We start from the raw sequence: 288358 nt of genomic DNA on the forward strand, positions 1-288358 counted from the left end.
GATAAAAAGGATTAAACAGAAATCGAAAAAGAGAAGACAGGAAAAGGAGGTTCAGATTATATAATACAGGAATTCCTGAGAAAGAAAATTGAACTAAGGAAGAGAAAAAGTAGTAAAAACAATGAATTAAAAATACTTTCCTGAAATTAAAAAGAAAATTAAAACTGTATCTTGAAAGAGCACACCACAAATCTAAGAATATCATCTCAGAATGACCAACAACAAGGTGTAGTCTAATAAAAATCATTGGATTTTAAAGCAAAAAAAGGTTATTGAGCATCCCAGAAAAAAAGGCAAGTGATTTATAAAGAAAAAATTAGGTTACCATCAGACGTTACAACAGCAATACGTTATGACAGAAGAAAACAGAGTAGCCTAATTAATATACTCAAGGAAAGAAATGTCTATAGGAAATATTTTTAAAGGACTTTTTCCCAGTAAAAGTGACTTTCAGATAGAAAGAACATAAACAAACTGTCATCAATATGCAGGAACTCAAGGAATATTACTCCCATGAGCCCTTACTGAGGAATATACTAGTAATGAGCTTCAGATAATCCAAATCACTAGAGAGACACAGACATAAGGACTGATGAGTAGGACTAAACACAGTATGTAAAACATACAGTTACTATAGAACTAAGATCAAATGAGCTTTAATAAAAGGGGAAAGTACAGTATTAAAGGCTACATGTTTAGATAACATAGATATAGCAGAGCTATAACACTTAATGGGGAGAATGAGGAAAGTATATGCAAAAACAATTTAGTTATTTTCAGTAATTATATTGCCAGTGATCTGTTAGTATTGTTTGGGTATATAATATTAGAATTGAGTAAATGATTAATCATGCAATGTTCTGATTCTATGATCCCCTGTGTCCTTGGGAACTAAGATTCTGGTATGCAAGAAAGGAAATACAGATGCAATGCGGAAGTTAAAAAAAAAACAAAACTGTGTTCTGGAATTTAAATTAAAACTATCAGTGTGAACTCATGAAATAACTTTGTCCACTGAAGATGCTTAGAAACAACAACCATCTCTAGCAAACAAGTAGTGGCTTTAAAGTAACACTTCCCCCTAAAACAACACCCAAGTGTTCTTGAAGAAGTGGCTATTTCCATGTCTATGGTAAGAAATGTACGAGATGCACCTGGAAAACCTCATCATGCCAAATCGCAAAACAAGTCAGAGTCATGTTAAAAGAACTTGATGGCGCAGTGGCCAACGCGTGTAATCTCAGCACTTTGGGAAGCCAAAGGGGGTGGATCAGTTGAGGTCAGGAGTTCAAGACCAGCCTGGCCAACATGGCGAAACACCGTCTCTGCTAAATATACAAAAATTAGCAGGCCATGGTGGCGGGCGCTTGTAATCCCAGCTTCTCGGGAGACTGAGGCAGGAGAATCATTTGAACCCGGGAGGTGGAGGTTGTAGTGAACTGAGATTGCACCACTGCACTCCAGCCTGGGCAACAGAGCAAGACTCCATCTCAAAGATAAATAAACAAACAAACAAACAAATAAATAAAAAAACTTGAAAGCTAACCTGAAGAAGCCCCCACTAGCCAAATGCAGGACAATTTAAGCTTCAGTGAAGATATATGAATGGATTGAATGGGGATTAAAATTTCATCTTTCAGAAGGGATCAACACGACTCTGGATCCAGCTGCCAATTTGTAGAAATACAGAGGACAGAAGTGTTAAAAGGAAAAATACAGGCTATAAGAAATTCTGCAGATCAAATCCCTCAGGTTCTTCAGTGAATATCCCTCAGGTTCTTCAATAAATAATTTGTGAGGAAAAGAAAGGGATAGAGGGAGGACCTGCAGATTTAAAAATATTTAGAAGACTTAAAATTTGAAAAATAGGCAAGACAAAATTATAGTGGTTAGGGATACACAATTTTGATGAAACTATAAAGAACTGCCAAAAAATGCTTATTATAGAATTAGAATAGTGGTTACTTTGAAGGGAAAGAGAAGTGTTGAAACTGGAACGGGCTCCTTGGGTAGCCAGAAAAGTTCTATTTCTAAACATGGGTAATTATTTCAACAAGTGCATCGCTCATTAATCTACACAGTTCTGGGTGATTTTTCTGTAACTGTGTTTCATTTTACAACAGAAATAGTAAACAAATAAGTACTAAATAAATATTAGCTACACTTAAAATTAAACTGAAAATATTTTGTAATATTCTAACGTAATAATAAGTAGCTAAATGGTAGAAAACAGAGCTTCAAAATTAAGACATTCTAAGAAAGTCTCTCTGATTCTCTGGTTACCACTTTACATTTTTTGGAACACATGGGTGCCTAGCACTGAGCTTGAACCAAGGCCCAAACCCAGGTCTCCCAGGGATGTTTTAGCTTTTAGAAGAGCTCCCTCTTCTTTATTTAGAAAAAATAAGTGACATAGAACATCGCTGGTCAGACTCCCCAGCACACTAACTCTGGGACGCAGAACTGCATGCATGAAGTTTACTGGGGAGTGCTCATGGGACCAACATCTGTGAGGAAGTGAAGGAAGACGGATTTGGTGAAAGAATGCAATTGCGATGCAGGCAGACCTCAGACAGTCCTATGGAAGTGCCGGAGCTGGAATAAGAATTCAGAGTTGTCCCACCTTGAGGCAAGGAGCATGGGACTTTATTACACACACCTTGTTCCGGCCCCAACAGCCAGTCATAGATAAGGGCTGCTCTAGGGAAAGGAGCATGAGCTACTTTGGGCCAAGTAGCTCTCTTCCTTTGAGGGTAATTCCCAGATAGTCATTCAGGTCCATGCTTTTCTTCAGTCAATCTATGTGTCAAGCATACTTTGTCTCTAGAAGTTTGCATTTCACTTTGCTCCTTCAGTACCTTTTGAGCCTATGTTCTGAAGAAGAGTTTTGCTTCAAACTTTCAAAGAAGTCTAGAAGTTTGGTCTTTAAAAGATTTTCTATGCATATCAAAATTCAATTTAAGTGAAGAGTTGCAACACATTTCTTCACAACATTGTTACTCATTCAATCAACACTTATTGTATGCAAAGCTGTAGAAACCCAGCGGTGAACAGAGTCCCCTTTTGACTAAAGTTTACCGTCTCCTGCTTGTTCACGAAATGTTGTTTAGTGCTGCATAATGATGACATTCTCATATGTTCTGAGTAATCCTTCATTCACTTCCATTCTGGGGATAAATGTTACAGATGATATTTATGCCATTCTTAAAAAATCAGTAACATTTCAAGATTTTTCTGTGACATTTCTTCTCTGTGCTAAATGGTTTCTTTAACTTGATATCTACTTGAGATTGCAGCCAGAAGAATGAGGCAGGGGCTTTAGATAGCAATTCAAGATAGACTTCCTGACGTCTTTATAACAATCGGGTTTCATACTCAACATCATTTTGGCTACATATTTGTTTATATTTAGGATTATTAAATATAATCAAATATTTAATAATATTAGATTAAATGTTATTAATATTATTTGTTCACAATAAATAATATTATTTATTATTTTATATATTAATACATATTATATATTAATTGGATGGTCTTTGTTATCTTTAGTCACTGCACTTCTGTAATTTAGGGAATATATTCTATATAGAAAAGGGGCTTCCTGTGTCCCTCAATTTTCATTTTCCAAACACAAAAAAGAAACAAAACAAAACAAAATTTGAACCTTTAGCAAAAAGGTTGGCTATTTATTTAGGTTGTTTATGGCTACTAATTGTTATCAGTACACAGAGATTTTAGGAATAGCTGTAGATTCTTGACAACTGTATACATGAAGATGTAAAGTTGTCATTTTGACATGTGTTTTAATTTCACACCCTGATTTGGCCTTTGTGCCTGTTGGAAGATAACATTTGTTCTCTTTGATAAGCAGTAGAAATTTTATCAGATTTTGTAACAATTAATGAAGTACAAAAAGTCAGAGACAAATGTTCTGTGATACCACTTTGCTAGGGCAAGATGACAGGAAAGTGGCAGGTTAGGGGCTTCCTAGGGGGTCTCTGAGCACTCATGAGGGAGCATTGGAAGATCTGGAGATGGAGTGCATGAGCTGGGAATCCCTTCTTGGTGGACTGTGGGTGTACCCATAGTCCATAGGTAATTTCTTCTTTCTTCCAGCTGCCATCTAACTATAGAGTAGGAGATCTGCAAAGAGTCTCCTATGAGCTCTTGAAACAATTCTCCTTCCCCTCCTGGCCTTCTATCTAGGTGAGAGCAAACAGGGCTGCCCCCAAATATCCTTGAACTTGAGGCAGGTTAAACTGTGTAACAGCTTCAATTTCCCCCATCAGCACCACAAATACTTAATTCCAGGCTCAGTCTGTAGCAAAGACCATAGCTGCCCCCTGTCTTAGTTTGTATTGCTATAAAGGAATACCCAAGGCTGGGTAATTTATAAAGAAAAGAGGTTTACTTGGCTTACAATTCTGCAAGCTAAACCACGGCACCAGCATCTGCTTCTAATAAGGGCTTCAGGCTGTTTCCACTCACAGCAGAAGGTAAAGCGGAGCCAGTGTGTGAGAGATCTCATGACAAGAGAGGGAAGCAAGGGTAGGGGAGGCGCCAGGTGCTTTTTAACAACCGGCTCTTCCGGGAACAAACAGCAAGAGCTCACTTACTAACACGTGAATGGCAGCAAGCCGTTCATGAGGGATCCACCCCCTGAGCCAAACACTTCCCACTAGACCCCATCTCCAACACTGGAGATCAAATTTCAACATGAGATTTAGAGGAGACAAATATTCAAACCACAGCACTCCCCTCTTCACCCAGGACCTAGAGGCAAGGCCTGACCACTATGAAAGTAAGGATGGTATCAATACATGGCTTCGAAGTCACTAGCTACATTCAGAATAAGAGGACTATGGAAGGAGACCATCCGTAGTCTCATTTAACAATAGTAAATTGATCCGAATTCAAACATAGCTTTCTGTTGCAGAGAAGTAAAATTCTTGTAAAGGATTTATTTCAAAGCAGTGCTAATTAATCCCTGGAGCTAGACAACGGTGTCCTTTCATGCTGTTCCTGAGAAAAAGCCTCTCTCAGGTCACCAGCATTTCCCTCCCAGCCTCTGAGGCTCCAGGGGGCCGGCACAGCTGCACTCCGGCCACCACCCCTGGGCAGAACCTACAGAAGCTTCCTTTCTGTTCCTCTCAAGTAGCTTAGCAGACACTTCCAAAAATGGATAAAAATGCAAGCAGACACAGGATAGGATGTAGGGAGAAGAGTTCAGGAATTTCAGAACTTAATAAAACTGAAAAATTTTATGGGCTGTGAATGAAGTATAGTGTATATATACATGTATAATTTCAATTCTCCTTTCTCTTTATTTCACGGGATGAGGGGAGGACGTTCCATAGTTACCAAAGGAACAAAATTTCAGAATCATAGCCTTGGGGATAAGGGTCCAAATTTCCCTGGTGTTTCACAATATTAAAGTAGAGAGGCCACTTGTAGCTGTAGAGGTATTAAACTGGGCCAGCCACAGTAGCTCACGCCTGTAATCCCAGCACTGGCTGTGATTTGACGAGGAATTTGAGACCTGCGCAACACAGTGAGACCTCGTCTTTATATATATATATATTTTTTAATTAATCAATGTATTAGTCCGTTTTCACACTGCTGATAAAGACATATCCAAGACTGGGAAGAAAAAGAAGTTTAATTGGACTCACAGTTCCACATGGCTGGGAGGTCTCAGAATCATGGCGGGAGGCAAAAGCGACTTCCTACATGGCAGTGTCAAGGAAAAATGAGGAAGCAGCAAAAGCGGAAACCCCCGATAAACTCATCACATCTCGTGAGACTTATTCACTATCACGAGAATAGCATGAGAAAGACAGCGGAAAGAACTGCCTCCCCTTGGGTCCCTCCTACAACACGTGGAAATTCTGGGAGATACAATTCAAGTTGAGATTTGGCTGGCGACACAGCCAAATCATATCAATCAACAAATAATTTTTTTAAATAAAAAATAAATATTTTTAGGGGAGGAGAAAGACGAATCCATCAGCATCACTATTTGGGAAAAAGGAGAATATGATGGCGGCTTAGGAAGACAAAACATCAATTTATGCAACTAATATCATTTACAAGTTAGGAAAAGAGGAAGTGGCCATGGAGTGATATTTTGAAAGCTGAATAAATGCCAAGATGAGGAAGAACATTTGGGAACAGAGAATTGCATGCGAGAAAGAGGAGCAGGGTACGTGAGCCAGCAGAGTTCAGGAAAGCTGTAGCAAGGATATTGATTAATGAAGATAGCTGAGAATACATCTGGAGAGACAAGCAGGGGCCATACCAAAGTCTCAGCTTGATGTCTTGGGCAGTGGGGACTCAGGCCATCAACACAACTGTGTCCTGAGATGTAACTAGTAGTTACAGGATATTAAAGGTAGAGAAACATAATGTACTGCAGTCAAGCAAAAGACAGCCATATCCTTGCAAGGGAGGATGTGGAAACGCACCTCTTCCCTGCCCTAGGGCAAGCCTTGTACCCAGAGGCTCCACTCCCATGACATTTATTCACTGTGTGAGAAAGTTAGCTAATCTCCCTGGAATTCCTCTTTTATTTCCTTTATGGTGGTGGATATTTATACCTATTTTGCAGGGTTGTTGTAACAATTAAGTGAGTTAATAATATAGGTAATATCATATATAATATAATATCTGGGGCTGGGCACGGTGGCTCACGCCTGTAATCCCAGCCCTTTGGGAGGCCGAGGCGGACAGATCACGAGGTCAGGAGATCGAGACCATCCTGAACATGGTGAAACCCTGTCTCTACTAAAAATACAAAAAAATTAGCCGGGCGTGGAGGTGGGCGCCTGTAGTCCCAGCTACTCGGGAGGCTGAGTCAGGAGAATGGCGTGAACCCAGGAGGCGGAGCTTGCAGTGAGCCAAGATCATGCCAGCCTGGGCGACAGAGCGAGACTTCATCCAGCCTGGGCGACAGAGCGAGACTTCATCTCAAAAAAATATACATATATTATATATATAAAATATCTGGCATGTAAATACTCAGTGAATGCAATTTTATTTTATCTTCTCCTTTACTGTATATTTTTATGTGATCATAACCCTACTGGAATGAATTTCTATCCCTTTCACCTGTTCAAGTCTGACTTGATTTGTTTATTCGCTGATTCATTAGTTCATTCATTCAGTGATGGTTATAAAGTGCTTGTCATGTACCAGGAAATGCGATAGGGGCTGAAGATGAATATGGCAGTGCCTACTCTATTGGAAAAGGGAAATAAATAACTACACAAAGGCAATGTAAAAATTATATGAAATCTCCCTTCACCACTCCAGTTGTAAGTGATCAATCATCTCTCTGATTTTTTATGCCACTTTCATCACTTATGGCAAAATTACCTTGAAATGTAGTTAACTTTTCAAGTGACTGTGACTCTTTTCCCCAACCAGATGTAAGTTCTGTATGGAAGGGCATTATAGCTCGTCATTGTATTTCCTTGGTGCCCTGATCATGAGAATTTCATAAATATATGTTAGTGATTGTGATAAAATGAAGAGGCAGGACCTTATTCATTCACACAGTTATGCAGACGAATTCCTGTCATTAACATGCTAACACTTTGCTCCCCATTTTGTGACTTACCATGGTATCAATGTCAAAGAAAACAAGGCAGGCATTCTAAGTTAATATCCATAAGACTACGGTGTCCTTGTCCATTCCCTACAAATAATTATATTCCTAAACTTCAACACTTCTCAAGTCTTCATTCTCACTCCTACCCCACTTATAGTCTGTGGATGGGAGACCTAGCTTTTTCTTTCACATAAAGAGTAAAATGTGCTGAATGAACATTCTTCAGACTTTGTGTCTCCTGTCCCTCACCTACATACCCATTTATATCTCCATCTACATTGCTTCTTCCCCATCCTGTCTTCATTCTTGCTCAGCATTATGCACTTCAACTCTCAAGAGTTCTTCACTTATTCTTCCCTATTGCAAGCCCAATATATTTTTTAAGCCTTTTCTGATGGCTACTTCCTTGGAGCAAATAAGCATGTTCAAGTGTCTCCAATTAATTAAAAAGTAAGAAAGACAATTGAGGAGGGGAAGGAAGATGAAGATAAAAACCATTCTTTGATTCCCCCCGACTGCCTTATCTCTTCTCTCTATTCATAGCCAACCTTAGTTTGGGTGTAAGCACATTTTTAATGACTTTCTCTGAATTACAAAATGACTACAGTCTCAATGCAGAAGTCTTAGAAAACATATTTCACAAACATTTTTTATGTCTGTATATTTTCTTCAACATAATTTTAAGGGTTTTATGTTTTTTCATGACTGAATCCTAAATTGCTTAATCAATGCCTTACAGTTGCACATTAAAGTTGTTTCCAATTTTTTTCTTATAAAAAATTCTATGATGAGTATCTGGAGACGTACTTCTTTTTACATATCTATGATAATTTACTTAGTAACAAAATGCAATTTCTTGGCCAGAGACCACATATTGGAGTTTAATGTATGCACAGCTAACCTGCCTTGAAAGAGTTCACTTAATATCTATCCTTCTTCTCCCGATATTCTCTCTTCAGCCCACTGAGGTGACATGGCAGTGGCCAGAGAAAAATGAGGAAGAAGCAAAGTGGAAGCCCCAGATAAACTCATTAGATCTCATGAGACTTATTCACTATTATGAGAATAGCATGGAAAAGACTGGGGAAAGAATTTCCTCCCCCTGGGTACCTTCCACAACACGTGACATCACTAAATTTCTTTGAATTGCCCTCCAAGTGTCCAATTTTTAGATTGGACTCACTAACCTCTAAAGCATTTGGAACTCACTAAGCAAAAAGCATTTGGCACCACTGACAATCCCTTCCCACCTCCATGAAATTTTCTCCCCTCTTGTTTTCTGTCACATCACTGTCCTTTGTTTTCTTTCTTGCCTTTCTGTGCCCTGACCTCCCCAGTCAGGCTTTTCCATATTCATTGTGCTGCCCATTAAAGTTGTTACACTGTCCTTGACCTTCTTAACAGTGTATTTGATCTTCCTGGGCAATCCCATCAACCAAATATTAAACTACCACCTAGAAACAGATAATTCCAAAATCTCCACTTTCAGTCTAGAAATTTGTCTCCTTAACTCTAAAACAGTATATCCGACTACCCACTGGACATTGTCTTCAAACTCAATATTTCTAAAGTTGAACTCGTTATTTTCCACCCAAATTTTTCCTTTGCCTGCACTTTATATTTCAGTTATGATGGCTCTATGATAGTACCTAGTTTTCTACACTAGAAATCTTACAGCCATCTCCACTTCTGGTTATTTATCAAGTTCTACTCCTGTTCTCCTAGCGTTCTCCTTTCCTCTAAATGTGAATGGACTGTGACACATCCATTACATAGCACATTATACTTTGAACAATGATCAGCCTTCCATATTTTTCTGTAACCTATTATTCTTTGCTCTGTACATCATGTCCACACCGAGAACTAGGTCTGTGTCCCCAGTAGACAGGACAATACTTATTTTTGTTACAAGGACAGATATAAATTAATAACTTACTTGTTTACATTAAATAAATGTTTGTTGAATTGGATGAATGATGGTATTTTGCTCCTTGGCAAAATTCTTAAGTAAGAGATGTATCTTTGGTGCTTGCCTTCCTTTTCCTCATCCCTGCTATTATTTCTGCCTCTCCCAAGGCACTCGTGTTGACCAATCTCTCTTGTGAAATAGAAAAAAATGACTTGATAAAAACTGTCCTCGTGAGATGCATGATAACTCTCTCTGGAATATTTGCATGTTGAGAAGACAATGGGATAGCAAAATTTAACAAAAGCAGATGAATGGCAAGGGGAGGACAAATTGGGATGTCCCAGAGGATGTTTGCAGCCATCTCATGTTGTCTGTGTGTAGCAGAGACAGAATTCTCATATGATACAGTAGTAATTAAAATTATTTTAATTTGAAAAGATATATGAGGGTAGATTCCAGTGTCTCTCATTCACCATGTAGAAACCATGGTCTTAGCTCACCCTCTTGGTTGCCAGCTCAGTGACATGGGCTATGTTGTAGAAGTCAGTGGAGAGGAAGCCCCTATAAGGGATAAAAACCAAGCTACAGTCCCATGATCTAAAACAGTCCTCGCAGTACATAGTTTTGCTATGTCAATAAGCCACATATCTCAATATCTCAATCTAGAAACTATTGTGTCCTTCATTCAATAGTTTAAAGTAGGAGGGAAAAAAAATCTTCAAACATGCTAATTCTACACACAGTTCTTGCACTAAGTCATTAAAATCCCTCTTCAAAGCTTTGCAGGTATTTAAGTGGATTTAAAGAAAAGTACAGGACAGTTTGTGTTTCAAGAATAATATAATACTCAGTCGGCTTAGCCCATGTTTTTTCTTTTCAAACTCACAGTAGCCCCCAGCTTTATGTGGAGAATAATGTGCTCACAGTAATGCTGATAGGCACAGCAGTCTCCTATTTTTTCAGGCCACAAGACTCCTCATTACACACAGCTAATATAATGTTTTGCATTGATACACTGGGCTCTCCCCAAACATCACTACATTCAATGCTGTTTCATAGGTGAAAAGAGGAAATTTCAGGGTAGGATCAGGACAAGAAACTGGTGCTTGAAGTGCTATGGCATTATTTCACAAACTGTATATCTCAATCCAAAGATATTTTATATAGTAGACACTATAAATTTCACTTCACTTTTTTTAGTATCTGCTGAAATGTATTTTCTTTTATTCCTGTGAAGGCATTAGAATGAAAAATTGAAGTGTTCCCATCTTGCCAAATAGTAATCCTTCATTTCACTGGAATCTGCACTTGCCACTGTTGCTTTCAAAAGCAGTAGTATTTAGCAAATGACCTCACTGAAGATTCTGTTTCTGTTATCCCCACCAACAATACGTACATGAAGAAGGCAAATATGCAATCCTGCTTGTGATCCTTATTTGTATTTCTTCTCAGAAGTAACTCCTCCAAACACAGTACTTTATTTATTAATCTGTGTAACATTTATTATCAACTATGTGCAAGGAATTTGTATTCCTCATTATTCCCCCCTTGACTTCCTAGAATTCTCTGCCAGGCCTTTTTTTCTTTCTTTCTTTTTATGGTGGCAGTGGTGAGATTCTAGTCAAGAATGACATAGAGGCTGGGTGGCGGCTTACACCTATAATCCCAGCACTTTGGGAGGTTGAGGTGGGCAGATCACTTGAGGTCAGGAGTTCAAGACCAGCCTGGCCAACATAGTGAAACCCATGTCTACTAAAAAAACAAAAATTAGCCAGTTGTGGTGGCACATGCCTGCAATGCCAGCTACTCAGAAGGCTGAGACAGGAGAATTGCTTGAACCCAGGAGGCAGAGGTTGAAGTGAGCCAAGATTGCACCAATGCACTCCAGCCTAGGTGACAGATGGAGACCCGATTTCAATAAAGAAAATAAAAAAGAATGACATAGAGACATCTACTTCCAGCTAAGATGAATACCAGGGACCAGACTTAACCCTTGGCTGAAAAAAATACACAAAATACATGAGAAGGTTGTTTTCAAGACATTGAACACCAGAAAATTAAGGGCAACGATCACTGAGAGACGTGAAAGAAATGATATGAGCCTTATGAATGCACCAGCCTACTTACTGGAGAGTTCTAGGCTGTAGGACAAGAAAGAAAAACCCAGGAAAAGCCCGGAGGGGTTCCTGAATTGAGGAAACACAGCTAAAAGTCTCAGTAGGCCAAGGCAACCAGAATTCATAGTGCAGAGTACCAGAGAAGAGAGAGCTTCAGACAAAGAGAGGTCTGAAAGTCTTCAGGGGGTCTCCCTGGAGTATAAAAGAATTATACCCCATTATAGAACACTGCCCAGAAATAGCACAGGTAATAGAATTACTAGACAAGGACATTGGAACAGTTATTTTAACTGTAGTAGTCCATGTGTTCACTAAGTTAGAGGAAAGCTTGAGCAAAGATATGCAAATATATAAAAGATGTAAATCAAATTTCTAGATACAAAAACTACAATGACTGAGATGAAAAATACAACACATGGCAATAATAACATATTAGATGAGGGACATGAAAATATTAGTGAATTTTCAGATACAGAATTAGTGATATGGTTTGGCTCTGTGTTTCCACCCAAATCTCATATTGTAGCTCCCATAATTCTCACATGTTGTGGAAGGGACCTGGTGGGAGATGACTGAATCATGGAGTGGGTCTTTCCCATGCTGTTCTCATGATAGTGAATGGATCTCATAAGATCTGATGGTTTTATAAACAAGAGTTTCCCTGCACAAGCTCTCTCTTTGCCTGCTGCCATCCACGTAAGATGTGACTTGCTCCTCCTTGCCTTCCGCCATGATTGTGAGGCCTCCCCAGTCATGTGGAACAGTAAGTCCAATTAAACCTCTTTCTTTTGTAAATTGCCCAGTCTCAGGTATGTCTTTATCAGCAGTGTGAAAATGGACTAATACAATTAGAAATTATCAAAAAAGAAACACACACCCAAAAACAGGCTAAAAAAATGAACAGTGCTTCTGTGAGTTGTGGTACAACTTCAAGTGGCTTAATATACATGTAATTGGTGTCTGCAAAAGGGAAGGGACAGATAAAACATTTAAAGGTATCATGGTCAATTTTTTTCCAAATTTGATAAAAACTATAAACCCACAAATCCTAGAATCTCAATGAATCCCAAGCACAATAAAAATATTTAAAAAATACATCAAGGAACATCATAATTAATTTAGTCAAAACCAGGCATAAAATTTTAAAATTGGCCAGGCACAGTAGCTCACACCTGTAATCCCAGTGATTTAGGAGACCACAGCAGTAGGCTGTCTTGAGGGCAGGAGTTCAAGGCCAGCCTGGGCAACATGGCATGAACCTATCTCTACAAATTTTTTTTTAATCAGCCAGGCATCATGGTATGTGCCTGTAGTCCCAGCTACTTGGGAGGTTGAGGTGGGAGAATCACTTGGGCCCACGAGTTTGAGGCTGCATGAGCTATGATGGCACCATTGCACTCCAGCCTGAGCAACAGAGCCAGATCCTGTCTCACAAAAAAAAAAAAAAAAAAAAAAAAAAAAAAAAAAAAAAAAACAGTAAAAAGTTGTAAAGTAGCCAGAAGTGGGGAAAGCATATTATATAGAGAAGAACAAAGATAAACACGACAGCAGACCTTTTATTAAAAACAAGACAAGCAGGAAGACAGTGGAACGGTATCTTTTTTTTTTTTTTTTTTAAGACAGAGTCACATTCTGTCGCCTAGGCTGGAGTGCAGTGGTGCAATCTCAGCTCACTACAACCTTGGGCTCCCAGGTTCAAGTGATTCTCCTACCTCAGCCTCCCAAGTAGCTGGGACTGCAGGTGTGTGCCACCATGCCCGGCTAATTTTTGTATTTTTAGTAGAGACAGGGTTTTGCCATTTTGGCCAGGTTGGTCTCGAACTCCTGACCTCTGGTGATCTGCCTGCCTAGGCTTCCCAAGGTGCTGAGTGTGAGCCACCGCACTCAACCCAGTATCTTTTAATAAGAAGAATAAAATTGTCAATCTAGAATTTTATACCCAGCAAAAATATCTTTCAAAAATAAAGGAAAAATAAAGACTCATTTAGGTGCACAAAGCTGAAATAATGCATTAGAAACTATGTAAATAAATATAATATCTTTTTATTATTATTAAAATATCCCCCCAAAAAAATCATTTAAAGCAAAAACAATAAAAATATATTAGATCTTAAACATCATTAGTAGTTAAGGAAATGCAAATTAAAACCACAATTAAATACTAGTAAATACCTATTAAAATGTCCAAAATTAAAAATACTGATGATGTTGAGCAACCGGAACTCTTGGACACTGCCAGAAAAATGTAAAATGTTACAACCACTTTGAAAAAGTTTAACAATTTCTTAAAAAGTTAAAGATACACCTTTAACTTCTCCTCTTAGGTGTTTATATAGCCATTCTCCTCTTAGGTGTTTATATAACAGAAATGAAAGCCTATGTCCACACAATAACTCTTCACAAATGTTCACAGCTTTATTTATAATAGTCAATAACTGGAAACAATCTAAATGTCCATCAGCAAATAAATGAATGGGCAAACAATGTGAAGTATTCATACAAAGGAGTTTTATTCAATAATACAAAAAAATGAACTACTGATATATGTACCAACATGAATGAATATCAAGATAATTGTGTTCATAATAATGGAAGTCCTAGCCAGAGCAATCAGGCAAGATAAATAAATAAAAGGCATTCAAAATGGAAAAGAAGAGGTCAAATTATCTGTGTTCACTAATAACAAGATCTTATAACTAGGAAAAATTAAAGAATCCTCCAAAAGACTTTTAGACCTGATAAATCACCTTAGTAAATTATTGGGATATAAAATTAACATACACAAATCAGTTGCATTTCTATACAACAACACTCAAGCTGAGAACCAAATCAAGAACTCAAATCCATTTACAATAGCTGCAAAAATAATAAAATACCTAGTAATACATTTAACCTAGGAATACATTTAACCAAGGAGGTAAAAGAGCTCTATAAGAAGAACTACAAAACACAGATGAAAGAAATTGTAGATGATACAAACAAATGGAAAAATATCCCATGCTCATGGATTAGAAGAATCAATATTGTTAAAAATCATCATACTACCCAAAGCAATCTAGAGATTCAGTACAATTCTAATCAAATTACCAAAGTCATTTTCACAGAATTAGAAAAACAATTTTAAAATTCATATGAAACCAAAAAAGAGCTGAAACAGCCAAAGCAATTCTAAGTAAAAGAAAAAACCAGAGGCATCACATTACCTGACTTCAAAATACACTACAAGGCTTTAGTAATCAAAACAGCATAGTCCTGGTACAAAAATAGACACATAGATCAACAAAACAGAACAGAAAACCCAGAAATAAAGCCACATACGTACAACCAACTGATCTTCGACAGAGTCAACAAAAATAAACAATGGGGAAAGGACACTCCATGCAATAAATATGCTAGGAAAACTGACTAGCCTTAAGCAAAAGGATTACCATATACAAAAATTAACTCTCTTATCATATATAAAAATTAACCCTACACAAAATCCATATACAAAAATTAACTCAAGATAGATGAAAGACTTAAACGTAAGACCTGAAACTGAAAATTCTAGGAAAAAAAACCTAGGAAAAACTTTTGTAGACATCGGCTTAGGCAAATAACTTATGAGTAAGACCTCGAAAGTAATTGCAACAAAAACAAAAATAGACAAATGAGAATTTAACTGAAGGGCACAGCAAAAGAAACCATCAGCAGAGTAAACAGACAATCTACAGAATGGGAGAAAATATGCATATGACATATGCATCTAACAAACTATGCATCTGACAAAAGCCTAATACCCAGAATCTGTAAGGAACCCAAACAAATCAACAAGAAAAAAAGCAAATAACCCCATTAAAAAGTAGGCAAAGTAAATTAACAGACATTTCTCAAAAGAAGACATACATGTGGCCAACAAACATATGAAAAAATGTTCAACATCACTAACCATCAGAGAAATGCAAATTAAAATCAAAATGAGATACCATCTTACACCAGTCAGAATGGCAATTATTAAAAAGTCAAAAAATAACAGATGTTGACAAGAATGCAGACCACCAACACATTGACACTGTTGGTGGGAATGTAAATTAGTACAACAATTATGGACAACGGTATGGAGATTCCTCAAAGAACTAAAAGTAGAACCACCGTTTGATCCAGCAATCCCACTACCAAGTATCTACCCAAAAGAAAATAAATTGGTATATCAAAAAGACACCTGGCTTCATGTTTATCACAGTGCTATTCACAGTAGCAAAGTTATAGAATCAACTAAATTTCCTTCAATGGTTGATTGTATAAAGAAAATGTGGTATATGTACACCATGGAATACTACACAGCCATAAAAAGAATGAAATTATATATTTCGCAGCATGATGGATGGAGCTGGAGGCCATCATCCTAAGTGAAATAACAGAGATACAGAAAACCAAATACTGCATGGTCTCACTTATAAGTAGGAACTAAAACAGTGGGTACACATGGACATGTCGATGGAGATAACAGACACTGGGAACTCCAAAAGTGGGGATGTTGGGAGGGGAGTGGGAGTTGAAAAATTACCTGTTGAGTACAACGTTCACTGCTTGGGTGATGGGTTAACTAGAAGCCCAAAGTTCATCATTACACAATATATCCATGAAACAAACCTGCACATGTATCCTCTGAATCTAAAATGTAAAAATTACTCTTACTATTATGTTGAGAAAAAGAAGCCATCCAAATACAGTACACATATATTAAATTCCAGAAAATACAATGTAATCTATATTGATGAAAAGTGGATCAATGGTTGTCTGGGGATTAAGTAAGGTAGGCAGAGGATGTCACCAGATTATACATGTGCCAAATTATATTTAAATGAAAGTTAAATAATATATTTTGAATCTATGCAGTTTATGTATGTCAACTATATTTATATAAAACTGTTTTTAAAATATAAAAGAATTGCATAAAATATAAGTGCTATGAATCAGGGTTTGTTTGTTTTTTTGGTCTATCTTAACTGTGGTATCCCAAGCATAGAAATATAATGTATACTCATTCAATATTTCTTTAAGCCAAAGTGCTAGAAAAACAGGCATGTGGTTACAGTTGTCACATATATCTGTGCCATGTTGCCTTTTCAAAGGGCCATGTGCAGAAGATGCTCATCTATTAAGATGTGTCCCTGTTATAAATTTTTACTAGCTGAGCTGGTAGCATTCTGTGATTTAGAAAAGCATTAAGTTTACCAGCACTTAATTTTGACTCTTCTCACTTGATTACTGGGGATTATTAAATAATGAAATTGTAAGATATTATATTGACTCTTATTTGTTTCAAACATGGAAACTTTAAACTTGGGTGGCAGAGATTGCTGGCTGTCTACCAAATATTCATGATCATCTTCCATAAGGTAGAGATGATATTGAGAAGGGGCTGCCCTGTTAAAGCCTCAGGTTGTGCTATATGATTTGTGTAGACTACTGCAAAATAAAAATGATAAAAATGCAGACCCCTCTTTAAAAATATATATATTAAGAATTTCAAGATGGTAATAGCAGAGCATTAAACCAAACATAGAACCCTTATAAGTGCGGGGCCCTGTGCTGCACAGGTCACATTACCATAAAGCCATACCTGCTCAGCCCCTGTTGCATATGGGGTAGGAGGTAAGGAAAGGATGTGATTAGTTCTCGCCATTGGAATGTGAGCAGAAGTGATACATATCACTTAAAGCCAAGATGTTTAAGAAGCAAGTGTGTCTTCTCTATCCTCCATCTCTGGCAGTTGGATATCCTTGAACGAAGTGATCTCAGATGCCTTGTAGTGAGCATGTCAGAGCCTCCATAGTTGAGTCTCAGAATAACTGCAACCCACAGAGCCTGTCCTCCCCTCCTCCACTTAAGCTAGTACCAGTCAAAAGCATTGAATATTATTTTAGTGAAAATAAGTGTCTGACATGATAAGCCCTTAAGGTTTAGGGATTTCCTGCTATGGCAGCTAGCATTAACTTAACTAATACATGAGTTGAGAAGGTAAGACTTTTAGCTAAAATTCCTTAAAATCCAGAGAGACACAGGAGTTTGTCGTTCCACTCATATCAAGTCGCAATCTCTAGTTCTCCTCTCTGTTATGAGTTCTGAATACCTTGGGACACATAGTAGATGCTCAAAGCACATTTATCCATTCATTATTTTTAACAAATAGTTTCTGAGCAACTCTTACGTGCCAGGTACTGGGTACTATGGATTCAGCAGTGAATAAAATAGACGAGGTCCCTACCCTCATGAAACTTACATTTAAAAGGAAGACTCCATTAAATAAATGAATGAATAAAAGGATGAATGTATCAGGAGGAAAGGAGACAATACCAGGTAACAGTGAGGAATTTTATTCCCCAAAAATTGTCATGATGCATATAAAATTGCTATATCAGTTAAGGCTAACTTAACCTATATCCTTCATAGGACTTAACTGCCTTTGAGCAGAAAATTCCCCTGTAAATGAATGGGTTTCAAACCATCACTGAGTAGACCTGCAATCATCCATGGTGGCAGGAAAGTGGTAGAAAGTGGAAGAATTATTCATTCTCTTCCTAACCCAAAATGAAAGGCCATTTAAAAGAAATCCATTTTTGCCCATTAACTAGATTCTATTCCACTACCATCACCTTTGGCAGATACAGCCCACATTCTCTAATCATAAAAAAAATATAGTGTTTTGGATCTTATTGTAAAAATCTTACAGAAATAGCTGTAACACTATAGTATAATAGTGAACTTAAAGTGCTATGATAAGTATACATAGGCTAGCAGGGCTTTCAAGTTCAACATTTGAAGCAGTAATCATTTTTTAATTATTGTAATTATTTTACATCTAAGTAAGCAACTTTAAGGGCAAAATATTTTAATTAACATATGCAGAAGCTATACAGTTTAACTGTAGCCCTTATTTCCCAAAACTCAGGAGATTTCTGAAGGCTTTGCCCAAGCACAGACACAGCTTTATATTAGTCCAGTATTTTACCTACCCTTTCCAAGTTTCATCCCAATAGAAATAAGCTATTCTAAAATGTTAATTTTCTAATCTGTCTTTTTAAGTACAAAATATGTATAAAATATGCACAAATAATGAGACTCGGTGATCTATCTCAATGAAACACACCCATGTAATCACTTCCCAAGTTAAGAATCAGAACAATCCCAGACCTCATTTGTGTTCCCTGCCAATTGCAATCCCTTCTGTCCTCCTCAAAGGTAACTTCTAATACCACAGATTATTTTTGACTATTTTTGAACACTATATAAATGAATTTTTATAATACATATTCTTTGTTCTCCCAACTTTCTATTTGAAAAACTTTTAAACCTACAAAAAAGTTACAAGAATAGTACCACACAAACCCCAGATATTACTAACTTATGTTTTCTAGTTTACATTTGCCTATACTTGCTTAACCTATCTCTGTCTCTCTTGATAGATGATAGATAATAGATGATAGATAGATAGATAGATAGATAGATAGATAGATAGATAGACAGACAGACAGACAGACAGATAGATACCTGAATCACTAGAGAGTAAGTTTCAGATTATGGATATGATACCCTATTTTGAATACTTTATCCATATCCCCAAAATAAAGTTATACTGTTATATAACCATATTACCACACCTAAAAAATTGATAACTCCATAATACCTAATATCAAGTCCATATTTAATTTTCTTCAATGATACCAAAAATAAATTTTATAAACTTTTTTCCCAACAGGTCTCATTCATTACATTTGGTTGTTAACTGTCTCTTTAGCCTCTTTTAATTTAGGATCTAACCCCTACGTCTTTTTTATCCATAACGTTTCCTTTTCGGAAAATCCTGACCAATTTGTCTTTTTAGGGTATGTCACACTCTGGATCTGTCTACTTCTTTATGGTGTTGTTTAGCTTGTGTCTCCACCGTCTATGTTTCCCCTACATTGTAGGTTTGAGCTGGAAGATTGAGATATTTAGGTTAAATATTTTTGAAAAGTATACTTCATAGAAGGACATTCTATCTGTACATCTATTCAATACACTTTGATATCCATTCTTCTCATGTAACTTCCTTCCTAATTCTCTGTGGCCATTTCCAAGAATAGCAGCAGTTAAGCCCCAGGAACCCTTCAATAAAACTGAAGACATTAACAGAAAATATGGAGGAGAGATGCTTGTCCATAAGCACACGGCAGTTTGACTCAGTTGGCCGTAGCATCATTTTCATTGAGGACTTAGTTCCCTGATCCTCATGATTGGCTGCCATAATCTGAATGTGTGCCCCTTAAATTCATAGGTTGAACTTCTTTTTTTTTTTTTTTTTTTTTTTTTTTTTTTGAGACGGAGTCTCGCTCTGTCGCCCAGGCTGGAGTGCAGTGGCCGGATCTCAGCTCACTGCAAGCTCCGCCTCCCGGGTTCACGCCATTCTCCTGCCTCAGCCTCCTGAGTAGCTAGGACTACAGGCGCCCGCCACCTCAGGTGATAGTATTGGTTAGTAGGCCCTTTGGGAGGAGATTAAGTGATGAGGGCTCCATCCTCGTGAACAGAATTAGCACCCTTATAAAAGAAACCTGAGACCCCTCATTCCTTCCCTATGTGAGGTTACAGTGAGAAAATGGCTATCTATGAGAAAGTGGGCCCTCAGCAGACTCAGTAGACTGCCAGTGCCTTGATCTTAGACGTCTCAGCCTCCAGAACTGTGAGAAATAAATTTCTGTTGTTTATAAGCCACCCAGTTTAAAGTATGACTATGGCAGCCCCAATGAACTAAGACAATGGCAGAACAGAATCTTTAATTCCATGAAAGAAGGACAACATACTTTTCAAAAAGTTCTTTTACAGGGAGTAGCCAAGCCTGTTTTTGCAGTGACCATTTATTAAAGACAAATATCTCTCCCTAGCACATTTCATGTCTATCAACATCAAAAAAGGCAGGAAAATAGAAGTAAAATGAAATTAAGAGAATTGACAGGAAGACAATGATAGTATTAGAGATGTGGTTCTCAAACTTTTTAGGCCATGACTTACAACCAATTATACATGAGTATATATAAACTGAAATAAACATTTCAAAAAACTTATCCTTACTACATGTGAAGAAACATATCTTAGCCTATGTCATTAAAAAAAAAATCTGTCTTTATCCATAAAGTGTTCATAACTCCCAAAGGTTCATGAGTTGGAGCTAGAGGGAAAAATGCATTAGATTAGCTAGGCTAAGTGTTCAGCAAAAAAATGAGGAGGAGTTAGAGTAATAGCTTACCTCAGTTGAGAGTTAGCTGTTATATCTTAATTATTCAAATCCACTTTTTTCTCAGCTATAGCATCATGCAAAGACCAATTGGAATCAAAAGACTGAGTTTCAATTCCTACTTATCTGCTTTTAGTTGGAAGACCTTGGGCGTGTTCTTTGGACTTTTCTGGAAATGTGGAAATGTATTCTTCCTCTTCGAAAGAGATAATGTCAAGTTCACAGAGGTGTTGCACAGGTTAAAGGAGGAAAGGAATGTGAAAGTGCCTAGCACAAAACAAGCCAATACTGTTTTATGGTTCCAGGGGGTAAGCTCTAAAGCCATAGTGCAATTTCCCTTTTTCTTGAAGAAATCAGAGTAAGTTAACTAAGTGAGCTTTCTCAATCATTTTCAAGTGTGTACCATCACCTTGACAAACCATCACTTCTTGTATTTCAGGCAGTCTGTGAGAAGAGGAGGTTGGACAGGGAGAAGCACTAGGCAAAAAAAAAAAAAAAAAAAAAAAACAACTCAGTACATGTCTAAATTCTCCCGAGTAACACAATACTTGGATAAAGAAAGAGTGAAAATTGGCACAAATGACCAGCTCAGACTATATCAAATTCCTGCCATGAAAACAGTAACTGAAAACCAGTAAAATGGTTTAGGTTTGTGCTGGTTTATTCTTCTAAGCGGATGTGTCTCGCTTATCATTTGTTTTCATTATTCCTGATGTGTTGCCTATCACATCACAAGCTTCTTCAAAGGGAAAGGAATAAGCAGTTGTCATAACAACAAAGCTCTTCATTACCCTGGGAACCTTCGACAGCTTTATTTAAAATGAAGGAGAAAAAAAGAACCCTAACCAATTAGCTTTATCAGTCTGATTCATGTTCTTCTTAAACTGATAACTGTTTCCTGAAGAACTTACAATTTGATGGGGAATGTGTCATGAATATTTATGCTAACATAAAACTCGGAGAAAAATTGGCAAGCTAATTATCACTTGGAAGGTGTTTCTGGTCAAATTCCTGCCCGGTGATCCATTTGATTTTCTAAAATGACTTTTATTAAACAAATCAAAGAATTAGTGGGACTTTTGCCAACATCTATCCATTGGTTCAAGAACAGCAATGAGACCTATTTAGGTTTAAACTTTAAAGCCAAGGCTTCACCCTCACTAATTTGATTTGCGTTAACTTTTCGTTCAGTTAAACCGGAAATGTTATTGCCTGCCTTCCTCCCTTCCTTCTCTGTGCCAGAGATACAGTAGAAGTCCCTAGACAGTTTTAATTCTGCCCTTTTCTGCAGAATTAAAAAAGCAGATGTTTTCTTCTGGCTGCTGGAGATAACACTGAGAAGTAATTATTGTTCTGGTCCCAAATCCCACAGGTGTTTTCATTCCTGCCCTGTGACCACAGGAAAAATAAATAGTAAATCTGAGAAGGTCTTGTTGGAGTGCTCTCCAGGTTCAGGCTTAAAGCCAAATCTTTGAATATCTCCTGCAAGTGAAAGAGTCAGCAAGCTTTTTCTGTAAAAAGCTAGGTATTAAATATTTTTGACTTTGCAAGACCTAGGGTCTCTGTCAAAATATTCAGTTCTGCCATCTTTGAGTCAACCAGCCATAGACAATATGTAAATCAGTGAATCAGGCTGGATTTGGTCCAACCATAGTTTGCTGACCCCAAAGGCTTCCCAAGAGATTAGCTACCTACCACCAAAGAAACAAGTACGTAAGTTACTTAAATAAACAATAGTGAACACCTAGAAAGCAGGCTCACAGGCCGGGTGTGGTGGCTCACGCCTGTAATCCCAGCACTTTGGGAGGCTGAGGAGGGTGGATCACCTGAGGTCGCGAGTTCAAGACCAGCCTGACCAACATGGAGAAACCCTGTCTCTACTAAAAATACAAAATTAGCTGGGCGTGGTGGCGCATGCCTGTAATCCCAGCTACTCAGGAGGCTGAGGCAGGAGAATTGCTTGAACCTGGGAGGTGGAGGTTGTGGTGAGCCGAGATCATGCCATTGCACTCCAGCCTGGGCAACAAGAATGAAACTCCATCTCAAAAAAAAAAGAAAGCAGTCTCACAAAGGTTTTCACAAATACTATTTCATTTAATCCTGAAATGAAGATTACCTTAAGAGATAGTAATTATCATTTTCTTATCTTACACATGAGAAAGTCATACTTGAGTTTCTCAGGTAACTCCTCTGCTACGTCAAACAACTGATATCTTGATTTCAGTTTCAATGCTCTTTCCACCGCATACCCAGTCGTCTAGTAAACCATGCACATTATACAGATCAAACAGAAAGAAATGTAAGTGATAACAATTTCTATAGATATAGTTATTGGTTAGCAGAGTGCAATATATCAACACTCATCTAGCCCCATTGAGTCTCCCATGATACTAAATCAAGCATTAGACCAAGCTGTGAGTAACCAGAAAGCCAGAAAATTCTGTGTGCTGGGTCCCAGGGTTATTTCTGGAGTAATCATAGAGGCCTAGTACATTCTAAATATCTGTTTTCTCAAACTGAAGCCAAGAAAGACTTCAGCAATTACTGGGGTCAAGGGAGGAATGCCATCCAGAAAGAGTCTGTGCTGAATCAAATTCAGGAGCAGTATGGATCAAGCTTGGAACAAACTTAGAGTCTACATATAAGTAAGATTCTTCAGTTATGGAAGATTTTGCATGCAACTAATACTTAATTATGACAACTCTACACAGTCAGGACATTGCATTAGGAAACACAGATGCACCATCTGTTAAGAAAACATAATTTAACTGATTTTTTCATTAGACTTTAGCCTTGCAAATATTAACTCTATGTTGTCCAGCTTAAATGAAAGTCTTAGTGAAAAATACTGCTGATGAGGCATCTGTAAGTGATACCCTATATATCTAATTCAATTAAATTCTATGCCTGACACCTAGGCATTTACTGAGTGCCTAGGTGTCAGGAATAGTAAAATAAACTCTGCTTTCAGGGAGTTCACAACTTTAGCAATAAGAATAAAACAACTATAAAAATGACTACGATACAAGGAAGAACTTAGTTTGGAAAGGATTTAGTATTATCTGAATTCAAAAAAAGAAGAGACCTGGAGAAAGACAAGGGAGATTTCATAGAGCAATATGTCTTAGTCTGTTCAGACTGCTACAAAATTACTATAGACTGGGTGCCTTACAAACAATGGAAATTTATTTATTCCCGTTCTAGAGGCTGGAAAGTCCAAAATCAAGACACCAGGAGATGCAGTGTCTGATAAAGACCTGTTCCTCATAGACAGCCATCTTTTCACATAACCTCATGGATGAAAGATGTGAGGAGGCTCTCTGGGGTCTCTTTTGTAGGGACCCTAATCCTACTCATGAAGGCTCCACTCTCAAACTCTAATCTCCTCCAAAGGCTCCACCTCCTAATACTATCACTGATATGGTCTGGCTCTGTGTCCCCACCCAAATCTCATCTTGAATTGTAATCCAAATTGTAATCCTCACATGTTCGAAGAGGAACCTCGTGGGCAGTTCCCCCATGCACTTCTCGTGATAGTGAGTGAGTTTTCATGAGAGCTGATGGTTTTATAAGGGGCTTCTCCCCACTTTGCTCTGAACTTCTTTCTCCTGCCACCATGTGAAAAAGGATATATTTGCTTCCCCTTCCACCATAATTGTAACTTTCCTGAGGCCTCACCAGTCATGCAGAACTGTGAGTCAATTAAACCTCTTTCCTTTATAAATTAGCCAGTCTCAGGCAGTTCATATATATGTGAACGTATATATATGAATATACATATATACTTTAAATTCTGGGATACCTGTGCAGAACATGCAGGTTTGTTACATAGGAATACACACGTTGGGCAGTTCTTTATAGTAGTGTGAGAATGGACAAATATGTAAATTCATACTGAGATAGTGGGGTGCTGCTGTCAAGATACCTGAAAATGTGGAAGTGACTTTGGAACTGGGTAACAGACTGAGGTTGGAACAGTTTGGAGGGCTCAGGGGAAGACAGGAAAATGTGGGAAAGCTTGGAACTTCCTAGAGACTTGGAGGGCTCAGAAGACAGGAAGATATGGGAAAGCTTGGAACTTCCTAGAGATTTGTTGAATGGCTTTGACCAATATGCTGATAGTGATATGGACAATGAAGTCCAGGCTGAGGTGGTCTCAGAAGGAGATGAGGAACTTGTTGGAAACTGGAGTAAAGGGCACTCTTGCTACGCTTTAGCAAAGAGACTGGCAGCATTTTGCCCCTGCCCTACAGATCTGCGGAACTTAGAACTTGAGAGGGATGATTTAACGTATCTGGCAGAAGAAATTTCTAAGTGGCAAAGTGTTCAAGAGGAAGCAGAGCATAGTTTGGAAAATTTGCAGCCTGACAATGCCATACAAAAGAAAACCCATTTTCTCGGGGGAAATTCAAGCCTACTGCAGAAACTGACATAAGTAACAAGGAGCCAAATGTTAATCAACAAGACAATGGGGAAAATGCCTCCAGGGCACCTTCACAGCAGCCGCTCCCATCACAGGCCTGGAGGCCTAGAAAGAAAAACTGGTTTTCTGGGCTGTGCCCAGGTCCCCACTGCTCTGTGCAACTCCACGACATGGTGTCCTGTGTCCCAGTAGATTCAGCTCCAGCCACGGCTAAAAGGGGCCAAGGTACAGCTCAGGCCATTGCTTCAGAGGGTGCAAGACCTAAGCCTTGGCAGCTTCTACATTGTGTTGAGCCTGTGGGTGAACAGAAGTCAAGAACTGAGGTTTGAGAACCTCCACCTAGTTTTCAGAGGATGTATGGAAATGCCAGGCAGAAGTTTGCTGCAGGGGCAGAGCCCTCATGGAGAACCTCTGCTGGGGCAGTGTGAAAGGGAAATGTGGAGTTGGAGCCCGTCACAAAGAGTTCCCACTGGAGCGCTACTAAGTGGAGCCATGAGAAGAGGGCCACTGTCCTCCAGACCCAGAATGGTAGATCCACTGACTGCTTGCACTAAGCAGCAGAAAAGCCGAAGACACTCAATGCCAGCCCATGAAAGCAGACAGGAGTGGGGCTGTACCCTGCAAAGCCACAGGGGCAGAGCTGCCCAAGGCCATGTGAGCCAACGTCTTGCATCAGTGCAACGTGGATGTGAGACATGAAGTCAAGGGAGATCATTTTGGAACTTGAAGTTAATGCCCTGTTGGATTTCAGATTTACATGGGGTCTGTAGCCCCTTTGATTTGGCCAAGTTCTCCCATTTGGAATGGGTATATTCACCCAATGCTTGTCCCCTCACTGTATCTAGTCTAACTTTCTCTTGATTTTACAGGTTCATAGGCAGAAGGGACTTACCTTGTCTCAGATGAGACTTTGGACTTGGACTTTTGGGTTAATGCTGAAATGAGTTATGACTTTAGGGGAACAGTTGGGAAGGCATAATTGTGTTCTAAAATGTAAGAAAGATGAGATTTTGGAGGAGCCAAGGGCAGAATGATATGGTCTGGCTCTGTGTTCTCACCCAAATCTCATGTTGAATTGTAATCCAAATTGTAATCCTCACATGTTGCGGGAGGGACCTTGTGGGAGGTGATTAGGTCATTGGGCAGTGGGAGGGGTTAGTTGGTGTATAGTTTGCCACAGAGGTTAAGATTAGGAGTCCATGTACCATATTCAGCCTGGTAACTTCTTGTTTTCTTTTTTGATCTACCCAGCATTTTTGTTTTTTGGGATTTTTGTTGTTTGTTTTTTTGGGGTTTTTTTTGTTTTTATTTTTTTAAATGTGTTTCCAACATTAAAAAGTTGGAAGATTTTACATAAGAGTTAGATTTAGGACTCGCCTTAAAAAGTCAGATGATCTAGCTACCAGGGGCATTATTACCGCATGTGAATGATTGGGACTGTGTAGAGGCTGACCTCTAACATAGGGCGTGACCTCTCCTCCCATGTCCCTGTATTCCTTAGGACTTTGCCACTGGCCTATGTCTCCTCCAGACCCACTGCACCCATTTGCATTACCTACGTGGTCTCTGTAGGCATTTGAGTTTACAACAACTAATTCAAAAGAAACACATGAGATGTAGTCTAAGATAAGGTAAGAGAACTTGAAATAATTTCAATATGATTAGAAAGGTACTTGAAATTATCCAGTTCACTTCAAAAATAAGTGACCAACTATTAAGTTATAAGCCATGAATTGCTGAAATAGGAAAAGCAGATTGAATCACCTATACTGTGAAGAGGATAATTGAGTTGCCTATAAGCTGAAAATTATGAATTTGATTCAGTAAACAATGCTGAGCAATCGAAGGTTTTTGCACAGAAGAGTGATATACCAGAGCTAATTTTGGCTTTTTCAAAAAATTTTAATTCTGATTAAAATAAATTTTAAAAATTTATATGCCTTGCTTCAACAAGTAAACAGGTTATTTCATGAACTATGTTGGAACTAAATGTACTGTGAAGTACATTTATGTTTTGATTTATAACTTGGATGACCTCAATTTGAATCACGTGTCCTATAACCTTTTTTCAGTGTTCTGCATGAATTTCAAAACACTTCCCATAAACTCAAGCATAAATATATGTGGAACCACAATCATTAAAATAGTTTTATAAGTTGTGTGTTTGCCTATCACTTTTCTTTATACCATTTGTAGGCAATTATTTTCAAGTAGAAAATAATTCATGTTGAGTGTATTCTAAAGCACATTTATAAATAAAAGGCAATAATTTTTGAGACATATATATTCCAAAATTCTTCACATTTGCTGTTGACTTTTTTGAGGTTCACTAGAAAATGCCAGCTGGGCATAGTGGCTCATGCCTGTAATCCCAGCACTGAGGTGTGCAGATCACTTGAGACCAGGAGTTCAAGACCAGCCTGGCCAACTGAATGAAACTCTGTCTCTACCAAAAAAAAAAAAAAAAAAAAAAAAAAAAGGGCCAAGATGTCAGTTGATGACATTAAGGAGTTTAAAGCTATTTCTTACGTAACATTTATATAGGCATAGTCAGCCTTTTGAGTCAATAGTATCTCTAGCAAGGACTATTTTTATCCTATATTTAAAATGCTCATATTTCCTTTATATATTCATAGAACAATTTCAGTAACTTATGGCTTATAATAAGCAGTTATATTTTTTGAAGTAAAAAAGGTAATTTTAAGCACCTTCCCAATGATAAATTAGTTCAAGATCTCACCTTTTCTAAGAAACAATGGCACTGGACAGGCACATCTCACCCTTTAGCTATTTTTTTTTTTAATTTCTCTTTTCTATTCTATTACCTTTCTTCTCCTAAGGTTATTAGTCAACTCTCCATTTAAGATATTAGTACATTTATTAAAAATTTCAAGCCCTGAACTCGGGCTATTGGCCAAGAATAAGTCCAGCAAAAACTATAGTTATTTATCAGCTAAAGTTATATTTTATTTCTATTATCACCATATTGCTACTATAACCATTTGTTTTTAGAACTACAGTCTCCTCAGTTTATTACAAATGAGCTTGAATTTGACAATTGCATGAGAACTACGTGTATTTTTGTTTTATTTATAGAACCTACCTGATGACAAAATAATCTTCTCTTCAAGGCATAAGATCTTACTTAAGCGAATAAATGCTTGTCCCTCCCAATACAAGTACAAAGAAAACTAGTTATCTTAATAATCACTGGGTTTCTGCAAGAGATACTCACATATATGCATATATTTAGGTGGTGGTTTTGCCATTCATGCCTCATAAATCAATCTGGCAGGTCTTTATGTTAACTTGTGCTTTCATGCTTGAATCTCCTTTGTTTTTCAATGTCTTCATTGCACTGAAATCCTGAGATCAGGTGTTTTCATCAGGAGACATAAACAGACTGGCCTGTGTTCTTCTTGGCCTGTCATGTGATTTCTTTGCTTAGTCTTCTATCTAAAGTCATTCTGCCTTTTTTTTCTGTACCCCTTACATTACATGCTCATCTGAATTTGTTGCTGGTTATCACGTGAGTACATTTAGCATTACTGCTTTCCATGTTTCCCCTTCTATATGTGTATCAGTGTTTCATTATATGTTCTCAAATAGATTCAGTTCTTATTATCAAAACATCACTATTCAGAATAATCTTCTGCATATCTTTAGTCAGCAAATTTTCATTTCATATTTTATGCTCATACACATCTAATAGAAATTTGGTGATAATTTTTGAGAGTCCCTCTAATACATAATTGAGTCAAATTCCAAATATGTTACTGATACTGAATTTATCTTATGTAGGCATTTGTATCACTAACTTATCCTTGTTAAGGTATTAAGTTCATCTAGCAATTTTGGAATTAGATGATTTCTACATCTACACAATCCAGAGAGTAAAGCTATCCCATAAAGCTATCTCTGTGTGTAAGACAAAAGCAAAACCCCTAAATTATTCACAAGAGATTGACAATGTGATAGGCTAAGTTGGTAAGGACAATCATTGATCGCATATCTTAAGTAGCCTTGGTACAATAGGGTACCTATTGTACAATAGGTCTTGTATTGCATTAAATCTTACAATAGGGTCTTGTATTGCATTAAAATATTACACTTAAGTTTTTATGCCTTGTCTCCTCAAATGATTTTAAATACTGACAACTGGGACAACATGGAGTGTGTGTGTGTGTGTGTGCGCGCGCGCGCATGTGCACAAACACATGTGTGTTTCCGGCATTTCCACAGCTTCTAGCTCTTTGCAGTTTATATAATAGGGGCTTAGAAATTTGTGAAGAAGGAAAGAAGGGAAGGAAAAGGGGATGAACTGAGCAATGGGAATGAGGGCCCTTAAACAACACCAGGACAGAAATAGCAGGCATCAAGGGCTTCCTGATTACCCCATCAACTCACTTATCACTAAAATTCCTGCAGGGAAGGGGAGGATGATAGGAGAAGTAGCCCAATCATACAATGTCGATGTTTTTTGGAAGAAAAAAATAGTAATATTGCAGAGAGAAAGAAAATTATCAACTTTTAGAAGGTGAGATAAACATGAAATATAAAATGTGGTTAGATAGCTCTTGTTAGATTATTCAGCACTTTCTTTTTCTTTTTCTTTTTTTTTTTTTGGAGACAGAGTCTTGCTCTGTTGCCCAGGCTGGAGTGCAGTGGCACGATCTCAGCTCACTGCAACCACCACCTCCTGGGTTCAAGTGATTCTTGGGCCTCAGGCTCCTGAGTAGCTGGGATTATAAGCATGTGCCACCACACCCAGCTAATTTTGTATTTTTAGTAGAGATGGGGTTTCACCATGCTGGCCAGGCTTGTCTTAAACTCTTGACCTCAAGTGATCCTCCCACCTCCCGCCTCCCAAAGTGCTGGGATTACCAGGCATGAGCCACTGCCCCCAGCCAATATTCAGCACATTTTTGACAGTCACTCAGTATATAGCAGGGACTCAACACCTGTTTGCAGAATCTATTAATATCTTACAATCTGTATGAATTTGAACATGTCAGTCACTGTGCAAAGGGCTTTATGGATACTACCTATTATGAAAAACTCAAAATTTACATAGGTGAATAATCAATTCATTTGATATAAATATTTCCTGTATGTGACTCATCTTACTGAAATTTTACTACAGCTCTACGTCGTACTATTATAATCCCCATTTGCACATTTATACAAATGAAGAAACTTAGGCTGAAAATGATAAGTAACTGAGTCCAGCTTTTACACTAGCTACCTAAGTGGCAGTGCAGAGTTCAAACCCAGGCATTCTAACTCCAGGCCTGCATTTAGGCACTACTCCAGCACCTCAGGAACTCTGCTACACAAATATTCTGCCTTATTAAGACAAAATTATGCAATTCTGTTTGGCTTCTCTGACCCATGCTAGGCACCATAATAATGTTAACTCTAATAGTCAAGTCCTACATATAACAGTACCCAAAGGAATGATGTAGCTTCAGGACTTCATTCAGAGATTTCTGGGGAATACCTGAAACCATACAAAGTAACAAGAGCTACATACATTACGCTGTTCTTAGACCTAATGGCAGACAACAACTTATAAACACTATACAGTGGTGATCACATACCAATTCCTCTTTGTTTGCTTTTGTGCGACAAGGCCTCGCTCTGTCACCCGGGCCGCAGTGCAGTGGCGCAATTACAGTTCACCGCAACCTCGAACTCCTGGGCTCAAGCAATCCTCCTGCCATGGCCTCCTGAGTATTTGGGCCTGCAGGCATGTGCCACCATGCCCAATTACTATTTTTTTTTAACCAATTCCTTTTTGGAACCTTGAGCCTGTATGAGGAAAAGAATAGCTTATCTCTGTTTTGTCCTGGTCTCGATACTTGTCTGTCTGTTATCCCAGTTATTCTACACTCTTGAGCTCTAGGATGGTCTTTTTTGTTTGTTTTTCAGGTCTCTGGGATAAAGTATTGGTCTTTTCATTTACAAATGCCCATAGTTGACTTTAGGTGCCCCTTTTGTAAGTTTCCTTATGACTTTCCTCCCCTCCAATGTGTAGAGTTCAAGGTGCTTGTCTTCCTCATTTGTTTCTTGGCTCAGAGCAGTCTGTCCTGCTAGAGCTCTCTTTGCCAATTACAGTCTCTTTGCCTCTTTGACAGGATCAAAGTATAGATTTTAAAGTCCACACTAATTGACCACCAAAACAGATTCCTGTTTGGAACACAGTATTTCCCAGTGTCCCCTGCCATGAGACTCTCTGTCAGTCTGCACATGCTGTTGGAAGCAGTGGTTCAGAGACATCACTGCTTATTTCCTATCCGATATTGTGACAGCTCAATATCTACTTTGTAATCCACCTTTCACAGCCTCAAATCCTTTCCCTGTGTTCCTTCGGATGTTACCACTGGACTATGTCGATATTCTTTGTTCCTTTTCCATCCTTTGAGATTCCCCAGTACTGTGGTCCTGGACCAGAGAATAAGCCTCAGAAAAGCCTAAATTCCAGTCTGTGGCACATCACCCTGTAAATCTCTGATGTGAATAATTCAGTGAATCTGCAGTGGTTCCTATCCTTTCATTCACAGTGAGATTATCTTTCAAAAAATACTCTCTTGGGTGTATTTTTTTTTTTGGGTGTTGCAAAAATTTGAAATACTCCAAATGCTTTATTCTGAAATGAGTGAGAATATTTGTGATATGAACTAGAGAAGCTGTAACTTCAGCCATTCAACACAATTTTTAAGCAACTTTTATGTTCTAGAGAAATGGCAGTGAACAAGATAAGCCAGGAGTCTGTCCTCATGGAATTCACCTATTACTTTGTCATTAGTTAATATCCATCAACTACATTTGATATGGAAAACATATGTTAGGTGTTTGGGAATGGCCAATAAATAACATTCCTTTTTCCCAGTTGAATTCTGAACTAAATTAGAGATAGAAAAGATAGACAGATGGAGATCAAACCAACAGCTTTATAACTGTTAAAGCTGATCAGAGAATGTGACTTTAAATCTGCCTTTATCACGGAATTTTAGAGACGTGTTTCCTTATTCTCCAGTGTAGTCTGACAGCTGCAGGGCATTCTCTCTAGAAACAGAACCCTTACTTGTGTCAGAGGGCTGACAAGAGGGCATGAATCCTGTGGACATATTCACCCTGAAAAAGAGGTTTAGAGGGAACCTGGTCCAGTATGTTTGGTTTCTTCTCTTTTTAAATACAGAGTCTGGCTCTGTCGCCCAGGCTGGAGTGCAGCGGCGCGGTCTCGGCTCACTGCAAGCTCCTCCTCCCGGGTTCACGCCATTCTCCTGCCTCAGCCTCCTGAGTAGCTGGGACCACAGGCGCCCGCCACCTCGCCCGGCTAATTTTTTGTATTTTTAGTAGAGACGGGGTTTCACCGTGTTAGCCAGGATGGTCTCGATCTCCTGGACTTTGTGATCCGCCCACCTCGGCTTCCCAAAGTGCTGGGATTACAGGCGTAAGCCACCACACCCGGCTGAGGCTACAAGTATTAATCTAGTAGAAATCCGGTCACAGGAAAACACGAGGCCAGAGTGATTATACTAATCATAAATGAAACTGAAAAAAATATAGTTGAGTCAGGAAAAACTTATATGTCCTTGGAACACTAAAGATTTATTGAGACTTAGGAAAAAGTTTTCTTAAGAGTCGTGGGTCCACAGGTTAATTAACAGCGATTGTGAGAGTCTGTCCTATGCAATGATTTCAGCAATGGTCACAACACGAAGGATGACTTTCATTTTGAAAGCAAAAATTGCAGGCGAGGTAAAGATATGTAGATTAGGAGTTGCTCGCTTTGCATTCACATCTGAATTAAAATAAATAGCAATCTAAAATACAGTTTATATAACAGCGAAGAGTAATTATGGCAATAATTGAAGGAAATATTTTTTAATGAAGCATTACATGTAGAGACAAGTTGTTTGAATAAGCCTATCAATCGAAAATTCAGTATCACCTTCTTGCAGGTTTGGATTTATTAAGCTATTTTCCAATATAAATCTAAGAAGAAGCAAATGGTTTTCAACCATAACAACTAGAGTAATCACCAATAAGACCTCAAGTAATGTTGGATTGTAACTCGCTCACTCTGGAGGCTGCTGCAAACATAGGAATCAGTTATATTCCAAAGCTGTTGCTTGCTCCTAAGAGATCAGGTCACACTGTTGAGTCCCCCAATTTATTTAAATCTGTTATTTTATTTCAAGTGCTAATTGTCTCTCACAACAAACAGAGACTCCTCTCAGCTGCAATTATTGGCATTACAATAGATAATCAACAGGAAAGCTTGAAAGCAGAGAAAGAAGAGTTGCCTTGGTTACAAACCTGAAATGCTTTTGGTATTACAGTTACAGCCATGTTTCTAAATTTCCTGAAACATCAAGAGCAACGTGTCACATTTATTTTCTTCTTTGTGGCCCAACCAAGTTAATTTTAACCAACATGGAGACCTGGTCTTATACAAATAGTTTTACAAGGTCTCTTCAATAAATAGCCCCACAAAATAGGGCTTTCATTTAATTAAAACATTTGTATACACATGTTCATGGATTTCAGAATAAGAAATCAGAGGATTTTTTTTGTGCTAAAGTAGCATATTATTATATTTTCTCTATCCACAACCGTAATATACAGCCATTACTCTACATTATACTCTCATCTCCTTTTTCTTAAAAGCAAATGGAAAAATAAATCACTTTATGGTCCATCTCTATACCAGTCTCGAAATGGTATTTTCCCTTTTGAGTGCAGATTGAGTGAGGCCAGCTGGGCAGACCAAAAGGTAGACCTCCATAACAGGGCTCTGCTAGTAATTGTTTTGTTTTGTTGCTTCCCTATCTATATAGTAAATTGAGGTTTTAAACATTAGGATAATTATTCAGATAATGATCCATTGATATAACTAGCAGTTTAGAAAGCACATAAGAAAATTAATGCTATACTTCATAGGACATCTTATTGTTTATCAGGCTGTTTTAGTGGCCAGTATGGTTTGTCCCTCCACCCATTTATCTTGGTTATGGGAGATTTTCTTGTTTACTTTTGAAATACCTTGTGCATACTCAGATGACTCACATTTCACTACCTCAGTGAAGGTACTCAGACGTACAAATAACTACCATTTATTAAGGCCTTAATACATGACAAACACTGAATTAGAACTTTTAACAAATAGTGTGCTAGCTACAATGTACAACATTACAATTTAATAACTACAATAAATAACAATCCCATCATGCAAAAAATTATTACCCCTATTTATAGATAAGGAAACTAACTTGTGACTTGAAGGGATTTTGGGGGATTTTTTAATGCAAAATGTTTTTACTAACAATGTAGAATGGAGTTTAAGGGCCAGAACACCTTGATTAAAATCCTAGCTCTGTTACTTAGAGCTGTGTGATTATTTGCAAGTTACTTAGCCTCCCTCTGCCATAGTCCTTTTATCTATAAAATGAAGAAAATAGAGAAATAGGATTACAGTGAGAACTACATGATTTAATATATGTAAAGCATATACAGCAATGCTAGACACATAGTAATTATCCAGTGTTAACTCTTTAAATATTTGGAATATTGTATAATTTTCCAAAGTGATTACATTTTAATGTTTCAATTGTATTACTATAATTATTTCTTGTATCTATAATAAGTTCAATCATTTCAATCAAAGTCATTGAAGATTATAAAATACAAGTATGGGTATAAGGTATTTCTGTACCATACTTTGTATCATTGAATAGGCAGTACAGATTTTAAACATGAATGTCTATTATTATTATTATTTTGCTATTTACATAGTTAATATTTGCAACCAGCTTTAGCTTTTCTTTGTTAACATTATCTAGAGGGATGAAATATCTTAGTCAAAGCTTACACTATGCAAAATGATGACAAGTATACCTTCCCATTCTGCTGTCCACCTTGTAATTTCATTCATGTCCCTCTCCAATTCCATTAGAATCTACCTCCCTAGGTTTTCTTCTCTATCAAAACTAGTTTTCAAATTATTCCATTTATTATAATACGTGTGCTGGTTACTAAGCTGCCTTTTCAGGTGAAAATCCATTCCTCTATACTTAGATGCTATTGCTAGCACTTCACCAAAAGTATTTCTCCTTTGTCTGTTAGGCACGACCAACAGAGGGCAGTATGGAGAGAGAGGTAACTGGGGACTTGCTTTTTATACGCATGTTGTTAATGTATTGCCAACAATAGCCTAGTGGCAGTAGTGGTCCCAGTCTCCAGCTTTGTTCATTACTCCTTAGAAGCATCAGATGGGAGGTGTCCCTCCTCAGAGTTCTGAGTCCTAATTCCATGAGGCCACTCACTCTCTTGTGACTTTCTGAGATACCAGAAGCAGCGGAACAGCTCCCCCTACCAGGAAGTCTGAACTCCAACTCTGCAGGGCCCCTTCCCTAAGCGTCTAGGTTCAGCTAGCCCCAGGCTCTTCCCTCTGTTCTCCAGGGCCTGGGTATAATTACTCTCTCCGTGTTACTTAAATGTTCACTTTTTGCTTTTCCAGTCTTCCAACATCTGTTTAACCAGCTCCTTTTTAAAAAAAAAAATGCCCTTTATTGAAATGTCTGATGTAGTTTCTGATTTCTTGTCTGACCCTAACTGATCCCAAAATGCTACAAATGTTTAAAAGTGTTATACTCTTGGAAGTTTTGCAGATTTAACAAAAAATAAAAAAAGAAAGAAAAACAAAAGAAATGAAAAGAAAAAAAAGAATGAAGGGGAATTTTGGGCAACTTTCAGTAGATAAAGAAGTTTTTGTGGGTATAGCAAAAGTTTTCCCTGCATCCAACCCCACTCCTCCAAATTACTTACACCCCACCTAGGTAGCCAGTTCTGTCCTTGGCTTAAAATCTAACATTTCCTAAAACACACCTATAGAACAACTAATAAACTTATGAATTAGGGTTGTATCGTATATTTATTATAAAGAATTAGCCAGTTTCAAGTGATGTGGCTTTAATGATAATGTATGTGAACCTTCATAGCTTGGCTTTTATCTATTGCCCACCAGATTAAGTCAACACTTTTATTTTCTGGCAACGATATTCACTCTTGAGGCTGTGTTAGTTAGTTTTGTGGTGCTATAAGGGAATACCTGAGACTGGGTAATTTATAAAGAAAAGAGGTTCATTTGGCTTGGAGTTCTGTAGGCTGCGCAAGAAGCATGGTGCCAGCATCTGCTTCTTGGTGAGGGCCTCAGGCTGCTTCCGCTCATGGCCAAAGGTGAAGGGGAGCTGGCATGTGCAGAGATCACATGGCAAGAAAGAAAGCACAAGGGGTGGGAGGTGCCAGGTTCGTTTTAATTACCACTCTCTCAGGAGCAGTAACTTCCTACCACGAGAATGGCATCAAACCATTCATCAGAGATCTGCCCCCATGACCCAAAGACTTCCCACTAGCTCCCATCCCCAACATTAGAGATCAAATTTCAACATGAGGTCTGGAGGGACAAATATCCAAACTATACCATAGGCTTTCAGTTAAGATAGTATCTTCTGCTGTTATTTATTTTAAAGGTCCAGTAATCATTACTAACTGCTCTGTTTGGTGGACTTGCCTGTCGATGCTGAATCTCAAGCTATGTTCCCATTCTACTCACTGTCAGCTCCATCTCTTGCCTGTTCTCTCATACCCAGCTCACACGCTGGACAAAATTTTAATTTCCCTAATGAGATTTCTTTGTCACATTTCCTCCTGTTTTGGAAATCCTTAGACATTAGGAATTGCCCCTCTGTCTATGACTTTAATCTTGTTTACCCATTCTTCAAGTTCCCTCCTCACAGTCCTGCATTTCCAGTGCTCACATTACTTGTTTTGTATGCTGTCACAATCTATCTCATTGGCAACCCCCAGTGAACCACACCTTGTTATATGTAATCCTTGTATAGTCTGCTTTCCTGGAATCTTCGCTGGTGCTGTGACTCACAGGCAAGAAGATGTAGCAGAAGTGACTCTATGTCAGTTCTCAGCCTAAACCTTAAGAAAGGCTGGCAGCTTTCACTCTTGCCCTGAGACTGGATGAAGACAGATAAAAGTCCAGCTGCCCTAGCTGGGCCCAGCTTGCAGACATTCTGCCCTCTGAGTACGGCCACACAAATCACCACTGGCAAGACTGGCAGAAAACCATCCAGCTAAACCTAGCCCAGCTTGCAAAATAATGAACACATGAAATGGTTATTATGAACACATGAAATGGTTATTATGTTAAGCCACTGAGTTTTGGTACAGCTCGTCACACAGCAATAAATAACAAACATACACTAACTGGTCCCAGGTTGAGTCCTCTTTCCTCTTACATACTATGCAACAAGTTTATTTGTTTAGTTTAATTGCCATCTGAATCTGACCTGACCCACTCTTGCCTACAACCCCTTATTGATACCATTGTGGTGACACAGACACAACACATATACTTTTTTCATCAATATTTTGCCACTTGGACTTTTGTGTTTTGCTGCATATCTTTGCTATTTTCCAATTTTCTCATTACTATAAGATTATCATCATCCTTACTTAACTCATTTGTCTAATCTCTACTATGGATGTCTTCCTCCCTTGCTGTCTTTGTCAGGCTTCTCCAGAGAAACAGAATCAATAGGTTGTATACAGTTTATACATGTATACTATGTAAAGAGATACAGATATGGATATATAGATAGATGTTCTGTTTCTCTGGAGAAGCCTGACAAACACAGCAAGGAAAGAAGGGAAGAATATATAGGTAGATTTATTACAAGGAATTGGCTCATAGAAACGTGGGGGTTAAGTTCCAAGATCTGCAGATTGAGTCGGCAAGCTGGGGAGACCCTGGAAGAGCCAATGTTTCAGTTGAAGTCATAAGGCAGGAAAAATCCAATGTCCCAGTTCCAAGGCAGTCAGTAACCAGGAGTTTTCTCTTACTTGGGGGAAAGGCAGCCTTTTTCTTCTGTTTAGGCCTTCAGCTGATTGAACGAGGCCCACTCACATTAGGAAGAGCAATCTGCTTCACTAAATCTACAGATTTAATTACACTTTCATCCAAAAACACTCCCACAGAAATACTCAGAAAAAGGTTTCACCAAATACTGGTCACCCCATGGCTCAGTCAAGCTAACACGTAATAAACTCCTACACTTGCTAATGAACTAAGTGATCAGTCAAGATTTTGTCCATGGTCAACTCAAATATCTGTAATTAAGAAAGAGAACTTTGTGGTGATCAGCATTCTCCCCAAGGTTTTGTCCTCCACCATGCTGCTGCCTTGTGAACTGCACTGTGTTTTTCCTTTATGGAATTTTGCTCCTCTCTGTCAGACTTTCTGCATCTTTCTGTACTGCTGGAATGGTTTCTCAGTCCTGGGCCTCTGCAGTCATGAGTAGTGCAAGTCAGCGGCAAAGCACTAGGAAAACTTAGAAGAAACCAAGAAGTGTCTTTGGAACAGTGGACTGAACAAGGAGGAGCAGGGTCGTATTAAAACATACATGTATGTGTGTGCGTGTGCATGTGTGTGTGTGTTTTATATTTTTAAACATGGACAGTGAATTTTTAAGAGTATACAGTCTTTTCCACAGGAACTGTACTAATCCAGTTAGGATACTTTCAGAAAGACTTAAGACTAGGAATCAGCAAAATGGACTTCTTCATTAAGAGTTTTTTGATTACTTTCCTTTGTTATCTGAGTCATGTCAACAGCAAGTAAAACACAAGCAAGTCTAGTGGTATAAAAAATTTTTAATTATTCAGAGATTGCTTGTATGGCTTATGAATTACTATATCTCCCTTTATATCTCACACTTCCCATATCTTTTAATATCTCCAATAAGTGTGTGGCTTCAAAAAGTGCAATTCATAATATGGGATCTTTTCAGTCTGAAAGAGACTTAGAGGCTAGCTATGGCTATTTCTTAACTTTGTGGGTTAGTCAACTGTCTTAAGAAGAGAAAGTTGGCCAGGCACAGTGGCTCATGCCTGTAATTCCAGCACTTTGGGAGGCCGAGGCAGGCAGATCACCTGAGGTCAGGAGTTCGAGACCAGCCTGGCCAACATGGTGAAAGCCCGTCTCTACTAAAAATACCAAATTTAGCCAGGCATGGTGGTGTGCACCTGTAATCCCAGGTACTCGGGAGGCTGAGGCAGGAGAATTGCTTGAACCCGGGAGGCGGAGGTTGCAGTGAGCTGAGATCACACCACTGCACTCCAGCCTGGAAGACAAGGGCAAAACTCCGTCTCAAAAAAAAAAAAAAAGAGAGAGAAAGTAAATTGACAAGGCAATTGAATGAGTTAGTGGGACTAAAATTAGGCAATTTGTTACTTGCAAGCAGACTTACTAACACCTCTAAGGTGTTTCCAGAAAAGAATATGACAATAGTAATAAAAATAAGGTTGGATGATTATATAAGGATTTTTATTTTCTGTCTTATTCCTACTCCTTCTATAGAAAATTAGAAATTGACTTTAATGGATTGCTTTCATTCCTGAAAGAGACAGATAATGTTTCCTAATCCAGTGTCCCAGGCCTAACTGATTGATATATGTGTGTGTGTGTGTACATATATATGTGTGTGTGTGTGTATATATATCTTGAGATATGTAGACAGATACACTGCTGTCCATTACCTTTGAAAATGCTAATATTGACAGCATTATTTTCCTTGTTTATGAGGACAGCTGAAAAGACAGCATCCCCAGATGATCTGCCATGCTGACACATGAATAAAATGTCCTTTCAAAATGATGTCCCTTGACTCAAGTGCTGTCACTGACTGAAGCTGATATCATTCCGTGTGTCTCTGGCCAGAGTCCCTACAACACCCACAGCAAGCCAGCAGGTCCACACAGGGCATTTGCCATCATGACTGGGGAAACGTGGAACATTAGCCTCTCAGTTCACACTGGCCATGCCCTTATGCTTCAAATGTGTTTAAGGAGAAAGGAACTGAAGAAAGAGAAGAGAAGCAGCCAGGAAATGCATACAGAAAGTGATTGACTCCACAAAGAAGAATTGGAAATTAACACTGCAAAAAGTGCACTGGATTTGAATGCCTTCCTTTTGAGATGCAGGTACTAAGAATAATTACAGTCTGTCTATGATTGCCCTTATCCTGTAAAAAGAAAAATGCCAAGCAAGGTTCTTTATGACTTTACCTTTGGTGATTTATCCAGCCTTACAACATTATTTCTCACTGAATTCATCCAGCAGCAACTTCCTATCTCTAAACTCCAAATCCTACAACAGAGTGATACCCCACTACTTCTCATTGCTCTTTCACTTTCCCATGGCTTTGCATGTGATGATGCCTTTGTTTGCAACATTCTTCTGCCCTACTTTGCTTTATAAACTCAGTCTGCCAGACTCACCTCCAGTGCTCTCTGCTGCAGAAAGCTTGACTCTCTCCAGTTTGTTCTAGAAGATCTGGGGATCAGCCTTCACAATGGCCACCAGTGATTTTTACTTTCTGATGGTAAGGTCTCCAGATGGCCTCCTCCCCCACTGAATAAAGCTGACCTGACCTATGTAATCTAGCAAAATTGTCAAATGTCTGACTTTTGAATCTAAGTCATAATAAAAGTAGTAAGTCCTACCTTGCTCTCTCTTCAATCGCTTGCTCTGGGGAAAGCCAGCTGTCATATCTTGAGATTATTCAGTCATCCCTATGGAGAAGTCAGTGTAGTAAGGCCTTGTGCCAACAACCAGCATCAACTTGCCAGCCATGTGATTGAGCCATCTTAGAAGCAAATTCTCCAGCCCCAGGCAAGCCCTCAGTTGACTGCAGCCCTGGCTGACATCTTGACTACAACCTCATAAGAGATCTCATGCCAGAATCATTCAGCTAAGCTGCTCCCAAATTCCTGACTCACAGAAACTGTGTAAGGAAATGTCTTAAGTCTGTTTAGTGCCGCTATACTAGATTACCTGAGACAGGGTAATGTATAAAGAAAAAAAGGTTTATTTGGCTCATTATTCTGATGGGTAGAATGTTCAAGATTGGGCATTTTCATCTGGTGAGGACCTCATGCTGCTTCCACTCATGGTAGAAAGTGAAGAAGGGCTGGTGTGTGTGGAGATCATATGGCAAAAGGGAAAGAGTCAGAGAGAGGGGAAGAGAAGTGGAGTGGTAGACTCTTTTTAACAATCGGCTCTCACAGAAACTAACAGAGCCAAGAACTTACTACAATGAGAATGGCACCAAGCCATTCATGCAGGATCCAGGCCAAAGACCCAAACATCTCCCATTACTGGGGACCAAACATTGGGGACCAAATTTCAACATGAAGTGTGGAGACGACAAACATCCAAACCATAGCAAATAAATACTGATTGCTGTTTTAAGCCTCCATGTTTTGGAGTGATTTCTTATGCAGCAATAGATACAGGGTCTGTCCTACATTTTTCCACAGTATCCTACATTTCCCTCCATCAAAACCTATTTCCCTTTGTCTATTTACTTCTCTGTCTCTTCCACTAGCCTGAGATCATCTTGAGAGCAGAGACATGGCAATCCATCTTTCAATTTATAGAGCTTCAGTGGCCCCAGAAAGGGCAACAGTTGTACAAGCTGTGCACCTCCTCAAAGGTGCCTGTCCAATGTACACAAGTAAATGGAGGCTGAAGTCCAACTCTCATTTGCCCAACAAGTTGAAGGTCTTGGTGAGGGCTGCCGTCACTGGCAGAGGGAGGCATTTATTCTTTTGCACAAAAGCACCTTTACTCAGTAAATCTTGTCAATGGCCACTATTCTAATTCATTCACTGTGTCAGTCAAGGTTCATTCAGGAGACAGAAACGATAAATAAGTAGAATAATTAACTACACCAGTAGATTGAAGGAACAGAGGGTTAGCTACTAAGCATCAAAGGAACTCTAAACAATACAAGGATAACAGATTTAGGGAGCAGACACTATCTCTAGGACACAGGCAAAGCACCCAAATAAGGAATAAATTAGACAAAAGACCCCTGCCTACCAGGGCTGAGATACAGGCTTTATTATAGAGAGGATGGTAGGGTCCACTGAATGTAGACAAGTTTGCTGAAGTGTGGCAAGAGCCGAACTTGCTGGGAAGCCCTCTTTTGGAAAGCTGGGGGAAGATGCCAATGCAGGGGTGCCATAGATGCCAAAAGAGCACACACTCGAATGAGGAAGAGAAGCTCCTTCTTCCTCCAGCGTTCCTCCAGTGCCCTCTATTGACAGTTTAACTTAGTGTCAGTTGGCAAGTGAAAAATTCTCCAGTATCATTAGCAGGACGATGAAGAAAGGATTAGCGGCTGAGTGGATTGATAACTGGCACATACCACTAGAAATCAGCCTTTTCCTAGTATGTCCATCCAGAAGGAATGTCCTTTCCAGACTTTCCCAAAGGTACTCTATGGACCTGGTGGGTTTTTTTTTTAGAGTCATGAAAACATGGTTTGGGCTACCAGTTGCTCCAGGGTTGTTCTTAGTCAAGTTCGCTCTTAGCAAACTGTTTTATTTGGATGATGGCTCTCAAAAAGACAATTTGTGTTAACATAATCTCCTAGCTATTTCTATTGACCATGCTTCCAACCTGAACTCAGTAGCCACTTGGTACTACTCCATGTCTCACTTCTGACTGAGTTCACCTACATGGCAACTGATTTCCTAGGCTGGTGGTTCCCTTTCTGATAACACAGCAGCCTGTATTTTCTGAGCATTGATGTCAACGGAACACCCGGACAACTTGTTCTTACAAATGTGGTCCTTGCAACTGATGTTATGTATGTCAAGTAAGTGTGACAGATAAAACACAAAACCCTTCCCAGTGCTGGATCTGATGAGGATACAGGACTTCTGTCATTTTGAGACTGACTGGCTGTTACAAGCAGTTTGGCTTACAATATCTGTCAGAGAGAGGTGATATTTTATGACATCAAATCACAATAGAATCTCCACTAAAAGGGATATAATCATAATAGAAACTTGCATAGAGTTACACAGCATGAAACGCCTGGCTTGTCATCTCCTCCTATTTGTAATATCTTTCTATGAAATTTAATGATAGCATTACTAAAAAACACCTAGCAGTCTGTTTATCCTGCTGCTCTGAAGAAATATGCTAACTATATGTAGAAGGGAAACGTTCGATTTCCAATGAATTAAGGATAGAACTAAGGTCAGTTAATTCGGTCAACATTTATTGAGTGGGGTGAAGTTACAAAGAAAGAAGATATGATATACTTACATATATACTTATTATATATGTAAAACCTAATATTTCCGATTAGAGTATAATAGTCCTCTATTAGATTCCATACACTTCACTTTTAAAAATTATTTCTCCTCTTTTCTCTAATATTTAGATATTAAATGAAAGCAGAAAATTGGAAGAGCTGCACCCTATGACGACCTGGATTTTGTTGCGCATCAGTATAAACAAGCCTTGAGAGGGACATACTCATTTACTGAAAAATCAAGGAAAAAGTAAACAGTTGGAAAGTAAATTTAAATCTAGTACTATTAAAATGTCTTTCCTCAACAATTCCTATATTCTAGAAAAGTGTCACACAAAAGTCTATGAAAAACCTTTGAGTGCATTGCTGTATTTCTTGGAGAAATGCTGAAAAAATAAGATTTGCAAGCAAATAAGAGGTAAAGGGCCTAATAATCATTACTTTTGAGAGAGGAAAAACAGACAGCTATTGTAAGTCAAATGTACTAATGATGTCTTTCCACAGAACTTAAAGAATACTGTTGGTTGGTACCAATCCAAAGAATGTAGGAATTATGCTGTTGAGAAAGGTAAGAGGTCAGAGGCATAATGATGATAATAAAAATGATAATTAATGCAAACATTCCCTGAACTCTTTCAGTGAGCCAGCCACTGTTCTAAGCCTATGAGGTGGGTACTCTTGTCAGCTGGCCTGACTCCATTTTTAACCACACTGCCTCTCTGCACATTTCCCCAACTGAAAATAGAGACACATTTTAACATGTTAACATAATTCTGCAAGAGTTAAAATTTCTATTTGTTTTAACCTATAAAACACAGAACCCAGAGCTGCTATAATTTTACTGAATAAACAGAAATGAAGGAAAACAAACATTTTTTAAAGATGCTTGTAGTAGGTCAGTTAACATATACTCTCTTGTTAAAAGCCATTCCCGATCTTGTCGGTAGTGAGCAGTACTTGGCCTCTTTTTTTTACCCTTTGTCAATCTTGCCTTCTGCTAACAGTATCAATACTGGGGGTAAAGGAGGATAGAGGTTTTGGGAGGCTGTGAATGAACACGTGTTTTGATGTAACTATTCAGAGTGGTTTGGTTTGACACAGAACAGGAGCCCCTCAAAGAAGAATCATAATTCTTAAGCATAATTTGGTTGTATTTAACAGAAACTTGCTCAAACATGGTTAAGAATAAATTTTAAAAGGTTTTAGTAGAAGGCCATAGGGGTTTCCCATGAAACTCCATCACAAGTAGTACATCAGGCCTCCTGCAGACAAGAGCTGAGGAGTAAAATGTTGACAACTGCGTTTGCTCTTTCCTTCTCTGGCCCCTCACTCCCACTGCCCTCTATGGTAGTCCTTCCCTGGGTCAGCCAATGGCCTCTTCTGCTTGCTCAGGTGCCTCTGGGTCACCCCAAGCCTGAGATAAGTCCCACAGGAAAAGAAATGTTTGGCACAATCTAGACTTTGTATAATATGATCCACCCTTAGATCCAATTTCCTGTGGTCTGAGAAGAAGGGTCATAGTCAGAAACTACAAAGGTGGACTGTAATGGCTCACCTTAGGGCTGGTGAGGGTTTGGGGGCAGGGACAGGGGTCCCAAAGGTTTTGTAGACAAATTAACCTGTTTCTACTCTACATCAAAACTAGGAGGTAGCTGCTATACTCCTTCCCCGGGGACCTTAAGTAAGCTGCTTGACCACTCTGTGCCTTAATTTCCTCATCTGTGAAATGGGGATAGTAAGGTGGTTTTATTTATTTATTTTTTGCTTTTGTGAGGATTATAAATTTGAATTCACATGACATGCTTAGAATACAATACATTTTTCCTATTATTATTGTTCTTATTTCTTGTTATTATCTGAGATCAACTCCTAACACATATAAGTTCAAGAACCGAAAATATCTGAAGAGATTCAACACCATTCACCCCACTTTCTTATTTTACTGGCTATTTCTCATTTCATACATGAAAACATATCTAGGATTCCATGGATTTGGGGGTAAAATTACTTAAAGATTCCAGAATGAGAGGAATAGAAGGTTCAACTTAAAAAAAAAAATCATTTTAGGTTGCTCACACTTTCTCTGCACTCTTTAGGAATAAATAAAAAATTCTGTGGTTGGAGAACAATGGAAAGTTTTTGGATTCCAAAGAGGAATGTGGAGAAATGAGCTTTGGGCAGTGGTCCTTAAGTTGGTTGAACTATTGTTATGAAACTGGTCAGTCAATTAGTTCTAGCAACCACTTTCACTGGCTTTTCCATTTAATTGTCTGGTCTGTTGACCACTGTAGGAACACTCTGGAATGTGGGCATTATTGAACAAAGCAAGACAATGTGCCCACTAAAATAGATCGCAATGAAAGAAATAAGGCCCTGCTGGGAACTGGTTTTAAATAAACTGCCCCATTTTGGCTTTATTTTCAAACCTTCATCATTTGGGGTTAAAATATCTAGAATAAAATATCATTTTGTCACCATCCTCTATCTCATGAAACAATTATCTCTTCTATTTCTAAACTTCTGCGTAGCATAGTTGACAGTTATTCCCATTCTAGCCAGTCTCTTAATCCTTATTTTTTTTCTCTGAAACCTGACATTATACACTCTGTTTTCAGAATTCAGATAATTTCCTAGTTTTTCCTATAAAACAGAAAACTGCTTCTTTTTCTTTCTTTTTTTTTTTTTTTGCTAGATTGGTGTCTCTACTCCTCCACCTCCTTGTATTAACTTATCATTCACTTTGTACTGCCTTCTCCTTGTCAAAAAAAAAAAGCTATTTTTTTAGTTCTTTCTCTCTGTACTGTCACTTCAGATTCACAGTTGCTAAGTATTCCAGGAGCCCACCAGAGGGACTTTCTCGTGGTGTGATTTGCAAACTTTGAAATAACACCCACCAGCAGAAGCACCATATGCTATGGAGTTACACAGTAAACTGACAGGAGCATCTCATTTGTCATTTGAAATTCAGAAAATGTCAGCAGTTTTCATACCCAGAGATTGCCTAAATGCCTCTCTGGTTAGCAAGGAGTAACATTTACTATAAATGCACATAAAAATATGAAACTTCATATTGTGATTCTAGAGGAATAATAATAGCAGAGCCAGTATTAAGATCTTCACAACTCCATGAGCATATGGACACACATATCAAGTTTCTATACTCACTTTATACCCTACATGTGCATCTGGAGGTGAATGGTTCTATCCATAAGGTTTATGGCATTTGGACTGTTCACATTCTATAACATTGGTGATTCAAATATACCTCTTTATGGTAAGATATTCTACCAAAGAATATTTTTTAATCCATTAAAGGCAAATTTAACATAAAACACAAGCTGTTTCCTTTTTGATTAATTTTTATTCAGCTGCACTTAGCTACCTACACCCAAGCCAAGAGAGAAAACTACTTGGCAATTCTTTCAAATTAAAGGATATTAATTACTGCTAAATACTTCACCTAAATTAATGTTATTATAGTACTAAAGAAATTAATAATCATTTCAAATCTAGTCAGTGTGGCCAAACTACCCATTAGTTCAGACATTAAAATGACGTCACAATGAAATCTCTGAATCGGCACTGAATAAAGCTTGGAATTCTCAAGCACATCTTTCGTGTGTTAATCATAGGACCTGATAATGTCTCTTCTTCATAACTAAATGTGGATGATGTGATAGAAGCAGGAGCAAAGATTTCATGAAAACAAAGAATGGAACATGATAAGACTCTGGGTTTTTCCTTTACTCTGAATTCACTTTTGCCAGTATGGCCTCCCCAGTACTGGACTGGGTTCTGCACTACCTGTATAACCAGTAAATCATGACCTGTAGGGACAGAGAAACTAACATTATTTACTGAGCCCCAGGTTTTTCTCTCATTTTATACAAATCTTTCAAGGTAAGTACAGATACCCTTCTTAGCATAGGGAGACTTTGAAGCTTAGAAGTCGGCCGGGCGCGGTGACTCACGCCTGTAATCCCAGCATTTTGGGAGGCTGAGGCAGGCGGATCATGAGGTCTGGAGATCAAGACCATCCTGGCTAACATGGTGAAAACCCGTCTCTACTAAAAATACAAAAAATTAGCCGGGTGTGTTGGCGTGCGCTTGTAGTCCCAGCCACTCGGGAGGCTGAGGCAGGAGAATGGCGTGAACCCATTCTCCTGCCTCAGAGGCGGAGCTTGCAATGAGCCGAGATCGCGCCACCGCACTCCAGCCTGGGCGACAGAGTGAGACTCCATCTCAAAAAAAAAAAAAATTTTAGAAGTGAAAGTTGCCAAGTTTACTCAGTTAATAAGTGGTACAACCAATGCTTAAAATCCAGTCTCTCTGATTCAATACACAAGCACTTTCCACTAAATTATGTTCCCTGTTATGTATAGGAAATCTGAAAATCTCATTCGCTTTATAATCCAATTTTCTTCCATCCCTTATCAGTTGTCCACAAGTGCTGCTATATTTATTTCAGTTTTGGCACAAGAGGTGACTGGTCTTAGTTCATTTGTGCTGCTATAACAAAATACCTGAGACTAGGTGACTTATAGATAATAGACATTTATTTCTCACAGTTCTAGAGACTGGGAAGTCCAAGATCAAGGAGCAGCCAGTAGGTTAGGTGTCAAATGAGGGCTGGCTGCCTCTGCTTCCAAGATGGCGCCTTGTTGCTGCGTCCTCATTTGGTGGAAGGCAGAAGGACAAAAAGGGTCAAACAGCTCTCCCACCTCTTTCATAAGGTCGTTAATCCATTCATGAGGGGTCTTCTTTTCAGTACTTCCTTCCTCATGGGTAAACCAAAGGTAGAGAGTGTTGGAAGAATGTGCACATCTCAAGAAGTGCAATAAAAACACTGAAGTTAGTTTTGTGCAGCACCCAGTGGAGGTTAGCTACTACAGATGATTGTTCCTGAAGGTGTATGTCATTAAAAGTATTACGGAGTTGCAGCAGAGGGCAGAAGTTAAGATTGCATGCTCTGGAGTAAGAATGCCTATGTCTAGGTTAAAATCTATGTTCTTCCTTGTTCCAGCTGTATGATCTTGGCCAAGTCACTGAACCATTCTGGGCCTCAGAATATCACAGTACAGATATCATAGGATTGTTGTAGAGAATCAGTGAATCAATATGCCCAGACTAATGCCTATAGGATATGTAACTGTTCATTAAATTTTTGCAACTATTAATTTTGCTGAATATAGAAAAAAAAACAAATTAATTATAGCTTGGAGAAATCAAGGAAGGCTTTACAGAGGAGGTAAAATTTGAGTTGTCCCTTAAAAACTTCATATTAATAAGTAAAGGTAGTGGAAATAAAAAGTCAGCCACATAAATGGCTTAAAAGAACGGGCACCATTTACTGACTTTGATGGCCAACCCACACTAATCAGAGCTATCTACAAACTTCAAATAACTTTTGTAAAACTATTTAAGCTGGCGTGCTATTCTCCTTAAATGTTGATTTATGTTCTTAGTAAGAACACCGTAAGAAAAAAAATAAAGCTTTTTGGAAACACATAGTTGTCAGAAACAATGAAAGATTCCCTCACTGGAAGCCTGCATAAGAGAACCGCTTAGCAGAATAAACTTATTCCGAATGTGTGGGCATACACAGGAATCAATCAGCCCTTTCCTGCAGCTCCTGTCTGTTCATTTTATATAGTTGCCCAGTTTGACAAGAAATCCAGGAAAGGGCTGAGAAGTGTTGTCAGCATAAAGATGGGAGAGAAGTGATGTACTAGGCTAATAAAAGGACTCATAAAGGTCCCTGAAGTCATAAATCCTTCTTGCGACTTTTAAAAGCTGTTTCCTTTGTAGGACTGCTGTGATGGAGCTTAGACAGAGTGCCCTTTCCATCCTCTCCCCTGCATGTTGGAAACCCCAAGCTAAGTGCGTGAAGGGAAGACAAAATGCAATACAACTTTCTGCCTTAACTATTCTTCTCTTCCCTCCACGTGATTATGTTCCAGCCTTGCCCAAGGAGAAAGGGGCTCTGCTGCCCGGGCCTCCCCAGCTCTCTCCTGCCTGGGCTGACCTGCCCTCCCTATCAATTCTGATGATTACTTCCTTCCCCATGCACTTGGAGAACTACCAGATTCTTTTACAAATTAATCTAAATCCTGGCACTCATCCTCAGCATTTTCATTAAAAAGATAATTTTTCTTGTTGTTTTTAAGTCAGTTCTTCAGGTGAATCTGGCATGGGAAATATTGCAAATGATGCACTGGATTTTTGACATAGCCTAACATATGAACAGTATCCAGGTCATCTTTGAGCATGAGCCATAACCACAGACACAGCTTCCCATCTCTGTGTTTGGGATAATCTGCTTTCCCACACTGGGGAAATATAAATTCATATTATATTAATTAAGGCAAAGGCAGCTAGGAAAATAAATTGATAAATGCTACTATAAAAGTGCACTATCCAAAAGAAGACTAATGTATTTTAATTATTGCAGTTTTTATTTACTCATTCTTTACTTTTCTTTGTACAGTGTAAATATTTTAAAGTTGTTGGAGATATATAAGAATGTGCTCGGCCGGGCGCGGTGGCTCAAGCCTGTAATCCCAGCACTTTGGGAGGCTGAGACGGGCGGATCACGAGGTCAGGAGATCGAGACCATCCTGGCTAACACGGTGAAACCCCGTCTTTACTAAAAAATACAAAAAAACTAGCTGGGCGAGGTGACGGGCGCCTGTAGTCCCAGCTACTGGAGAGGCTGAGGCAGGAGAATAGCGTAAACCCGGGAGGCGGAGCTTGTAGTGAGCTGAGATCCGGCCACTGTACTCCAGCCTGGGCGACAGAGCGAGACTCCGTCTCAAAAAAAAAAAAAAAAAAAAGAATGTGCTCTCACCCTACTAAAGATTTTTAAAACAATTAATTTTTTTAAAAACTACTTTTTAAAATAAATTTAGTTTTCCCTTCAAGCATCTATGGCAAGCTGTATACTTAGTCCCAGTCTGCCATCAGTGCCCCTAAACATTTGTGAGTGTGTGTTTCACCACATCTAATTTTCCTCTATCAGGAGATGAGTCCCATCCGCAGAAGTCCCACAGCGAAGATGACATGGTGCAGAGGTACAAATGACCTGCCGGTAGCGGCAGTGAGAGCTGAACCTTCACCGCATGTGAAAGTGGGATTCCCTACTCTATGGCAAATGATTCAATGCAGCATTCAGAGCCACAGGATAAATCCCATCTCACTACTTTATAGCCACTTCGTTGTTCTTTGTCTTTCATATACAGCGTGGGTTCAAGATGTCATTCATCAGATTTGGTACCAAATGACTTTGGGCTGTTGTAACAAATAAATTTTGTTCTTAAGGGATGCTGATGAAACACCACTGAGTCTTCAGCCACTGCTCATGGGGGTGAAGCGTGCAGTGGGTGGGCAGTCTTATATTTAGGGGATGAGCTAGGATAATTGTTCCAGGTGTCAGGCTACACCAAAGGGTTTTTACTTAGAGCTGCCTGAAACTGTTAGGCAGAAGAAAAATCAGAAATGTGGTCAGGAAGAGAAGTGAAGTTTACAGCTAAAATTGTGGAGCTAGTGGTCATGTCAGAACTATAAAATAAGCTGTGAATCGGAGATTGAAGAATGGATTAAAACTCTGGAGATCAGAATTGGGTAGAGGTTTGGAGTAAGGAGACTCAGAATAAGAAGCCTAAGAATTAAGGCACTAAAATGGTGAGAGAATATGTGAAGCATCCTTTTTTATAGAGCCACAGAATCCTGAAAATATTCAAAAACTGTTCCTAAGCTCTAAAGGCAATTCCGAAATAGCAATTCCAAAAGTGTTTCTATCAGTGACAAAGTGACATTGAAGTAACTGTATAACATCCCAAGATGCCTCCTTTGAGGAAAACAGCACCTATTTGGGTGTGTGGATTTTGACATATTTGTTAAACATCAGACATATTACTTTAGAGTGACTCTTTAAATATGCAATATGTTCAGATACAGGAAAAGCAAACCTGAAACACCAAAGTGTTTTATTTCTTGTTGCTGGAGTCCCATACACTTCTTTGTTATTTTTTAATCAAAACGCAGTCTTCTTATTTGAAAATATTTATGTGTGTATGAGAGGATAGGAGATTTTGTGCACTGTTCTTTGAAACTTGTTTTTTACATTACTGCATTCTCACACATCTTTTTCTGTGGGGCAGAATGACTCTGTTTTTCTTTATAACCATCAGTTCACAAATCCATGGGGACTCTACATGGCACAGCTCATGATAACTTTCTAGTTCTGAAAGATTTGGGGCGGAGAGAACTATATTAACTTTATATCAGCAGATGAAGCCACTCGACTTTATTTGAAACTTTCATCAGTCTGGCCCCATTAGGAGAGGTAACTTGGTTTGCTAGGTTAAAGTAGGTCTGGTGACACATCTGATGACTGTGATTCAAGTGACAGTCTGAATTTCAATGGTTGACTTTAAGATTTGGGCTAAGTTGCTTTCCTTCTGGAATTTCAACTTCCCCCAGTGCTTCCTACCCACTTCACAAAGATGTTGTGAATATTAACATCAAAGGGCTTTGAGCATTCCAGAAGAAAGACATGCTCCAAATACAAGGCATTAAGAAATCTAAAGGCTCTACTTCATGATTATCATATAAATTATCAGGAGGATTTTACCAAGAGAGTAGTTACTTTATGCTAAATCCAGCTAAATAATGGAGGGAAAATACACTGAAGAGACAGAAACTAACACAATGTCCTAAAGGTGTATCTAAAATAACACTTCGACCAGGTGGGATTAAAGGTTAATCAACATGTAAACTATTTGTAGCAGGTATTTTACAGTGTCAATGTGCTTGATTTTTAATTACAGCATTCCCTTATGATTGTGAGCACAGAGTTTAGTGCAGAGGACAAAAAATTGATGGCAAAAATGTTCAATGTCATTAGCAGAGAAACACAAATTAAACCACAATGAGGAAACAACACACTCAGTTGAATGGATAAAATAAAAAAGATTGACATTACCAAAGGTTGGTGAAGATGTGAAACAACCAGAACACAAATAAGTTGCTGGTGAGAGGGTGAAGTAGAACAACTACTTTGGAAATCAGTATAGTGTTTCTTATAAGGCTAAACATAACCTACACAATGACCCTGCAAATTCTATGTCTACCCAATAAAAATGAAAACAAATATCCACAAAAGGCCTGTACAAGAATGTTCACAGCGTATTGTCCATCAACAAGTGAATGAATTAATAAATTGTGACATCCATACAACAAAATGCACTCAGCAATAAAAGGGACAGATTCCTGATTCAGTAACAACATGGCCACACCTCACAGACATTATCTTGAGTGAAAGAAACCAGACAACAGAGTGTATCCGCTTGGCAAAAACCCTCTGCTATTATGTCCACAAAAATGGTTTCCAGTTTCTAGCCATATAACATATCTATTCACACACATATACACACACACACACACACACTCACATACACACAACTTGTGATATGTTGGAATGTAAATACATTACATTAAGAATAAATCTACAAAAATAATTTAAAATTGTTGAGTGCTTTCTACATGTCAGGCATTATCATAGGTGTTTTATATGAATCGTATCATTTAATGGGGAAAGTACTATTATTATCCCCATTTTATAGACCAGAAAACTGAGGCTCAGAGAAGACAACTGCAGTCACACAGTTAAAAATGAATAGATTTGGATAAGTAAATAATCAATGTTTGAGATTATGGATATGCTAATTACCTTAATCTGATCACCATACATTATATGTATCAAAATATCACTATGTACTGCATGATTATGTACAATTATTTGTCAATTTAAAAAAATTAAATTTAAAACTGTGAGAAAAAAGTGAACAGAGTTGGTTACTCAAATTCACATCCATTTGAGTCCAAAGCCTGTGGGAAAAAACAGTGTCCTCAGCTGACTCACTCTTTAGTGCTTGCTTTTGTTTTTACAAGAATATGGAACCTAATCTATCAGCTCTTATAAACCTATAATGGTTTATATCACTTTTTGCTAAAGCAGAAATAAAATTCGGACTATGGATTAGGTCCTGATAAATGTCTGTGTTTATCAGGACCTGTAGTCAAGAAGGAATAAAAAGCTTTGTCCAATCTGGAAACAACACAGGTTGCTTGCAAGAAAAGATATCAATATTGATGACATAAGTTTTCCATTTTCTTTTGTACTACAGCTCTACTGGAGTCAGTCCCTGGGCTGCCCACTTCTAGGTTTTATCCATCTACTTTAGTTTCCTACTTTCTTCTTTCCCAAAAAACTCACAGCTATGTCAACTCATCTGCATTTGTACTCTACACAGCTAACTCAAATAATCTTTGTTCCCACATACATAAAAAGGACTCAAACTTCAGTTCCCCTGGGAATTAAGGCAAACTATAAGAAATAGGTAAAAAGCCTCAACTCCATTCCTCCCATAACACACATACAGATATACATACGTATATACATACACATTTGGGGGGTTTAATATCCATCATTCTCCCGTGTACTCCAGTGCTAACCAATGGGATTTCCCACATCCCTCTCTGCTGATCCTAAGACTGGAGATCTGGCAACCCAGAAATAACTATTGTCATTTCTTTTACTACCTTGGCTGAAACTCTCCTTGCCCCCATGTATCAGGTGTTAGGAATGAGTTGCCATCGTGGTTCTTTCTGCCCTGTTCTGCTCTTCCTGGTCCTCTTTTGTTAGGGACTAAAGCCTTGCTTATGAGGCTCATAAATGGCTAGGGCCCTGCAATGGAGACACAGCCTAGTTAGTCATGCTCTCTGCCTACCTGGCCATAAATACCCCAAACCAGATTCCCTCCCATGAGTTTCTATGCAAGCCAAAGCTACTCTCTTTTGGGTGGTGGTGGTCTTGTAAATGTTTAAAAATGGGTTCTCTGTCGGGTGCGGTGGCTCACACCTGTAATCTCAGGACTTTGGGAGGCCGAGGCAGGCGGATTACAATGTCAGGAGTTCAAGACCAGCCTGACCAACATGGTTAAACCCTGTCTCTACTAAAAATACAAAAAGTTAGCTGGGCTTGGTGGCACGCACCTGTAGTCCCAGCTACTCAGGAGGCTGAAGCAGGAGAATCGCTTGAACCCAGGAGGCGGAGGTTGCAGTGAGCCAAGATCATGCCACTGCACTCCAGCGTGGGCGACAGAGCTCCATCTCAAAAAAAAAAAAAAAAAAAAAAAAAAGGTTCTCCTGGGAAAAAAGATCTGATTTATTGCATTTACCAATTTCAATTTCCATGGCAAATGCCTTCATTTGTAATCGCTTTATTTGTAATACAATTTCTTTAATTGTAAGTTCATATAATTTAATTTTTTACCAATGGCTCTGTTTAACAACTGGCTTTCAAAATTCCTGAAAATTTAACAACTGACTCACAAAATCTAGTGCAAGATGGCTCCAGTATACCACTGCTTGAGGACATGGGTCACCTTGTTATTTATCACTAAGCCCTACTTTAGGGCACATATAGGCATTTAATAAATGTATACCAATCCATGAATGAACACATGAATAAGTGGCTAAATAAAACAATTAATTCCTTCTGTCTAGGACAATAAAAGGAGGCTTCAATTTAGTATGCTCTTTGGGGGTTGTATTACTAAACATTTCAAATGAGTAAATATTACATGTAACATTTGTTCATTCCATAAATATTCAATGAATATATATCTACCCTATGTGTGCACTGTTTTAGGATCTGGAATGCAACCATGATTAAGACAGACAGTGCCTGCCCTCAAACAGTTTAGATCCAGTGGGATAGTAATAAATACACATATTTTAGCAAGTTTCCTATTTCCTTTTACACTATAATGTACAACCTTTCTTCCTAATTAGAGCAGCTCTCCTTCACTCACAAAGCATCTCTTCCATTTCAATGTCTTTGTTAGTACCCTTCTTCCGCTCCCTCAACAACCACCCCACCACCACCTGACTCCAGTTTGTTATAAGCTATGACTTCTTACCTTTTCATTGTTTTTGCTTTTCTCTCTTCAAACTTTCCAAGATATACTACCTTCATTACCACAACTAACACTTATTGAACATATTCTGTATGCTACGCATTTATGTACCTTACTTCATTTAATTCTAATTATAGCTCAAATGATGTAGGTAGTATTATTCCCATTATTAAATTTTAAAAAAACTCGAAAAAAATTTTTTAGAGACAGTCTCACTATATTATCCAGGCTGGTGTTGAACTTCTGGGCTCAAGTAATTTCACCTCAGCCTCCTCAGCCTCCTTGGGATTACAGGCAAGCACCACTATGCCACCCTCGCCTCCCACTCTGAACTGTTTTTCCTTCTTTTTTTAAAATAAGGTCAGGACTTAGGGCCAGGTCAGATTTGACTGACTGCCAAGTTTACATTCCTGTGTTTACACAGACTTTCTCTTGCCCTGATATTAGCTTTATTTGATTATATAAATGTTTAGGTGTTCCTTACATCTTATATTTGCTGATCTGTTAGATTACATGCTTTAAAAATATAAAAAACTATGTATATCTGTATCAGCCAGAATCATGGGATTTTAATAAATTTGGTTGACTTATTTTTATAAAATATATTTTAATGTTTTCTTTACAAAAGTAATACATGAGCAACATTTAAAAATGAAAACCTTAGGCAATCACAAAGAAGAAAATAAATCACATATGTTCTTCTTAGGCAAGTATATGCAATTATTGCTATTTTGTTATTTCAGTATTTTTCTATGTAGTACAACCTTTGGAAATATAGCTGGCATCATACTATACATATCTTTTCACATTTTTTAACTTGATTTTTTGATACTTGACAGATTATTTTCCCATGCCATTTAATATTCTTTTATAAGGATAGTATTCTCTTGTATTTATTTAATCATTTTTCTATTATTGTTCCTATGACTTCTTATTAAAATAATGCTTGATGAATATTCTCATAGATACATCTGCATACATCCTTATTTCCTAAAATAAATTCCTGTATATGAAATCATACCTTTCTGTGACAATCTGTGTGTTATCAGATTGGTTTCCTACAAAATTGCGCCAATTCACCCTGGTAGCAGCAGTAGATGGAGTAGCCAATTATGCACACAGTTGACAACATTTGTTATTATTATGTCCACTGTTCATCATTACCAGTCTGATAAATAGAAAGTGGTATGCCCTCTATTTGCTGTTTGTAAACTGTAAATGAGTATGAATAATTTTTCACAAATTTAGCTACCATGTTTTGCAAAATATCTACTTACATCTTTTGCCCATTTTATTACTGGGATGCCCTTCTTATTGATGGGTAAGCTTTTTTATAGCAAGGCTATGAAATTTTTCCCTCCTTATGTTGCATATGTTTTTTTTTCGAGTTTCATTCACTTTTTAAAAAAACTTTATTTTGAAACAGTTATAGACCCACAAAAAGTTGCCAAATACAGTCAGAGCTCTACCATCCCTTTTATCCAGCTTCCTGCATTGATAATTTGTTACGTAACTGTGGTCCATCACCAAAACCAAGAAACTGACTTTGGTACAAGACTGGTAAATAGACTGCAGACCTTATTTGTATTTTAGTGTTTACTTTTAAATCTATTAATGGAGATTTTAACATAGATTTTATATATTTCTTCTTATTTTTATAAAACCCCTTATGATTTTCTAGCTTGTATTATTTAGACTATACAGTTTCCAAAATTACATACATAACTTACCTGTACTTTGTCTTATATTTGTTATAATTGTATTTGTGCATATAACTTCTTAAATTTGTTTTGATAAAGCTGTATGGCCAGAGTGTTAGTTTTTCTCAAATAGTTAGACATGTAATAATCCTTTCTTACTATTAACACTTAAGTAGAGTTTACTATGTACCAGTCACTGTTTTAAGCACAATTAAAACATGCTCATTTAACCTCATAACCCCATGAGGTAGGCCCGACTAGTATCCACACTTTACAGATGAGGAAGCTGAGGCACAGAGAAGTTTTAAGCAACTTGACAAGGTCACGAAACTGGTAAGTGATAAAGTTGGGATTTAAATTCAGTTAGTTCAACTGCAGAATTCATACTTTTATACCATTGGGCTATGCTGACTTACTTGCTGATTTGAAAGAGCATATTTGTTTTTCTTTTAAACACTACATCCTTTTTTTATTCTTAATTTAGCTCTCCAAGATATAGTGGAATAGCGAATAGTCCCAGGGCACTATTTTCATAGACCCTGGTCCCTTTTTACCAGTTTCTATTATTTTCCATGCTTTGTTCAAGATGCTTGGGTAGGAAGAAGAAAAAGACATGGCTCCACTGAGGAGCCTTCTGACTGCTAGAGACGGACTTAGACCCCGAGCAACGATGTCTGAACCCTGACAGGGACCACTGAGCGAACAGCTTTGAATCCCAAACTGGAAGGTTGTCCCAGGCCCAGAACTTAAAACAATGCCATGTCAAACAAACGCAAGGTACTTCGGAAGAACTTCCTTTGTTTGACATAGCATTGCTATATAGCTAGAAGGGAATTCTATGGGCCTAAAACTCCTCAGTGAAAAAATAGTAGTATCTTGATTAAGAATTCTCCCTCAATCCTCTCTCTGAATTGGTTCCTGCGAAATGCATAACCAGTGGTCCCTCATACATAAAGCAGCTTCCAGTAGAGTATTTTTAATTTAGATTGGGACCTTTTGTCTATGTGTGTATATATAAGATTCAGATAGCTCCCAGTAAGCAGATAACCTCTCTATCACTGATTGAATCCTCATTTTGTGGAAGTTTAATGGAAGGAATATGTGAGAGGATCCAGGATACTATCAGGGAAGGGACAAGGAGAGTGGAGGGTTTGTATGGATGGGTAACGAAAAGGAGGGGGGAAAAAATCCCCATTTGTGCTAAAGGCCTCTGGCTAGATCCAGATTAAGAAACTGGTGATACAACTTTGAATGCAGTTTGTACTGGTTTTTTAAATACCGATTTTTTATTCAAAGATACGGCAATCACAATTTATGTTATCACTGTAAGAATTTTAAAGATAAAAAGAATCATAATATGACTGTGTAAAGGAAAGAATGTGTTGTCTGCGAAATACAGAAAGTGGAATAAAAAATAAGACATGGGGATCTCTACAAAAATTGTCTGAAGTTGTCTTCATGCCCCTAACCTGAATTTATGTGTCTAAAACGAAACTCATCACTTTTTAAAATCTGCCTCCCTTCTGATTTTCTCATCTCAGCCAAATTCATCACCATCTACACAGTCATCCAGGCTAAAACTCTCAAAATGTTACCGAGCTCCTCCTTGTTCCTTTAATCCTCTTAACATAACTAACGCGTGAAGTCCTTTTCCTTCTCCCACATTGTCTTTCCCTCTTGACTACCATGCTGCTTCAGTTCACAGGCCCTTGCTCTTTCTTCCTTGAGTTATTTTAGTTTCCTCTTGTAACAGATGCTTGCTGTTTGCTACCCAGTCAATATTTCCTCTCCTTCATGGTATGAAACCCTGTTTTCTTTTTATTTTTTTTTCTTTGAGACCGAGTCTCGCTCTGTCGCCCAGGCTGGAGTGCAGTGGCCGGATCTCAGCTCACTACAAGCTCCGCCTCCCGGGTTCACGCCATTCTCCTGCCTCAGCCTCCCGAGTAGCTGGGACTACAGGCGCCCGCCACCACGCCCGGCTAATTTTTTGTATTTTTAGTAGAGACGGGATTTTACCGTGTTAGTCAGGATGGTCTCAATCTCCTGGCCTCGTGATCCACCCACCTCGGTCTCCCAATGTGCCGGGATTACAGGCGTGAGCCACCGCGCCGGGCCTGAAACCCTGTTTTCTTTGGGGTAGCTGCCCCACCTTCACTCTTGGGGAGGTGTTAACTGGCTTAAACAAATAAGCCTATCACATTCCTGCATTCTGTGATTGGTTCAGGCTCAGACCCTGACCTAAGCTGGTCCAGTCAGAGTGAACTTGTCTCTGGAAATGGTGAGACATGGGCACTCTGTTCTCCCCTACTAGATCCAGCCTAGGAAGCATGCCACCCAGAGAGCTGTAGGCAAGGGATAAGTTATTTTAAAGAGGAAAGCCTGCCCGAGAAAGAAGAGCTGGAAAAGGGGAAAGAGAAACTGGGCCTGGATCACTTCACTGGACCCTGGATAAAGCCTTCTCTGTATTGCCGTAGCTCTGCAGGCCAAGGACTATTACCATTCTGGCTGAAGCCAGTTCAGTCAGGTTTCCTAAAATAATTCTAAATACAGGTTGAGTATCCGTTAACCAAAATATTTGGGATCAGAAGTGTTTGGAATTTCAGTTTTGTTTTTGTTTTTTTGATTTAGGGATATTTGCATATACATAATGAGATATTTTGAGGATGGGACCCAAGTATAAACACAAAATTCATGTTTTATGTATGCTTTATACCTATACCCTGATGGTAATTTTATACAATATTTTAAATAATTCTGTACATGAAACAAAGTTTTGACTGCGACCCATCACATGAGGTTAGGTGTGGAATTTTCCTCTTGTGGCATCCTATCAGTGCTCAAAAAATTTCAGATTTTGGAGCATTTCAGATCTTTTGATTAGGGAGGCTCAACCCATACTTCATTTTTTACTACACCCTACCTGGTGGCCTTGCTTGATTCTCTCTGCTTGTAGTATGATGGAGTGGAGAAATACAAATTTGGAGTCATAGGGCCTGGGTTTGAGTCTTGGCAATTATTTTCCATCACCTCAGTTTCCTGATATATATGTAAGGACTGAATGGCATAGCACCTCTGACTAAACTCTCCTCTCCTTTTAAGTGTCTTCTGTTTCCTGAAAGGAACTTACCCTATGAGAGGCTCTTGGCACAGCATCTGACTGTCCGTTTTCAAAAACAAGACTGTCTGTTCCTTTCCCCTGACCTTCCCCATCCATCATCAATCTCAGTCACTTTTATTGTTAATTTTTGTTGGTTTTTACTTGTAGTCTTCATTTCCTTATTATACATTTATTATAGAAAAATCAGAAACGAAAAGTAGGCAAAAAGAAAATTTTAACATGTATCTGTAATTATTCAACCTAAAGATAACTGCTGCTGATGTACTGGAAAAATCATCTTTCAGAGTTTTTTCTACACGTAAATGCATATGTAAATGTATTTTTAATGAACAGTCCAAGGCTCAAAATGCCATACCATGCCCACACCCTTCTTCCAAGGTACTCTATCCTCATTCTCTTGCTGAGGAAACTTGCTCTAAGTGACTTCTTAAATGTAGGTAGCTGTTTTCTATGCTATATAACCTTATTTCACACAACCCATCCACAGGCTGTACAGTGGCTTTTGAGTGGTGTGATTCAAACAGAGAAAACAGATATTAACTCGCTTGACCAGATTTTCTCTCAAGAATTTGAATTATAAATTTGAGAAGAGAGTAATGGAGTTGGGAAAAAGGTAAGTACTGGTAGACATATACCTTAGGCACGATACATATGCCATAAGAGGTAGAAATAGAAATCAAAGACATGACTCCGAGAAACAGTTACCCATGGAGGGTAATGTAACCACTAGAATGCAGAAAATGGAGCTGGATTACACTAAGAGCATGAGAAAAAGCAGCAACACTACTTCTGTAGGGCCTGTTTCAGGCTCCATGAAGCCAAGTAATTACTTCGTTCCTTTTCTGCCTGTGAAGCCTGATTGCATGGCTGCGATTCCCCCTCTTGTCTCCATGTATTGAAATAATAATAAAGCCCCTCAATACTTGACATAAGCTGAGTTTCTGTTCTCTATAACCAGAGGAGTCCAATGCAATATATAAATATAACAATTATGTAATCATATATGCATAATCTTTATTATAAGCAATTTTTCTACATTTAACATCATATTGTAAACCTCTTACCATGTCTATAAAATCATATCTACATCCTCATTCTGGAGGTTACTAGGAGCCTACTGTATTTACATACCATAATTTTTACCAATTCCTAATTCCTTATTATTGACTATTGCTGGGGATTCTTAGGGAAATCTCACATGAGCTTGAAAATTGCAGTGCTGACCATGCAATTCTTTTTCTTCTTTTGGGAACAAATCTAATATTGTCAAAGGTCATTGTGTTCTTACACTGAGAAATCTACAATTGCCCTGTTGAAAAATGAGCCACTTCTGTGAATCTTTTATTGGGGTTTATATAGTTTCTAAACCATATTGAATTTTTTAAAAGAAACATGTCTTCATAATAGGTTTTGGGAAAATTCCTATTTTTCTATCCCAAATATGGCAACAGAAAGATGTAAAATAATTTTATTGTAGACTTACAATTTTCCCAGGTGGGGTACCCAAATCTACAGACTTCGAGCTGTGTGGCCATGAAAAACTGCTCCACCACTGCTGTCTCCTGGGCCCTTCAGGGAACACCACCAGTTTTGGATTTTAAAGACTTTTACCTTCAGGAGGATGCCTGAAGTCAGTGCAGGTGAGTTTGAAATATTATTTGGGTGCTGAATTTGATAGAGAATAAAAGGCATATAGATCCTTTGATCAGCCTCTTTCTCTTGAAATGTAGAACTCTCCATCTCATTATAATGAAATGTATTAAGGCTCAGTCTGGCCCAGGCAGTGAAGTGATTCCCAAAATGGGCAAAACCTAAAACATGGGTATTTAAGTTGTTTTCTATTTCTTAATCATTATAAATAATACCACAATAAGTAGTCATAGTATTTATTCTACAAGTGGAATTTCTGGGCCAAAGGGTATGCACTTTTCTCTCTTTTTAAAAATTTATTTTGTTCATATATAATAATTGTGCATATTTATGGGTTACATGTGATATTTCAATATATGCCTACAATGTGCAATGATCAAATTAGGGTACTTAAGATATTCATCACTTCAAACATGTATAATTTCTTTGTGTTGGGGACATTTAAACTCTTCTACCTATTTTGAGATATATAATCAATTATTGTTAACTATAGTCACTCTACTGTATATCACACACTAAAACTTATTCCTTCTAATTGTGTGTTTGTACCTATTAACCAACCTTACTTCATTTCCCCCTGCCCCACCCCCAACCTTTCCCAATCTTTGCTAACCATCATTCTATTCTGCCTTACTGAGATAAATGTTTGGTTTTTAGCAACCATATAAGTCAGAACATGTGACGTTTGTCTTTCTGTGTCTGTCTTATTTAACTTAATATAATGTCCCCAGTTCCATCCATGTTGCTAAACATGACAGAACTGCATTCTTTTTTATGTCTGAATAGTATTCCATTGTGTACGTTTACCACATGTTCTTAATTCATCCATTGATGGACATTTAGGTTGACCCTGTATCTTTGCGCTTGTGAATAGTGCTGCAATCATCATGGGAGTACAGGCATCTCCCTGATATGCTTATTTCCTTTTCATTGGATAAATACTTAGTAGTGAGTTTGCTGGATTGTATGTATTTCCTTTTTTTCTTGAGATGGAGTTTCACTCTTGTTGCCCAGGCTGGAGTGAAATGGTGCGCGATCTCGGCTCACCTCCACCTCCACCTCCTGGGTTCAAGCGATTCTCCTGCCTCAGCCTCCCGAGTAGCTGGGATTACAGGCATGTCCTACCATGCCCGGCTAATTTTTGTATCTTTAGTAGAGACGGGGTTCTATTTGTAATTTTTTGAGAAGGCTCCATAATATTTGCCATAATGGCTGTATTTACTAATTTAAACACCAACAGTGTATAAGAGTATAAGAGTTCCCTTGTCTCCTGTCCTTATTAGCATTTGTTACTTTTGGTCTTTTTCATAATAGCCATTCTAACTGGGGTGAGATAATATCTCATTGTGGTTTTGATTTGCATTTTCCCTGATCATTATTGGTGTTGAGCATTTTTTCATATAATTGTTGGCCATTTGTACGGCCATTTCTTTTGAGAAATGTCTATTCAGAGCATCTGCCCATTCTTTTTTTTTTTTTTTTTTTTTTTGGTTTTAATTTTTTGAGACAGGATCTCATTTTGTTGCCCAGGCTGGAGTGCAGTGATGTGATCACAGCTGACTGCATCCTCAACCTCCTGGGCTCAAACAATCCTCCTCGCTTAGCCTCCTGAGTAGCTGAGACCACAAGCACGTGCTACCACAAGTGCCTAATATTTTTAACTTTTTAGTTCAGGTTTGTGCAATAAACCTACATGTGCCAGTTTGTTACATAGGTAAATTTTTGTCCTAGGGGTTTGTTGTACAGATTATTTCATCACCTAGCTATTAAGCTTAGTACCCATTAGTTACTTTTCCTCATGCTCTCCCTCCTCCCACCCTCCACCTCCACCATCTGACAGGTCCCTGTGTGTGTTGTCCCCCTCTATGTGTCCATGTGTTCTCATCCTTTAGCTCCCACTTATAACTGAGGACACGTGGTATTTGGTTTTCTGTTCCTGTTAGTTTGCTAAGGATAATGGCTTCCAGCTCCATCCACATCTCTGAAAAGGACATAATCTAATTCTTTTTTATGGCTGCATAGTATTCCATGGTGTTTATGTACCAAATTTCCTTATCCAGTCTATCACTGATGGGTGTTTAGGTTGACTCCATGTCTTTGCTATTGAATAGTGCTGCAATGAACATTCACATGCATGTGATAAAATGATTTATATTCTTTGGGATGTATACCTAGTCGTGGGATTGCTGGGTTGAAAAATATTTCTGCTTTTAAGGCGCTGAGGAATTGCCACACCGTTTTCCACAAAGGCTGAACTAATTTACACTCCCACCAATGGTGTATAACTATTCCTTTTTCTCCACAATCTTGACAGCATCTGCTTTTTAAAAAAATAAAATGAAAAATAATAGTCATTCTGACTGGTGTTAGGCGGTATCTTACTGTGGTTTTGATTTGCATTTCTCTAATGATCAGAGATGTTGAGCTTTCTTTTGTATGTTTGTTGGCCACATGTATGTCTTCTTTTGAAAACTCTCTGTTCATATCCTTTGCCCACTTTTTAATGGTTTTTTTTTCTTGTAAATTTAAGTTCCTTATAGCTGATGGATATTAGACCTTTGTCAGATGCATAGTTTGCGAAGATTTTCTCCGATTCTTTAGGTTGTCTGTTTACTCTGTTGATAGTTTCTTTTGCTGTGCAGAAACTCTTTAATTAGCTTTTTTGTTGCAATTGCTTTTGGCGTCTCCATCATGAAATCTTTGCTTTTGCCTATGTCCTGAATGGTATCACCTAGCTTGTCTTCCAGTGTTTTTATAGTTTTGGGTTTCACATTTAAGTCTTTAATCCATCTTGAGTTTCATTTTCACATATGGTGTAAGGAAGGGGTCCCATTTTAATCTTCTGCATATGGCTAGCCAGTTATTCCAGTTCTATTTGTTGAATAGGGAATCCTTTCCTCATTGCTTGTTTTTGTCAGATTTGTTGAAGATCAAATAGTTGTAGGTGTGTGGTCTTATTTCTGTGTTCTCTGTTCTATTGCATTGGCCTATGTGTCTGTTTTCATACCAGTACCATGCTGTTTTGGTTACTGTAGCCCTGTACCATAGTTTGAAATTGAAATTGGGTAGCATGATGCCCCCATCTTTGTTCATTTTGCTTAGGATCGCATTGGCTATTCAGGTTCATTTTCAATTCCATATAGATTTTAAAATAGTTTTTTCTAGTTCCAGGAAGAATGCCATTGGTAGTTTGATAGGAATAGCATTGAATCTATAAGTTGCTTTGGGCAGTATGGCCATTTTAACAATACCAATTGTTCCTATCCATGAGCGTGGAATGTTTTTCCATTTGTTTGGGTCCTCTCTCATTTCTTTGAGCAGTGGTTTGTAGTTCTTCTTGTACAGATCTTTCACCTCCCTAGTTAGCTGTATTCCTCAGTATTTTACTCTTTTTGTGGCAGTTGTGGATGGGGGTTTGTTCATGATTTGGCTCTCAACTTGACTGTTGTTGGCATATAAAAATTCTAGTGATTTTTCCACATTGATTGTGTATCCTGAGACTTTGCCGAAGTTGTTTATCAGCTTAAGAAGCTTTTGAACTGAGATAATGGGGTTTTCTAGATATAGGATCATGCCATCTTCAAACAGGGATAGTTTGACTTCCTCTCTTCCTATTTGGATGCCCTTTATTTCTTTCTCTTTCCTGATTGCCCTGACCAGAACTTCCAATACTATGGTGAATAGAAGGGGTGAGAGAGGGCAACCTTGTGCTGGTTTTCAAGGGTAATGCTTCCAGCTTTTGTCTATTCAGTGTGATGTTGGCTGTGGGTTTGTCACATACGGTTCTTACTCTTGTGAGGTATGTTCCTTCAATACCTAGTTTATTGAGTTTTTTATGTGAATGGATATTGACGACTTTTCTGCATCAATTGAGCTTATCATGTTTTTGTTTGTTTTTAGTTCTATGTGATGAATCACATTTATTGATTTGTGTATGTTGAACCAACCTTGCATCCCAGGGATAACGCCTACATGATCATAGTGGATACACTTTTGGAGTGGCTGCTAAATTCAGTTTCCCAGTATTTTTTTGAGAATTTTTGCATCAATGTTTATCAAGGATATTGGCCTGAAGTTGTCTTTTTGTTCTCGTCGTTTTTATCTCTGCCAGGTTTTGGTATCAGAATGACAATGTCCTCATAGAATAAGTTAAGAAGACATTGGGCACATGGGCTCATGTGTGTAATCCCAGCACTTTGGGAGGGGGAGGCAGGTGGACCACCTGCGGTCAGGAGTTCAAGGCCAGCCTGGCCAATATAGCAAAACCCCATCTCTACAAAAAACAAAAATTAGTTGGGTGTGGTGGCACACAACTGTAGTCCCAGCTACTCAGAAAGCTGAGGCATAAGAATTGCTTGAACTCGGGAGGCAGACATTACAGTGAGCTGAGATCGCACCACTGCATACCAGCCTGAGCCACAGAGCGAGAGTCCATTGCAAAAATAAAATAAAATAATAATAATAATAAAATTGTTTAAAAAGCCTAAATTAGGAAGGAATCCTTCCTCCTTAATTATTTGGAATAGTTTCAGTAATTCCTAGACTCAAGTGAACCTCCTGCCTCAGCCTCCCTAGTAGCTAGGACCACAGGCATGCACCACCATACCCAGGTAATTTTTACTTTTTTTTTTTTTTTTTTTTTTTTAGAGGCAGGGTCTTGTTTCTCAGGCTAATCTTAAACTCTTGGTCTCAAGAGATCCTCCCACTTCGGCCTCCCAAAGTGCTGGGATTACAGGTGTGAGCCACCATGCTTCGCCAGGTTGTGCACTTTTATTGCCAAAAGACCCTTCTTAAAGGCTGTATCAATTCATTTTCCTACCACTGGAACATAGGTATACCAATTTCCTACATTTCTGCCAACACCAGGTATGCCATTCTTTGTAACTTTTAAAGAATTAGGTATCTAGTATAAATTGTGTTGACTCCCTGATATAAAACCTCCAAGGGCTCTCCATTGTCTATAGTAGTCATTCTCAAACTTTTTGGTATCAGGACCTCTTTATAGTCTTAGTAATTATTGAGGGCACCAAAGATCTTGGTTTATGTGGTTTATATTTATTTCAAATGGAAAAAAAAAAAACCCTACTAGTGAGACATGACATTGTTTTACATTTTCACAAATCTCTTTAGTGACTGGCTTATTCTATTATAGTAGAAGTGGAAATCTCATATCTGCTTCTGCATTTGATCTGTTGCAATCATGTAGTCTCCAGGACACTCCCTGGCACAGTCATGAGAGAACAAGTGTAGAAAAGGTAAATCATGTTTTAGTATTATCTGAATGCAATTTTGGCTTCATGAATCCCCTAGGAAGTTCTTAGGGTCTTCTAGGGCTGTCCAAAATATATGTTGATAACCACAAAGTCCAAAGAAATAAAGTCTAACTATTTAAAATGTCATACTATTCCTTTCTTGATTTAATACTAAACCTTCCTCAATTATCCTCTCTAGCATGGTCCTTCTTAAAGTCATGCAGAATTCTGACTACTTCTCAAAAACATTATGAATTCTCAGTTCTACATATTTTTGCACTTACCATTTTCTCTTCCAAGAATGCCTGTCTCTGGCTGCTATGCTGGTGTTTGAAGCAGCTCAATACCTTCTCCAAATTCAGAATAAACTGAGACAAAACAAAAAAGCAAGCAGATAGAATCAAGTAATGCCTTTATTACCAATAAAGTTGATTTTGAAGATTGTGGGCTAATATACGGTAGCAATGGGTTTCCTGATACTCCATACCCAAAACTTTACAGACCCATCGACCCAGGTGCAGAAAGCACTAGACAACTGCAAGCTTCCCCCAAGTACATTTCCCTGCCCCATTATAATTATTATTATTTGAGATGGAGTTTCACTCTTGTTGTCCAGGCTGGAGTGCAATGGCACCATCACAGCTCACTGCAAGATCACCTCCTGGGTTCAAGTGATTCTCCTGCCTCAGCCTCCCAAGTAGCTGGCATGACAGGTGCCTGCCACCAGGTCCAGCTAAGTTTTTGTATTTTTAGTAGAGATGGGGTTTCACCATATTGGCCAGGCTGGTCTCAAACTCCTGACCTCAGGTGATCCACCTGTCTCAGCCTCCCAAAGTGCTGGGATTACAGGTGTGACCCACTGTGCCCGGTCCCCATTATTAAATTTTGATAATGAAGGAAAGGCTCACTACAAAGAAAAGGGTGGAGGAAAGACTTGAGCAACATACAAACACCCAGTTCCTTATCCTATAGTCAACAAGATAAATCACTCCATCTTCACTGGGAAATGTTAACCAAAAACAACAACAACAACAACAACAACAACAACAACAACAAACTCTAAGATATTTAAATAGGCTTATTCTGAGCCAATATGTGTGACCATGGCCCAGGAAGCAGTCTCAAGAGGTCCTGCAAAAGTGTGTCTGAGGTGGTCAGGTTCCATGTTGGTTTTATACATTTTAGAGAAACAGGAACTGTAGGTAAAATCTTAAATCTGTACATGAAAGGTGTACATTGTTTCAGCCTAAAGAGGTGAAGCAGCCTTGCTGTGTAGAGTAACACCCAAGGTTTGCTGTCCCATAGCCAAGGAGAACAAGGACGCAGACACACAAAGAGTGAGGTTAAGAGTGTAAATTTAATAGGCAAAAGAAAGCTCACTGCTGCAGAAAGGGGTCCCAGAGAAATGGGTTGCTGGAACCATGGTGAAATTCAGGGGGGTTTATAGATGAGCTGGTGAGGAGGCAGTGTCTGATTTACATAGAGCATGAAAGACTGGTTGAACCAGGTGTGCCATTTGCATAGGGTGCGAAAAACTGGTTAGGAGTAAGTATCCACTTGCATAGGGTGTGAATTTCTGGCTGCCCCCACCTGAATCTTTTATTATGCAGGCAGGTTCTCTGCCTGAGCTGCACCATGTTGCCCATTTCTCTATTACTGTACATGTAGTAACAAAAAAGGAAGATGGAGCTTCCATGTTGGGCATGCCTGGCCCTCAGGTAGCCCTTTTCTATTGACACAGCTGCCAGTATCCCCCCGTGCAAGCTTCCAGCTTGCTTATCTATGTTTGTAGCTCAATTTTTCAGGCTGCCCTTCATTACAAAAGAAATGACTTGGGGGCTGCTTATTGTTAGAAGGGAAGCTCTTCCAAGGACTCTGTTGCCCTCACTATCTGCCGAAATAATTTCTTTCTACCTCCTATATCAGAGGTATAGTATCTTGAAGTTGAGGCGTGTATTAGTCCATTCTTGCACTGCTATAAAGAAATAACTGAGACTGGATAATTTATAAAGAAAAGAGGTTTAATCGGCTCACAGTTCTGCAGGCTATACAGGAAGCATGATGCTGGCATCTGCTCACCTTCTGGAGAGCCTCAGGAAACATACAATCATGGCGAAAGGCAAAGGGGTAAATAGCACTTCACATGGCTGGAGCAGGAGGAAGAGAGAAGTAGGGAGGTCCACAAACTTTTAAACAACCATGGCTCCTGAGAACTCACTCACTATACAGTACCAAGCCGGGATGGTGCTAAAACATTCATAAGAACTCCACCCCCATGATCCAATCACTTCCCACTAGGCCCCACCTCCAACACTGGGGATTACAATTTGACATGAGAGTTGGGTGGGGACACAGATCCAAACCATATCATGGGGCTTATGGATCATAGATGGATTTAAAGATTTTCTGTTTGGCAATTGGTTAAGCTTCATCTAAAGAGGATGTCAATAGAATAGAATATTTGTGTTAAGATGGGGGGGTTGAGACCAAGGTTGTCATGTAGATGAAGCCTCCAGATGACAGCCTTCAGAGAGAATGTATGGTGAATATCTCCTTTTGTACCTTAAAAAGTGTCAAATGCTTAATCTCTCCTAGATCCCCGAGAGGCCTGCCATATTAACAGAGATTCTCTATAGATGCAAATTTCTCCCACAAAAGACAGCTTTGCAAGGCCATTTCAAAATATGCCAAAGAAATACATTTTGGGCTAAAGCATTTTTATTTCCTTCAGGGTCTGCTATTTGTTATATGATGTTATATCAGAATCAGGTTGGAATTTGGTATCTTACTGCCACAAAGAGTCTGTTTTGTCAGGCTTATGATCTCTAATGTTAATGCTGCCTAGTTATGCCTAAACCTTAAAAGGGAGGGGGTTTAATGAGATGTGTCCAACCTCCCTTCCTTTTGTGGGTAGGAATTCAGTTTTTCAGGTATCTCTGAGATCACCCCGGCCCAGATGCGGGCCATTCAGTCAGTTGGGAAGCTTAGGATTTTATTTTTGGTTTACAGGAAGCATGACTGAAAGAGAAACCAGGAGTGGTATCCTAATTGTTTTCTTTCACATAAAAGGAAACAGGAATGGGGATGAATCACATCCCCCACTGCCGCCTCTCTCTCAGCCCCTCCCCACACATACACACAGTACAACCAATATTCTCTACCTACAAAATCCCTAGTCATACTTAAGCGTGACCTCTTGTATGAAGCTTTAACCTCCTGATGACTTCCCCTCCACCCACAGAGCACTTTTTACATACAAATAAATTCAAGTCATATTAAGACTTACATACACAGCACCGAAGATACAAATACAAATAAGATACTATTTCTACTTTGAAAAAGTTTGGGAAAAGATATCTATGACGGCATCTCTGATATAGTTGTCAGATTTTTATTCCCTACATTTATTCTTTCAACAAATTTAGAAGCATCAAGTACACAGACACCCTCATTCCACCAAATAATAATTTACGCAAGTCATTGCACCATCTGAAATCTTTCTACACCATTTGACCTTCACAAATCTCTACTCAACTTTCACCCTGACCCTGAAATTACTCTCATTTCCTATCAAGATCTAGCCAGACCAAGGTCACCAGTAATTATCTCCCAAGCCCAACAATTCGTTTTTTTCATCCTTGCTATTTCCCTAGTAATTTTATACTTGGGTGGATGCCTTTGAGTGTTTGTGTGTTTTGTATTTACAGCTATAATGGTAGAAACCTGCAGTATCACAGCTCATTTTATAAGGCTTTGGAAATAACATGGGCCGAATCCCAGACCCTAAGACCCAGCAGTAAATATAATAAAAGCCTGATATAACATGTTTAACCTGGAAGGAGGGCATTGTTTCTGTCCCTTAACAGCTCATTATAGAGATTCCACTTCATTGCTATTTCTCCCCATCTACAAAGCAGCCTACAGACTGCTTAAGAACATGCTCATTGGCTAGATGTTTAGATTAAATGACCTTTAGGGGTCTCTTTTTACCCCCTGAAATTCTGTAATTCTGGTGAGTTTCTTTTTCTTAGAAGTGCGGTGCAAAAGCATCATCTCAAAACAATGCCTAGCTCATCGCAGATAAAAACACAGACACAGGAGCCAGAATAACTGGCCTCAAATCTTGACTATATACATGGTCTTAAGACAAAGCATTTTAATTTTTCTAGCTTCATCAACTCATCTATAAAATGATGATCATACTCATACCTACTTCATAGGCCTGTTGCGAGGAACAAATAGCTGATATATTTAAATCATAGTGCCCACCACTTACGAAGTGTGCAATAAATTATGAACTACTAGTTAGCAAATATGTGTCCAAGGAATTCTACAATTCCATGAACTCCCAGTAACTTACAATATATGTCAGTAGGCACTCACAAAACACTGGAACCTGTTCTTAGGTCTGAATTTTATAGGCCTCATTCAAACCTTTTAAATACCTGGTCTCATCAAAACAAGAATATCTTTTAAATTAGAAAGGCAGTCAGGATTTTTTGAAAACTAATTCTTAGCATAAATACCAGGTATATGCATACTAAATCTACCAACTGAAATGCCATTATGAGATCATGTTGGCATAATTCTATTATATTCAAAAAATCCACATCCATTTTTTTTAAAAGTTCAAAACAAGCATTCACACAACTGTAATATCTCCTCTTCGCAAAATCTTACTCTAGGTGTGTCAAAAGTTCTAATCAGTCCACCAGGATACAGACACTGACAGCAGTTTAAAAGACATAATCCAGTAACATATTACCTAGTTCCATGAAGCTTGGAAACCGAAACAAACTTTCAACATTGGAATGACTTAAGCAGTGGGTAAATTTGGCACATTTTAATCATTTTAAAAGCATTAAAACATATTTCAAAGATTTCAAACTTGCAATTATTTTTGCTCCCACTCAAAACATGAAATAAACATTGGTTTTAAAAAGATATGTGCTTTTTAATCTATCAAAACAAACAGCTTAATGAATAAAAATTGTTTCCCCAAAGTAAACCATTTTTCATACATTTGCAATGTATCCAGCAGGTTTTAGCAGTCTGAACATAGAAAAGCTATTGGTAAATTGTAGCCCCCTCCTATATTCATATATATCAAACTTCAGGTGTGGTTATTTTATGAAAACTCCTCGAAAAATATGTTTCACACATTTACTTTGAAACTTAATTCACTAGCAAAGCTGCACTTTTGTCTACCTCAGTGACACTAATATTTATGCTTATCTTGTGGACTGGGTCTCACTTTATACATCTTCCCTGTATTAATCCCAAATGATAATTACCTTTTAAATCTGCTTGACAAATACATTTGGAGGACTTACTCTCTAAGATATTTGGCTGGATGCTTTAAGGAGTTTAAAGCTGGTTACAACAGGCTTACCCCTCAAAGAGCTCCCACTCAAGGTGGGCAGAAAAGCAATGTAGAGAAATAAACTTAGCACAAGACTATCTGCTCTGTCCCTGTCCATTTACAAGTTCTGGGCCTAGTGTGCCATCATGATGAAGGAAGGATACACAGGCCAACCAGACTTCTGTTCTTGGCCACCACTGCCTGACTTGTTTGCCACTGGCCCCTAATTCCTTCTTCTGCAATCTCCTAAATCCTGGCTCCCTATACTCACCCCAAGCTTGTGCCTTTTTTGACACATTTAGAGCCCCTTATTGATTCAGATTTCTCTTCACTCTTGAGTTCCAGACTTGCAAAGCTCCAGGTTAGAGCCCCTTTGCCAGTTCTGCTTTATAAGAACTACTTAACGTAGACTCCTCTCACTCTCCACTTCCCCCTGGCCTTGCAACCTTCCTGCCATAGAAGGGGAATCAGAAAGAGACACAAGGCAATCATTTTATAAGAACGATACAAAGAATGTTCTACAACTGGTTTCTATACCAGTTGTTAAAGTTAAGTCAGAAAAGTGAGAGATGGCTTCTGGGTTTAAATCTTCTTTTCTGATGTTGCTCAGTGATGAGCTTAAAAGATGCCCAGGAGGTAAAACTAAAGCAGAAAAAGCATGCTTATACTCATTAAAAAATTACATTTGTGTTAACAATTTTTCTGTAGTATCTCATCATGGTGATAGAAAGACTAACTAGAACTTTTCAGTTTCTACACGTCAGGCACTTTCCGGATCCAATTTTATTAATTATTCCCCTCCACATTTCAATGGGTACAAGTTTTATCTGAGGGAGAAATACAGAATAACAACAGATGTCTCAGGAACTGCCACTTAACATCCCCATTTCTTAGCACTTTAGTTTTAAAGTTGCTGTTGTGTCTACTACTGTTTCAATGTGAATCAGAATTTGTATGCATTCCAAACATAAATCTTCCTATTCAAATGTAACATGTATACAAATTCCAACTCCTTGGCTTCAGGCAAAAGCAGCGTATCAAAACAGGTGGCATCCTCCAGGAAGACAAGCCTAGAACTTCTATAAATCAATGGGGATAGGTGCATGGGCTGACAGCAGGTTTCCCTGCACCCAATCTGGCATTGAAGAGAAACGAGAGAGGTGGAGCTAACAGAGAAAGCATATGACAACTCCATATCTGTAGGAAGCAGCCTGTTATTGAGGCAGAATCAGAGAAAAGAAATGCATTGTGAATAGCCCTAAAGCTGCTAATCTCTGGTGGTGAGGGACAGTTAAGGCCAAAATAATTCACTCAAATACATAATCCTGTGTCATAAAGAATGTATGTGTCTGTGAACAATAAGAATTCCTGCCAGCCTAGAACATGGACAGATGTAGCATTTATTCCACACAAACCTCTTGCCAGTACCTGGTCCAGAAAAAACTTATCTCATTAAAAAATGAGCATCTATGCAAAACTAATCCAAGAAAATAAGAGAAAACAAATAGCGGGGGAAATAGAAGACAAAGAATATTCACCAAGAAAAATGTTTCCATAAAGTAGATGAAAATGTGGGGCAAACATATTGCCAAAGTCTTAAAAACAAACAAACAACTGAAACAAAGCTACCGTATCTATAAAACAAGAGTTCATATCAAATATACAAGAGCTCAGGGACGATAATTCCAGACAATAGAAAATGAAATATAATTTGGTAGAGCTCAGAAAACAAACATTTCACTGAAAGCAACCAGACTGTGCTGAAAACACTGCAAGAAAAAAGGATGACAGGAATAGAAAATAGTATGAAATGAAGTAGGAAAAAAAAAAAAACCCAGAACTAGAGAAAGCAATAGCTAGACAGGACACATGTGCAATAACTGGCATCTTGAAGAAAAGTTAAAAAATAGTAATAAAAAGGAAAACTGTTAAAGATATACTTCAAAGTAACTTTCTAGAAATATGTTTTGGATCTGTAGACTAAGAGGGTACACTGAACCCCAGGAAAAACTGATACAAAACATTCAGCCTTGAATCTTGTTTTATTAAGGTTACTGGCATTGAAAGAAAAATCTGTTGTTGGACTGAGGCAAAAGTTTAAGTCAGGCTGTTACTATGTACAGCAGTGTTCAATGCTAGCAGACACTGGGGCAATAATACAAGGTCCTCAACGAAATAAAGTGTGTGATCCAAGAACTGTACATGGCCAAATAATCACTAAAGTGTAAAGAAAATAAAATTTTTGAACTTGCAAAAACTCAGGGAATGTAGTCCCAAAGCCCTTCTTCAGGAAACTACTAGAGGCCAAACTTTGAAAAGAATATGAGTGTTGACTGCATTTAACTTTGCAACTAAGACAAAAACAATTGTGGAGATTATGGTCACAGAACAGAATTTAGATGTTATAAACTCTAATGATGTAGTATATAGCAAAAGTTTGAAGAAGAGGACAAGGTGGTGGGTAGGTATGCTGATTTTCTCATCTGTAGAGAACAGAATATTATTATTAAAGCTGATAAATCATGTAATAGAGCTATAAGTATATTTCCAAGCCTCAAGAATATGTTATAAAAGCTATCTGACATCAAAAATCAGATGAGTTTGGAAGGAAGATAAGGGAAAGAAAGTAGAAAGAATTTCATCATGCTCTCAGTAGGAAGTCAATAGCTGTCTAAATAAACAGAAGCATACGTATTTGGAGGAAAGGGCATTGTCATATATTGCTGGTGAGAGTGCAATTTTCTTTAAACAAAAGGACTCCATAGGACTTCTCTGGACCTATTACATGGGACCAAGAAACAAGGGGCAACTTTGCAGTGTTCAGCTTTAGAGACTAACTGAAAATGGAAATACAGTAGAGGGGCAACATGTTCTTTCTTAACACAAAGCATTAACTGTCTCTCCAGTGCCACCTTGTTATATTGTAGTTGACAACTGTGACACTTGACCGTCCACTACCTTTTGAACACGATATGCCCTGTTCCCCAAGAAGGCAGCCAAAACTTGCTTTCTCAGCTTTTTGTGCAGCTAAGGTACAGGGATGTGGCCAGCACTGTAACAATCAGACATAACCAGACGGGAACTTGATACTCAAGAGATCAACATGAGGAATTCATCTCTGGCCACTGTGATAAACCCAACTTTCAAGGAAGGCAAAGGCGGGGGTTCTGGTATCAAGTGCCCTGAGACGTACCAATGAGGCAGTACCATCAGGTCTACACTTGATCTTAGCCAAAAGGCCAAGAAGTGATTAAGAGCAGTTCTAAAGAGTGGTTTGAGCATTATTCTTACCTAGCTGCCTCTATTTCTGATGTAGTTTGGATATTTGTCCCTGCCCAAATCTCATGTTGAACTGTAATCCCCAATGCTGAATGCAGGACCTAGTGGAGTGGTTGGGCCATCAGGACAGATCCCTCATGGCTTGGTGCTGTCTTTGCCATAGTGAATTCTCTCAAGAGCTGGTCATTTAAAAGTGTGTGGCACCTCCCCATTCCACCTCTTGCTCCTATTTTCACCATGTGATGTGCCTGCTTTCTCTTCACCTTCTGACATGATTGTAAGTTTCCTGAGGCCTCCCTGAAGCTGAGCAGATGCCAGCACTATGCTTCCTATAAAGCCTGCAGAACCATGAGCCAATTAAACCTCTTTTCTTTATAAATTACCCAGTCCCAGGGATTTCTTTATAGCGATACAAGAATGGCCTAATAAAACTCTCCACTATCTGGCCATCCTGGATATTCTGTAAGACAGCATGCTTTAAGAATAAGTATCTTTTTTTGCTTAAACTAGGTAGAGTTATGTTGCTTACGATTAAGAACTGTGCCTAAGTGCATTATAGTACTGGCAAAGCAAACACTTAACAAAGCAAAAAACAAATTTAAAACATCCTTTTATGTGGAAAAGACCAAGGAACTAACATTTTCATTTGCTCTAGAGACCATATACACAGTACCTTCAAAATAAGCCAAGTATCTGTGAAACATACCATTCCCTAGAACATCTTATCTATTCTAAATGTAAGTTAAAGAATGGGCTCTGTTAAAATATGTCTTGGTTTTAAAGTACATTATATATAAATCACCAAAAATTATAGCATTCCAGACTGGTAGAATCAAATACAGCTGAATCTTACAATCTTGGCTTGCTAAAATCCTTTGGAGATTTTATGGACAATGATTCTAAATTCATCTAATTTATTCTAGGCTCCAAAGCTTGCTTTTAAGCCCAAAGTGAAATCAAGTTCATTGCCTAGTGTGAAAGGATTAAGGGATAATGTCATTTCCATTGTCCCCTCTCCTGTTCTTGGCTATGAAAAGCAGCAAAATATACACATTCATCTTAGAGCTTCATGATAAAGAAGTGCTGCAGCTGGTGAATTTTACTGCTTAATAGACACATTTAATTTGGAATCCAGGTATTGAGTGCAAAGATTTCTAATGTAGTGGTTCCCAAAGTGTGGTTCCCAGAGCACAGCATCAGCATCAGCTGGGCACTTGTTGGAAATACAAATTCTCAGGCTCTACAGCTAACTTATTGAATTGGAAATTCTGGGGGTAGAGATGAGACTTGTTTCATATAATTCTTCCAGTGATTCCATTTGAGAAACACTTTTTTTGGCAGCACAACTAAACCATCAAACACAAAGACAAGTCTACTACTGAGAATAGTAAGATGTACCTTCTTAATAACACATTCTAGTCCATTCAGGGAGTCCTTACCTAGAACTTAACTTCACGTGTAGCATAAATTTCATTTCTTCTTCTACAGAGGAGATATAGGACGTGTTCCTAAAGTCTAATATAGAAGTAACTTTTCCTGGGATTGTCAGACATTAAGAACCCTTTAATCTTCTCTTCAGGCTAAATAATCCCAGTTCCTTTAAGCTTTACTTATAATCACTTCTTATAAGGTACTTATCGCTTTTTAAAACTCTTTACCAATCTCCAGAATAAAGAATAAACTTATTTTATTGTTCAAATGAATTGAAAATATTCCCTGTCATTGGACAATAGAAACTAATGCCATGCGACCTAGGTTTCTTATATTCTACCTGTTTTACAAGATGTACTTCTAAAAGTATCAAATTTCAGGTCTGTCCTTTCTAGATATTCCAGTTCTTCCTCCTCATCTGTGTTCTTTTTCCCAATAAAAAGTTTTAGTTCATTGTAAGGTCACTAAGTATTTCACGTATATTGCATTAAACATCCTGATCCTCATCTGTCCTATTGTGAATTGACCAGATGGATATTCCTCTGACTCTCTCCTGAGCAGGTTTTAGTTAATTAAAAATGATTATTTTTACTACATATTTGATGTATCAGCCAGATGTTACCTGTGGTCATTTCTAAAAAGGATCATTTGGTGCTGGTTGTAAAATACATATTTTCTTTGGGAGGCAAAGCCCCTGAGTGTGATCAGAAAAATAAAGGTAGAAATTGATTTCACCTCATACCTTTTTCCTAGCGCCAAAATGGGCATAACATTTCACTGTCTTGGAAGGTAAGATCTATTCAAATTCTTTCTGCTTCTTTATACCTCTGCACCGTGGCCCTATTTATGATGTGTACAGTATCAGGTAGATGGAAGAAAAATTAATATTGGTTTCTCTCTGTACTAGAAGTGTAAGTTAATTTTTCCAAAGAAACAGATTTGGTTTCTGTAAGACATGTATGTATGACATAGCAAACTGTTCTGCTCAATCAGGATGGAGACTGTGTTATGTTGTTGGGAGGATGCACTTCCAGATATCTGTAACAGTTCCCACTGCTACCACAGGTCTCTACAAACTATTTTTCATGTGAACCAATTTGTCTGAATTTCTCATCAGTGTTGAAATAATCCAGAATGGGGCAAGAATACTTTAATTATAAAACTGTTTTGTGACAACATGTCATTTCCTCTCCATGTGTATACAAATTAGAATCCAAACAAGCCCCCATAACACGTTTTTTTCTTCCTTAAAATAAAGTAACATTCAACCCTTAAAAAAAATCATCCAAATTTTTTTGGTCACCAATTTTAGAGGTCATCCAAAATTCTGAGATTCTAACAGATGAAATCAACCATGCTATCACACTATCACTTGGTATAGATTGAGAAGGTTGGTCTCTAAAACACCATTTCGAAGACTCCAAGAGGCAAAGGTGAATCTCTTGTAAGTCTTAAGTTTACATGGTGACAAACATGATTAGATAGAGCAGGGTGCGTAAACAAGCGAGAAATGTTCAGTTCCAAAGACTAGGGTATGTGTTGTAAAATAATTCGTCATGTGGTGGGGATGTACGTTCTGGCATCAGCTCTGACATTCTATGTGGTCTTACACAAGTGACTTCTCCAATCTGTTTCGTTTCTCAATGTAAAAAAAAAAAAAGTGTTGAACTATATGTTCTCTAAAGTCTCTTTATGCTCCCACGTTATGACTGATTGTTTCAAAAATAACTTTAAAGCCTAATATTCTTACTGAACAATTGCAACAGGGCAGGGTGCTTTTATTAACTTAGAAGCTTTAAACACAGAACACAGAAGGTCATTTTCTGATTGTATAAAGCATCTGATCCCAATGTTCTGAAGTACACACATCAGCTTGTAGTAAATCATAGTCACCTCAGAAATGACCTCTTCCTCTTACGTTTTCAAAGCAATCAACATTAATGAGGGTGTTCCTATTAAAGTCATCTGTGTTACATTTGATTTCAAGAGCCAGGTAAGGATGGGCAGACATTCCCAGATGAACAGTCCCACAGTCCTTGGAATAAAATTTCCCCCCAAATATAACATTACTTACCTTTAGATCAGGCCATGCTCATCAGCCTCTAATAGGTCTGAGGGACTCACTAATCTTAATTTCCTATGTGAATCTGTAATTGTCCACAGAGGTCAATTTCAGTGGATGCCTCATATAAATTAAAATTGAAGATAATGATGCCTGTTCACTTGATCAACTAAAATGACCAGCTGGGTTTAATGGGAAGAAAACAGAACCCCCTGTGAAATTGGAATAGCTTCAAAGATGATAGACTGTAATTATTTTTCTGTAATGTTTCTTCTCCAAAGGTGACCGGCCATTGCACTGGTGGGCACCTGGGCTAGCATATTATGAGGCTGAATACGCGTTCGGAGCCACTGACCATATCCAAAGGCACAAGTCAAAAGTTGGCATCCTGCTAAGGCAATGGGGAAAAACAGAATTTCTTTTCTATTCTTATTTTAGTCATTTCATTTACAGTTAAGAGAGGTGCTCTGAGGGATTTGCTAAATTGTCTCCCGCGAGGCAAATTCTAATTTAGATTGGTACAAAAGTGTTTTCTCTTTTTAGCCATAAAACATTGTCTTGAATTTGTTCTAATTATCCTTAGGGTAATATAATTTTAGGTCTGAAAGAACTTTGACATCATCTGCCCCAACCCATTTTCTTTTTTTTTTTTTTTTAATTTATTTATTATTATTATACTTTAAGTTGTAGGGTACATGTGCATAACGTGCAGGTTTGTTACATATGTATACTTGTGCCTTGTTGGTGTGCTGCACCCATCAACTCGTCAATTACATCAGGTATAACTCCCAATGCAATCCCTCCCCCCTCCCCCCTCCCCAATATAGGCCCCGGTGTGTGATGTTCCCCTTCCTTCTTTACAGATGAAGAAACTGAAGTCAAGAGATGTGAACTGACTGGACCAAGGAGTCAAAGAGGGAGAGTTCAGGCTAGAATTCAGCAGGTGAGAAGATGAAACCAAAACTGACTTCCAGTCCAGGTTTTTGCTTATGAGCAACTGGAGAGCCATTCAGGGAAGAAAAAGACTCTCCTGATGAAAATCACCATTTAAAGAAACACATTCTGTAACGAGGTAGAGGTGCTAGCAAGCAGAATCTCCAGAAGAGCGAGGCTGGGACAGACAGACAGCAGAAAAACCAGCCAGCACGAGGCAGATTACCGTCCCCTCAGCTGATGGGAGCTCTGTTTATGTACACCTGACTATGTGTATCGAGGGAAAGGGAGACCTGGGGGTGACTGCACGCACTTGGGAGCCCGCCTGTCTGCTTGGGCTTGATTTTTAACTCTGCTAATTTTGAGCAACCTTTGGCATGTTGCTTAAATTCTTTGTTCCTCAGTCCCCTGTCTGTATAAAAGGATGATTACATCAGTACTTACTGCTATAAGGATCAAACCCCTTACTGTATTTGCCTTACAATTATGAGGATTAAATCAGAGTTAAATAAATTGATACATGTAAAGCTTATTACATAGCAAGTACTGTTAATATCAACTGTTTTCCTCCATTCACTATACCAGAAAATTTGAAGAGTTTCAGAACACATACATAAGTTGCATTCATTAATAATGTACTAGGGTGTTTTACAGATACATACCCAAGGAATCAACTAGAGAGATTCAGAGACTCACTAATCAAATCTCTTTTTATGTTTCACGTATTACTTTTTCATTATGTATTGTAATACTTTTAAGTTTTTTTTAAAAAAATAAACTATAGGAACTTTATTATTTAAAAAACTTTAATGATATTCATAGTTGTATATAACAATGCCAGAAAGTTCATCAGCACGACAATTAATAAAAGCACATATCCATTGCGAAAATGAAAGATGAGTTTTCACGGCAGGAAATTAGTGCTGAATCAGTGACTCCTGAAGTCGTTACAGCAGCACTTGCGGAATGTTGCATTTTCCTTTGCTAGGGCACACTGCTTGGGCAGTTTAATACTGTTTTTTTCCACCTTAGAATTTGATGTTGTCAAAGCTACCATTAACATTTTACTTAAGGGTTTTTAGGAGAAACCCTTCACAAAGTTAATAGTGCAGATCTTCTAGTAATTAAGATCATTTCAGATGTGCCTGAAACGAGTACCACATGTGGATGAGTTTGGTTTTTCCATTCCATTCTTTAAGCTCGGTAGAAATTTTAAGGAGAGGAATGCCAGTTACCTATTACCCAATGTTTTAATTAAATAATTTTAGCAATTGTGTACAAAAATAATTTTTAAGTGTTGTCCTAAAGAACTTTTCTGGAAGTGGTGACTAATTTAAGACATTGGAAGATCATGATAAGCTGCGTATCTTCCAGTCACATGATGGTAAATCTGTGAGGAAAAGCAGAGTTTAATTAACAATCATTCTATAATTATACACATCACTTAATAGTTATACTATCAAATAATAATGAATAGTTTTAATGAACATTTCATTTTAAAGCCTCACTAGTATGCGCTTCAGCAGAATCTCCACCCTACTCACTTGTGATGGAGGTTTGCTTGGAAGAAAAGGTAGAGGATTGGGTAGGATGAGGTCCATCAGATGAGTTTTTATCTCCAGTTCTCAATTGGACTTTTCAATTCCTTTCTCAAAAACACGTGTCAATTTATTCCAAAGACAGGGATTATTACTCACCTGCCTCTCGATGTCCGAGAGCAGAGTACTGGCACCTATACGAAAGAGTTCTGGCTTCAGCCACTCATCTCCAAGCTCCTCCTTTACAAGAGAGAGCCAAGCAAGGGAATCCTTTGCACTGCGGATGCCTCCTGCTGGTTTAAAGCCTATCTAAATGGGAAGGCAGAGAATAGAACAACCTTTATTGTTACTGGATTTCTTTTAAAAATAATAATATGTTTATTTTGTTGAAAAAAAAAAATCTTTTCACTTCATCCAGTGAAAGGGCTTAGATCAGTGACTCATGCCCATTCACACTACAGAAAAACTTTCCCAAGATTTTTGGAAGAATGTCACTGCTTCTGAAGAGATACTACTGAGGGTTAGTAACACTCATTAACATTTCACTTATTGGAAAGTCATAAACCTCAACCATCTAGACTATAGCTGTGAACCTGGAATAAACAAGGAAGGTGTCAATACATAGGAAAACAGATTATAAAAGCCCATTCATTCTACATTTCTACAAGTAAGCCTGTAGAGTCACTTCTCAGCCTTCATCTTGAGGTTCAAAAGACACACGCATTTAAAATCAAAGGACAGAATCAGCAAGGCTGCAAGGTTACCCTAACCAAACTGGCAGCAATACAGCAAGGAAAGTTGACAGTTGTTTTAATCAATTTAACTGCAGGGATTTTTTTTTCTAAGTTGCAGGCACACACAGCTCTAAAAAGCTGGCAGACCAGTTACATAAGAGCAGTAGGAAAACACCATGGGGGGCTCCTCATACTCCAGTAGTCTTTAAGGGTGGACCATGACACAGCCCAATTCAGTCAATATCTGATATTCGTAAATGATGTCCCTGTATCCATTAGGAAATGAAAGATATGTTCCATATATAATAAAACTCTGATATATAATAAAACTTACATGTTTCGGGAACCTGGCTATGCAGTACAGTCGGGAATCTACAGATATTAGTGGTCAGAACAACACCTCAGAGCCTGAATACTAAATCTCTCACATTTTACCACTCAGGGCTATGACTGGTTGCCCCAGCAGATGACTGCTAACAGAATGCTAGAGAAGGGAGACATTAAATGAATATAGTCTATTATCTACCCAAGCAGGAAACCTTCTAGTTTAACCCAAACTCCACCATTCCCTGGCCACACCACACCCAATATTTAAGTCCTGCCAATTCTACCTCCTTACTTTCCTTACCCCCCATATGCACACTTTCTGCTATACTCTCACTTATCAGTTCTCACAGGAAGTATCAGTTAAAGTCTTTTAACTGGTTTCCCTGCCTCAATTACACAACATCACACAACTAAGCAGTAGCAGTGCAGGGATTCCAAAGGTATCTGCTGTTACTCTGGAGCCCAAGCTATGACTCTGTAAGGTAGTAGGCGGGTTAAGTAGGATGAGGTTATTTGTTGAGAAGAAGCCAAAAAAATCAATTAGTTGATATTAGCATACATGTTAATCATAGGAGCATTTTTGTCAATTAGGCAGTGCTTCTTATAGATTTTCTATACAGTTCAGTTTGTGTCAGCCTGTCTGTTTCCAGAGAGGTTCTAACATAAGTTTATCCTTTTTTTTTTTTAAGAGAAAGAATATGGAAAACATAAATCTGCAATGAAATCAGTTATGAAATATTAAACCTCTGCTTCTCAGGAGTGATACTAATCATGGTCTGGAAGGTGGCCTATCTCATTTGAAAACACCCTTAAATCAACGACGTAGAAACTTTAGAGTCTAAGGGCCGCGCGAGCAACTTGTCAACAACCCAAAAGGCTGCACCTGATTTGCAAACACATACACAGAGCCTCTTTGTTTGAAATCAAATATGATTAAATGAATACAATTTGGCCTGTGCCTGTCTTTGTCTTAATAAAACTAGGATGGACTTATTTATTACCGAGGGAAAGAATCAATACAATTAAAAAGAAAGGACTGAAAGACAGCAAAGTGTCCCTCCCTCTGTACTCTGGCCTGGAACACCGAGCACTTAAAAATTTCATTGACATTCTTTGCTTGTTGTCTAAGAGCTCTCCTGAGAAGGGACGTACTCATTTTTCCATTCCAGCATTTAACACAGGTTAACATCGCAAATGGTTAACTACCCAATAAATGTTTCTTGAGAACAAAACTGGATTGGGTCCCCAGTGGCAAGTTTGAACCCTGGCAATGGAACTTAATGCAAACAGATGCCTGAGGACTACGCCAGACCCAAAACCATCAGGGATGGGGGCCCAGGCATCTATAAGTATGAAAAGTTTCACATGTGGTTTGATGTTCTTTGGCTAAGAATGAGAATCACAATCAAATGAGTGGTGGTAGTTTCAACTGAGGACCAAAGATAGATTTATAATTTTTACAGCTTATTTAAACAAAAAGTCTTTTAACTTATTTGGATAACTGCAGAAAGCCTACCAGGTAGAGGTTATTCGAGTTGGGTCAGCTTTCTCATGTAGATCACAATGATATTTATCCTATTCATAATTAAGATGTGAAGTTATTCTAAGTGTGAAAATTCTGGAAGGAGTTTATTTCCTCTCATAAACTAGTGTGTTAAAAAAAAAAAAAATCACCTATTCCAAAATAAACTGAAGCTACACTTACATATAAAGTCATCACATCCAATGGACAAAGGATTAAAGGTCTTTTTGGGGTTTCTATTCGGCAGAAATCAAGAGACTAGATTTAAAAGATGCCTCTCAGGAAGGGAAAGTGTCATTAAACACACACACACACACACACACACACACAACCTTTCTCTCCAATCATGTAAAAAAAAAATCCTTTGAGATAATTTGCAGCTAAACAAGTAACTTGAGATGAAAAGGAAAATCCAAACTCATTCTTAAAAAAGCACCTCATACGCATTTTTCCTGTTAACTTCATATGTTTCAAAAAATATGTATTATTTTTTGAAAAGCTGACAAAAGCTAGTATACACCCTCCTCAGCTTAACAGTCTTCCAAAGAGCACATCCAACTGCCATAAAACGCAAAAATTGATATTTAATTCAAGAGCTATATAATGTCTAGCTACCTTTTCCCTGCTGTTTCACAGCATTTCATTATTTTGTTTAATAAGTTCATCTCCTCGAGAATTTTCTCTTCACCTCATATTATTAAAAGTAATAAGTTTTTCTGGACCGGGGGTTTCCCAACAGAAAAACCAATTTATGTGTGTCCTTCAATAATGACAGGAAAAGATTATTTCCCATTATATTGCATACTTTTCATATCGCCACCACAGCTTATCATTCAATAAATGTTACTCTGCAATTCTTTCCATTCCTCAAGGAAGTTTAATTTCTGCATTAACCTGTTTTCACTGGCCAACGCCTTGTGAGAAAGCCTCTGTGTTGCAGCAGAATCAGTTCGTTAAAGAACCCATTTAGGAATCTCTTGTCAGTGACAAAATTGTCTTCGGTTAACAAAAGGACATAAAGTGAGTTTACATCTTGATCACACGTACTCACTCCCACACTCACAACTCACTTTCTGTTAATCACAATTTTGCTCCATCAATGTGTTCTTTTATAATGAAAGGTAAATTAAACATTTATCTTAACAAAGGTAATTCATTCACAGCTTCTCCATATAAAGACAGTTATTGTGGCTGTAACTAGTATTATAAATAACATTATCTTTACTCTGAAGAAAGATTTGCTGGCAATAATATACCTTGTTTCCAGTTTTCCAGAAGAAATCTCTAATGGCCCGTAGCATTACTATAGCTACTGGGAAGGTGGCATTTACTGTTTCTTTTCCAGTAGAGGTCTTAATAAAATCTGATCCTAAAACAAAAATAAGAAAAATTCATGTTAATTAAAGATTTTTTTTTTTTACACTTTTGAGTCAGTGGGAGAAATGAGTTGTGTAAATTTTTTCCCGAAGAAATCCAATGGTTTTTTTTCATTAATTATTGGAAAACCTAGAACCAAAATCTCCCTTTAAAATAATTATGTTCATACTTTTTCCCCCTTACCATCACTATATTAGGCACCAAATATATTCTCAGGGACCTCTGATACTCTTGCCTCCGTATTTCCACAATGCCAATTAAAATCAAGTTGGTTCATTTAATACATAACTGAGATGAATAAAAACAATTTTATGCCCTATGCTTAATATTATACATCATAATATTTTACTACAAAACTGGAGTGCCTACTCATTTTCTCCTAATTTGCTCCTGCTTAATGAAAAGTACACAGTATACAGTTGTGACAGCTCAAGAAAAATCACCATTAGCTGATTTCTATTGCATTGTTCATTAATGAAAGAACTGTCTTCCGAGATTAGCATTTCCACAAAAGACACCATGCTATTTCATACCTTGCAAATATCTTAAACAACTTCCTTCCTTCGAATGTATCTTAAACCTATTAATGTAGTTTAACAGAATAATACAAGGAGACAAAGAAATGATCACAGTAGTTAAGATTCATTGAGTGCCATGCATTATGAATCTAGGTGCTTTACAAATATTAATTCAGTCAATACCTGTATGAGCTAAAAATAGAGATCATAGTAATACGATCTCTACTTTTAATGAGGAAATTGAGTCTCAGAAAAGTTAAGTAACTTACCTGAGATCACACAGTAAATGGAAAGGCAGGATTTTAACCAAAGTAATCTAGCCTAAACAATCCATCACAGTGTCTCCAATAAACTTACCTAGGTTCACACAGTCAGATAGTCAAACAAAGAATACATCTTTCACGTGTTACAAGGCCCTGAAATAGTCAGTGTGGAAGATGTATCAGCAGCATGGGCATTACCAGAGGCTGTTAAATATGCATACTCTCAGGCACTACACCAGGTCAACTAAATCAGAATCTAATAACCAACATTCCTAGGTGATTTGTGTGCAAATTCATGGCCCTAACCTATGGAATCCGTGGCACCATACCTAAAACAAGTCTCTAAGATCCTCCCAAAGTCCATTAACGAAATCAAAGATAAAAGTTGAAGTGGCCAAAAGGCCCAAAGAAACACACCTTTATTCAGCACACTGTATATAAGGCATATGGAAAAATAGAAAAACAGAAAATTCAAGACCTTGCCCTCAAAACCAATGTAGACACGGGTGGAGATGAAACGTGAACCCCGTGTAATCACCAGATGAGCTAGAAGTCACCAGATCTGGTTTCTAGCTCTGGCTCTCATAGTTACCTTTGAAATTCCATCCCCTTACAAATTCCTCATTTGTACGATACGTCTAAGAAATTCCTACTTGCTTCATAGGATTACACAAAGCATCAAAAGGGACAATCTATGCGAAAGCACTCTGAAAACTGTCAATTATTACACAAATAGAAATGAAGCAAGGACTTAGGTAGGACTGCAATCTATACAAATTCCATGGACACCAATGCATCAGAGCAGGTCACTGGACGCCTTCATTTCTTTGGGTCTGCAGGCTGCCTGGGAGAAATTGGAGACATGACTACCATGCATGCATTTGCTCAACAAATATTTACTGAGTACTACCACGTGCCATACTCTGCGCTAAAGATGCTGGGAATAGACCAACCAATGAACAAAAAGTTCCTGCCTTTGTGAGCAGGTGTTCTAGACGAGAAAGACAAGAAAGAAACAAATGTCAAGTGGAGATAAGTTCTATGGAGAAATGTAATACAATGTAATGAGACAGGGAGTGGTGGAGTTGGTGACGGGCAGCTATATTTAAAGAGTTATCATAAGAGCATCCCTAACTAATGAAATCCAAATACAGACTGAATGAAGGAAATGTGGGGATGCAGCATTACAAGCAGGAAAACAAAGTGTAAAGGCCTTGAGCCAGGCATACACTAAGTTCATGAATAAATGCATGATGAACAGACTATAGAACTGATGCCTGATGCCTCCAACATCAGAAATAAGACAATCAGAAAGAAGAGATTAAAGCCAACACACAGATGTAAGAAGGTGAGGGAAACATCCCCAAAGAATCCATAATGATATTAAGATGTGTTTTTCTAATATGTGGCATCTTTTGATTCACTAGAAGGCTTTTGGGTATAATAATGGATATCACCTAAATTATGTTAAGCATATTGGAAGAGAAGATTAAGACAGAAGACCAAGGCTACTGGCTGGTCGTGGTGGCTCACAACTGTAATCCCAGCACTTTGCGGGGCCGAGGCTAACAGATCACAACGTCAGAAGTTCAAGACCAGCCTGGCCAACACAGTGAAACCTTGTCTCTACTAAAAACACACAAAAAATTAGCTGGGCATGGTGGCGGGTGCCTGTAGTCCCAGCTGCTTGGGAGGCTGAGGCAGGAGAATTGCTTGAACCCAGGAGGCAGAGGTTGCAGTGAGCCGAGATTGCACTACTGCACTCCAGCCTGGGCAACAGAGTGAGACTCCGTCTAAAAAAATAATAATTAAAAAAAAAAAAAAAAACCAAGGCTGCCTTTGGAGATCTAAAAACAAGGCATGATCTCTTAAAAACCACACCATCTGAAGTTAATCAAAAGAGCCAAACTCCTTCAGAAGGGCGGAGTAGAGACTCTCTGTCTAATATATTAAGGAGAGCAAAGCAGAAGATCTACTATAGCAGCAACAGTAACCCAGCAGTAGCTACAGTGGCCCACACATTATTTGCATGTCGATGCCCTTTTCTGGACGTTTAGGGGCAGGTGCTGCATCTTTCTTATATTATTCTGTATCCTCAGAACATGACATACAGGAGAAGCTCAATAAATAATTTCTAGATGGATGGAGACAGCTACCAAGAAAAAGAAAACTACAGTATTTTCCACCTTTAACTGACTAACGAAGAAGGGAAAATAATTTTGTGTTTCATTTCAGTCCCAGTAACAAAACTGGACTGTTGGCTCAGAACAAAATAGTTTATTTTTAAATAATCTTTTAGTTTTAGAACAAATTTCAATATACAGAAAAATTACAGCAATAATACAGTTTCCAAATACCCAATACCCAGTTTTCCCTATTATTGCTATCTTACATAATTACGGTACATTTTGTAACAATTAAGGAATCAATGCTGATATATTATTAACCAAAGTCCACACTTCATTTAGATTTCTTTAGCATGACTCAATAACCAATCCCATCTAGCATACTACATTTGTCATGTCTCCATAGATTCCTCTTGGCTGTGAGAGTTTCTTAGCTTCTTCTTATTTTATTTTGATGATCTTGACAGTTCTGAAAGTACTGGTCAGCATTTTACATTCCGCAAAGTGTTTTGCAGAATGTCCCTCAATTGGGATTTGTTAAATGTTTTTCTCATCACTGGGCTGAGGTTATGGGTTTGGGAAGACCACAGAGGGAAACTGCTATGTTCATCACATGATGTCAAGGGCACATACTAGCACCATGATTTACCACTGTTGGTGCTGACCATGAGCATTTGGCTGAGGTAGTGTTGGCTCGGTTTCTCCACTGAAAAGCTTATCTTTTTTTCCCATTTTCATACTGTACTCTTTGAAAAGAAGTCATTATGGGTATCCCACACTTAAGGAGTGGGAAGTCATAATCCACCTCCTCGAGGGGGCTTGGCTACATAAATTACTTGGAATTTTTTTTTTTCAGCAAAGGAGATATGGGGTTCTATTAAGGGCTTACACACAGAAGAGAAAGTCCAGTGTTGGTGGGCTGGACAACATAACCATATGGCCCAGTGGCACTGGGCAGCGCAGGAACACTACAACCACTTGCAAACAGCATGCAGTTTATATAGCATTTTCACTGAAGACCTTCCCCTAATGACCTCCACCTGGCAACCTTCACCATTTAACCCAAAACTTAGGGCCTCAATCCCATGTACAGCCTGTGTTTCACTTCCATGGTTCAGGCCAGGGGCTCAGATGTTCTTCATAAACAAGGAATAATTTCTGGGTTGGCCACTCCCAAACTCCCTAGCTTGGGACACACATTCAGATGTGTCTGCCATACAGGGTCATTCTAAGGGTATGCTTAAGTTATTGCTATCAGGTGCATTTACCCTTCAGAGATACAATTTAATCAATTATTATTAATCATATTTTTTCACTGGTGTTATTAACAGCTGATGCAAACTTTTGTTCTGACATAAAGATGGATAGAAATTTTATGCTTTATGCTGAGGTATGAGATTCCAGGGCAAGTTTTTTTTGATACTTTAAGTTCTAGGGTACATGTACACAGTGTGCAGATTTGTTACATATGTATACATGTGCCATGTGGGTGTGCTACACCCATAAACTCGTCATTTACATTAGGTATTTCTCCTAATGTTATCCCTCCCCCCTCCCCCCACACCCCACCCTACGACAGGTCCTGGTGTGTGATGTTCCCCACCCTGTGTCCAAGTGTTCTTATTGTTCAATTCCCACCAATGAGTGAGAATATGTGGTGTTTGGCTTTCTGTCCTTCTGATAGTTTGCTCAGAATAATGGTTTCCAGCTTCATCCACATCCCTACAAAGAACATGAACTCATCCTTTTTTATGGCTGCATAGTATTCCACGCTGTACATGTGCCACATTTTCTTAATTCAGTCTGTCACTGATGGACATTTGAGTTGGTTCCAAGTCTTTGCTATTGCGAATAGTGCCGCAATAAACATACGTGTGCATGTGTCTCCATAGTAGCATGATTTATAATCCTTTGAGTATATACCCAGTAGTGGGATGGCTGGGTCAAATGGTATTTCTAGTTCTAAATCCTTGAGGAATCGCCACACTGTCCTCCACAATGGTTGAACTAGTTTATAGTCCCACCAACAGTGTAAAACTGTTCCTATTTCTCCACATCCTCTCCAGCACCTGTTGTTTCCTGACTTTTTAATGATCACCATTCTAACTGGTATGTGATGGTATCTCCTTGTGGTTTCGGTTTGCATTTCTCTGATGACCAGTAATGATGAGCATTTTTTCATATGTCTGTTGGCTGCATAAATGTCTTCTTCTGAGAAGTGTCTGCCCACTTTTTGATGGGGTTGTTTAATTTTTTCTTGTAAATTTGTTTAAGTTCTTTGCAGCCCTTTGTCAGATGAGTAAATTGCAAAAATTTTCTCCCATTCTGTAGGTTGCCTGTTCACTCTGATGGTAGTTTCTTTTGCTGTGCAGAAGCTCTTTAGTTTAATTAGATCCCATTTGTCAATTTTGGCTTTTGTTGCCATTGCTTTTGGTGCTTTAGTCATAAAGTCCTTGCCCATGCCTATGTCCTGAATGGAATTGCCTAGGTTTTCTTCAGGGTTTTTATGGTTTTAGGTCTAACATTTAAGTTTTTAATCCATTTTGAATTAATTTTTGTATAAAGTGTAAGGAAGGGATCCAGTTTCAGCTTTCTACATATGGCTAGCCAGTTTTCCCATCAACATTTAATAAACCAGGAATCCTTTCTCCATTGCTTGTTTTTGTCAGGTTTGTTGAAGATCAGATCGTTGTAGATGTGTGGTATTATTTCTGAGGGCTCTGTTCGGTTCCATTGGTCTATATCTCTGTTTTGATACCAGTACCATGCTGTTTTGGTTACTGTAGCCTTGTAGTATAGTTTGAAGTCAGGTAGCATGATGCCTCCAGCTTTGTTCTTTGGCTTAGGATTGCCTTGGCAATGCAGGCTCTTTTTTGGTTCCATGTGAACTTTAAAGTAGTTTTTTCCAACTCTGTGAAGAAAGTCATTGGTAGCTTCATGGGGATGGCATTGGATCTATAAATTACCTTGGGCAGTATGGCCATTTTCACAATATTGATTCTTCCCATCTATAAGCATGGAATGTTCTTCCATTTGTTTGTGTCCTCTTTTTTTGGGTCCTATATATCCCTTGTAAGTTGGATTCTTAGGTATTTTATTCTCTGAAACAACTGTGAATGGGAGTTCACTCATGATTTGGATCTCTGTTTGTCTGTTATTGGTGTATAACAATGCTTGTGATTTTTGCACATTGATTTTGTATCCTGAGACTTTGCTGAAGTTGCTTATCAGCTTAAGGACATTTGGGGCTGAGACGATGGGGTTTTCTAAATATACAATCATGTCAACTGCAAACAGGGACAATTTGACTTCCTCTTTTCCTAATTGAATACCAGTTATTTCTTTCTCCTGCCTGACGCCCTGGCCAGAGTGTCCAACACTATGTTGAATAGGAGTGGTGAGAGAGGGCATCCCTGTCTTGTGCCAGTTTTCAAAGGGAATGCTTCCAGTTTTTGCCCATTCAGTATGATATTGGTGTTGGTTTGTCATAAATAGCTCTTATTGCTTCAAGATATGTCCCATCAATACCTAATTTATTGAGAATTTTTAGCACGAAGGGCTGTTGAATTTTGTCAAAGGCCTTTTCTGCATCTATTGAGATAATCATGTGGTTTTTGTCTTGGGTTCTGTTTATATGCTGGATTATGTTTATTGATTTGTGTATGTTGAACCAGCCTTGCATCCCAGGGATGAAGCCCACTTGATCATGGTGGATAAGCTTTTTGAAGTGCTGCCGGATTCAGTTTGCCAGTATTTTACTGAGGATTTTTGCATTAATGTTCATCAGGGATATTGGTCTAAAATTATCTTTTTTGTTGTTGTTGTGTCTCTGCCAGGCTTTGGTATCAGGATGATGTCGGCCTCATAAAATGAGTTAGGGAGGATTCGCTCTTTTTCTATTGATTGGAATAGTTTTAGAAGGAATGGTACCAACTCCTCCTCGTACCTCTGGTAGAATTCGGCTGTGAATCCGTCTAGTCCTGGACATTTTTTGGTTGGTAGGCTATTAATTATTGCCTCAATTTCACAGGCTGTTATTGGTCTATTCAGGGATTCAACGTTCTCTGGGCTTAGTCTTGGGAAGGTGTATGTGTCCAGGAATTTACCCATTTCTTCTAGATTTTCTACTTTATTTGCATAGAGGTGTTTACAAAATTCTCTGATGGTAGTTTGTATTTCTGTGGGATCGGTGGTGATATCCCCTTTATCGTTTTTTATTGTGTCTATTTGAGTCTTCTCTCTTTTCTTCTTTATTAATCTTGCTAGCGGTCTATCAATTTTGTTGATCTTTTCAAAACACCAGCTCCTGGATTCACAGATTTTTTGAAGGGTTTTTATGTGTCTCTATCTTCTTCAGCTCTGCTCTGATCTTAGTTATTTCTTGCCTTTTGCTAGCTTTTGAATATGTGTGCTCTTGCTTCTCTGGTTCTTTTAATTTCTGTTAAATTAAAAGAACTTTTAATTTTAATGTCGATTTTAGTTCTTTCCTGCTTTCTCTTGTGGGCATTTAGTGCTATAAATTTCCTTCTACACATTGCTTTAAATGTGTCCCAGAGATTCTGGTACGTTGTGTCTTTGTTCTCATTGGTTTCAAAGAACATGTTTATTTCTGCCTTCACTTCATTATGTATCCAGTAGTCATTCAGGAGCAAGTTGTTCAGTTTCCATGTAGTTGTGCGCTTATGAGTGAGTTTCTTAATGCTGAGTTCTAATTTGATTGCACTGTGGTCTGGCAGAGAGTTTGTTATAGTTTCTGCTCTTTTACATTTGCTGAGGAGTGCTTTACTTCCAACTATGTGGTCAATTTTGGAATAAGTGCGATGTGGTGCTGAGAAAAATGTATATTCTGTTGATTTGGGGTGGAGAGTTCTGTAGATGTCTATTAGGTCTGCTTGGTGCAGAGCTGAGTTCAATTCCTGGATATCCTTGTTAACCTTCTGTCTCATTGATCTGTCTAATGTTGACACTGGGGTGTTAAAGACTCCCATTGTTATTGCATGGGAGTCTAAGTCTCTCTGTAGGTCTCTAAGGACTTGCTTTATGAATCTGGGTGCTCCTGTATTGGGTGCATATATATTTAGGATAGTTAGCTCTTCTTGTTGAATTGATCCCTTTATTATTATGTAATGGCCTTCTTTGTCTCTTTTGTTCTTTGTTTGTTTAAAGTCTGTTTTATCAGAGACTAGGATTGCAAGCCCTGCTTATTTTTTTCCCCCCATTTGCCTGGTAGATCTTCCTCCATCCCTTTATTTTAAGCCTATGTTTGTCTCTGCACATGAGATGGGTCTCCTGAATACAGCACACTGATGGGTCTTGATTCTTTATCCAATTTGCCAGTCTGTGTCTTTTAATTGGAGTATTTAGCCCATTTACATTTAAGGTTAATATTGTTATGTGTGAATTTGATACTGTCATTATGATGTCAGCTGGTTATTTTCCTCATTAGTTGGTACAGTTTCTTCCTAGCATTGATGGTATTTACTATTTGGCATGTTTTTGCAGTGGCTCGTACCAGTTGTTCCTTTCCATGTTTAGTGCTTCCTTCAGAAACTCTTGTAAGGCAGGTCTGGTGGTGACAAAATCTCTCAGCATTTGCTTGTCTGTAAACAATTTTATTTCTCCTTCACTTATGAACCTTAGTTTGGCTGGATATGAAATTCTGGGTTGAAAATTCTTTACTTTAAGAATGTTGACTATTGGCCCCCACTCTCTTCTGGCTTGTAGAATTTCTACTGAGACATCCGCTGTTAGTCTGATGGGCTTCCCTTTGTGGGTAACCCGACCTTTCTCTCTGGCTGCCCTTAACATTTTTCCTTCATTTCAACTTTGGTGAATCTGACAATTATGTGTCTTGGAGTTGCTCTTCTTGAGCAACTTTGTGGCGTTCTCTGTATTTCCTGAATTTGAATGTTGGCCTGCCTTACTAGGTTGGGGAAGTTCTGGATAATATCCTGAAGTGTGTTTTCCAACTTGGTTCCATTCTTCCCATCACTTTCAGGTACACCAATCAGACGTAGATTTGGTCTTTTCACATAGTCCTATATTTCTTGAAGATTTTGTTTGTTTCTTTTTACTCTTCCTTCTCTAAACTTCTCTTCTCACTTCATTTCATTCCTTTGATTTTCAATCACTGATACACTTTCTTCCACTTGATTGAATCGGCTACTGAAGCTTGTGCATGTGTCACACAGTTCTCGTGCCATGGCTTTCAGCTCCATCAGGTCATTTAAGTTCTTCTCTATGGTGTTTATTCTAGTTAGCCATTCATCTGATCTTTTTTCAAGGTTTTTAGTTTCTTCGCTCTGGGTTCAAACATCCTCCTTTAGGTCGAAGAAGTTTGCCATTACTGATCTTCTGAGGCCTACTTCTGTCAACTCGTCAAAGTCATTCTCCATCCAGCTGTTCTGTTGCTGGCGAGGAGCTGCATTGCTTTGGAGGAGAAAAGGCACTCTGATTTTTGGAATTTTCAGCTTTTTCTGCTGTGTTTTCTCCCCATCTTTGTGGTTTTTATCTACCTTTGGTCTTTGATGATGGTGACCTAGAGATAGGGTTTTGGTGTGGATGTCCTTTATGTTTGTTAGTTTTCCTTCTAACAGTCAGGACCCTCAGCTGCAGGTCTGTTGGAGTTTGCTGGAGGTCCACTCCAGACCCTGTATGCCTGGGTGTCACCAGCAGAGGCTGCAGAACAGCAAATATTGCAAAACAGCAAATGTTGCTGCCTGATCCTTCTTCTGGAAGCTTCGTCTCAGAAGTGCACCCGGCTGTATGAGGTGTCAGTCGGCCCCTATGGGAGGTGTCTCCCAGTTAGGCTACTCGAGGATCAGGGACCCACTTGAGAAGGCAGTCTGTCTGTTCTCAGATTTCAAACTCCATGCTGGGAGAACCACTATTCTCTTCAAAGCTGTCAGACAGGGATGTTTAAGTCTGCAGAAGTTTCTGCTGCCTTTTGTTCAGCTATGCCTTGCCCCCAGAGGTAGAGTCTACAGAGGCAGGCGGGCCTCCCTGAGCTGCAGTGGGCTCCACCCAGTTTGAGCTTCCTGGCCGCTTTGTTTACCTACTCAAGCCTCAGCAATGGTGGATGCCCCCCACCCCAGCCTTGCTGCTGCCTTGCAGTTCGATCTTCGACTGCTGTGCTAGCAGTGAGCAAGGCTCCATAGGCGTGGGACTCTCTGAGCCAGGCATGGGATATAACGTCCTGGTGTGCCGTTTGCTAAGACTGTTAGAAAAGCATAGTATTATGGTGGGAGTGTCCTGATTTTCCAGGTACCATCTGTCATGGCTTCCCTTGGCTAGGAAAGGGAATTCTCTGACCCTTTGCGCTTCCCGGGTGAGGTGATGCCCCTTCCCGCTTCAGCTCACACTCCATGGGCTGCACCCACTGTCTGACAAGTCCCAGTGAGATGAACCTGGTACCTCACTTGGAAAAGCAGAAATCACCCATCTTCTGCGTCGCTCACACTGGGAGCTGTAGACTGGAGCTGTTCCTATTCAGCCATCTTGGAACCTGCAGCCTGGAATTTTTTATATGGGAAGATTTGTGTCTTCTCCACTTTAAAATTTACAATAATTTACTTAATATCAGTATAGACTTGAAGATATTTATTGTACACTTGGGTTATAATCCCACACTACTTTATTTACTTTACTGTACACACAGTTCCAGCTTTGGCCACTGGGAGCTCTTTCAGTTGCTTCCTGTATCCCTTTGCATCATGTGGATTTTTCTGTCTTTTAAGCACTTACTTTCTGAGACTACAAGATGCTCAGGGCTTATCTTGTGTGGTTTCTCCACCAGTCCTGGTATAAGTCATTTCTCCAATGAGCCCTGGCTCCTTTTACTGCAGAATAGTATTGGAAACTACTATATGGGTGCTAGTTGTGCTCATTGCTGCTCTAGTGTTCTTGTTTTTAGCTCTCTCAGTTGCCTGCACAGGGAAATATATGTGCATATTAACCCATTTATATACACATATCTGTAAATATGTGGAATCCATGGATACCGGGTGCTTTTGCAAATAGTTTTCTAAATTTCAAATTCCAACTGTATATTGCTGGTAGACAGGAAGGCAATGGAATTTTGCATATTAACCTTGTATTGTGTAACCTTGGAAAACTCATTCAGCAATTTCAGGAGTTTGTTGATTTGGGGGGATTTTCTACAATCATATTGTTTGTAAACAAAGACAGTTTTATATCTTTCTTCTCATACCCGTTTCTTATGGTTGTTGTAAGAAGTGATCACAAACTTGGTGGCTCAAAACAAGAGAAATGCATTCTCTCACCATTCTGGAGGCCTGAAGTCCAAAATAAAAGTGCCAGCAGAGCCATACTCTCTGTGGAGACTCTAGGGAGAATCTGTCCCTGCCTCTTCTAATGGCTTTCACCATTTCTCAGCTGCATCACTCCAATTTCTGCTTTTGTCTTCATATAGCCTTTTGTTTATAAGTCTAACCTCCCTCTGTGTCTTTCTTTTTACACTTGTCATGATGCCATCTAGGGACCATATGGATAATCCAGAATGATCATTTCACCACAAGACCTTTAAATCAATCACACCTGCAATAGCTCTTTTTTCCAAAGAAGGTAACATTCACAGGTTTCAGTGATTAGGATGTCAACCTATCTTCAGGACTCATGATTAGCCCACCAAACTTCCTGATCTGTACACATCTTATTTCCTTTTCTTGTCTAGCTAGGACTTCCAGTACAATGTTGAACAGCAGTGGTAAGAGAGAATATCCGTGCCTTGTCCTTAGAAGGATCTTAGCAGGAAAGCATGAAGTTTCTTAATATCAAGTATGTTGGCTGAGGTTTGTTTGCAGATGTTCTTTATTAAGTTGAAGATATTTCCCTCTATTTCTAGTTTGCTGAGTCTTTCTTATAAATGGGTGTTGGAATTTGTCAGATGCCTTTTCAGTATCAATTGATATGATCATATGAGTTTTCTTCTTTGGCTTACTGATACGGATTATATTATGTTGAGAACCAGACTTGCATACTTGGAATAAATCCCACTTGGTTGTGGCATATAATTATTTTTATACATTGTTGGACTCATTTTGCTAATATTTTGTTAAGGATTTTTGTATCTATGTTCATTAAAGATGTTCATCTATAGGTTTACTTTCTGGCAATATCTTTATCTGGTTTTGGAGTAATGGTCTCACAGAATGAGTAATGGTCTCACTCATTCTTTCTATTTCTATTTCTCCTTTCTATTTCTCTTCTATTTTCTGGAAGAGATTGTGGAAGACTGGTATTATATCTTCTTTAAATGTTTGGCAGAATTCACCAATGAAGCCATCTAGAGCTGGTGCTTTCTTTTGGAAGGTTATAAATAGTTTTTAGTAATCTGTTAAATTTTTAAATAATTTTTATCATATAATTAAAATATTTTATATATTTACATAAATGTGTAAATATATGTATAATTTATGTAAAAGTCACATTCATTGCTTTATAAAAGAAATTAAATTTAATTTAAATAATTTCTTTAATAGATAAAGACCTATTCAGACTATTTTTCCTTGTGAGTTTTGGTTGTTTACGTCTTTTGAGGATTGATCCATTTCACCTAAGTTATCAAATTTGTGAAAATGAAGCTGTTCATACACTCCTTTATTATCCTTTTAATATACATGGGAAGAGGAGATGACCCTTCTTTCATTTCTGATATGGGTAATTTATGTCTTTTCTCTTTTAATCTTGATTAGCCTAGCTAGCTGTTTACCAATCTTATGGCAAAAAACAAAAAACAAACCAAAAAAAAAAAGTAGCTTTTAGGATATTAAAAAAAAAAAAAAAAATTCTCTGTTGTTTTTGTTTTCAATTTCATCATTTCTGTTCTCCCTTCTATTTCTCCTGTTTGCTTTAGGCTTAAATTGCTCTTCTTTTTCTACCCTCCTAAGATGAAAGCTTACATACTGACTTTAGATTATTCTTTTCTAATATATGCATCTAATGCCATACATTTCTTTCTAAGCACTGCTTTTGGAACATCCTACAAATTTTGGTGGTGTATTTTTATTTTCATTTGGGTCAAAGTATTTTAAAATTTCTCTTGAGACTTATTTGACCCATATGTTATTTAGGAGTGTGTTGTTTAATTTCCAAACATTTGGGGATCTTTCAGCTAACTCTCTGCTATTGATTTCTAGTTTAGTTCCATTGTGGTCTGATAACATACTTTGTGTGGTTTTCAGACTTTTAAATCTGTTAAGGTGTGTTTTATGGACCAGAATGTGGTCTATCTTGGTTAATGTTCCATGTGAACTTGAATATGTATTCTGCTGTTGTTGGATGAAGTTTTCTATAAATGTTAATTTGATCATATTGAGTGACAGTGCTGTTCAGGTCAACTATATCTTTGCTGTTATTCTGCCTGCTTCGGCTATCAGTGACTAAAAGAGGAGTTTTGAAGTTTCCAGCTACAATAGTAGATTTGTTTATTTCTTTTTTGCAGTTCTATCAAATTTTTGCCCCATATTTGGATGCTCTATTGTTAGATGCATATTTAGGATTGTTACGTCTTCTTGGAGAAATGACCCCCTCATCATTATAAAATATCCTACCTTGTGACCTCAGGTCTTTGATGGGTCTGAGAAAAGTCACTAATTTTCAGTTAATTCTGCTTTTTCTTGCTCTAAGGACAGGAGTGACAACTTCCAAGCTCTTTATATGTTAAAGCTGAAACTGGAAGTCCTTAAGTATCAAGCCAAGCCTTTATTGTCTAGAGATTAGGTGTGGGTGGAAATAAGAATATATCTGGTACTTAAGCTGTTCTGAACATATGCTGTGTTAGTCCATTCTTGCATTGCTATAAAGGAATACCTGAGAGGCTGGGTAATTTATAAAGAAAAGAACTTTAATTGGCTCACAGTTCCTCAGGCTGTACAAGAAGTGTGGTATCAGGACTGGCTCCTGGTAAGGGCCCTTGGGAAGCCTACGATCATGGCAGAAGACAAAGAGGGAGCACACATGTCACATGGCAAGAGCAGGAGCAAGAGAGAGAGATCGTTCTTTTTAAACAACTAGATCTTGTGAGAAGTCATTCATCACCAAGGGGATGGTGCTAAGACATTCATGAGGGATCTACTACCATGATCCAAACACCTTCCATCAGGCCCTGCCTCCAATATTGGGGATTACATTTTAACAAGAGATTGGGAAGGGACAAACATCCAAACTGTATCATTCTGCATCTGGCCTCTCAAGTCTCATGTCCTTCCCACATTGCAAAACACAATAATACCCTGTCAATAGTTCTGCAAAGTCTTAACTTGTTCCAGTCTTAGCTCAAAAATGCCAAAGTCTAAAGCCCAAAGTCTTATCTGGAGATGAGTTCCTTCCACCTATGAGCCTGTGAGATCAAAACCAAGTTATTTACTTCCAAGATACAACAGTGGCACAGGCACTGGGTAAACATTACTATTCCCAAAGGGAGAAATCAGCCAAAAAAGAGAGGGAGGGGCTACAGGCCCCATGCAAGCCCCAACCCAGCAGGGCAGTCATTAAATCTTAAAGCTCCAAAATAATCTCCTTTGACTCCATGTCCTGCATCCAGGGCACAATGGTGAAAGGGGTGGGCTCCTAAGGCCTTAGAAAGCTCTGCCCTGTGGCTTTTCCATGTGGTAGTTGCAAGCTGCTGGTGGCTCTACCATTCTGGGTTTGGAGAGTGGCAGCCCCCTTCCCACAATTCCACTAAGACAGTGCTGCAGTGGAGACTCTGTGTGTGGGCTCCCACCCTACATTTCCCTTCAGCACTGCCTTAGTAGAGAATTCCTGCCTGGGTACCCAGTCTTTCTGACACATCCTCTGAAATCTGCATGGAAGCTGCCAGACCCCCTTCACTCTTGCACTCCATGCACCTCCTGGCTTAACATCACATGGAAGCCAGCAAGGCTTACAGCTTGTACCCTCCACAGCAGCAGCCTGAGCTGTATCAGTTGTCCTTTCAGTTGAGGCTGGAGCTAGAGCTTCCAGGATTCTGGTGGCAGCATCCTGAGGCTGTGCAAGGCAGTGGAGCTCTGGGCCTGTCCCCTAAAACCATTCTTTCCTCCTAGGCCTCTGGGCCTGTGATGGCAGGGGCTGCTTTGAAGACCTCTGAAATGCCTTCAAGGCTTTTCCCCACTGTCTTATATATGAGCACTTGGCTCCCTTTTAGTCAAGCTAATCTCTCTAGCAAGTGGTTGCTCCATAGCTTGAATTCCTTCTCTACCACAGGGAAGGCTGCAAATTTTCCCAACTTTTATACTCTGCTTCCCTTTTAAATATAAGGTTTCACAGTAAGTCATTCCTTTGCTCCTGCATGTGACTGTAGGCTGTTAGAAGTATCCAGGCCACATCATGAATGCCTTGCTGCTTAGAAATTTCTTCCTCCAGATACCCTAGTTCATCACCCTTAAAGTCAAATTTCCACAGATCCCTAGGGCATGAACATAATGCAGCCAAGTTCTTCACTAGGACATAACAGGGGTGACCTTCATTCCAGTTCCCAATAACTTCTTCATTTCCATCTGAGACCTCCTCAGCCTTGAATTCACTGTCCATATTTCTGCCAGCATTTTGTCACACCATTTAACCAGTCTCTGATAAGTTTCAAACTTATCTTCCTGTCTTTTTCTGAGCCCTCCAAACTCTTCCAACCTCTCCATTACCCAGTCCCAAAGCTGCTTCCACATTTTCAGCTATCTTTATAGCAACACACCACTCCTGGTACCCGTTTTCTGTGTTAGTCCATTCTTGCATTGCTACAAAGGAATATCTGAGGCTGAGTGATATGGTTTAAGTCTGTGTCCCTGCCCAAATCTCATGTCAAATTGTAACCCCCCAATGTTCAGGTGTCTCTGGTAGGAAGAGATTGGATCATGGGGCTAGATTTCCCCTTTGGTGCTATTCTCGTGATAGTGAGTTACTGTGAGATCTGGTTGTTTAAAAGTGTATAGCACCTCCCCCACTCTCTCTTCTTCCTGCTCCAGTCATTTAAGACATGCCTGTTTCCCCTTCCACCATGACTAAAAGTTTCCTGAGGCCTCCCCAGCCATGCTTCCTCTACAGCCTGTGGACTAATACACTGGGTAATTTATAAAGAAAAGAGGTTTAATTGGCTCACAATTCTACAGACTGTACAGGAAGTGTGGTGCTGGGATCTGCTCCTAGTGAGGGTCCTAGGAAGCTTACAATCGCAGCAGAAAGCAAAGAGAGCAGGCATGTCAGATGGTGAGAGTGGGAGTGAGAGGGAGGGAGGTGTCACACTCTTTTAAAAAAACAGATCTCATGTGAACTCAGAGCAAGAACTCACTCATCACCAAAATGGATGGTGCTAAAGCCATTCATGAAGGATCCACCCCCATGATCCAATCCCCTCCCATGAGGCCCCACCTCTAACATTGGGAATCACATTTCCACATGTGAGTTGGACGGGACAAAAATCCAAACTATATCATATGCCCAGTAAGTATTATGATCAATAAGAATTACAAAGGATCAGAGAAATAACTTTAGCTAGAATAATACGGGAAGGCTTCATGGAACAGAAGGAATGTGGTACAGGGCTTGAAGGAGAGACAAAATTTAAAGATGAGAGGGCACACGTGAAAGACCACCACCATAAGAAGAAACACCAAAAGCAAAGAAAGTTTAAGGCATACCAAACAATAATGAATGAATACATCTAAGAAGTCTGTGTTGGAGGTGAGGTGGGAGGATGGGCATATACATAGACATATGAATGTACATTTTAGAAGATGTGACTGTAAATATCCCTTAGGAAAATATTATAGACAGCTTTGAACCTACAGACATTGGGCTCTGTCCTTTAGGTAACGTGAGGTCTGACACTAGTTTTAAGATGCTAAATTTAGTGTCTGTATTGGATGTGTTGAGAAAGGACAATTGAGAGCCAGAGACCACAAGACACTAAAAATAGTTCAGGCATGCAGACACTGGCTATTTTTTAAGAGAGGAATAAGATCTAGCTTTAATTACACAAAATATTTTAGAAAGTACATTAGTACTTTACTACTGTCAAAAGAAAAATGGATTTTCCAATGGGACTAAGTAGGACACACTTTTGTTTTACTTCTCATTTTAATATTGCTTCCTTTGCCCTTCTGCTAAAACAAAATTACTTCAGAGAAATAAATGCTACATTTTGAATTACCAACACCACACAGCACTACAGACTCTCTTCAGAGCTCACGTAAATCTAACATTAGCCAAGCTTACCTCTGCTCAGCTTGGGGAAAAAAACCTTATGAGAAAATATCTCAAATTACAATAGCTATCCCTATAAATGTTCTTTCATCAGTGCCCATAATTTCATCTAAATGACTAAACTAAGAGATGAAAGGACTGAAAAAGTCAAAAGAAACACATTAAGTAGACTAATATTCAACTGTGATTAGTTGAAATTAAAATTAATAATAAATTTATACTATCATATTAAATCATATTTTTTTATTTTCCTAATTTGAAATCTTTAGCACAATACTATTTTTGTGGTCTAAGGCAACTCAAAGCTTTTCTAAGGCCTGTAATTACAAGTCTCCATGGTACAGTTTCATTAAAAACTTTCATTAAACAACAGCTGCCCTTGTATATGGTCTTCTAATCAATTTGGTCAAACAGAATGACTTCTAATCAGCTGTTGATAAAAATAGAAGATGAAATTTTAATTCTAATAGATTAACCACAAACTCAAGACAGTCTTCAAAATCCATCTAGCTCTATTCTCCAGTGGATTTAATGACTATTCAGCAACTCATTACTAAATAGAACAAGATGAACATTTTCCAGTTCATTAAAGAAATGTACTATGTATTTTTGCATTGTCCTCATGATTCGTTACAGGGAGTCTTAATTACAAGATAATGGATAATGGTTATTAAATGCAGACTGCGGTAATGAAGCTCTATTCATTTGCGAACCTCAGAGACTGTAAAGAGAGGAAAATAAAATTACTAGCTTCAAAAGATTAACGGATCAAATTATTATTCAATTTTGAAAATCTCATTCAGACTTCATAGAAACAAGAAGAGATTAAAAACTAGTATTAAGACCAAAGTAGTACATTTAAAAAAATAATATCTTAAGGCTATTACCGTATAATAAGCTTCAGATGTGATTATTAGAAAAACATATAGCTAACAATGGGAAAACACACATTTTTATTTCTTGAACAAATCTTATTTATGATATAGGAAGTTACTAGTAAGATCTTTAAAAGAGTCCATGGTGAACAGGGAAGATATATGCTACTATGCTACAAAAGAACAGCACAGTGGAAGGTATTATTAACATTTTATACTTTACTAATGAAAAATAGGATTTTAAATCAACTGCTGCTTGAGAAAGCTTGTCATTAAGTGGAATTCATGCCAACCCTATAATAAGAGCTTCTGGGTACATTATTCATTAGCACCATGTTTTCTATCGCTCTCTAAGAAATTACCGATTAAAGTTAGAGAGTTTTGAATGGTAATTCTGACACAATTTTTACTTGCAATCTGCGATGGGACACTTTAAAAAAAAAATAAACAGGGTATACCAAGATATGAGCCCTCAAATTAAGAGAGTCTTCAATGTTGTATTCTTTTGTTCAACATAGGTTTGGAAATAATTTGAGGCAATATAATAAAGACGCAGTGTTATGGCTGAAGCACTGGCCAGAATAAATATGGAAGCAGAAAGCCCCTCTGGAGGTACCAATGTGATGCTAATACTAAATCTGGAGACTATGATTCCACAAAGACATGCTTACATGATCCAAGGATAATTAGCTACCCATGTGAGAAAGGGGGCAAAGAGAAAGAGAGAAAGAAAAGCATAAGAAGAAAACTGAAAAATTCAAACACCTGCTCTTTCCAGTGCTTTCTTCCAATCTGAATAGTGAGCTATAGAGTCATTCTCTGTCCATCCAGTCCATCACGTTAGCAATGCAATAGAACACGATAATTAAGCAATGACACTTGTTCAAGCATAATGGCGGTCAGAAAAAAATCACAATTTTAGGGTTGGAAAATATCTCCAATGCCCCAAGGGAAAGACTATCTTATGATAACCACATTTCTTCCGGTTGCCTTCCCCTCAATAAAAATAAAGTTGCAACTTTTAAAATAATGGAAAACAGTATGATTTAAGTGGAATGCAAAGTGGGGACTCCGATTATATAATCCTTGGTGACTGACGAGGAGAAGATTCTGCATAATTATACAAACCCTTCAAAATATGTGGTAGACTCACCTGATCGAAACAAGAGTCCTTGAGTTATGGCCAATAAGTCAGATGTTACCTTTCACTTTTAAAACTTAGGGTGTTCAAAATGAACCTCAGAACTGTAGTAATGCTGGAAATGAGTTACTAATCAAAGTACATAATTTCTATTTTAGAGTGGGTTTCAGCTGATTAATCTTTTTTTTTTTTTTTTTTTTTTTTTTGAGACAGGGTCTCACTCTGTCACTCAGGCTGGAGTGCAGTGGTGCAATCATGGTTCACTGCAGCCTTGACCTCCTGGGTTCAAGAGGTCCTCTTGCCTCAGCCCTCCAAGTAGCCGGGACTACAGGTGTACATCACCAGGCCAGCTAATTTTTTTGTATTTTTTGTAGAGATGGGGTTTCACCATGTTGTCCAGTCTGGTTTCCAACTCCTGAGCTCAAGCAATCTGCCCACCTCGGCGTCTCAAAATGCTAGAATTACAGGCATGAGCCACTACACCCAACTTGTAAACACTTGAATTAAATAATCCCTTTATTTTTTTCAAATGTGTTAAAACCCCAAACTTTACAGTTGTTTGAAAGATTAAACAAGACCACTTCTCTAACTTTTCATATTGTATTAGTTCTCCTGAGGATGTTTTTAAATATCTACATAGAGAACAATTCAAATATGGGTTCTCCAAAATATTGCTGCCCTTCTCCCCTTCCCCTCCCATTTTCTGAGTATGGCTGTCAAGGAAGGAGAGTTATGTTAAGGGAGCCCTAGAAGATTTATAATTAAAACAAAGGGCTCTGGTTTGGGGCAATATAATAAAGATCCAGTGTTATGGTTGAAGCACTCGCCAGAGTAAATATGGATGCACAAAGCTGCTTTGGAGATACCAATGTGATACTAACACTAAATCTGGAGACTATGATTCCACAAAGACATGCTTACATGATCCAAGGATAATTGGTTACCCATGTGAGAAAAGGGGCAAAGAGATGGCTGCATAACTTTGTGAGAATGCTAAAAACGCTTGAAGGGGGTTCACCATAACCACTTTAAAGGGTACACTTTATTGTACATAAACTATATCTCAATTTAACAAAAGGAACAAAGCAAGTGAGTTCATGAGGGAGAAATGAGGAAAAAAGAAAAACTGCCTAGTAAAAGTAACTACAAGGAAAAGTATCATTAGCTGACAAATGACAAAACATGTATCAATTTGTACCTTTACTCTTTTCCCTGAACTTATATTTTAAAGCTGCTCCCAGTCTTCTCTGGACATGGTTTCCCATTAGCTGCCAAATATGACATCCATAATACAGGCCTCCTCCGTAATCAACAAGATGTACCCCGTCATTGGTTAAATAGATACAGTTATCTATTGATGATACTTCCCTCCATAGATAAGGTTGACCAAATTGTATTAGTCCGTTTTCACAAACTGCCCAAGACTGGGTAATTTATAAAGGAAAGAGTTTTTTTTTTTTTTTTTGAGACGGAGTCTGGCTCTGTCACCCAGGCTGGAGTGCAGTGGCGCGATCTCGGCTCACTGCAAGCTCCGCCTCCCGGGTTTACGCCATTCTCCTGCCTCAGCCTCCCGAGTAGCTGGGACTACAGGCGCCCGCCACCTCGCCCGGCTAGTTTTTTGTATTTTTTAGTAGAGACGGGGTTTCACCGAGTTAGCCAGGATGGTCTCGATCTCCTGACCTCGTGATCCGCCCGTCTCGGCCTCCCAAAGTGCTGGGATTACAGGCTTGAGCCACCGCGCCCGGCCAAGGAAAGAGTTTTAATTGACTCACAGTTCAGCATGGCTGGGGAGGCCTCTGGAAACTTACAATCATGACAGAGAATGAAAGGGAAGCTAGGCACCTTCTTCACAAAGGCACAAGGAGAAGTGCCAAGAGAAGGGGTAACGAGCAACTTATAAAACTATCAGATCTCATGAGAACTTCCTGTCACAAGAACAGCATAGGGAAAACCACACCCATTATGCAATTACCTCCAGCTGGTCTCTTCCTTGACATGTGGGAATTATGGGGATTACAATTCAAGATGAGATTTGGGTGGGGATACAAAGCCTAACCATATCATTCTGCCCCTGGCCCTTCCCAAGTCTCATGTCCCTCTCACATTTTAAAACCAATCATGCCTTCTCAACAGTCCCCCAAATTCTTAATTCATTCCAGCTTTAACCCAAAAGCCTAAGTTCAAAGTCTCATCTGAGACAAGGCAAGTCTCACCCACCTATAAGCTGGTAAAACCAAAAGCAAGTTAGTTACTTCCTAGAAACAACTGAGATACAAGCATTGTAAATACAATTGTTCTAAATGGGAGAAATGGGCCAAAATGAAGTGGCTACAGGCCCCATGCAAGTCTGAAATCCAGCAGGGCAGTCAAATCTTAAAGCTACAAAATGATCTCCTTTGACTCCATCTCTCATATCAAGGTCACGCTGATGCAGAGGTGGGTTCCTATGGTATTTGGCAGCTCTGCCCCTGTGGCTTTGCAGGGTACAGTACCCCTCCTGGCTGCTTTCATGGGCTGGCATAGAGTGTCTGTGGCTTTTCCAAGCCCATGCTGAAAGCTGTTGGTGGATATATCATTCTTGGGTCTGGAGGACGGTCTCCCACTTCTCACAGCTCCACTAGGCAGTGCCCTAGTGGGGACTCTGTATGGGGACTCCAACCCCACATTTCCCTTCCACATTGCCCTAGCAGAGGTTCTCAATGAGGGCTACCCTCTGCAGTAAACTTCTGTCAGGACATCCAGGCGATTCCATACATCCTCTGAAACCGAGGCGGTGGTTTCCAAACCTCAGTTCTTGACTTCTGTACACCTGGAGGAACCATGTGGAAGCCGCCAAGGCTTTGAGCTTGCACTCTCTGAAGCAATGGCCTGAGCTGTACATTGGCCTCTTTTAGCCATGGCTGGGATGCAGGGCACCAAGTCCTGAGACTATACAAAGCAGCAAGGCCCTAGGCCTGGCCCACAAAACCATTTTTTCCTTCTAGACCTTTGGCCTGTGATGGGAGGGACTGCCATGAAGATCTCTGACATGCCCTGGAGACATTTTCCCCACTGCCTTGGTGATTAACATTTGGCTCCTTGTTACTTATGCAAATTTCTGCATCTGGCTTGAATTTCTCCTCAGAAAGTGAGTTTTTTCTATCACATTGACAGGCTGCAAATTTTCCAAACTTTTATGTTCTGCTTCCCTTTTAAATGTAAGTTCCAATTCCAAATCATCTCCTTGTGAAGGCATACATCTGAATGCTTTTAAGAGCACCCAAGTCACCTCTTGAACACTTTTCTACTTAGAAATTTATCCTGCCAAATACCCTAAATCACCTCTCTCAAGTTCAAAGTTCCACAGATCTCTAGGGCAGGGGCAAAATGCCACCAGTCTCTTTGCCAAAGCACACCAAGAGTGACCTTTGTTCCAGTTCCCTGCAAGTTCCTCACCTCCACCTGAGACCACTTCAGCCTGGACTTCTTTGTCCATATCACTATCAGCATTCTGGTCAAAACCATTCAACAAGTCTCTAGGAAGTTCCAAACTTTCCCACATCTTCCTGTCGTCTTCTGAGCCCTCCAAACTGTTCCAACCTCTTCATGTTACCCAGTTCCAAAGTTGCTTCCACATTTTCAGGTAACCTTATAGCAGTGTCCCGCTACCTCGGTACCAATTTACTGTATTAGTTCACATTCATAATGCTATAAAGAACTGCCTGAGACTAGGTCATTTAGCCTAGGAAAGAAGGAAAGAAGTTTAACTGACTCACAGTTCAGCATGGCTGGGGAGGCCTCAGGAAACTTACAATCATGGCAGAAGGTGAAGGGGAAGCGAGGCACCTTCTTCACAAGGCCGGAGGAAGAAGTACCGAGCGAAGGGAGGGAGAGCCCCTTATAAAACCATCAGATCTCATGAGAACTTCCTCATTACTGTGAGAACAACATGGGGGAAACTGCCCTCATGATTCAATTACCTCCACCTGGTCTCACCTTTGACATGTGGGGATTATGGGGATTACAATTCAAGATGACATTTGGGCAGGGACACAAAGCCTAACCATATCACAAATGAACAGCATTTGCAATCACACATTAAACTAAGCATTACTACCGAAGAAAAATACTTCAACACATTCGTAATTGTGGTGCTTTAAAATGATTTTTAAAGATTGGTATCAACATTGGGAATTTCACACTGGCCAAAGAGAGAATTCTGGTTAAAGGACCTTTTAGGACCAGCTCAATGATGCCAACTGGGAGTCACTGACTCTACTGATTTGTTTAGGGCTGCACTTCATGGTCCAATATGATAGTTACACACCATATGTATCTGCTGAGCACCTGAAATGTGGCTAGTTTAAACTGAAGTGTGCTATGAGTATAAAACACATATGGGGATTTGAGGACCTGACACAAAAAAATACAATGTAATAAATCTCAATAACTTTTATATTGACTACACATTAAAATGATACACTGCAGACTTATTAGATTAAATAAAATATATTATAATTACTGTTTCACCTGTTTCTCTTCACTTAATTAATGTGGCTATTAAAAAATTTTAAATTAAATATCTCTGTTCAACAGAATTGTTCCAGGGCTTCAATGAGACACCAATACATGTAATCACTCTGTAGGTTAACGATTTGACACCATTTTACACCAATATCTTTTAAATGTTGGCCTAAAATTTATTGAGAAAAAAGGCTTAATTCTGCCTAGATGTAGAATAGAATAAGAAGATCCCTCACGACAGCACTTGACTGTTATCTCTTTTCTAAAGAACTCAGCTCTGCTCCTAAATTTGAATACTTCACCCAGCAAAACAAAAGATCTGTAAGTAACTCAACCTGCCCTCCTTAGAAAAAAGAGAATATCTCCTTAAAGGACAGGGGAGCAAAGCCCTGGAATGCCTTATGTCTAATCCCAATAACAGACAGTAGAGAAATTTTAGGAAATACAGTTTCCTCTGTCGTGAATATTTTCAGTGGTTTCAATGCCTCTTAGAGATTAGCGCACTGGGAAACTGCCCAGCTGGCTGGCCCCTAAATCCTGTTCTGGAACTGGCTTTGCTTTCAGTTTTCAAACACACAGGAGTAACTCTAAAACTACACTTATAAACTCTTGACTGTGTAGACTTGTATCACATCTCTGTGCTCAACCCCACTCCTCTCTTTCCCAACCCTTCAACATCCATTTAACTAATACTTACTAAGCACCCACCCTATACTAGTACTTTTCTATAAACTGCATACACAGCAGTGTACAAGACAAGGCTTTTCTTTACCAAACTCTGACCCCTTTGAGGAAAAACTGACTTAGTTATGCATGTTTTATATGTTTTTTTCTTGGTTTGACCACCTAATTTAGAAAAATTCTTTATCTGTCTCCATCACAGTATCCTGTTTTTTAGAGAGGCAGTGGCATTGCTGAGAAGAAAAAAATGAGATTCATGGCAATTAGGCCAGTACCCTGTAAACAGAAGAAAATGCCAGAAATATCCACAGGCATTATAATATAGGTATAATAGTTTGAACAAAATATTAAGGTATTTTAGACTCAATATAAAATGAAAACACCTATCCGTAAATAAAATTACCAGTGCCAAATGCCTCAAAATCAAAATGTTTTTCCTTCTTGGCCAGCTCCTATAGCTGACCTTATTGATGAAGGGACTTACTACGTTAGGCAAATGCCTTTCATTGATATGGTAGTTTTAAAGTCATCTCATGTTAAAATGACAACACCATATCTAACACATTCTTTTTTCTTTTACTTTTGCTGAGAGGGAAGGGGGAAATAGAACCTCAATACAAGCAAAGTACAAGTTGAGCATCCCAAATCTGAAAGTCTGAAATGCTCCAAAATCAAAACTCCGTTGACACAATACTCAAGAGAAATGCTCACTGGAGCATTTCACATTTCAGATTTTTGGATTTGGGATGCTCAACCGGGTTAGGGCAAACATATGCAAATATTCCAGAATCTGAAAAAATCCAAAGTCCAAAACACTTCTGGTTCCAAGCATTTCAGATAAGGGATATTCAACCTGTAAAATATGATTTGGTATCACTATGCTTTGGCAAAGATGAGTAAAATGGAGAAACATTTTAACAAAATAACAAGCTAGATATGCGTTAAACAACTGAATTTCATTTTGATTGTGCTTTCTATTGTCACTAGCAAGTTTGGAATATATAGTATATATTAACATTAAAAGTCAGGTATGCTTGTGTGGAATCTATTAACTTGAGAGAAAATTACTCAAATTGAAGAAATAGCTGCTTAAAATGGATTTAGAAATACATTTTACTGAACAAAGCAAGCTAGAAAATTAGGCTACTTTATCAGGATTAGAAAGTGCTATGAATTTTAAACACAAAGCTTTTAAAAACAATGCAGAACGTATTTGAGATTATCATACCTCAATGTCATCGTAAATCTTTTTTTTCAACAATTGATGATAAGTGGGTAGAGTTTCTTTTTACAGTGACCTGTCTTTCATAAAAGAAGTTGTGTTAATTTTTCTGTGGGGAGTTTTATCTCCAGGTGATTATTTCACTGTACCTGGAGACTTATGTGCTTCCCATTAGCAGATCCATAGACGGGTGAACTTTGAAACAGCCCTGAATGGAAAGCATTTGCTATATGGAGCCCTGGGGTTGGCCATCTAGGTGACTGCAGTCTCCACTTACTAACCACTTATAAAGACAATGCAGCCTCTCTCCTTCTGTTCATAAACAATTTTCACGTTAAAATTCTGTCTCTATTTTTCAACTAGTCATGCCTTCATTTTTATCTTTATTCCTCTTCACTTGGTGACCACCAGAGACCCTGATTCCTCAACAAAAGCAGTATATGCTGGCAAAGGAGAAAGCAACAGAACCCCGAAAACCTCATCTATCGGTAAGGGTACAAGCAGAAAAGGTCACCGTCAAATTTTGCCAGATCATGCTTTGTATCACCGGGATATCAGAATCATTCACAAATTCCTGAAGACACATGAGGCGAGGAGAAAGCAAGGAAAAAGCTGTGAAGGGGGCAGGAAGAATGGTCCTGACCTAGACTCTGAAGAAGTCATGCATTAATACTGAACATGCGCGCAACCTGGATCCACTCTGCATATCAACTAGAACTCATCTAGGATCTCCCTGGATGCCACACACTGGTTTTCAAGGCAATGCCTTGCCCATGAATATATATGTTCACGTGCTGTATTTCCCTCACAGCAGAAGGGCTTGGCTCCCTTTACTAAAACTCTTAAATAGAAATACACAACCATAAGGTAATCGTGTATATTTCAGACAAAGAGGTTATACTGCACACTTAATACAGAGCTTTCGTCTGTCTCTCACAGAACTTCCTATTACAAAACTAATAGGTCTGATTTAAAAGTCACTTGTTTTTAGATTTCTGCTCAGCAGAAAATAGAATATAAATAATTTCTTAACATGTATACTGCCAAAGTTAGGGTTTTTACCTACTTGCCTTTTAAACGTGCATTTTAAATTTTTGATACATATTTAATGTTTTTAATACTTCCTGTATAATTGCTTTGAGTGTGACGTTTATTTCCTCCCCTTAAAGCACATGTTAGAGTCTTCTACGTCATAGATATAATTTCTCCCGTGTATTTCAGGAAAGTTATTAAATGTCAAAATCCAAAATGAATGCATGGATAACTTAAAAATATAAAACCTTATTGAGAGAAAAATTCAGCTCTTAAATTTATTACCAAAATGGAAAATGAGATTCATAATGATAACCTACAAAGTAAAAAGGCATTTGGGAAACTGGGTTAGAGACAGTTAACAGTGTCGACTTATGCTGGAGATCTATTTATTTGGTTATTTGTCACAAATATCATAAATTTACTCGAGAAGAGGTTGTCTGGGTTGACTTGGCCCAATTTTTTATATTTAATCCATGGAAACTGAAGATGATGAAAAATTTAAAGTATAAAGATCTAAAAAGTGTTGTAATATAGGATGAACAGTGAGACTGGTTTGATCATGACATTTTCATCACAAAACCTGCTAAAAGAATAAAACCCTAGGATTTCCACTCTCCAGGGTCTGAATTTAATCCAATATTCCATTGTTCTCTTCTGCTAGTCACCCGAAAGCATCTTAGATTCTAGTTCATTCTGATTGACAACCGTATACAACAGTAAGAGGAGGAGGAGGAACAGAATAGGTTTCCCTTCTGAAAATTGCTAAGTACTTGGCTTCACCTTAAAACTTCCCTCATTTGATCTTCATAATACTCCTCTTACCAATAAGAAAAAAAAAGGCTTCATAGAGACTGAGGAACACATTGTGTCCTGAATCCATGTTTTTCTAACTCAAAGTCCAAGATTTTAACTGCTACGCACTTCTGCCCCTACATCAGAGCAGCTATTGTTTTGCAGTTTCTACCTTATCAAGTTTGTAGTACTCTACGTCCTTTCTTTGCCAGTCAGAATCCTACCTAGCCCTGTTAAATTGTTTCCTTCAATATTACATGGCACTGTCATTGCTTTCTTCCCATTCTGAATATAAACATGATGACTGGAGCTGTGGCAGCCATCTTATAACCACGAGAGAAACACAAGAGAGGCCCCAATCCTGACACTCATGATGAGCCAACAGCGGTGACTGGCTACACCTCAGAGTTCCTTCTTACACAAGAAAAAACAATTTAAGCCACCGTTATCATGTTCCATGCTATCTGTGCCCACACTCAATCCTAGCACAGACCCTGGACTGTTTATTTTCACTCTGCTGACCTGGACATCCAAAGATATCCTACATTAGTTTACCAGGGGGATCACTCAAACTCTGCAACGAGGGACACAAGTAATCCTTCCCTCACACACTCTGCTCTGTGCAGCTGAGACCCCTAAGACACCACCAGCTATGCCTATGCAGGTAATTCCCCACCTCATCCACACTGGCAAATCATTCAGGAGTCAGAGTCCAACTGAATAAAATGTGGAAGGAAAGGACCAAGGGAGGAGAGATTTGAGAAAGCTATTAGGAAATATTAGGAAAAGCTAAAGGTCACAGAGTAGTAGGATTCCGGTTGGAGAAATAACCATCTGAGACACTAGTGAATGAAGCATCTGTACACCAGTGTGTCTGCATGTTGCTGAAGAAACCGAGAAAAAGAAACCGTGTTTTCTGGCCTGTTGCAGTGGCTCACTCCTGTAATCCCAGCACTTTGGGAGGCCAAGGCGGGCAGAAAACCTGAGGCCATGAGTTCAAGACCAGCCTGGCCAACATGGTGAAACTCTGTCTCTACTAAAAATACAAAAATTAGCCGGGCACATAGTGGCACACACCTGTAATCTCAGCTACTGGGGAGGCTGAGGCATGAGGATTGCTTGAACACAGGAGGCTGAGGTTGTAGCGAGCCAAGATTGTGCCACACTGCACTCCAGCCTGGGTGACAGAATGAGACTCTGTCACAAAACAACAAAACAAAACAAAACAAACAAAAAACTGCATTATCAATATGCAGAAAATATAAGGAGCTTCAGCAATAGTAGAAAATGAAGGAAGAAACTAAGGTACAAGTCTTAAAAAGCTAACTGAAGAAGACACTGGGCCTGAATGAACTGAGAAATTTTTCTCTGTGCCTGCCCTTCACTCCCCACCCTAATGAACTACATTAGTTCAAAGAGCGTGTAGTTCTAATAACCTACATGGCAGGCAGCCATGCCTGCCTCACTAACCATCATTATATTGACCATACAGCTAGCACAGTGCCCTGTGGATAGTAGAAACTTAATAAATACTTACAAAATCTACATGAATTCTGTATTAGACCAGCTTTAATAAAGAATAATGTCTATCGGCAGGGCGCAGTGGCTCACGCTTGCAATCCCAACACTAGGGGAGGCTGAGGCAGGTGGACTCCTTGAAGCCAGGAGTTCAAGATCAGCCCGGCCAACTAAAAATACAAAAGCTAGCCTGGCACAGTAGTGCATGCCTGTAATCCCAGCTACTCAGGAGGCTGAGGCACAAGAATCACTTGAACCCCGGAGGCAGAGGTTGCAGTGAGCCGAGATCACGCCACTGCACTCCAGCCTGGGCAACAGAGTGAGACCTTGTCTCAAAAAAAAAAACAGCAGCAACAACAACAAAAAAAAAAACAGAATAAAAAATGTCTATAATAAACATAACTAAATTTTACAATGACTCTATGGCTGCAATTGCCTACGTGTATAAACAAACGGGTTTTTATTTAAAGATTTTCTCTAATACACTTATCCAGCACTTACCATGGGCCAGGTACTGTTCTAAGAGCTCCATACATAACCTGACAAATATTTTAAAAATAAAGCAGTTACATGAGAAAGCTGTGGAAGTACACACGGAGAAGACATATTTTCAAGGCTAAAGCAATCAAGAAGAAATTTCCAGAATTTCTTGATGGTAATACAGGCTTACATTTCCTAACTCTTAGGAACTTTCCTTAACTATTCCGTCCCATCAGAAATATCTGTGAATAACTACCATGTTCTAGGCTGTGTGCTCAGCATTGATAAATAAGTCTCTGTCTCTGACTGGACACTACTCCTCTGTGAGACACAGGCAGACACACATGCTGACAGACATGTCCAAAATGCTGGAGAGGAGGGGGATAGCTAGGAGGTAGGATCAGGATGCGGTGACAGGTTAGGAATTCATGTCGGGTACGACGTGTGGAAATGAATGAGGTTTCTGTCTCCAGATGGCAGGGCTGGAGGGGCCACGTGTGGAGAGAGGGTCGTTTCGTTTCAGCATACTCTAAATGAGGGCCTCTCACTAACTAATTGGTAACGTTTGGGCTTTGTTTTCTTGACTTTAGTCCCAGACAGTCATTTAACTGCATAAGTTTGTATTATATTTTTCTGCTTTTTTCTTTTTCCAGCTCTTTATTTAGTCAAGAGCATTAATACAAAAAAGTCTCAACTGGCAACCCAATTTTCAGCCTAAAGAGAAACTTCCTCTTTTCTTGGTTTCTGGATTTGGGATGAACAAATGTCCTGACTTCTTTCCGTTGGGTGAAAGAGGGGAGAGGGTGACGAAGGGATTGTCACCGACGGTCTCAGCTCATTGGATTTTGTTTTTATTGAATATCTTCACAAAGTCCACATCTAGTTCTCATCATCTATTAGCTGGTTTTCCACAAGTAAGGCCACACATTTGCTGAACGTGTTACATCCTTTAAATAGACTTAAGTTTTAATAGGCTTAAATGAACGTGTGAGGACCGGAATTTCAGACAATGGCCTCAGGAATGGGGAGGGGGTGGTGTTTAAGGAGATTGCAAGGAAGGTTTTCTAAAATTGGACCACTTATACCTGCATGCTTATGCTCTTACAGTTATGTGTTCATAGTAATCTTGTCTGCTTAAAAATTTATATTCCCACAGAGCATAATCTTCTATGTCTACAGGACTTAACAGAACCTAATAACTATTCACTTGCTCTATTCTTTGGTTCAATATTAATAATGATACACAAGAAAAACTCTGCCATACTAAAAATGAGTTTGGTATGATGAACTTATCCAAAAATATACAAGTTTTTCTTTTTGTAAACTTGCAGGGTCTCTTCTCAATGCTCGTGTACTGTGAATGGCTTGCAGGGGTATATTCATGCAGTATTCCCCAAACTTGTAGGACCATGAGATGTTTTTGTCAAAGAAGTTTTGATTGAGATATTGTTTAATAGAACACAACTCAGAAATCAGTTTTAGCAGAAAATAGTTTCAAACATAAAAGCTTTCTTCATTTACTCGGTTGAAGCGAGCTGGTCTTCAGAATAAGCTTTTTATTTTTATTTTTTTTCCTCTGTCACCCATGCTAGAGACTAGTGGTGCAATCACAGCTCAGTGCAGCCTCGAACTCCTTTTCTGGACTCCAGTAATCCTCCCATCTCAGTCTCCTAAGTAGCTAGGACTGTAGGTGCGCCTCATCGTGCCCTGTTAATTTAAAAATTTTTTTTTTGTAGAGACAGAGTCTTCCTACATTGCCCAGGCTGGTCTCAAACTCCTGGCCTCAAGCGATCCTCCCACTTCAGCCTCCCCAAAGCACTGGGATTACAGGCATGAGCCACTGTGCTTGGCCCCTTTTCAAGTCTGACAGTAACTTTTCTAGTATTCCAAATCATTCCAGGGCACGTCTGCTGAGTTCATTATGATGACTAGTTCTGAAGTAGACTGCATGAAATGAAAGAGAAGTTAATCTTTTAAACTTTTCAACTGCCTTTTAGTAAAATTTAATTTGAACTCTACAGGGCATAAAACCAAATCCTCAGTTGCTCTGTTTCTTCTTTATCTAGTTATTCACAGACTCTTAACTCTTAAAATAGGTTCACAAATCCCGTTAAATTATCGAAAGTTTTCTAACTCCTTGCACTAAGAAACACATATATGCAGATGATCTTTATAAATCAATGGTTCCTAACCTTGATTTTGGAAACTCCCAAGATATCTCCTAGTTTATAGTAGGATTTTCTTAAATTCTTTAAAAAATTTAATGAACATAATCCACCTCTGGTTTTGAAAAAAGAATGTAACAAAGAACCAAAGCCCCATTAAGTCATTTGTTGTCATTTGCACAAAGGATACATGTGCAAACATCCTCTTGTTTCTTAAGAGAGCATACAATTGAATAAGCTAATGTGATTACTATTAAACATTTAGAAAGGTAGTTAGTCCTTTTCTTTCTTCTTCTGTCAGAAAATACTGGGAAGTCTCTTTTCCTTATTAGCTTTAATTTTTATCGATGCACTAAGAAAAATTAAGAATTGTGGCATTTAAAAGTCATTTTTTATTAAGGATTCCAGAAAGCATGAGGCTTCTAGATTTATAAATCAAAGACTGGTGGGAGAACAAGACTGTTAGGGAGGAGGTGGGTTTTTCTTTTCTTTTCTGCAGTTGTTCCTTTTGCTTTATGTAGGGTCTCTGGGGGAATTATATGTGCTTTTAATTTTTTCTCTGCATCTACCTTTTGAATATTTGGCTGCACATTCAGATTCAACTTATCTACATATATGAAACTGCTATTTGACTACAAAGATAAACCAATTATATTTTCTACCTCTAATTATTAAATTGAGCAGTTTAGTAATGCCATTCTCCAATCTAGAAACAGACAGATTCCAAAAGTTTGTAAATTCACAGCTGGCTGGAAATCAGAATGTACTTTTCCATATTTCATACGGTAGTAAGTCCCAGCCAGCCCAGAAAAGCATGTTTTACTCTTACTGCACCTAATGAATAGCCCTACCAACTCCTTCTAAGCATTCTGCACAATGATGTTTTAGGAACAGGAAGGCCCGGATGCACCTGACTGGCTAGCTCTACAACCCAGAACACTTCTCTCATCTTCCAGGTTGGGGATGGACTTCCTCAGAGCTTTAAATTACTAATGGAGTTTAAATTTGGATAAGGAATCTCAAGATGGTGATGCAAAGAGGGTTTCTGGGGGGAAGGGGCAATGAGGAGTTATGGAAGCTGGGGGCTTCTCAGGCACAACTAACTAGGAATACTTCTCACTCATGAGCCAGAAATTGACACTCTCACTTCCTGGCACTCTGCCGACAAGTGCAGACTCACCTGTTTTTCTTACATCAACCCTGCAGTCTACTTCCCTGTCCACTGCCCCCAGCAGTTGTTTTTAGCTGGCATCTAGCCTACAGTAGTAGCCTTCTCTAACCCTATCCCTAACCCTAACTCTAACCCTCACAGCTTCTCTCTTACCTAAAACAAGCACTCAGCCCTTAGGCACACAAGCAAAATGAGCCAAAAAGATTCTCCCTGAACTCCAGCTTTGCTTTCCTCATTTTGAACTCATTTGTGGTGGACTGAACTGGAGCCCCCAAAATTCATATGTTAAAGTCCTAAGCCCTAGCATGTAAGAAAGTGACCTTATTTGGAACCTGGGTGCTTGCATAGTCAATATGAGGTCGTAATGGAGTAGGGTGGGCTCCTACTGCAATATGATTAGTGTCCTCATAAAAAGAACACCAGGTGAAGAGACAGACACAACATGAAGAACACCACATGATCACAAAGTCAGAGACTGGGGAGAGGTGTCTACAAGCCAAGAAACACCAAAGATAGTCAACAATCCCCCGGAAGTAAGGGGAGAGCCACAGAACAGATTCTTCCTCACAGCCCTCAGAAGGAACTAACCCTGCCCACACCTTAACTCAGACCTCTAACCTCCAGAACTCAGATAAATTTCTGTGGTTTAAGGCACCCAGTTTGTGGTGATAAGGGGTAGGAGCATAAGGAGTGGGTCTTAAATATACCAAAGACTACAGTTAGGTCATTTATATTTCAGAATGAATCCAAAATCAATTCTCCAGGGTATTTCAGCACAGAGCTGAGGCAGGGGAGGAGATTTTTAAAAAGAGATGACACGAGGAAGGAGGACATAGCCAAGAAACTGGCACTGGGTCTAGGAGAACAACATGTGTAGGGGAAGAGAAGAGAACAGCACTACTGCCCTGTCTAAGACAAAGTGGAGGTTCCAGAGAGATAAAGAGTCCTAGGTAGCAACTAGCTAAGGAAATAAGAGAAGAGGATGTACAGCATGGGACTCTCATTAGTAATGCTGTGTTATGCACTCCGAATTTGCTGAGAGGATTTGTGTGGTTCTTACCACACATACACAAAAAAATGGTAACGTGAGGAGATGGGTACGTGACTAGAGTAATTATTTCACAATGTCTATCAAAATATCACATTGTATGTTGTAAATATATACAATTTTAATAAATAAAAATAAAAATTTTTAAAAAAAGGAGAGAAAAAGGAAAAACCCTGTAGTGCGGCAGTGAGGAGCGAGGGCATTCTTAATTTCTCTGCCACAGTTCTTGCTAGTTCCTGGTAACAGATGAGAGCCACATTTAACTAGCGGTTATATACATTGGGTCCTATGTGGTATTTCTTTCTACATTTGTAATTTCTCTAGCAAACAATTTAGAGTTTAGAATAACCTTGCTGTTACAAAGTGCCTGGTAATCATTATCCTAACTTTACTTGATTAGGCAAAGAAAGTAATATTTTGTCTGAAAAGTCCACATTGGGGTTTGTTTCCTTTCTAAGCTCCCAAAGCATCTGACTTCTCAACAAAGTCTCCAGCAAAATGCTGCTTCCTCTAGCGTGCCCGCCGCTTCTGACTCAGGGAAGCAGGAGACAGAGCATTCGGTCTTAGTATTCTCCTAACTCATGACCTCGCCTTCCTGGGAAAATTTCTCCTCTGATACCATTTATTCTTGTCCTTCCTCAGTTGCAATTTTATTCCAACTCTTCTACTAAGCCTGTTACTAATATCTAGTGGATATAAATTCAGGCAGATCCTCCAGAAATTGGTGGTGTCTGGTCACCCTGTAAACTGACCACCTTGCAGAGCATCAAACACATCACACAGACCTAAGACCATGGCTCCACAAAAGTCTGTATGACTCTCTCTTTGTTACTGAGCACGAATCTCTTGCTGGTCTCTGTGTGAGTTGTTCTTTTCTCTGAGTCAATTGTCTTGAATAAAACACCAAACTTTTCCACTCTAGGCCTGAAGGAACAACCAAAGAAAACAACAGTCAGTGGAAAGGGGCGGGTTTAGCTGAAAAGTATATTCAATTATAAAGAAGTACCTGATCACCTCATGGGAGCCTGAATTGTTTTTTTTATTTCTTCTAAAAAAAAAATGGGATAAATGTGCAGAATGTGCAGGTTTGTTACATAGGTATACGTGTGCCATGGTGGTTTGCTGCACCTACTAACCCATCCTCTAAGGGGAGCCTGAATTTCAGCAGGAAGAAATAGAGTATTAGTTCTGCCTGGGTATGCATTTATGGACAGAAAATGAAAATGATACATGTACTTCAAAAATAATTTTGGCAGAAAAATGTATTTAATAACCATTCAATTTAGAAAATACTGACTATAATGAAAATGTCTCAGAGCAGTTTTAAGAATTTTTATTTTATAGTTTTGAATGGCATATTGAATACTGTAAAATAAGAATGCAGAAAAAGGCAGAAAAAAAATCTGCTTTTTAATGATCTAAGTTATCTACTCTACAATCCTAGTAAAAAAAAAAATTCAACATCTGATGGATGCGACTACAGGTATCATTACAGACTCTGAGGTAACATACATGCTTTTTCTTTTTATTAAAAAATAAACAGGAATATTTTAATTATTCACTAGAATGTTAATATCAAGCCAATGTTATCAAGCCATAACATTCAACAAACAGCCTTCGCTGGCTTTGTGTGACATGGATGATCTAAATTCTTTCCAATTTCATTGACTATTCAGTGCCTCCTCTGTTGTCCCTGCCCAATTTAGCAGCTGTGTAACATAGGAAACTTACTTTCAATGCCCCAGTTGGTGATAAATTTTTTACAAAAAGCATACTATAACACTCATTCTTAGGTCACTCGTAAAGCAAAGCATCATCCTGATAATTCAAGTGAAAGCATGAATTTCCTTTTCCTCCTGAATCACTAAAACAAATGTATTAGTTCTCCATTTTGATTTACATGTTTTATCTTGCTAATGTTTTCTAAACCAAAAAATAGCCTTTCTTTCCACCTTCATAGCCTTCATCAGATTTCCTTAAAAATATTAGTATTTTTTTCCTTGTTGCAAGAACAGAAAAGTAGAGGAAAAGCAGTTAGACTATGCTATGTTCTGCAATAAACCAATAATAGAATAAATGGGTGCAAGTCTTATAAATGGAAACAGAGATGCTGGTTCCTGGGCTGGGAAAAAGACTTCGTCCTCCTAAATTCCCTATCCTGACAAAGGGCACCATTAGGAGTTGGGTCTACCCTCCCCTTCCTGCTCAGCATGCAATCACTCACCAAGCACTATCAATTTTGCCCCCCTGATATGTCCCACAGGCATCTACCCTGCTCCATACCCACTGCGTTGCATCTCAGTTCAGCAGTTCGTAATGGTCAGCTGAAGTGTTACTGCAGCTTCCTAATGGCCTTCCTGTCTCCAACCTAAACACATTGCCCAAAGGTTATGTCCCTAAAATGAAAATCCGATCACTGCTCCGCTTCTACAAAGCGTCTGGATTGAGGGTGTCGTAATAATCTTTGTCATCCATGTCATCCATGTCATCCATGTCATCTATGTCATCCATGTCATCCAATCTATGTCATCCATAAAGTGTCTGACATACAGCAAACTTCCAATAAATTCTAACAACTGAATGAATAAATGGATGAATGAGCTACTCAAGTATTCATTTCTCAGGCTAAAAACTTTCTATACCCCCAAACAGGAAACTTCAGTTCTTTAGCATGGCCTTAAACTCCAAGCTATTTACTAGCTTTATCCCCGCCTCTCCTGCCACTTTCCATTTACTCTCCAGCCCAACCAGACCAGCTTTCTCACCATGACATGTTTTTTCACATCTCTGTATAAAAGAGCCAGTGACTCTCAGCCCGAAATGCCTTCCTCTGTATCTGCACCTAACGACTCCTATACAAATGCCACTTGCTTTGTGAATTCTTCTATGACTCCTCCAGAGAAGGTAAGCTGTGTTCCTGCAGTGCTTGGAAAACGTGTCCCCACATCGCCTGCTTTCCCAAAATGACAAATCAGAAACCCTATTTTTCACTTCTTCACCACACTAAGAGATAATGTCACTTTTTTAAGGCCAGGAATTTATGCGTACTTTACTCTTTCCATTCTCTCTTCTAATCCTCCTCCAAAGCCTAGAATAGTGTCTGATAAACATTATGCCTTCATCAAATACTTGGATGAACCCATTCGAGGGAAAGAAATATCCCCAGGTACTGACGGCAAAGAACCCTGGCCCTTCTGTTCTTGACTGGCCTCCTCCTCTCTCCCATAGTGCCTCAGTCTTCCCTCCAGCCCTCACCATCCCTCCATTCCTCATTTCCTCCCATTCCCCAACCCAGTTTGGAATTGGGGAACTCCCTATTCAAATCCTAAATCTAATATGTTGAAGATGAAAGGAGGAGAAATCTTGATAGCACTATCAAAACGGTACAAGAATTTAAAATGTCCTGAGAGACCTAAATTAAAAATATAAATTCTTGCTCTTAGAAAAACACTGTACATGCACTGGTTAGGACCTACAGTGCAACTGACACAGGGCTACATTTCAGTTATTCTGTACGCTAATCTCGGGGCTGGCCTAGAGACCAAACAACAAGATACAATCTTGTTTCTTTGCGGATTTAAGTTCAGCGGTCCAAATAAGCACACTGCAATGAAAATAACTACTAGAACAATTGGTTTGTTAACTGTGGACTGCCTATGCTAAAGGTGCTTCCTACCTCAGAATTTGAAGTTCTTTAAAGTAATCTCTGAACTACAAATGTGAGTTGAAAGACTTCCTGTGTTAGGCCGGGTGTGGTGGCTCACACCTGTAATCCCAGTACTTTGGGAAGCTGAGGCGGGCGGATCACCTAAGATCAGAAGTTCGAGACCAGCCTGGCCAACATGAAGAAACCCCATCTCTACTAAAAACAGAAAATTAGCCGGGTGAGGTGGCGCATGCCTGTAATCCCAGCTACTCGGGAGGCTGAGGCAGGAGAATCACTTGAACCCGGAAGGCGGGGGTTGCTGTGAGCCGAGATCAGGTCATTCACTCCAGCCTGGGTGACAGAGCTAGACTCTATCTCTAAATAAATAAATACATACATACATACATAAAATTCCTGTGTTAACATCGGGAAAGCTAGATCCTAGATCAGAGGTTCTCATTCCTGCCCACACAGCAGAAGCACCTGGAGAAGTTTTAAAATGCATGTTTTTCAAAGTATGAATTTCCTTGGTTCTGTTCATGACCACTGAAATCAGAATCTCTGGTAGGAAGATCATTGCAACAGTTCATTAAAGAAGCTTGTCAGGAAACTCTAATGTGCAGCCCAGGTTGAGAACCTTGTTCTAGACTCTGTGTTTTGACTTTAGTTATTTGTCCTCAGGCAAATTTCTTATGAATTTGACCTTTCTGGATCTCAGTTTACTCACCTGCAAAATGAGAGGTTTGAGGTTAATGAAGCTTCTTTGTACTTTATAATTTTTATAGTTTTCTAAGCATTTGCAATTTCTCTGAGTTAACTTTCAAATGTTTATTTGCTCTCTTTCTCTTGGCTTATATCTGACAATGTACAAATAATGGGGAAAAGGCAATGAATTTGTAAACACCTTTTAGTGATTTCTGACAAAAGGGGTGACAGGCAAAAGTTCAATTTGAAAAGTATGTTCTCCACATAATTTACTAGCTGCTGGGCAGACTAAACGTTACATATACAATCAATGGATTTTATGGCTTTTTTTAAGAGCCACGTTAAAATTTAAAAAAAGAAGAGAAAAAAGTTCCATGCTATATTTCCCTGTCTTTAGATACGTAGTTTCCTCATTCTAACAATGACTTTTTTGCATAGGCTTCCATTAAAGTCATGACTGCAGAATAAGCTGATGATTTCAAGAATGCCCCCTAACTCAAGTATTTTTACCGAACAGCTTGCTGAGCAATTTAACACACAGGGTCCCTCATTTCTTTATTCTAGTGATGGCAATATAACCTTTGTCTTGCTTCAACCAATTTTTTCCTGTTAACATATCTTTCCAAATTTAAAGAAAAATCATTTTTTTCATTCATTTGGCTTATAAAGTAATGTTAGAAGCCTGCAAATATTTTTTCTAAAAAGCAAATAAAGAAATATTCACTCATGCAGAGGAAAAGAGAACACAAGAGAATCGCCTGCTCCATTTTATAATATTATGGTACATTGTGTAGTCTTGTGTCAGTATTTATTATCAGTCATTTAGTTTATGATAGAGAATAACTTTTGATTACTGATGCTTGTAGTATTACTCACTCTGTCTTGGACTGTTTGAAGATCTGTATTTTTATTACAAAGTCCAATAAAAATAAAGTGAAAAACCCATAGGTCCCAAAACTGATTCCTGGCTTGTGCTATATGTCACTCCTTTCCAATCTAAAAAGTATTTCCTTCTACTGTTACTATCTGTCTCTTGCTCATAAGCAAATTTATCTCCTAATGCCTCATTCTTTATTTTAGCCATTAATCTCCCATTGAGAACCTTACCAAATGCTTTTTGCAGATAAAAATATTTAATATCTACTAGATTTCCCCTATCCACAAAACCATCCAACCTTGCTGAGAGGGAAAAATCAATCTTTTGTACCTGAATTCAAGTTTGCTGGGTTTGAGTCAAAATATTTTTCTCTAACTTCTTCAGGTCTTCTTAACAGAAAATAAGAAGACCATAGAGCAAGAATCCTATTTCTCCTTGCTTTGAATTATATCCCCCAAAAAGAAACGTCAAAATCTCACCCCTCAATACCTCAGGAAGAGACCTTATTTGGCAAGAGGTCCACTGATGATGTTATTAGTTAAGATAAGGTCTTATTGAGTAAGGTGGGCCATTACATGACTGGTTTCCTTATGAGAAGAGGAGAAGAGACACAGACAGAGACACACCAAGGGAATACAGCCATCTAGTGACAGAGGCAGAGACTGGAGTGATCCATCTAAAGCCAAGGTACGTCAAGCATTGCTGGCAAACACCAGAAGCCACAATAAGCAAGAATGGCTTGCCTACAGGTTTCAGAGGGAGCATAAGTCTGCTGACACCCTGACTGCGGGCTTCTGGTCTCCAGAACCATAAGAATACATTTCTGTTGCTTAAGGCCATCTAGTTTGTGGTACTCTGTTACAGCAAGCCTAGGAAACTAATACACTCCTCTTTTCCCGTGTATTCTATATTTTGGGGCCCTGCATATACTGGATTGTAATCTACTCTTAAATTACACACACACATACACGCTCTGTGTGTGTGTGTGTGCGCGTATAAAATAATTTTCTCTTCTGCACAGAATCACATAAACTCTGAAAGACAAGGCATCTCTAATGTTTGCTGAGTCTGTTTTAGTGTAGCTCCATCAGGCTCATTCAGCCTATGTCTCGAACATCTACCTCCTGATGTGGCGCATCCAATTTCCAGGTGATTCAGACACTGACGAAATTCTTCCTATAATAACTAGCTCAAAAGCCATCTTCCCACAATGTCTAAAATTTGGTCCTAGTCCTACTACTTTGAGTTAACAGAGAAAAATCTTCCTTTATCAGGAAAATCTTGCAAGTATTTGAACATAGTATTACAACCCCAAAGATTTTCCTCTTACTAATTAGATGTCCACTTTCTTTCCAACCACTCTTCATGAGAAGGGTTCAATGTATCTCATCCTGTGCTGTGACTTCCCTCTAAATATTCTGATACCACTTCCATTCTCCTATACCCCTTTCATCCTCCCTACTCTGTTCCTCCATTTTCAGACTGTCTTCAGCTTTGACATCTCTCCTACTCCTCCATCAGGTGGAAAAGAGAAAGATCTGATTTTCTTGTCACTCCCTAGTTGTTCTCTCGGCACCCTAGGTAAGAGAATCTGGGAAAAAAAAAAAAAAGGACAGAACTCAAGTGGCAGTTGTATCACAACCCTGGTTAATTTTCTAAGTGCATCACTACATGGACATCAACAGAGCAGGTAAACACAAAAAACAGTGGAAGCTGCCTGAGAAGAGATATTTTAGCTCTGGGCACCCTACCTTTTCTTTTCAACAAGGAGTTACTGTGGGCCAATCATAGTTACTGTGGGCCAATCATACCCTGGGCGTGCTGTCATTTTTTTTAAATATTGATTTCATGTTCACCAACCCCTATAAATTTCTGCAAACACCTTGCCTCTCTATAGAAACACCTTACCATTATGTTTTCCTTCTCTTGCCCTCGATAGAAAAGTAAAGTGCAACATACAATCTCATTCAGGGCCTCTAGAAATACATCTGTGCCTCCAAAAGTTAAGCACAGCTTGTAAATATTATCTGTTATAAAGACCAATTGCAGGATAGAGAGCAGGATTGCGCATTAATAAAAGCATGGCGTTTAGAGTCAAAAGTTCTTCAGAAAATTCTGCCACTTACTCAGTGTGTAGCCTTGGTCTAGCCACTTAACATCTGAGCTTCAGGTTTTCATCTACTAAAAGATGATAATAAGATACCTCTCCTCCCTCCCTCCCTCTTGGGATTACTGCAGAAAGAATTTATAAACTACCAACTTCACATGATTCATTACTCTTTTTTCATTTATTCATTCAATAAATATGCATAATCAAGCATCTACCTGGTACAATATACTGAGGGATCCATTCAAGGATTCCAATTCCCACCATTTTAAGAATTTTCTAACCGATCAGTAACTATGTGGCACAGACATTAAGGAATAAATAACCAAGAGTTAAAATGTTAGGAATTACAGATAAAGGAATAACAGAATCTCAGACATGTGAACACAGGTCTAGCCTCTATGTCATGTGCCACAATTTCACTTAGAAAATAAAATCCCTTAATGTTTAATGGGAAAATACAGCTTTATTTAAAAATTGGTTTTTATATAAGTTGATTACAAATATATCTATTGATGTCCCTGTATATATATGCGTGATATCTGAATCTATCAGTAAGCACGTCCCAGGCACTTACTATGTACCAGCCTTTGCACCTGTGAATTTTTCTAGGCAAACTAGGTCTGCAGGAAGCAGTTCTGTGATTTTGGAATATGTTGGGCTACATTTTTCACAATTTCATACAGTAAAATTTTACACAGACCAGTATAAATGCCACATAAAAAAACTAAGCTTACAAACTTTTTCTTTTCTCTTTCTCCTTTTCTTTCTTCACAGAAGGCCAACCATGAAGAAACAAAGAAAATTTTTTATGTTTAAATGTATGTCACATACTCAACCTTTTGTTTAGAAGGATATGCATGTACCAAAATGATACAACCTTTTCTTTAGAAGCATATGCATGTACCTTTTGTTTAGAAGGATATGCATGTACCAAAATACACCATCAGTAGTTCCTGCATTGCTGGGAAGCCAGAAAACATGGTAACTTCTTTCCTCTGCAGAGCTCTGTGTTTTCCACTCAACAACAGACAGCGAGGGGCCAGGTGGGGGTAAACTATAAAATTTTTGCTTGGGGACCTGAATTTAAATCTATTCCATGGATGAGATAGCAAGTTAATTAGTTTTCACCCTATAAGTAGTCTAATTTCCAGGGCTAGTTTAAGGAACTGTAAATAAATTTACACTTTAAATCTTTTATCTCTTAACCCAATACAAACTATGGTCTTAATGCTTTCCCCAGTGATGACTTTCAGTTGTAGCCTACTTTTTCATAAATTAAATGCTTTTTCCTATGAAAGACAAGACCTTACTTAAAAAAAAAAAAAAAAAAAATAAGGCCACAACACCACAGGAGTCTAGATGTGCCATCCGGATCAATACTCCTTGAGTATACAAAGACTTGCAGCCTAAGATGAGGGACTCCATGTGACTTGTGACAATCTTTAGAAAAATAAATTGACATTGCCATTTACTCTTCGATGCATATATAAATTTTCAAAAATATATTTTTTAAAATCTTAGATATTAATTTGCTGTTAATCACTGCATTTTTTTAGTGTTTTGGTTTCATTCAGTCATAGCAAGTTTTCCACTACTTTTCCCCTTTATTTTATTTTTTAACGGCTTCCCATATATTCTCTTATTTCTCTGCTTCCTCTCATTGTTTCTGTATTACTTTGATCTTATTGGGTTGAATTTTGAATGTTCCCTCCCCTGGATTCTACCTTTTTCATGTTTCATTTTCTACACGTTGCAAAATTCCAGCCAAGTTCAAAACTCATTTTGTATTCCTTCAAGGTCTGCTTTTCTCAAGCCCCATATTTTTGTGTTAGTACTCTTCCCACAGATCTTCATCAGCAATTCAAACCTGATGACATTATGATTGCATCTTTAGTGCTTTTCTACTCCAACCTTAGTTATCATGCCTGCATTATTTCCAAAGATAAGGTCTAGAATAACTTCAGAGCGGAGCTTGTTAGCTGTTGCGTGTATGCGAACAGTCCACCGCTACTGAAAGATAAAGCCACTTTTCTACATTCTGGCATTATTCTTAATGTGTGCATTTGCTGGGCTGAAATCCCTTAGCAGTAGATTGACCTGCTTTAGACTTCTCTTTTCTGTAAGCATGTTTCCCTATCTTATTTCCTATCATCTTGTTCTTGGATTGTTCAATGAAAAAAAGTATAGCTCTCTTTTTTCTTCTCTGATTATACACCCTTCAAATTGTTTGCTCCTACTTTAGTTCCTCCTGTCTTTGTACTTCCCTCATCACATTTCCACTAATGTACATGGAAGATCAATTTTTCTTCAACCCCAAAACCAAAGCAAAAAGTTCTCCCTGGTTCTTCCTTGCCTCCAGATCTATCTCCACATTCTTACAGATCATTAGTATCCTTGTAATGTCTTACACTGCTTTAGAAATACAATATCCTTGTTAAAATATAAACTATCTCTCTTTTTGTTCAACTAAAATAAAAGTTTCTCTCTAAAATAACATGTTCAAACTCTACAAGATTTTGGCACATCTGGAAAGAGGCATCTAAATTTTCAAATTTCTCTTTGCCTCTTTTCACTTTTCCTTATTTCTTTTTTCTCTCTTTCACTCATTCATTGGTGTATATGGAAATATATTATTAGGCTCTACTATATGCCAGGCTTGATAGTTAATTGCAGAGGAATACAGTTAAGGAAGGTGCGGTCCTTAGCCTCAGGGAAGATCACAGTTTTGGGGGAAAAAAAAAATCTAAGAGGTAAAACAATTGATGCTGATACTATGTTACAAATGCTACTGGTATTTACAATTGTCCTAAGAGTATAACAGCATGATCAATTAATTCTGCCTTTGCATGATCAATAGGAGGTTTGACAGAGTACAGAAATTTTATTTAAATCTTTTAAAATGGCCAAGGAGTGGGGACAAAGCTGTAACAGAGAGAGGAACTGGTAAAACAAAGACAGAAGTACCTGGAATGTTTCCAAACACCAACAATGACCATATAGAACAACAGCAAAAAGATCTTTCTGACTAATATTCTAATAGTATCATATAAGAGTTCCTACTTCATAGGGTTGCTGTGAAGATTAAATGTAAATGTGCATAGATCCTCGAAACACTGTCCAACTCACAGTAAATGCTCAAAAAACTTTAGCTATGATGACGTTGTTGTATTATAGATTAGATTATATATTTTTCATCTATTTAAAATGCTTTTATTTGTTTCTGGTTCCTGCCTTGGTTCTGGATAATTATAGCTGCTGATTAAGTGACTGCCAGTTAAAAGATTTTTATTTAGGTACATGTCTGAAGAGCTGATGTTGCTGCTATGGCGTCCAAAATAAAAAACTTAAAAGAACTGTTACATAGACATGACTGAAAAAGAAACTATCAACAGAGTAAACAGACAACCTACAGAATGGGAGAACATTTTTGCAAACTATGCATCCAACAAAGGTCTAACTTCCAGCATCTCTAAGGAACTTAAACAAATTTACAAGAAAAAGCAAACAACCCCATTAAAAAGTAGGCAAAGGATATGAATGGGCACTTTTCAAAAGAAGACATACATGTGGCCAACAATTATGAAAAAAAGTTCAATATCACTGATTATTAGAGAAATGCAAATCAAAACCACAATGAGATACCATCTCACACCAGTCAGAATGGTTACAATCAAGAAGTCAAAAAATAACAAATGCCGGCAAGGTTGTGGAGAAAAAGGACCTATTTTACACTGTTGGTGGGAGTGTAAATTAGTTCAGCCATTGTGGAAAACAATATGGCGATTCCTCAAAGACCTAAAGACCATTCAATCCAGGAATTCCATTACTGTGAATATACCCAAAAGGATATAAATCATTCTATCGTAAAGACACACGTATGCATATGTTCACTGCAGCACTATTCACAATAACAAAGACATAGAATCCATCTAAATGCCTATCAATGACAGATTCGATAAAGAAAATGTGGTGCATGTATGTACCATGGACCACTATGCAGCCATAAAAAAAGAATGAGATCATATCCTTTGCAGGGACATGGATGGAGCTGGAGGCCATTATCCTTAGCAAACTGACACAGAAACAGAAAACCAAATACCAAATGCTCTCACTTACAAGTGGGAGCTAAATGATGAGAACACATGGACACATCAAGGAGAATAACAGACACTGGGGCCTTTCGGAGTGTGGAGGGTGGAAGGAGGAAGAGGATCAGAAAAAAACAACGAATGGATACTAGGATTAACATCTGGGTAATGAAATAATCTGTACAACAAACCCCCATGACACAGGTTTACCTATGTAACAAACCTGTACTTGTACCCCTGAACTTAAAAGTTAAAAATAAAAAAATAAACATGGAAAGTAGTGTACCATAAACATATAATTAACTGGACCACATCTAATTATGATTCTCAATTAATCATTCTTTTTATACCTTTCTTTTTGAATACAGAGGCAAGTGTTAGCAAAGTAAGTTCAAATATAAGATTCATTGAACAATTCTGCTAATATAGTAAGCTTTGGGATCCGGACAGAAAGAAATCCAGCTCAATGTCATTTGTCTCCCCTACAGCTACACCAAATGGTTTTGAAAGGTTATGCTCTAAATAATGCCTTGTAAGAATATAGGAAAAAAAAGATTTCATTATGTTTCCTTTCTTATTGACACAAGATGGAGAAGGAAGGTATACTATTGTTTTTCAATAACTTGCAAAGTACTTCATTTACAGTTTATGAAGCATTCACATACCTTGCTGCATTTGAATTGATAACCAGATTAATTTATTTGTTCAAGGTCACAAAATATGCAAGATAGAACAAGAGTTCTGGTTTTCTTACTGACTGTGTTCCTTCCTCCAAAACATGTTGAAAGATTTCTAAACAAGATTAAACCAATAATCCTTACAGTTTAGACTACTAACATTTAGCTGACCAAAGCTGGTTAACAGAATTTTACTTGCAATGGTGTATAATACATAACATAGTTAGGTCATCGCTACCTGGTCTCTCTTCAAAGAATTTCTTTTTGGCCATAATCTAAATGGCTACAAAAAATATAAAACAAATTACGAATGTAATGACAAACGTTTCCCTTTGAGATTCTGATTCTAAATTAATGGGAAAACAAAAACAGAGAAGAATAACAGACATAACAGAATGTCACCAGACTTGCCCTCCTGCTATAAATAACAATAAAACTCAGGCACTAAAAAATTAAAAGCTCAAAATACAGACCCTTGAAATAACCCAGCTGTACAAATTAGCACATAAGGCTTTAAATCAGCTATTACAAATATACTTAAGTACTTAATGAAAAATATGATCTCAACCAGTGAAAAAGTGGGGACATGTCAGTAGAGAAATAAAAATCATAAAAAAGAATCAAATGGAAATACTAAACTAAAAATGTACAGCAGGATACATTTCGCTGGATGGGCTTAAAAGCTGATCTGAAATAGAAAACAAGGATCAAAGTGATGGCAGCAGTGGCCTGTCTGAAGCAGTCGCGGTGGGGACGCCAGCTGCAGCGGGGGCGGCATGGCTGGGGCTGCGCACTCCGTGGAGCTAGTGAGGGCTAGGAACAGGTTGGAGCCCCACCCTCTACCATGTTGGTAGGGCAGGAGTCCCATGCTCCCAGGGGCAGCTGCAGTCACCCAGCCACATCTCCAGACCCAGGCAACCCTGTGCTCTTAGGAGCCTGGAAAGCCTTTTACCCCTGCAGGCTCAGAAGTACCTGGTCCCACTCTTTGGCCTCTCCCTGCTCCTGGCGCCTGCTCCAGTGTGGAGCAAAGTTGTGGCTGAGCCTGGGTGCTGCCACAACCTGGCTGAGTGTGCACGCGTTCAGGGCAGCGCTGACACGCCAGCGTCCCACCTTGGTCCCCCTTTGGACTTTGGGTGACAACAAGCATAGGAGAAAGGCCGAGGGGCTGACGGAAGCTTGGTGCGGGCCTGCAGGCGCCCCTCAGTGTGAACAGCCTGGGTGCCATGGACGACATGATGATGGTAGCAGGAGGCAGACAGGTTCCTAGGCAGGAAGGGATGGGTCCCTGGTGAAGCCCCACCTTCAAGCCAGGGATGGCCTGAAGCCTGGGAGCCAGGCTGCCAGGTCTGGGTGAAGGCGGCAGCCTGGAGTGAGAACTTCATTGATGACCATTCAGGCAATCGGATAGTGCTTTTTCCAGGCCCATCCATGGCTGCCCATGGACCAATCAGCATGCACTTCCTTCATTCTGAGCACATAAAAACCTCAGACTCAGTCAGATTCACAGACACTCACAGGGATGATCTGCCTGCAAAAAGCATCTACCCACTACAGGTTTCCTCTCCCCTGAGAGCTGGACACTTATTGGGACGACCTGCCTGCAGAAAGGAGCTACTCGCTTTGGGTCTCCTGAGAGCTGTTCTGTTGCTTAATGAAGCTCCTCTGTGCCTTGCTCACCCTCCAGTTGTCCACGTACTTTATTCTTCCTGGACACAGGACAAGAACTCAGGACCCACCAAATGGCAGGACTGAAAGAACTGTAACACCAACAGGCCTGAAACACGTCCCCAACTCACCACATTGCAGGTAATGAGAAGGAAGAAGGAGCGGCAGCTCTTCTGGGAGCCCAGACTTCAGGGCTCCCCCAGCTAGGCCTGTGACATGCTGTAACACCCTCTTTGGGGCTCTGTGGTTCCTGGTGTCTCCAAGTTTTTGGGCATCATTATGTTCCCCTTGTCCAGATGCTGGTGCCTGCAGTGGAAGCTGCTTGTGGTACATCCGGTCCAGCCACAGCCTCACAGGGAGCCTGCATCTGGAGCTGCTTGCCCTGCTGCAGCTGATGCACCTGGCTGTGCGTAGTGGCCGGACCTTGCATGCACTCACTCGCACATCCCTTGCCACTCCATGCCTGGCTTGCCCTCGGCAGCTGTGGGATCCAGGCCAGTAGTGTGAGCCAAGTGCAGCCTGCCAGGCCAAGTGGGCAGAACAAGCCCAGCAGCCAGGAGCAAAACTCAAGCAGAAGCACACGGAGGTTTCTGACTAGCAAAGCAACACCCTAAAGATCCTGTGACAAAAGAACTTGAATAAAGATCCATGTAACCAATCAGGAGAACAGAGAAGAAAAAAAGATTAAAAATAAAACAAACAGGACCTCAGTAACCTATAGGATATCAAGTAGTCTAACACTCATGTACTTGGGGTCTGTGAAGGAAAGACCAATAGAATGGGGTAGAAGATGCATTTAAAAATATGGTTTTGGGCTGGGCACAGTGGGTTACACCTGTAATCCCAGCACTTTAGGAGGCCAAGGTGGGCAAATCAAATCACCTGAGTTCAGGAGTTTGAGGCCAACCTGGCCAATATGGTGAAACCCTATCTCTACTAAAAATACAAAAATTAGCTAGGTGTGGCAGTGCGTGCCTGTAATCCCAGCTACTTGGGAGGCTGAGGCAGTAGAGTCACTTAAACTCAGGAGGTTAAGATTGCAGTGAGATGAGATCACCCCATTACACTCCAGTCTGGGTGACAGAGCCAGACTGTCTCAAAAAAAAAACAAAAAAAAAACAACAAAAAAAATATACATGTGGTTTTGAAAATGTCCTAAACTGATAGAAAACATCAAACTCCAAATCCAAGCAGCTCAGAAAAGTTTAGGATAAATAAAAAGAAAACCATGCTTAGGTCGATCGTGGTCAAATTACTGGGGAAAAAAAAAAAAAAAAAGACAAAAGGAAAATATTGATTGACCATAGCCACAGTAAGATAAGATGTTACATACAAAGAAACAGAAGAAATGGGATGCCAAGATATTGAATGATTTATTTAAAGGCCGAAATAAGAAAATGCTCAACCCAGACCTCTATATTCAGCAAACTATCCTTAAAACATGGGGGTGAAATAAAGATACTTTCAGATGAAAAAAAAAACAGAAAGAACTCATCACCAGCAGACCTGTACTGCAAAAAATACCCGTGGAAGCTTCCCAGACTGAATTATACAAGATGGAAACTCATATTTGTAGGAAGAAATAAAGACTGAAGGGATACATTTAGGGAAAACATAAAATACTAGCTTATCTTAGTTTTTTCTTTCTTAATGTCCTCAACAGACAAGTGACTGTTAAAATAGTCGTATCACTGTAATAAGAGGTTTGTAAGATATATAGAAAAGAAGAATACTAAAATAACTCAAAGAACCAATGAGGATGTAAATTAAACTGTTGTAAGGTTCTTCCATTTGTGACATGTAGAGTGAAACAACATTAATTCTAATTAGACTGTGATAAATTAAGGATGCACATTGTTACAGCAACCACTTAAAAATTTTGTACAAAGAGTTTCTAGATAAAAAGTCAACAGAAGATACAAAATGTTACAAAAGAGCTAATGAACCCAAAAGGTTGCAAGAGGAAACAAAAATAGATTCAAACAAGTAGGAGAAAGTTTGCAAGGTGACAGACTTAACTCCTACCATATCAATAATTATATGAAATGTCAATGAATAAAACACTCTAAAAAGTATAAACTGTCACACTAGATTAGAAAAGAAATGCCTACAAGAGATACATTTTAAATATATAGCCACAGATGAGTTGAAAATAAAAAGATGGAAAAAATATATACCATGCAAGTATTAAACACAAGAAAGCTGGTGTGGCCAGATGAATATCATTAGTAGACCTTCAGACAAGGACTAGTATCAGAGATAAAAAGGGACGTTTCATAATGACAAATGTGCTACTTCAACAGGTAAACATAATAATCCTAAAGGTGTATGTACATAACGAGAGCTCCAAAATACACGATGAAAAAACTGACAGGCGAAAGGGATAACCAGACAAATCCACGATAATGTCTGGAGATTTTAACACTCTCTCAGTAATAAATAGAACCAGTAGACCAAGAAGAAAACAAAACTAGATCTGAAAAATATTATCAACCAATTTGATCTGACATTTGCTCTAATATCTGAAATACACATTCTTTTAAGTGCATTTAAAGCATATAACTAAATATAACCATAAAATGAGCTACAAATTAACTGTTAATTCCAAATGACAAAAGATTCTTACAATGGATACTCTCTGAGGATAACAGAATCTTAAATTATAAAGCAACAATAGGATATCCATAAAAGCACAAAATATTTGGAAAGTAAATATCTCATTGTAAATAACACTCTAAATAACAAAAGATATCACAAGGGAAATTAGAAAATACCTTTAACCAAAAAGTAATGGAAAAAAAAACAACAAAATAAAAAATTGGCCCTTCAAAAAGATTAATTGGCAAAGCCCTAGCATGAACAAGCAGAGGGGAAAGAAAGAAAACAAAAATAACAACAGGAAAGGAAACAAAAATGACCAACATCAGGAATAAAGAAAGAGATATAACTACAGATCCCACAGATATGAGAATAGAAAAACATATTACAAACAATATTTTGTCAATAATTTTAGCAACTCAGTATACTAACACAATGAAATACTTCTAGGCAAACTCCTTAAGATCTCCCATCTATTATTTTTAGTGAGGGCAAAAACAACCAAAAATGAAGCGCACAAGAGTTCACACTATGTGATTAGATAATGTTCTAATACTGGCAAAGCTAAGCATGGTGATAATAGTAGAAACGTGGTTGCAGCAGGGACGGCAGGTGAACTGAGTGGAGATGACTATAAAGGGACACAAAGGATATTTCTAGGAGGATGGAAATGTTCTTTGTCTTGAAGGGAGTAGTGGTTACAGGTGTTTGCAAACTGCCAAACTCATAACACTGTCTACATAACACCTGAATTTTACTTAATGCAAATGTGCCTCAATGAAATTGATTTAAAAAAAAAAAAACTTGGCCGGGCGCGGTGGCTCAAGCCTGTAATCCCAGCACTTTGGGAGGCCGAGACGGGCGGATCACGAGGTCAGGAGATCGAGACCATCCTGGCTAACACGGTGAAACCCTGTCTCTACTAAAAAATACAAAAAACTAGCCGGGCGAGGTGGCGGGTGCCTGTAGTCCCAGCTACTCGGGAGGCTGAGGCAGGAGAATGGCGTAAACCCGGGAGGCGGAGCTTGCAGTGAGCCGAGATCGCGCCACTGCACTCTAGCCTGGGTGACAGAGCCAGACTCCGTCTCAAAAAAAAAAAAAAAAAACAAAAAAAAAAAACTTATTTTACAACACCACAGAAGTAGAATACTGAATTTAGTCAAAAAATTTTTAATTACTTTTTGGGGGATTATTTTGTGCAGGTTACATATAAAATTTGGGACAAGAATATAAAAAATACTTGAAAATTAATACTTCAATTCTATTATATATCTTCTTAACAGAGTAGGAAGTATAAACTACAGGCCAGGAAGTATGCTACATGCTTTCATATATTATGCCTCACAAAGATTGTGTCTTTCCTTCATGATAAAATCTAGCATGTGCCTTGGGAAACAGGCCAGGAAGTATGCTACATGCTTTCATATATTATGCCTCACAAAGATTGTGTCTTTCATTCATGATAAAATCTAGCATGTGCCTTGGGAAACAGCTGTGTTACAAATGAAACAGCAATAAACCTGGAGCCAGAAGACTCAGGTGCTGAAATAGTGATACAGTTTATTTATTAGTTTTGTGACCTTAAGCAAGTCACACAATCTTAGATTTCTTCCACTCTAGGACTGATGTGAGGACTAAGGAATATTATTTCAATGTACCTGGTAAAGCACACCATGAATACAGTTTTATTACTCACAGTAAGTGCTCAATAAACACTGCTGAAATGAAGAAATGAAGTGGATAAACAACATGAACAGAGAAACAAGCAGAAGGAAGAAATAAAGGGACATGTTTATAATCACATTGTGTTCTGTGGAGAGGATGGGTGGAGGGTGGGACAGAGCTTCCAAAGCATGATGACCTAATACCATATTCATATCATGAGAGGTGAAGCCACCTGGACTTCCTGGGTCGAGTGGAGACTTGGGAAAACGTTTCTGTCTAGCTAAAGGATTGTAAATGCACCAATCAGTGCTCTGTGTCTTGCTAAAGTACTGTAAACGCACCAATCAGCACTCTGTAAAAACGCACCAATCAGCGCTTTGTGTCTAGCTAAAGGTTTGTAAACACATCAATCAGCACTCTGTAAAAATGCATCAATCATCACTCTGTAAAATGGACCAATCAGCGCTCTGTAAAATGGACCAATTAGCAGGACGTGGGCGGGGACAAATAAGGGAATAAAAGCTGGCCACTCCAGCCAGCAGCAGCAACCTGCTCAGGTCCCCTTCCATGCTGTGGAAGCTTCGTTCTTTTGCTCTTCATAATAAATCTTGCTGCTGCTCATACTTTGGGTCCACAATACCTTTATGAGCTGTAACACTCACCGCGAGGGTCTATGGCTTCATTCCTGAAGTCATGAGACCACGAGCCCATCGGGAGGAACAAACAACTCCGGACGCGCCAACTTTAAGAGCTGTAACACTCACTACGAGGGTCTGCGGATTCATTCCTGAAGTGAGCGAGACCACGAACCCACTGGAAGGAAGAAACTCCGGACACATCTGAACATCTGAAGGAACAAACTCCAACTCACCATCTTTCAGAACTGTAACCCTCACCGCGAAGGTCTGCCGCTTCATTCTTGAAGTCAGAGAGACCAAGAACCCACCGGAGGGAATAAATTCCGGACACATTCTGGCGACCATGAAGTGACAATCACCAAGTGGTGAGTACCGTCAGACCCCTTTTACTTGCTATTCTGTCCTATTTTTCCTTAGAATTTGGGGGCTAAATATTGGGCATGTGTCGGCCAGTTAAAAGTGACTAGCACAGCCGCTGGACTAAAGACACGGGTGGCAGGCTTTCTGGAAAAGGGCTCTCTAACAACCCCCGACTCTTCGGAGTTGGGAGCGTTGGTTCGCCTGGAACCAGCTTCCGCTTTTCCTGTACTTCTGGACTAAGCTGAGGGTTGACAGAGAGGAAAGTCATTCAGCCCCGGGATCCTCACAACAAGTTGTCTGACCTTGCAGCCATGAGTGGAACTCTCAAAGTCATGTCACCCAAGCGAGACTCGCCCATCTATCCTATCCATCCTGACCCTTGCCTCCTGGGTCCTCATGCCTGCCAAAGAAACTTCCTCTCGCCTCTCTTCTCCTGGGCTAGTCCCGCTTCTAAAAACCACTCCCTGTTTCTGGTGCTTTTCTAGTTTCTCCTGTAAGAATGATTTCTAGTATAAACTTCAGGACTCTGTTCCCTTCTTTAGGCACCCAGGCTCACCAATCAGAAAGACATAATTTTTGCCCAAAGCCCTGTTGGGGTTGGGGGGACTATCTTAGCAAGAATTTTAGGATCCCTCCTCAGACTAGCAGGCCTAACAAAAGCTATTCCTGAAGCTAGGATATGGGGAGCTTCAGAAATGGTATCTTTCCTATCATATAAGTAAGGACAAAAGGCATCACTCTTCCAACCCTGGAGATCCCCTCCCTCCATCAGAGTACGGACCTCCACTTCATTTTTGGGGCATAACATCTTTATAGGACAGGAGTAAAGTCCCAATACTAACAGGAGAACACTTAGGACTCTTAACAGTTTTTCGAGAATGCATCGGTAAGGGACACTAAATCGAGTTTCTTCATTCCTCTTCTTGGTCTAGGAGGACAAGCAAAGGTGCAGGTTTTCAAGAATGCATCGATAAGGGCCACTAAATCCGACCTTTCTCAGTCCTCCTTGTGGTCTAGGAGGAGAACTAGTGTTTCTGCTGCTGCATCGGTGAGCGCAACTATTCCAATCAGCAGGGTCCAGGGACCGTTGCAGGTTCTTGGGTGGGGGGGAGCCAAACAATCCAAAACCACGGGCAGTTCTGTCTTTCAGATGGGAAACACTCAGGCATCAACAGGCTCACCCTTGAAATACATGCTAAGTCACTGGGACCAATTTGATCCACAAACCCTGAAAAAGAGGTGACTCATTTTTTCTGCACTACGGCCTGGCCCCAATATTCTCTCTCTGATGGGGAAAAACAGCCACCTGAGGGAAGTATAAACTACAATACTATCCTGCAGATTGATCTTTTCTGTAAGAGGGAAGACAAATGGAGTGAAATACCTTATGTCCAAGCTTTCTGTTCATTGAAGGAGAATACACAACTATGCAAAGCTTGCAATTTACATCCCACAGGAGGACCTCGCAACTTACCCCCATATCCTAGCCTCCCTATAGCTCCCCTTCCTATTAATGATAAGACTCCTCTAATATCCCCTGCCCAGGAGGAAACAAGCAAAGAAATCTCCAAGGGACCAGAAGAACCCCCAGGCTATTGGTCATGTCCCCTTCAAGCTGTAGGGTGAGGGGAATTTGACCCAAAGCAGGACCATGTCCCCTTTTCCCTCTCTGATTTAAAGCAGATCAAAGCAGACCTGGGGAAGTTTTCAGATGATCCTGATAGGTACATAGATGTCTACAGGGTCTAGGGCAAACATTCAATCTCATATGGAGATATGTCATGCTATTGTTAGATCAAACCCTGGCCTTTAATGAAAAGAATGCGGCTTTAGCTGCAGCCCGAGAGTTTGGAGATACCTGGTATTTTAATCAAGTAAATGATAGAATGACGGCCGAAGAAAGGGACAAATTCCCTTCTGTTCAGCAAGCCTTCCCCAGTATGGATCCCCACTGGGATCTAGACTCAGATCACGGGGACTGGAGTCGTAAATATCTGCTGACCTGTGTTCTACAAGGACTAAGGAGAATTAGGAAAAAGTCCATGAATTATTCAGTGATGTCCACCATAACTCAGAGAAAGGAAGAAAATCCTTCTGCCTTCCTCGAGCAGCTACAGAAGGCCTTAAGAAAATATATTCACCTGTCACCCGACTCATTCAATGGTCAATTGATTCTAAAAGATAAGTTTATCACCCAATCAGCTGCAGATATCAGAAGAAAGTTCCAAAAGCGAGCCCTGGGCCCTGAACAAAATCTGGAGGCATTATTATTATTTTTTTTTATTATTATTATACTTTAAGTTCTAGGGTACATGTGCATAACGTGCAGGTTTGTTACATATGTATACTTGTGTGGAGGCATTATTAAACCTGGCAACCTCAGTGTTCTATAATAGGGACCAAGAGGAACAGGTGGAAAAGGAAAAGTAAGATCAGAGAAAGACCACAGCCTTAGTCATGGCCCTCAGACATACAAACCTTGGTGGTTCAAAGAGGACAGAAAATGGAGCAGGCCAATCACCTGGTGGGGCTTGTTATCAGTGTGGTTTGCAAGGACACTTTAAAAAAGATTGTCCAATGAGAAGTTGCCCCCTCGCCCATGTCCACTATGCCGAGGCAATCACTGGAAGGTGCACTGCCTCAGAGGACAAAGGTTCTCTGGGCCAGAAGCCCACAACCAGATGATCCAACAACAGGACTGAGGGTGCCCAGGGCAAGCGCCAGCTCATGTCATCACCCTCACTGAGCCCTGGGTACGTTTAACCATTGAGGGCCAGGAAATTGACTTCCTCCTGGCCTTCTCAGTGCTAATCTCCTATCCCAGACAACTGTCCTCAAGGTCCGTTACCAACCAAGGAATCCTAGGACAGCCTGTAACCAGGTATTTCTCCCACCTCCTCAGGTGTAATTGGGAGACTTTTCTCTTTTCACATGCCTTTCTTGTTATGTCTTAGGGAGGGATATATTAGCCAAGGCTGGAGCTATTATCTACATGAATATGGGGAACAAGTTACCCATTTGTTGTCCCCTGCTTGAGAAGGGAATCAACCTTGAAGTCTAGGCACTGGAAGGAACAAATTCAAGCTCCAGCCTTAAGTCTTCCCATGGGACAAAACTTCTCTTTATACGTCACAGAGAGAGCAGCAACAGCTCTTGGTGTCCTTACTCAGACTCGTGGGACAACCCCATAACCAGTGGCATACCTAAGTAAGGAAACTGATATAGTAGAAAAGGCTGGCCTCACTGTTTATGGGTAGTTGTGGGGGTGGCTGTCTTTAGTGTCAGAGGCTATCAAAATAATACAAGGAAAGGACCTCACTGTCTGGACTACTCATGATGTAAATGGCATACTAGGTGCCAAAGGAAGTTTATGGCTCTCAGACTACCACCTGCTCAGACACCAGGTACTACTCCTTGAGGGAGCAGTGCTTCAAATATGTACTTGTGTGGCCCTCAACCCTGTCACTTTTCTCCCAGAGGATGGGGAACCAACAGAGCATGACTGCCAACAAATTATAGTCCAGACTTATGCCACCCGAGAGGATCTCTTAGAAGTCCCCTTAGTTAATCCTGACCTTAACCTATATACTGATGGAAGTTCATTTGTGGAGAATGGGATACGAAGGGCAGGTTATGCCATAGTAACAGTACTTGAAAGTAAGCCTCTTCCCCCAGGGACCAGCGCCCAGTTGGCAGAACTAGTGGCACTTGCCCGAGCATTAGAACTGGGAAAGGGAAGAAGAATAAATGTATATACAGATAGCAAGTATGTTTATCTAATCCTGCGTGCCCATGCTGCAATATGGAAAGAAAGGGAGTTCCTACCCTCTGGGGGGAACCCCCATAAAATACCACAAGGAAACCATGGAGTTATTGCACACAGTGCAAAAACCCAAGGAGGTGGCAGTCTTACACTGCCAAAACCAGCAGAGAGGAAAGACAGAGAGACAGACAGAGAAAGAGAGACAAAGTCAAAGACAGAAGGAAAGAGAGAGAGGAAGAAACAGAGAGACAAAGAGAAGAAGACAGAGGAAGAGACAGAGACAAAGAAAGAGTCAAAGAGAGACAGAGAGAGGAAGAGACAGAGAGACAGAAAGTCAAAGAAGGAAAGACAGGAAGAGACAAAGAGGGAGTCAGAGAGAAAGAGAGAGACAGACAAAGAAGAAATCAGAGACAGAGAGAGAGAGAGATAGAAGTGGTGAAGAAAAAACAGTATACCCTATTCCTTTAAAAACCAGGGTAAATTTAAAACCTATAATTGATAATTGAAGGTCTTCTCTGTAACCCTATAACACTCCAACACCACCTTGTTGTCAGTGTAAACAAGAGTGTAGCCCAAAAGCACTGAGGCCACTGACAACCCATAGCCTTCCTATCAAAAATCCTTAACCCAGCAGGTTTCCTACCACGGGATCTAAATCAGAATTCATTACCATACAAAGGTCCGACCAGATCTAGGAGGAACTCCCTTCAGGACAGGACAATAGATGGTTCTTCCTAGGCAATTAAGGGAAAAAGACACAGTGGGTATTCAGTAATTGATAAGGAAACTCTTGTAGAAGCAGAGTTAGAAAAATTGCCTAATAACTGGTCTGCTCAAACCTGCGAGTTGTTTGCACTCAGCCAAATCTTAAAATACTTACAGAATCAGGAAGGAGTCATCTATACCAATTCTAAGTTAATATGAACTGAAGGAGGTTTCATTAATAGCAAAGAAAAATTAAAATCCCAAACTTACAAAGTTTTCAACTAAAGTAAAGTTTGCTAAAAGTTAACAGTGCAACATGTATTATCCTACTACCACACACTCTCAAAGGATTCCTCAGACAGTTTGCAAGAAATAACAAAATCTATTCTTACTCTACAATCCCAAATAGACTCTTTGGCAGCAGTGACTCTCCAAAATCGCTAAGGCCTAGACCTCTTCACTGCTGAGAAAGGAGGATTCTGCACCTTCTTAGTGGAAGAGTGTTGTTTTTACACTAACCAGTCAGGGATAGTACGAGATACCACCCGACATTTATAGGAAAAGGTTTCTGAAATCAGACATCGCCTTTCAAACTCTTATACCAACCTCTGGAGTTGGGCGACATGGCTTCTCCCCTTTCTAGGTCCTGTGACAGCCATCTTGCTATTACTCACCTTTGGGCCCTTTATTTTTAACCTCCTTGTCAAATTTGTTTCCTCTAGAATCAAGGCCATCAAACTACAGTCTTACAAATGGAACCCCAAATGAGCTCAACTAACAACTTCTACCAAGGACCCCTGGACTGACCCGCTGGCCCTTTCACTGGCCTAAAGAGTTCTCCTCTGGAGGACACTACAATTTCAGGGCCCCTTCTTCACCCCCATCCAGCAGGAAGTAGCTAGAGCGGGCATCGCCCAATTCCCAACAGCAGTTGGGGTATCCTGTTTAGAGTGGGAGAGGTGAAGCCAGCTGGACTTCCTGGGTCGAGTGGGGACTTGGAGAACATTTCCGTCTAGCTAAAGGATTGTAAATGCACAAATCAGTGCTCTGTGTCTAGCTAAAAGATTGTAAATGCACCAATCAGCACTCTGTAAAAGCACACCAATCAGCAGGACATGGGCGGGGACAAATAAGGGAACAAAAGCTGGGCACCCCAGCCAGCAGCGGCAACCTGCTCAGGTCCCCTTACACACTGTGGAAGCTTTGTTCTTTTGCTCTTCACAATAAATCTTGCTGCTGCTCACTCTTTGCGTCTGCACTAGCTTTATGAGCTGTAACACTCACCGTGAGGGTCTGCGGCTTCCTTCCTGAAGTCAGCAAGACCACGAACACACCAGGAGGAGAAAACAACTCTGGACGTGCCACCTTTACAAGTCATAACACTCACTGCGAAGGTCTGTGGCTTCACTCCTGAAGTCAGCGAGACCACGAACCCACTGGAAGGAACAAACAACTCCAGATGCACCAACTTTAAGAGCTGTAACATTCACTGCAAAGGTCTGCAGCTTCACTCCTGAAGTCAGCGAGACCACAAACCCACCAAAGGAAGAAACTCCAGATACACCTGAACATCTGAAGGAACAAACTCTGGACACACCGTCTTTAAGAGCTGTAACACTCACCGCGAGGGTCCACGACTTTATTCTTGAAGTCAGCGAGACCAAGAACCCACTGGAGGGAATAAATTTCAGACACATGAGTAGTAGGTGCTGTGGTTAGGACAGGGTTGGCTGACCTCCAGAATGAATACACTTTCATTGTGACCAGGATAACAGCTGGGGTAACAGATATCACAAGATTGGCTGCGATGTGACCCTGAGGAGTACCTCAGCTTCATGAGTACAACCAACAGTGTGGCTACCACAAAGCATGTACTGTAAGCGGCTGCTGTTATTCGTCTCCAAACTTTTACTTTGTTACCCGGGCTAACAATCACTTGTGCTGGCAAGGAGCATAAAAGGGGGGTTACCTGCACACCAAGTAGCCTCCAAGGGGCTTTTCCCACGTTTGTAAGAGGCACAGTGAGTCTTCTACTATGAAGCTTTGAAATGCCAGCATCACTGACGAACAACTGTTCAAAGTGTTCCATCCCTTCTCATCCTTAGGTTTTTCCGAGATTTTGCTCTCAGATGACAAGTGCAGATATTTTCTAGATACAGCAGCTGTGACCAGACCAACCACACCACTGATGACTAGTAGGCTGATTTTCAGTAGAGTTCCAAGGAATGATCTGCTAGGCCTGACAGAGCACTCGAGAAGTACCTAAGAGTATGGCTGGCCCAGATTCAAGACCAGAGAAACCAGGTATCTTCCTCCAAATATAGGGCTCCTAGAAGGACACCTAGAAATTCAACACTCAATCACAATGTCATGTGATAAGTTATATGACAGGGCTTTTAATTGAATGCTGTGGGGACACACAGAGGAGATAATGAGCCAAACAGTAGGGGGAGAAGCAGTATCAGGGGAAATAATTCCTGAAAAAGGTGGTACCTGTGCAGAACCCAAAGATGTTGAGTTATTTGGGCAAAAGGCATTCCAGGCAGGAGGCAGACACAGAACGTACAAAGACTCAAAAGGTTGGATGGCACCATCTGCAGAGAACTGCAAGGAATTCTACATGGCCGGAGAACATGGTGTGACGGGAACATGAGATGGCAGAGGCACAGCCAGGGTCTTAGGAAAGACCTTTTTAAAATAAGAATCTACGAATGTACATTTTACCATGAAGAGGAAGGGAAACAACTGAAGGAATTTTAAGCAAGCAGTACCATAATAAAATTAGCATTAAAAAAAATTGTGGCGACAGTGTGGAGAACAGATTGGAGGGGAACAAAAGTCAAGAAGACGGGGAACAGCTGAAGTAATCCCTGTGGAGGAGGATGGTGGCCTAAGACGGCATCACTTAGAATGGAGGGAAGACGTGTCAAACACAGCAAAGAGGTCTAGAGAGAACTCTCAAGGCTTATTCACTGATTTATGTGAGGTGAGAAAAAGAAAGCACCAAGCATGACTCCTAGGCTGCAAGCGTGGATGTCTAAATGGATCGACCTGCTGTTCAGAGATAAAGAATAAGTCAACTCATATTTGAAAGTATAAAAATCAATGATACTGCACTAAATTTTAAAACATTAACGCAAACAAAGGCAGAGGTTGTCTCAGATAGTATGGATACATATCTCTGAGATAAATGAAAAGCTTACATTCAGAGAGGAGTAAGTCAGAGTTAAAGAAATTCCTGTCTAACATATGTTGATGAGTGAATAATCAAAGAATAAAACAGAAGGCAATTCACTAACAAGAGAGCCATCTACTGCCTTATAAGCATAGTGCAGCAATGAAATGCCACAAAAAAAAAAAAAATGTGGAAGACAGCCAGGAGTTTTTGACCACTTCACACTGGACATGTTTTTACAAAATATCGGATTCCTCCTACAAAAAAAATTCCAAGTGGTTAGCATGTTTAATAATAGCTAAATGCTTTCACTTACTTAAATTTCTCCTAAAAACATCAATTCAATAGAAAACATCATTTGAATACAAAACACTTACCTGCCATCATTGCTATCATACTGGCTTTATAGACATTAGTAAGAGATCCAAGCTCTCCTGTTGCTAATATAGTTTTCAGATGAGCCTCCCCACAGGCCTTGCGAAACTGACGAATCTCATCATACAGGGCTGGGAAAGAAAATAATTGAGGCAGTTACAAAGCAGGCAAGTGATAACATAACTTGGCAGCCGTTTAGAGCTGGTAGAACCCATTTCACATTTAGGAAACATAAAACATTTGTCACTTTCTAAAAATCACCCCAATTTAACATTGCCTGGAGCATTCTGTTGCAGTTCACATCCTGTTACAAGGAATGCTTGGTTTGCTACCATGAAACCGTTTCTAAGCCCTGGCCTGAGGTCCAGAGACATAGAGCTTTTTAAATATCATAATGACATGCAAATTATAAATAATTTCTGTCTTGTCCATATGATGGTTGCTTCCAACAAAAAACAAATGTAGCTACTATACATACAGTGGTGTACCCCTTTGAAAAGTAATAAAATAAATCTTAGGTTCTCATTAATTCTTCCATTCACAAGTAATAGGTTCTTTGGTTGAAATACAAAGCACACCTTTCTTGAGAGTTATGTTCATGACAATAGACACGGCAGCTTGCCCCACTGCCTGCCAGAGTATGTTTATATATCTGACTAAAAAGTGTTGAGCCTGGCCAGGTAGTGTTGGATGCATGTGCACAAAGCCATCTGTAGGGAGGCTCAGAGATGCTGCCTTGAATCTATTAACCCCTGAGCCCATGACCCCAGGACCACATCTGGCTTTGGAGGGTTCCACATTGTGCCCAGATTTATTTCATATTTCATATTCAAGGTAACATTTCATATGAAAGGTAACAGGATTTTAGTAAGCAAATTAGACCAAAATCATGGGTATTAAATCTTTAAAAACTTATTTAAGTCTTTTTTCAATGACACCAGTGGATTTTGGCTTTTACCCTGTATCAGGCCAGCCACTTTCATTTCTTGAACTCAGACTACTGCCATGGTATCAGGACCAAGGCTTTTTCTTTCCTTTGTATTTGAGAATCTTTCATAGGAAGTAGTTTTATAAGCACATGGACTAAACCAAGCAGGAAGGAAACATTCATAATAAGCGTTGGGGTAAGCATTTCTTAAAGCTAAAATGAGAGTTCTGTAATTCACAGGCTTACTAAAGTACATAAAAAAATGAAAAATTAGTCTCAAGTTAGCAAACTCAGTTCAAACCACAAGAGTTGTAACGGCCAAATAAAACTTGCCTTCTCAGTCCTAGAAAACATGAACTTGAAGCTCAAAAGTGAAAAATGAAGAGAAATGAAAGCAAATATTCTATTCCAAGATGCTCAGTTTAGAAAGTTTGTTACCACTGAGAGATGGTACCCACAGAAGGTGCTTCAATAAAGAACAGACTATTTTCACAGATCCTTAGTAACGCGCAGTTCTGAGTACTAGGGATGATTGATCTGAGATGCCACACCACCTACCTTACCCTGCCCATCTACCTAACCTGGGAGAAAATCATCCTACTTATGCCTTCAATGTGACAACCTGTGTAAGAATGTTAAAAATAGTAATAGACTATGTAGCAAAAAAATATATATATTCTTTTAATTCAGAGAATGAATTGGATGGAATGACATTTCTTGAGTTATTGAATCTAAAAAAAGAAACTTGTTCTCTAAGAACAAGTGACAAGGAAAATCTTCTGATCTAAAAATCCGAGAACACTAATCCAAGTTAACTTGTGATTTAATTAATGATTTTCTTCCACAAAACAGTGTTGTCATTAAAAGCTGGCTTTAGAGTGAGACAAATGCAGATTTAAAACCCAACTCCATCATTTCCTGTGGGACCTTCGGCAAGTTATTTCTCTCAGCATCAGCTCCATCCTTAAGGTGTCAATAATATTTACTTTACAGGGTTACTAGGAATAAGAGAGAGAGATACAAAGTACTTTGCATACTGCCTGACATGTTATAAGCACTCAAAAAGTTTAATTATTAAGTTCAGAATTCTAGTAAAATGAATTTCCACTAAGTGTTGTGTTATAAAAGTCAAATCTTATTTCATGGCCTGACCCAGTTCCAGTAACCAAAGTTCTGTTGTATGGATTACTGCTTACAATCAGTGAGCCATCAGACAAGGCTTGAAAGTATTTTATTATAGCAGTTGTTAAAGTGAACTTTGGCCTGTAAAACAAATTCTTAAAACACTGATCACAGCCATATTTGTGAACCAAAAAAATCATCCTTTTTCTAGAGTACTACCTTCTGATGCCAAGTGAATTTCTTGAAGTATAGTTAAAATTAACCAAGAAAACCAGAGGTATTTCATGATTCAGTCATTTGGAAGTTATGCTCTTTAATCCATGATCCAAACAGAATGAACCAAAAGTGCTCACTTACAACATAACTGGATTTACAAATATGCAGCCAATGCCTTCTCATTCGTTAACTGCCAATTTCTAAAATCATTTTACTGGCCTATTTTACCACATAATAGGGTCAAGTTTTTCTGAGAAAATATCTTAATCTTTAAGGTTTAACAGGTGGAAAGTTGTCATTTCTTTGTTACCATTCTGCCCAAAATATACTAGAACAATTATATCAAAAGTTATACCAAATCTGGTCTTTTTAAAATGTGACCTGGGCTCTATCAAGTGATTGCTTCTACCCAGGCCTTTGAATCTTACAGAGTGAGGCAAAGATGAAAGAATAGTTAGATATTTTCCTTATTAGTGCGGTATCAGCAATAGCAGGAGATCCAAAAGTCCAGTGTCCCAGAGGCCAGCGACCAGCCAACAGTGTGGTACCTGTGCTGGCCAGCAGGAGCAGCACCAGCAGTGGCCCTGGGACCACGCTCTTCCTGTGGCACAATCTGACTGTGTCCTCTGCTCCTTATTCTCTCATGGTCCTGCTTTTTTTCCAAGCAAGGCTTCCTCCTTATTCAGTGAGCTGCTTTATGTCTTTCTAATATAATAAATCCCCTTTCAGCTTCACTTAATCAGAATTGGTTTTGTTCATCTTCAACTCATGAATATTTACTGAAGACGTATGGTATTGTAGACAATAATGTGGGTTCTCCTGAGTATATGGATTCACACCCCAACTCTACTACTAGTTTATTGTTTGATTTGGGTAACTTACTTAACTCTAAACCTGTCCCACGTTCATTTACAAAATGGGAATGATAGAAGTATGCACACCTCACGGAGTTATTTTGAGCATCAAACAGGTTAACATACATGAATAGATAAGGACAATATCCCGCACATTGTTCATGCTCAAGGAATGTCAGTTCCTGTTTTCAAAGTTGTTGGTGGCAGCAGTGATGGTGTTACTGTTATTACTCGGTGCTTATCAGGCTCAGATTACAGAGGGACTTACAAAAGCTGAGGACACCATGATCTATGTTCCTTAAAGAACATAAAATCTCTTTGGGCCCCTAAAAAACAGTCTGGGGAAAAAAGTTTACTATATATCACAAACAAGTTTGTTTTTAAGCTAAGAACCCATGCTACATTGAATAGCAGACTCTTGACATAAGACAGTTTTTGCTACTTGCTACTTGTGTAAACATTTAGGAATTATTCAATTTCTCTAAGCCTAATTACTTAGGGAGGCTCAGTTTGCTCACATATTTTTGTGACGATTAAATAATACATGTGGCTAGAACAAAACGAGGCATTTAGTAGGCATTTAATCATTCAATACCAGCTTCCCACATTCTTTCTCATACACTTCCAAAAACCCAAAAATAACTATAATGAACAACAACAACAAAAAAAAGCAAGCACTGTCCTAATACTTATGAAAGCACAACTAGAATTTGCCGATCTTACATATAAGAAAAAATGGACCACTTCACTCCAACACAAGCCATAGAAACCACAAAGAAGCATTATTAGTGTTTAGGTCATTTTGAGTACTTTGACAGTACCATGATAGACACCTTGGAAACTAGATGAATGACATATGCTAATCAAAGTGGCTTGATGGCTGAAATGTAACCCAGTCAATCTCAAATTATATCCTTTAACAAACTCAGCTGGCACTTTCCTTTCAATATAAATAAGCCAAACAATGGAAAAATGAATGAGCAGGTTTTCCCCTATGTTCATAGGAAAGGACAATGGTGGGGTGTGGGGTTATTATAATTGCTGCTAGACCACACACACAGAGGAAATTACAAGTGAAGTAATAAGTTCAACAGATGCCCTTTCCAAAAAATTTTGCATGAGGAATAATTACTCTAAAGGATAAGAAATCCCCTACGTTTTGAAAGCTTATTCCCTCAAAAATGCTCAGTGTTCTCCACACACCATTTAACCATTCCCTTGTGAGATAGTTCAGTTACCTTCATGTTTCCAATGTGAAAAGTAAGATGTGGGCCAGGCACAGTGGCTCACGCCTGTAATCCCAGCACTTTGGGAGACCGAGGCAGGTGGATCACCTGAGGTCAGGAGTTCGAGACCAGCCTGGTCAACCTGGTGAAACCCCTTCTCTACTAAAAAAGTACAAAAAATTAGCAGGGTGTGGTGGTGGACCCCTATAATCCCAGTTACTAGAGAGGCTGAAGCAGGAGGATCGCCTGAACCCAGGAGACAGAGGTTGCAGTGAGCCAAGATTGCGCAATTGCACTTCAGCCTGGGCAACAAGAGCGAAACTCCATCTCAAAAGGAAAAGTGAGACATGGAGAGAGGAATGACCTGCCCCAAATCTTACAGAAAGGACTCGTCATGCCTTCATACGTGGAATAAAACTGTATTTCCTCAAAATTTTCTGCCTCTATTCCAGCACACATAACACACATGCATGCACAGGCACACTCACTGTAGTTACAACATATTCTCAGGGAAATACACTGCAGTGCTTCGAGCCACAGAGTCGTCAAAACTCAGAACCTAAAGGGATGTCAATTCCCTTCCAGTTCAAACTACTCACTTGACAGATGGGCATTATAATCCTAAGACCTGGTTTTCATGCTTCTAGGGTAAAAAAGCTGCATAAAATGAAAAGTTCCAAGGTAATTCAGAAACCTAAGATACTTAATTTTGTATAATACACTAAAAATGATCTATAAATTGCTCTTTTAGCTCTCCTGGATGGGAAGAAAACAAGAGTATGGTGCTACAGTAGAGTTCGCATTTTTGAATGAGGACTTTTCAGCCCTTGCTTGGCCGCTGATTAGTTGTGTTACTTGGGATTCATTTTTCTCCTCAAGATTAGATAGGAGAGCTTTACTTTTACAGCTCAAACCCTTCTCAAATTCTGCCAATAAATATAAAAGTATTAAAATGGTTAGGAAGATAATCATTTTTCCTTCAGATCCACCTTTAATAATAAGCACATGTAAAATGATGGTAAACGTTGACTTACTCTAAAAGTTTAAGCTGTTATAACTAAAATGAAAGAGCCTCTTGTTGATTTAGAAAGATGATTCTGAACTCTGTCTTTGGGAGCTCTCAACCACAGACAAGAGGGAGCAGGGATTTTCTCAAGTCACATACTGCCAAGCAGGTGAAGAGAAACCTAGCCACCATGTCACTGGGGCCTAGAGAAATTCTTAGCCTGCATGTTGCCACATCAGGGTGGAGGCAAGGTGAGGAGGACGTGCAGTCAGCTCTGGGGAAAGTGAAAGTCCTTACCAGCGAGGACTGAAAATTCTAGGGGTTGGGGAGGACGTGGTAAGTAGAGCCAGGAAGATAACCCGTAGGCTCTAGAGATTGTCAAATACAAAGCAATTGATCAACTAGGTAAATATTGATCAAAAAGATGAATATACTGAAGATAATGGATAATGGGAGCAAGATTTCTCACTGACAAGAGAAGGGGTATAAATATGGAAGGGGAAAGTAAGAATAAACCATGCAATGCTGGAGTGTAATAAAGGTTATCAGTGTGAAGTGGTAAGTTCTAAGACAGATTTATAGACTGACATACAGATAAACAAATATAAATGAATGTGTGTTTCTATGTGTGTGCTGTGTATATGTGTACGTTCATGTATTTACTAGATCTGTCTGATAAGAGGGCCTAGAAAAATAACATCCGAATAACAGTGAGTTATACCTAGCAGCCAGATCTTGGTTTCTAAATACAATTAATCAATAAAAGGAGGAAGAGCTCCTTGGAGAAATGACTGATTCCAAAGCTGGAGCAGACAAAGTCAAAGATACACCTGAAACATCTATTACAAGAAAGCAAGGAAGTTTCTAAAGAATGATGGGAACATAAAAAGGATAGAGGAGCCAGTTTGAAGCAGCTCCTGAAACCGTCTTTGCAAAATTATGACTGAGACAGTAAAAGAGATCTAACCTGACTGACTCCATCTTGTTTCTCACCTTTAAGCTGTCCTTGGTCCTTCCTGGGCACAGGCTGAACTAACTTTGGGAGGAACTTAGTTGATAGTTCATGGTTTAAAACAAGATAATAACAGCGCTTTCCCAAAACAAACCTCCTTCCTGCCTGGGGACTAGACTGCCTTTGTAGAACTAACAAGATTAGAAATTAACAAGATTAGAAATTATGGCTTAAGAGTCGTGCAGCTGGGGGCTGCAAGATTCCAACCCTCCCTAAACTGCTCCTAAGATCAGTGCTGGAGATATTTTGCAGGCCCTGCACTTGATGGATCAGCTGGCACCATCCAAATTGATAAACTGGCTCATTCGACCTTGTGGCCCCTACCCAGAAACTAACTGAGCACAAGAGGACAGGTTCAATTCCCTAGGATTCCATCTCCTACCCAACCAATTAGCATTCCTAGATCACTGACAACCCACCAAGTTGTCCTTAAAAACTGATCCCCAAATGCTCGGGGAGACTGACTTGAGTAAGAATAAAATTCTGGTCTGCCATACAGCTGGCTCAGCATGAATTACTCTTTCTCTACTGTAATTCCCTGTCTTGAGAAACTGGCTCTCTGTAGGCAGCAGGCAAGGTGAACCCAGTGAGCAGTTACACTCCCACTGGCCAAATCTGGGACTATCTGAGTATCAAAATAAATAATGATGGTAAAGGATTATAACCAATTGAGTAAAATAAGAATCAATGAGTTCTTACAAACAGGAAGGAAGGGAGGGAAGGAGAGAGACCAGTGAGGAGAGACAGGAAGGAAGGGAGGGAAGAAGAGAGACCAGTAAGGACAGAGGGAAGAAGGGAGGGACGGATGTCAATACCACATCTGGCTTTCTAGGGTTCCACATCATGCCCAGATTTGGTAATGCCAACTCATAAGTATAGAAGAAATGACAGAATTAGAAAATCAAAGTAATAGCTGAAAAATCATCAATGGATGCTAAAAGAGTGAATAAAAGTTAGATGAGGAAAAGGATATTAACATAGTCTCAAAATATCTCCATTCATAATCTGTATTAATTACTTATTAACATGCAAAATACTTATTAATTTTACAATGGAGAAACTTGGCAGAAACCATCTTTGCCAAGTAAAAAAAGGAACATCATCAATAATGGTACAAATTAACATCCTGTGACTCCTGAAATAATGCACTGAGAAGAACAGAGCAAAAGTTCCATGGTACGCCTGCCAAAAATGTATAACCTGAATCTAATTGTGAGAAAATACCAAACAAACCCAAACTGAGGTATATTTTACAAAAATAACAGGCCCGTAATTGTCGAAGACAAGGAAAGACTGAGGACTGTTCTTAGTATTCTTAGGTTAAAGAATATTAAAGAAATATGAAACAACTGATCCTAGACCTAATAAACAACACTATTGGGACAATCTGCAAAATCTGAATACTCTGTAGATTTAATGGCCATATGGTTATCAATGTTAATTTCCTGATTTTGATGCACTACTGTGGCTTGGTACAAGAGTGTCCTTGTCCTTGTTTTCAGGAAACACACACTGAAGTATTTAAGGGTAACAGGTGAACAGGTCTGCAACTTATTCCCTAATGGTTCAGAAAAATATGTATGTAATACGTCATTTATATATGTATGTACACACATCACGGAGGAAATAAGTCAAAAAAAGCAAATGGGGTAGCACTTTATAACTAGGGAATCTCAGTGATAAAACTGTAGTCTTGTGTACCAATTTTACAACTTTTTTGTAAGTTTAAAATCATTCAAAAATAAAAGTTAAAAAATAATTTGATATGTTTGTTGTAATTTAGCATCCAGATATTTTTCTTACAGGAGGGCTTTTTAGACTATCAATCACTCTATGACTTCTATGACTTTAAAAAGAAGTGATTATATATGGTACATATTATTCTGTAACATGCTTTTTTCCTTCAATATATCCCTGACATATTTCTATGTTAATAAATACAGGTCTATGGAGCTATTATTAATGGCTGCACAATATTCCATCACATGGACATAAAAAATTTATTCAATCATTTTCCTATCGGATACTTAAGGTTCCAGATTTTTTGCTATTACAAGTAAGACTTCAGTAAATGTCCTCACAGTTAAATATCTGCAACCATCACAACCTTATTCTCCAGAGCCTTTACTATTTTTTCTGCTTACATATCCACATGTAATATATGTCTGTTGTTAAAACTTCAAACCTTATGAAAACTGGAAATTCTCTATTTAAAAAAAAAAGCAATTCTTGCCATGTACTAGAAAAATAATAATTTGGTAGGCTATTATCAAAGGTGCCTGACAAATGAAAATGGAATTCCAATACCACAACTGCAAAGTGGTCAGAATAATGCAAAATTTAACAAAACACATACACCAGAGAAGTGGCTGGCATAGTGATGTCCCATTAAAAACCTATTAATAAATGTTTTCACTTATAATGAGGTTTTCAGGGGTAGTGAAAGTGGGCGTGCTAGAAACCCAGGATATATTACACTGCAGATGCTTAATCAATATAGTGGCACAACTAGCAGAAGAGTTGTCTCCTGTTTGTCTCCCCACATCCCTCCTACTACTGCCACACTGAGAAGTAGAAGTCATAACCTGACCTCTGCCTGTCGTTCCCAGCTGAAAAACAAGTGAGGCTGTGTCAGTGGAGTACTCACTGACAGAACTCAGAGCACTCGGCCACACTCAGAAAGGCCTGTGTGCATCAGTGTGGATCCAAGGGCTGGAGAGGAGGCAAAGGGGTCAGACTGCATGTTTGAAACAGCATCCAATCAGATTGACAACCTGCCCTACCTTCTGCAATGCTGTCCCCGCACACCAGCAGAACTTGCATCTATAGCATTTTACTTTTCTCTATTTAAGATGAACTTGCAAGTCCAGCACTAGATCGTGGAGTCCTGCACCACTCTCCCACTGGTCCCTGAACACAGATCCCTTCTCCTGAGAGTTGTGAGCAACTTTCCCCTGTCCCTGGTACTGACTGCAGTGGCTCGGGACCATGGCCCCGCTCCCCACGCCTTGGCTTCACATTGCATACATCGTTCCCTCTCTGGGTGCACGCTAGGGGTCCCTGACTTCTGCCCTGTGCGTGAAATGCCCCGGGACACATCACGAGGCAGGAATTGGATAAATTTTCCCTAGAGTACACATCATGCCCTGTCTGCAGGAGGTCAGTTCCTGCAACCTGCAAATCTTCCTGGGCAAGGAGGTGGTGGGCAACTGCATCCAGGAGCACATTAAGCAGCTGCATTGCAAGGGGGCCCTGCGGGACAGCCAGCTGGCTGGGCTGTGTGCAGCGTCTCCAAAAGGTGAACTGTGGGTGACCAGTTCATGTAGACTGGGAGCAACAAGAAGGGCTGCAAGGCCATTAGCTTCCTCCTGTCCCTCATTGACAGGCTGGTCCTCTAGTGCAGGAGCCACTGGGAAAATACTATGTGAAGGAGAGGTCCAAGGCAATGGTGGCTTGCTATCTTAAAAATGGAATAGGTTACATTCATCATGCGGACAACCCCAACAACAATGGCTGCTGCATCGCCTACATCCACTGTCTGAACAAGAATTGGAATACCAGGCTACACGGTAGGATCCTATGGCTATTTCCAGAGAAGAAATCGCTCATGGCAGATGTGGAGGCCATTTGTGAAAAACTCCTGTTCTGGTTAGACTGCAGGAACCCACACGAGGTGCTGTCTTCCTATGAGACCAGATGTGCTATACTGTTTGGTACTTTGATAATGAAGAAAGGACAGAAGCCAAAAAGAAATTCAGGAATTTAATTAGGAAACATCTGCCCTCACTGAAGACTGACTGTACTCCGAAATCTGCTGGCCTTGTTCATTTTAGCAGTGGTTCCTGAATTTTCTTTAAGAGTTGAGATCTGGCCCGGTACAGTGGCTCACGCCTATAATCCCAGCACTCTGGGAGGCCGAGGCGGGTAGATCACCTGAGGTCAGGAGTTCGAGACCAGCCTGGCCAACATGGAGAAACGCCATCTCTATTTAAAAAACAAAAAATTAGCCGGGCATGGTGGTGGACACTTGTAATTCCAGCTACCCTGGAGGCTGAGGAAGGAGAATCTCTAGAACCTGGGAGGCGGAGACTGCAGTGAGCCGAGATCATACCATTGCACTCCTGCCTGGGCAACAAGAACAAAACTCCATCTCAAGAAAAAAAAAGAGTTGACATATAAAGATGGCCTCTTCAGTGAGGAAAAACTCCCCATCCCTGTCTTATGTGTGGGACTTTGTGTTTTCTTGACAAGACTCATGGACCTTCAGATGCTCTCTTTGCTGGATGAACTCGTTTGCTATTCCACCTCCAGAAATTTCAGCAGACATCCCAGTTGGCCAGCAGTTTACCTGATAGATTTCATAACACTGGGTATCAAGACAAGAGCCTAGGAGCATAGGTGAGGAAAATAATCTTGTATTTTAATTTCCTGATTTGAAAGGAGCTTTGAAAAAAAAAAAAAAGAAAAGAAAACCAATGGCAGATGCCACAGAAAGGCACCATGGAAGCCTTAACAACAGAAAACAAAAATTTGTGTCATCTGAACAGTTTCCAGATGTTCTCAATATGGGGCTCTTGGGGTCTCTGGAGAATTATCACAACCTAATGACAACAGTATTACCTCTAGAAAGAGCTGCTGTCATAGTGATCAATCTGTAAATGTCCCATGGGGTGGACACTCGTTTTTCCAAGTCTTGCAACCTGGATTTTTTTGCCTTGGTCCCATTTTGCTGAAAATAATGACTTTCTGAATAAGGATGGTAACACCATTTAGTCTCCATTTTCACTTCTTACCTGGAGAACCTAATCACCAGAAGCTAAAACTAGACATTAGGTTTTTTCGTGTTGCTTTGCTGGAATGGAATCTAAATTTAAATCAAAGGAAAAATATCTACTTGGTAATTTGGTGTCAACCTCTGATAACAACATGGAAAGAACTAGGTCTACAGATAAACAATCAACATGTATACATCTTGAACAATCTGAAAGGGGAGATGGAGTTGGAAATGTGGGTGCACCTGTTTGTTTGTTTTTTTTTCAGTTTTTTTAATGAGATCATTCTTAACACTATTTTAAAAAATAGAATGGTATATTTTTAAAAAGGACATGAAAATTTTAAAACTCTCAAAAAGCTAAAAACACTTATAAATAAATAAATAAAATTAACTTTCTTCTCTCTAGGGTCCACCTGAAAGGAAAGTATCTTCTCAATTTTGAAGCAGCTGGCAATCTGCTAAGTATTCTGGAAAAGCACTGCTCCAGACAACAAAAACTCTGTTACTAAAACTTATATGTTTAAAATTATGATTTAAGTAAGAATCCAAGTGTTTAAAGACTGTTTCCTATCTAAAAGTCAAAAAGTATATTTCCTTTTATATTTCCTGCTATTCAAAGGCACTTAAAAAATAATTGTTAACGAACATATCTAAGCAATTATTTTTTGAGTATCAGAAAGATGTTCAACACTGCACAAGAATGGCCTGAATATAACTCTTAAGATAATTATATGTACAGTAAAACACTTAATATAAAATTGAACAGCCACCTTTTAAACTAAAGAAGTCACAAAATGTTCAAGAACAGTTTCATTCACCAAGGCAACTAATTAATCTTGTGAGACTAAGGCAGAGAAAAGCTAACACACCAGATATAATAATAACCTACAAGAGATAAGATGCACATTTTTATCAATAGTGCCTAAAGTTTTGAAGAATTGTAGCATAAAAATAAAACCCATAAAAGTATACAGTTGTCATAAGTATTTCCAGAATTTCTGTTATATACAACTCCTAAAACAGAGAAACCACAAATTATAGATTATGTAATTCCTCCCCAAAAAGTGTCTATAGATTTAGAAACTACTTTTCTAATAAAATATGATTAACACTCTATAAAAGAAATATACCAATTTATATGATATGTTCTTTCTACCATCCTTCTTGTGTAAAAATCAGCAAATAAGAAAAATAGATTACTGCACAGATTCAAGGTCTTTAGGATTCTCTTCATATAAGAAAATGAAAAATAATGTGACTTTGGTGCCGATATTTCATTTTCTTATCCTAAAATGTTTGATAGCCATGAGGTATGTACTTCACAGGCCAGATTTAAGATAGCAATTCAGGGGTAAACAATTGAAGGAGATGAAAAGTACATGAGGCTCTGGATACAGGAGACAAAAGGTACTTCCAATTGCTCACTGAACATGATATGCTGCAGAATATCAGACAATCCTAGCCACCTTTGGAATGACATCTGCTGGTGCTCCAGTATGGAATCAGTCTCCCAAAGCTAGTAAAGCCAGCTCCAGGTCCTCAGCTCATGGAGCTAGATTCCTGAACAAGGTGCAATCTTACAGCATTTCCCTGTCACTGGTAAATATGTTAGGTAAACAGATGCAACAGAAAAAGTCATTTAAAAAGTAAAATGAACACCTCTGTATATTAACAGAGCACGGAAATTAATCAATTTTTAAAACCTGCTCAATAAGATTTATGAGATGATGAACCACTTCTGGTGAATGCTTTCTTCAAAGAACTGTTTATATGTCAACTTCACCACCACCATTAAGAAATATTGTATTACATGTACAAATCGTGGGAATAATATTCACTGAAAATGAAAACACTAAATATAAAATCAAAGATCATTATAGTTCTAAAGGGTTGTAGAAATCATTATGTCCTATCCCCTCATTTGTAACATTTACATGGAAGCAGAGAGAAGTGAAGTGTTTACCCAAGGTCTAGGTATAAATTATCAAAATCATAAAGACTAAAACCCAGGTCTTTAGAGTTCCACTTTATTCACTTAACACATGTGCTATGTGTCCCTTCCCTTGATAACAGACCATCAACAGGGGCAGGAGGAAGGAGAAGGAGAAGGCAACATTGCAGCTAGCAAGGAGGGCTTCATCTAGGTCAAGCAACAGGATGATCATTTTACATACATTATCTAATTTCTTCCCTATTGTAACCCTGTGAAGTAGATGTCATTATCTCCATTTTACATAGAAGGAACAGAAAACACAGAGAAGAACCTGTCCAAGAGTAAACAATAGAGCCAAGATTCCAACCAAGATCTGTCTAAATGCAAAGATGCAACTTTCAACTATTCCTGCTTTCCCAGTACTGTCCTCCCACAGTGCATTTGTTCGGGATCTGACTGTGACATCAGCAATGACTGGATGGCCTGGCTGGCTGGCTGGGTGATGCCCCCATTTGGATGCTATCTTTTTCAGAGAGCACAGCCATCCCAGGGAGAGGAAAGCCTTCTTTTCTCAAGAGCACAGAAAGCAGATGCATTTCTTAGCTAAATTCACTGGGATAACACTTTATTCATCAAACTCTCCTGTTTACAGCTAACTACAGATCCAGGCTAAAGGCATAGAAACATATAGGAAATACAATTAATTGTATATAAATATATTTATATGTTTTTATATATTTTTGTATATATTATATATTTATATATAAATATATTTATTGATTATTTAATAATTTATTGTTAAATATTTATTATTTATTAATTGTATATAAATATAAATACAAATAATTGTATAAAAATTAAATTAGTACTAGTAATAAAATAAAACATACAATATATGAATGTATTCAATGTATGAATTTACATACATTGCTGTATGTAAATTCAACAATGCTTCCATTATCTGGCACCTAAAGTATATGCAACTAAGAACTGGAATTATGTCAAAAAAAAAAAAAAAGAAGAAGAAGAAGAAAGAGTCCTGAGTTAATACTTCTTAATAAGGACCTGGGACTGGTGGGGAAGGGGAACAAAATCACCTGGAGAGATTTTCCCCATTTAGGAGCCTATTCCTCCCTCACATACACACCTCAATTCTTTCATCACAAATGCCCAGGCGGATATGCTAGATCCTGTCAGGAAAGCAGCTGGGGCAAATCATTTGAAAATGTTTGTGAGGTATTATAATTTTGAGAATCAACAATACATGCCACACCCTATTTGTTTAAAACTATGGTGATAAGTGAGAAATGCAGCTGTCCACATTTCCATGTCCAGCTGGACAGGAGTGACAGAAGGACTGTCAGGGAAGGACAGTGTGCCATCACGAGCTCAACATGACCTAACAGTAAAAAGCTTAACTACTAAGGAGCAGGCAAAAAAACAGTAACAAATAAGAAGATACATAAATCAAAAAAGAGTCTGGACTGTGAGCTATGAGGCCAATCATCTCAGAGATTTCACTGGCCCCTGAAAGCATCACTGTATTCTGGGATAATATAATCAGTAACAAAACAGTTTGGAACAATCAATAAAAAATTGAATTGTATTTAATAAAAATTGTTAAGAAAGTCAGGGAAATGAAAATATTTTTTAATAGTTTTCTTTTTTTTTTTTTTTTTTGAGACAGGGTCTCACTCTCTTGCTCAATCTATTTTAGAAATAAATCTATTAGGCCACACACAGTGGTTTATGAGTGCAGTGGCATAATCATGGCTCACTGAATCCTCTGCCTCCCAGGCTCAAGGAATCCTCCCACCTCAGCCCCAACCCTGAGTAGCTGGGACTACAGGCACATACCACCACGCCAGGCTAATTTTTGCAATTTTTTTTTTTTTTCAGAGATGGGGTTTTGCCATTTGTCCAGACTGGTCTTGAACTCCTGGGCTCAAGTGATCTGCCTGCCTCAGCCTCCCAGAGTGCTAGGATTACAGGCATAAGCCACTGTGCCTGGCCTAATAGATTTATTTCTAAAATAGCTAGATTTCTCTGATTTCATCAAGGTTCAGTGATCTTGAATGTCTACTTATATGTAAATGATGGGTGAAATGCAACATGGTATAGTGATACAACGGAATACGGGTTCTGGAGTAGGTGGCCCTGGGTCCAGGTGGTCCTGGTGCTCAGGAGGTTTGGTTGTCTTTGCCATAAGGAATGTAACTTAAATCAGCAAGGACATGACGTTTCCAAAGGGAAGTACACCAAGGTTGCAGAAAAGTCGCACTGGGACAGACTCTGAGAACCACAGTTCAGTGTCCATGGTTCTCAGAATCTGAGATTACAGAGGAGGTGGAGGAGCTTGCAGATGAGACGCAGGGGTAATCGGAAACAGAAAAGAAGACCTCAGGAACGCAGTCACCAAAGCCACGACAAGAAAGTGTTACCAGAAGGAAGGAACAGTCTGCTGTGTCATAGGTTGCCTGGTAATGCTAAATAAACAACTAGGGAGTATGACCTGGACAAAATGAGATGAGAGGTCATTAGTATATTAGTTTGAACTTCTCAAGACAAACAAATAAACTCTTTTCAAAACAAATTTTTTTTTAGACGGAATCTCACTCTGTCCCTCAGGCTGCAGTGCATTGGCGCAATCTCGGCTCACTGCAACTTCTGCCTCCCAGGTTCAAGCAATTCGCTCACCTCAACCTCCAGAGTAGCTGGGATTACAGGTATTGCCACCATACCCAACGAATTTTTGTATTTTTAGTAGAGACAGGGTTTTGCCATGTTGGCCAGGCTGGTTTCGAACTCCCGACCTCAAGTGAGGAAGCCGCCCTGCCCCCGAGTGTCGCTGCGGAAACAGAACTTAGGGCGGCGCAGAGCAAAAGGGGATGAGGCCTCCCAAAGTGCCCGTTTCAGCCTCCCAAAGTGCTGGGATTGCAGGTGTGAGCCACCGCACCGGGTCTTCTTTTCAGAATTTTAGTCATGAAGGGAAGAGAAGAAAGGAGGACGTTGCTGGGGATGAAGGTAAGGGAAAGCCGGCATGTGGGTTCTTTCGTAAATGGCTAAGAAAAGCTTGAGTATGTCTAAATGCTTAATGGCAATGAACTGGCAGAGAGAGGCTGATGACACAAGAGAAAGAATGCCCAATGGATAGAGCAGGGCTTCTGAAAATGCAGGGGGAGATGAGAGCCACAGCACAGTGGAGGGACTGAATTTATGAGGAAGGAGCAAAGGAAGAAGCAAAGAAAAGCAGCCCTGATACAAGGACCTGGAGGGAGCTCCTGTCTGATGGTTTTATTTTCTCTGAGAAGTAGCAGGTAGTTCACATGCTAACAGTGAAGGAACTTCAAAGAGGGTAGAAAAGTAAGAAATTTCAGGAAAGTGGACATTTTAAATGGTCACTAAGGAGAACCCAGAGAGGAATATGAGACCTCCCTCACCCCCAAACTCCAGTCTCCACTAGTTCATACCCTAAACTGTGGACTCTCATGTCCATGAGAAATGGTTAAGACCACTCTAAAGGGCCAGGTTTAAAAAATGAGGTTCTTAATGAGAACACAGGGACCCAGGGAGGGGAACAACACACAGTGGGGCCTGTCGGGGGAGGGTGGAGGCAGGTAGTGCATTAGGGAAAATAGCTAATGCATGCGGCACTTAATATCTACCTAGGTGATGGGTTGATAGGTGGAGCAAACCACCATGGCACACGTTTACCTATGCGACAAATCTGCACATTCGGCACATGTCCCCCAGAACTTAAAAAATGAAATTAAATGAGGTTCTTTCTATTGTGCTATACCAAGTATCCCACAAACCTCACTGCACAAGGGAGAGGGCCCTAGATTTAAAAATGCAATTGCTTGATAGACATTTCCATCCACAAATTCCAAGACATTCGTTTACGTTCATATTTTAATAAACAGCTAATATTAAAACATGACACAGAAAAATACAATATGCAATTAAATTGAGAATCAAAATTAAGACAAAATATTGCAGTGAAAAGTCCTAAGTCATTTCAGGTTTCTATTTAGAATTAAATTTCTAGTATTAATGTTCCTTTTCAATTTGTTTGGGTCAAGAGGTTATTAACACCAGAAAAAGAGTTAATATAAAAGTATGGTCCAGGACAAAGATGTGTCATTATATTTTGCATAAATGCCTGTTATTGGGAAATTATCAGTTCTTAAAAACAACCATTCCTAGTTCATTAAGAGGCAGTCAATTGCATCAAAACCCATCTCCTATTGTATTTTATTTTCCAATTAGTAGCATAATATAAACCATATTTCTATGTCCACAACTGCTTAATAAAAGGTGTAAGTTATAAACTCTATTTCTATACCTACAATTGCTTAAGATATAAAGGACACATAGGTTTATATACAACTAAATCACATAAACTTTATTGCCAGATTTGTTTTAAATACTGTGCTTACTCACTTTTTCATTTTACTCTAGCCTTAAATCTTAGTGAACTAAAAGCAGATAAGCAAAATTAATATATAGGAACAGAGACGTCTATTTAAAATATGCCTTATAAGAATGACTGTAATTGGCTAAAACACACACATGAACAATCATAAAAAAGGAACACAAAATACAAGAAGATATTTGTGAACTGTCAAGAATTTAAACCTGGCAAGAATTATAAATGTTGATGAGTATTAATGGGGAACTTGGGGAGCGGAGGGGTGAAGGTAATGGAAATGGGAATGTACAGGAAAGTAGCTAATATTCCAAGCTAAAAACTCTATTTTCCAGCTTACTTGAAGCCAAAAATGGCCACGTCACTCAGCTCAGGCCAACGGGCAAAGGTGTAATAAGCAAAGGTGTTGTGTGAGACTTGATGTGAAAAGCCTTTCTTTCCTGTGATCTAAAAAATGAGTGTAAGGGGCTGGAGCTTCAGAAGCCATCTCAGACAATGAAGTGCTCTTGATATTAAGAGCAGAAGCCACGTGCTTTGGAACTGGAATATAAACGTAGACCGGGTCTCCAAGAACTCTGTGGAGCTGCCACACACCCCTGAAATACCTACCCCTGGACTTTATATAAGAAAGTAAATACTGAGGGTTTAAACCACTGACTGAACGTTTGCTACTTCATAACCAAAAGCAATTCATAATTGACAATCAATGGAATTAGGCTTCACAAATAGACAAACAAAGGCTTTACAGAGATAAATGAATAGAAAGAGTCACAGGAAAATACCCATGAGATATAGGCAAGTCCAACAAGCAGGTTAAATAAGAGATAAGATCCTCTCTCTTATTTAAACTTTAAAAGAGTGTGGGGATAGCATGCTATGTAGAGAAGTGTGGAAAGTTACACCCTGCAGTGTTACCAAGGGTTATTTCAAGGGAATGAGATTACAAGGAATATCCACTTCCTTTATGACTAGTGGGGATTTTTGTTTTTAAACAGTGAGTAGGTATAGTCTCCATAATTAGTATAAAATATGCCTTTTGATACACACACATATAAAGAGACAATATATTATCCTAGCTTTCACTTGTGATATCATTAAAAATTTCTGGTTAGGCTGGGCGCGGTGGCTCACGCCTGTAATCCCAGCACTTTGGGAGGCCAAGGAGGGCGGATCACGAGGTCAGGAGATCGAGACTATCCTGACTAACACGGTGAAACCCCGTCTCTATTAAAAATACAATAAATGAGCCAGGCGTGGTGGTGGGCGCCTGTAGTCCCAGCTACTCAGGAGACTGAGGCAGGAGAATGGCGTTAACCAGGGAGTCAGAGCTTGCAGTGAGCGGAGATTGCGCCACTGCACTCCAGCCTGGGCAACAGAGGAAGACTCCGTCTCAAAAAAGAAAAATAAAAATTTGGTTAAACTATTTATTATAATGACTTTTTTGAAAGAGAGAATTTTACTTTTCTAGCTACCAATGACCTCATCTTTAGTATACAAAATGTATTTAAGACAGAGGTAAAATCTATTTGATTCTTTAATATCTACTTAAAAAAACAAAAGCTTGTTGCTGGAAAGGGCAATGTCTTATTGTATTCTGATGTGACGGTGAATCATTAATCTCATGATAGTCATCAGAGCTATGTATAAGAAAGCAAGAAGTAAAAATAAACTTAGTCAACTAAATAATCCCATATCTTCAAAGACTGCAAAAATTAACATAAAAAAGGGAAGTTTCCTCCAATACATTCCAATAAACTTTGCATAAAAGACTTGCCTAGAGTGAAGTACATATTGAGTAACAAAACAGTACAGAATAGTAGTAACTTTTCCCTTCTAAAGAAAAAGCATGTTGGTAAAATTGTTTTAAAAGTTATGAATCTATTGCATGGAAGCAACTATTCACCTAAGCACTCAAAAGGATCTGAGAAGTTCATGCAGGTAGGCAACTGCCTAGATTTATGAGGGGCACAAGGATGAGTAATCTTAGTCATGCTTTCTCCTAAATTCACCCTTTGATCTACTAACTTGTCATCTAAAACAGTGACCTCTAAAACATACTACATCGTATCTCATCATCTGATTCACCAGGGAAGAATGGTGACACTCTCTTAGGTAAGAGCATGCACCTACCTTCCCACTGGCCTGTCAGCACCAGGCTTCTGTTAATTACCACGTCGATTTCTGTAGCTCCATCTTCCACAGCCAATCTGATCTCTTCTAATCGTGTCTTCAAATGAGTCTGTCCAGCTGGAAATCCAGTGGCCACTAACAGAGATAAGAAAGGAAAGGAAGAAAGAGGGAAGGAGGGAAGAAGGAAAGTAAGGAAGTGGGGGAGGGGAAAACCAAATTTCAATTGGTCAGTAATTCATCAAAGAATTCCAAACCCCAAAACATCAGCATTTAAAGACCAATGCATTAATGACACTTAAGAACATCACTTATATTATGCATAAGTGTGAAGAAATAGAATGTTCTCTCATATTAGTGTTAGGACAAATGTTATCATCTTCTGGAAGACCTGAAATTAAGATGCTGCAGAGATGCTCATGAAGGTGGATTAAGTAACCAGCAAAAATGTTATCTTCACAGTGATAGCCATAAAATAGTAGTTGTAGCCCTGTCTTAATGAACACTAGTTACCTAGCACACTAGTTTTGGATCCAAATCTTGATCAAGTTAGCTATTTTGATTTTTACTCTTTTACCCTTGATTTATCTTGATTAACTTTCTCATGAACCTCTTTAGCTGTGGTAAACAAACTGTCATATGTGTTCCTCCCATTGCCTATGTTAAAAACAACCAGCCTGGCAGATGAGCATAAAGAAAAGAGAATGCAGGAGGAAAACATACCTAATTAGTCCACAAAATTGGGGGAGGGGCAGGGTAGAGCCAAGTGTAAATAAGAGGAAAATGAAAACACAAAAGACAACTACACTCTTGAAAAATAGTAACATCTTTTACACGCACATCATTAACTCTCCATCCCTCTTTCTAAATACAACCTGTCATGTTTCCTTGACATTAAATTCCTTGGGGCTGGGCATGGTGGCTCTTGCCTGTAATCCCAACATTTTGGGATGTTAAGGCAAGCGGATCACCCGAGGTGAGGAGGTTGAGACTAGCCTGGCCAACATGGTGAAACCCCATCTCTACTAAAAGTATAAAAATTAGCCTGGTGTGGTGGTGCATGCCCGTAGCCCCAGCTACTCGGGAGGCTGAGGCAGGTGAACTGCTTGAACTCAGGAGGCAGAGGTTGCAGTGAGCTGAGATCGTGCCACTGCACTCCAGCCTGGGTGACACAGCAAGCCTCTGTCTCAAAAAATAAAAATTAAAAACAATTCCTTAGGTCTGCTACCTTAGAGGAAAGCATGTTTCTCTGTTGTTTAAAGCAAAAACTGTACTGACTGAGGCTGATGAAAAATTAAGGTCTACACAGGTGTAGCTGCCAAATACTTTGGGAATCCTCATAAACCAATTCTATATAAATACTGTGCACCATGTTTGTTTTAATATATTCCTAATAAGCTATAAACTCCTTTTAAATGTTTACTTATTTTATTTTTTTCTAGATACCTTTGTTGCCCACGCTGGTCTCAAACTTCCGGCTTTAATCAATCCTCTTGCCTGGGCCTTCCAAAGTGCTGGGATTACAGATGTGAGCCACCACGCCTGGCCTAGATTCCCTTTTTAAAGCATCAGGATATTCCTCAAACATCTCTTAAAACTAGAATCTAATTTTATATCTGTCTATTCATCCATCCATATACACACAGATATATATTTACCAAACTAATGCTTTAAAGACTTTTCTGTCATATGAAGTCCTAGTGTGTCTATCTGAAGTCAGTGACTCCTGAATGCACTCTCTCCTTTATCTTCTAGGTTTTGTGTGGCTCTTATCAGCTCCCACGTGGACTGTGACAAGTCTCCCCTAACTCCATTTCACTCTTTTCTAATTTATCCAGTACGATCAGGTAACTTACTATGTCATGAAGCTGATCATGTCACTCCTCTAACCTTTCAATGTCTTCCCTATCATCAGAATTCAGGCCAAATGCCACCACATGGCATGGATCCCCTCTGAAATTCTGTCCTGATCTCCCTCTCCAGCTTCAACTCCTGTATCTCCCCCTTTGCCCTGTCTTCGGAACCCTGCCTTTGAAGCCAATAATTGCAAACCTTCTCCAGTCCCCTGAACATGCTTTGTGCCTTCACACGTGCTAGTGCCTCTGTCTAACATGCGGTTCCCTACCTTATTAACACTGTGAACTCCTCCTCATCCTTAAAACCCAATGCAATTATCTCCAGGACGATGCTTTCTCTTACTTTGGTGTCACCAACCTCTGCAGAATAATCATTCCCTGCTCAGAATTGCAACTGCATTTTGCGCATATCCTTGTTTTTTTTTGTTTTTTTTTTTTCCCTGAGATGGAGTCTTGGTCTATCACCCAAGCTGGAGTGCAGCGGCATGATCTCGGCTCACTGCAACCTCTGCCTCCCAGGTTCAAGCGATTCTTTCTCCAGCCTCAGCCTCCCAGGAGCTGGGATTACAGGCACTGCCACCAAGCCTGGCTAATTTTTGTATTTTTAGTAGAGATGGGGTTTTGCCATGTTAGCCAGGCTGGTCTTGGACTCCTGACCTCAAGTGATCCACCTGCTTCGGCCTCCCAAAGTGCTGGGATTATAGTTGTGAGCCACCGTCCCCAGTCCGCATATCCTTATTATATTTTACATACATATATATATAAAAAAAAAACAGAACACACATACATGTGTGTGTTAGTATGTGTATGTGTGTGTGTATATATATAGATATAAAAATACTATATATCGTGCCTTATGATTTTTTTCTTCACCTGACTATTCCTCCTAAACCAACTCAGTTTCCTTAAGGATAGGAATACAGTTCTATATTGTTGGGAATAAATATGTCTTCCACTTACTAAGCAATTAATACATACTAAAATCATGAATAAATACAACTAATTAAATACATAAACTAATTTAAATCATAGTACAAAACTATATATAATACCCCACTGTATGAAGAACTGGAAACATGTTTAAAAAATAACAACAAAAGCCACAACACATTTTACCTGATGCCACAGGGATATTACAGCCTGCAGCCTTGAGTGCTTTTACAGCATCACACACCCGGGCGGGATAAACACAGACGGCAGCTGTGGTAATGCCTATCAAGAAAAAATAGGAATAGCCAACTTTAAATGAAGTTCAATTCACACAACATGCTTTTAATTATCATTTATATCGCAACACTGGCAAAAATCAAACGAGAGAAAAAATAATTCCCCCGCAATGCTGCAATAAATTAAAAGATTTTTATTTTCCACATTCCCTTCTAGTTCTTGATAACATGGATTATTTTCTTATCGTTAAAGTCATAAAAACAAGTTTGATATACTCTTCCTTGAGATTAACATAGTACTGTTTTTTAGAAATGTCTAAATAGTAAACTTGGTGATCATTACTAAATGAAAATACTTCAGGTAGATAACAAAATCCGTATTTACAGAGCATTCTCACAGGACAACCTGAAGAAAGGACAGTTTGAAGAAGGACAGATGAAGAAAAATATTAAGTAAAATTTAGAGGGAGGTACCACAAAAATGACATTTAACTAATCCTATTCCCAATTTTGAAAGAAATAATAAAATCTGAAACGGAAGCCCCAATTTTAAGAAATAAGTTCATAAATTTTAAAAAACTTAGAAATCGAATAGTCACTATAAAACAAAGAAATATCATAAGACCTTAAACCAAGTTGTTACCTTTGAGTGCAATAAATAAGGTGGCATTTTTATGGCCAACTCGAAATAAACATAATAAATACTTTTCAAAAGCCATAGAGTTGTTCAGGTTTGTACGTTACCTACAAACCTAAACATGTTTGTTTGGGATAAAAGACCTGCATTGGGCCAATTCAGCGTCTCTAGTTGCACTCACAGCAGATAGGCACTCGGGGGCTGTGAAGCATACTCCATGGGAAGGAGACCTGGCTCCCAAAACCAGCCCAGCAAGTAACAAGACATGCAGTCCTGGGAATGCTGCTTAGCCTTCCAGGTGTAGGGTTCCTTATTTAGAAAACAAGGGAATCAATTCTTACAGGTGTCCAACATCTCCAAAATGCTGAGGTCCTAAACTTACGGCAACTTTAGAAAAGTCCTTCTTTTCATGTATACTAAGGCAGTGAACATGACTTTTTTGGAAATATCTAACCTAATATACAAGCAGGCTGTATTTCTCATTTGCACTTTATTTTCAAAAGTATTTCATATACTCACAGAAAATACTTTATGTATGAGATGTGATTATTAAGTAATGAGACCGGCTTTTTCACGTGTGGCTAGGGAATCAGAATTAGTATTTTAGTGTCACTAAACAGAAATTTTCCAAAACTGAAGAACTGAAAAGAAATAAAGTCACTCTGCCAAGCACTTTAATCCAAGAACTGACCTGGAAAAAAAAAAAAGACTCAGATTCTCTTCCTGCTGTTTTTCAGAGAAGAATCTGTCCATGTATACACAGCAAGAGTTTCTATCATGGATTCTATCACCACTATCATTAGCAGTTGTATCTTAAGCCCTCTTAGATCTAGTAATCAGTATTGTAAGCAGTAAACACCACACAGATCACAGCAACAACATTACCTTTATCATACATATTTAAAGCTTTTAAGAGATCTTCCCGGATTGGGTATTTGGCTTTATAACAGAGCCTTTGAATGTTGGAAGATGTATCATCGCCTGAAAGTGTAGTAAGATCTATAAAGGTAACAGCTTTCAGCAGCCAAGCAGCCTGGTTTAAAGAAAAGTGAAAACAACGTAAATTTAATAAATAAATAAATAAACAAACAAACAAACAAACCTCCAACCCAGCTGGTTAGTAGAGAAGCATTAGACAAGTATGGGTGTTAATATCTTATGCCCACACTGTTCTATGGAATATTCTGATATATGATATAAATACAGCTCAAGAACCACTAACAAGATGAACACTGCCCAAAATAAAAGGGAGGAAGAGTGGCCTTAAACATTTTTTTTCTCCCACAGATATCCCACATTGAAACCCCTATTAGCCCATGTCTCCCCACTTCTGACTACTCCATCTCAGCCAAAGGGAGAGCCCATCAGAGCCACCCTGACATAGAAGAACTCCGAAAGAAGGTTTCTATCTTACATTTTACCTCCCGCTCTGGGATCTGGGATGAGATTATTATTTTTAAAAGTTTCCAAGTTTTTTGGTGTTTTTTTTTTCAATTTAATCCAATTCCATTTTTAAAACAATATTCATATTTCACAACTCAGTCTGATGAATTTTCTTTTATCTTTTCAATCAGAATATTTCTAAGGATGAGCAAAATGTGAACTATCACTCTCAAGGATTCAATCACAGTATTCTGCCTCACGTGTGAAATGAACTCTGAATTCCTTTTAATCTTACACAGCACGTCTTTGGTTGGGATACACTGAAGAAAATGCTGACCACAAGTACTCTACGAAACATCATTTTTGGATTTTGAAAAATGATTTATGGAAAGTAATAGTAAGGTAAACACGATGGTCAAGAAAGGTCAACTCTTAAACCTAAAGGCCTCAAGAGTGGACACATCAAGTTTAGATGTTAGGGCTTTAAAATTAAAATAGAAGAAGGCATGTCTAAAAAACTGAATAAATGTGTTGAGAAAATATGCCATTTAATTCACTCATGAATAAAGATGCCTCAAATTCATTTGCGGTTTTGCCACTCAAGAGTGATAAGATTTTTAACTTGTTTGGATAAATGTGTTATCTTTCTCCAACCCATCATCATCATATATGAATTATTAAAATAAGTCATGGACAGCTGCAATCTTTTAAGTTTAGATGCATCTTGAGCGAAATTCAATATTGTGGCCTTGAGGGAAGAGACCACGCATTGTAAAATACAGGCAAAGAATGCTCAAGAACCCTTACCTGCCACTCCTTTTTCACCGTTCTGCGAGCCTGGATTTGTTCCGCACGCCTGAGAACTGCCGGGTGATTCACTTGTATTTTGGAGATCCAGCTAAGGTCTAAAACAGACAGAAAAAACACTTTTTGAAGCCTAAAGTTTCATTAAATATAGTCACCTATTTTTACATGGTCCTTGAAAGGATACATTTATCACTTGACATCAACCTTTTTTTAAAGCTTATGTTTCTTTTTTGTACAACTATAAATAAACAGCCTTGTTGATGGAAGCCCAGTCAACAAAAGGCATAATTCATGCAAAATCACTGCCATTACTTTCAAAGGCAAAAACCACAATTGCTTCTGTACCAGCCCATACATTTGGAACTAGAAGAACCTGTATTGATTCATGACACAGACATGCCTAACAATTGGGGAAATGTGTGTTACCCATGCCACGCACCTCACCTCTGACAGCAAAGACGTATTTGTGAGTGTCCAGTCCAGGAGAGCAAATGATTAATAAATACTTAAGTGAACTAATGGTGGGAATTACAGAAACTGTGCTCACTACTGGCAAGATTAATACCTACTGCATGCTGACAGGATACAGCCCATTCTTTCTTCAAAGAAAAAATTTTCAAAATATATTAGAAATAACAACATTGACTGATATAACAGAAATTAGAAAAAAAGAAAAAACAAATTATTTAAAGTTTCAGGAGAGATCTCTGTTGCTTTTGTTCTGAAATGCTCTCTGCTACCTTGATCTACTCTCTCTTCTCTTCCAGTTAACTGTAATTTCTACTTTCAGACCTAGTCTAAATATTAGCTGTTGTGAAAACACTGTCAGCTCCCCAGACAGAGCTAACATTAGACAGATCTCTACTACAGAACTTGTAATCAGTTCATCAAGGATTCCTGGTGAAACCATTTGTTGTAGTTAGTACATTGCCAGCCATGATCTTACCCATCTTTGGGTGTCTAACATCAAAGAGTGTATGTATTTCAACATCATCCACCAATATCCTATAACATAGGTGGCCTCACAATAAATTGGACATGAACATTATTTACCTTCTATAACTAACCTCACTTCTGTATCTCCCCAGCAATTCCATGTTTTTAAAAGAGCCTTAAAAGAGCACTGTAGAAAAAGTTATCCATTAGAAAAAATGCACTAATTACAGAACTCTTTATAATGCAATGAAGAAAACTGCTGATCACATACTGTATCATGTAACAATACAAATTTAAGTATTTGCATCTAAACTCATGTTTACAGATGACGTTCTTTCTCTCATTTTCATTTCATTCTTCTTAAAAGTATCAGTATTAAAGGTACAGAAATTGCAAGTTGGACTCTAAGTGATTAATAATGATATTCTCATTTAAATTTCACTGAAGAAGGAAAAGAGTTTGGGTGCTTCTTTTTCTCTCTAATTATTTTGTTAGCTGAAATCATTTAACAAACCAGATTTTTAACATTTCAATCCATCTGCTCCTGCTCCTCAAAGATATTGTATGTTTTTTTTGCTTGTTTGCTGAGCCAACTTCACAGAGAAAATGGGAGTCTGGGGTCAGGCCGATGAAATCTGCCTCTGCTTTCCCACACAAGGGCTGTTTTTGTTCTAGCAGCGCCCAAGAAAATCAGACCAGACACACTAGACTTCGTCCCAATTTATCTAAGACCTGTAAGAAACACCCCCTACTCAAACACAGGAGAGGCTTTTTTTTTGCGGGGAGACACAGTTTCTCTCTGTCGCCCAGGCTGGAGTGCAGTGGTGCGATCTTGACTCACTGCAACCTCCACCTCCTGGGTTCAAATGATCTCATGCCTCAGCCTCCCAAGAAGCCAGGGCTACAGGCGTGCGCCACCATGCCAGGCTAATTTTTGTATTTTTAGTAGAGACGGGGTTTCACCCTGTTGGCCAGGCTGGTCTCAAACTCCTGACCTCAAGTGATCTACCTGCCTCGCCCTCCCAAAATGCTAGGATTATGCATGAGTCACCGCGCCCAGCCCTAGGAGGCTCTTTTTTTCTTTTTTCTCAGATGATTGATAATGGTGATTGGGTTCATGGTAAAGACTGTTTCAGGCAGATATAGGAAAATGAGTGAAGCAAAGAGTATGTTAATTCCAAGGCTCACTGCCAACTAATTCTTGACCATGATCAAAAAGAGGTAGGCCTTACTCTGTGGGGCAAGGCTTTGAGAGGCTGTCCTTTATCGATCACAGGACATCCCTGAAGTCCTTCCCCTTCTCTACTCCCAACTCACCACTACTGTCGCCACTGGAAACAGTGGCACCACTGTTGGAGAGGGATCTCAGGCAAACACAAGCCTCTTCCTTCACCATCCGGCTCCTTCCTCCTTCTCAAGCCCCAGCTCCTTCCTCACCCGTCCTCTGCCTCTGTGGTGCAACCTTCCTAATTTACTGGCAGTTCCCTGACACATTATGCCAGGCTGTCTCTGGATCTGTGCATGCGGAATGCTCCTTCTACCAAGAATACCCTTCCCTGCCTTGCTGAACAGTGAACTGCTGCTCATCCTTTAAGACTCGGTTCAAATGTCACCTTCTCTGGGAGCCTTCCCTGAACCTCACAGGTTGAGACATCGCTTTGCTTCTTTGTGCTCCCATGCAACTCTGCACTCTACCTTTAGTACACCCCCTTCACTCAGAATGCCATTGATGTGTCCCAATGTTTATGTCCCCAAAAGATTTGTTAAAACTCCAAGCGAAGGACTTGACACACGGGTGGCATATGATAAATAAGTCGAGGGTTCCCAAAGACCAGAAAGGATTTAATTCTGGGCAATGTCTTTCTCCACTGCTTCTGACTACAAAGGGCTTTTGGATCTCTACAAGAAAAGGTGCCACCGAAGTATGAATGGGATGCCTGGGAACTTTCACCTTAAAAACCAATTTTGAGTACACCAAAGGTTAGAACTCACAAGGTCTGCTCTTACACTTCTCAGAAACCTCTTGCCAGAGGTCCCTGCAAACCATCTACTGGACAATGTAATAGGATTTCTTCTCTCACAGTATCAGCCTTGACTGCTGAAAATATCATTAGCGGTCATAAAATTATCCAGCCCCATATTTAATATAGCCACAAAATTTGCCTCTGTGACCTCCCATGGCAATGAATTATGTAAGTGACTATCTCGTTTTATTAGCACTTAATTTGCTACTCTTTAATTTCATCAAATAACCCATGTTCTCATATTATGGGGTCTGGGGAAAAGAAAGGACTGATTGGCCTTTGTTATGTCCTTCATAATTTTTAATATTTTATTCAAGTACCCTTTAGCGTCTCCTTTCCAGGAGAAGTGATTCTAATGCACATAATCTCATCAGGACCAAAGAATCTTCTTATGGGGCCAAAAGGGGTTTTAAGTACACATGCCTTTGGGGAGAAAAGACATGAAACCATAATTGGAAGGCAATGACACTCTTCTCTTAAAATTCTCCAATGAAGAAACTCCCACTATTTATCTTAGTATATGTCATTTTGGTGGTTTTTAGGCCCTTGTGTTGGTTATAAATTTGTCCTCAAATACTCTTCTCACAATTTACTATTATTATTTTCCAGTTCAAGTCTTAGTGGAGACGGAGGTCATTTTCCCTGCAACTTTACTTTCTAGCCTTTCCATCATTTTCATCTGTGTTTCTACAGAAGTTCTTGTATTTTTCACAGTATTCCTAAAACATGTAACACCAAATGATAACCCTATGAAAGGAGGTGCATTTTCTGTTTTGATTTTAACTTTGTTCCTAATACACAAAAATAAAAATTTACCACACTGGCTGGATAAGAAGTCCAGTTCAGAGGAAGGGTAGGTCACAGTAGGCTTATCCAGTTGGCTAAAACAACCCTAATGGATAAGTAGAGATTTCTGATTCCCCCTAAAGCATTGTTTCTCAGTCTAGAGACATTTCTGGTTGCCACAGATGGGGTAGTGAGGTTCCAGAGAAGGTGCCACTTGTATCTAGTGGGTAGAGGCCAAGGATACTGCTCAATATCCTACAAGGCACCCACAACTTGAATTATGTGGTCCCAAACGTCAACAGTGCCAAAGCTGAGAAACCCTGCCCAAAAAACTGTGCAGGATGCAGGAAAAATAAACAGGAAGCACTGCAAGTTTGTGGGGCTGTCAGAAGCAAAAGCAGGTTGGCTAAATGTGACTGAATGTGGCTTGCATGACCGACTGTGGCTTATTTGTAAAGTGCCGTAAGCACCAGGCTGAGTGCAGGCACGGGCTGTCCAATCAGTAACCACACACGTGTGCCTACCTGAGCCCTTGAAATGTGGATAGTCCAAATTGAGATGTGCTTTAAGTGTAAAATACACAGATATCAAAGATTCAGTACAAAAAGAAGGATGTGAAATATCTACTTACGTTTTAACACTGATTGCACAGTGAAATTATAATATTTGGGGTGCATTTGGCTAAGTAAAATGCTATTAAAATATTTCACCTGTTCCTTTTTATTTTTTTATAATGTGCACACTTGAAAATTTAAAACGACTCCATGTCTCACGTTATGTTTCTATTGGCTCTAGGCTCTAGTCTAGGCTTTATGATACAGGCGACCAAAAGTCACAGAAGATTTCCAAACAGGGCTGCAACAGAATTAAAGGAGTATTTTTAAAAAGCAATCGGCACACAGAATATGTCCCATGGAAATACTTTCGTAAGTTTGCAAATGCAAATATGAAAAGGCATTTATGGTAGCACTGTTGCAAATGACACCAAGATCCATATCCAGTTCAATAATATATAGCAAATCCGTAATACGGAATACACTTCAGCCATTAAAAAGAATGAAGTACAGGCTGCGTGCAGTGGCTCACGCCTGTAATGCCAGCACTTTGGGAGGCCGAGGCAGGCAGATCACAAGGTCAGGAGTTCAAGACCAGTCTGGCCAATATGGTGAAGCCCCGTCTCCACTAAAAATACAAAAATTAGCTGGGCATGGTGGCGCAAGCCTGTAGTCTCAGCTAGTTGGGGACTGAGGCAGAAGAATCGCTTGAACCCAGGAGACAGAGCTTGCAGTGAGCCGAGATTGTGCCACTGCACTCCCGCCTGGGTGACAGAGCAAGACTCCGCCTCAAAAAAAAAAAAAAAAAAGAACGAGGTACATCAGTAAGTACTGTTGTAGAAACTGATTATGATACCATTACTCAGTAAAAATAAAAAATATGCACAGCAGTGTGCTTTTTAAAATAAAACTGTTCATAAAAACAAAAAATACAAAACATGTATCTGTTGGTGTATTTGCAAAAAAAAAAAAAAAACTATATGCCAAATTCATAGAAGTGTTTCTCTTCAGAGATTAGATTATATTCCTACTTTCTCATGTTATATATTCCCCTAATACTTAAACATTCTTACAAAGAGCATGCATTATCTTATTGAGCAGAAAATATAACACATAATACTTAACTGTTGAATTAAGAGGAACTGCCAGGCAGCAGTGTGAAGGACAGGTAGAATGAAAGGCAGACTACAGGAGGTAAACCAGTAAGGCAGCTGTCTGTGATCCGGGCACCAGCATCATACAACACCTACCTGGGGCATTTTCACAGCTCTAAACCCTTCGTGATCAATCTTTGGCCACTGAGCTGTTCCAGAAAGCCAGCCTGACACAGCTACACAACGTCAGGCAGAAATGATGATGTCAGAATGCCGTTTCTGTTCCCACAGAAAAGATCACCAAAATGTTCACCACAGGCCCCCAGGTAGAAACTGATCATTATATTGCTCCTACATGATACTAACATTACAAGGGGATGAGATGGGCCCATGCTCTATTTAAGAGCCTACTCTAGCCCACCCGTAGCTGTGCTCCTCTCCATGGGCAGGGGTCTGTGGGGCCAAGGACAGAGACTGTCCCTGGGCCAACATTCCCCTCTAGTCCATGCTCAAGGTGCACAGGACCCAAACTTTCTAGATCAAATGGCTCCAGCCTTCTTTAGAGAGTCTGCAGGGATCTCTACCCAAAGTCAAGACTTAAACAAGATATAAGACAGACAAGGGACAGAAAACCTCCTGGAGAGTTTGATAAATGCAAGTATGCCTATGAATACCATTCATTCATTCAAGTAATATCAAAGGGCTATCCACAATGGTGCCAGACACCACTGGAGGCTCTGCAGATTGAGCAGTGCTGAAAAGAACAAAATTCTTACTCTCACAGGCCTTTCCTAATAAGAGATAAACACATAAATATCTATTAACTATATTATACATCTGAGCTACAATGAAACGTTATATAGGATAAGAAAATGGAGAATGTAGGATGGGCATGGGCCAGGAAAATCTGATAATAAAACATTTGAACAGGGCACCAGGTGAAATAAGCAATGAGGCCATCATCTAGGAAAACAGTGTTCTAGGCAGAAATGTCAGAGGGATTTGAACCAGGGCAACTCCATCTGGAATAGGGGCTGGGTAAAATGAGGCTGAAGTTTACTGGGCTGCATTCCCAGACGGTTAAGGCATTCTAAGTCACAGGATGAGACCGGAGGTCAGCACAAGATACAGGTCCTAAAGACCTTGCTGATAAAACAGGTTGCAGTAAAGAAGCCGGGTAAAACCCACCAAAACCAAAATGGCTACAAGACTGACCTCTGGTCCTCCTCACTGCTACACTCCCGCCAGTGCCATGACAGTTTACAAATTCCATGGCAACATCAGGAATATTTTTAGACCTATATGGTCTAAAAAGGGGAGGCATGAATAATCCACCCCTTGTTTAGCATATCATCAGGAAATAACTATTAAAAATAGGCAACCAGCAGCCCTCCGGGGTTAAATAAAAGAATGGAGTAGCCATTCTTTTATTCCTTTACTTTCTTAATAAACTTGCTTTAACTTTACTCTGAACTCGCCCTAAATTCTTTCTTGCACAAGATCCAAGAACGCGCTCCTGGGGTCTGCATCAGGACCTCTTTCCGGTAACAGAAAGAGGAGAAGGCAAGAGGGAACAGCCGTATCTAAGGCAAAGCAGGGACACAGTGTAATCAGAGGAAAGTAGGCAAGGCCAGGTACGGGAAATGGAAGAGAGGGCGGCAACGGCCAGATCACGTAGTAAAACGTTTTCCAAAAGGAGGGTAATAACCCACAGATATGTCATGAAATCAATTTTGTCAGCGGCAATGAGCATTTTTAAAAAAGAAAGAAACAGAAAAATAGAAAATGTCAAGATACAACGCATGTTATACAGGTAGGATAATTCGTGGAAGTTCTGTTTCAATCCCATGTGTACCGTGTGGTGTGTACCGTGTGGCAATATAAAATATACTGCATATGGTGAGCCACGGCCAACAGGGTTCAAAAGGTCCTTAAGGAGACTTTTTCAGCAGGTTTTCCCGTGTAAGACGGTAAGTCTTTCAGAGAATTTTCAGCAAGGGCTGAAATGATCTGATTTACATTCTAAAATAATCCCTCTGGCTGTGGTGGGAAAGCCAAGTCGGAAGCTCAAGCAAGAGCAGGTGGTGGCCTGTAGCAAATCACTAGAAGCAGCACAGTGGAGAGGGGTCAAAATCTCATCAATCAACTGACTATAGCTTTTCTATTCTGCATTTAAAATTTGTCTTCAAACAAATAAGAGCTACTCAATCTCTGGTGCTATTATTCCCACCTGGAGAGTGAAAAGTCAAAGATCCAGAAGCATCTGTCAGATTCACAAAGCACAAAATTCAAAGAAGAGCTTCCTCTGCTCACTACCCATAAACAGCCTCAGGTAAGTCTCTCTGTGGAAGAGTTTACAGATTAGAACACACTGTCAGGGCTGACCTCGCTGACCCTCTCCCCCACCACTCTATGCTCCAAGTAACTACTGAAGCCAAATTTGATAGCTCTTCTCAATATGGTCCAACTACTGCTGAGCTTTTGGTCCTCACTAGGGTGACCACCTCATCCTGGGTTGCCCAAGACAAGCCCGGTTTATGCCTCCTGTCCCCTCTGTGTTAGCATTCATCTTCTACATTTCATTTCTTAACAAAGTTGAAAATACACCAAGATATATTTGGGAGACTCCAGCTTCTCTTCTCTCTCAGTCTCCAGCAATGTCACACAGCATGTGAGAGCCCGGTGCAGTGAACAGTGTTACTTTACCAAGTGGTTCACTCTAAAACGAAACCAAAGCTTGACTCTCTTCCTCACTCTCCTGGATATAACCAAACACTCCCAGCATGCTAGGCATTCACTGATTACTGAGGGTACTCAGAATATTCGTGGCTACTCTATTCAATAAATGGTGCTAGGAAAACTGGCAAGCGACATGTATGAGAATGAAACTGGATCCCCATCTCTCACCTTATACAAAAATCAACTCAAGACAGATGAAAGACTTAAATCTAAGACCTGAAACCATAAAAATGCTAGAAGAGCTAGAAGATAACATGAGAAAAACTCTTCTAGACATTAGCTTAGGTAAACAATTCATGACTAAGATCCCAAAAGCAAATGCAACAAAAATAAATAAATAAATGGGACATAATTAAACTAACAAGCTTCTGCACAGCAAAAAAAAATCAGCAAAGTTAATAGACAACCCACAAAGTGGGAGTAAATATTCGCAAACTATGCATCCGACAAAAGAATAGCATCCAGAATCTACAAGGAACTCAAACAAATCAGCAAGAAAAAAAAACAAATAATCCCATTAAAAGTGGACAAAGGACATGAATAGATATTTCTCAAAAAAAGATATACAAATGACCAACATATAAAAAAAAGCTCAATCACTAATTATCAAGGAAATGCAAACTAAAACCACAATAAGACACCACCTTACTCCTGCAAGAATGACCATAATTAAAAAGTCAAAAAATAATAGATGTTGACATGAATGTGGTGAAAAGGGAACACTTTTACACTGGTAATAGGAATGTAAATTAGTACAACCACTACAGAAAACGATATGATTTATCAAATTCTGTAAACCTAAAACTATTTACTTTGGGTCAGGCTTTTTAATTCTGCAACAACAACAAAAGCTATCAGTAACAATGACCTCAAAAAAAGTATGTTTAATAAAAAATTTTACTCCGAATTCCCATTTCTCAGGAAAGTTGATTATTTTTAATTTGCATAAAATGTTTTTCAACATTTGCCACGAGCCATAAAAACCAAAGGTATCTATCTATCTATCCATCTATCTATCTATCCATCTATCTATCTATCCATCTATCCATCTATCCATCTATCTATCCATCTATCTATCCATCTATCCATCTATCCATCTATCCATCTATCCATCTATCTATCCATCTATCTATCTATCTATCTATCTATCCATCTATCTATCTATCTATCCATCTATCTATCTATCCATATATATCAGACTCCAGGATGACCTAAATCTGCTAAAAAGCATCACTATCTACCCCAAAAAATTAGTAGTTAAGATGCCTGTGTCCAAGGATAGCAATTTAACACATCTTCAGAAGACACAGTTACAGAAAACTCTGAGCATGACTTTCATTGAGATAAATGACTATTCTAAATATTGCTCACTTTTAGATCTAAATTTTCTAGTGAAATGTGTAAGAACTAAAGCAGGCCGTATGCAGTGGCTCACACCTGTAATCCCAGCACTTTGGGAGGCCGAGGCAGGCAGATCACGAAGTCAGGAGATCGAGACCATCCTGACTAACACGATGAAACCCCGTCTCTACTAAAAATACAAAAAATTAGCTGGGTGTGGTGGCGGGCGCCTGTACTACCAACTACTCAGGAGGCTGAGGCAGGAGAATCGTTTGAACCCGGGAGGTGGAGGTTGCAGTGAGCCAACATCATGCCACTGTACTCCAGCCTGGGTGACAGAGTAAAACTCCATCTCAAATTAAAAAAATAAAATAAAAAAAGGAAAGCAGTAGTTATTAAGTTGTTGGCTCCATTAGCAGAAGATTCACAAAATACTAGAAAGTATCAGTTTCATAGCAGAGTCATAGGTGCTTCAAACAGAATATCAGTTAAATTAATTTGAATATTGACTCATTTTAAAAATCTAATTTATCAAATAAAAAAACCGGAAGTCTATTTTGCTGAAGGTAAAATAACTGACATTGCTGTGACTACCACTATAAATTCAGTTAAAGAGGTTAGAATAAAACACATAATTATCTGATTTTGCAGTGATAACATGGATGCAAATTTTGTTGTAGTAACATGATAAAAACATGTTCTTATTAAATTAGGAAACCTATGAAACAGAAATATACCTGGATCTCTTTGTGACAGACATATAATTCATAATTTCATCCAAATATGCTTCCATAGTCTAACAACTAAAATAAAAACTGTCATTGTCAAATTTTAAACATTTTATTTATACACAGAATAAAGGAACGATCTGATCTTTGTGAAAAAGGTGACATTAAATTAAACATAAATCTTTCTTCACGGCAATATGCACTCTCTCTTTGCTGATTCTCATCAGTTGAATACTAGAAACATCTGACTCTTCGAAGAGTTAAGAGCCATTCTGTCAATCAATCTAAGGTGATGTACACCGGTCTTGAACTATCTTCTAAATAAGACCTTTAAATGTTGGCTTTTTTTTTTTTTCCAAAATCAGTTGAAAATCTTTTATTAAAAAAAAGTTAAGTAAATAAAACACCAAAGCCTCTTGTTTTTGAAACTGTTAGTGAACTACAATTATTAATGACATTTTGCAAAGAGGGAGACATAAAATTTACTCCTACAAAAGAATGGATTTGAACAAATAAAATAATGAGATTTCAACTAGTATACATGTTAATTTTAAAATTCTAAAGTTGCACTTTGGAATACTTCAACTTGCCTGTTTTGACTATCTTTTGTTACATAACAACCACCACAAAACATTGTGGCTAAAAACAGCAATCATTTTATTTCTCCTGATAGGTTGACTGGGGCTCAGCTGAGTGGTTGTGCTGCTGCTTTCACTTGAGATCTCTTGTGTGGCTAAAGTCAAGTGGTGGCTAGGATTAGGACATACAAGATGTCACTCACATTTCTGTTATCTTGGAGGGTGCAGCTGGAAGACTGGGCTCTGCTGGGACATTAAGTCTCTTTCTTTCTCTCCATGTAGTCCTCAGACCTCTCCCTTTCCAAGTGCCTTTTCCAACAAGGTAGCTGAATTTCTTAATAGGCAGCTCAGAGCACCCAAAATTGTTAAAGCAGCTGTAGAGCATCACTTCTGCCATATTCCATTGGTTAAAGTGAGTTACAGGGCCAGCCCAGAATTAATGCAACACAGGACTACACAAAGGCATCAGTACCAGAGACGTGGTCCATCTCTGGAGACTAGCTACCCCAAGCTCCTATTTTAAATTACGTAAACTTATATTCTGTACTGGAAAGAAATGAAATTGAGAAGACTTATAATTTTACAGTATTTGAATTAGCAAAATATCCAAAAGAATCATAAACAGAGACATCTTATTTGACAAGTTTTGTCTTATAAAAATATTTACTATTTTGTCTCAGAATGGAGGCATAAATATATTAGCTGTGAAAACATTTCTGGTAAAATATTTACACATTTCAATTAAAAAAATGTGAATTGAAAATATCCTCCATTTATAGAATGTGCTAAACTTACCAAGTACCTCAACACTTGTAGAGAAAATATTTTCTCAATTTTAAAAACATGTTTCATGGATAAGAATCAATTGAAAACTATCAAGAATTTTAAACTTAATAAACACAAAATGGAACTTTGACACACAGATGGATACAGCTAAGAAGCTAATTAAAGCAGAGTAATAATTCAACTTACGTTGTTTTATAATGCTGAGATAATATGAATACATTTTTTGGCTTTGATGTACATGAGTATATTTTAGTGTTAGAATGAATTTTTTAGTGTTTGAACGGAACTATTTTCTCTTGAACAGAAGATCTACCAATAAAATAAAGGCAATGTATCATTCAGTGTTTTTAATTATATAATTTTAAGTATTTTTAGTGCTCCCTTTTTACTGCCAAAAGTGTCTAGTTTGCATGCTAAGTCACCCTACCAAATATCCAAGTCAATGTCATTTCTGAGCAACTTTCCCCGGCTCTTCAACCACGAAGTCTTCCTCTGGGCTCCACTGAACCTTAACAGATTGATATTACAACTCTTACCCAAGTCAGTCAATAAATATTTAGGTGTTTTATTGTCTATCAGGCCCTGGTACATAATCCAGTGGTTATGTTGTGATAGTTGAATTATCTACTTGGATGTTGCCAACAAGATACTAGAGCTTCCTCAAAACAAAGGTATTCAGACTACTACATTAACAACAACCCAGCTCCTCATCACTGTACTTAACTGACGCATAGCAAATGATCTACAAATATTTGATGAATTGAGGACGACAACACATAACGTAATGAAAAAGGGAGCTGGTAGTTTGGGGAAGCCCTGATACACCAGAATAAAGGAAGTATAGCCATTCACTTACCCAAGATTCATTAAGCAACTACTACTGGATAAACAAACATAAAAAGAAAGGGACATCTGGGGCAAGGAAAAAGGATCCAAAACCACAAAGATTGTGCAGCTTAGTGTTAACCATCAAAGGAGAACGGAGGAGAAAAACATGTAATTTAACAACATAAGAATCAAATTAAAGCAAACTACATTATGTTGTAACACTTAATGAAATAATACATTTAGCATTATCAATGGATGCTAAAGACACTGGGTGAAAAGTTAATGAAAAACAAGACATTCACATGGTATTGGACTATCAACTCATACACGACATGCAGGTCAAGGAGGGGAAACTGGAACTATATTACTGGCGGATGTGGCTATAATCTCCTTAAGCAAATGATCAAACTTAACTTCACTTATAATGGGATCGCCAGGCACTCATTTCTGTGCCTCATGATGTGATATTTAAAATACACAGCATTGCTTCTGAAGTACTTTTACCAGAACTGTTTAATCTGAATTGAATCAAGTCTTAGATATAACTTCCAACTTAAAGAAAACACAGGGTGGGCACAGTGGCTCACGTCCATAATCACTTTGGAAAGCCAAGGTGGGAAGATCGCTAGAGCCCAGGAGTTGGAGATCAGCCTGGGCAATATGGTGAGACCCTGTCTCTACAAAAAATTTTAAAATTAGCCAGGTCGTGCTGGTGCATGCCAGTGGTCCCAGCTATACAGGAGGCTGAGTGGGAGGATTGTTTGAGCCCAGGAGCTTGAGGCTTCAGTGAGTCATGTTCATGCTACCGTACTCCAGCCTGGGCAACAGAACAAGATACCATCTCAAAAAAAAGAAAGCCAGGACAGGACAGGACAGGATAGGACAAGATAAGACAAGACAGCAGATGGAGAAATAAGTTAAATGACATTATGAGAAAATAATTAGACAAATCCAGGTGGTGAGACAATCTACAGAAAACATAACCCAGTATCATGATAGTAAAAAAGGGAGTTCCGCTGTAAAGGAAGACAAACACAACTGAATAAAATACATAGTCTTCATTTGTATTATGGCTTGGGTTAACCAGCTATAAAATACATTACATTTTGGGGACAACGGGAGAAATTTAAATATGGTCTCAGTAGTAGATGTTACCCAGGAATTATTTCAAATTTGGCTACTGTGACAATGATGTTATGGTGTTTAAGAAAATACATTAATTTCTTTAAAGTGCAAACTTTTTTATGTTTATGAGTGAAAGAAAGAGAGGGCAGCAAGGGCCAGATCATATAGTAAAATGTTTTCCAAAATGTCTGTAATTTTAATGTAAGATATTGCAGAAAAAACTGCCAACACAAAGAGTAAATTATTGTGTTAGGTCATGACAGATATATGAGTGTTCTTTATACTAGTCCTACTTTTCTGAGTGTTTGAAATCTTTAGCCATAGGAAGAAACTTATACAAAAGCAAGTTAAAATAATTAACACAGCACGTAAGGGAAACTGGTAGCTAGCCTCAAAAATGATCCATGAGGATTCTCTCCTCCTAGTATTCATGCCCCTTCCATAATTAATAGAGCTGACCTATGTAACCAAGAGGAGATCGTGGAAACATCCGCGTGTGACTTCAACACTTGGTAAGAAAACACATGGTAGCTTTTGCCTTCCTACTTGGATCACTCACCTTGGGAGAAGCCACTTGCCATGTCATAAGGACACTCAAGCAACCCTAGGAGGGTGTTCACATGGTAAAGGGGCTAAGGCCTCTCACCAGATGCCAGCACTAAGCTGCCAACCATATGGGTGAGCCACTCTGGAATCAGACCCTCCGGCTCCAGCCAAACCTTCAGGTGATGGCTGTCTGGGCCAATAACTTCATTGCAAACTCATGAGAGACCCCCAAGCCAGAACCACCCAGCTAAGCCATTCTCAAATTTTTGACCCACAGAAATGTTGTGAGATAATACTTAACTGTTTCAGGCCCCTAAATTTTGGAGTAATATATTACACAACAACAAACAACATATAGAAACCAATATGAAAAGATTCTAGTAGCAACCTTCTTCATAAAAATAAAATGGCAGACTAGGAAGTATTTTATTTTTATCTTCCCCAACTTTAAAGTGTAAATATTTAAAATCCTGCTAATAAAAACATATGAACCAAATTACACTGAAACTCTTGTACAGATATGTGAAAACTAATCTATACATTTAAAATTAGTACCTAGTACTGTATACATACCTCAGTGAAATTTCTTCTTAAAAATTATAGTGAAATTTTTTTTTTGAGACAGGGTCTCACTCTGTTGCCCAGGCTGGAGTGCAGTGGCACAATCATTGCTCACTGCAACTTCTGCCTCCCGAGTTCCAGCGATCCTCCCAGCTCAGCCTTCCAAGTAGGTGGGACTACAGGTTCATGCTACCACGCCTGGCTGATTTTTATATTTTTTGTAGAGACAGGGTTTTGCCATGTTGCCCAGGATGGTCTTGAACTCCTGGGCTCAAGTGATCCACCCACCTCAGCCTCCCAAAGTGCTGAGATTACAGGCATGAGTCACCATACTCAGCCAAAAAATTATAGTGAAACTTAAAAATATCATAGCAACGGATGTCCATGTCTTTAAATTCAGCTCAATTTTTTTGGAAAACTAGTATATTTTCAGTTTTTCAAAAACCTTAATTTGATGTCCATCAATTGTTTTTCCAAACTCTCTTCCAAAGAGTTTTGCTAGCTTTGGAAATACCTGCTATAAAAAAAAGTGGTGTCAACCAATGACTGACCTCTCTGGGAGGAACAGCAGTTTTATCATAATCTTTTTTGCTATTGTTTTAATATGCTTAAACCTATGAAAAAAGGTAGTACTTTTTACTCTGCTGGCATTTTCCTTAAACTCTTAGGGGAAGCATTATCAAAAGATTTTTCAGAAACTAAGTACTTCTACCAAGTTCCCAGTATGAAGCATTTCATTAACAATTTCAACAAACTCTTAACCTGCCAGGTTGGGACTATATCGCTTTCCTCAGCAATTCACATATCAAAAGTTGTTTGAGAAATGTACTTCTGGTCTTGAATCAAGAAGTCGAAGAAAGAGGCAGTTAAAATATCCATTAAGTTTCCCACCCATTTTGTTTTGAATTTACTATAGTTTCAAGTGAGTTTATTGTAAAACTTTTTTTTTTTTTTTTTTAAGATGGAGTCTCGCTCTGTCGCCCAGGCTGGAGTGCAGTGGCCCGATCTCAGCTCACTGCAACCTCCGCCACCTCCCAGGTTCAAGCACTTCTCCTGCCTCAGCCTCCTGAGTAGCTGGGACTACAGGCGTGTGCCACCACACACAGCTAATTTTTTGTATTTTTACTAGAGATGGGGTTTCATCATGTTAATTAGGATGGTCTCAATCTCCTGACCTCGTGATTCACCTGCCTCGGCCTCCCAAAGTGCTGGGATTACAGGCTTGTGCCACCGCGCCTGGCCTATTGTAAAACTTTTAACAGCATAGTTCTAATACATCCAAACCCACAGGCTGTCTACTGAGGCCAAGTACTGGGCAGCCACAGATGGAGATTCACAGGAACATGCAAGGCATCCGCACTGGGAACACAGCTTTCACCTGGAAAAAGGGAACTCTAGGTTCTCTGGTTCTGTGATACGCATCATTACTGGATTTGCAGTTGAAAACCATGAATAACCGTTTATGAAGCACTAACTCCACCAGGCACTTTGTTAGCTATTTTACAGTGCTTTTATCCTAGTACAACCAACTTGATGCTAGAGGCCTTCTCTGAGTAACTTAACCACAGTATTAGAAGGCAATCACTGACAAAAAGGAAAGAACCGGCTTATGTGGCCTGACAGTCATCATTTAATTGATCTGAGTAGCAGTGCTAAATATAGGGCATAACAGTATAGAATAAAGCAGGAAACTGGGTTCTAGCTCCAATTCTGTCACTGTGAAAAGACGAGGCTGGCCAGAGAAGATTTCAACAAGCCGACAGACCTGCCCTGATAGACTAGTAGAAATTAACTGGAATCAAGGAGAAGACAGACATTTCAAACACTGAGTATAATATGAAGACCAGTTTGGGAATGGTGACAGCCTGTTTCCAGAGTAACAATGGTAAAAGTTACATGTGGGAGTAAAAATACAGTTGCACGGGTATAGTGAACATTCATTCAAACGTACCGAGCATGTTTTATTCCTATGATACGAGGTCACAGAGAATCCTGAAATTCAGACTCTAGACTTGAAATACCAGTGGACCACATTCACTGATTTGATTAGATTGGTGGATAAGATAGACTGGTTAGGGAGAAACTATAGCCAAGTTTCTGCCAATTTTGTATAATGAACATTTACTTATTTTAAAATCTAGGAGGAAAAAATTAATTTAATACAATAGGAAATCGGGAAAATAAAATTAGAGGATCACTGTGGAAAGTCCAGTATCTAAGGAGTAGGAATTCCAGAAACAGATAATTTTTAAAAGTGATAGGATGTGGAGAAAAGGGAACCCATGTTCACTGTTGGTGGAAATGTAAGTTAGTACAGCCATTATGAAGAATGTATAGAGGTGCCTCAAAAAATTAAAAATAGAACTACCATATGATCCAGCAATCCCACTACTGGGTATATACCCAAAGGAAGTGAAGTCAGTATGTTGAAGAGACATCTGCCCTACCACGTTCACTGCAGCACTATTCACCATAGCCAAGATAAGGAATCAACCTAAGTGTCCGTCAACAAAGAATGGACAAAGAAAACGTAGTATACCTAAATAATAGAATACTACTCAGCCTTTAAAAAGAAGGAAATCCTGCCACTTACAACAATACAGATAATCCTGGTGAGAGGCCAAGACAGCTGGACTTCCTGGGTCGAGTGGGGACTTGAAAAACTTTTCTGTCTAGCTAAAGGATTGTAAATGCACCAATCGGCACTCTGTAAAAACGCACCAATTAGCGCTCTGCATCTAGATAAAGGATTGTAAATGCACCAATCAGCACTCTGTAAAAACACACCAATCAGCGCTCTGTGTCTAGTTAAATGACTGTAAACACACCAATCAGCACTCTGTAAAAATGCACCAATCAGCACTCTGTAAAATGGACCAATCAGCACTCTGTAAAATGGACCAATCAGCAGAATGTGGGCGGGGCCAAATAAGGGAATTAAAAACTGGCCACCCCAGCCAGCAGCAGCAACCCGCTCAGGTACCCTTGCACACTGTGGAAGCTCTGTTCCTTCGCTCTTCACAATAAATCTTGCTGCTGCTCACTCTATGGGTCTGCACTACCTTTATGAGCTGTAACACTCACCACAAGGGTCTGCGGTTTCATTCCTGAAGTCAGCGAGACCAAGAACCCACCAGAAGGAATAAATTCCGGATACACTGGAAGGTATTACATTAAGTGAAATACCACATATTTCACTTAACATGTAGACTCTAAAAAAGCTGAATTCATAGAAACAGTAGAATGGTAGTTACCAGAAGCTGGGGAGAGAGGATTGGGGAGATGTTAGTCAAAGGATACAAAAATTTCAGTTAGAAGATCTATTCAGTTCAAGAGATCTGTTGTAGAATATGGTAACTACAGTTAATAACAATGTATTATATTCCTGAAAATTGCTAACAGTAGACTTTAAATGTTCTCACCACATATTATACCTCAGTGAAATTTCTTTTTAAAATTATAGTCAAACTTTTTTTTTTTTTTTTTTTGAGACAGGTTCTCACAGTCAGGCTGAAGTGTAATGGCACAATCACTGCTCACTGCAACTTCCACCCCTCTCGGACTCAAGCAATCCTCCCACCTCAAGTAGCTGGGACTACAGGCGTGCACCACTATACCCAGCTAATTTTTGTATTTTTTATAGAGATGGGATTTTGTCATGTTGCTCAGACTAGTCTCGAACTCCTGGACTCAAGTGAGCTTCCCTCCTCAACCTCCCAAAGCGCTGGGAAACAGGAGTGAGCCACTGTGTCTGGCCAACAAATTATAGTGAAACTTTAAGGTAAAGTATCATATGGGTTCATACATTCTTGTCAAATTTGGAAAACACACACACATATTTACATACCTAAAGTTGTGAGTTAATCCTCGAACTAACAATGCTTTGGAAAGTTGTCATCTAAAAATCAGTTCTCTTTCATGCTTTTCAGTCAAATTAACATCTTGGATAAATTAGGTAACAGACAAAAGTTTCCATATCACAAGACAGTTTATTGTCAGTATACCGGTTATACAATTATATGCTCTTAGTCCATTTTGTGTTGCAATAAAAGAGTAACAGACTGGGTAACTTACAAAGAAAAGGAGTTTATTTGGCTCATAGTTCTGTAGGCTGCAAAGTTCAAGACTGTGGTGCTGGCTTCTGGTAAGGGCTTTTCTGCTGAGTCATAACATGGCTAAAGTTCAAAGGGAAAGTGGACACATGAAAGGTAGCAGGTGTGTGCAAAAAAACTCACAAGATCTTCCTCAAGAGAAGCAGCAAGAGGATAAAAAGCGAGGAAGTCAGATTATTTTTAACAACCCACTCTCATGAGAATTAATCTATGCCCGAGAGAGCAAGAACTCACTCACCCACTCCATCCCCAGAGAGAGCATTAATCTATTAATGAGGGATCCACCTCCATGACTCAAAGACCTCTCACTAGGCCCCATCTCCCAACAGTGCCACACTGAGGATCAAATGTGAACATCAGCTTTAGTGTAGACAAACCACATCCAAACCACAGCACGCTCTCATGAAGGTAACTCCGTAAGAGGCTTAATAAACCACATTTAGATTTCCAAATATGTGGTTTTTCAACTTAATGTACTCTGGGAAAACTCCTGGTGAGAGTTTCATCAAGCACCTAAGTGTGCCTGACATACAGAGAGAATCATTAGACCTTAGAGAAATTCATCAAGAAGCTGGATAACTTTGGTCCCCTGTTGGGTAAAGAGTCAACTCTCAGTCCTCTGAAAAGATTTAATCAATTATTCTAGGAACCAAGAGCTTCCGAGAAAAATCCACTTAACTCTTTCCTCCCAATGAGAAACTAGATGAAGAACTTTCCAAAATTAAAATTTTGGAATGTCCAATAATGCCCCGTTACTTATTGAATTTATACTATCAGTCAACTGAAAAGACTATTCCTAAAGCTGCTACTTATGCCGGATGTTGTGCTAGTCATGCGAGTTGGAGTGACTGCAAGAATTCTTGCATGCTAAAACAGATCCGCAAATAATAAATCCTGTGAAAATATCATAAATATTATTTACATCTCCAAAACAGAAAACACTTAAAATAATTTGAAAACCATTTCATTTAAATGTAAGTATATTAAGCTCTCAAAGAGAAACAATTAATGGAACTTTAAGATTATACAATATCTGTACCTATTTTTCCTGAAACTTATTCCCGTATTAACATAGTTCAGTACTCAATGTCCTATTCTTACTACAAACTATCCCACTTAAGTCTCATTTCAGGAAAAATCTATTATTGGTCATTTATACTTTACCATGAATTTAAGGTAATACATGACCTCTCCCAGAAACATTTACTTTTAAGTTTCACCTCTAGGATAAGATACAAACTATGAAAAGCATATCTTATGAGGGGTGTTAACAACTTCATTTCCTGAAGTTTGTGAGTTCATATTATTCCTGATGCCTAACTTTTTAAGCAAATTTTTTAATGACCTACTGAGAATTATAACAGTAATTTTGCTATTAAAACTTATATATTTAAATTCTGAAACCAGTGTCTATTTTGCAACGACAAAAAAGTGTTACTGTTCTTAAGTAATAGTGTATGAACACTTGTGTCTGATTATTTATCTAAAATAGTCATAGGATGGTACCAATGAGACTTATCAAATAAACACTACTCTGTTGTTTGGCTATTGATTAATTTTTAAAGATGCTGATCAAAAAAGAATCTGAAAAATAAAAGAACTTCAGATGGATAAATTCCCTCTGGAAGCAAAAAAAAACAATTGAAAAAAAACCTTTAATCACATTTCCATATGAAAGAAAATCAGTATAAAGGTATTGAACACATGTCTAGTTTCAACTTCCATTATATCCTAGCATATATTGAGGTTCCAACTGCCTACACTCTTGGAACTTTTTTCCCTCACAACTTTATGTTATATTCCAGTCACCAAATACCCTTGTTCACAATCAGTTATTCTTTAGCTTTAAGGTCAGAATTTTCCAACATTCCTAATATATTTTGTGTAAAGGGAAGGATCTGTAATTCTTATTGTGGCTCACTATATTCTAGGCACCATGCCAACTGCTGTACATATAATACCTCATTTAATCTTCACAGTTACTCTGAACTAGCTTTTACTCACAATATTTTTTACTTATAAAACTCAAAAATTATAGGTAGAAGAACCAGGATTTGAATGTCAATCTCACCCGAAAATCCAATTTCTTTTCAAAAAAGCTACAGGTAATTAGATAGTAACTTCCCAACATATCTATTTATTTGTGAAAATTTTAATCAGGATGGACTCAAACTCTATAACCAAATTCTGTAACCGGGGTACAGGGTCATTCTTCAAAACCGAAGTGAGCTAAGCTTTCAAAGAAAAATTTAAAAAAGAAAGCTTTGTTGTGCAGCTACTGTATATATATTATCTTTGCACTACCCTTTGACTTGCAGATAAAAATCAAATACTCTCCAGATCCCTACTTAACAGTCTCATGCTCTCCGGTAATGCCTTTGTCTGTGCTTAAATATATATTTAAACATGCACATACAGACACATACACAGAAGGAGCTTGGAATGTAGGTGTACCCCTTAAACAGCAGGCATCTAACATGTGCTAAAATACTGTGACTATAAGCAGACAGGGCTTGAGTTGATATTGTCTCCCAAAACAAACAAACAAGCCTCCGCTACATTATGGAGCACAGTGATTGCCAACACTGTCTGGGAATATCTGTTCAAAACCGAATTAGAGGGGAAATCACCACCTGCTGGGTGCTGATTCACAACATTGCTTCCCACGGCACCTGCTCTCTTTCTGCAATTTCTCGTCTGGAAGAGGTTCTTTTGTGGCACAGGTTCTGACAAGGTGGCTGGTTTTCCCAGTGCTTTCAAATGCTCTGTGACAAGTCATCAAAAACTTTAAAGCACCCCATTCCACTTTTAAAAGGGAAGTCCTTAGATGTGGCCACTCAGAAGTTAGTGTGGGTTAGCTCTGCGATCACTGTGGCCTGGATGCTGGTCGCCGGGAGACGTTCTTCCTGGTGGGGCTCCACAGGAACACCCGCTTCCCGCCTCTGCTCCCTTGCTGGGCTGAACCCGAAGCCCTGGTGGAAGTCACCGGCTGAGCCAGTGCTCTAAAGGAGCTGACTCCCGTCCAGTTTTCACAGAGAACCCTGCTCCTGTCTGCAGGGCAGGATTTCACAGCTACAGATCTAGAAGGCTGAGAAACGTAAGGTGAAGTGTACAAAAACCATGATGGACAGAAGTCGAAATGGCAAGATTTCGGGGACACCAGAAAGGCTCCCCATAACCAAATATTCCCTTTAGTTAAACAATTTAAACTGCACATATAAAGGGTCATTCCCTGGTGCCAAACAAACTTACCTTTCCCAGGAAAAAGCTATTAACACCAACAGTCTTTCACACTTTAGTGAGAGCCAAATTTTCTATTCTTCTCCCAGACAGTTTTTAATTTAATAGGAGAAACCACTCTCCAAGTAGACATCCTGGGGTGGGAAAAGCAAGCAGCAAGAGTCTAACACACCCACAGGCAAAATCTCCCCTAATTCATAAGGGTTGTCCTTGCCATCAGCTGGCTCAATGACTCAAGAGTAAATAGTCCCAACAGGGTGATCTCGGCCCTCGGCCTTTTCCTGTGCTCACAGTTTGCTCATGTCATGTCCACCATATAGTCCAAAATGCAAACACAGAAAGAGTTGAAATTTAATCCTTTTTGTTTCTTGTTCAAAAATCTCTATAAGTGGAATAAAGGGGAAGAAATTTAAAATTTGTGGCCGGGCGCACTGGCTCACGCCTGTAATCCCACCACTTTGGGAGGCCGAGGCGGGCGGATCATGAGGTCCGGATATCAAGACCATCCTGGTTAACACGGTGAAACCCCGTCTCTACTAAAAATACAAAAAATTAGCCGGGCGTGGTGGCGGGCGGCTGTAGTCCCAGCTACTCAGGAGGCTGAGGCAGGAGAATGGGGTGAACCCGGGAGGCGGAGCTTGCAGTGAGCCGAGATTGCCCCACTGCACTCCAGCCTGGGCCACTGAGCCAGACTCCATCTCAAAAAAAACAAAAAAAAGAAATTTAAAATTTGTTAATTAAACACTTAGTGATTACCTGTAGACTTCATATCTACCTTCATTTTGGTCTTCCAATAAAGGCAGGTAATTACAGATGATGGTCAAAGGGTACAAAGTTTCAGTCACACAAGAAGAGTAAGTCTTTGAGATCTACTGCACAGCATGGTGGCTACAGTTAATAATAATATATATTTCAAAACTGCTAAGAGAGTAAATTTCAGACATTCTCAACACAAAAACTAAGTATGTGAGGTGATTATGTTAATTAGCTTGATTTAATCATTTCACATTGTATAAACATGTATCAACATATTACATTGTATCCCATAAATATACACAATTATTCTTTTTCAATTAAAAAAGTTTTACTATTTTTGAGCCAAGAACAGGTTCATTAAAATTAAAAGTTAGCAAGAGAAATATAAATTAACTTCTAATTCATTTGTCTGCTTTTTCTTCCATTATATGGTTTTTAGCCACTATTCTATGCCACATCAATCTACATCTCATCCGTGTAATCTCATTATACCTTGAATTCCTAACTTTTAAAAAAAGCCTTTTAAAATAGATAATCAGCAGCTAGTTGTATAAGGAATGTGAAGGTTATGTGAATAATTAAACATATACAAGTATATAAAGTAGTTTTCAGATTGAGAGTGCAATCTCTGGAATCACACAGACCACAGCTAATTCCTGGCTCACCATTCTCTTGCTAGCTGTATGACAATGGGCAAGTTGCCTCACCTCTCAAAATATCAGCTCCCACATTTGTAAAATCAGGATAAAAATCAGAATAAAATTGTTGGGAGGAGTAGAAGATAATGCATGTACCTAGAAATGCCTAGTATGTTCTAAGTAATCAGTAAATATTAATCTTTATTATATGTATTACCATCTTCATGAAGAGCATCTCCCTTTCAAAATATTTTAAGTAAACCAACTTTAACAAAATCAATTATATTATTATGTAACTACTTGATCATTATCATGTGTTAGCATGATAGATAGCAGATAGTTTATGTACTTGACTAATCAGAAGGACCTCAGCAGACTTTTCCAACCAAGGTTTCTCATTTGAACCACAAAACAAAAAAACTCGAGAACAACTATTTTCTCAGTTTTCCCAATGAAGAACTGGTATCCTTCCAGATGTACTGGAGAGTTAATTCATTACATATAATGGGTGCCCCAAGGCATGAGGGCTGAATTCTTTTACAGAATTCCAGTTGTTGAAAGCTGCTAGAACCTCCATTCAGAACCATCTTGCTGTTAGTTTACCCACAATTCTGGTAACCTAGATTCTCTTGTTTCTTGCCTACTGCACATTCGAAATAGCATATCTGAAGTGGGAATTGCTATGATACAGGAATGAGAGTCTGATCACAGGGGAGGAATCAAAAAATGTATTTCAAAATACAGTCAGTGAGCCAAGAGCAGTGGCACACAACTGTTGTCCCAGCTACTGAGGAGGCTGAACCTGAAGGATTCCTTGAAGCCAGGAGTTTGACACCAGCCTTGGCAACATAGCAAGACTTCATCTTGAAAAGAAAAAAAAAAAAACAGTGCATCAAAAAAGAAGAGCAGCACTGGCCACTTGATTAGCGGAAAGTGGCTCTAAAAGCCTCAGGAGTTGGCCAGGAAGAGTGGCTCACGCCTGTAATCCCAGCACTTTAGGAGGCCGAGGAGGGCAGATCACCTGAGGTCAGGAGTTCGAGACCAGCCCGGCCAACACAGTGAAACCCCGACTCTACTAAGTAAAGTACAAAAATTAGCCGGGCCTGTGATGGCGGGCGCCTGTAACCCCAGCTACTTGGGAGGCTGAGGCAGGAGAATCGCTTGAACCTGGGAGGCAGAGGTTGCAGTGAGCCAAGATTGTGCCATTGTACTCCAGGCTGGGTGACAAAGTGAGACTCCGTCTCAAAAAAAAAAAAAAAGAAAAAGTCTCAGGAGTCGATGAGGGCCTCACTGCATGAAAACACAGCGGCTTTGATGCTTGTAAGGTCCTCTAAGTCAGCAAAAATGATTAAATTCTCCCCAGTGCACTCTACCTCCCACAGGGACTAAACCTTCAAAGTTCTACTTCTTCAGGAGATGATACTAGGCAATTCTGATTTCCTTGAAAATTTGTGAATTTTAATTTCCTTGATAATGTACAGATAAATTATTAAGGTAATCTATATATATACCTTTACAATTATGCAAAAACATTTTTTAAAGACACTTAATTTTAGAACAGTTTCACTCCAGATGGTTCAAGTTTTAAACATCTTTTTTTTTCACACTTAAAAGAATAAAGCCTCCACATTTAAAAGAGTGAAGCCTCCACATTGATTCGTTCTCCAAAGTTTACAGATAGGTAGGCCTTTTTTATGTTCTAGTTACTGTCTTTGGTGTTAAGGGGCACGTGTTCAAAATAGAAGAAAATTTACAGAGAAAAAAATCAAAATAATTGAGCGTTAAAACTCAAGAGGAATAAGAGAAGGGTTCATGAAAGTGAAGAAATTTAAGCTTCACCTTCAAGAGTAGGGATAATTTCCAGTAGCAGAGCGGGTAACATGAAGAGCCATTCGAAACAGGACCAACATTCCCAAAGAACAAAGACCAAGTCAGCCTGACAAGAGCAAAGGGGTTAGGGCTCGGGGGGTGGGAGGGTAACAGGAATGGGGCCAAATGACCCAGGATCTTCAAAGAGAGAGAGAATGAAGTGTCTGGGCTTGGTACACCAGGCAGTAAAAGGCCATTGTAACTTCCCAGAAAAGGGGAGCAATGCTTCCTTATTCATTCAACAAACACTGATGAAAACAAGTCTTCACATTATGAAAAGTACTGTTCAAGGTGACATGAGGGATACAGAGGCCTGATAAGCACAGATCCTACCATCAAGCAGTCTATTAAGGCAGCATTCGAACATAAAAACACAAGACTGAAATTGGTAGGTACCATAAAAGAAGGCAAAGTATGTTAGGAGATCAGTGTTGAAAGTCTAGCAGAGGAGACCAAGTAAGCCTTCACGGAGGAGGTGAAGTGGTGAAAGCCAAGTATTTTAGGGCGATAATACAGGATCAATTGGAATAACTACAATAGTGGCTACCATTTATTGATCACTCATCAAGTTAAAGGTGATTTAATTCTATATCTCATTTAACAGTCTCACTAACTCTACCAGGGAGCCATTAGGTCCATTTTATAGATAAGGAAACAGTTGAAGCTCAGATATTAAATTATTTGTTCAAGGTCACACCACACTTGTCAGGGCTAAGATAGAAACCCAGATCTCTATAATTCAAAAACCCAAGTTATTTCTAGAATATTGTATTTGTAATCTCTACAGTGAAAAATATATTTACTGAGTTCGATTATTTAACTTTTATATATATACATTTTAATTTTAGAAACAGGGTATTGCTCTGTCACCCAGGCTAGAGTATAGCAGTATGATCATAACTCACTGTAACCTTGTCCCGCCTCAGTGTCCCAGGTAGCTGGGACCATAGCGGCGTAACACCACACCCAGCTAATTTTAAAACTTTCTGTTGGAGTCTGCTATATTGCCCAGGCTAATCTCAAACTCCTGGGCTCAAGCGCTCTTCCCACTGCAGCATCCCAAAGAGTCAGGATGACAGGCATAAGCCACCTCACCCAACCACACATATAATTTTAATAGAATTTTATAGACATCTCTATTTTCAGTCTTTAGAATTCTTACCTGGCTAACATCATTCACATATTTCTGGATAGAATTATTCGGCTGTTACTCACTAACTCAATTATTTTCTTCAACTAAAGACAGAGAATACAGTAATTTGTTTAAGTAAGATGACATACTTTTCATGAAATGAAAGAACATTCTGAAGGAACCAAATAATCAGAAGAGCAAATTGTAGATGAATATAATGTGTTCTATTTGAAAAAACAACAAGAAAAAGTTTAACCAAACATGGATTTTCCAGGGGCAGATGAGAAAGCCCAGAGGTAACGAAACCAGCTATAAAGCCACCATTGTGATTCAGATGTGTGACAGAATGAGCCAAGCCTAGGGAACAGAAGAGAAGAAGAGATGAATTCACAAGATATTTTTATGGGGGAAAAAAAACAGTAAGACTATAACCAATATTCTGCCATGCAGAGGACTGAATACAAAAATAAAAGGCTCTGTTCACATAAAGATTTTTAAGTCAAGGTATACATTCATGAGACATCTAGAGAAAAAGAAAATATAATGTGTCTAATCATCAGAGAAAGGACAGAAAATGTAAACTGATCACTGGAATTCAGAGCCTTGAAAGCCAGAGAAGATTATACCAGCCAGAGAAGGAAGGAAAAGTCTGAACTCCCAGCACAGGGAACGTTCTAGACCTACAATTCCACCAAATGGTCATTTTAAGGAATGATGAGAAGACTCAAAGAAGTTCAGAACTAGAAGGATTTTCAGAGATCTGTATCTGTTTAAAAAAAAAAAAAATACTATTTTTTAGAGCAGTTTCAGATTCACAGTAAAACTGAACAGAAGGTACAGAGATTTCCCACATAGGCTTTGCCCCTACACATGCATAGCCTCCCCCATTATCAACATCCCCCAGCAGAGTGGTACAAACCTTACAAATGATGAACCTACATTCTCCTGTGTCTGTTTGACAGACTTGCAAAGTACAAGCCAATGTACTAAAGCCCCTCCCCACCCCGCAAGCTTCCACAGCTAGATGCCATCAGATCTAGAACTATCCTCTATCCTTCCAGATAAACCACAATGCATTCAATGAAGCATAAATGAGCAGGTACACATTCCCTGACATTCATTCCACAGGATACCTAATTTCAACTTGGCCTGTAAAAATAACTACTGTCAAGCACCAAAACAACTGAACTTTCTTTAGGATGCTTTTCTTTGAGACAGTCTTCAGTATTATCAGCACCAATGCCTATTTTCTAGACTCTACATGCTAATCACTGTGTCCCAAAATTTCTCTATATTAATTAGTAGTTTAATGGAACACTCAGTCAAATACAGCATTCATCTGCAGGCTGAAATTATGATTTTTTTCTTGCTGGAGACAGATCTATGGAAATGTTGTCACTAATAAAATTCCATATTAGATCTTTGCCTAGCTCAACAGATTTCCCACAGCATTTTTAAATGATTATCTAAAGGTTAATAATACAATGTTGACCAGCTAATCATTTCAAACAGGGCAAGTGCATATCCTGATGATGGCCACAGTTTGGTTTCCTTGACAAGAATAAGGCTGTGTACTTCCCCAGGGATGTTTTAAAGTTTGATGAAGGTAAGCTTCTCAAGGGCAGGGCTCCCAAGTTCTATCGCTCTTGTAGCTTTCACAAAGACATAGACAGTGATGAGTTCACAGTACTCAACATATACGTGCTGAATGAATGACTTTGAGATTATAATAATGATTGCCTCCTAAGAAGTCAAAAGTTAAAAAAGGAAAACTCTGCTTATAAAGACATAAAACTAAAATACATTTCTTGTTTATTCTTTGGAAAATTATTTATTTATTTATTTATTTTTTATTTATTTATTTTTTTTTTTGAGATGGAGTTTTGCTCGTCGCCCAGGCTGGAGTGCAATGGCGTGATCTCGGCTCAGCTCACTGCAACCTCCGCCTCCCGGGTTCAAGCGACTCTCCTGCCTCAGACTCCCGAGTAGCTGGGATTACAAGGGACTCGCCACCAAGCCTGGCTGAATTTTTCTGTATTTTTAGTAGAAACGAAGTTTCATCATGTTGACCAGGCTGGTCTCGAACGCGTGAACTCAGATGATCTGCCCACCTTGGCCTCCCACAGTGCTGGGATTACAGGCGTGAGCCACCGTGCCTGGCCTCTTTGTAAAATTATTAGAAGCACTTAAGTCTCTTGCTATTTACTGTAGAAAAAATAATCTCCCTCAAAATACCACAATATACAGATCTTGAGCTCCTTCACCAAATACAATAGGAATTGTTACAATCTACTTTCTTCCCTGAGTCCAAAATACAAACTTAATCCATAATCTCAAGGAAGCATGAATTTTTTTTTTTTCTACCAGAAAATTAACTGAATTACTCTTTCTGGTTAATCTCACATCTTCAGTTAATGGGATTAGGGGTCTATCTCCTAAAGTCTCTGAGACCACAAAGAAGATACCCTTATGTCAATTTCCAGAATCATCAAGAACACTTCCACCAGCCACTGGCATCATTTGAATAAAATATGTCCCTTTTCAGACACAGTGCACTTTTCAGATATATGCACTAAAACTTCACTACGTCACCCCAATGTTTCCAATAGGCCTTCACATTCACTTTAACACATTTCTTCACTTACCTCAATCAAAGAAAAAGGCTAATTTCTCTCCATATTTGCTTAAACTTTGCTTATCAATGTAAAACATATGATATATAAAGATAATAAGATAAAGGTAAAAATGACAGAAGATTTATTAAAAAAAATAGATCATAATTAGAGATTCTCTGAATCTGAACCTGGGTCTACTCCACAGCTTACTGCATGGTTCTGACCCTGCAGTATTCATTCCTAAGAGCTATCTGGGAATCCTGTAAAAATGCAGACTCCTGGGCTTTCTCCCCATAATACAAATAATTTGTTATTTTGTTTTTTGGTTTTTTTTTTTTTTTTTTTTGAGACGGAGTCTCACTCTGTCGCCAGGCTGGAGTGTAGTGGCACGAACTTGGCTCACCGCAACCTTGCCTCCTGAGTTCAAGTGATTCTCCTGCCTCAGCCTCACGAGTAGGTGGGACTACAGGCACGTGCCACTGCGCCCAGCTAATTTTTGTACTTTTAGTAGAGACGGGGTTTCCCCATGTTGGCCAGGATAGTCTCAATCTCTTGACCTCGTGATCTGCCCGCCTCGGCCTCCCAAAGTGCAGGGATTATAGGCGTGATCCGCCAAGCCCAGCCCCCATAATACAAATAATTAAAGCTACTGTGGGGCTCAAGAATCTGTATTTTTAAGAAGCATCTTAGGTGATTCTGAGGCAGGGTCAGAGCCCAGCCAAGCTCATGGTAAGCTAGTGGAAAAGAAGGTAACACAACGTACTAGACTAAACCAGCATAGAGAGAGCCTGAATTTCCATTCCAGTACTGCCTCTAACCAGCCATGTGACCACAGGCTTAACTTCCCTAGATCTCAGTTTTCTTACCCACAACAAAAGGGGATGGACTGATAGAAACATGCCTTTCCATTAGGAAATTCCATGACATGAAAAACAACAACAAAAAGAGGTAGCGTTATAAGTGTGGACACTATTATTTTCCTAGAAAAGAGTATCTGAAATATTAAGAGGTAATGTTTATTCAAGAATCTCTACATCACAGATAAGGAGTCTCTAATTATACCTTCAGCAGGCTGGATACCTAGTTTAGTTCAAATTTTAGACATTTGAATGAAATCTCTTTTCTCTCTCTCCCTCCCCCCTCCTTTCTCTCCCTCTCTCTCTCTCTCTCACACACACACACACACACACACACACACACACACTTCTTTCTGAGGCTGTGGGGCAGTCCATTAGGTGGACAGTTGAAAACTTTATCTGAATCTGGATTATGAGAGAAGTTAATTTGGATATTTTTCCAGGCTTTAAAGACCTTAGCATCATTAACCACCTTCCAAAAGAACAAAGACACCAGTTAAGTGGCACCGTTTTAGGAAATAACTACCAGCAGCTACTCTTATCTTAGACTTTGCTTTGGGGGAGGAAGGCCTGATTATACAAAGAGAGCCAGAAGTTGCAGCCAGAGTGTCTCAACATTTAAAAAATCTGTAGAGTTTGCTGGAGCCAAGATTAAACATTTATCCTTCCCGTGCAACCACTTTGGTTTCCAGGGAACTCACTGTTACGGCTGAGGCAGGCTGAGGAGAAGTACATTCGTAGGCACACACACAACACACACCAAAGTTAACTGAAAAATTTCAAAGTGTCTTTTTATGCCTTTAACTCAAAAGATGAACACATTTCAAGGTGACCCAATCCTCAAGTGACAGACAGTGTTTTAAAAGGGCCAGAGCTCTCCACTTAAACAATTTCTGGTGACATGTTTAAATCGCATCCTCAAGGGCTCTGTCTGCTGTCTCATTTACTAGTCTTTCTTTCCTGGCTGAGGCATCCCATTTTAAATAAGTGCTTGAAGTTTTTCTTCCTTCCTAATAATTAAAATCCACCGGGCTTAGATGGTTTTAAAAAAAAAATGTTTTTTAACTTAGCAGGCACCACGGAGGACTTTTAATTATTTAATTATACAACAAACCCAAATTATTACTTTATAGTTTTTCTATTTATCAAACAGTATCAGAATAATAAAAGACAACCTCATCATTTATGCTTACAAGCAAAAAGTAAAAGACTTCTAAGGTAAAATCAAAGTAGTTAGCATTCACAAAAGGATGCCCCACTTAAAATCTAAAATGTACATAATTATTGACTCAGTGTATATATTTCATACATAGACTATGAAGGATTTTTTTTCTTTCTTCATGAAAACATTACTCTTAGCCATTACAGCGTAATAAGAAGATTACACTAGATACCTGAAAACTGAGTTCCTATAGTTAATGAAACATGCCAGGGCTGCTTTTGCTAGTCCCTTTGTAGAAAGTACTCCATCAGAAATATCCTCTCCAAAAAAACCTCCCCAGACCCTCTGTGAATTCGTCTTTATCCTTCCAATCCCACCACGTTCCTGTTGTCAGTTTTAACATACTGTGTGTGGTGATTTACATAAACATCTCCCTTAGTTGACTATGAGCTCTGGGAAAGCAGAGACCAGGTCAGGCTCACCTTGGCATCCCCGCCATGACCACGAGCAGCAAGTAGCAAGTGCCAGGAACAGCAGGCACTCCACATAACGTTTTTAAAATATTCTTAAATATTTACATTTTAAAAATTAAAAAAACAAATCATTCTGGCCCCCTTCCCCTTCCCAAACAATTGTCCTAAACTGCTGGAGTGGGGCACTGAAGAGGTGAACAAGGTAGTCATTTCAGCCAGGTTGAACTGGGGGCAGCACTATGGCCCAGAGTGGGCCAAACAGCATGGGGTAGCCCAGAGTCCAATCAGAACAAGAGGGGATCTGCACAAAGGGGGAGCAAGACATGGGGAGTGGAAGTGCAAGCAGGGTAAGGAGGGTATCCACGTGGAGAGGCGGCTGGACACAGAGCTCCACAGCCCCACACTAAGGTAACAGGGAGATTTGTGTAGGCAGCAGCCTGCTGTGGGGGACGAGGCACCAGTGGGATGAGGAAGGCAGCCTCACAGGAGGGAGGCCCAGCTCAGGGGTCAGAGCTTGAGAACAGTAAGAAGAACATCTGCTGGGGCCAGGGGAAGCATGTGGAGTGTTTTAAACATGGAAAGGGAGAAAACTGGAATAAATCCAGTGGTGTTGGACCAGAACTGGAGGTGTTCGTGTGAACTCACGGTTTTCACTATGTAGATACAGAGCAATGACAGGTAGATGAATCTAGAAGTGTGTGTGTGTATACAGTACGTACATTTTTCAGCTCTGCCAGCTGAGGGCCTTGGGAACAGTCACCCATCACAATGAGAATACCTAAGGCTCAGATCTTGGCTTCTCAGTATTGTTATCCACTGAAAAAAAATGCTCCTTGGAGAGCTGGCTGACTCTGGTGCTGAGAAAGGGAAATTGTAAGATAAGCCAGAAACATCTTGTTGAAACCCTCACCCCCACCCCAGTCTGTGGAAAAACTGTCCTCCACAAAACCAGTTCAGTCCCTGGTGCCAAAAAGGTTCGAGACCGCTGGTGTAAAGCAAAGGGTAAAGAACTTGTAATCAGAAGTTCTGCATTTGAGTCATGACCTCAATTCTTACTAACTCTTACTAGCAAGTTACTTGTGCTTTCTGAGCCTTCGTTTTCTCATCCATGAAATGAGAACGATAATGCCTAGCACAATGGATTCCTGGGAGAATTCAGAAGAGATTATGTTAGTAAAAGTACTCTGTGAAACCTAAAGTAATATATGTATGCTAAGTATTAAATATTAAAGAGAAAAAAATTAGATTCAGACATAAAACCCACATTAACTTAAAATTACGCAAATCAACTTTATTGTTTAAAGAAACCTCAAGTTAACTCCAGTTGGGAAATTCCCTGCAGAAATCTAAAAATTTTTAAATTCTCTTACCACCTGAGCTAAGAGCTAGAGTCAAATTTTCATATGCCACCTAGTGAAGAATACACTGCCTTATGTTTTAGTTTTGTTGTTGGTTTTTTTTTTTTTTAATTTTAGTAGGAATTGACTTTTATAACTTACAAGGCAAAATTTAAAGCCCTCTGTATCAATAAAAAGAAATATGGAGACTTTGTAAGGTGTATTAGGTCACTTCTCACTTGTGACCCATAGATTCCTTAAACTGTTTATCTTGTTTACAACTACAGAGATTCCAGTTCTATTTTTCAGGAAACTACTAAGAGAAACTCCAGATGTAGAAATCCAGGACAAAAAAAGTCACTCCAAATTAATAAAATTATCAAATACTTCACTATTTCTACTTAATTTTTTTTTTAACCTAAAGAACAAGAGCCTGGCACAGTGACTAGAGCCTATAGGCCCAGCCACTTGGGAGGCCGCGGAGAACTGCTTGAGCCCAGGAGTTCAAGACCAGCCTAGGCAACACAGCGAGATCTCATCTCTTATTTTAAAAATGTTTAAAAAGAATATATCAAGAAACAGGACTGTGCCAGGTGCAATGGCTCACCCCTGTAATCCCACTACTTTGGGAGGCCGAGGCAGGTGGATCACCTGAGCTCAAGAGTTCAAGACCAGCCTGGCCAACGTGGCGAAACCTCGTCTCTAGTGAAAATACAAAACCTAGCTGGGCATAGTGGCAGGCGCCTGTAATCCCAGCTACTCAGGAGGCTGAGACTGGAGAATCGCTTGAACCTGGGAGGCAGAGGTTGTAGTGAGCTGAGATCGCGCCACTGCACTCCAGCCTGGGTGACAGAGTGAGACTCTGTCTCAAAAAAAGAAAAAAAGAAAGAAAGAAACAGGATTGTTTTTTAAACCTAGGAAGCTGAGGCCAGCCCAAAGACTGAAGTATGAAAGGTGACATTTTACAAAACTGCAAGAAACCAAAACAAACACACACACAAAGAAAAGCCCCACTCAGTTCACCCTGAGGTCACTTCCTGGTCACCATCACATGAGGTTCTGAGGCTCATCAGCATATCCACATGAAGCAGTTCCAGAGGAAGTCTGGTTTTGACATGCCATCCCTGAAAACTTCACTAACATCTAACCCTACTCTCATCATCTACCAAAGTTTGGACTTTTCCATTCTCCCTCAGGATAAACTGCGTCTTCTCTGAAACAAACTGCAACGGTTAAGATGTGGGTTATGAAAATAAAACAGCAACCTTTTATGTTTTAAACGGACAAATCAAACCTAAAAGAGTAACATTAACATTATTCACCAGTTATCTATTTGACTTTTCTGACATGAGGGTGTAGTGCTCCCAGTTAGCACCAATCGACACAGTGTGGTGGTTTAAGCATGTAGCGTTACTAGCACTAGGTCACCTGGGCTTGAATTCTGGCTCTGCCACATTAGCTATACCTAACTGGTTTTTGGCAAGTTACTTAAAACTCTCTGTACCTCAGTTTGCTCATGTGTAAATGAGGATCATGCTATCTGCCTCACAGGGCCATTGTGAACTAAATGAGAATTTCAAGCATTCAGCATAGTGCCTTATAAGTAGCTAGAGCTCTATGTTAACATTATCATTATATCCAGCACCTAAGCAGTGTCTGCACACAGTAGGTGTTAAATAAGGTGAAGAATTATTGTGCAAACAGATAGCCTTGCCTATTGTTGAGGTTTAAGATTCCATTCTAGGCCATGCACGGTGGCTCATGCCTACAATCCTAGCACTTTGGGAGGTAGAGGCTGGAGTATCACTTGAGGCTAGGAGTTTGAGACCAGTCTGGTCCACATAGTGACACCTGGTCTCTATTAAAACAATAAATAAATAAATAAATATCCATTCCAAAAATTAAACGTTAACTTTGCAGTGGAAAATCATCATCACCCAAATCAGAAACACTCTGTACCCAAGTTATACCTTAGCAGGAATGCCAAAAATGAGCTCCCTAAATCCCTAATTCGTAGGTTCTTTTAAAAGGAAATTTAAAATTGTAATACAAAAGGACCAGGACATTCTGTTTTCACAACCCATTTAAAGCACAGTCTAGGTACATCTATCTAATTTTTAGACAAAAATAAAGGAAAAATAATTGCACATCACACTTGCATTTATTTTAATAGTAGTTCTAGCTTGATGTCCAGCTCCTGAACCAGACCTATTAATAGCTCTGTGAAGGCAGTGACCATCCCTGATTATCTTGTACTGCCAGCCTAGGGGTAACACTACCCAGTACAGATTGGTACTCAATAACTACCTAAATAAATGTGCTTCTTAAAATAAAAAATCCCACCAGTCTGGCCAACATGGCAAAACCCCGTCTCTACTGAAAATACAAAAATATTAGCCCAGTGTGGTGGCTAGCACCTGTAATCTCAGCTACGTGGGACGCTGAGGCAGGGGAATCACTTGAACCTGGGAGGCAGACGTTGCAGTGAGCCGAGATCACACCACTGCACTCCAGCCTGGGCGACAGACTGAGACTCCATCTCAAAAAAAAAAAAAAAAAAAAAAATCCCATCATGATTATTTTTCAGGTATCTTTGAAATGTTCCTTTTTGTACAGAAGAGTTTTCAGACACACAGAGACAGAGCAGGCAGATCCTTAGAAGTCATCTAATAACACGCCCATTCTCCAGACGCCTCCAAAGGTAACATTCGCAAGGAAGTTACAGTCTACATCCTTTATAGGCTTCTTGAGCTATCTTTGAAGACAGATGTAACAAAACTGAATCTTAATAATACTCACAAAGAGGAAGAAGGTGCCGAGCTTCACGGCACCTGTCCATGCAACCATGTACAGAGACCCATGTACGGGGACCAGGAAGATTCCCCAGTTTCCCCAAGTAAGAAGCAGCTCTGAATTTATTCCTTCATTCAACAGACATTTTTTTTTTTTTCTTTTTTGAGACACAGTCTGTCTCCAGTCTGTTGCCCAATGGAGCGCAGTGGCACAACTCCGGCTCACTGCAACCTCCACTCTCTGGGTTCAAACGATTCTCGTACCTCAGCTTCCCAAGTAGCTGGGACTACAGGCATGTGCCACCACGCCCAGTTAATTTTTGTATTTTTAGTAGAGACGGGGTTTCGCCATGTAGGCCTGGCTGGTCTCCAACATCTGATCTCAAGTGATCCGGCTGCCTTGGCCTCCCAAAGTGCCAGAACTATGGGCATGAGCCACCATGCCCAGCCTCAAGACATTTTTGAGGGCCTTCTGTGTACCAAACACTATTCTAGGTACTTGGAACACATCAGTGAACAAAAGAAAGATCACTACCCATGTGACACCTATATTTTAGGCAATAGTTAAGTGGCATCTAATAAAATAGAAGAATATCTGTACATTTTAATAGACTACATAGGGCATAATAGTCTAGGTACAAAACTTGATAGTACCTTGGAGATCATTAAGCCAATGGTTCTCAAACTTGGGTATGCTTCAGTATTACCCACAGGACTTGTTAAAACTCAGAATGTTGGGCCCCGTCCTCTAATATTAAAGCTACAGGGTACATTCCCTATTTGGAAAACATCTTTCATACATCCAAATGCCAATGTTTTCCTTAAAGACTTTTTAATCATGAGGGTCAGGTTTAGTCTCAAAGGAACTCTATACTTTTTAAGTCTATGAACTAGAAGTATATACAGCAAATCATAAATAACAGTGATTGGACTAGTAATAATTCTTCTACAATATTTTTGTGCTAACTGTATTTTCTAGAATTTTTACAATAACCATGAATTCCTTTTGTATTAAGAAAAGGGAACAGAAATGTTAATTTATTTTAGAAATTAGTTACAATGTTTATTAAAAAGACTTTCAATTAGAAAACTATTTTAAAAATCATCAGTTAATATACTGCATAAATTATTACTAAAAGATTTTTTTCCCTAGTACATAATTCAGATAACTTATTTTAGCATTTCAGTTTAAACCTGTTTGGATTAAGGATTAATACCTGTGAAGGAAAAAAAAAACTGATTTTAACAAAGAAGATAATAAAAACAAAGCTATGATCATTTCGATAGCTGCATAAAAATCACATTTACTATTTTTCCACCTGGTAATTATTTATGTCTATACTTTTACTTTTCAACAAATGAATGGAAGTGACTGATTCTAATTACTGCAAATAAATAAATTTAAAAATGATTCAATTATGTTTTTTGAAAAATTTAAAACGTCTACGTTTTGGGAAACTTAGGGCACATCCTTGATGTATGCATATCACGCAGTCACATTCCTGGGAATACCAAGGTAAGACACCACCCCAAACCCGTCCCATATCCACCATCTTCAAGGATATTCCAATCTAAGAAATATGCCGTTATTACTAAAGACCACGTTCCAGAGATGGGACTAGAGTTTAAAACATAATCAGCTAGAGGACATTGACTAAAACAAAATCAACTAGGTCAGGAAATCAACTGTCTTTAAAATGACAGATTTACTCTCTTATCATTCGACAAAAATTCCACAACACCTCTTGAAGTGCAGACTGTTTTAAGTTCAAGTCACTTTTAAGGAGGGCGGAAAGGAACTACCTGTATGTGTTACATATAATTTATAGCCAATATTCTCAAAATTAGCCCCTAAAACCATAACTCCATATACTATCTATACTGAAGACTTACTAGGTGCCCACAATATACCAAATATGTATCCTCCTACTTAATCTCCTAACGGCCTTATATGGTAACTACCGGTATAATAACCATTTTACAGATGAAGAAACACGCGCAAAGTGATTAATTTGTCGGAAGTCACACAGGTAAGAAGTTAAAGATCCTGGATACACAGATATCCAAGCTATAATACTTAAACTGAGACGCTTAAACCTTATCTTGATCATGGTTTTGCTGTTTGAATTATACATTTTTCACATTTTAAGAAATCTGAACTAAGCTTTCTTGCCAGTAATATTTGAATATAAAAAAAGATGAAAATTGGGAAATAATACAGATACTTTTACGAAACTTTCTAACTCTAAAATCCCACGCAATCTGCAGTGTTACATTTTGAGCACAGAAGGCTGACAACTTTTCCACAAGCACCGCCACTTCAAGGATACGGTTAAAATAATCTAGGGAAATACTTCATTAAATTACACCGGTATTCTATTAAAAGGAGGAGAAGGTAGGTTTTTATCTGGTTTTACCTGCTTGGGGGTTGTTTTGGGTTTTGTTTTTTGGGTTGTTGGGTTTTCCAACCAGCGAGCTAGAGTGAACGAAATGATAGGAAGATGATAATCTAATCCTCCCCTACTCCCGCATACAAGAGTAAAGCCTGAGTGCAAAGGCCGGCGGCGCGAACGTGTCCAAGAGTTACGCCTGCCGCGTTGGGCCTTCACTTGGGGTGGGTGCGGACCCGACGCCACAGCTTCCGGCCCCGGCGAAAACCCCTCGGGGACGCACGGCCAGGGCATTGGGCGGCTGCAGGCCCCGCGCTAGTCCCGGCGCCGCTGGACGCCAGGGAGAGGGGATGGGGAGCCCCGCGGGCCCCTTACCGAGTTCGGTGCCCCGATTGTGCGCGGACATGGCGCGGGCCGCTCCGGAGCTGCCGGCTGGTAGGCGCCAGGCCCTTTCTCCTTCCCGCCCGCTCGAGCGCTCGCCCCGCCCCTGCCCGCTCCCGGGGCGGAGCCGCGGGCTCGGGCCACGAGGTCAGGATCCTAGGCGTACAGCTCCGCGAGGAAATCTCGCTGCTCTCCGCCCCCGTCTCCTCCACGAGGTAAGGAACTGGAGCGCTAGCTAGCTCCCGGAAATAATGCTACCAACACCCTTTTAAAAATACCGAAGTTGCCAACTGCACGTAATAAAAATATTCCTAGAAACTTTTAACTGTAAGATTACATAACAAGAAGGGAGAGGATCCAAGTGCAGAGCTCTGCAATTTCAGATCTGAAATGTCAGCAGAGATCCCATAACCCTGTTAGGGAAGCCAAGGAGCAAGGGCCCCAGGGCACACTGACTTTTCTAATCTACACGTCATAAGAAGAACCAGTTATGTGACCTGAAGAAGGCAAGGGCTTAGGAGTCAGAAGACCTGGTTTCTTAGCCTAGCTCCGGCAATAATTAAATGTGTGACCCTGGGCAAATTAACTGCTTTTCTGAGCTTCATTTGTCTCATCTGTAAAAGGAGACCTTAGCAATTTCTTGGTTCTTTAAATTCTATGATTCTATAAAGGTAAAATGCTTCAGCCTGACTTCTCTGTGACCGAGAGGTTAAAATCGTCGAGACACTCCACAACCTCAATATAGTTAACTTACCTGGACTCACATTTAGAGGCACCTCTGCTATGAAAACAGAGTACAGTTAGTTATGACTTGTCTACCATGAGCCACTTATTGTGCTAGGTGCTTTCATACGTCATACATAGATGTATGATAGCATCTGAGTCTCTGAACAATCCTGCCAATAATGTATTTTATCTCCATTGCTATACCTTTATATATCAAAGTTCTGAATAGAAAGGCATCCTGGTATAGTGGAAAAACAGTGGGCTCAAAATGAGTTGAACCCATTAATATACAAGCTCTTCCACTTAATAAATGTAACTTAGTGGTTCTAGAAATAATAGTCTATCTACTTACCTGGCAAAGTAGACCTGATCAAAATATGTTCACCTTGCAAAGCTGTTGAATGTATGCAAGGCACCTAGTACATAACATGGCATACAGTAGATGCTTAAAAAATGGAAGCTGTTAATGTTATTGTCAAGTTCACACAGTAATTACTGAGCTGTTTTAAATAGGAATGGTAATATTTGTATACTCCTCTACACTGAGCTTTCAGCCTGTCCACACACAGCTACTGTTGAATGTTTCAGATGAAACATTCATTCATACATATGAATAGATCCTATTCATAATCTATAGCACTTTTCTTTTTTAACCTTGAAAAAGAGAAAAGCAGACCCTGGAGCTGGCCTGAAACTCACAACTGGACATGGTTTTCCCCGGTTAAACATATACAATTTCACAGAACAGCATCAGCCAAGGCCATTGTGACCATAATGAATCAACAAAAACATAATCATAATCATTTCTGATAATAGAAAACCACGAATATTGTTCAAATAGACCCTATCCTAGCTATTATGACTTCTTTACCAATCAGTTCTAGCTTCACTCCATTCCTACATTTTAGGTAAGAATTAAGATGCCCTATTATAGAATTATCACTAGTTCCTACCATCATCCAGTCCAGGTCAATGTGCCACCTTCCTTGAACTTTCCCCAAATCACCTATGACAGGCCCAAATCTTATGTCGTTTCTAACATCCTCTTACTGAGACACCTCACATTAGGTCCCCATGGCAAGCATTCTCCCTTGTTACAGTAAGTCAATAAACCCAACTTTGTCAACTTGTAGGTGTGTTACTGGTGGTCTCTGGCTGGAGATCATTCACATCTCTAGAAGATACAAAGGCAATACATGAAATTCTACTTTTAGAAGTAGACACAACTCCAAACCAGATTCCATACCATTCATTACATAAATGTTTGTTTGTTTTTAAGTTGTGATATCCTAACTTATTTGAAAAATCAGAATTAGGGCAGCCTCTTAAAGCAAACGTTTTGGCAATATATCAGTCAAGAATTTCTCAAGGACTTTTTCTAAAATGGACCTGTTGAATGTATTAATCTCAAATTAATCTCTGCAGTTTAAAAGTATGTTAATTTGGCAACATTAGGAGAGACAGCAGGGATAGTATGCAAAAAATGAGTTTCTTTCACGGAGAAATGTTTCTACATTTCACTTTGTGAAGATTCCTTTTAAATTTATTGCCTTATGAAACTTCTAAAGTATCCCTAAGGCAAGTCCCCTCAAAGAAAGAGCTATAGACCACTACATGGGAATCACCCAAGAGCTTTTTCTAAAGCAGTTCTGGGCTTCCTCACAGCCCTACTCAATCAGAATCTGTAGGACCCAGGAATCTGCAATTTTAATGTTTCTTCAAACGATGTTTATGCAAACTAAATGTAAAGAACCACAAACGAGAAGCAGAGGAAAATAAACTATGCATGTCAATCTGGAGCCATAGCCCAAACTGACTGAGTAAAATTGCTTTTAAAGTATTACATGTTGTATTTTTTAAGCCATGTAAATTTTGCATGCTATTCCTATTCATTGATGTTTTTCAACGTAAATTTTAAATTGCCAAATAAATTACCTAATTATCCTCCTACCCTCACTCCTCCTTTAATTAAATTAAAGCTCTAGGAATATGTAATATTTATCTTGAAGCTTCTAAAAACCTACCAGTCCTGGGAGATAGGAGTAAAACAAATTTTAAGTTCCAAAGGGCATAGATCATTTGTGCCTGGTTCATCATATGTAGGATCTAGTACAGTAGTTGGCAAATATTAGACTATAAGTATTTGTTAGATGAATGAGTGTATATTGCTGTCTTTGCTAGTTTTCTTATACTGCCTATTATTTTATCAAGTCAAATTCCATTTGATATAGTCTCTACTCCTACGATTTCTAAGAGCAATTATTCACAAGTTCATTAGGTAAATAACCACTTAGACTACAAACTGTCAGCCAGCATTTCTAGGTCAGATGGAGAAAAGTGTAGGAGCAGGGAGGACTATGAAAAAGTGTGAATATTAGAGTCAAAATATTTTAGAACTGGAGGGAGACTAATAGAACATCCAATTCCTAGTTAATAGTAAAATAGAAAAAAAAAGAATTACACTGAGTCGTTTATGAAGCTAAATTTATTCAATTTAAAGAACACTCCTTCATTCTGAGACTACGTTGTTCACTACCAATTTGAATTTTAAAATGTCGTTTTATAAAGATTGTGGTAATAGATAATGATTTTTTCTTTTATAATAGCCTCAATTGGCTAGAAGCTGACCATTCCATCTCCTCTCCCGTTTTAAAGTCTATTGGCCACAGAATCCTAAAGCTTGGGAATCACTGATAGAATATATAATACTAATATTAAGTGCTTCATATGAATTAAGCCCTTTCCATAAATTTATTTGGTATTTCATATTTATGAGATTTTTCCTGAAAAAAAAAATCTGTGTGTGAGAACACTTTTCTCCCTGTACAGATAAACTGAGGCTAAGAGAGATTCACCTGTAAGTGCTACAGGATTGCTTAAAACCTGGCAACAGATAATCATATAACAATATATAACCTTAGACTACACACTGCTATTCCCTACTATCTCTTGGAAGCTAAACTGCTTAGGCAAACCATTAAACCTCTCTGAAATTCAGGTTTTCCATATATGCAATGGAGACAATTACTGATCTCACTGGATTACCGGGAGAAATTAGAAAGTGACACATGTTAACATTAAAACCTAACATAAGGCACTTATGTCATTTCCATACTCGTCTTAAACTAAAATCAGTTACCTTCCATTTGACCATGTTCTATTCTCTCATTAAAGTGATTCAATCTATAAAGTATTATTATTGTTCATTAGCTGTCATTTAGATACATACCTTTTTTCGAAAGGTAAATTTGTTAGATGTCTCCAAGAACTCTACTGATCTAGTCACCTCAATCTAAGTAACACTATGGCACACTTGCAATTAAGCATTTCTCTATTAGATAACCAAAGAAAAGCTAAGCCTCCTCTTATCTGAGAATGTTCTTGCTTTAACACTGTTTTTATGGGTAACCCCCCAGTGTAACAGACAGACATGCACAGTAACATATAGTAACCTAATAGGAACCACTTTTTAAGTTGTTAATCCCCTAGGTGTAAAGCATAAGCAAGGTAGCTAGTTGAGAAATATTTTCCATTGGTCTGCTTTTTCAATGCCTCATTTTGTTGTTGCTACCTTCTGAAAAATTGCATCCATTTTTCCCCAACGTTGGTCTCAAAGAAAAGGCAGCTAAATACTTCCATGGAATTTGAGCAACTACTAAAAAATGTAATCTGTAATTTGTTACAAATTATGGTGCATCTTTACTATGCTATTTTGTAGACATTAAAAATAATGTGTTGAACTTTACTGACATGAAAAATATTCTGGAGAATTTAATAACCACACTCAATCCTGGTTTCCTAGAAGAAACCTCTGGATGACACTAAAATAGAGAAGTAATTGATTCATAAATAGGTAAATTACTAATATTAGGAGGGAACTTGGAATAGCATGACCTACTGGAAATTAGGACCTAGAGAGGAGACTCGAGAGGATGAATGGGATGAGAAGACAAGTGAAAGCTGGATTTTTCCTGGGTAACTTGAGTCTCACACTGGCTGAAGCTGTACACGGGTTCACTGGAGAGGCAAGAGCTTTGAATAGGTTCCTGCTATGTCTCACTCTTCAGTGGAGGATGACCTGCTGCATATGAGATAACTGGAAAACAGTCTTCCTGGTCTGACATGGATTACTGAGAGATATTAAAAAGATTTGGTGAGGGACTTGTTTCAACAACTATTGAGCACTCACAACATACCAGTCACCTTTCCAGGGAAAGGGAGACTATCAATGAAGCAGAAAAACATGCAACATAATTTCAAATAGTGTTGACAAGTATGAATAAAACAGGACTAAGAAGTGACAAGAGATGGAATACAGACCGGCCTGAGGACTGAATGCAAAGAAAGGATCAGTCAAGCAAACATTAGGTAAGAGTGAACCAAGTAGCAGAAATATCAAGTGAAAGACACTTGAGACAGAAATGAGGCCACTGTGGCTAGAGCAGGGTAAGCAAGGGAAGTATGAAAAAGTCACAAAAGGTCTCAAGAGCCAACTCATTATAAGAATTGGATATAATGGGAAGCCATTACAGATCTTAACAAGGAAATCACCTAGTCTCTTCAAATCCTAAAGCAATTACCTCTCCTACTGTGTGGAGTATGGATGGGACAAGCCAGACAAATGAGTAGGGGCAAGAGGGAGCAGTTACGAAGGAACTGAGAAAGGTAGCCTGCCTAAGGTGGTTAACAATGGAGAGGAGACAAAGCACAGCTTCAGAAGTGCCCATAGAACTTGCATATAGACATGAGGATGAGAGAGAACAGAGTCAAGGATTTCCATTATCTTTTAGTTTGAACAAGTAAGTATAAGTTAGTACCAGTTAGTGGAATGGGGAAAGGTTGAGGGAGAAACAGGTTTGATTAAAAAAATCAAGACTTACAATAGGTAAGTCTCAGAGTCTCATGAAAGGTGGAGCACTCAACTATGCTGTCAAACTCTGGTGCTCAAAGAGGCAGCCCAGATACACAATTTAGAACGTATCAGAAGATCCTGAATGTCCTAACAGTGGATGATATTTTTCTTTGGAGAACAGAGCTAGAAAGTACAGCCCAGATCTGAAGTCAAGAAAAAAAAAGGAGGAACTGGCAAATACAGGAGTCAGTAAGGTATAAAAAGACCTGGTCAGGCGCGGTGGCTCACACCTGTAATCCCAGCACTTTAGGAGGCTGAGGCGGGTGGATCACGAGGTCAGGAGATCAAGATCATCCTGGCCAACATGGCGAAACCCATCTCTACTAAAAATACAAAAATTAGCTAGGCGTGGTGGCGTTGCCTGTAGTCCCAGCTACAGGAGGCTGAGGTGGGACAATCGCTTGAACCTGGGAGCCAGAGGTTGCAGTAAGCTGAGATTGCACCATTGCACTCCAGCCTGGGTGACAGAGCGAGCCTCCATCTCAAAAAAAAAAAAAAAAAAAAAAAGACCCAGGAGAGTAGTTTCATAGAAACTAAAATAAATAAATAAATAAAAAACAAGCAAGTGGATGATTATTGAATGCTTCCGAAGGTTTAGAAAGAGAACAGAAAAGTGACCACTGCTCTAGAAACATGTACTTAAGTTTTGTTAAATTCTACTGTAGGATTCTACCATTACAAAGTGTGGTAAGCAGACTAATGACTAATGGCCCCCACAAAGATGTTCACTTCCCAATCCCCAGAACCTGTGAATATGTCATTCTATATGGCAAAAGGGACTTTGCAGACATAATTAAATTGAAGATCTTGAACTGGGAAGATTATCCTGAATTATTCAGGCGGGCCTGATATAATTACAAACCTCCTTCTAAGTAAAAGAGGAAGCAGGAGATGCAGAGTCACATTCAGAGTAAGAGATTAAAAAATAGACACTGCTGGACGTAAAGAGGAAGGAACCATGAGCCAGGGAATGCAGCTGACTTCTAGAAGCTAGAAAAGGCAAGGGAACAGAGTGTCCTGTAGAGCCCCTAGAAGGCTTGCAGCTCTGCTGACACCTTAATTTAAGCCCAGCAAGACCTACTGTGGACTTCTGACCTCCCAAACTGTAAGATAATAAATTTTTGTTGCCTTAAGGTACATATTTGTGGTCACTTGTTATAGCAGCAGCAGGAAACCAATACACAAAGGACTGTACCTGTACAGGGTCATTAGACTTTTATGAAACCTAAGTAGAAATTCCCTTGGTTCATAAATAACAAGCAACTTCATGATTCCAATCTGATGACACAAAACTTTATTGAGGGTAAATCAGACTCTGATTAGTCTGAGCAACTGCTGGTACAATGACAACACTGCTGCAATCCAGAGGTTCAGGCATGTAATAAGCTGACACAAAAATACTACCACTCTATGAAAGCCTATGTGGATCACCAGTTGGCTCCCCTGTATTTCTCTTGGCCATCACAGGCTGTCACAGCCTACAGTGCTTTCTTCTGGTTATCACAAATCCTCAAAAATTAATCTTATTGTTTGGTTGACTCATATTGCTTTTAAGAAAAGTTATCAAGGGTCACTCACAAGACTGATCAGGAGAAAAAGGAAGTTGGCAAAGATGTTATTTATTCATCTCAAGTATTTCCAACTTACTCATTTAATATGCCCTCTGTATTTTAAAAAATAAATTACAAGTCTAAACTCAGTTAGAAGGTTTTAAAAGGGCTTTCTGAATGCCACCCAAATTTAATTTAAAGAATGAGGTAAAATTCCATACTTCTTAAACCACTGCAGGTCTATAGTAATCCCATTTTTATAAAATCCATTCTGTCTATCTGTATATACATACAGAGATGCCCTAACATGTATTAACGGTCATTCGATTTTAATAGTTTTTTGACGAGTGGTAGGATTTTAAGTGATCTTTCAGCTTACTGCTAAAATTTCAGTTTTTTTTTCCTATAACTAGCATGTATTCTTTAAATAATCATTTAAAAAGGCATGTCAAGCACTTCTATCCAATCTGGGAATAGAGGAGGTAAATGAAACACTAGTAAAGGATTTAAGAATTTCAAAAATTCAGTACAAGTAACTGAATCTCAATATTATAAAGTAATGTTTACTACAGATTAATCAGCATATCTTTTGCTATGATTATGATACAGAAAAACCTTCTGGCTATTTCCACTTATAAAACTCAAATTAGTAGTTTTTCCCCCAAAAAAAACAAACATTGTTTTGTTTTAGAGGCATTTTATTTAGACAACTAAAAACAATGAGATGTTCAGAAGCAGTGTACAATGAAAGAGAAATCAAACCAGTTACTTTATCATGTACTCCCTCTTCCTTACAACTGAAGCAAAAAAAAAAAAAGGGCATTCTGCTTTAAGGAAAAAGATCAGAAAAATAAGCCAATATATTTTTCTTCTCCATAATAACATAAACGGCTACAAGAACCCTAATTGTAATAATAGAAATTGGATGTTGGCTTGTATATATTCATTAAAAAGATAACAGGCCACTGTACTATAAGAGGATAACTCCACCTCCCTTTATCTGACACTCCTGAGTTTTCACTTACAGGTAACACCAAGTTAGTAAGTTGTTCCAGCACTGGAGATAATTCATTTTCCTCATTATTTACTGCTGTTTCTGCCTTAAGCAGAGAGTAACTCTGGAAGGCTGATGCTTTTCTCTGCTTGCTCGTTTTAGTCAGTTGTATACTAACTGTGGCATATGATTGACGCTCAGGCCTTAACATCAGGAGCTGAAGGATAGATGCAATCTGAATTCTCTGAAGCAATTTCTTCTATAAGTTAAAAAAAAAAAAAAAAAAGTCGCATTAGTCAACTTAATAAAAGAAAGAAGCAAATCTACATTTCCGTGTAATGAAGGAATAAAAAAGTGTGTGTAAAGCATACTCTGGTAAGGGGAAGAAGAGAACAACTGCACATGCCACTAACAACTAGACTCATGCCATTGAAAAGGCAAAGAAAGAGTTCATGTGTTTTATCCACTAGACTCTCTTACACCATAACTCAACCTCGAAGGGTCCCTTTCTGGCCTAAATTTTCAGACTCCAACTATCTAATAAACCCTGAATTAAAGTCATGTCTTTGAAGGACCTGGTCCTCCCTTTTAGTGATGCAAATCCTAACATTTAGTGCTATTTAAAGCAAAACATTAACCATCAACATTAAGTTTCAGCAAGAAGGTGCTTAGCAATAAAAAATTTAAGGAAAACTCTAATTGGGTAAACACCTTCCCAATCTCCCCCAAAATCATCACACCCAGTTCCTCATGGCAGCAATCTGAATTCTTCCTTACGATACCCCCACTCATCAATCTCACAATTCTAACAAGTCTAAAAGACTCTCAACTGCATCTACCTTTTTCTGTTCTCATTGCAATACCCTTATTAAAAAATACATGATAGGCTGGGCACAGTGGCTCATGCCTGTAATCCCAGCACTTTGGGAGGCCGAGGTGGGCAGATCATGAGGTCAGGAGTTCAAGACCAACATGGTGAAACTCCATCTCCACTAAAAATACAAAAATTAGCCAGGCGTGGTAGTGCACCTGTAATTCCAACTACTCAGGAGGCTTAAGCAGGAGAATCGCTTGAAACCAGAGGCGGAGGCTGCAGTGAGCTGAGATCGTGCCACTGCACTCCAGCCTGGGTGACAGAGCGAGACTCCATCTCAAAACAAAACAAAACCTACAGGATCACTCATCTAGACTACAATGCCCCCTAACTGGTCTATGTTCACTCTTGTTCCCAGGCCAATTCTCTGTACGTGCCACAGCCAAGGCAACTTTTTTTTTTTTTTTGAGACAGTCTCTCTCTGTTACCCAGGCTGGAGTGCAGTGGCACAATCTCCGCTCGCTGCAACTTCCACCTCCTGGGTTCAAGCTATTCTCCTGTTTCAGCCTCCTAAATAGCTGGAATTATAGGTATCCGCCACCATGACCAGCTAGTTTTTGTATTTTTAGGAAAGACAGGGTTTCACCATGTTGGCCAGGCTGGTCTCGACCTCCCAAGGCAATCTTTTAAATTCCTCTTCTTAAAATTCAAAGGTTTCTCATTGCTCTTAGTATAAAATTCTCCATAGTCCTAATACAGCAAATGAGGACCTCAAATGATCTAGCTTCTCCAGCTTCACTCTGCCTTTGCTGTTTAACCAGGAGGCAGGGAGAAGTTCTTTTAGTTCCTCATATGCTATGCTCCTTTTTGGTTCTGAACTTTTAGTTAACATAGTTTTCCTGCTATGAACTTTTCCATCCTGTCCCTACCAATAGCCCCTCTCATGACCTCATGTAAATCACTTCTGCTCATCCTTAGGTCCCAGTTTAAATGTCACTTCTCAAGGAAGCATTTTTAAATCCCCCTTACAATAATTTGTTTGTTTTGGCATGTCTCCTAAGTTAGACTCCAAGCTCTGAAAGAGTAACCACATCGGTCATGTCCATACTACATTTCTGCACATATTACTACTATGCAGTAGGTATTTAAATATTTAGCTTACAAATATATATATATACATGCACAAATAAAGTTTCCATTATTTAAATATGTTCATATTTAATACATTTCTTCTGCCAATGAGTAAAACTTCTGTTACAGTTCAATTTTAAATCCCCTAGGACTCTTACAAAAGTTCTTAGCATTTACCTATCTCCTCTTCTGTTGTCTCTGGAAAACCAATCTTTGGCTTTGCCAGCTCACCACTATCTTCTTCTGTAAAAAGAAAAGCAATGATGATTATATGAATTACACTATTACAAGTAATTTCTAGTGTTCAAAAAGCAAGAAGAGCAAGATAAGACTATTCCAAGAAATCGCTACAAAATATAATAAAAACAACTCATTTTTAAATAATTGTGATTCTAAAATAGTATGTCTTTCTTCGAAATTACTTTAAGGTTCACACTGCAACTACTTAGGGATTAGTAACTAGATATTTTTTATTAAGAACATGTCTACCTTTATTGGTGTGGATCAGTGAGTAATACTATTCAGAGATTAGATACATTTACTTGTCTTCATATTGCCTTCCAGCAAATTTTGAATTAGATATATTCCAGCCACAAAATGTGCTAGTATAAAAATTTAGGAACAGACTAGATTGTACAACAAAATTTATTTTATTTTTTTTGAGACCAAGTCTCATTCTGTCACCCAGGCTGGAGTGCAGTGGCGAGATCTCAGCTCAATGCATGCCTCCTGGGTTCATGCGATTCTCGTGCCTCAGCCTCCTGAGTAGCTGGGATTACAGGCACACGCCACCACACCCAGCTAATTTTTGTATTTTTAGTAGAGATGGGGTTTCACCATGTTGGCCAGGCTGGTCTTGAACTCCTGACCTCGTGATCCGCCCGCCTCAGCCTCCAAAAGTGCTGGGATTACAGGCGTGAGCCACCACACCCAGCCATACAAAAAAAAAAATTTAAACAAACAAAGGAACATGACCCTTTCTCTGGCCAATTCATAATCCTGGGCTTCTCTCTGCTTAAACCATAACATATAATTTAAAATTTATAGAAGACAAAAACCCTGAAATAAAATTAATGATGAAAAATGACACAAAATCATGCATTTTAAAAATGTTATTACTCTGAATAAAAATTCTTACCAGGAAGCACACATTTCCAAAGGCCATACGTCTTTCCTACCACAGTTTGCCATAGTCTCAATGTTCCATCTTCTGAACCACTGGCATAGAGTTCTCCATCAGGACTAAATCTTACACAATGAATAGGACCGAAGTGTCCCTTGTAGGATTCTGAAAAAGAAGAGGGCTATTAGATAATTTTAACTATTAGGTTAAATATTGATATGCTGAAAAAAAAATACTGTGTTACTGGGGAGATGAAAAATTCTTAAGGCAAACATTAAAAACTGTACTTAATTTCTCATCACAAAAGTGGTATATCATTGACCCTTTCTCTGTAAGATTACTCCTTTCCAAATCTAGCACACATTCTAGTTTTGGATTGTCCCGCTAAAAAAGCAATGAGGCTTCATGTTTCATTAAGGATGGAGAAAAAGAGGTAAATGAAAACCCATTAATTCTATAGAAAGTAGATTTAAAGTCTTATCAGTTCAACCTCCAATTTCCACATCTTAAAACTCACTGCGGCCGGGCGCGGTGGCTCACACCTGTAATCCCAGCACTTTGGGAGGCCGAGGCGGGCAGATCACGAGGTAAGGAGATCGAGACCATCCTGGCTAACATGGTGAAACCCCATCTCTACCAAAAATACAAAAAATTAGCCAGGCATGGTGGCGGGCGCCTGTAGTCCCAGCTACTCAGGAGGCTGAGGCAGGAGAATGGCGTGAACCTGGGAGGCGGAGCTTCCAGTGAGCCGAGATCACGCCACTGCACTCCAGCCTGGGGGACAGCAAGACTCCATCTCAAAAACAAAACAAAACAAAACAAAAAAAACACCTCACTGCCTATTTCTCAGGGAACCAATTTTTATTATGACTACAGAGAGCCACCAGGTGGAGCTCTTTTACACACTTTGCCTCTTAATTTCCTACAGTCCACTAATTATTCTGTCACACAGAAAGGCTGAGATACAGGATCAACAATGATCCATAAATATTTTAATCTATGGAACCTAAAAAGAAAATGTACAGATTAGGCACATTGTTATATTCAAGTAGTGCCTTTATGTATGAACCTTTCTCATCTACTTTCTAATGCCTCATCACCTTACTAGTTCTCAAAGTCCTTTACTAGACCAATGTTCCTATTCTGTCTCCCATCTGTGTCCAATCAGAGAACAGAAAAGCTGTAAGAGTACAAAGAACACAAGGTTTTGGAAAGAGAAAGTCTGGGCAGGTCTGGTATTCACTGTGACTTCAGATCTTAGGCAAATAATTCAGTTCTCTCATCTTGAAAAAGAATAAAATATGAAACCAAAAACATTCTAAAACTTTGAAAACTGGCACTAAAGTAACAGAAAAGAGTATCTTATTTATGTTACTTCTATTCAAGCAATAAAAGTTGAACCATAAGCAATTAAAATAGATTCTGCATGGTCCATCACCAAGGTTCCATTTGTGCAACCCAGACGTATCAATGTTCCCCAAGAAACAAAACTGTAAAATTGTCTTTTGTTCTTTGGGTGTAATCTAGCAAGCTTTGTTCTTTGATTGGTAAAGCAGGACAGCTAGAAACAGACAAGAACAAGAAGAGACAGCTTATAGATAAAAATATGTATTTATAAAAACTAAATAAATATATTTTTGAACTAAAAGCAAAAACTATTTGGGAAGGCTAAAAGTAGATACTGAGAACCACATGTACCTATGTGAAATACCTGGTCCATCAGATAAATATACATTAACTTCAAATTAATCCACATGCCTTCCCCTTCCCCTTACTAAGGACTGTTATCATGAAAATGAAAACAAAACTCAAACTCCAAAATAGAATAAATAAAAAGTCGATAAAAATAACTCCCCAATTCAGATTCCTAAAGGTGTCCCTGTAATATGCTATACTGGTTTTCCCCCACACACTGTTCTTTATGGAGTCTCAGGGATTCCTAAGTTGGCAACAAGGAAGATGGGCCAAGTAGATGGGGTTACACACCCACAGCATACTTCAGAAAGAATGGATCTCCTTTCATCTGTTTAACATATGACTTTGACATAAGATTCCCCCCTTCCTCCCAGCCAATAAAGCCTAAAACTCACTGTACGGTAATACATTAGGATAATGATGTACTTCAGTTAAAAGGTCAAATTTTTGCATACTTTGTTTACAGATCTAAAAAAAAATCTAACCCAAATGATTAAAACTCCTTTACTTTTTCACTTGTAAGCACCAAGCTTAAGTTAGCTAAAAAATTTGCTTTCAACATGTTATATAAATGAGGTGTTAATTACTGGGACTTAACATATGATAAAGGTAACCACATCACTGTAAGGGGACAACTCACCTAATTCTTCTCCACTATTATAATCATACTTATAAAGTTTAAAATCTTCACCACCTGCAACAAGAAATTCTTTCTCAGGATGAAGAGATGCAGAATTGATGGTTGCAGGAGCTTCAAAGGATTTAATTGGGTCCAAACTGAAAAAAAATTTAAGTAGTATTTACAAATCTTGAATATTGTATAAATAACGAGTTACATTTGAACTGTTCTTAAACTCTGAAACCCAAGGAACAATTAAATACTCATTTACTCAAACATAAACACTGATGTAAAAAAGCTCTGTTAGCCAAAAAAAAAAAAAAAAAAATTCAAACGGGTACTATGCCCAAGTGGAGTTCATCTCAGCAATACAAAGACATTTTGATAGAGGGATACCCAGTTTATGCAGTGGATGTCTTCCCGGAAATGCGTGTGTTCACTAATTAAAACAGTATGAATAATACATTGGGATTTTTGCTCTTAAATAAATTTCACCTGTATTGTTTCAATTTTCTTTCTTTTTTTTTTTTTTTTTTTTTTGAGACGGAGTCTCACTCTGTCGCCCAGGCTGGAGTGCAGTGGCGCGATCTCGGCTCACTGCAAGCTCCGCCTCCTGGGTTTACGCCATTCTCCTCAGCCTCCTGAGTAGCTGGGACTGCAGGCGCCCGCCACCACGCCCGGCTAATTTTTTGTATTTTTAGTAGAGACAGGGTTTCACCGTGGTCTCGATCTCCTGACCTTGTGATCCGCCCGCCTCGGCCTCCCAAAGTGCTGGGATTACAGGCGTGAGCCACCGCGCCCGGCTTGTTTCAATTTTCTACAAGCACATATTATCTTTGTAAATAGAAAAAGTTTTCACAGTAGGTAATTAATATAAAGGATTATTTATATATTATTATTAATTGGTGAGTTAAGCTCCTCAGTAAGATAAACTTTCAATGTCATAAAATATAAACTGCTAAAAACAGTTATTATTATAAGGCAGTAAAAGACTAACAAAATTTGGGGCTGTAGTTATATAATAAAAATCAATGCATAATAACAGCTTCATCTGAAAATTAATTACAGTTTAGACATTAGCTTTTTCAGTTTAACCCTAAAAATCATGAAAGGCCTCCAATACAAAACATGATATCCCAGCTCCTAAATACTTCCCATCATCATATACTTTAAAGCATGATAATTAAAGTTAGTCATGACTTATGCAGGATCACTACATAGCAACTTGCTAGCTCTAATGCTAGAACATTCAATGGGTCAGAAAATTTCTGCCACCAACATGGGATTTGCCTAACTGCAGGAGTGAGTGAAGAGCATTAATATACTAATTGATAGCTCCAGGAAATAGTATTCTATTATCAGTTTATTGTATGTGTATTAACTCCTTGACAGTCTTAATTGCTCTCCTCCAATTTTACTGCCTTTTCTTTCTCCCAGTTTAGTGAAGTTTGACTCTGCAAGTAGCCCTTTAGACACAAGGTTAAGACACTGGTCAAATATCAATCAAAGTGTAATGTGGTATAATCTTTATGGAAATCAATTAAGTGTCATGTACAACTAAGAATTTTAAACTCATTTCTACCCTTTGAACTGACAATTCTACTTACAGGATCCTATCTACTGTAAAGAAACACTCAGAGATGTACCAGATCATTCACCATGATGCTAAAATAGGGAAACTAACCCATAATTTAGTACAACCTATAATGCAATATAGTGTATCAAGTAAAAACGTTTTCAAATGGCTAATATTTTTAAATAAATCAAAATGATACTCATTATGGTCCTAATAATTAAAGAAAAAAACACAAATACTGTACACCCACATATATAACATAGAGAAATGGACTAGCAAAAAATATAACTACCATTAACACTCTTGCACCTATGGTTATAATATTATAGGTACATTTTTTTTCAATTATGTTATATATTCCAGTCTTTCTACAAGAGTATTTACTACATTTACAGTCGCAAAATTCACATCTGTTTAAAAAAATCATTTAGGAATAGAAATAAGATTATTCCTTCCCTAAAATTTTAAGGTGAAAATAAATAGTAGAATCAAGATCACACTGTTTTTTTGTTTGAGAAAGACTCTGCTCTGTTACCCAGGCTAGAATGCAGTGGTGCGACCTCAGCTCACTACAACCTCCACCTCCTGTGCTTAAGCAATTCTCCTGCCTCAGCCTCCCAAATAGCTGGGACTACAGAAAAACATAAATTACATTACCAATCCAGCAGTTTTTGCTTTTTCTTTTTTTTTTTTTTTCTTTTTCAGAGGATGTTTTGCTCTGTCATCCAGACTGGAGTGCAGTGTCAGGATCACAGCACAATGCAGCCTCAACCTCCCAGGCTCCAGCAACTCTCTCACCTCAGCTTCCCAAGCAGCTGGACTATAGGCATGTGCCACCACGACCAGCTAATTTTATTTTTTGTAGAGATGGGGGTCTCACTGTGTTGTCCAGGCTGGTCTCAAGCCATCCTCCCACCTCAGCCTCCTAAAGTGCTGCAATTTATAGGCATTAGCCACCATTCCTGGCCTCTTTACTTTTAAAAAAAAAGTAAATATCTTTCCATTTTTAAGTAGCCAAATTGTCTTTTATTACCTAAAACAGAAAATGAAAGTATTTCTTGGACATACCTTACTGCACTATGAAAAGCAATAGATCGTCCATAAGTTATAACCAAAATCTCTCCCTCAGGAATATATTCCATACTACTAACAGACATATTAAAATTTAGAGATTTTACTTCTGTCATGGTAGCATGATCCCAAAGTCTGCAAAATAAAGATAAAAATATGATGATGTTTACTCATGTCAGAAAAAAGCTTATAAATTCTAATTACATCTGCAGATTAGCCAAAGAAAGAACAATCACAATTACAGAAAAACAACATTCATTCCAAGTCACAATTACAGATGATAAAAAGAAATTCTGGGTTTCTATATACAATGTCAAATTATGCATGACAACAGCTTGTAAGTAAAATCAACTTTAATACCTACATATACTTCCCAATTTGGCAAAACTACATAAGACAAGTTCGAATCTAGTCAATTTCAGCACTGCTATAAATAGTGGTTCTTACACTCTGTTTTTGTGAATCTAGCAATAGCTACACATCTTTCCAAAGAAATATACATCAGGTGTCAGCAAACAAGATTTTTGTATAGAATTTCAGAGGCTTCATGGACCCTCCCTTTAACCTGCCCACAGACCCAGGTTAAGAACACCTGCTTATAAGAGATCAGGATTTAATTTTCTTCTGAATTTTGCTGTCTGTATATACAAGGTGAGCATCCCTTATAGAAAATACTTGCGACCAGAAAGAAGTTGGATTTCAAACTTTTTCGGATTTTGGAATATTTGCATCAGACGCTTACCGATTGAGAATCCCTAACCTGAAAACAGAAAATTCAAAATGCTCTAATGAGCATTTCCTTTAAGCATCAAGTCAGCACTCAAAGTCTCAGATTTCAGAGCGTTTCAAATTTCAGATTTTCAGGTTAGGGATACTTGACCTGTAATAGTAAATAGCTCCAGATAAATGTGACCTGGGTGCAACTTAAATTTTAATGTTCAGAACATTTTTTGCACATAATATTAAATGTATTTAAAATACAAGCTCTAAGGTAAAATATTTTTCAAATTTTAAGTTTGTTTTTTGTTTTTGAGACAGTCTAGCTCTGTCACCCAGTCTAGAGTGCAATGGCGCAATTTCGACTCTCAGCAACCTCTGTCTCCCAGATTCAAGTGATTCTCCTGCCTCAGCCTCCCCAGTAGCTGGGATTACAGGTGTGTGCCAGCACACCTGGTTAAGTTTTGTAATTTTCATAGAGACAGTGTTTTGTCATGTTGGCCAGGCTGGTCTAGTACTCCTGACCTCAAATGATCTATCCACCTCACCTCCCAAAGTGCTGGGATTACAGGCATGAGCCACCATGCCCAGCCTCAAATTGTAAATTATTAAAAAAAAAGTACTTACCGAACAGTTTTGTCATCAGCAGAAAGAATCTGTTTATCCTCACTGCACCACAGAGCTTTTTTTATACCAGAAGTGTGACCACTAATTTCCTTAGGTTCTTGAGATAAAACAATTAAAAGTACATTTGTTAATACATGATTTTTTTAACTGAACAATATTGAAACTATTATATATTTTAAAAAACACACATTTTAAATTAGACTGCAACTTTTCAAAGCCCAGCCCAATTCAAACCTGATATTTATACAGAATACAGTTAGTTTTTCCATACTGGAACATAAATTTACCTGCATGACAGGGACCCAAGGAACTACTATGCTTGCTATATGTAGCTGAGTGAATGCACCACTCACTCCCTCTAGGCTAAATTTCTGCACAACTGATAATATTCAAAAGCATTATTGTATCGCCATGAAATAAAATAATAATTAATGTGGCATAATTTAATAAGAACATGGACCTAGGAACAAGATAGTTGAAACTGATTCTAGTACTATGGCTAACTCTGGGACCTTCATCCAAGCAGCTATTGATAGTAACTAATAGGAAGTAAGAGTTAGAAGGAAAAAGGGAAACAGAAAGTGGGACAGCAATTCCCAAGAATGTTTCTACACTGTGAGGAAAACATTAAAAAAAAAAAAAAAAGGAAGGGAGCTTAAATCTGTAGGAGATTATCCTTTCAAAGGACTTCAAAAAACCCTCACTGCTTTCTCTAGGGGCAAAAGCAGACACTGGAGGCAATGCCATTCAACACTATTTTCACCTTTGGGCATGTTACTTAAGTTTTTAACTTTATTTCCTTATCTGTAAAATGAGATAACAATGGTTACAAATGAGGATAGTGCTTAACAGATAACCTGATACACAGTAAAACCTCACTAAGTTGCTATCATTTCTGCTGCCAGCACAGCGAGAAAGAGCAACTTTCATAAAACAGCTTTGGGAAAGGCAGAGTATGAAAAATGTCCACCCAATCCCTGAACTACCTTGCTTTGACCCAATCCCTGAACTACCTTGCTTTGACCCAATCCCTGAACTACCTTGCTTTGCTGAATGAGTTGACAGATTAAGTGAGGTCAGAGTCCTTTCCTATGCTTTGGCATAAATTTATCAAAAAAGAAAGCAGGAAAAAAAACCCTACATGCAACGGAGAATAAAAAAATCTGTAAATGGGCTTTGTTTCCTCACCTTAAAAATGTTTTCGTAACAAACTACCCTAACACTAAAACGTAAAATACTTTAAAAAGCTCTCAGAAATGGAAGGTATCTCAAGAGAACAACTGCTTAATTTCCAATGCGGTTCTGACTCTTATTACTCTTTTCAATGTTATAGATTTATGACTACATAAATGCCCACATAATAAAATTTCAAAGATACCAAACATATAATAAAACAAAATTATGTTTGTCATGTTTTGGTAGCTAAGTATATATATATGGTGAGGGTAATGATTAAAATATTATAAAATAAAGTATGTAGAGTGGGGATGACACCTATAACTTCTGTAAAATGAGAGAATGCATAAAGGATTTCACCACCAAAATGTTAAAAAGTACACACCATAAAACCGCCTTAACAAAATTTAAAAGCAAATGATAAATTGGAATTCAATAAAGAATCTTTAAAAACCAGTAAGAAAAACATGAACACAACAGATAAATGGGCCACGGGTAGACAGGCAATTATTTCATAAAAAAGGAAATACGTTAAAATGGTATTCAACAGCATTTTAATCTCATTAATTTTCGCATTAATACAACAGAATTATTTTCTTAAATTGACAAAGATAAAGTTAATTATCAGTGTTCACTAGAACATGTTGGGTATAGATACATATATATACCTATACTTTGTTGGAAGACATTTTGGTACTATCTATCAGTGGCTTCCAACAATTCATTTTTTTTTTTTTTCTTTTTGAGAAGGAGTTTCGCTGTTGTCCCCCAGGCTGGAATGCAATGGCACAATCTTGGCTCACTGCAACCACTACCTCCCAGGTTCAAGCGATTCTCCTACCTCACCCTCCTGAGTACCTGGGAATTACAGGCGCCTACTACCATGCCCATGCCCAGCTAATTTTTTGTACTTTTAGTAGAGATGGGGTTTCACCGTGTTGGCCAGGCTGGTATCAAACTCCTGACCTCAGGTGATCCGCTCACCTTGGCCTCCCAAAGTGCTGGGATTACAGGTGTGAGCCACAGCACCCGGCCACCTTCCAGCAATTCTACTTCTCTTTGTCCCACCAATTCTACTTTGCTTAGTTATCTTAAGGAAATCATTATGAAAATATCTGCAACTACAAGGATGTTTAGCATAATACTGCTTTTAACATTTAAAATTTGTAGATAGCCCAAACAGGCCAAAACAGGAAACTAGTTAATTCACTTATGATATATCCACAGGATGGAAAACCAGAAAGTCATTACAAAGAGTTCACAGACTATTTAGTGACATGAAAAAACTGTAATTGCAGATTTTTAAAAATTCTTTCAAATAGCTAATATATTTACATGGTTCAAAAATCTAAGCAATATGTGCACACAACTGAGAATTCCCACCATCACCACCTTCTATAAATAACCACTCTTTCTTACCAAAAAATAGTAACACTGTTCTACAGTGTTTTAAAACTTAATATAATGATAAAATTTTTTGCCATAATAAATTTTCAATTTGGGAGGTTATACAATAGCAACGTGGCAGATAAACTGTTTTTTTTTTTTTAAACTGCAGGATAAAAAAGACCGAAAGTTTATAAAGCAAAAACGGGTGAATTATGTTTTAATTTTCTTCTTTGTGACTAATTTTTTTTTTTTTGAGACAGCATTTCACTCTTGTTGCCCAGGCTGGAGTGCAGTGGCGTGATCTTGGCTCATTGCAACCTCTACCTCCCGGGTTCAAGCAATTCTCCTGCCTCAGCCTCCTGAGTAGCTGGGATTACAAGCGCCCACCACCACACCTGGCTAATTTTTGTATTTTTAGTAGAGACGGGGTTTTGACAAATTGGCCAGGCTGGTCTCAAACTCCTGAACTCAAGTGATCCACCTGCCTCAGCCTCCCAAAGTGCTGGGATTACAGGCGTGTGCCACCGTGCCCGGTCATGACTATCTTTATTTTCCAAATTTGAGTACTGAGCATGAAATCCTTTAATCAGTTATTTAAATTTAAAAAAAGTAAAACTACAAGCTGATGTTTAAATTATGCTTACCGGCTTCGGGTTTGTTCAAGTCATATATGCGTAACAGTTTATCCTGTCCCCCGGTTAACAAATAATTACTATCCTGAAAACACAAAATGTGAATAGGTTAACCATTTTAATAGTTATTTCTCTTTCAAACTTCAACACCAAATAAAATCAAAATCTAGCTCACAGACATCACGAAGAGATGCAAGACATAACCAATTACTTCTGAGAAGATACTGTGGAACAGCTGCCCTCTCATAACTACCAAGCCTTGTGAGCTTTCCAGTTCAAAAGCGTTACATTACGCTACATATACATGAACTCTCCCATTCTCCCCTGATCCTACTCCTCTCCCTTGTGAGAGGCCCTTTTCTGATTATCTGAAATTTATCTTCTCACTTCTATTAGTAGGTGAGAAAGGTTACTTGAGCTTTTCAGATGTTTTTTGCTTGTTGAAGGACTGGTACTTGTTCCACGGTATCTTAAAAGCTTGACAGGATTAACCATGAAACAAATTCATAGAGCTTAATATACAATCAAATTAAATATGAACCAAGACATAACAAATATTCCACACAAAATATATCAAATATACACACCAATCAAATATAAAAGCATTGTCACACTATATAATAGCAACTTAACTTGCTAAAATAAATTCAATTTTCTGATACCTGCGTGAAATCCACAGTCTTGACAATGTGTTTATGAGCCAGGGTCATCAATTCATCTCCTGAGACAGCATCCCACACTTTGCTAAAAGTAAAAAAGGAAAAATTAGTACGATAAATATTACCCAATAAATTAAAAGGATAAATACAATTATAATATTGATGAGTACCAAATAAGTTAGATATGTGAAATGTTACATAAATGTATTATAAATCCCCTTTATCTCTAACATGCCTCACAGACTTCATTTGATAAAATATTTAAATAAGCTTAAAGGAAAAGAAATTTCTTTGTAAAAACTTTATAACCAATCTAATTTTCTTTGACAGTGGAAGAGAGATGAACAATTTAAGAAAGATTCATGAACCAACCCATCCTACTTACTTTTATTTTAGTTGATAGCCATAATATCCCTTTAGCAAGACAGTCACACATTTTAACCAATTTTTAGTTTCACCATGCCAATTTTTTCTCTATTCTCCACTCAGATGCACAACAACAATAACAAAAAAAAAAAAAACAGAAATCCTTAAAAATTTTACAGGGGAATGAAAAGCCTTAAATACAGGTTAAATAAAATTGTAAATTAAGATAGTGGAGAGACAATGTCCACTTCATCTCTTCTTCAAAGCTGACTTAAATTTTCAAACTCTAGTACAGTTAACTTCCCCCAACTATCAGCCTTTGATTATATAATGCTAACATTGAGAATGTTAATCTTTACATTGTTTTTTCTGTACTACCCCACCCCAAAATACAAGTTGGTTGTAGGTATACATACATATATATGTGTGTATATTCCAAGCGGGTAATAGTTGAACAATACAAAATTACTCTAAAAGGGTTCCCCGAAATAAAAAAGCTTAAGGAAGGGGGAAAAAAAGTTGATTTTAGATCAGAACAGGTCAGTGAAAAATAAACAAGAAAATTTTGCAGACAGGGAAAAGAATTGCTAAGAGTGAAGAAGCTATGTTCCATAGAGATTTCCATTTTAATGCAACTGATACTTATTTTCGGGAACACAGTGGGCAATGAAATGGTAGAGGGAAAAAAATCAGAGAAAAGCGAGATATATCTTTTCTTTTGTTTATCCAACAAATACATAATATTTTAAATATATATCATTCTATACTTAGTGCTAAGGCACAAATGGGAGACAAAAAATACCCCACAGTAGGTTCTTGCCCTAGTAGAGCTTTAGCTGAGGAGAAAAACATGCATTAAATTACACATTTAAGAAATATAATTAAAAGACATATGTGGCTATAAAAACTCAGAAAAACAGCACTTAGATATTGTCCAGAAAATCTATGTAACAGAGCTAGTCATCGGAAGAAGCAAAGAGAAATATATCAGGGGAAAAACAAGGGAAGGCTATTCTAGATAAACATTAATAGCATCTGCAATGTGGTTAATAAATATGAAAGACCATCTAATAGGAATGCTTATGATACACTACCACAGCTTGCAACATTTAATAATGTGGGTCATACGAGTGGCTCCGAGGTGGGCGGATCACAAGGTCAGGAGATCGAGACCACGGTGAAACCCCGTCTCTACTAAAAATACAAAAAATTAGCCGGGCGCGGTTGTGGGCGCCTGTAGTCCCAGCTACTCGGGAGGCTGAGGCAGGAGAATGGCGTGAACCCGGGAGGCGGAGCTTGCAGTGAGCCGAGATCGCGCCACTGCACTCCAGCCTGGGCTGGGCGACAGAGCGAGACTCCGTCTCAAAAAAAAAAAAAAAAAAAATATGTTCTGAAAGAAATAATGTCAACTATAAGTAGTCTTGCTACTAAACTCCCTAGTATTCATTTCTCTTTGCCCAGGAAACCTACTCCTCTCTCTCTCATTCCAGTGTAACTCTCTGGCCCCAGTCTACTTTCCCAACCTCATTTTATATTGTTTCTCTGAGTCTAGTCACATTAGATTATAAACCATTCCTCAAATAACTTATGTATTTTCTTCCAGGCTCCTATGTTCTTGTTCATATTATTCTCTTAAGTCTGTATTTTACATTCTTAGCTATTAAAGTTCAACTCACCCTTAGGGCTCATTTCAAATGCTATCTTTTCTTTAAACCTATTTATCCTCGACTCTAATAATTAACCATTCCTTTCTGTTCTCCTACAGAACTCCACTTATTACTGTGTTTAAGTTTGCTTTGCTTTTTGTTTACATATATCCTTAATCACAGGCAAATGTATTTCATGGTTGTGATAAGAGTTCACAAGTATTAGAATGACAGAAGGCATCAAAAGTGAAGAAAACAACAAATGTATCTAAAATGACTATTCTAGTTATTCACAAGTCTCAAAAGAAATCTGGGCAATGTCCTTTGATATGCTAATTTCCAGTATATTAAATAATCTCCCATAAACTTAAAACCTCTCTTTTTTCTTTTTGAGACAGGGTCTTGATATATAGTCCAAGCTATATTTGAACTCCTGGCCTCAAGATCTTTCCACTTCAGCCTCCTAAGTAGCTACAGGCTAATGCCAACATGCCAGCTCTAAAATCTTAAGATTCTGCTTAGACTGTGTCTATTCAAAGGTGAGGAAAGAGTTGGAGTGACCAAAGCAGGAATATTAACCAGAGAGGTAATGTGTCTGCAGTTTTTCCTCCTATTTAGAAATAGTACTAAAATAGACGCATGACACTTTCTGACATGGCATGTACTAACTCTGGCAGATTTCCAACATTCACAGTAAGAGCCCTAAAATGGATCTAATCTAAATGTTTCCTAAGGTATTATTCAATCTCCAGGCAAGAAACTGGCATATATTAGTTGGCCACAGGGCTCAAATCAAGACAGTAAAGCGCTATTAACCATATCCTTTCAGCAGCTAACCCTCCAACATTTATTTTCTTCACATCCCACGAAGTACTTGTCATCTCCTTCAACTACTGATACCTCTTATACCCCATTTTCTTGCAAATAATAATGCTGCCTGATACTTTTCATATCCTCAGAATGAACTTACCATAAGTCTCATAATAGGAGCTGCTTAACTTCCTTATTTAAACCTTCAACAAAACAGGCCAGTTTAAGATTTTTTTAAAAACTGCCTAAATACCTGAACATGTTGACCAAGTCATCTAGGAGATAATACCATTTTTGATTTATCAAGAACCTTATTAAAACTAAAATTAGGTATTTCTATTGGCTTTACAAGAAAGAAAGAGTGATACATTTTCATTACCTATAAATTCCTGGGCCCAGTCCCAGATCTACTTAAGCACTCTCGGGAGCACAGCACAGAATTATCTTTAGTTTGGCACTCTTCCCAAACAGATACAAAGAGGATGGTGTTGTAGGGACACTGTACTCAACACTGGACTCAACTGCCCAAATTACTCCAAGATAACATTCTACACTAGTCCACAGACCTATTCTGCCAAATTTCTCCACTAGAAACAGGACCAAAATCCACTTCTAGATGACCACACCAGAAATGAGTTTTCCAAGAAACATAAGAATGGAGGGGAAAAAAAGATGTTTCTAAAAATGCTTTATACCAACTATGACTAATCAGGTAGGCTGTGGGGAGTAACTTTTTGGAGAGAACACACACACACACACACACCACACGAAAACACGCTCCTACACCCCATAGACAAGACATAGAGGAAATGAGGGATAAATCTCAAGTAGCATTTATTGAGCACCTACTATGTGACAGAGATCATATTGGACTTCAGGGATATATGGTAGAGAAAGAGCTCTCTGTTCCTCCAATAATCTCATGGGTCTTAGTCCCATTTTACAGACACGAAAACTGACGTTTAAGAAACATCCTGCCATGGTGGGCAGATCGCTTGAGCCCAAGAGTTCAAGACCAACCTGGACAACATGGAGAAACCCGTCTCTACAAAAAACACAAAGATTAGCCAAGCACGGTAGTACACGCCTGTGTCACTACTCAGGAAGCTGAGGTTGGAGAACTGCTTGAGACTGGGAGGTAGAGGCTGCAGTGAGCTATGATCACGCCACTGCACTCTAGCCTAGGCACCTAACACCCTGATTAAAAAATAATAATAATAATAACCCTATGATGATCAAACTGGAAATACACAACATAGTTTGCACATGAATGCAAGCCCACCTAGTGCCAATGCTTGTTACCATTTTCCACTCTAACACAGCACCTAAAGCCTTAACTGAGGGGGGAAAAAAAATCACAAAAATCTTCCTACTTGACATTTAAATCCATTCAACCTTCCTTACATGAGGCCAAATGGTTTCAAGGCTTTAGCCATATTAATTTCAAAATAATATGTGATTTTGATCAAGTGCGGGTGGTAATAGTTTACATGGTAGCTATCATTGTTACTTTACATATGTAACACTTTCATAGATGTAATGGACTTCAGGCAATATTCTAAGTATTTGAAACATATTAACTTATTTAATATTCAAAACCAACCTATGAGGTAGGTACCACGACAGAAAAGAAATGGTTAAATAAAGTGCATGAGGCCACTAATTCAAATACAAGTCATCTGGCTCCAGTCTTCATGCTCTTAACACCAGTTGTAAATACAAGACATTGAGACTTGAAATGTTAAAAAAGCATAAAGACAACACTGTTTCAACAAACAAGAGCATACAGTCACGTATCCGCCACCACAATCGATCAGCCTTCATTTTCTCATTCTAAAATTGGTATGTTTAATTTACTTAAAAGGAAGGAGGCAGCACATTTACAATTCCTCCTTAGTGTGAGGTTGTTTAAAAAAAAAAAAAATCAAAGGCCAGCCACAGTGGCTCACACCTGTAATCCCAGCACTTTGGGAGGCCAAAATCACTTGAGGTCAGGAGTTCGAGACCAGCCTGGCCAACATGGCAAAACCCCATCTCTACTAAAAACACAAAAATTAGCCAGGCATGGTGGCGCGCACCTGTAGTCCCAGCCTCTCAGGAAGCTGAGGTGGGAGAATCACTTGAACCTCAGAGGTGGAAGTTGCAGTGAGCCGAAATTGTGCCACTGCACTCCAGCCTGGGCGACAGAGCAAGACTCTGTCTTTAAAAAAAAAAAAAAAAAAATCAACACCACTTGTACTCTCTAGCCTCTTAAATCTAATAAATTTGTGTATGCACAATAGCTCTTGATATTGCCTTCATCAGTTTAAACAATGAAGTGTCAAATTCCTAAGTTACAAATACCAAGTAGGAACTGGAGAAAACAAGATTTTTAATACATGATATATTCCCAAAAAGGCAACGAGGGCCACTGTAGGTCAGTTTAATAACATAATTAACAGCCAAAAGTCAGAACAGGTAAAGTATATTTCTGACAACAATAAGATTAGTATAATTAGATTGTAGGTTTATGGTGTGCAATGGGAGAGGATGATGTTGATGAACTAGGATGAAGCAAACTGTAAAGGGCCAACAATTGAAATGTGTCCTTTAGGTCAGCAATTCTACGACTGCATATCAGGAAAGAAAAGGAGGGAAGAAAAATAAAAAAAACGCCAATGATCAGTATGATCAGTACTCTATCCCTAAAGACCAATCAAACCAGAATTTCTGTACCAGGCACAATAGTTCACCCCCACAACCCCAGCTCTTTGAGAGGCTGATGCATGGAGGCCAACAGTTTAAGACAGCCTGGGCAACATAGCTAGATACTGTCTATATACTAAAAAGTATTTTAAAAATTTTTCAATGTAGTAAAAAGTGTAAATATATATATGCATAGAGAGAGTAAAAAAGTAAAAAAAAAAAAGTTTTAAAAATCCAAATTTCTGGGACACATACCATTTGAATATTTGAAAAGTTCTCCAGATATTCTAATGTATATCAAAGGTCATGAACTACTAAAATGGCAAAGGGAAGACAGCAAGATCATTAGGTAGAGAAGTGACATGATCAAATACATTTTTAGGAAGACAACTGGCAGCAATACGGAATATGAATAGGAGGAAAAGAAACTACTGAAAGTTAAAAATGATCCTCAACTAAGGCAGTGGCAGTTACTACATGGAGGAACATTGTAGTCAGGAGACATCCTGCTGGCACAATCAAAACAGATGATGATAATCTCGATGTAAGGGAAAATCAAGAATGCTTTAGATTTCAACCTTTAAAAACTTAAGAAATGAAGAGCAGTTGAGTTTTGCTTTGTTGTTGTTTTGTCTTTTTGTTTGTTTTTGACACAATGAGTTTTAGTGATGCCTACAGCCAGTTAACAAAAACTGGGATTGAAATAAAAACCTAGGGTCATCACTGTAGGTTATCACTAAGGAGTACACACAGAGCAGCATTCGTAAAGGAGATCAACATTCATTATCTGGAGCGTTTGTTAATGCAGATTCCTGAGTCTCAATCAAAATATAAGGAGTAAGTCATTTAGGCCTCTAAAAATGTTGAGAACCACTGAAGACAAAAGCAGCACACAGGACCACGATGGACCAGGATGGAATTTTGGTGAGATCAAACATCATGCGTTCTATATGGCAGGCAGCGAGTCAGAATTTTATGAATATCTGAGACTGAAGTTTTTGATTATTTCAGGACACAATCTACAGAGAACACCAAAGTTAGCCATCTTGGCTACACTTACGCTGTGAAATCTGCAGCTGCTGTAGCTGCTTTGGTGGCATCCTTATTCAGTGTTGCACCCCAAACAGCACCTTTATGACCCAAAAATGTTCCAATCCAGTCTCCTGTATCTCCCTGGCGTAGCATAGGTTTACCATCTAGAAAATATTTTTTAAAACATGTAATTTATAAGTTTGGATTAAAGTCTAAGATTCAAATGTAAATATACAATGATGTTCAATGACGAAGTGGAAAAATTGTTTCAGCTATTTAACTATCACCACCGATTGAAGTCACTACGGAATGTCCAGTAATAATTAACTGAAGAGCTGAACAGATCATTTTCCCTGAAAAGCATCTGTAATTTGCTGGCAATACTGATCTGCGTCGAAGTAACTTAGATTTTAGTCTTATTTTGGACAAACATTGTAGCCTAAATCTGTTTCCCATTTGAAAAATGAGGCTAATACCACAAAGGAATACCCAGTGAGACAAGAGCGAACATCTTTGTAAGGTATTGCACGGCCTGGCCTAATTTCTCCTTTCCCCAAATCCTTGACAGCTATTTACAGTGTTGTCCCGAGAGTCTAGGCAAGTGCTGTCCAGCTCCTTCAAAAATAGCAATAAAAATAAAATAAGGAGAGAGGTCTTAGTTGGGGGTAATAGTTTCTACATAAGCGTCCGGAGGCCTCTCGGCTCCAGCTGCGGATTCCCTAACACACTCCTTTCTCCACCGGACTAGTGTTGGCCCTCATCTCAGATGTTAATATCGCCCCCTCCCCGCTCACCACACCACAGCTCAGCACTGGAGAGTGCGGGTCCCAATCCCTTTCGGCCCAGTCCCAGCCGTCGGGGACCAGGATTGAGGCCTTGCTCACCTTTGCAAGCGCTGATTAAGAAATACCCATAAGGCGTGATGCCACTGAAGGCCAAATCAACCACGGGACGCGTGTGGCCAGAGCAGGTGAGCGGCGTCTGTCTCATTGCCATGGCGGCGGCGAACCCAGCGACCGGACTGGCGAGCTGAGGGTCGTCGTTGTCTTTTCTCTCTTCTGCTGCAGCGCCTCGGGCTCCTCCAGGCCCCCGCCCTGACACTAGGGCTGGGCTGGGCAACAGGAAAAGAAGGGCAATCCGGTGGCACCGAGGTTAGGAAGGGGTGAGGGAGGGGTCAGGGAGTCTGCTACCAGCAAGCAACAGTCGACGAGGGAGGGAAAGGGAGGGAGGGAGGAAAGTAGGGGATGGGGAGAAGCAGAGAACCGGCCCAGCCACGATTCACACCGTCCACACCGGTATCGGCAGGAAGTGACGACGTAAATGACGCAGAGCACCCGCCGGAAATGACGATTGGCTGGCGGGAGGGCGGGCTCGCTGGGCATAAGTGACTTGAAGAAAGAGCGAGAAGTGCAGAAAGACGCAGGCGCCAGTTCAGTGCCCTGAGGTAACTAACGCTGGCCCATGCCGGCTAAAGGAGGCGCTGTAGGCACCGGGATGGGGTCCCTCGCCCCGAGCTCTAGCGGGTCAGAACGCCTTCCCGATCCGCGGCCGAGTTGAAATCCCTTCCCACTCCCGTAAGCCCAGGGGCCAGCGGCAGCAGTGTACCCGCCGAGCAGCCCTACTGAGGACTGTGCTCGTCCTCAGTATATCTAGACGGACACGAGCCATTCCCAGTGACGGCTCAAACCTGCGAACACTGTCTAGTAACGTTTTTTTGCAATTTGTCTTACTTAAAAACCATATACGGGCTTGGCGTGGTGGTGCCTGTGGTCCCACCTATTTGGAAGGCTGAGGTGGGAGGATACTGGAGCCGGAGAAGTCGAGGCCAGCCACAGTAAGCGGTGGTCGCGCCACTGCACTCCAGCCTGGACGACAGAGCGAGACCCTGTCTTAAAACAAAAAAACAAAAACAAAAAAAAATTCCCCAGCCATCTCTTCTGCTGTGTAAGTTTTCCTATGTTGCTAATGTTTTAGGCGTGGATACTATATAGTTTTAAATGCGATTAAATTCAAATTACTTTTTCCTTGGTGGACTTTGGAGAACTCTAGAGTTGTAGATCCCCAATATTTTTGATTAAATACTCTCATCAATAAAGTGAGCCTGCACTCATTTTTTAAGCGAATGAATGCTGAATTCTATCAAAAACTTTTACACATCTTTTGATATGTATACATATGAGTGATAATTTGCAAATTACATACATGGACAAATTAAAAGAATATTTAAATATAAACTGTGATATTGTCTGCAGCAGGCAGCCCAGTGTGGCTCTGTGAAACAACCAGAGCTGTTAATTGTTCATACTGTTTACTAACCAGGAGAGGCCTTTTCTCTGGGCAAGTTCTTTATTGCTAGAATGTAAGCCCTATACAACAGAGATTTTTGTGTTTACTACTTCATCCCCAAGATCAAAACGTCTTGGCACATACCAATAAATATGTAATCAACATAAATGTCTGTGAATGTTTTCTTCATCTTTTTGCAGCAAACACCGTCTACAAGATTTGCGTCAAACAACGTGAAAACTTGAAATATGTCTCTATTCTTTTTCCTTAGTACTCTCGTCCATTCACTTACAGTAAAGCACTTACTATATACGTTTTTCATTTTATTTTGTTTGACTCCTCCTTTGTGTCAGCCTCTCCCTTTTGTCTCACACATACACACCACTCACACATTTATGAGCTCCTTAATGGCAATGGTTATGGCTTTGTCATTTGTACTCTAGTGCCAGAAAAGTGAATGACATTTAGTGAATGCTCAGCATTACTGTTTACTGATTAAATAGATTGTTGCATTACTGATGGAGGTAAATAAAAGAGCCAGTCAAAACGACACAACTGGTCAGATACTGGTACATGTTCATTTATTGCTGATTGTGTGTAGATAAAAATATAACTGGTAAGTTATGGTACCTACTTGGCTCTAAAGAATGTATTCCTGCTCATTTGGATTCTGAGTTCTGAAAGTATTGTGTATTATAACCAATTGTGTAGGCTTCAAGGTCAATTTAATATTAGAAGACAGGTTAATGTAATTGATATAATTCACAATAGTAAAAGATTAAAGAAGAAAATCGTATCAAAAGATGTGTAAAAAGTTTTTGATAGAATTCAGCATCCTTTCACTTACAAGAACTCTTAGACACTAAAAATAGAAGGGAATTTTTTAACCTGACAGACTATCTGAAACCCCACACCTAATGGTGAAACACAGAAAGCATTCTGTATTAGGTACAAGACAGATGATTGCTACTGCCTCTTCTATACAGCATTGCACTAGGTATTCAGAAAACTTAAAAATGCATAAATGTTCCAAAGAAAGTTGTAAATCTGTGATTAGAAATTGTTTTAGAGGTTATATATAAAGAAAAGAGGCAAGGTGCGGTGGCTCATGCCTGTAATTCCAGTTCCCAGTACTTTGGGAGGCTGAGATGGGAGGATCACTCCAGTCCAGGAATTCAAGACCAACCTGGGCAAGAGAATGAGAACTCAGACTCTACAAAAAAATTAAAAAATTAGCCTGGCATGGTGGTACACACCTGTGATCCCAGCTACACGGGACACTGAGGCAGGAGGATCACTTGAGCACAGAAGTTTGTGGCTGCAATAAACCCTATTTCTGCTACTGCACTTCAGCCTGGACAATGAGGTAAGACTGTGTCTCTAAAGAAAAAAAAAACTAATACAAGTTATTGGAATTAATGAGAGAATTTAGAAAGGTTACTGGAGTTTTTTTGTTTTTTTTTTTTTAAAGAGAGAAGGTCTCACTATGCTACCCAGGCTAGAGTGCAATGGCTACATTACTGGGTTTTTTGGGTTTTTTTTGTTGTTTTTGGTGTGTGTGTGTGTGTAATGAAGACATCACATTTCTATATGTTAGCAACAACAGAAAATGTAATTTTAAAGTATACCATATTAAATGGCATCAAGAGTTATAAATTACATTGGAATAAACAAAGTGTACTCCCCAGCATAAGAAAACTGGCACACTGAAATGTAGAAGTTGAGGGCAATGTAATGAAGGGATCAGTTACAGAAGTGTGGCCAGGATCAGAAGTAACCAACAAGAAGAAAATGGGGCACTAATCATAGATCTGAGCGAGAAACTGAAAGGGAGCAGTTATCTGAACCTGATTTCATTGAGAAAGGTACGGCTGCAGCAGAAGGCTCTGGGCGAGAGGTGGAATAATCGGTAGAGGAACACAACTGCTCCCAATTATCATCAGCCCAGCCATGGGGAAGAAGTGGGGAAATGGATATGTACTTTTAGATCTTCTGCCCATGCTTCCATTGGTCAAACCCAGCCAGAGCCCAGAAGACAAGGGAGCCCTTTAATGGGGTCCATAAATGTCAACCTTCTAGGACTTAAAACATAGTACAAAAGGGAGAAAAGGGGATCTCATTAAATAAATGGATACCCAACATGATGTTCAATATTATTTAATGCCTCTCAGCAAAATGTATCACTCTCTATTAAAGGCATTAAATAATATTAAATGGAAAATGGATATATTGTGTTCGTGGGTTGGCAGGTTCAATTTTGGGAAAATATCAGTGCTCCCCTGTTATGGGCTGAATTGGGTTCCCCTCCTCCAAATTCCTATGTTAAAGTCCTAATCCTCTCTATCTCAGAATGTGACTGTATTTGGATAAGGAAGGTAAAATTAGGTCATATTAAGAGGTGATAACGTGCTAGCAGCCCTCACTCTCAGTGCCTCCTCGGCCTCAGTGTCCACTCTGGCAGCACTTGAGGAGCCCTTCAGCCTGCCACTGCACTGTGGGAGCCCCTCTCTAGGCTGGCCCAGGCTGGAACCGGCTCCCTCTGCTTGCGGGAAGGTGCGGAGGGAGAGGCCCAGGCGGGAACCGGGGCTGCACGCTGTGCTCACGGGCCAGCACAAGTTCCAGTGGCTGCGGTCTTGGCCGGCCTGCACTCGGAGCAGCCGGCCAGCGCCCCCAGCCCAGGGCAGTGAGGGGCTTAGCACCCGGGCCTGTAGCTGTGGAGAGTGCACTGGGTCCCCCAGCACTGCCGGCTTGCCTGCATCATGCTCCGAAACTCACTGGGGCTCAGCTGCCTCCCCACAGGGTGGGGCTCGGGACCTGCAGCCTGCCATGTCCAAGCACCCCACGGTGGGCTCCCACACAGCCTGAGCCTCACCAGGTGCCACCCCCTGCTCCATGGCACCCGGTCCCATCGACTGACCAAGGGCTGAGGAGTGTAGGGGCACGGCACAGAACTGGCAGATAACTCTGCCTGTGGCCCTGGTACAGGATCCACTAGGTGAAGCCAGCTGGGCTCCTGAGTCTAGTGGGGACTTGGAGAACTTTTATGTCTAACTAGGGGATTGTAAATACACCAATCAGCACCCTGTGTCTAGCTCAAGGTTTATAAATACACCAATCAGTACTCTGTATCCAGCTAATCTAGTGGGGGCTTGGAGAACTTTTCTAACACTGTGTCTTGCTAAGGGATTGTAAACGCTCCAATCAGCACTCTATGTCTAGCTCAGGGATTGTAAACACCAACATCAGCAACCTGTGTATAGCTCAAGGTTTGTAAATACACCAGTCGGTAATCTGTATCTAGCTAATCTAGTGAGGGCTTGGAGAAGTTTTCTGTCTAGCACTCTCTGTCTTGCTAAAGGATTGTGAATGCTCCAATCAGCACTCTATGTCTAGCTCAGGGATTGTAAACAGCCGCATCAGCACCCGGTGTATAGCTCAAGGTTTGTAAATACACCAATCAGTACTCCTGTATCTAGCTAATCTAGTGGGGACTTGGAGAACTTTTCTGTCTAGCACTTTGTGTCTAGCTAAAGGATTGTAAACACACCAATCAGCACTCTGTGTCTAGCTCAGGGATTGTAAACACACCAATCAGCACTGTGTCAAAACAGACCAATCAGCTGTCTGTAAAATGGACCAATCAGCTCTCTGTAAAATAGACCAATCAACTCTCTGGAAAATGGACCAATCAGCAGGATGTGGGTGGGGTCAGATAAGGGAATAAAAGCAGGCTGCCTGAGCCAGCTGTGGCAACCTGCTCGTGTCCCTTTCCACACTGTGGATGGTTTGTGCTTTTGCTGTTTACAGTAACTTGCTGCTCCTCACTCTTCTGGGTCCACGCCAGCTTTATGAACTGTAACACTCACCGCGAAGGGCTGCAGCTTCACTCCTGTAGCCAGCGAGACCACAAAGCCACCGGGAAGAAGAAACAACTCCAGATGCGCCGCATTTAAGAACTGTAACATTCACTGCAAAGGTCTGCAGCGTCACTCCTGAAGTCAGCGAGACCACGAACCCACCAAAAGGAAGAAACTGCAGACACATCTGAAGGAATAAACTCTGGACACACCATCTTTAAGAACTGTAACACTCACTGCAAGGGTCTGTGGCTTCGTTCTTGAAGTCAGCAAGACCAAGAACCCACAAATTCCAGACACAATATGGGTGGACCCTAATCCAGTGCAACAGTTGTCTTGAGAAGAGGAGTTGAGGACACAGACAACACAAAGGAATGACCGGATGAGGACAGAGTGAGAACGTAGCCATCTGCAAGTCACGGGGAGAGGCCTCAGAAGAAAGGAAACTTAGAGACCTTAATTTTGGACTTCTAGATTCTAGAACTGTGAGAAAATAAATTTCCATTGTTTAAGCCACCAACATCTGTTATGGCAGACCTAGAAAATAAATACATCTCCAAAATGATTTACAGATTCAATACAATCACAAACAGAAGTTCCAATTGTTTTTGGAGGGGGGCAATGACCTTTTTAAGATTATTATTTTTATTTTTCCATAAGTTATTGGGGTACAGGTAGTATTTGGTTACATGAGTAAGTTTAGTGGAGATTTGTGAGACTTTGGTGCACATATCACCCTAGCAGTATACACTGCACCGTATTTGTAGTCTTTTAATCCTTCTCCCCCTTCCCACTTCTCCTTCCAAGTCCCCAAAGTCCATTGTATCATTCTTATGCCTTTGCATCCTCATAGTTTAGCTCCCACTTATTAGTGAGAACATACGATGTTTTGTTTTCTGCTGAGACCAGCTCGGTCGGGGAGACCCTAACCCAGTGGTGCTAGAGGAATGAAAGACACACACACACAAATGTAGAGGTGTGAACTGGGGAATTGGGTCTCACAGTCTTCAGAGTTGAGAGCCCTGAAGAGAGATTTACCCACATATTAACAGCAAACCAGTCATTAGCATTTTTTCTATAGATATTAAATTAACTAAAAGTATCCCTTATAGGAAACAAAGGGGTGAGCGGAATTAAATGAATAGATTAGGGTAGTTAACTGCAGCAGGAACATGCTCTTAAGGCATAAATGGCTCATGCTATTGTTTGTGGCTTAAGAATGCCTTTAAGCGGTTTTCCGCCCTGGGTGGGCCAGGTGTTCCTTGCCCTCATTCCCATAAACCCACAACCTTCCAGCTTGGGCGTTAGGGCCATTATGGACATGTCATAGTGCTGCAGAGGTTTTGTTCATGGCCAGTTTTGGGGCCAGTTCATGACTGGATTTTGAGGGGCTTGCTCCCAACATGTCTCCCTTCTTTGATTTGCAAAGAGATAAAAGCAAGGGCAGCTTTGTCACGGTGAGCTACTTCTCGCAGGAGTCGGGATCTGCATCTGCAGACTATACGAAGACAACATAGATTAAAGCACAATCATCATTGCAATCACAGAGCTTCCAAGTGTTTTAATCCATTTAAATGGGTTACTAGCTGCTAATTTGTCTGCAGCTCCTTTAAGCACTCCAGTTCCTGGCATTAAGGTCAGGTGTGCCTGGGATCCTTAAATATTTGTTCTTTTAATTTTGCTATATCCAAAGACTACTTTGTAGAGTGTCCTTCCAGATGCTTTTTTTATTATTTCCCAAATTTTGATCTTTTTAAGAGCATGTAGTAGTTTCTACAAATCCTTATATTTAGCTCCTAGAGCGGGCCGTATCATTTGAGATTGATATGCCAATATAGTGCCATGGTTCCAGATAATAGAAACTTTTGCCATGCTGCTTATCATTTCTACCATCTGACTGTTTTGTTCAGATTATCTGAACATAGTGTAGCCGTGGCATGCAGACTGAGAGGTGCAATTCAAGCCAAACATCCCCTTAGGAGACTAATCAATAATGATTCCATAGGAATTGTTGTGCAGCATCTCTGCCTGTTCTGCAGTGCAATCTTCCTAAACAAGTACATTCATTTTTTCTAACTAGATCCAATCCTGTTTACAAACAGGTTTTCGAGGGTGGTATGCTTCAATTATAGGAGCAGATTATTATGGTAAATACTGAGATCAGAAAGCATGTGTAACTGTGTCATAGAGTGATTGCATCCAGGCATTATTACAAGCCCTTATCGAAGGAATACTCAGGGCAGTGGTGATAACCGCTATCATAGCTACCATTAAATTATTCATTGTGACTGGTTGTCCCGCTTTCCTCAGGTTTTCTTCTGCCATCTGTGACAGCTTCTCGATCTGTCCCCAGGTGGGTGGCTGTGTTCAACAGGTATTGCTCGTGACAGTTGGGGTCCTCCTCAGCATCAGCCTCGACATGGCTGCAGCTGCGGGGTCCTCAGCATCCTCCCAGAATCTCCTCATCAGCATCTGTCTCATGGTAAGGTTTCGGGTGTCTTGGTGGTATCCAAATTGGCTGTTGATTTTGGCCTGGAGAAATACAAGCATAACCTCTATCCCAAATTATTACTTTACCTATTTCCCAACTTTTTGCTATCGGATCTTTTCACCAAATGATGCTAGATTCAATTGTGTATGGGCTGTCCTGTAATCCCTATTTCTCCTCCTTTTTTGTTTTTGTCATCAGTTGTTCTTCTGTATGAAATCGTAACTGAGCATTTTCAAGTAACTGTGTAGAATGAACCACGTATGAAGAATCAGAAATCACATTAATAGGCATATCAAAAGCAGTCAATACCTCAATTACAGCTACAAGCTCCGCTTTTGAGCTGAAGTATAGGACGTCTGGAAAACTTTACTTTTTGAGCCAAAATAAGAAGCTTTGCCATTACTAGACCCATCTGTAAAAACATTCTCAGCACCTTCAATTGCTTTAAATTTAGGTATTTCAGGGAGAACCCAATTAGTTAATTTCAAAAACTGAAACAGCTTCATTTTAGGAAAATTATTATGGAGAATACCCACAAAGTCAGCTAAATGGGTTTGCCAAGTAAGACTATTTATAAAAGCTTGCTGTATTTGCGCCTTCATGAGAGGGACAATAATTTTTCCAGGATCATATCCGTGTAATTTAACAATCTGAGTTCTCCCAATCCTTATCATAGTAGCGATTTGATCTAAATAAGGAGTTAGAGTCCATGAATTAGTATATGGAAGAAAAAGCCGCTCTACTAAGTCCTGTTCTTGGACAATAACACCAGTAGGTGAATGCTGAGTTGAAAAAATTAGCAAATCTAGAGTCTTCTCTGGATCTATTCTATTTATCAGAGCTTTATGGACTTCTTTTCAATCAGTTTTAACTCTGCCTCAGCCTCATTTGTTAATTGCTGAGGGCTAGTCAGACTAGGATTTCCTCCAAGGATAGAAAACTGATTACTCATGGCATAGGTAGGAATGCCTAGAGCAGGTTGTATCCAATTAATATTCCCTAGTAAATTTTGAAAATCATTTAATGATTTTAATTTATCCCTATGTATGGTTACTTTCTGTGGCACAATGGTAGTGTCATTTACTAAGGTCCCCAAGTAGGAGTAAGGAGTAGTAGTCTGAATTTTGTCAGGAGCTATAATTAAAGCAGCGCGAGAAATTGAATTTTGCAAGTGATCATAACATTGGAGTAATACTTCTCGAGTGGGGGCAGCACAAAGTATATCATCCATATAGTGAATAATGTAAACTGTGAAAATTTTTCATGAGTAGGTTCAATTGCTTACTCCACATGCATCTGGCAAATAGTCGGATTGTTTAACATGCCCTGTGGCAGCACTCCAATGATAACGTTTAGCAGGCTGCAGGTTGTTTACTGCAGGAATTGTAAATGCAAACCTTTCACAGTCTTGCTCAGCGAAAGGGGTAGTAAAGAAACAGTCTTTTACATCTATGACTATTAAAGGCCAATTTTTTGGAATTATAGCAGGAGAAGGCAATCCTGGCTGTAATGCTCCCATAGGTTGTATAACTGAAATGATGACTCTTAAGTCAGTTGACATTCTCCATTTACCTGATTTTTTCTTAATTACAAAAACTGGAGAATTCCAAGGAGAAAATGTTGGAGCTACGTGCCCGTTTTCTAATTGTTCAGTAACTAATGTCTCTAAAGCCTCCAATTTGTCTTTACTTAACGGCCATTGTTCTATCCAAATTGGCTTATCTGTTAACCATTTTAAAGGTATAGGTTCTGGAGGCTTAATAATGGCTGCCATCAAAAAATTTTTTCTAATCTTTGGCAGAAGCTTTGTTTTTCCACTTGTGGAATTAGAACTTGTGTTCCCCATTGTTGTAATTAATCTCTACCCCATAAATTTGTAGGTGCAGAAGTTATAATTGGTTGAATAGTCCCAGGTTGTCCATCGGGCCCCTCACCATGCAAAATATAACAACCTTGATATACTTCAGCAGCTTTACCAACTCCAGCTATGTTAAATTGAGCGGGTTGAATTGGCCACGTGGATGGTCAGTGCTGTAGAGAAATGATTGAAATGTCCGCTCCTGTATCTACCAAACCTTTAAATTTCTTTCCTTGAATAGTTATTTCACAAGGATGACGTTTATCAGAAATTTGATTCACCCAATAAGCTGCTTTGCCTTGTTTATTTGTGCTTCCAAATCCTCCTGTTCATTTAATTTCACTTTTTCCCATTCCCACATACAGCACAATCAGGAGCTGTGCTATGCACTCTCCTGGCTCTGCTTTCCAGGGAACAGAAGTAGATATAACAATGTGAATTTCCCCATTATAATCTGAATCAATGACTCCTATATGTATTTGTACACCTTTTAAACTTACACTAGACCTTCCTAAAAGTAATCCTATTGTCCCTGCTGGCAAAGGTCCACAGACTCCTGTTGGGACCTTTTGTGGGGGTTCCCCACGCAGAAGGCTCACAGCTTTTGTGCAGCATAAATCTACCGTGGCACTCCTGGCTATGGTGAGGGACAGACATTGTACAGGGGTGAGGGAATGGCTTGAGCTGGAAATGCCCTGGTTTAAAACGGGGCCCGGGATGAGCCTTTCATGGCGTTTCCCAAAATTGGGTTCCCATCTTTATCAAACTTATAGTGACACTGACTAACCCATTGTTTTCCTTTTTTACATTTTGGACATATTTCAGGCTCAACAGTTTTCTTTTTTCCCCTATCTGGCAGCCTGACTCACTGATTTTTTCTACATTCTTTTTCAGTATGACCATGCTTCCCACAGTTAAAACAAGCTCCAAGAAATGTAGTATTTCCTTTATCCACTTGCAGTCCTGCCATTGCCTGTGCCAACAAGGGAGCTTTATGCAGATTACCTCCGATACCATCACAGGCCTTGATATAATCGACTAAATGTGCTTTCCCTCTGATAGATGGCAGATCAGCCTGGCAATCAGGATTAGCATTGTTGAAAGCTAGTAACTGCCACACTATATCCTGAGCAGCCAAATATGCAGTCATCTTTTTAAGAGACTCCTGTAACCGAGCTATAAAATCAACATATGGTTCTCTGGGTCCCTGTTTTATAGCACTAAAGGAAGGGCATTGTTCTCCACCAGAAGTGATTCTTTTCCCAAGCTCTAATGCACACTCCTCTAAGCTGTTCTATGGCATCATCCTGCATGACCAGTTGTGCATCTAAACCAGCCCAGCCGCCAACCCCCAAAAGTTGGTCTGCAGTTATATTAATTTGAGGTTGGGCCTGGGCATTGTGAGCAGCCTGAATGGAAGCTTCATGTGCCCACCAAGTTTTAAATTGTAAGAACTGAGCAGGAGTTAAACAAGCTCCAGTAAGAGCATCCCAGTCAGTAGGAATCACACAACTGGAAACAGTAACATTCTTTAACAGTCCCATTACAAAAGGAGAACCTGGTCCATACTGATTTATTGCTTATTTTAATTCTTTGAGTAATTTAAAAGGAAAAGGCTCAAATGTGGCTGTAATATTTCCCTGTTGATCTGGGGGGTGTATTCTAACAGGGGACTGCCAAGTCTCTAGATCACCCTCTCGTCTAGCTTGCTGAATTCCTGCCTGAATAGAACTAAGAGCCATCGCTCGAGGCACTGCAGGAACAGTCACTGGGGCAACTACTTTTCGCCCAGTGTCCTCTGGAGAAGAAAGATCTGGGGGGTCATTTTCTTCAAAATAATAAGGAGGGGGTGCAGAAGGGTAGGGATGAACCTCTCCTTCTTTTGCCAGTTTAGCTTTAGTTGGCAAATAAACATGCTCTGTAACCTCTTCTGTCACTTCGCTATACTCTTATTCCTCCTTGTCATCAGTGTGAAAAAGTTCCAAGGTGGAATGAACCAGACCCCAAACTTGCCCCATTGTTACCCTGACGCTTCTGAGCTTCCCTTCTTACTCACCATGGGGATTGCTTTAAGAGTACTTGCGTGTCCTCCAGCTAGTTTTCGGTTCCAACCGTCACTCCGGCAACCCTTCAACCTGGATTCGAGCCCCCATGAATGGACGCCACTTGCCGAGACCAGCTCGGTCAGGGAGACCCTAACCCAGTGGCGCTAGAGGAATTAAAGACACACACACAGAAATATAGAGGTGTGAAGTGGGGAATCGGGTCTCACAGCCTTCAGAGCTGAGAGCCCTGAACAGAGATTTACCCGCATATTTATTAACAGCAAACCAGTCATTAGCATTGTTTCTATAGATATTAAATTAACAAAAAGTATCCCTTATGGGAAACGAAGGGATCCAAATTAAATGAATAGGTTGGGCTAGTTAACTGCAGCAGGAACATGCTCTTAAGGCATAAATCGCTCATGCTATTGTTTGTGGCTTAAGAATGCCTTTAAGCGGTTTTCCGCCCTGGGTGGGCCAGGTGTTCCTTGCCCTCATTCCCATAAACCCACAACCTTCCAGCGTGGGCGTTAGGGTCTTTATGGGCATGTTGTAGTGCTGCAGAAATTTTGTTCATGGTCAGTTTTGGGGCCAGTTTATGGCCGGATTTTGGGGGGCTTGCCCCCAACAGTTTTCCATTCCTGAGTTACTTCACTTAGAATAATAGTCTCTGATCTCATCCAGGTCACTGCAAATGCTGTTAATATATTTCTTTTTATGGCTGTGTAGTATTCCATCATTTTGTATATATATATATCTCTCTCTCTCACAGTTTATCCACTTGTTGATCGATGTGCATTTCGGTTGGTTTCACTATTTTGCAATTGAGCTGCTATAAACATGCATGTGCAAGTATCTTTTTTGAATAATGACTTCTTTTCCTCTGGGTAAATACCTAGTAGTGGGACTCCTGGATCCAATGGTGGTTCTACTTTTAGTTATTTAAGGAATCTCCCACACTGTTTTCCATAGTGGTTGTACTAGTTTACATTCCCACCAGCAGTGTAGAAGTACTTCCTGTTGACTGCATCCATGCCAACGTCTACTGTTTTTTGATATTTTGATTATGGCCATTCTTGTAGGAGTAAGGTGGTATCGAATTGTAGTTTTGATTGCATTTCCCTGATCATTAGTAGTGTTGAGCATTTTTTCATATGTTTGTTGGCCATTTGTATATCTTCTTTTGAGAATTGTCTATTCATATCATTAGTCTGCTTTTTGATGGGATTATTTTTTTCTTACTGATTTGTTTGAGTTCGTTGTAGACTCTGAATATTAGTCCTTTGTCACATGTATAGATTTTGAAGATTTTCTCTCACTCTGTGGGTTGTCTGTTTACTCTGCTGACTGTTCCTTTTGCCATGCAAAAGCTCTTTAGTTTAATTAGGTCCCAGCTATTTATCTTTCTTTTTATTGCATTTGCTTTTGGGTTCTTGGTCATGAAATCCTTGCATAAGCCAACATCTATAAGGGTTTTTCCAATGTTATCTTCTAGAATTTTATAGTTTCAGGTCTTAGATTTAAGTACTGAATCCATCTTGTGTTAGTTTTTATATGAGGTGAGAGATGAGGATGCAGTTTCATTCTCCTACATGTGGCTTGCCAATTATCCCACCACTATTTGTTGAAAAGGGTGTCCTTTCCCCACTTTATGTTTTTGTTTGCTTTGTCGAAGATCAGTTGGCTCTAAGTATTTGGGTTTATTTCTGGGTTCTCTATTCTGTTCTATTGGTCTATATGCCTATTTTTATACTAGTTCCATGCTGTTTTGGTGACTATGACCTTATAATATAGTTTGAAATCAGGTAGTGTGATGCCTCCAGATTTGTTCTTTTTACTTAGTCTTGCTTTGGCTATGCAGGCTCTTTTTTGGTTCCATATGAATTTTAGAGTTGTTTCTAATTCTGTGACAAATGATGGTGATATTTTGATGGGGACTGAGTTACATTTATAGATTGGTTTGGCAGTATGGTCATTTTCACAATATTGTTTCTACCCATCCATGAGCATGGGATGTGTTTCCATTTGTTTGTGTCACCTATGATTTATTTCAGCAGTGTTTGGTAGTTTTCCTTGTAAAGGTCTTTTGACTCCTTTGTTAGGTATATTCCTAAGTATTTTATTTATTTATTTATTTTTTACAGCTGTTGTCAAAGGGGTTGAGTTCTTGTTTTGATTCTCCACTTGGTAGCTGTTGGTGTATAGAAGAGCTGCTGATTTGTGTACATTAACCTTGTATCTGGAAACTTTGCTGAATTCTTTGATCAGTTCTAGGTTCTTTCTGGAGGAGTTCTTAGGGTTTTCAAGGTAAATGATCATATCATTAGCAAACAGGGATAGTTTGACTTCCTTTTTACAGATTTGGATGCCCTGTATTTGTTTCTCTTGTCTGATTGCTTTGGCTAGGACTTCCAGTACTACGTTGAAGAGGAGTGGTGACAGTGGGCATCCTTGTCTTGTTCCAGTTCTTACAGGAATACTTTCAACTTTTCCTCAATCAGTATTATGTTGGCTGTGGTTTGTCATAGATGGCTTTTATGACATTAAGGTATATTGCTGAGAATTTTAATCATAAAGGGATGCTGGATTTTGCCAAATGCTATTTCTGCATCTATTGAGATGACCATGTGGTTTTTTTTTTTAATTCTGTTTATGTGGTGTATCACATATTTGTTTGTCTGAAAACGACTGTATCTTTCCTTCGTATATGATGCTTATTTTTGCTGGATACAAAATTCTTGCCTGATAATTGTTTTGTTTGAGGAGGCTGAAGACAGGGCCCCACCCTTCTAGCTTGCAGGGTTTCTGCTGAGAAATCTGCTGTTAATATGAAAGGTTTTCCTTTATAGGTTGCCTGGTGCTTCTGTCTCACAGCTCTTAAAATTCTTTCATTTGTTTTAACTTTGCATAGCCTGATGACAGTGTGCCTAGGCAAAGATCTACTTTGCGATGCATTTCCCAGGTGTTTTTTATGCTTCTTGTATTTGAATGTCTAGGTCTCTACCAAGGCTGGGGAAGCTTTCCTTGATTCTTCCCCCACATATGTTTTCCAAGCTTTTAGAAGTCTCTTCTTCCTTAGGAACACCGATTATTCTTAGGTTTGTTCATTTACTATAACCACAGACTTCTTGGAGGCTTTGTTCATATTTTCTTATTCTTTTTCCTTTGTCTTTGTTGGATTGGGTTAATTCAAAAACCTTGTCTTCAGGCTCTGAATTTCTGTTTTCTACTTACTCAATTCTATTGCTGAGACTTTCCAGAGAATTTTGCATTTCTAAAAGTGTGTCCAAAGTTTCCTGAATTTTTTTTTGTTTTTTTCTTTAAGCTGTTTCCTTGAATATTTCTCCCTTTACTTCTTGTATTATTTTTTTTATTTCCTTGCCTTGGGCTTCTCCTTTCTGTGGTCCCTCCCTGATTGGCTTAATAACTAATCTCGTGAATTCTTTTTCAGGTAAATCAGGGATTTCTTATTGGTTTGGATCTATTGCTAGTGAACTAGTGTGATTTTTGGGGGGTGTTGCAGAGCCTTGTTTTGTCATATTACCAGGGTTGGTTTTTTGGTTCCTTCTCATTTGGGTAGGGTCTGTCAGAGGGAAGGTCTAGGGCTGAAGGTTGTTGTTCAGATTCTGTTGTCCCATGGGGTATTCCCTTGATTTAGTACTCTCCCCCTTTTCCTATGGATGTGGCTTCTGTGACCGCAACTGCAGTGACTATTGTCTCTCTTTTGGGTCTAGCTACCCAGCAAGTCTATCCAGCTCTGGGCTGGTACTGGGGGTTGTCTGCACAGAGTCCTGTGACGTGAACCATCTGTGGGTCTCTCATCCGTGGATACCAGTGCCTGTTCTGGTGGAGGTGGCGGAGGGTGCAATGGACTCCCTGAGGGTCCTTAGCTTTGGTGGTTTTATGCTCTATTTTTGTGCTGATTGGCCTCCTGTCAGGAGGTGGTGCTTTCCAGAAAGCATCAGCTATAGTAGTGTGGAGAGGGACCCGCAATGGGCAGGACCCTAGAACTCCCAAGGTTATATGCCCTTTGTCTTCCACTACCTGGGTGGATAGGGAAGGACCATCAGGTGGGGGTGGGGCTAGGTGTGTCTGAGCTCAGACTCTCCTTGGGGGCAGGCCTTGCTGCGTCTGCTGTGGGGGATGGGGGTGAGATTCCCAGGTCACTGGAGTTGTGTACCTAGAAGGGTTACGGCTTCCTCTGCCGAGTCATGCAGGTTGTCAGGGAAGTGGGGGAAAGCTGGCAGTGACAGGCCTCGCCCAGCTCCCATGCAAAGCAAAAAGCAGTCTCACTTCCACCATGTCCCCGCAACAGCCCCAAGTCTGTTTCCAGGTGGAGGGTGAGAGGAGCTTGAAAACTTGGCTGATGCTATCCGCCTCCCAGCTGCAAAAGAAAAGAGCTTTAGTTCTTCCTGGACCTGCGAAGTCTGCAAGCAAGATTCGCACCCTCCCCCAAGTTCTGGCCAGGAGGCTTCTCGCCCTGTTCAAATTGTTACAAAGTTTCAGCTAGAGAATCCCTTCTCTCTGTGGAGTTTTACCCGCTGCTCCTCTGCCCACTCTTCCAGTGGATCCCTGTGGTGCCAGGCAGGAATGAGCTGCTAGGGGACCAAGTGAGCGCCCAGGGCCTTTCTGCTGCTTCCTCTGCCTCTGTATTTCACTCGGCTCTCTAATTTGACTCAGCTTCAGGTAAAGTCAGAAACTTCTCCGGCAAACAGACTTCAGCTTCTCCAGTGGGGGTGTGTGTTTGGGAGAGGAGGATCTCCCTTTCCCACTTTCACAGTTCGGGCGCTCACAGTATTTGAGGGTCTCCCAGGTCCTGCAGGAGCATTCTGCTTCCTTCAGAGGGTCTGTGGGTCCTCTTGGAGTTGCTGGTTTGTTGTTGCAATTGATCTGGAGCTAAAATTAACAACGCAAGCCTCCGAATGCTGTTCTATCTGGAGCTGCAATCTAGTCCTACCTCCCGTCTGCCATGATCCCAGGAGCGCTCCCGACTTTTTGGATTTAATCCTCCAATTGTTTTTACATAAAACTTTTCATGCTGATGTTAATAGTTACATAGAAAATGAAAAGGCCAAAAATAGCTAAGACACTCTAGAAAAAGAAAAACAAGGGGAAATAACTTCTCCAACTAGATATCAAGCATAATTTCAAGTTATAATAGACATTTTGGCAATGGCATAGGGATAAACAAATAGAAAAAGGGTAGAGAATAAGTAGTCCATGTATATAGAAATCTTGCCACACGTGATTGCTCACACTTATAATCCCAGCACTTTGGGAGGCCAAGGCAGGTGGATCACTTGAGGTCAGGAGTTTGAGACCAGTCTGGCCAACATGGTGAAACCCTGTGTCTACTAAAAATACAAAAATTAGCTGGGTGTAGTGGCTCGTGCCTGTAATCCCAGCTACTCAGGAGGCTGAGGCAGGAGAATCACTTGAACCCAGGAGGCAGAGGTTGCAGTGAGCTGAGATCACGCCACTGCACTCCAGCTTGGGCAACAGAGCGAGACTCCATCAAAAAAAAAAAAAATCCAATTAATGGTAAAGCAGTACTGTGATAACTGGGTAAAAAATAACTTCATTAAATTTGGACAAAAAATATTATTCATTTGAAAATGAAATTTGATGCCTATCTCAAATCATACACATTAGACAAAATATAAAATATTTCATAGTTTGACAATCAAATGTATAAAATATGTAGAAGATGACAAAGGAGAATGTCTTTATGACCTTCAAGTAAATAAACAGTTTATATACTAAAGCTCAAAGTGTGCAAACCATCAAATAATTGATATATGCCTATAGCAAAGTTAAGAAATTCTATTGTAATATCACAGAGTTGAAATAGCATGTCAGAGCAGAAAAAAATATTTACAACACATACAGTTGACAACACACTAATACAAGAGTATATAAAGAACTCCGACTAAGCATTAAGTCAGGTGACCCAGTAGAAAAACAGGGGGAAATGCTCAACTCAGCAGTAATCAGAACAATACAAATTAAAATTCCCATAAAATACCATTTTATGTTGGCCATTGGTAGAAATTCATTTCTTGGTGTTGGCAAGGATGTAAAGCAAGGGTGTGATAAGACTGTAAATTATAAGAGATGAGATTTTGCCATGTTTACCAGGCTTGTTTTAGAAAATAATTTGGTAATACTAATGATGTTGAAATTGTACATATCCCATAACACATCAATTTCACATCTGCATATATAACCTACAGAAACATTTCCACATGATACACGGATCCATGTAAAAGAATGTTCATGGCCAGGATTGTTTAGAATAGCCAAAAATTAAAAGAGAAATATCCATCCATAATAGAGTAGAATATAAACTATGGTATATCCATACCACAAAATGTTACACAGAAGTGAAAATGAACAACATGGTTGAATCTCAGAAATATGTTGTAAATACATACAGATAATTTCATTTCCATAAGGTTAAACTATGCAAAACAAACCATATATTGTTGAGGGATACAAACATGTGGCAATATGCTTTTCTTTATAGAAAAGCACATACTAATGAATAGGACTGAAGATCAGTGGACAGGAAATGGGATAGGTACATGGAACTTCAAATTTTATAATACTTTTTTTCTAAAAGTGAATAGTGGGTACTCAGGTGTTTGTTACAATGTCTTTATTATATCTTACATGTACATTTTTATAAATATCTTGTGGTATTTATTTAATGTTTGCTGTATGCAGAATTCTAAGAAAGCCCTCAAGATTCCAACCCTCTGGTGTACTTGCCCTGTACAACCTATTCCCTTTGAGTATGGGCCAAGGTTGTGTATGACGTGGGCAGTAGTTGCTGCTTTGATTAGGTTACATTATTTAGTGAAGATGTTGGGAAAGTCAGTCTTGTGAGCCTCATGTAAGACTCCATTTCAGCTGACCAAAAAGAGAAATTCTTATGTTGGCCATGAAGAAGCAAACTGCCAACAGAATGACCTCAACAGAATGAAGCTAGAAATCAGTGGCAGAAGGAAAACAACAACAACAAAAAATCACAAATTTCTGGAAATTAAACAACATACTTTTTTTTTTTCTTCAAGATGGAGTCTTGCTCTGTTGCCCAGGCTGGAGTGCAGTGGCATGATCTCGGCTCACTGCAACCTCCGCCTCCTGGGTTCAAGCAATTCTCCTGCCTCAGCCTCCCGAGTAGCTGGGATTACAGGCACCCGCCACCACGCCCAGCTAATTTTTGTATTTTTAGTAAAGACAGGGTTTCACTATGTCGGCCAGGCTGGTCTGAATTCCTGACCTCATGATCCGCCCAACTCACCCTCCCAAAGTGCTGGGATTACAGGCATGAGCCACTGTGCCTGGCTACAACACACTTTTAAATAACCAATAGATCAAAGAAGAAATAACAATGGAAATTAGAAAATACTTAGAGACAAATGAAAACAAGAACAGAACATACCAAAACTTATGGGACACGGTGAAAACAGTGCTAAAGGAAAAATTAATAGCTATAAATTCTTGTATTAAAAAGAAGAATGATCTCAAATAAACAATCTATCTTTTACAACTCAAGGAATTAGAAAAAAAGAACAAACCTAAACCTAGCAGAGGGAAGAAATAATATAAAGATTAGAGATAAATGAAATAAAGAATACAAAAATAATAGAGAAAAACAATGAACATAAAGTTGGTTTTTTGAAAAGATTAACAAAACTGAAAAACCTTCAACTAGATGGACTAAAATAAAATACAGAAGACTAAAACTACTAAAATCAGAAATGAAAGTGTAGACAGATCTGGCCGGTCACGGTGGCTCATGCCTGTAATCCCAGCACTTTGGGAGGCCGAGGCAGGCGGATCACGAGGTCAGGAGATCAAGACCATCCTGGCTAACATGGTGGAATCCCGTCTCTACTAAAAATACAAAAAAATTAGCCAGACGTGCGCCTTTAGTCCCAAGCTACTCAGGAGGCTGAGGCAGGAGAATGGCATGAACCTGGAAGGCGGAGCTTGCAGTGAGCCAAGGTCGTGCCACTGCACTCCAGCCTGGGTGACAGAGTGAGACTCCGTCTCAAAAAAAAAAAAAAGATAAACTGTGGACAGATCTACTAATTCTACAAAAATAAAAAACATAAGAATATACTGTGAACAATTGCACACGAATAAATTGAATAACCTACATAAAACGAACACTTTCCTAGAAACATAAGACCTTCCTAGATTAGACCATGAAGAAATAGGAAATCTGAATAGACCTACAACTAGTAAGAAGATTGAACCATTAATCAAAAATCTTCCAACAACAACAACAAAGCCCTGGGCTTGGTGACTTCACTGGTGACCAAACATTTTACGAAGCACTAATACCAATTCCTTCTCAAAGTTTTCCAAAAAAATTGCAGAGAAGAAGGAATTCCTAACTCATTCTATGAGGCCAGAATCATCCTAATACCGAAGTCAGACAAAGACACTAAAAGAAAATAAAACTATACACCAATATTCCTTATGGTCACTGATGAAAAACTTCTCAACAAAATACTAGCAAAACAAATCCAGTAGCATATTAAAGAATTAAGCACCATTTTAAATGGGATGTATTCCCAGCTTATAAGGATGGTTCAATATACACAACATGATTAATGTAATACACTACATTAACAGAACAAAGGAAAATTACCACATGATTATCTTGACTGATGCAGAAAGCATTTGACAAAACTCAGAACACTTTCATGATGAAAAAAAAAACTCAATAAACTAAGAATAGAAGGAAACTATCTCAATGCAATAAAAATGATATATGGAAAAACCCATAGTAAACATCATACTGAACTAAAATATAGACCAGTAAAATAGAATACAGAGCCAGAAGCGAACTCTCGCATCTATAGTCCAGTGATTTTTGACAAAGGGGCCAAGACAATTCAGTGGGTGAAAGAACAGGCTCCTCAACAAATGAACCTGGGGAAGTTGGATAGCCACATGCTGGGTTTAACACCAGAGGTACAGACAACAAAAGAAAAAAATAGATAAATTGGACTTCATGAAAATTTTAGAAATGTATGCATGAAAAGACATTATCAACGGAGTAAAAAGGCAACCCACAGAACAGGAGAAAATACTTGCAAATTATTTACGTGATAAAAGATTGCTATCCTGAATACATAGAGAACTCCTAAAAGAATATATAGAGAACTCAACAAAAGAAACCAAACAACCAGATTCAAAAAACAGGCAAAAGTATTGAATAGATGTTTCTCCCAAGAAGATATAAAAATGACCAAGAAAATGAGGGCTGATTGCAGTGGCTTACACCTATAATCCTAGCACTTTGGGAGGCCAAGGCAGGTGGATCATTTGAGACCAGGAATTCAAGACCAGCCTGGGCAACATAGTGAGAACTCATCTCCAAAAACAAAAAATAAAAATATTAGCCAGGCATTGTGTAGTCCCAGCTACTTGGGCGACTGAGGCATGAAGATTTTTAAGCCCAGGAGTTTGAGGCCATAGTGAGCTTTGATCATCCCAATGCACTCCAGCCTGGTGACAGAGTAAGACTCGGTCTCAAAAAAAAGAAAGAAAAGAAAAAAGAAAGGTGCTCAATATTACTAATCATTTGGGAAATGCAAATCAAGTCCAAATTACAATGAGATACCCACTCATACCCATTTGATGACTGCTATCAAAAAAAACAAAAAATGTTTAACCATTCACCCATTCGTTTGTTTAATCATTCATACATTGAAGGACATCTGGGTTGTTTCCAGTTTTTGTTGTTGTTGTTGTTATTATGAATGAAACAGCTATAAACATTCAAATGCAGGTTTCTGTGTGAACGTAAATTTTCATTGCCCCAGTAATGCCAAGAATGCAATGGCCATGTCATGTGCTACTTGTATGTTTTTTCATTTTGATTTTTTTATTTTTTAAATTTTTTAATTGTTTATTTGTTCCATTGCCCAGGCTGGAGTGCAGTGGCCCAATCTCGGCTCACTGCAACCTCCACTTCCTTGGTTCCAGTGATTCTTGTGCCTCAGCCTCTGGAGCAGCTGGGACTACAGGCCCCTGCCACCATGCCTGGCTAATTTTTTGCATTTTTAGTAGAGATAGGATTTCACCATGTTGGTTAGGCTGGTCTTGAACCCCTGACCTCAAGCCATCCCAAAGTGCTGTGATTACAGGCTTGAGCCACCACACCCAGCCAGATGTTTATTTTTAAAAAGAAACTACCAAACTTTTTCCAGAGTGGTTGCACCATTTTGTATTCCCACCAGCAATGTATAAACAATCCACTCTACTTTCTCTGCATCCTCATCAGCATTTAGTGATGTCACTATTTTAGCCATTTTGATTGGTATACAGTGATATCTCATTGTTGTTTTTGATTGAATTTCCCTAATGGTTACTTATATTGAATATATTTTTGTTTGCTTATTTGCCATTTGAATAACCTTTCGAGGGAAATCTGTTCATTCTTTTGCTGTTTTCCTAATTATTTGGTTTTCTACTGTTGAATTTTGAGAGTTTGTCATATATTCTAGATACAATTCCCTTGTCAGATATGTGATTTGCAAATATTTTCTCCTAGGTTGTAGCTTGTCTTCTCTTCCTCTTAGCAGTCTTTCACAGAGAAAAAAAAAAATTTTTGATGAAATGCCATTTGTCCATTTTCCCTGCTATGAATTGTGCTTTTGGTGTCAGGTCTACGAACTCTACCTCACCCTGTATCATATGTTTTTTTCCCCTAACGGTGTTACGGTTTTTTGTTTTACATCTAAGGCCATGATTCATTTTGAGTTAACATATGTATAATGTGTGAGGTTTGTTCCATGTTCATTTTTTGCCTGTGGATGTCCAATTGCTGCAGCATCGTTTATTGAAAAAACCAATCTTCTTTCATTAAATTGCTATTGTATCTTTAAAAAAAAATCAATTGGGGCTGGATGTGGTGGCTCATTCCTGTAATCCCAGCACTTTGGGAGGCCAAGGCAGACAGATCACAAGGTCAGGAGATCGAGACCATCCTGGCTAACACAGTGAAACCCCATCTCTACTAAAAACACAAAAAATTAGCCAGGTGTGGTGGCACTCACCTGTAGTCCCAGTTACTCAGGAGGCTGAGGCAGGAGAATCACTTGAACCAGGGAGACAGAAGTTGCAGTGAGCCAGGATTGTGCCACTGCACTCCAGCCTGGGAGACAGAGCAAGACTCCATCTAAAAATAAAAATAAAAAAAATATCAATTGGGCGTATTTGTGTGGGTCTTTTACTGAGCTCTCTGTTTGGTTCCATTGAAGTAAGTGTTTATCTCTCCAACAATACCACACTGATTTGATTATTGTAGCTCTCCAGTATGTCATAATATTGGGTAGTGTGTACTCTTCCCCTTTATTCTTCTATAACATTTTGTAGATCAGTATTCTCAACAGGTATTATTCACATATTCAAAATAACTCCATAATAATGGCAATAAAAACAAAACAAATATTTTGAAAATTATTAGTAGAGGAAGGACAAATCACTTTCATTATCTAAGCTATAAAATAATATTATATAGTTGCATTTTAAATACTTGATCATAACAATTATGTCTCTTTTCAAATTTTTTCCTGATTAATTTCTCACTGATAACAAAGACACCATTGGCATTTTATTTTTCATTGGCATATTAAGTGCATTCTGTGGGATTCCATATATTAAGCAAAACTATGTAATAGCATTAATAATCCCTGCTGATAATAACTTAAAACATTAAACATAGGCATGTAACAAAACTCAGGTTTACCCGCTCACAGCTCAAAAGCCAAACTGGAGAGATAAGAGTTGGTGGGAGGAAAAGCAGATTTATTCAGGAGCTGACAACCAGAGGAGATGGTGGACTCATGTCACAAAGATCATCTCAAGTTTCTCAGGCTAGCTCGAGAGTTTTTATGGGAAGCAGGGATATGGACTATGCACAGGAGTTGACTGCGTGCGGGGTAGTATGTCTGGTCTTGATGACTGTCTTGAGCAGTGGGCCAACTAGTGGTCTAGCTAGTGTCTGCTTGATTGCAACAAGAATATAGATGAACTACCCACAGATGAAATACATTCTTCCTGGGCTGAAACATTCCACAACCTTGATTTCATGCTTAGTTTTTCAAGGCCCGTTCCTGGAGTTCTTTAAGCAATGCGTGTAAGTTAAACGTTATTAAAAGCTCAGCATAGAAAGAAGTGAGCGAGAAAGAAAAACAAAGAATAATAATTGCTTTCTAAATGGGGTGGTAGTTTTAGTTACAGGCATTCATCTTCAAAAGAAATGAAACCAATTGGAAACCAATATAGGTTTAAGATTAAAAAATTAAAATTTTATTGAACAATTTTTAAATTCTGAGTTTAAGACCTTTATAATTAAAAATAACGTATACAAGTGTTATTCCCCATGATTATTTGATTTTCTCAGTCCCTTAGGAATGGCTTAATTCATTACTTTTTTATTTTGGAATATTACTTTCTCTCCTCAAAAGCAGTGTTACTGCTTCCCAGATAAGAAAGAATACAACATCCACCAAATGATTACAACAAAACTACAGAATCCATCCGGAGTACAATAGTAAGACTAAAACAATATAGCAACTATCACTGTAAAAAGGACTTTGGGGCCGGGCACGGTGGCTCAAGCCTGTAATCCCAGCACTTTGGGAGGCTGAGACGGGTGGATCACGAGGTCAGGAGATCGAGACCATCCTGGCTAACACGGTGAAATCCCGTCTCTACCAAAAATTACAAAAAACTAGCCGGGTGAGGTGGTGGGCGCCTATAGTCCCAGCTACTAGGGAGGCTAAGGCAGGAGAATGGCGTAAACCCGGAAGGCGGAGCTTGCAGTGAGCTGAGATCCGGCCACTGCACTGCAGCCTGGGCCACAGAGCAAGACTCCGTCTCAAAAAAAAAAAAAAAAAAAAAAAAGGACTTTGGGCGAAGATCATCAATAGATGCCTAATCTAGAGGGATGGTAAGTATGATAAGAGTAAATAATTACCATACAGTGGAGAAAACATGCAACATCTTGACCTGGTGTTGGCAGAAAATTTTCCATGGATCCCCACTATTTCTGCAAATCTCATGAGCAGAAACATGATGCATTTTGTTCTGGATTCCCTTTTTAAGAATGTTTTTATTGCAAACAGCTTTAGAAGATAGATAGCTTCTCCCTCCATAGGAAAACAAAATAATGTTTATCGTTCATTATAAAACATTTGAGTTCCCTAAGCTCAAGGTCTTTCTCCTGTAGTGCAACCCACTGCATATGTGGATACTCATCAGAACCTATTTGTATTATCCCTGTGGAACTTGGGGACATTGAGAATAGATGTAAATATGCTGCTTCTCATACTCCTAGCAGCATCATGAAAAATAATATCGTTTGTGTCTGACTCAAGAAGTCAGACCAGCATCTTTCACCAGCATCAGTGAAATGTGGCAGGTTAAGTTTGTTAGCTTGCAAGTAGGGTAAAATCTCAGACCTTTCACAGTGCTTGACAGCAGGATGAAAACTGACATCACCCATGAGGGATAGAGTTTGTATGCCTCCAAATACTTTGAGAAGGATACAATATCACTTACAGAGTGTGTGACCAGGGCTGCATAACTAAAATCTAATTACTAGGAATCACCAGGCAAACCAAAACTGAAAAACATTTTCTTTCTTTCTTTCTTTCTTTCTTTCTTTCTTTCTTTCTTTCTTTCTTTCTTTCTTTTCTTTCTTTCTTTCTTTCTTTCTTTCTTTCTTTCTTTTCTTTCTTTCTTTCTTTCTTTCTTTCTTGACACAAAGTCTTGTTTTGTTGCCCAGGCTGAAGTGCAGTGGTGCAATCACAGCTTACTACAACCTCTGTCTCCTGGGCTCAAGCGATCCTCCCATCTCAGCCTCCCAAGTAGCTGGGACTACAGATGTGCACCACCATGCCTGGCTAATTTTTGTATTTTTTGTAGAGATGGGGGTTTTCACCATGTTGCCCAGGCTGGTCTCCTGGGTCAAACAATCTGTCCACTTTGGCCTCCCAAAGTGCTGTGATTACAGGCATGAGCCACTGCATCTGGCCTGAAAAACATTTTCTAAACTGACCAGTATTCTTCAAAAATGGCAATATCATGAAATATTTTTTTAAAGTCTAGAAAACTGTTTCTGAATAAAGAAGAATACAAAGTCATGACAATTAAATGAAATATATGATCCTAGACTAGATCCTGTACTGGAGGGAAAAATGCTATACAGGACATTATTGGGACATTGACAAAATTGGAATATGGATTATAGATTAAAGTATTGTATTAGTATAAAGTTTCCTGAATTTGATAACTAGATTATAGTCATGAGGACAATGTTTTTGTACTTAAGAAAAACACAGAGTATAAGGAGATAAAAAAGCATGATGCATGAAGCCTAATCCAAAATGGTTCAGAACAAATGAATTATGTGTTTTATATGTGTATATATACATCTATACAAACATAGGTGATAAATAATAAAGCAAATGTGGTGAAAGATTTTAAAAATTGGAAAGTGAGAATATGAATGTTCTTTGTTCTCTTGCACCTTTCCTATAATTTCAAATTATAGCAAAAAAAGTTTTTTAATACATGTGGAATCTATAGGATTGTATAAAACAGTCCTTTACTTCTTCCATACTGTTGCTTATCAGCTCATTCAGATGCCATTAAGTAAGCATCAAGAACTCTGTCCTCTTTGGTTTCCCTTTTTAGAGATGAGATCTCGCTGCACTGCCCATGTTGGCCCCAAACTCCTGGACTCAAGTGATCCTCTTGCCTCAGCCTCCCAAGTAGCTGTGGTTTCCCTTTTTATCCTTCCCTCCGCACATAACTCACTGTTTTAAAATCACATTGCCCATCTCTTATGGTCAGCCTTCCTCTTTTCAATCTTTGGTACAAGTAGTTAACGCTTTCACTTTCAACAGTTTCTCCTCCTTTGAGCTGCACCAAACTCTTAGTACTTTGCAAACTCTATCATTGTTGACTCAGAGCAAACGACCACTTAATATTTTTTTTTAATGTAGCAGATACAGTCAAGTTGCCATCCTAATTTATGTCTATGCACACTTTTGCCAATATTGTGTGTAAACTTTACCAATCTGTCAGTGGGAAGTATTTCATTATTCCAATTTGTATTTGCATTTGTAGTTATTAATGGTGTTGAACATTTTCATGTTTATAGCTGTTGGTATTTTGTCATTTGTTGTAGGGATTCAGTCAGGATGGTGGGAAAAATTGCAAAATAAACACAAACTTCCTTGGAAAGCCAGAAGGGTTTTGCAAAAGCCTCGGGATAGAGTTATGGCTGAAGGCAGCCTAATCCTCTTTGAGCTATAGCACGGGTAATTAACATGACTTTTGTCATTTAATGTGTGCTGAATAAATGCAGGCAGGCAGGGCCAGTGAGTGGAGGCCAGGGCTGCTACTGTTTACGACACTCTGCTTGGAGTCTGTGAGTGGCCTGGATGCTCAGCCGGAATGACAAGCATAGTATCTGTTGTCAGTGTACGTTACTCATCCGTCGTCGGGTCAGGGTCTGCGGGACGGACTCCTACAATTTGTGAAACACCTTCTCATTCAGTCTTTTGAACTCTTTTAATATTGCCTTTAGGCATTTTTTAAAGAAAAATGTAACCTAGTCTGGTAGTGGGTGCCATTTAATGAGGAAGAAGGACGAGATATAATCTGCCAGCTGAAGAATAAGAAAAAGAGCTTTCCAGACAGATACTGCTATATGTTGGGAAGGTATCTGACAAGTTTGAGGGACAGAAAGATGGGAAAGGTAAGCAAGGGTGAGTGAAAGAAGACAAGGATAAATATTACCTAGGACCTCATAGGCCAAGTTCAGAATACTAGACTTTACCCTTTGTGCAACTGGAAGCAGTAGATGACACAATCAGATTTATTTTGTTAAAACAGAACTTTGGCTGCTGCATAAAGAATGGGAATGGGAGCAGATACCAGGACAGCAGTTAGAAGTTTATTATATAATTGAGGCCAGAGATGATGGAGGCAACAATGAAGATTGTCACATTGGATTATTTAAATGTGGTTAGCAGGAAGAATTTATAGCATGATTAATGAAGGTTAGGAGAGGAAGGGAAAGGAATTTGTCAACCAATACCTCGATTTCTTATCTAAACAACTTGATAATAGTGTTGCTATTTAACAACAGGGGACACTGAAAGAAGAGCAGTTTTGGGGAAGAATATTATACATTCAGTTTGGGACATGTTGAGTTTATGATGTGTATAATGCATGTACAGATGATGAATAGGCTATTGGATGTCAGGTACAAACTTGGAAGAGAAGTCTGCCATTCAGGAAACTGTCTTTTCGTTGGTAAATGTCACGTGTGCTGCAGGTATTGTCCCAGTTCCTCTTTTGACTTGCATTTTTTAAAAAAATTTTTATTTTGAAATGCAGTCTCGCTCTGATGCCCAGGCTAGAGTGCAGTGGCACAATCTGGGCTCATTGTAGCCGCCGCTTCCTGGGTTCAAGTGATTCTCCTGCCTCAACCTCCCAATTAGCTGGGATTACAGGCATACACGACCACACCCAGCTAATTTTTGTATTCTTGTATTTTTAGTAGAGACGAGGTCTCACCATGTTGGCCAGGCTAATCTCGAACTCCTGACCTCAGGTGATCCACCCGCCTCGGCCTTCCATAGTGCTAGGATTAAAGGTGTGAGCCACTGCGTCCAGCCATGACTTACTTTATTATGTTTCTAATCATACAGATGTTTTACTTGATATGATGTGGTACAATTTGTCAATATTTTTCTTTGAGGTTTCCAGATTTTATGTCATGCTTAGAAAAGTGTTTTATACTCTTACATTATAAAAATATTAATCCATGCTTTTTAAAGTAACTGTGGGTTTTTTTTAACATCCAAATCTTTGATGTATATGTATTTATGTAAAAGAGCAACCTCTTGCATATAACAACTACACATGCAGGACAAAATTTTAAAAATCAGTACTTTAAGGCACTGACAACAAAAACCAGGCCAACTGTACAGGAGAATATACACTGGAAGAATGAAAGGGCATTGGGCGATTTTCTCACTTTTATAACTCCTGGCCTAAGGGCAGGCCACACTCATTGCCTGGTAGCATGGCAAAAACTCAGATAGAAATTCTACATTTTACCGGCTTAAAGAACCAGAGGTCATCATTCAGAAAAACGACAGCAACTAGAAAAGGAGGAGACACATCTTGGAACAGATTCACAGAGACAAAACACTCTAAATACTGTGTACAAACTCTGCAAACACCATGTGGGTGACTCCTGACCTACACATGCATTGTTCAAACTACACAACGCAGCCAAGGTTAAATAATTTTAGATGAGATTTATGTTGCTGCCCACTGTTGAAATGACAGAGTTGAGAGTTTCTTGCTTTAACAAAATATTAATGAATAAACAAAAGAATTTCAAAGAATTTAGAGACTCCAGAATCTCTAACTACATGATTTACAAGTTCCAGTATAAAATCCAAAATTACTAGCCATGCGAAGCAACTGAAAAATATGAAGACTCCTGAAGAGAAAATCAATACAGAGACAACCCAGATACTGGAATTAGCGGACAAGACTACTTAAAATAGCTATTATAACTCCGCTTATGAACATAAAATATGCTCATGAATGAACAAAAACAAAATCTTAAGCAATGCAACAGAAATTATTAAAAGGAACCAAATGGAAATTATAAAACTGAAAAAATACAATAGCTGAATTAAAAACTCACTGGATGTGTCTGTGAGTCCTCTGAGAAACAAACACCAAGAAGGAATTAGAAACACAAGAAAAAGACACAATGGGCAAAAGACCTGTGAATGATAAGGAGGAAGGGTGGGCAGGATTAAGCAAGGAGAACTTAAAGTCATAATACTGGTCTGACACTTGTGAGAGGAGAGAAGGAAAGATGGAGGACTGGGTAGAGACCAGGACTGCAATACAAATCTGAACAAGACTTGTCCAGGCAAGTACCTTGCACACTTCACTTCTACTCACTTTTCATTGTTGACAATGCACAAAGAGAAAAATTTCAGCAGAGCAATTTCTAGATACATAAATACATGGCCATACATGTAGACACAAAAAGGGCTATAAAATACAGTCTAGCTATGCATCTGTGTGCTCAGGAAGATAAGGAGAATAAGTTTGAAAGGCTCAGGCACAGTTACCACAGTTACCTATTTTCACCTGCTTTTCTCTTTTTAAGTTATATCTTTTCCACTGCACTCCATATGCTTTTTCCATTTTGTTGACTCTATTTTGAGTCAATTGTTTCTCAGTGCTTCAAATGTAGTTTTCACATATCATTAATAATTTTTTTAAACTCTGGTTTCTCTACTTAACCCTGTCAGCTACCATTGCATCTCCAGGTGTATTCACATAATTTCTTTTACAATTTTAATTTAATTTAAAAAACATTTAATTTTTTTGTCTCATATAATTTCTCCTTCCTTTTTTTACGTGTAGGAAAATTTTTGCATAAACTTTTCACTGTTTTGTTTCAGTAGTTATTTATGTCTCTTACATTTATGTTTCTATTGCTTACCTTTAAATGGTGACAGTTCTATTAAGCTAGTCTATTATTTGTGCAAGAACAGTATAAGTGTATTCTTCTTATTTTCCTCCCTCTTCTATTGCCCTTTGTTTTGGCTATGTCTCTAGAACTTTTACTGGAAGAATGAATATCAAAGTATTATTTTGGTGTGAAATCAGCAGCATATGGGGTGGGAGATCTCAAGTTACATGCCAAGTGAAGAGAACACAGAGACTTACTATGGATACTTTAGGTATTGCTTCTACCTGAATGTTTTAGACAAAAGTCAGTTGTCATGGTTTTGTGGATAGAAATAGAGATAGTTTGACAGGCTAACTACACCTTCCACCACCATCACCCACACTTTTCTGAGAGGAAATAGTACATTATCAGAATGAATCCATTTGAGGCTGGCAACATTTTCCCAAATGATTCACACAGAGTAATTTCAAACTAAACTGATGGCTCCAGTAATATGGACATGTTCAGGAAAAAGCCAGAAGATTCCTTTTCAGGAATTTCAGCATTATTATTTTCTAAGGAATGGGGTCAAAGCCACATTAATAGGAAAATTATAACCCCCTCATATGATGCTAGACTGTGGTGTCCTGGGAAGAAAATTAAGACTCATGATGATGAGTTGCGCTTTTCCTTAGATAAATCAGGTAGAAAATGGCAGCAGCCTTCACTGATGAAGAGACCAATCTGGAGTCAGAGCCCTCACCACCTTTACCCCATTTACAACACCAGAACCCACAGTATTCCCTTGCCAAACTCCTGTGTTTCTCTGGCAATATGCAGACCAAGGAAAACCCCAACACCACCTAGACAAAGCCTGTGTAGTTTGATCACACATAATGATGATGTAGTTCTTCTGTCATGTGGAAAGAAGATGCGTTTCCTGAATAAAATACGTGGGGACCCTAGGTAGTGGAGGATCATGCAGGTCTGCAGGAGGAAGGTCAGGATTTGAACAGATAGAGTTCAGAAACAAGGGACAACCATATGAAGGCCTAAATCCGAGGGCTTTCCCTGCTTCTTCTCTCCTTTGTGTGGTATAAGAGAAAGAATGAGATAAAGTCGTCACAACTCCTAGGTTCTTCTATTTTGCAGTCACTGGGAATGCTTATTTAACTCTTCTATAAAAACAACTGATTAAATTGCCACTATAGTTCAATGTTTATTTAGTCTGGAAACATGGAATGGTGGTCCTTAGAAAGGATGCCAGGCCAAATTAGTGCTGAGAGGGCACGTTTTGTCCATAGTGACCCTCCAGGGTCTAATCAGGGGACAGAAAATATACCAATTATTTGAATAGAGAGAGCTTAGTATAAACAATAGTTATATAGCTATAAAGGTGTTAACTATGAAATGGTAAAAAGAGAACTCTAACAAATCATGAAAAAAGCAACTTCAGGAAGCAAGTATCACGCTCATGCCTGAGGGATCAAAGAGAACAAGCAGAAAAACTCGAAATAGAAAAGGGCGCTGTGGTCCTGAAACCCCAGCCTCCCAGGAGCAGACACCAGCTAGTTGATGCTGGTGTCAGCGGAGGTGGTTGAGGTGTCTGGTGGTGGTCATGAGGCTGGTTCTGCAAGTGGTGAAAAAGTGCAACCTGGATTCTGCTGGTGCTATAGAAAAAAATGCTAGAGAGGTGAAAAAAAAAAGTGCAGCAGGAATAGTTTTTAATAGAACCACAAGCAGACAGGCAGCCATAAAGCAGCAAACGGGAAAAGCAGTACCTTCCTCTCCAGCGTTGCAGTCCTCCTCTCGCGCCCTCTGCTGGAAGACCCCTACCACAGAACAGCCTGGGGAAGCAAAAATGAAGTTTGGTAGAGTTCTCACCACACCATCATAAAGAGAGTAGGGTGGAGCTAAGAGACAATATCTGGCGCAAGGATTTAAAACAGGACAACAGAAATATGTCTAAAAGTGTTTGTGCCATCAGTGATGCATCTAAAGGAAAATGGTAGCTTCTTAATGAACACACATTCCTTGCCTCCCAAACACTTAGCTAATCAGCTGTCTTTCCTGTCAACGCCACCGTTTACCAAGGCACTATTAGAGAATAATCCTTGAATCTTTTATTTTTTTCATACCTTGTGTTCAATTAATTAGCAGCTTGTGTCAGTTCTGCCACTTAACTTGTATACATTCACAGCCACTAACCCAATTTAAACACACATCTTTTTTCACGTAGTCTAAAGCAACACCCTTCTAAATGATGTTTGTCTCTAGTTTCATCTCCCTTTAGTGAATCTTAACCCTAGCAGCATAATAGTATCATCTGATAAACTTTTGAAACTATCTCATTTCCAAGGATGCTGATTTAATTAGTTTGGACTGAGGTCTAGGGATTAGCACTTTTAAAGCTCCCTGGGTAGTTCTTAAGTGCAGCCAGCTTTGACAGCTATTATTTTACTCTATCCTCCACATTACTGTCAAATTATTTTATTATTATTTTTTGTGGTGTGCAAATCCAGTAACCTTGGTTCATTACCCAGAATTCCTCAATAAATATCCATATAAACATACAATGTAGATAAATGATAAGTCCATGGTTCTTCTTGGTCAGCGTTCCACATACCTCTCCAACTCCTGTTAATTCTCCTCTCAGCCACTCTCACTGAACTGGAAGCTTCTAACTTCATTTTCCAACAGCATTGAGCTACTTGCAATTTCCTGAACAAAGGATACTGTCACCTATTCATACATATGCATATTTTATTCTCTCCCAGGAAAAGAACCTCTCTCAAATGGCAGCAAACTTGAAACATAGTTTTTAAAAAAACACGTGCTGTGAATGTTTTTAAAACACTATTCAAAACTAAATACTTTCATATGATCAATCATATGAAAAGAATGTGAATGCATAGAAAAAAAAGTTGCTGGACATTTATTAAAATGTTCGTTGTGGGGCCCGGTGCAGTGACTGATGCCTGTAATCCCAGCACTTTGGGAGGCCAAGGTCAAGAGACTAATTGGCTACCATGGTGAAACTCTATCTCTACTAAAAATACAAAAATTAACGGGGCATGGTGGTACACACCTGTAGTCCAAGCTACTTGGGAGGCTGAAGCAAGAGAATCGCTTGAACCCGGGAGGTGGAGGTTGCAGTGAGCCAAGAACGTGCCACTGCACTCCAGCTTGGGTGACAGAGCGAGACTCCGTGTCAAAAAAAAAAAAAAAGTTCACTGTGATTGTCTCTAGGTAGTGGAGTTATGGATTTTGTTTCCTTCTCTATACTTTTCTGTAGTTTAGAAATACAAGATATATAAAAATGTATATTTTCCACAATGATATATATTACCTTTCTAAACAGAAAGAATATGTAACATTGAGAAAAATTATTTACATATTTAGAAAACCACCGCATATACTTCTATATCTTATTTGAGTCTTGAATTAAGATAGAAGTATTTGGTTAATAAAATAGGATAGTAGACTTAGGCAGGAGGATGGCCTCAGGCCAGTTCGATATCAGCCCAGGCAACAGTGAGATCCAGTCTCTATAGAAATTTAAAAAAGAATAGCTGGGTGTGGCACTCACCTGTAGTCCCAGCTACTTGGGAGGCTGAGATGGGAGGCTAAGGTGGAAAGAAAGAGCTTGGCTCAGAAAGTCGAGGCTGCAGTGAGATGTGCTCACTCCACTGCTTTCCAGCATGGGCAACAGAACGAGATCCTGCTTCTAAAATACAAAAAAAAAAAAAAAAAAAAAAAAACCCAAAAACACAAAAACACAAACAAGCAAACAAACAAAAAAAGGATAGTGGGGAATACTAACATTTATTTGCTTAAACAAGTTTTTAACACCTGTCCTACACAAAAATGCACTTTTCCTTCAGCCACCAGATGGCAATCTCTTCCCATGTCTTGTTGTTCCATTTACAATTTGCTGAAGCACCTTTTCAGGGATTGTGCATAATTTACATAAATATTTTCAATTTTCAACTAACAAATTATAATACATTATTTATATTTAGAGCATATTTTAATACACACTAAGAAAATTATGAGTTTTAATTATTTAAAATTTAAATCAATTTTCTTATAAACACCTCCTGTTTATTGGTATCATCTCAAGCAATTCTATCCCACAGGAAGTATTCAGTGTAACTGGTGTTGTTGAAGGATAAGCAGACTGCCATCCTCCTTCCATGTATGCCAACTAACTCCACATTGGCAGAGACCTAAGAATTGGCATTCATAGTGGGGGAAGGGAGTCAAACTGAACCAAGCTCCAAGCTTAGAGCCTGGTAAGAGAGGTATATTCCTGTGGGGAATGTCCTGGTGGCACATATTCTACATGATTCTAAAATCTTGCCTGCAATAATGTATTCAGGAATATTAATGAATATTCCTAAGAGTTTAGGGGATAATGGCTCCTCCAGCGATATTTTCCTTAAGTGGCCATTTTCCACCACTGTTTTTATTTAGGGTATTAGAGGCATCAAAGAAATAATTCTCTCCAGAGTTGTTTTCTTTTTCTTGATTCCTTTCTTTCCAAAGTCTGATTGCTTGTCAAAAATGATTCTTCTTTAAGTTTCACTTTTGTTGGATGATGACACATCTGCCTGGCATTACATTTCCAATTTATAATAAACAGTACTCAGGGAATTGGTACATTTGGCACACTCGGAGCTGTTTTGCTGCTTGATCAGTCAAGTCTTTTGCTTTTGAACACGTGAGGTGCATTGCTAATGTCTAAATTTCAGGGCTGAACATTACATTCAAGGGTGATTACTACACATTAGAGAAGATTATATAAGCATGTAGCAATTTTTCATAATTTTTTTCTGATTACAAAATACATACTCTTTTTAAATTTTTTGCAGTACTCTAAAAGCTCAAGGAAGAAAAGTTGAAATCATTCGTAATTTCCCAACCCAGCAAAAGTGTCTGTTAAGTGGCTATAAAATCGATTATAAGGATTATCTAAAAACATCAGTACTTCTGCATACCCATCATTTTCCATAGTGAAACTTTAAGATTTGGAGTTCTGTTGCAATTGTGAGTAATTTTAAAGATAGTAACGGAAAATACACTGTGGTTTGGTCTTTAAACTAGATGTCAACCTGTATTTGAAAACAAACCAATTTTATTCACATTTTTTTGTGTGTGTTTGTTTAGGGATAAACATTTTTCTTAACTTATGTTAACACCTAGGGCTACAAATAAACTCTGTATCATGAACATGCAGCTATTTGACTGATCGATCTTCCTTAAGATAACAGAAACTCTGAATGCTATTCTTGCTATTCCACACATTTCTGTGGGACCTCAGCAAGTTAATTATCTTCTTTGTGTGCTTAATCCTCTTAGAGCACAGCCCTCATCACTTTTGTGTGCTATGCCATTCTATCAGGATGAATGTTTCTTTTTATCCTCTGTATATAGAAATGGAAAAAATATAATTAAATACAAGAACAAGAAGCCTAAGTGTTTGCATCAAGCTAAGAAACATGGGTTCAATATCTGGAGAATTCAATGTCTGCTTCAGTCTTTTTGTAGGTTTTAGAGCACAATTTTAATTTGAAAATAAGATTGGAAGTCAATATTTAAATGGTTTTCTTTTTAATTATTTTCCTCATCTATTTAAGCAAACTAACAAACTTCAGAATAATACCATCTCTGCCATTAATTGCTACTTGGTGTGAGAATAACATGAATTTCAAAGTAACAAATGAAACTACAGATTTCTTTTCAGAACATTTCATATTAATTCATTAAAAGAACATTTGTGGAGTACTGACATAGAGGAATAAGATGCAGTATTTGCTTGGAGTCTAGTGAACGAATCAGAAATATGCAATTATACTGTACTGAAAAATTATTTATTGAGTGCTACTGTATTCAGGTAATGTTTTTAGAGACTGCAGATACAGCAGTGAACAAAATATACACAAAAATTTCCACTTCCATGGAGCTTACATTTTAGAGAAGGCAGACAGACAGTAAATAAATAATCAAATAATATATATGGTGTGGCACATGGTGATGAAAAGTGCAGAGAAAAATAACAGGCTATAGGAAGTACCATTGATAATGTCACATTTTAGCAAAGTCCTGAAGGAAATAAAGGAGGAAGCCATGTGGATATTTGCATGAAGTACATTTCAGGGGAAGATAAGAGCAAAGAGTCCACCAAGGTTTGAGTGCCGTAATCAACCTGGAGACTGGTAGGAGACGAAATGAGAGAGGCAAAAGGGACTGGATCATATAGGTCTTCATGGGTGTTATAAGGACTTTGGCTTTTACTTAAAGTGAGATTGTCAGAGGCATTCTCACCAGAGCTACTCCATCTTGAATAGGGGCTAGGTAAAATAGGACTGAGACTTACTGGGCTGCATTCCCAGGAGGTTAATGCATTCTTAGTGAGAGGATGCAATAAGAGGTCAGCACAAGATACAGGTCATAAGGACCTTGCTGATAAAAACAGTTTGCATAAAAGAAGCCAGCTAAAACCCACCAAAATCAAGATGGCGACAAAATGACCTCTGGTCCCCATCATTGCTCATTATATACTAATTATAATGCATTAGCATACTAAAAGCCACTCCTACCAGCACCATGACAGTTTACAAATGCCATGGCAACATCAGGAAGTTACCCTATATGGTCTAAAAAGGGGAGGAACCCTCAGTTCTGGGATCTGGGAATTGCCCTCCCCTCTCACAGAAAATTCATGAATAATCCAACCCTTGTTTAGCATATAATGAAGAAATGACCATAAAAATGGGCAACCGGCAGCCCTCGGGGCTGCTCTGCCTATGGAGTAGCCATTCTTTATTTTCTTACTTTCTTACTAAATTTGCTTTCACTTTATGGACTCCCCTGAATTCTTTCTTGCTAGAGATCCAAGAATTCTCTCTGCGGGTCTGGATTGGGACCCCTTTCTAGTAACAACATGAGAAGCCAACTACAGAGTTTTGGACAAAAGAGTGAAGTGATCTGACTTTAACATAGGAACCCAAATTAGGAGGATATTAATATTCCCGAGGAGAGAGGATGGAAATCCGGACGAGAATGGTAGCAGTAGAGGTGTTGAGAGGTGGTCAGATTCTAGATATGTTTTGAGAGAAAAGCTGACAAAAGATGCTGATGGGTTTGATGTCGGCTGAAAGAGAGTCGAGATTTTTGGTCCAAGGAACATTAGTTTTAATGAAAAACTGAGTTGATACTTTTACACTATGACATAACCTATGTAATTGCTTTGACACTGAAGTCAAAGATTTCTGCCAAAAAGGATTTATTTCCTGTGTAAAGCCTAATACATGCCACACTCCATGTCACTGGTTGGGACTGCCGTAATTGTCAATCAGATGAAGAACAAGAAACCCTTGTTCTGTAATGGTTATCAGACTTCAATACTATCTCTACCAAGGGCTCCACCAGATTATTATTTTTTCTTTTTTTGAGATAGGATCTGACTCTGTTGCCCAGGCTGGAGTGCAGTGGCATGAGCTCGGTTCCCTGAAGCCTACCCATCCCGGGCTCAAGTGATCCTCCCATCTCAGCCTCCTGAATAGCTGGGATTCTAGGCGTGCACCACCAGGCCCGGCTAATTTTTGTAGTTTTGTACAGACAGGGTTTCACCATGTTGCACAGGCTGGTCTTGAACTCCTGGACTGAAGTGATCCTCCTTCCTCAGCCTCCCAAAGTGCTGGGATTACAGGTGTGGGCCACTGCGCCCCATTCCTATCAGATATTTTGGGTTTGTTCAAGGCACCAGGTTGTTCTCCAGACCCTGAGACATATTTGAGAATGAGGCAAGTAAAAGACCATCCCCACATATTACATTACATAAATGTAATTCAAATGTTTGTTTGCATCATTCAAATGGTGCAATGTCCTTGCCGTCTTCTAGTGAGTCAGAGTCTTTCACTATGTAGAGTAAGAGAGGACTGTTGCATAGGGAATATGATTTGACAGACCCTCCTTGTAGGCAAACCTTGTCTAACCATCCAGATATGACTGAAACCTTACTAACTCAGTTTCAGTCACAGCTCCAGCAGCTGCCTAAGGCATGCACCGCCAGGCCCAGCTAATTTTTGTACTTTTGTAGAGACAGGGTTTCACCATGTTGCCCAGGTCGGTCTTGAACTCCTGAACTGAAGCGATCCTCCCTCCTCAGCCTCCCAAAGTACTGGGATTACAGGCGTGAGCCACTTGTAATCATGCCATGATTGGCTTGGAAATTCAATTCATTTGGGTTTAAGTTGGCAGACCGTGTTCTCTGTGGGCATGAGTAGCTGGGGACAGCAAAGGTAAAGGAAGGGAGGCAGGACTAACACCTCATTCACAGTTGTTCCTGAATATCAATCACCTTCTAAAGCTTCAAAAGTCATGACCAACTTTATGAGTTCTTTAAACAAAGGGTCCTGGAACACATCTCTTCTACTGCCATTGTCATACCTGGGTCCTAGGAGATAGGATTCATTTAAGAAATACTGCCTGGGTATTTAAATTGATACTCACTATCCCGAGGCTAAAGATTCCATGGTGAGCAATGGCTCATCCAACATGACACTCACAGTCTGTCAGAAGGAACAAACAATAAACAAGTACATATGTTAATTCGATAATTTCCAAAAGCGATAAGCACTGTGGAAAAACGTAAAACAAGATGATGTGATAGAGTTCCTTTTGTGGGAGGGGAGAGGGTAGAGTGGAGAGGCTTCTTTAGACTGAATTAGCGGAGAGGTGACATTTGACATGAGCCTTGAAAGATGAGAAGGAATCCGTCATTTCAACTTAATAAGCATTTATTTAAAGTCTAGTGTGTGTAAACCTGGTGTTAAGTATTGGGAAGAGAGTACTGTGAGAAAAATACAAGGTGAAGAAGATATGGTCCTTGCCTTCTGAAAACAATCTCCAGTGAGGAAGACACACATATGTATTAGTAACCAAAATTCACAGAAGTGCTATAGGAGAGGTATAAACAAAGTATTGAAGTAGGACGGAAAGAGAAAGATAGTTCTCTTTAAAGTATGTGAAGAGATTTGGGAGATGGGCTTGGCAATAAGAGTAATGACTATTGAGCCCTGTCTATCGTCAGCTACTATGCTAATGGGATTTAAAGGAATTCTCTCACTTAATTTGGCCAACCCTAAAAGGCACATAGATGACCTGGGTTTTGAGCCCAGTTCATCTAAGTATGGAATTCCTTCTTACAGAGATACTGCAGACCTTAAGATAATCTGCTTATTAGCTGTGTTTTTCTCTTTTCAACTCATTCTTTCTGTGTTATATATCAACTAGACAGCTCTCATCACTGTTTACTCTTTTTTTTTTTTTTTTTTTTGAGACAGAGTCTAGCTCTGTCTCCCAGGCTGGAGTGCAGTGGCATGATCTCAGCTCACTGCAACCTCCTCCTCCTAAGTTCAAGCGATTCTCATGCCTCAGCTCCTGAGTAGCTGGGATTACAGGGACCGGCCACCACGCCTGGCTAAGTTTTGTATTTTTAGTAGAGAGGGGTTTCACCATGTTGGCCAGGCTGGTCTCAAACTCCTGACCTCAAGTAATCCCCCTGCCTTGGCCTCACAAATTGCTAGGATTACAGGTGTGAGCCACGTGCCCGGCCTGTTTAGTCTTATTCATAGCATCATACCCAAAATATGTGCACATAACAAAAACATTTATAACTAAGAGGGAAATCTTATAGTGCACCAAACTTGAGAATGCGTAAGTTTTTTTTGTTTGTTTTGTTTTTTTGTTTGTTTGTTTTCGAGATGGAGTCTCAATCTGTCGTCCAGGCTATAGTGCAGTGGCACAATCTCGGCTGACTGCAGCCTCCACCTCCTGGGTTCCAGCGATTCTCCTGCTTCAGCCTCCCCGATAGCTGGGATTACAGGCATGCACTACCACGCCTGGCTAATTTTTGTAATTTTAGTAGAGAGAGGTTTTCCCCATTTTGGCCAGGCTGGTCTCAAACTCCTGACCTCAGATGATCTGCCCGCCTCAGCCTCCTAAAGTGCTAGGATTATGGGTGTGAGCCACTGCGCTCGACAAGTTTTTAGAATGAAGTATATTACTTGGTTTACTGTTTAAGAGAATTGTATTTTATTTATTTAATCTAAAATTGATATCATAAAGTAAATGCATATGTTTAGACAAAAAGGGAAAGTGATTCACTTTTTAAATTCTTTCTGTAGACCATCAGGCTAAGTAAGTTGCAGCAAGTCCGTATATCCATAGAGTCCACAAAGGATCCATAGCCTGGGCAGGGTGCTACTGGGTAGAATTGGGGCTCTTCCTGGAACGCTAATGTGAGAGTTTTGGACTCAGGAAAATGCTTTTTTGGGAAAACAATATTATAGTTTGTATAATTTGTATTTGGAAATAAATAACATTCCCTTTGCTTTGTTTTGTCTTTTATGAAACAGCAATACTTTTATGACCCTGGAAATATAAGAACGTTGACATGTTGATTTGTTATTTTCTATCTGTGGTAGATGACAGATGATCTTAAAAGTTACATTTTGCTATTTTAGGCAGGGAGGCTGAGTTAAAGTTAAAACAATATCAAATCTTAAAAGTGAGACATTAGGTGTTAATTTTGATGGTCACTGGTTTAAATTTCCTTAGGTGCTGACTGTAATTCTTTCGAATCTTTTAAAATTTACATTTTCACAGAAATAAACTGACGAACACAACTTGCATTCTTGGAAATTGGTGACCACTTCTAAAAATTGGCCATCTCAGCAGAAAGAACATAAACTGAATAGATTATCTATTTGAGTACCTCACTTATGTAAGATTTATTCTTTGAAGCTATGTTGGGAAGTTTTTGTTTGTTTCCTTTACTTACTTCCTTCTTCAAAACCTGGGGTGGGGGGGAAAGATGATATGCTGACTGACAAACAGGGGTATAGATTTGACTCTCATTTGGCAGTTAACCTAGATACTGTTTTGGGAATATATATATACACTCCCCCACACATATATATACCATACATATATACACGTATGTACATACATACATTAGATTTGATATTATGGTATAGGAAATTAAAGAAATTTCCTACTATCCTTAAACATTTGAGCAGATATAGGCAAAAAGTTGCACTGATTAGAATTGCAGAGACAAGGCCTGGCATGGTGGCTCACGCTTGTTATCCCAGCACTTTGGGAGGCCGAACTGGGTGGATTGTGAGGTCAGGAGATCGAGACCACCCTGGCTAACATAGTGAATCGCTGTCTCTACTAAAAAAATACAAAAAATTTAGCCGGGTGTGGTGGCACGCGCCTGTAGTCCCAGCTACTTGGGAGGCTGAGTCAGGAGAATCGCTTGAACCCAGGAGACGGAGGTTGCAGTGAGCTGAGATCACGCCACTGCACTCCAGCATAGGCGACAGAGCGAGACTCCATCTCAAAAAAAAAAAAAAAAAGAAAAGAAAAGAAAAAAAAAAGAATTGGAGAGACATACAGATTACTTGAATTATGTGGCTGATCCACCTACAGATAGTGACTTGATCTTTAGTCACTGTAGCAGACTTTGAGTTTTTTTTAAAAAGGCAATTGCAGTGGTATCTCCTGTCTATATGTTCCTCTATAACCTTGCCTCTACCCAAGAGGTGAAGTCTATGTCCCCTTCCTGGGCAAGCCGTTGTGACAGCTTTAGATAAGTTCATAAAACTGGCATGTGTATCCATTTGTTTTCATGGGGTATTCACTATGGAAACAGTGACTATGATGTGAAGTAGCCCAAGAAGTCCATAGAAAGACCCATGTGAAGAGGAACTGAGTCTCCTCATTACTCTCACAGTGGAGCTGACAGCTGACAGCCAGCACCAATTTGCCAGGGACATGAATGAGCCATATTGAAAATGGACCCTCCAGCTTCCAGTCAAGCCAACCCAGTTGAGGCCACATGAAGATGAGCTACCCAGCTTAGCCCAGATTGCAGAATTCTGAGTAAAGTAAATGACTGTTGTTGTTTCATGTCCCTGTGTTATGGCATAGTTTGTTACAAGGCAATAGATAACCTAATACAGTGGCCTGATAGTTACATCAGAGCATGACTTTGGAAAATAACTTTCCTTTAAATCCCTGAATGTGGCAACCAGGGAATATCAAGAAATTAAGTATTTCCTATGCAGGTAATATTATTGCAATCCCAATATTTTGACAATGTTAAAGTGTTAAAAATAATTTTTAGCTATATTCTAAAACTTTCACCTGAAACCACTCCTGACAGCTACAGGGGAATAGAAATCACCTAAAGTAAAAGAAATATATGGAGAAAAGACCCGGAGAAAAAGCTCCCCAGGAACCCTGGTTTTCGAGAGTTGTATAGAGAAGATGAAGTCAGCAAAGTTGGTATAAAAGAAACTGTGAAGTAAGCAGAATGAGCAGAGTCTGTGGTACCTAAGAATCCAAGGGAATAAAGTATTTCTTTTTTCTTTTTTTTCCCCCTTGGAGATTCTTGGTATGAGGAAGAGAGTATTTTAAGGATGAGGCATGTGTCAGAGCTGAGCATATTTTATTTTTATAAGAAGTGATAATTGAAAATTGGGATGTTGTATAGATAATACTGTATGTTAGTAGAATGAAGGTAAAATCAAATTGATTTTACATGTGAGGGATATTTTAAAAAGTAGCATATATACCTGCCATTTTAAAGTCTACACGTATAGTTGAGAAATATATTTTATGCATCATGGCACAGCAGTGATACGGAAGAGAATATAAGTAGACATAGGAATATATTATAGTTCAAAGACAATTAAGAACTATCTAAATAAGACGGTTGCAGGTGGGGCTCAAGATGTAGGAGTCAGCATGGCAGAGAACAGGATAGGAACAGAAGGATGGATGTATGCAAGAAATCCATGTAGATAGATAGCAATGAAGCCATAGGTGCTATAGTTATCACCAAGGATCAATATAGTAGCACAAAGGATAAAGATTTGCAGGGAATTGAAAAGCCTGTGGAAGATTACCTAATGAAAGATCTTTGAAGACATGGTAGATTTCTGTTCGAGTAGCTAAAAGAGTAAGGAAAACCTTGAAATAATTGAAACCTGAAATATTACAAAGAGATAATCCATGATATCCAAAAGTAGTCTGAGTTAGTAAGAAATGCATTTTTCTAGAAATAGTTAATTTTAGCATTTCAATATCAAATATGTTTATTTGATATTACTAGAATTTTGTAATTCTATAGCTAGTGAACCATCAAGTTTGAGTAGTACCAGGCCAAAGAGTTGTTCATTTTTTTATAGCATAGCTTTATATGATCCAAACTTTCCACATAATAATTCAACCCTTTATTTTAATTGTGCGTATATAAGTTTTACAACCTTTCTATCTAGCCTTACTCCTATTTTTCCATTCACTTTTACTGTGAAAAAAATCAGAGAATATTAATTTTTCTAAGTCTTAAATTTTCCCATGTGTTCAGTTCTTTTTTCTAGATGTCAGAACTAATCTTATTGTCCTTAAGTTTAGCTCAGAAATGGGCTCTGATCCCATGACTTCTCTGGCCAAAGAAACTCCAAATCATTGGCTAACTTTCAAAAGATCAACAGATGTTACTGCTAACATAGTTTGTTAGTCTCCTGAGTCAAAAGGCATCCAATGGAGGCAGAATTAACAACATACTACATTTCTAAACCACAGCCTGGTGCCAAAGAGAAAATAAACAACTCCTAAGAATGTGAAGAAACAAAAGTTGTTAGAGTAAAGGTTTATCCATACAATATTTTTCTTCAAGTTAAGTTCTAACATCTGAGGTACACTATCATAGCTCCAGCAACCAAAGTGTCAATTCTCATCTGACACTGGCTTTTAGAATACTCACATCAGTACACCTGAAAGCCATAATTGCTTGAATGATGCAGATGATAGCCTAATTATTGTATTGATTAAGCCGTTTTGTTTTGATTGATTTGAAGTCATACATTTTTAAGAGAGCATAAATTTTCTTTTGAAACAAGGTTGTAAGAGAAACCTGAGATTATTTGCTGCCTACCAACAAAAACCCTTCAGTGTTTGCAAAACTTACTGTACTGTGCTACAGTGGGTGGTCAGCTGAATTGTAGGTTTTGTGGTTGTTTTACATATTTATCTTATTTATGAAATACATATATTATCAGAATATATTTTTGGTATTAAAAGCAATTATGTGGCACAAAGGTTTTAAGAACTAGCTGAAGGGTGCTGAAGAACAACATAAATGGGACCACATCTTTCTGAGTAGGTGGGAAATGAAAGCCATATTTTGTTACCTGGGGTTTTCCATTGCCTCAAAGGTCACTCTTATCTGTGACTCCAACTCTATGTTTCATAACTCTGGGATATTTACTGGAGGTTAAATATAACCACCCACTAGAATTTCTTATAGTTATCTTTACCTTTTCCATCTAAAATAATCTTCTAAAATGTAAGTACAGGCTAGGCACGGTGGCTCACGTCTGTAATCCCAGCACTTTGGGAGGCCCGGGTGGGCGGATCACGAGGTCAGGAGTTTGAGACCAGCCTGGCCAACATAGTGAAACCCCATCTGTACTAAAAATACAAAAATTAGCCAGGCATGGTGGTGTGGGCCTGTAGTCCCAGCTACTCCGGAGGCTAAGGCAAGAGAATCACTTGAATCCGGGAGGCAGAGGTTGCATGAGCCGAGACTGTGCCACTGCACTCCAGCCTGGGCAACAGAGCGAGACTGCATCTCAAAAAATAAAATAAAATAAGTGCAGAACATCCTCACTTAAAGGTATAACCTATGTAACATAATTTTATACTTTATGATTAAATTTAATAATTTAAAATTGCTTTAATGATTTAAACTTTACATTGAACATTAATTCTAATTGCACAAAATGGCATATGGAATATAGATCACTTCTCTTCAAATAACTAATGTTAATCCAGTTGCTCTCAGAAGCAGATGTCAAGACAGCATTAAGCAGTCAAGTATTTTAATGCTGGTGTGAAGTGAAATGGCTGTGTTAATAAAAACCAGGGAGGGAGCTGGAAAAGGCTGGGAGACAGATTAGAGCAGGATGCAATCTGACCCCAGGCGAAGGAGAGAAGGAAAGATTGGATAGAGGAAGACTGAGTGGCAGCTGTCTACACTGCAGCACAGTCAACAGGAGGTTCAGCAAAGCCATTGTTGAGTTCTGGAGCTAACGTTGGCTAACAAAGGAATTCATTGTCTTCTTAGGAACTGATCTGCCTTACTATTTCCACAAAAACTAGTCATCAGCAAGAAGCTGCCTGTGAGGTGCACATTCTCAGGTCAAATGGTAAGGTGGGTTTGAAGTTCAGTCCCTGGGCCCTCAGTTAACATACTTTCCCAGTGATACAGATGTGTTGGGCATAGTCTTATGACTTCCACAGCCACCAAGTCAGTATCTTCAAACTTGGCCTCGCTTCTGATTTCTGCTTCTAAGCTGGTTCAACCACCTACTGCAGAACTCAATCTGGATGATCTTTTGACCCCTCAAATTCAGTAATTCTGTGCATTCCAAAATAAGCATAGTAGTTCAGTCCTAACTCATACCACTGTTATCTCAAATACCAAGGGAAATTTTTACCTCTTCTCTCCATTTTTTCCCCCAGATCCAAATAACTAGTGAATTCTTTTGATTCAATCTCTACCCCATCTTTTCCTTCTGCCCCTTCTATGGGTTTTCAATGCACCTGCTCTAGTTTAGACTCTCACTACCTTTACGGCACATTATCTGCACTATTAGCCTCTGTACAGGTGTCCCCAGCTGCCAGCTCTCTCCTCTCTAATTCACTTAAAGTACTGTTGCCAGATTAATCCTTTTTGAAGGGCAGTGTGATTATATTATTTCTGTTCTACAAAAAATCAAAGAAACCTTTGAAGGCTCCCAATTTCTTACAAAATACACTTCGGTATCCATACCTTGTCATTCAAGGGCCACCACAACCTGGCTCTAGTCGAGCTTTTTAATTTTACCTCCTAAAATTCCTTTTACACACACTGATTTTCGTCTTCTGAGTTACAGCAGGAACACAATTATGCTCTGAACTTTCCTACCTTTGAGACATTTCCTCAGAGACCTGCTTTTATTTTCTCAGTCAGTTCTATCTCTGTTACTTCCAGACCATCAACCACAGTCCAGCTCAAACGTTACTTTGAGATCTTTCACCAAATCCCCTAACCAGAAATACCCTATTAGCTGACATTTGCTGGTATATAAGTTATACCTCCTGTTTATAATGAAATTCGTGTATGGGAGTGGGGAAGAGTGCACCTTATCAAACATGTATTGAAATTGGTATTGTGAGGGAAAATGTAGTATTTGGCCCGTGTAAATACTGAATACTGCAATGTAGCCGGAAGGCATATGTTCTGAATATGCAAAACTTTTAACCTTTAACCCTGAAAAATGGAAATTACAAATTTCAAAAGAAATGTTTTGTTGTCACTGAACACTGATACATAGCAGGAAGCTAACCAGCAAATTCACCAGTAATTGGAGATCATATAATACAGTGAAGCAAATGCCACTACAGTATTTCCCTGAGTAGTTTAAATGCCAAGCCACAATATGAAATAAATGTGGCTGAATTATTGTACAGATAGCCAAAGTACATACAGAAAAAAATATTTCATTAAGAACCAGAAGTATAAAGCAAAGGCAAACAAATTTTAATATCATATTTATGCATGAAGCAAGTATTTGTTGAATATTAGTACTTGGCACAAAACCATAAAGGTGTAAATAAATACATTAGCTTGTATATGACGTTACAATAATGCCTTTGTTGCATTTAGCTATGTTTATCAGTCATAAATTTAAATATGGAATGTTTGAGGAATAACTTCAAAACCACATTGCATCAGCTTTGTGGTCTGTAGGGTTTTTTGTTTGTTTGTTTATTTTTTGAGATGGAGTCTCGCTCTGTGGCCCAGGCTGGAGTGCAGTGGCACCATCTCGGCTCACTGCAACCTCTGGCTCCCAGGTTCAAGCGATTGTCCTACCTCAGCCTCCTGAGTAGCTGGGACTACAGGTACTCACCACCGCACCTGGCTAACTTTTTGTGTTTTTAGTAGAGATGGAGTTTCACCATGTTGGCCAGGCTGGTCTCAAACTCCTAACCTCAGGTGATCCACCCGCCTGCCTTCCAAAGTGCTGGGATTACAGGAGTGAGCCACTGTGCCAGGCCTAAAAGTTTTTTTTTTCTTTTTTTTTTTTAAGTATAACACATTCTTGCTTGACTGAATATTGAATTGTTCCTCCATTCAAAAGCAAACATACTTGCTGAAAAATTTAAATATCAGTTATGATAAGTTCACAACCAACATGAAACAGCTCACTGTCTTAAAAAATTTATCTCGTAAAGAATACATTTATCTCCATGGGGCCATAGGTAAAGTTTTTTCATGAGTAAAAATTCTGGGACATCCTATCCTACCCTGCCTCTTACAATCACAAACTTGAAAAAGTACCTTTTTTCATTATTCAAATGTGTTTCTAATGTAAAAGAAAGACTTCCTTTACAAGACACCTTTCTGTAATGCCCCAAAGTCGGTCATAACCCTGCTGAAATCAGCCTGCAGTACACTGAATCTTTCTTCACTATCAAAGAGTAAGTTTATATGCATCTGCTTCATTCATAATGCTTGGGATCTTGAAATTGTCAAGATCACTTATAAATTTTAATAGCCAAGGAACTAAAATGGTATCTGTGAGTGGGACTATTTATTTTTACAAATGATATAAAACCATCTCTGGCATCATACAAACAGGTCTCAACTAGCAGCAGTTTGATGCCTAACTTTGTTTTTTGTTTTGTTTTTTAACAGACAGGGTCTCACTTTGTCACCCAGGTAGGAATGCAGTGGTACCTTCTTAGCTCACTGTAACCTCAAATTCCTGGGCTCAAGCAATCCTCCCACCTCAGTCTCCTGAGTAGCTGGGCCTACAGGCCTGAACCACCACATTTACCTAATTAAAAAAAAATTTTTTTTTTTTTTGGAGATGTAGAGTCTTGCTCTGTTGCCCAGGCTAGTCTTGAACTCCTGGCCTCAAGACATCCTCCCACCTTGGCCTCCCAAAGTGCTGGGATTACAGTTGTAGGCCACTGTGCGCAGCTCAAACCTTCTCTTAAAGCAGAAAGTGAGAAGCTTTAAGCTATAGGAGAATTTCTAAATTTCAGACAACACATGCTTACACTGGAATATATCCCAAAACCTTCCAACCAATGCTCAAATTATCTATGATACATAGGCCAGAATTTAAACATTTGAATTCTCAACACAGAGATCATCTTCTATACATGACAAACAGATTTACAGCTGCCAAGTCTATGAGTCAGTCATGAGACAATTTGTTGAACCCTTTCCCATGATCTCAGTATCCTTGGCCTTTAGTGAGTAAAAGACTGGGAAGTTGGAGAAATAGCAATATTGTCAACTAATTTAAAAGATTAAATATTACATTTCTGCCTTTTAAGAACCAGAATAAAAACTTGAGCTCTTTTTATTCCAATTCTAAGATATGTAGATAAAGTTTAGTGACTTATTTTCTTTGTTTTGATCCCTGGATTTTCACAGATGTTCAAGGGATGGTTTGACAGTGCTGTATTTCAATAGATTACTGCATAGTATTTTTTGTTTAACTTGTTCTGGATGGTGCACACTTTTTTCTTGCAAATGTTATCAGATCACTTTGACAATGATGGAAGAAGAAATTTTTTATTTCAGAAGTCCTGTAGGAAAAAAGTCCTGCAAATACTTAGTATCTTCTATATTCCAGGCATTGTACTGAATATTTTCATGATTTAATTGAAATGAACTCAACTTATATCACGAATGAGAAGTATATGTATTTTCTATTGCTATGTAACAAATTAAGCAAGCTACTATGAATTTAGCAACTTAGAGAACACCACTCACTTA

The 288358-nt window shown here is 39.0% G+C and overlaps 2 protein-coding genes and 1 long non-coding RNA gene across 3 annotated transcripts; all 3 read right to left on the reverse strand.

The window, feature by feature from the left end:
• Nucleotides 1-59786: 59786 nt before the first annotated feature.
• On the reverse strand, nt 59787-80126 carry LOC139356852 (uncharacterized). The gene is made up of 2 exons (XR_011609320.1): nt 67488-80126; nt 59787-61870 (listed from the first exon to the last, which is right to left on the reverse strand). It is a non-coding gene; the product is annotated as an uncharacterized lncRNA (long non-coding RNA).
• An 835-nt stretch (nt 80127-80961) lies between these two features.
• On the reverse strand, nt 80962-210573 carry LOC105481566 (deoxyribose-phosphate aldolase). Its single transcript, XM_011741230.2, has 9 exons — nt 210418-210573; nt 172044-172141; nt 170739-170886; nt 169167-169262; nt 166198-166332; nt 146570-146698; nt 85648-85760; nt 81968-82117; nt 80962-81660 (listed from the first exon to the last, which is right to left on the reverse strand). Exons 1-9 carry the CDS (start codon nt 210446-210448, stop codon nt 81604-81606), a joined length of 957 nt encoding a protein of 318 aa, XP_011739532.1. The 5' UTR covers nt 210449-210573; the 3' UTR covers nt 80962-81603.
• A 6759-nt stretch (nt 210574-217332) lies between these two features.
• On the reverse strand, nt 217333-239691 carry STRA (serine/threonine kinase receptor associated protein). The gene is made up of 10 exons (XM_011741313.3): nt 239258-239691; nt 238402-238537; nt 231838-231919; nt 231188-231260; nt 227979-228075; nt 226632-226769; nt 224009-224145; nt 221689-221838; nt 220728-220793; nt 217333-218864 (listed from the first exon to the last, which is right to left on the reverse strand). The coding sequence occupies exons 1-10, from the start codon at nt 239367-239369 to the stop codon at nt 218803-218805; spliced, it is 1053 nt and encodes a 350-aa protein (XP_011739615.1). The 5' UTR covers nt 239370-239691; the 3' UTR covers nt 217333-218802.
• Between the last annotated feature and the right edge of the window lie 48667 nt (nt 239692-288358).

This window comes from Macaca nemestrina, chromosome 10, assembly GCF_043159975.1.
Source record: "Macaca nemestrina isolate mMacNem1 chromosome 10, mMacNem.hap1, whole genome shotgun sequence".
Lineage (NCBI taxonomy): Eukaryota > Metazoa > Chordata > Mammalia > Primates > Cercopithecidae > Macaca > Macaca nemestrina.

What these genes read in the sequence shown, in the direction of transcription:
- LOC105481566 (XM_011741230.2), bottom strand. Translation starts at nt 210,448, where the DNA reads ATGTCCGCGCACAATCGGGGCACCGAACTCG. An exon ending in CAATCGGGGCACCGAACTCG is followed by an intron (nt 172,142 to 210,417) that starts GTAAGGGGCCCG and finishes TGTCTGTTTTAG; the next exon opens with ACCTTAGCTGGATCTCCAAA. An exon ending in GCTGACAGGCCAGTGGGAAG is followed by an intron (nt 146,699 to 166,197) that starts GTAGGTGCATGC and finishes TTTCTTTCCCAG; the next exon opens with CCCTGTATGATGAGATTCGT.
- STRA (XM_011741313.3), bottom strand. Translation starts at nt 239,369, where the DNA reads ATGGCAATGAGACAGACGCCGCTCACCTGCTCTGGCCACACGCGTCCC. An exon ending in AGACTGTGGATTTCACGCAG is followed by an intron (nt 231,261 to 231,837) that starts GTATCAGAAAAT and finishes TTGTGTTTTCAG; the next exon opens with GATAGTAATTATTTGTTAAC. An exon ending in GACAACAGAAGAGGAGATAG is followed by an intron (nt 218,865 to 220,727) that starts GTAAATGCTAAG and finishes TTTAACTTATAG; the next exon opens with AAGAAATTGCTTCAGAGAAT.